Source organism: Pseudopipra pipra, chromosome 5 (assembly GCF_036250125.1).
Source record: "Pseudopipra pipra isolate bDixPip1 chromosome 5, bDixPip1.hap1, whole genome shotgun sequence".
Classification (NCBI taxonomy): domain Eukaryota; kingdom Metazoa; phylum Chordata; class Aves; order Passeriformes; family Pipridae; genus Pseudopipra; species Pseudopipra pipra.
The window spans coordinates 42,452,232-42,706,261 of NC_087553.1; the positions used below are offsets into that span (position 1 = coordinate 42,452,232).

Sequence of the window (254,030 nt, forward strand, 5' to 3'; positions counted from 1 at the left end):
AGTTTTGGTACTGCGGGAAGTAGGATTGATGTCTTAATAAGTGGCATTTTGTTCTCCACATCACTATGATGCCTCAGGCACTGTGCTTCTGAAGGGCCTTTCTCTGGAGATAAAGAGCTTCCTCATGTTTATTAAAGGTTGCACAGTCCTTTTGAAAAGGTAAGAATAACTTCATTGATCACCACATGACATGGTGACCTTCCTAAGTAAAATCATATGCAAAAATAAGGATTTAAGTGGTTTTTTATGGGGGATTAACAGAGAAGTACAACCAATTTTTCCTTAAAAACCTTTTTTTCCCCTGCTTATACAGTTTCATCACCATAATGTCAGACCCTTATGACATGCTCTCCAAATTCATTTGGCAGCTGAGTTCATACCTGTGGATATTCTCTACATCTGTGATAACATGACTCAAAAGTTCACACCTGCAGAAATGGTGTATTCATCTCACATTAGGCCTACTTCTTCTCTCACCAAGGTCTTTGGAAACTTCTCCATTGCTTTTATTCAAAGCATGAAAAGGAAAGAAACTTCAAGTAAGCAAGGAACATAAGGTACAAACAAGGTACAAGCTAGTAAGGGTTACACTGTTGAAATAAATTCCACATTCCTATGAGGCAGAGCCCCGAGTACTGCCATATTCTGCAAAATAAACAAAAAAGGACCTGCTCCAGAAATACTTTTATGATCAGAAATTGTTTGAACACATTGAGTCAATGCACTTTCATTGGATATGCTTCCAGCTGCTTCACACAATATAATCTCTCCTCAAGTACTCACAAGCCAGAGCCAGAGTCTTCAGAGCCAAGTGGATATTTCATTTTGCAAGCTTTTCTTTTGTTTAAAGTGAATTTTGTGATAGTTCTTTAAAAAAGTGACTGGAAAGACAAAAATAAGACACAAGGAAATGGAATGAAGCTGCATCAGGGCAAGTTCAGACCAGACATTAGGAAAAGTTCTTCACTGAGAGAGCGCTTGGTCACTGGAACAGCCTCTCTAGGGAGCTGGTCATGGAACAGGCATCAAGCCTGTCAGAGGTTAAGAAACCTCTGGGCAATGCTCTTAGCCATGTGGCTTAGCTTTAGGTAGTACTGCAAGGAGCAGGGAGTTGGACTCCATGATCCATATGGGTCCCTTTCAATTTGAGATATTCTATGGTTCTATATAAAAATAATATCTACAGAGATGTTATGATAACCCTAAGGTTTTTTTGCCAACTTTAAGTATTTGTCTCCTTTCCCCTATATTGTGGGGAATAAGCTGATAGCTGGAGGGCGGGACTGCCACTCAGAGGGATCTCAGGAGCCTGGAGAAATGGGCTGACAGGAACTTACTGAAGTTCACCAAGAACACATGCAGAGTCCTGCAACTGGGATGGGGTAAACTCATGCTGAGGGCTGACTGCCAAGAAGGCAACATCGCAGGAAAGGCTCTGAACGTCCTGGCAGACAGCAAAGTGAGTATCAGCCACAAATGTGCCTTTGCAGCAATGAAGGTTAAACACATACTGGAGTGCATTAGCAACAGTCAAGGGAATTGGTTATACCCCTCTAAATGGCACTAGTGAGAGTATTGTGTCTAGCTTGGGGCTCCCCAGCCGATCTACCGGAGTGAGTCCAGCAGTGGGCCACCAAGGTTATTGCAAGAAGAGGCAAATGAATTTGTTCAGTTTTAGAAAGCAAGGCTAAGGGGAGGAAACCTTACTTCTGTTTTCATCTATCTAATGAGAGGGTACAGAGAGGAAGGAATCATATTCTCAAAAGTGAATGGGGATGAGAGGCAACAGGCACAAACTGTAACAACAGAAATCCCAAATGGCTACCAGGAAAAAAATTTCATGAATGGTTGGTTGAAGATTGGAACTGCTGCGCAGAGAGTCTGTAGCATCTCCATCCTTGGAAATATTGAAAACTTGACTGGACAAGATTCTAGACAATGTAACATAACTTTAAAGTTGGCCCTGCTTTGACAAAGAAGTTGGAGCACATTATATTCAGAAGTAATTTCCAGTCAGAATTATTCTATCATTGCATGAAAGTTTAGAGTGGTTTCTGTGTAAATCTGTTTTCATCACTATTAAAGGGCTCTTGAATTTGTTGAATGCTGTATATGATGCATGGCAAGGTGGCATAACAATTCAGATGCTTCATTTGAATGTGTTTCTGGCCCACACACAGCTTCACTAGCTCTGTGGCATGGTTAACCATTCAGAGAGAAAAGTATATTTATCCCAATGTCACAAATAAGTTAACATTTTAAAAAATTCCAACCTGTCATCTTTCCTTTGCATTACTCACGGGATTGTAGAAGGACAGAGAGCTGATTTTCAAACATTTGCATAGAGAATTCAGCTTAAAAATTTTATTCGAAGTCAATATGCAAACCTTTAGAGGTCTACACACCATCAAAGAAAAATGCCTGGCTTGGACCAGATGGACCACAGGCTAGGAGATTTGGGGAACTTGCCCAGGCCCTGCCAGGCCTGAACATTACTTCCTTTGAGAAGTGAGGCTTCACTTCTGACTCAAAAGTGAATATGATCCTCTTTCCCAAAGAGAACTGAAATCAAAACATATTTATACTTTTCAGTATGAAGAGGCCATATCACACCTGTTTTACTGTTGTATCCTTACAGCATTCTTGTGCCAGAGGCAAGCATCCACAGAATTTCAAACAGCACACAGATCTGTTTTGAGTGTTGAGCTGTTAAGCTGTCTCCCCACATATCTGATCTGAGCTTTTCCTTGCCATCTAGCAGAGATAATCATTTAAACACTAACAAGACCACATTTGCTACAGGCACGTGCCTGTAGCAAATGTGGATAGAGCCTTCCCAAATCTTCGTTCGCGAAGCCTAGCCATGATGAACAGGACCACACATACTCCCTTACATTTCTCCCTCATGTTTTGTGCAAAATAGTGACTGCAGTGTGGAGACAGAGGACAAATACTGCATTCTCTCTGTTTGAGTTTTAGTCTATGATATTTTTCAAAGTCTTTGGGTCCAGTAAATGGTGCAGCTTCTCCAAGAGTATACTTCATAACCTGTGAGGGGTAGAGGGTTACATGTCAAGTTCTGCTCATGTCCCTCTTCTCACTTCTGTCGTCTTTGGGTGGCAGGTCCATTAAAACCCTAGTGAGGGAAATGAGTGCTGGAGCGCCTGCCTGATGAAAAAACATAGGTCATCCAGCAGACAAAAAATAGTATAAAGAGATTGTCCTCAAGTTGCAGGAAGGGAGAATGAACTGAAACTGGACAAGTCAGATACGGTTCATTTCACCAAACAAAGTAGTGGGAATCTCACCACCTCAGGTTTGTCTTTGCCTAGAACATCTGAATGTACATGAACAGTACCAACACACAGGGCTTATGAAAAAAAAAAAAACAAACCAAAACCAAAACCACCCACCTGGATTTTAATAGACCTTTCATTTCTCTTTTATTTTTTTGTTTAAAGTTATGACCTCTGCAACATAACCAGGAAGCAAAGCAAAGCAAACGGAAATGCATGCAAGAAAGACCCACAAGGTTTCCATTATATTGTAATGAAATGGTGAGTTATTAGTGTCAAGTTTTTTTTTTGACCTAAGAGAGGTTTACTGTTCCTCAAAATACTTACAATATCAACCCTGGACATGACTAAAAAAAGAGACAGGAAAAATAACCAACTTGTCCCAAAGAAGGTGTATATTTGATGTTTAATTTGTGGTAGATATTTTTCCAAATCTACTTCAGGAGGCACTTAACATACTCTTAGCATCCCTTTTCACTAATCTACTTTTGGCTCTGTAGACTATATTAACAAACAGCTTTATCATAAAAACTTGTAAGTGTCACAACATCTTTACATTTGTCATGGCTGTACACAAGGAACCTGAAGCAAACACAGGTATTGTTTGAACTCAGCTCTCAGGATATTGTTTAATAATCAGAAACTGAACAAGCTCACAAGGCTTATTTTCCAAAGCTCTGCAACTGCCTTCAGTTGCATGCCAGCTGGTTTCTAGTATGAGCCAGAGAGATGACAGTCGATCAACCCCACTAGCCACGTATGATGACTAACGGGCTTTCTCCTGCTAAGTTCCAGTACTGCACTGCTCTCACAGCTTGCCCTGCCTACCTGCTCCATTTCGCGGGTCACTGTGAGACTTACAGATCTCAGGAGTGCTGCTACATCACAGGGCACAGACAGAGCCTTGCTACAGAGGACAGACTTCCTACATACTCTTGCTACATTCCCCTCACCTCTGTTTTCTTAAAGCAGGTTTGGCACACCCAACCTTTCTGCACATTTGGGTGATAACCGCGTGCAACAGACCTCCCAATACTTTTTTTTTTTTTTAAGAGTATGACACGGTCAAAATGACACAGCAAGAGAAGAAGGGCATAAAATTCCTATGTCCTCAAATTTAAAGATGTTTGGGCCTGTCCTTTCATTTTTGCTCCTGACAGCATCCTAAACGCCTGGCAATTCGCGGAGGCGCCCCGGGGCATGTCCCCGGCCCCCCAGGCAGGCAGGGGTAACACACAGCAGGCCAGTGGCAGGGCTCGCTTTCGGCCACTGCCCAGGTTCTTTTCTCTAACAAATGGTTCCGGGGGAGAAATATCCTTGATGTGTTTAAGGAGCAGAAGGTAGGTTGTGAATCTTCCAAGCGGGAGCCTTGTCTGGCAGGATCAGCGGGCTCTACCGGGGCTGGGACGGCGCTGGCTCAGCCCAGGGGCAGCAGGGACAGCGCACTGCGGGCAGCGACCTCCGACCCCCCGATAAGGGAAACGCCTCCCGGGCGGCAATTCCCGGGGCCGACCGCGGGCAAGATCACGGGTCGCGGCCGAATCGCTGCGGGAGCCGGGGGCGGCCCCGTCGGGATCAGGCTCCGCCCGCCGCGCACCTGCCGCGGGCCACCCCCCGGCGCAGGAGGCGGGGGACGGCGGCCGCCCGTGCCCGGCGTGTGCCAGGAGCTCGCCGGTGCCGCAGGAGGAGCAGGAAGCGCCCGGGCGAATCCAGCCGCGCTATCACATGACTCAGCAGCCGCTGCCGCCGGGCTGAGTTCACCCAGCGCCGCGCCGGGAGGGGGAAACCTGCAATGAGGCCGCGGCCCCGCGGCTGCTCCTGAGCCTGCCGTTCCCCCGCCCTGCTGTGCGCGGCTCGGCGACCCCATTGCGGGAGCGCGGCGGGCGCTGCCGGAGCCGCCGCCGCCGCAGCGCTGCCCGCCGGCGCGACCCGCAACCCGCCCCGCGCGGCGGCCCCGGCGCTGCCGCCGGCGGGGGTACTATTATGCTCACGCGGGTGAAGTCCGCCGTGGCCAATTTCATGGGCGGCATCATGGCTGGCAGCGCGGGCGCCGACCACGGCAGTGGCGCGGACTTGCCCCTCCGCTTCCCCTACGGGAGACCCGAGTTCCTGGGACTGTCCCCGGACGAGGTGGAGTGCTCCGCCGACCACATCGCCCGCCCCATCCTCATCCTCAGCAAGGACACCCGGCGCCTGCCCTGGACCACGGGCTACGCGGAGTGAGTACGGACCGCGGCCGCCGCGGCGAGCAGGTGGAGCGCGGCCGAGCCCGCTGCCCCCGCTCCCGGCGCAGCGGCGGCGAAAGGCGGCGATGCCGCGGGACCTTCCCCCGGCGGTGCCGGGAGCGCAGCCCGGGGCCTGCGCGGCGCCGCGGGCAGCGGGAGCGGCGGGGTAAGCGGCGGGGTGGGCAGCATCCGCGGCGCCGTGTGTCTGGCCCCGACTATAGCTCTGCACCTGGGCAGCTCCTTCCTGGGAGCCCGAGGATGCGCATGGTCTGCTGCCCTTGAAAGTCCCCGCGGGAGTGGCCGGTACCCGGACGGGCGAAGGGTGGCAAGGAGCAGCACCTGGCTCCTCGACTCGTACTGACGGCTCTGGGGGCTCAAGGGCCGAGGATGGGGTCGCCGTCGGTGAACAACAGTCTCGGTCCTTGACCCTGGAATGAAAAGGGCCTTTGGAAGGAAACAGGGTTTGGTTTGTGTGTGTGTAAATGCTTCCCGCTGCCCTGGAATGGTGAAACGTGTGGGGTTTGGGACACCTTCCTGTGGACCTGGCAGCCGACGCACTTGCTAGTGGTGGCTGATCACATATTCCCAAAGTGCTTTCCAGTTTGGGTAGACACTTGAGGGACACGAGCTCCAAACTGAAAGAAAAATCCATGGCCAACCCCAAAGCTGGACTGGCTTTCCCACTGGTTTGTTTCCCTTACACACTTATATCATGATATTTACTTTAGAGGGTGTCTGATCAGGACCTGGTTGTAGCCTTGCCAGCCAGGCAAAAGGCAGTGTTCGTTTGGATGCATCCAGCTGGCAGTGGGAGTAGTTTCGGAGTCAAGGCATGTCCTTGCACTGGATTGCTGTATCCGTAAACACATTGTTTTCCTTGATGATAATGGGTGCGGGATTCAGTATTTGGTTTCTTTCTGTTACTGTCTCTAAGTCTTGAGCATGAATCGCCATCAGTGTTGCTACCAACTCTGAGATTACAGAAGTTAAACTAAACTACAGTCTACAAGCTGTTTTGCTATAGTCTCTTCAGGCATACATGAATTCCCCAAAAAACTATTGCAAAAACTACAGTGAAGTCTTCACATTGTTAATGAGCAATCACTAGCTTTATTTAAGAACTTGTTCTGTCATTGGGGATGCTGAAATTAGTTGAGAGATTTAAAGAATTTTAAATTTGATTGTTCCCCTCAGATTATTAAAGAATTGAATAGACTACTGGGCAAATTCCCCAGGAACTAAAATTTTAAATATTTTAAAGTAAGCTCTAATTGTTCTGCTATTATAATAGTTCCTTAAAAAGCAATTCTTTACTAAAACAAATACATGCTGCTATTTTTAGGTGAGGTGAGGTGCTGTGGCTTTCAGCAAGTAACTGTAATTGCAAGTTGGTGACAAAGTGGAAGGGAGGTTCTCTGGCTCCCAGGTATGCACATCCACTGCTGCCCGTGAGCTTCCCTGAAACTATGGGAGCAGAAAAACATGGGTGCTGGAAAGTGAAAGTGCAGGTTGACCCTGTTGATGACATCTGATGTGAGGGAGTGTTTGGAGATACAGTAAAGGGCTCTGGTGATCATAAAACCAGAACAACATACCAGGATTGTTTTCATATGCTTGTTACTCTTCCCTCTTGAGCTTTGAGCAGTTTGGTTAACTGGGAGGCGTACACTGGCTTTCTCAGTTCCTATTATCTATGTGGAAGAGGTTGGCTTTTTGCTTTATCTTTGGTAGTGGTTTTTTTTTTTTCCTTTTTTTCTTTGTTCTCATTCCCTTCCCTTGCAGTTACTGGTTCTAGTGTTGGTGGAGCAGAGCTAAGTGAAAGGTTGTACTTGTTATAGAGAGAGAAACAGTGAATGTGTTACCAGGCTCTTCCCAGAAACATGGATATGATGTTCCAAAATGGAGTTTCATTGTAACCAAAAGATATCAAAATGCTCACTGTGCAGAAGCTGAGAGGAAAGCAGTTCCACCAAAATTGCATTGTCTTCCAAAGACAAAGCATTAATGAATAAAGAAAAAGAAGAAAATATGGACAAATGCAGATTTTGCCAAATATTACTTTTTTTTTACTCCTACTGAGCTATTATCAGGCTTTCTGAAAATAATTGCAAGACTTACTGGGAGGTATACATTGAAACTATGTTTTTCTTTTGGAAAACTTATTTGAGTTACATAGAGAAAAGAAATGGAAAAAATACCAGGGAGGTGAAATTACTTTTATACATGTTCTGAAGTTTGTTGGCTTGGGGAAAGCAGAGGATAAAGTACTTTCATACTATTATTTAGCATTTCGTTAGTGTCTGTATCAAGGAAACTGTCAGAGCAATGTTTGCCTTTTGTTACAGTGCAAGTGAGCATTTGCAAGAATGTTAGGAGGAAGTTTGGTGTCCTCACGAGCAGCTTGTGACATAACACAAAGGTTAGCCATTCAACTCACATTTTACTAGTTTGCTTTGCTACGAAGACCTCAGAAAAGATGTACCATACCTGCAGTGTGGCAAGGTCCAGCTTCCCTGAGCTATTGCCTTTTCTGTGTTTCCATGTTTTAGCAAATCAGGAAAAGTGATTTCAATGTTTTGTTGTTGGGAATGCCTCTGGACACAAGGGATTTTTACTTCATGAAGCTTGTTTTAGTTGTAAAGCGTGTCAGTCTACAGATGATCGTGGAGTTCCTTGCTGTTGTAATGTTGGTGTTTCATCTAAGATGGAGAAGGCATTTTGAGGTCAGACTTGGTTCCCATGCAGAACTGAAGCAGTCTGACTCTACAAAATATTTCAGGGAAATTCTTTTGTTTCTTTGATTCCTGAGGATCAGTATTTCTTACTAAAAAATGTGTTTACAAAGGAGCTCACCCTGTTGACTATCTCTCCTCCCTAGGATCTGTGCGGTAAATGCCTATTCATCTGACTTGTTCCTCTGGAAAAAGCACTTCTCCTCCTCTCCTTTTTCTTACTTCTCTTGTACTAAACTTTTTTTGTAATGGGTATTTTTGCCATATTACTCATCTGTGTCATATTTTTTAACTTATTTTTAAAATTACCTACTTATCTTTGATATTATGTAGTGAAATGTAAATTAGCCTTTATTTTTTATTATTAGCTTTCCCTCTTTTAATAGGGTGATCATCATGCAAAGCATGTAGGCAGGCAAACGAAATCTTCAAAAACATTCTTGGTGCTGGGATAAAACATCATTGCTTCCTGAAATTTCACTGGGAATCCCATAGGGACTCAGCTCTCCTTAGCTGGTAAGCAGCTTGAAAATTGTCTTCTAAAATGACCATCCTGCTGTCTCTTCTGTGCGTGGGAGACCTGAGACCTTGAATTTCATTTCACCTCATAATACAGGATGGCAAAAGGCCAGTAGATATTTCAAAGAGATACTCTTGTACCACAGACACTTGTCTAATGGTCATCAAACTCCATAGAAGCAAAATGAAAATTGTATCCCACATCCAGTAAGCTTTTTAATTGTCTTTAAATAAAAAATAATAAATATAATAATATAATTTATAAATTAACTTTTCCTTTTATTAAGGGCATCCTTAATATAGTTTTCTGCATGTGGTTAGCCGATGTGCATCAGGAATGACCCAGGGAGAAGGTAGTCTGTTAACAAACATTCTTTTAAGTCTGCCTTTAATCCAGAGGAGTAAGGAGATTTGCTGCTCTCTGAAAAGTTAACTGATTTATTTGAGAAAGGGGGAGTGAGAGGGATCCTGCCTGATACTTTATTTACTTGTTGCCTTTCCTCTCCTCCACAAGCAACTGCACTCCTGCAGCCACTGGGCTTTTCTAGACCTTTCCCTGTCTGAGCCTCGAGCTGGTTTCTGAGCTTCTGCTTGGATTGCCCTGTTAATGGGAGGGAAATTTCTTTTTTTTGTCCCTTTCTGTGCTGTTTTCAATGTGTTACAACCTCTTCCCTGCAGAGCTACTGCTGTTAAATCTGCCCTCAGCCCCAGTGTTAAACTCTGAAAGTAAGTGGTGAAGTAGAGGCAGTAGCATGGAGTATGTAATCTGAAATGACTCAGATGGTATTCACTGCATCCAAACTCTACCCAGAACATTTTTTTTCACCTTTTCCTCTTCTGCTTTATCTTGTTCCCTCTGTGAAGGTAGAGGATGAACAGGATGTAGCAGAGCCTTACTCTCCTGGTTGAATTCCCTTGACTACATATGGTGCAATAAAATAGATGCTAAATTTGCAAATGACAAAGAACTAGCCTGCTGCTCATGCTGGTGGAGTTGCAGAGAAACTGTAACTGAGTAGCATTTTGCGGTAGAAAAACAAGATTAATAATTTTCTGCCCATTTTGAATGTGTATTTCTGGTAGTCCAGAATTCAGTACTATAATCACTTTTCTAAACTGTATGAATCCTGGGGATGGGACCATAACTAGCTGCTCCTGTGTCTCATGCATTCCTCTCTTTGCTCTTGCTTTTCTGCCATCTCTTTGGAGAACATCAAAAGGTACTATTAAATACACTTAAGGGACCAGGAGGAAGGTTAATTGTATGTTGTCTGTGACCTTATGCAAAAGACACTTTTGCCTGCCTTTTTTAATTTTTTTTTTTTAAATTCTAAGTGAAACTTTAGATATCTTTGCAGTTTCAAGTTAGAATACATTTCCAGAAACTTAACTTTACTGGTGTGTGTGCTTCTTGGCTTATAGAGTCAATATTTTTATCCCAGCGGTGCCTTTTGTTTGATGAGGCAAAGTCCGGGCTCTTTTTCCATAATGTTACATTTAGGAGATACCATGGATTCTCTGCTCTGCAGGCCTGCAGTAGAAATTTCATTTTCTCTGTGATGTGGTGGCTACTGACCCATAATGAATGCAGAGTTGTAGGTGAAGAGTGATGACTGTGTCCTTTTACAGCATTACTACAGTGGCAAGTTCTTACAGTTCAAAATGAAAAGAAGGGGGGGAAGTTCATGGATTTTTTTTTCCAACTTTAAGTACTGGTTGTTTTGTAAGGCTGATGATGTTGCATCATGTTTTCTCATGCTCTGTTACTTAGCTTGTAGGAAATGAACCCACATGAGAATTGACTGGAGGTTTTTGTTAACTTCCAGCCTTTCTCAGTGATCATAAATGTTTTGTTAAGATAACACAGAACTATTTTTCCACCTGAAGTACCTTTCATGTTCTTTCTAGACCAAACTATGTATACAAATGTTAAGCATTGTATTTACAATCTGAAGCAACTGAAAGCTCAACACCTCTGTGAGTTGAGGTAAGCCAAAGCACAGAAATTGCTTGTCCTGAGTTGACCAATATTTTGATGTTGGAGGATAGCATAGGGCTTGCAACTACTGATCACTTATTCTAATCCTCATTGGCTCTTACTAACAGGAGATAACACCAGAGTCCTGCTTCTATGAATTGAAAGTTACAGTATCAATTCTGGGAGCTAGTCTTTCTAACCCTCAGCTGGGAGCATGACTCATACACCATCGGTAAACACATTCTTGCATGTATTCTGTTTGGTACAAATTTCAGGAGGATGATACTCCTGGGAAAAGGAATACCTTTTTTTATCTTGCTTTGTTTGGCTGTCTTCTCAGGTTAAGTACACAGAAGTAATTAATTGCTTTTCTTTTTAAACTTTGTAAAAAGTTGTTTGCAATTCTCTTTGTTGGGATAAAATTATGTTCCTTTATTCTTTTTGTAGTTCAGAACATAAGACTGAGTAGGACCTGATGAATGAGCTAAAAACTGAAATCCCATACATGTATCTGGAGACAACTCTTCTTGTGGATGAATTATTCTTCTGTGCATAATAATAGTTTTAAGAGCTTCAGAAATCCCTTTCCTTGTGTAAGAACTTATGCTATAGCATCTAATATTTATTCCAGAATAACCTTGGAGAAATGTACCTGTGTAAATGTACTGGTTCCTTAAGGTGAAGAAAATGGAGCAGTGAGGATAAGTTTTGGCAAGAGATTTGATACAGATGTGGAGAATGAGTCCTGAGTTTTACGTTCTGTGTTTGGACGACACAGTTATTTTTCCTGCCGTTGTGTGCTTGGCTTTTCCTGTGTGGTCTCTGATTTCTTAGAACTAACAGAGGTAAAAGGAGAAAAATAAAGAAGAGAAAAAAAGGTAAATCATGTGCTCCTGTATTTTTAATGTTGTCTAATTTGCGCAAACATGATTCCTAATGAGACAAGTATGAAATTCATCCCTCTAAGCTATCTCATATTGCTAGTCCCTCAGAGGCTTAAGACTTGTGCTGTCTCATATGTTTCTGAAAGGCTTGCTTGAGCATGGTCGCAGCTTCTGAAACCAGAGGGTGACTGTGTCCTCCTGGGTAACCTTTCTTTGGCCCCTTCTGCCTTGGCACAGGTGGCAGTTAGCAGATGTTATCTGCAAACACTCCGGCTTTGTTCATTTCTCTTGGTTGCAACTGCATCACTTGGGAAAGTTTTAAGTGGGAATGGCTTGGCGCAGTAATCATCAGGGCATAAAGTAATCTGACAGGGCTGTGCCCCTTAGGGTGAACTGCTTTGAGGCTGTGAATGTGATCAAATAAAACATGCTCAGTTTGACCTTGAAAGGAAGCAGTGCTGCAAAGTACAGGTCATTCCTGTGATGGGATCTGTGTGCCACTAGAGAAAGAAATATGGTTTGTGGGTTTAAGGATTGGGTTAAGTCAGCTATGTAAGCTGAATCCCAAGTAAGACTTGAAGTGAGAGAGTGCTGTTAATGTATGCAGGGAGATGATTTGGGCAGAGCAGACATAGCAACTTTGCATGGGACTGGAGTAGGTGTTATATCTGTGCTGCAGCAGCATTTACCAGGAAGATAGAGGCTCCTGGGTCACCTCTAACCTGGATCTTTATCCATGTCCTTTTGGATTTCTTTTCTAGTTGAATTTGCTGCTCTAAAATGCAAGAGGTCCTACTGGGTAGCAGCACCCTAGTATATTAACTGTACCCTTTTTTGTCTCTGTCTAATGATTTTTTTTCTTCCTTATTGTTGAACACAAAGAGAAAGATGACTCGTAAGATTTGATTCCCATTTGGCCAGTCACATTTACCTGATGGGATATATGTTTGGGATGGCCAGCTACAATACACAATATTATCCAGAGTGGTTTCCTGATCATAGATCAGATAGAACAGGTCACAGTTTCAAGTGCTCAGGGTGCAAAACAGTTAGCAGAGTCGATGAGAGAAATTCCAGCTTGTGTTGAGCCCCTTCGCCCCCCATATCCAACAGACATGGGGTGGAAGTTTTATTGCATGGTATTTACAGAAGTTCAAGCAGGTAGGAGGTGGCCAGCAGGTCCACTGAAGCCATTTGGCTGGTTTCACTCCTATCTTCCCCATCCAGCATCACATTTACTGTCTAGTAGATGCTGCCAGCTGTACTTGTGGTTATAAGTGGCAGGGTGCTAAGTGGTTGCTACTGCATGAGCTGTTCAATAGATGAAGCTCATAAAATGGCTGGAGGCAGGTGTGTTTCCTCCTCCCGATACTGTATTCAAGGCAAGTGTTTGTCTGCAGAGTTTAACATTCTCCAAATAAATACTGCACCCAGTATTCCTTCAGGGGGAAGCTGGTCTAGGGTAAAGCCAGCCAAAGGGATGTCTGTGGTTCTAGATTGTAGCATGGTTTAATTGCTGAAGTCTGAGATGGGGAAGGATAAAAATAACACCAAGCTTAGGCAGTCATTGTTAGCAAGTGTAGTGGATAGTGCAGGAGGGGATGTGGGCAGCACATAGTTGGGGAATGCCAAAATATGGACCTTGTATATGACTCAGCACTCATGCTGGTTTAAAAAAGAAACTTGATTAAGAAGAGTTATTAGTGTGATGTGGCGGGCAGGCAAATTTCTGTCATGAAGCAGGGTGGCAAATCTAGATCTTTGCTTATTGTTTGGGATCTGTATTTAGCACAGGGCTAAGGGGAAGCGAATCTGCTGAGGAAGCCCAGAGCTGCTTGAGGTACAGGGATATGGGCAGTGGTGTGTCCTCAGAGAACCTCTTTTTGGCCTAAATGTACCTTCTCCTAAATGGTCTTCATTTTCAAGATGAGCAGGAGTCAAATGGGTCTGGTCACCCAAGAGAAAAAGAGGACAACATCTTATCAGCCTCCCTCTCCTCTGGTGTGGGGAAATCTGTCTGTCCATCACTTTCACTTGTCATAATGTCAGGTTGTTTTTAATTCTATGATCAATGTCAGAACTTGTGAAGGGGTCTTGTGAAAGCAGGTCCAAGCTCCTGGTGGTGATTATGGCATAAAAGTAAATAACCATTTCCAATCTCTTTTTTTCCTCTCTGTGTTTCTTCTTTTTGAAATGCTACCATAAGGTGTAGTCAATCTTGACTAACTGTTTTTGATGCTGTTCAGGCTCTTTTGCAGGCAGTGATAATGACACTGCAGTCAGCTTTGCCTAATTTCAAGGAGAGAAGGTGGGAGAAAAGAGTAGGAGACCATGTGCCATTGCCTTCATGCTTTCCATGGTGGTATTCTGCTACAATAAGGAAGAAACAGATTGAGTCTTGATTGCATCTGATGTCCAGCATACCACTGCTTCAGAAATCCTACGGGAAAGTGTCCTTGGACTGGCACTAGAGGTCTGTGAGATTATCCTTTCATAGGCATAGCTCTGTTTCCAAAGTCTTTGCAGTTAATTTCTTCTTTTATTTAATCCGCTGGTCCCATAGCTGAGTGCCTTTTGTGCTGTCCTGTGCATCTACCCCATTGTGTAAAGGTACAGACAAGAGGTGAGTTCTCCTCTCTGCCACGCCCCCCCAGTGAGCCCTTCTGGATTTCCCTGATTTGTTCCTTTATGTCCTGTTATGATAATTTCTGCTTTCTGAACTCCCTGCAGAGAGACAAAAGAGATCCAGCTCCAGCCAAGTGCTGCAGCAGAGCTTTTTTTTTCTTTTTTTTTTTTTTTCCTGCCAACATTGATTCACTCAGGCCAAGTATGATTTCTCTATCTTTAGGTATGTGTTAGAGACCTCCTCAGAAACAGATGATGTGTAGTGCATGTTTGTAATGCCATAAAATACCTTGCAGTCAGAACTAACAATCCAGTCCTTGGTAGAGTCTTATGCTGGAAGTGGGACTGAGGACGTGTCTACCTCTTACAACTTGAACAGTGGTCCATTTTGTGCAGAAGTCTTGCAAAGAGAAAACAGAAGTTACCTTGCAGTTCATCAGAGATCCCTGTATTTCCAGATGTGGCAGGTCACCATGTGGACAGACTGATGTAAAGTTCTCATCCCTCAGTTCTTCCCAAAACAGCAGTTTCAGCTGTTACCCAGCCATGAAAAACTTGATAACTTTTCCCTGCGGTAAAATAAAAACCTTTCTATTATGAGCTACCTGAGCAAGAGTTTTGTCCTTTTGTTCAGTTGTGATGTTTTAAAGACACAGCTCTTTGAAGGCTAAGAAAATATCATAGCCATTGCTACTTTGATTTCAGGTGGGTTCTGGTGAGTTTTGAAGCAGTGTGAAGGAGAGGAGAGTTAATGCTGGAAAAATAAGTTGCCAAAGTGGCACTGATAATTTTAATAACAATAACAGCAACAACAATAATAATAGTTGTTATTGTTATTAAGTGTCAATTATTAATTATTGTTATTATAATAATTATTGATTAATATTATTAGTTATTATTCTTTTCCCCTTCTCTCTTGAGGGAAGTTGCTGTTTTATCATTGGTTGTGGACTTTTCCTTTTTGATTCGTAATCTGTGCTGCTTGTCCATAAGGAGGAGAGAGCAAGAAGCTGTGAAACTTAATAGTGGGAAGCAAACCTTCCTTTCTGGTTGGGAAGAGCACTCCTTAAATTGCTTCAGGCCCAAGTGTTGTAACTGAGAGTAGGGTCCACTTCAGTGGGTTCAGGGTTGCACTGAATAATCAGTTTTCAAGGCGAGAACTGCTGTGTAAAATTCATGTCCCTGCCTTGCTGACCAGGCTCATGAAGCAGCTGAACAGCAGTGTTCGTACCCAGGAGTGCAAAGGGTCTCACCTCCATTGGTTTCAGTGGCTATAGGGGAAGCTTACTGCCTCTTCCTCTGTCCCACTTGCATCCCCCCCACTGTTCAATCCACTGGCTCCATGGCTGTGCACGTGTCTTGGTAGGCTGAGTGAGGGTCTTGGGTTTTTTATTTGTTCAACAGTATGTGATGCTTTGCAAGAAGCCTGTGCAATAAAACTAGGTTCCGTAAATTGCTGGTTATAAGTGGTTCTTAAAACAGCGTTTTGAAGAAAGTGCTTTTTCTGCTGAATTTATATTAAGGATCTTTGTTTCATTAATGACTGCTAAATTTTGGAGTTGGAATTAGATTTATCTGAACTAGGTTTTGTTTCTCATTGCTGAACTTATTTGTAGGTATCTTGACCGGAAAAAAAATTAAAAGTTTTCTCTTTTTTTCCAAGGATTTGATCTAAGTTCAGACTTGCAATGTTTATAATTTAAAAACTTTAAAAGCCATAAAGTGAAACCTGCATCATATGTATGATGCCATGGGGGGTGGAGCATACCTTCAGATTTTGTTATTTGATTAGGCATTTCGAAATGGAAAATACTGATCATAAAGCTGACCTCAGTGATTATTGCTGCTTATGTCATGACATAGATCAAAGTTTTATGTATGGTTGGTTTGATATGAGTGACTTACATTTTGCAGAACATAAATAGAATTTTTTCTCCTCTTCTTCCTCTCACTCTTTGACCAAAAAATAATAGTTTTTCAGCTATTTTCATGTGCCATTTGAAGGTGCAAACTTAGTCATATCTGCTCTCAACCATAGTGCAGGAATTGCTAAGACATTAAAATGTACACTGATGTTTTTAAAGAACATCAGCATCAGACTTGGAGGGCGATTCCCTCTCCCTTAGCTTGTCACCCCTCTCATTAATCACATTTCCAGTCCTGTGCTTTCAGTTAATTGCTTTATTCTTCTCAACAAACTTTAATTAAGATCAGTGTATCCACAGCCCTTGCAAAACCTAGATGGCATCTTCTTCAGGCTAGGGCTCTCTCTAGCATACTCCTCAATGTCATTTTAAGGTCTCTGTCCCTGCCTGGAAGTGTGAAGCTGGGAATTATGGTCTGGTTAGTTCCTTTGGCAACCTCTCCAGAGTAATCCCTGAAAATCCTAGGTCTGTGGATGGTAATTCTATTAGCTGTTCAGCAAGCTGAGTCTGGAAGAATGCAGCTGGTGTGTGGGAATGTGGGAAGTTCCCCATATCTGCCTTTAATCCTGCTTTTAGAGGGGAAAAAAAGTTATAGGCTAATGTGATTAGCTGTAATTCCATTCTTGCTTCGTTTCAGAAAAGTGTCTGAATGCTAAGTCACAAACTAGTTCTGTGAAGTGTTTTTGTAGAGGGAACAGGGAAATATTTTGGTACTAGGCTCATCTGTCTTTGAAAAAGCACTGGAATCAAGAGAAGAAACTCTCTTAGGCAGCAGTGAGTTTCTAGTTTTTGTTGCACAGCCTAATTTAGAAATCTGAAACCAAGAGCATGTAAATGGAAACACAAAATGAGCATAATCCTTTCAGATACCTAGGTGTGTGTATAAACACAGGCATGGAACAACTTAGACGCACTGTGGATTGCTCTTCAGGGCTTTGCAGGCCCAGAGGTTTACATTTGGGGTTGTGTTATTTGCTGATATGTGACAGCTGCTGCTGCTGGGACTGGTGGTGGGTTGATTTAACACAGACCAGGGACAGAGTTTTCTCTAATAAAAGCTGTGCCTTCTACCTGAAGTGAATATCTGGGGACTTTTTTCCCCATCCAGGCATCTGTTTTTCCTTTTAGTGCTAAGGGAACAAGAGTACAGACTTCTGTGGGAGCGCTGGTATGTCCTGTTGGAAATGCTGTTGGGTGCTGCAGAGGGGCAGAGGCAGGACCCTCAGTGACAAGCACAGAGCATGCTGCAGCCTGCCCTGTGTGTGAGCACCGACAGCACACTGCTGTGGGGACAAAGGGCTGAGTCCTCTTGTGTGAAAGGCAAAAAATGCAATCTGAGCAGATGAGTTGTGCTCACAGGTTCCATCTTCCCCTGTGGCCAATGTTTGGGGAGAAAGAACCATTGCTCTCACCAGCTCAGCCTGTTTTCTATTTCCAGGGGAAAGAAGGGGGAAGGCAGAAAAATACCTTGTTCATGTCTTGACTGTTTGCTGGAGAAATTGAAAATAAATGTGGCTGATCTTGGAGTCAAATGCCACCTGAATCCTTTGTAGTGAAGAGCTCTGGAGAGAGATGATGTCAGAGGACTGAGCTTGTTGCTTTTTCTTTCAAGCAACAAATTTGAGATACTGCAACTTTGCAAAATTGTGTGAATCGAGGCTTTTTCTTGAGGTCCTGTCAGGTTCCCCCTCCTCTTGTGCCCTTTCTTGTGGTGGCAGTGACATTGGGACTTGGTGTAAGGAGGTCTGGGTGGCAGCTGCCCCCAGAGTCCCGGGAAAGGGAGGGAGCACACAGGCAATGCTGGAAGGGTGCCTGGACAAGCTGCTTTGTTCAGTTCCTGAGGGAGAAAATTCACTGAAAAGGAGTATTGTTCACTTTTGTCTTCTGTGTCAAGTTGGCCTCAGGTGTTGGTCCTGTCACAGTAGTTCAAATGCTTGGGAAAGACGATGCAGTAGCAATGAAATGTTGCAATACTAATTCTATAAATTTATAAGCTTAGTCAAGCTGGTGTTTTGAGAGGTGGTGTGGGACTGCCTTGTTTACAAATAAAAACTATCACTTTGTTTGATTAGGGTGTAAGGCACACTGCCTCTTTTGCACTTGCTTAGAATCCTGATGGTTTGGTATGTGGTGTAACTGCTGTCCTCCTTCACAACTTTCTCTAAGGCTGGAAAACCTCTTTAGACTATCAAATAAATAACTAGGTGCCTTTAACACAACAGCAACAAAAAACCCTCAAAGTCCTCCCACTGTCAAATAATCAAAAGGGGAGTTTCTGTTCTTTTCCTTTTGAAATTGTATCAGACTCCCTGGAGAACTTGGAAACACTAGATGAGTAACTAGATGGATTTAATCTTGGAGAAATGTAGTGGTGTTTGGCAAGGATAATTTGAAGTAGTGTTACACAGGTACGCATTTTGAAATTACAATTTCCCCTCTAATATCCCTTTGAAAATCATGCCAAAACAGTTGCTTTACTAAGTAAAAAGCCAAAGAAAATGTTAGTGGACAATCAAAATGGGATGTGATAGTGGAAAATAGATTGTGTACATTTAAAGCACTGTTAAGACTGTGCTCACCCTTAATTATTGGCAGAGCTAAAGAGGAATGATGACTATGGAAAAAACCAAGTAGGAAACAGAAGTTGAAAGAGGAGGAAAAAAAATAAAGCGTACAAAACCAGGAGAGAGCATACTGAAAGCAGGCTAAATATTTTTGTACTGGGGGAAAAGTTTACCAGGACTAGAGGCCCCTATGACAGAAAATGAGAGATTGTAAACAGTGATAAAGGTAATTCTTCCCTGTGTAACTTAGAGTATATGGGCAGAATTCATTGCATGAGGACATACCAAAGAAATCTTTTACAGCTGTATATCAGGGTCTTCTGTTTCATGAAGTGCAGAGACCCTGGATCTAAAGGTATTTAAAGTTAGAGACAGGTGTCATGAAAACCCAGAATCTCCCCCTCCTTTTCTTCTTGAAGAGAAGAGAGAACCTTTCATGTTTGCTGCATGACAGAGGTATCTACTCAGCATTAAGGGGATTGCTCTGCCGTGGTTGGGTTCATTCCTGAATTAACCTGGTATTTCTCACACTTTCACCTGGAATACCTGAACTTACTTGTGCAGCAGAAAGCGGTACAATTAGTGGGAAACAAACTGAACTGCTGAGAAAATTTTTCCAAAGTTGTTTATTGTTTTGTTTGGAAGGATAATTCAGAGTATTGTGGTTTAACCATGTCTAGAAATTAAGCACCAACAGATATTCACTCACTCCCCCACAGTGGGATGGGGGAGAGAATCAGAAAGGTAAAAGTGAGAAAACTCATGGTTTGAGATAAAGACAATTTAATAGGTAAAGCAAAAGCTGTGCACAAGCAAAGCAAAGAATTCATTCACCACTTCCCATGGGCAGGCAGGTGTTCTGCCATCCCCAGGAAAGCAAGGTTCCATCCTGCATGACAGCTACTTAGGAGGACAAGCACCATCACTCCAAACATCTCCCCACTTCTTTCTTCTTCTTTCTCCCAACCTGTATTGCTCAGTGTGATGCCATATAGTATGGAATGTCCCTTGGATCTGTTAGGATCAGATGTTCTGGCTGTGTCCCTTCTGAATTCCCTGTGCACCCCCAGCCCATTTGCTGGTGGAGTGGGGTGAAAAAGCAGAAAAGTTGCTGATATTTTGTCTGCCCTCCTCTGCAATACTGAAAACATTGTGTATTGTCAATCCTATTTTCAATAGAAATCCAAAACATACCCCCATCACAAGATACTGTGAAGAAATTTAACTTTATCCCAGCCAAAACCAGTATACAGAAGAAATGCCAAAGTGTGGGAGAAGGCTGTTCCATGGAGACTGGAAAAGAAATTGAAAGTGTCAGCACAAACAGTACCAAAAAGTGGTATGTCGCTTTTCATCATGGGGAGAAGTTGCTTTTAAAACAACACCTTCTTTAAGAGTGAAAGTATTTTCGTTTTAGGAGTCTATATTTAAACACTGCAGAAAGCAAATTTTTTTGTTCAAAGATTGTTGTAGTTATTTTATGGTATTCCAAAATAGGAGCTTTTCCCCAGCTAAGAACTGAGGAAGGCTACCTCATCAAGAAGAAAAGTAATTTACTACTGGCCATTGGCATCAAGTAACATCTTATTTCTTGTCTTTCACTTCCTGTGTAATATTTTAACTCATGTTTCTGAATCAAAAAGGCAGAAGAAATATATCCATATACCTATCAATTTTTTTTGTCTCTTTCCGTATCTCCTGTTGAGAGTTCCAGCTCTTCAGAAGCATCATAGACCTGTGGGGCTCTATACTGCTTTCCTCAGTGTTGCAAGAGTACTGTTTGGAAAAGACTTCACAAAAATCAAGGGAACGTTATAAGGCCCAAAAGATCTCTGACTAGCAAATGGATTAGTCATAAAGAATCATTTAACAAATAGCTCAGTCTGGAGGAATGGCAAGGTGGTGTTGACTTTGAAAATAAGAATGGAGTTTGGAAATGGTTCCCCATGTGAGGGCTTTACCAAGACCTGAAGAAACTAAAATGTGTACAGTGAAACAGCCATACTTTCAAGGAATTGGAACAGATGGGATTTGTTCTCTACTCTGAGAAAGGCACTTGCAGTATGAAAGCACTTGGTGCTCACAAGTAGTTGTCACACAGCACAGTGAGGGGTGTAAGTCATATATGGAGCTACTGTAGCATTTTGCAGGAGAGCTTATCTTCACCAAAATTAAAAGGATGTTTGGAATGTGTAGAAAGAGATGGTTTTTTTCATATATGAGACACAAAATAAGCTTGTTTGGGAACGCTGCTGCTAGAACATCTTCATAAGGTATTACTCTCCTATGTCTGAAACAGTGAAAATTGCATTATGCATATCCAATATTAGTCAGCAAAGTAAGCCTGGTAAACTGTGTGAGTTTAGCTGTTTAAAAAGTAAATCTATGGGGATATGGGAGGAAGTGTGATAGCAGACTCAAAAGTGAAGGGGAAAGAGTTCCAACTTATTGTTTTAGGAAACAACATGAATTCCAAACAAATACTTGAGCTGTAAGAAATAATATACTTCCAGGTAGTTGTGTACGCTATGCATATCCTTCTAATGGGACTTGATTGCCTTTGGATGGGTTATAGAAAAGGTCCTCCCTATTGCTTGTGTCTGTCCCTTCACCTGGGGCTCTGCTGCCCTGCAGCAATGGGAGGTGCAGAGCTACGAAAGCTTTCATTTTGCAACAGCGATGTTACTTTCTGTGGACAAGGAAGCCAGTGGTAGCATGGACATGGAGTAGTGGACTAGATGTGCCTGTGGTCAGCACCAGAAGGATTTGCTGTGGAAAGCATTGACTTGTCACAGTCTCTCCATGTGCTGTGTAGGATATTTTCAGATCTCCTTCAGAAGAAGGAGGTGAAGGGAGTAGTGGGACTGCAAAGCTGACTTCTATCCTTTTCATCCTCCATGTTTCACGGGTACAGTTCCTATCACAGAAGAGTGAAATGCAGTCACCAAATGGCAGTCTGATAAGATCATTAAAAAAATATTACCACTTGACCAGCTCTGAATAGGAATTTAGTCTAGAAATCTGCAGATAAGAATCTGACAACTTATTGAAGTCTAGGACCATTACTAGTGTTGCCTTGTTACACATAAGGGTTCATGTATCAGCAGCTGCCTTACCTTGTGTTAGCAGCTGAAGAACATGTACCATAGCTGAGAGTATAGATTTCATCTGTATGTCTTGGTAATGGCCTATTAGATTATGTTTTGAGGAAAACCATTTTAGACAGGTTTTTAAAGAAAACAAACCCATGACCTTTCTCTGAAACAAAGCCTTTCCTTATTCAGTGTGCCCAGCAGGCTTCCATACTGGGAGGCAGTTATGTTCTTGAAAGTGTTTTGTTTTCTTTTGCCTATTGCTTTTCTTTGACCCTTCCCATCAAATTGCTCACTCAAAGTCCCCTGCTGTTTGTTTGCAACAGTTGAATGAAATGGAAAATATCTAATTATATCTTTATCAAAGATTGCTGCCACTTGACTGAAGTACTGTTTGAGATAAAACAGCCACATTGCTCTCCTTTTCAGCTGCACTAATCTTGTGGTGTGAAAGATATATTTTGTGAATTATGTTGATCATTAATCCTTTTAATTAGTTGTGTGGCATATCAGCATGAAACCAAAGAGTTCTGGCCAAAAAGAGCCAATATTATTTTCCTCAGCTAGCTTGAAGTCTGTAATGTCCAGTGCGGCTGTGTTTTCCATTTTACCTGTAGAATGTTGAGGAACAAGAAAGTTTTTATCACACTTTGATTTCTCAGACCTTGTCCAACTGCTGAGGTCCAGCCCGAAGACCAAGAACCCCCTACCCCAAAACTAATAGGTATATGAAACCCTAGCCAAATGTTATATGCAACTCAAGTGTTGCACTTACCATCAACCCACATTCCTTTTCTGCCCTCACTTCTAGAACCTTCAGAATAACCATCAGCCTTGCCAAAGTCTTCATGAGGAACTAACTGGCGATATAAAAAAAAAAAAAAAATCTGAAATCAAGCTGTGCCAGAATAGAATCACAGAATGGTTTGTGTTGGAAGGGACCTTAGAGATCATCTAGTTCCAAAACCCCTGCCATGGGCAAGGACAACACATGTTTATAATAAATGTGTTGGAGGACAAAGCTGTAGGAATTTTGAAACTTAAATATGCTTCAAATACAGTAGACTCTGTCCAGAGCAGTAGTGCCATCTTAGGAATTGTGTGGGTGACTCTACACCCAGACACTTTCCTCCAGACATCTGGTGAAGGGTTGAAACACTCTACAACAGGAAAAATCTTTCCTGTCTTCCCACCATCTTTCTAGCCTTGATCTTTTTGAGTTTTTTTCAAACAAAACTCTCCAAAGTCCAGACCAAAACAAAACAAAGAAAAAGCTTTTATAAGATGAACCTGCAAAATCGAACCTGCTGTAACTGTCCTGGATATGCACAATGGATAATGGTAGAGATGTCCATATGCATAATGGTAGGGATATCCCTTGATAGGTATGATGGCTTTACAGCCTGGCTTGTAATTCTTGCATCGTCTCACCAACTAGTGCTTTCCTTTTTTGATGACATGCCCTATGTTCTACCAGCAGTTTGTTTTTTTACAAACTGTTGATTAATCTGCATGTGGTTAGAAGTTTTCTACATTTGTTCATTGCTGAAGAAGTTTCTGCATACTGGGTGAAAGCGTTGAGCAAAGTTTCAGCTCTGTCAGCTACTCTCATAAAGGATGGTATTGCTCTCTGGAGACCTGATCTGCCTAATATTTTGATAGTGAGCTATTTTAAGCCACAATCAAAAATAAAATATCCCTCTCTGTTAAAAGAAAGATGTGCCACAGACATACCATAAGTCTCTTGGAAAAAAGCCAGTAAGATTAAGTGCTGTCTGTGAACTCCCAGATGGTGAAGCTAGCAAAAGATTACACTTAAGAGATTCTGTGAAACTCCCCGAGCCACTGAGAAATAGTTATAATATGTGGGATGCTTGAGTAATATTAAAATAATTATTTGCCTAACAGTAACTTCCATTGTCAAATATAATTGTTGCATCTTCCAGTTTTAAAAATCCTTATTTTTGCTGCATCTTTTAGATCCTGTTAAAACCATCAGAATTTCCCAGTTTCAGAATATGGTGATATTTGTTGATTGAAACACTAATGTGGTTTTTATAGGTTCTGTAACAAAAAGAAAATGGCTGTTTTCCTCTCTTATTCCAATTTCAGAGTCTGTTTCAATCCATTGCTACTGTGCCTTCTGTTTTTTTCTGGACCCGGCAGAGGGATGGGAAGTGTAGGAGGACAGGCAATTGATGTTTAATCCTTCATATGATTTCTAATTTATACTGAGGCTGATTATACATGCATCTAGAGCAAATAGGCACACATGCATATGCTAAATAGAGATACATTATGATTTTCCTGCTACAAACAGTGTATCATCTTCTGTGGCCTCTGTGGTTTGGACCTGGTAAAACTCCTTATTATGTATTTTCATTTCTGCGCTGTTCTTACAGATGGGAAAGCCTTGATAAGAATTCAGTGCTTGAGAAGTCCTGTTTCTTAGGAGATTTTGTCAAACTGTCACTTCTTAGATCAAATTTAAAAATGCTGTATAAACTATAAAATTTCCTTAAGTGGTTGTGATAATTGTGTGGTTGAGTGATCATTTTATATGAAGGTTACAAGGTATCAGATGCTTTGTTTAAAAACTAAAAATAAAACCCTATGGTGTTGTGAGGGCAAGAGCATTGCTGTGCTTTTGTTACAGGGCTGAATTTGGCCCTTGTATCTCTTTGGTCCCTGTAGGCAAGGTATCTGTTTTGCAGAATTGCCCATTATTGTAGTACTGAAAGCCTGGACAAGTCTGGTAGCTGCTCCCAAAAGGTGCTTTGAAGGTTCCCTGACTATCTAGTGACGTTTGCCAGCTGTGGGGAGCACTGTGGGGAGAGTTTCGTGCACTTCTTTTGTTTAGGGTGAAGGTTTCTTTTTTTCTGTTTGCTATATTAAGAAAAGAGTATCTTCACATGAAACTATGTATCTGTAATGGCAGTGAATTATTTCCGTATTATTGAGCATTTCCTGCTCTGGTAATTACTGGTGTGTAGCATGGTGCCAAATTGGTTTATAAACCTGCAGACTGCAGCTTGCAAGGGAAATCTGTTAAAATAACAGACTTGATTTACGAGGTTTCTCTCTCATTTTGAAATTTCCATACTGCAGAGCACAGACACAGTGCTTACAACTTAATGCTGTATTTTGAAGTCATGAAGCACACACTATCACCTTGACAAAATTTGAGGTAGCTATCACACTTCTTGGGATGAGAAGGGACATACCCAGTGGGAGTGGATGTAGGACAGAACAAGTCACTTCCAGTGGAGATCTTTCAGCTCTCCCAAAGTACGAGGTTAAGAAGCTGGTGTGCTTCTGAGGAAAAAGCAGAAGAGAAGACAATGCAGAAGGTTTTGGAGATGAATCTCTGCTTGGCATAAGTGGGCAGAGCTGAAGGCTTTGGGGTTTTCATAGCTTGAGCCTTGCTTTTAAGCTGAGATGTCTCTGAAAAGACACACTATGCTTTACAGGCAACCTCGCCATATCTCTTTGTTGTATCTGTAACATGCCCCAGAACTGTAGGGTGGCTAAGGTTTTACCTCTGCACATCGCATTGCATGGGCACTGGGCAACGTTCTGGTGTCAGTAACCTTTAAAATATGTTGGAAGAGCTGCAGGGTTAAGAAGGGAGCTGTTGGAAGTTATTCCAAAGACTAAGAAATTGACTTACAGCAGGAGACTTTGATGTAACCTATCTGGTGGACAAAAAAAAAAGGTTGAGAAATGAACTGATTAGATTTATGAAAATATTTATAGGGGGGGAAAGTGTTATGAAGGAACTCTTTTGTCTAGTGAAGAAAAACAGAAAAAGAACTGAGGCCTGGAAGGTAAAACTGTCAATTAAAATGAAAACACAAATCTTCCATGGGGTGGTGGGTAATTCAGTGCTCTATCAGGTGAAACTCCTATCTTGTGTTTCTAACTTTCATGTTACTCCAGAGACACCAAATGTTTCTAGAAACACAAATGACTGATGTTGATTCTGAGATATTTCAATCATATATAAGAGTCTGTGGTAGATCAGAGGTCTGATTGGATTATTAACTTTTCTGGCTTCAGAACTTATTGTAAATGTACTTTTTAGAATACCTATATTTTCATTGCAGTTGGCTATATCAGTAGAGCACTTGCCTACAGTCTTCCATCACTTGGTGTTGTTTACACCACTCTGATTAGAGATTGTGACAACCTTATTAACAGCTATGGAGATGCTCTGCACTTTCACCCATTTAGAAAAGATTACTCAGATGGGGTGGTAATTAAGCAGGTAGCCAATTAGCTGAGCAGTGGCTGAACCCCCAAATGCCATGTGTGTACATAAAAAATAGGAGTGCTAGGTAATGCTCATATCTGGTGACAGAGTTATAAAAAACAGTTGTAGAATAGCCCTGGGAAAGCAACTGGGGAGTAATATGGTGACAGTGATGCTTGGAATATTGTTGCTTGCAAAGGGGCAGCCTTCCCACTTCAGAGGAGCAGCAGCCCACAGTTTCTGACTAACAAGACTGAAATTTAAAAGTGGTCCTTGAAGATCATTTCTCGCAGCTGCTCTGAAAAATACACAAAAGGATTCTGCAGTCTTGAAAAAACCCATTTTAATAAGCAGATGCCTGTACTTGGAGCATTTATATTTCTGCTGGGTTATTTACTATATCTTCACATTTACGCTGGTGCTGTTTTGACTGCTAGAAGACTACTTTTGATTAATTCTGATTAATTAAAGGAGAGTGTTTGTGTCACCATGTTTCCTTCTCCCTTTGGTTTCATTTTATTCAGCCCCCAAGGAGTTATAAAATATCTACGAGCTTTCTGCAGTATCTGTGTAAATACTTAATTGTGAGGTGACTGTATTAATAGGATTAATTGTTCCTTATTTGAGTTTAATGTATATATGTCATTTGATAAGAAAAGCAGTGAAAAGAAGAGCCTGCTAAATTTCACGTATACAAGAAAGTAATGATCCCTTTTGAGAAACAGTGTAGGGATTTCTGAGTCTTTGTCTCCTTCTCTGTAAATATATATATATATATTACTATATATTTATAGATATATAAAATATATATGTGTTTGTAAATATTCGTAAGTAGATATATGTTTTAGAGCAAGTTTCTGTCAAGATAGGAGAGACAGACCATGTGAATCAGCTATTTAAGACCTCACATATGCAAAGAGAAACCTTTCAGGACAGCTGGCTCAAGGCAGGGCTGATCTTTTAACTTGCCTGCTCTGCTTGGTCTCACCTTTGAGCTCTAATTGTAAAGACTAATATTTTCTTCACCAGTCTCTTTTGTTCCATTATCCTACTCTAGATTACTGAGGATGGAAATACCATAATTGGAGTGAAAAGATCCGCGTGTATTATCTTTTGTGTGACTCCAAATATGCATTAAAATGAAATTGATTTTACAAAACAAACAACCCCCCATGACTCTATGGGCAAGATGAAGCCAAATTAATTGAAGAACAGATGCACACTTGTTTATCATATCTGTTATCATATCATATATATTATCGTATCATATTAGGGGTTGATCCACAGCTTGGAGTTTTGCAGAGGAAAATTTCCAAGTTAAACTTATCCAAGGTGCAGGGCTTCGAGTTGAATACTCACAGACTTGTTAAAAATATCTCGATTAATCTGTTCTCTTGGGCTGGCACTGACTCATGTCAGTCAGGATGGGTGTATTGGCCAGTGAGTCAGCACATGCATAGCTGGGGATTGGGCATAATGCAAGCTGACTTCTCCCCTGCAAGGGAGGATATGCAGAAGGAGCTAGAAATTATCTCAGAAGATTGAATGTTGTTTCATAAGAGAAGGGGAAAACACAGGGACTGTGGTGATAGCTGGGACAGAAACAGGCATGGAGTTAAGGGTGCTTCAAGGGACATAAGAATGTGAGAAACCGAGTTTCATCTCTGCTGCAATCATTGCCATCTTCTGAAATGCAGCAGAGACAATGAACCCATCTATTGACCTTCATGGGAGCATCAATGGCCTGGGTCCTAATTATTGGTGTGTTAAAGCAAGAGCCAGCTGATACCACAGAGCAGAAATAAAACTTATTAGAAATAAGTGGGAGTTTTTTTTAGCATTATGTTGAAGCATAATCTATTCTTAATGGAAGTCTTTTTATAACTTCCTAGGCTGTGCATTTAAAAATATTGATTATAGGACTAGTGTTTTTAAGTGAAAATATGCTTTATATGCCACAAGATATGGAGGGAAGAGTGCTCATTTTGTGTCCCAGTGTCAGAGATTGCTGACTTCCTTCTCTTCATGGTAAAAAAATTAGAAATTAAGTTATAAAAATAAAAGAAAAGCCAAAAAGCCTGTAAGCCACAGAATTAAAAAAATAGTGATAATTGTTTATAATTACTTCTGTTAAAATACTTTGTTCCAAAATGCATTTATTTCTGAATTTGGACATCAGCTAACTAGAAGCCTGAACAGTTTTACTAAGAGTGTGTTTTCTTTTTAATTGTAGTACTCCTTTGTTGTGGAGCATGCAGAAGATTTTGAACACCGATGTTTCAGTTGGTTTCAAAAACAAATGTCCTATGCAGCACTCAGCACATTTAGATTTTAAAAATAAGCGGACAAAATATGCAATATTTTCTTAATGTATTGCTGTTATGGAATATTTAATCATCAATTTGGAAAAGGATGTATGTGATCTCATGTTGAAGTCCCAAAGTTATACAGGAATGTAATGTTAATTGTTCCATAATTAACAGTTCCATAATTGTTCTATAATTGTTCCAGTCTGCTCTCACTGGCCTAGCTTATGTGAGGGTACTCATGTTCTTTAAGGACCTTCCCTGTTCTTGGGATGTTATGTCTTCCAGTGTGGGCTTGAAACCAGTTTGCTGTGCATGGTAAATCACAGTCTGGTAGCACAGAGTGCCATTTGGTGTGAGAACACGGGGTGTGTTACATTGCTGGAGGGCTAATAACAATTGTCTTTAGGAAGTCAAAAGCCCACTCCACCCTTTTTGTCTTATCTTTGGATCTTTTGTTTTAGTAAAATGTCTGAAAGAGTCTCTTGAGTTGTGACCAAAAGAGCCACAACTGATTTAGGAAGTACAGTGTAAGGAAAATAGTGCTGGGAGGGTGTTTGGGAGGGTGTTTGGGAGGGTGTTTGGGAGGGTGTTTGGGAGGGTGTTTGGGAGGGTGTTTGGGAGGGTGTGGGTGACACTGGTGGCTGAGAACTGACTCGTGGCCATTCAGGGCTTGAAAACCCTCCTGGCAGCTGTATGTGTTGTCTGTGCTGTTGTGCACATATGTTTTCCCTCTCAGTGCTTTGTTCTTACCTCTGGAGTAAACACTACCCTGATGTGACTGTGAGAGTTTGTGCTGAGGACTGGAGAAGGTGGAAGACCCTGGCCAGCCCAAGTGTTGTGCCCTTCTTGTGCTCGATTGGAGAGCAGATGAGAGAAAAAGCTTCTTGTCGTAGGCAAAACAGTGAAACATGCCTAAAATTTTAACAGTTGGCATTAGAGATCAGGAAAAGTTCATAGGTCAGACTAGTGCTGTGGTCGCAGTGGGAAGCACCAGTTGATAAGAGCAAGAGGAGATGATGAGAAGTGCGGCCTGAAGGGGCTGAGCCCCTGCAGTGCACTCCCTGGCTTCTGTGGCTGCAATGGCTGCACGGTCCCAACATGTGCATGGAAGCTGCATTAGCCTTTGGGAGCCAGCACCAAGTACTGTAGTAACCATTGGCAAACTTTAGGGCTGGAAGCTAGATTTTAAACACAAACTTATGCTGGTAAGTGTTCTCCTTTCTGCTGCCCATCCAGCTAACCTGGTGTATTGTGTCAGAGTAGAGGTGTATTTTGAAATGATGCTTCAGAATCCACAGGTGAGCCATACCCAGACCAAAACATGGTTCAGGTCACCTGTTCAGCTGGAGTAAGAGCACTGATGGGGCCTGTGTGAATGGGGAGGGGGGGGCAGAAGGGGAGGTGGGGAGTTTCCTAGAAGAAATAGGCTATGTTTCTCCTAGGTGAGAAGACAAATCATTAATAATAACTAATAATATATGTAGGTATAAGTAATGAAAATAAGAGAAAACTGGCAGCTGCAGATGGACTGGGTAAGTGGAGTGGCTCGTGGAAGCCTTGTTTTGGTCAGTAGTGTCTAAGGTTTGGATGATGGCTGTGAATGGTGGTGGTGGCTGAGAGAAAGGTGCAAGTGTAGCAAGCAGCTGTTTTGTAGGGGTGATCCACAAGCTGGGTTGATAACTGGTGATTCCTGGATCGATTTACTAATGGCACGTTTTGTTCAGTTTGTACTGGAAAACAGTTTCAGTGCTGCTGCAATCTGTTATTCTTAAAGGCAAATAAATGAACAGGTTCATCCCTTAAGGCTTTGTCTGCAGTACCTTGCAGATGCTGCAGCTGAAAGATGTTTTGCTGTAAAGTCACATCTGTTTATCCCACCTCGCTTTTGAGGGTGGAGGGCTTGTCCTTCAAATTGCAATGCACAAGTTAAGCACTTCACCTGGCAACAGATGTGCAACGAGAGAGCAGAAGCAGAAAGATGCAGAGGAACAGTACAGTGCAGAGCTATAGGGGCAAAATTAGAAGCGAGCTGACTGAGGTGAGGTGCTAAAATCTGAATGTTAATGCTATCGCAAGCCTGCAAGGCAGGCTCGATGGAGGAGGAGACAGGTTGCTGTCATTAAACAAGGGAGAGAAGAGGAAGCAAGTGGATGCAGAGCAGGGAAAGAATGAGTGATATGCATTAAAATAACTTTCAGGTGATGCACTCTAACAGGGAGGCAGCCTGGTGACTGGCACAGCCAAGTCAGCAGTGATGCCTTGCAGGCACAAGGCTCTTGCTGTAGGCAATACATGCTGCTGAGTGGAGCAGTGCCCTGGCACGGGCTCCAAGCCAAATGCCAGGTTGTTTGTAGTGACTGACAGGTTTGGGCCATGATGCTTGGTGCTCTTGGGCGATGCTTGGATGCAGTTCTCCAAGTCTTCAAGGCTGTTACAGAAGTACCCTACAAGAGCAGTTGAGTTTTCCATGCTTTGAAATTTGCAGTTTTCTGGGTTTAGTTTAGAAAGGCCATATCCTCCTCATGATGACTCATTCTTGCCTTAAGAACCCAATAAACCCTGAAAGCTTTGGTGCTTGCAGAAAAACTGCTGGAACATCATTCCCAGATAACTGGGGTAGTGGTGGCACATTGATGAATGGAGTGAATGGACTCAAAAGTCTATGCTGGTCTCTCATGAAGTGGGGGAAAAATGTGTCCTTCATTCCTTAGAAGTCCAGAACCCAATAGGATTTATCACTTTGATATTGCAGATATTGATATTCCTGGGACAGGAATTTCAGATTTATGTGGTACTTGCAGTCCCTTGATCTCAGTCTGGTTTTAGAAAGCATTTAAAAAAGATATCTTTACTCATTCAAGATAGTGGGAATAACATTTTCAAATTCTTGTTAAGAAAAATACATACCATGGTGTCCTAGTTAGAGCAGCTGGGACCAGTTCATCACTGTGTGGGTGTAACCCAAACTGTGTATTCTACACTCTGTATGTCATTTCCCAGGAACTGTTAACAATAGACCATTTGCAGCAGCTGCCCAGAGCACACCTGACCCCTCAGGCTATAGGCTGGGTGTTGGGAAGACTGTGAAATAGGGAGATGTTCCTATCCTCACACCAATGATTCAGGTGAGATAACTCCCCTCCGGGGAGTCATGAGCACCTCCACACCCAGCCTGAGGGGTCATGTCTGCTAATGGGCCACCAAGGATTCCAAAAATATCTCATGACTCACATCACCCATTGTGGAACTCCCCGTCCTGGAGCAGGTACCGGGCATTCCCACTCGAACCTGAGTGTAAATAATCTTGGGGGTCTTGGGCCCATTCGTCAGATCTAGAGGAGGACCAGAACCTCGAACAGACTGCGACCACCACTTTCAACCAGACTGTGATCACCACCCTCAACCAGACTGTGACCAGCACTCTCACCAAGAGGTTTTCCCTGTCCTTTAATGTTGGACTCAGAGGAACCACGTGGGGCTCAGCACGGGGGCCAACGAACACCACTCTGTTTGTGCCCCAGGATGCTGGGTTGTACATCTGGGTTTTGTGGGTTAAAACCAGCTGTTTGTCCGTATAATTGTATTTATTGTATTATTTTTATTAAATTGTAACTCTGATTTATAATCTCTTTTTAAGTTGGGTTCATTTCTCCTACCATTTTACCTTTAAACCAGCACAGGTGGAGAAACATTCATCAAGCTGTGAATGAACTGGTTTTTGTATAAGTCTGATAAATACTTCAGTGAAATTACCTGAACATTTTTCTTACTAGAACTCAAATGTTCACCTGGTCCATGAAAGCAGGAATAGACTTATAGAATGCCACAGGAAGTAAATCCTTGAGTTGGGACTGCTTATTATGGAGAGGCTTCTATTAGATTACTTGACTTGCAAGTATCTGTAATAAGTATTTAGAAGAAAAAAATTCTGTTTAAACTTGAACAGTCTCATAGTTGAAACTAAATCCTTATCTGAGAATTCAGTTCCTCAAAAAGGGTCATTTCTGTCTATTCTTGAACTGAAGAATTTAGAAGTCATCATTATGTCTTCAAAATGTTGTTGATTTCAAGTAAGTGTGAGATAAAGAATTATAACAACCTTTTAGTCTCATGAAGCAAACTCATTATGAAAATGAATTGTAAACACTGATAAAGACATCAAAACCTTAGATGAACCCCGTACTTGGGTCTATCTAATGAATTGCAGGGCTCATTACTTCTCTATGCATTAACCATATAGACACAGCTCTCTGCAACAGTCTGGGACTTATCCCAGGGTCATCAGTTGCTATTCACCAGCAGCTTTCACTGAATTTGCTTCTGTGTCCTTAAAGTATTTATCTAGTACTGTTAGTTTGTTTTTTTTGACTAGAGTTTCTGTGCTTTCTGCTACAAAAAGAGCTTTTCAGTTGTTGAGTAAAAGGAAGCTTTACCATTTGTTTCAATGGGAGCAGGATATGGCCAGGACATGCAGTTATTGCATCTGAAGATCAATTTATGTAGTCAGCTAAAAAGTGTAACCTAATTATATGGCTCAGTGACAAACTGTAGTACAGCCATAGCTAGTGAAATCCAATGTGAAAGGAACATACAGTTTTAAAACAGAATCATCATCTGTAAAGTCAAAGAAAAAAGAGCTAAGTGAGGATTTTAGTTTTTCTGAAAAAATGTGAATGCAATGATACAGCAGTTCAAACATGAACTCTGCATACATGTTGTGGGGTTTTGTTTGTTGGTGGGGGTTTTTTTGTTTGTTTTCTTTTTCTTGAATGTTTTGCAGTTTGTCTCCCACTAAATAGCAGTGGCTGGATTATGAGTGCTGTCCCTTTGTAGGAAAAATTTGGTGCAGTATTTCAGTTTGAGGGTGTAGCATTGCAGGGAGTCAAAGCCCTGAAATGTGCTTTAGGGAGAGCCTGGGTATAGGGCCTTATAGGAACTCTGTTTTCCAGATGTTTAGGCAATATTGAAGAGGAGATACATGAATGTTCTTTAATTTTGGTGATTTGGGTAACATTGTCTTTTCCTGTTGGTAAGTCTTGGGAAAAATCTGTGGGATCAGTATTTCTATGGCAAAAAAGTTCTATTTTCTGTGGAAAGACTGATGCCATCCCATGCAAAGCATGAAGGTTACCTCTTCTGTTTGGTATGAGCTCCTGCTTATAGCCAGGTTCAGGCTTCCTGAGCTGGAGTGAAATTCAAAGGGAATTAGGAGGCATAGTGGCAGATCCAGATCATGTCAGCCCTCAAGACGTGTCCTCCTGAGTCTGTATTTGAGCCCAGTTAGCAGAACTAACGTCTTGTGACTGGGCATCTCCAGTGAATGAATAAAATAAGTTGATTCAGCTGTTTGGCTGAGCATGGACAGGACACATGAATTCTGTGTAGCCCAAACTTGAAGGAGAAAATTTCATGTATCCATTTTTACGTGGCTTATGCTGTCATCTCCCTTACTGGTCATGCTCACCTGCAGATGAGAATTTGTAAGATTTGGTATTTTTGCACTAGGATTCGGTTTTTGTTGTGTGCCTCTGCAGGAATGCTGATAGTAACGGGTGAACTGCTTGATTGTCAGCTGCTGGCTGCTCCAGCGCGTGCCTGTGTCACAAGCAAGAATTGTTACACTGCAGTTGGTATATTTGCAAAGGGCATTTTTCAACCAATTTTACACATTCGAAGTGGGAATGTATTCCAGCAGGAAGAAGTAATCATGGAGAAGGAAGCTTCTGGCAGTGCTGCACTGCCTGGGCATGTGCCCAGGCCCATGCTTGGAAGGGAGAGGTGATGCCGTGGCGGTGGCACATCTCCCCAGGCACAGTTCGTGGACTGGCCCAGGAGCTTGAAGGTACTTCCCCAACAGATGCAGAGCGGGTCCCAAAATCCAGCACTGAAGTCTGTGGCTTGGGAGGAAAGAAGGAATGGTGCTCTAATTAAATTTGATGTATTTATTTAGTGTTTTGTTTTTACTTCTGGTTTGCCTGCTGTCTTTGCAAGTCGAAACAGTCCTGCAAATTTTTTGCTTTGCTATATATAACTAATGTGTGGGTGTTGCTGGGAGGGATGGAAACAAGGTGGGGAGAAATAATCGCCAAACATTTTTTTATTAAGAGAGTTAAGTGTGTATTATTTGCCTGGTTTGGGGGACAGATATGACTACATGTGTACATTGATTTTTATTTTTTTTTCCTCCTGTTTGCATCTCTACACTGATCTGCTTTTAGTCTGTGAATGAGTCTCTTGGTATTTATGCTTATCATAGGTAATTTAGTTCTTGAAACATCTTGCCTAACTTCATTGTTTGAATAATACAAAAGATAAAGTTCCCTGTTTGAGTCCTTATTCATGACTTATTACCTAAGCATTTACATATAAGTGTGCAGTGTGTGTGTGTTGGCAGATAAAGGAGAAGAACCTTGCCTGCAAGCAGGTACAGAGATCTGGGTGCTTCTCCATCTGAGCTCAGAGATTCATGGGTGAAAGCATTAATCTGCATCATGTGGAAAGAAGTGAGTGATCATACAATTACTAAGGCTTATAATTGGCAAGGAGGGGCTGTGAGGGCAGCTCCCATCAATTCTGCTCAAATTAATCAAATCCTTCACAGAGGACCTCTTGACGTTTGAGTGCAAAGTAAGAACTAAAAGGCCTCTGTTCATTAATTTTTAACAGCCCAAATGCCCTCCAGACTTTTGATTTTTTTTTTTAAGGCAAATCATAAAACAGTAATTCACAAGGGAAAAATTTGTCACATTTTAACAGCAGCAGTTAAAATGTGGAACTGGTTCTCGTGGAACTTTGCAGAGGAACACATTTCCTGATGTTTGACTTTTAAAAATTGATGATAGGAGGTGTGGTTTTCATTCTCACACTGCATAAACCTGGGACAATTTCATCATTAGGTACTTGTTTAGAAATTTGAAAGTTGACTTAACTGCACTTAAAAGCTTTGTAAAGCCATAATTTTTCAGGGAAAAATTCTTTTGTTTTTTTGACTAGACTGATTAGCCTGATGGCTTTGTGAGATAACTGTTTTATTGGGCAAGGCTTTGGTGGTATAACCATGTTGCTTTCTAGCCCTCTAATGTTTGTCCAGAAACAGCCCTGAAACTATGAAATCCAGATTCCCTGTAGTATGGAGCAGTGAAAGAAGTGGAGCCAGCTGCAAGATAATGATAATAGCTCTTGGACATGAGCATGGGAGATGAACTGCCAGGATATGCCATTCTGAATGTTTTATATTCAGTGATATCCTTAAGCTATTAATCGAGCAGTAACATAGGTTGCATAGTATTCAGTTTTGTTAGAATTGTATTCCTTCCTAATTTCTTTCATGTTACTTAGTATAATCGAAGAATGGTTTGAATTTTGTGCTTGTCTGTAACTTTAAATGAAGCCTTACACCTTCTCTGTGTAAAATTTCTATAGTTGTTAGGATTTTTCTCATGATTTTAAAAAATCTAGATTTAAAGTCAGAGGGGTTTATCTTGAATTTTATTCACTCCTTGAATGTAAAGAGAGGAGAAAAATTGAAATTATGAGAGATGGTATATAGCTGAGTGATGGAAAGCAGGACAGATCAGTAACTTTTAAAATGTTTTCTTGAATAACTTTGAATCTTTTAAATGAAACTAGTATACTCAGACAATCTCTGCAGTTAAGACAAAGCAAACAGGACAACCCATTGAATCATGAAATACGCTCCTAAAGTAGTTAACAACTTTACAAAGTTAACCTGGGTGATTAGAGCAGGTAAGGTCACCTGCTGAAGTGTTGTAAACAGGAGTGGAGGCTTCTTACTGTTTCACGTGTGGAATGCTTGCATTTCTGTCTCCTTGATTCTGCGTAGGTTTGGGATGAATGCTTGAAACAGAAATGCAATATAAAGGTATGAAAAGTAACTTCCAAAAGAAGGTGAATTTCTTAATTTTACTTTTCTGTTGTGACAAACCAGCAACCACTCATGTTTTGAATTCAATTTTCTAGCTTCACAGCCAAGCCCTCTGAGATGATTTTGCAAAGCCATTTGCTTGTTGGTCTGCTCTCCTTGTTGCATTTTGAAGCAGTGGGCATTAAACATGCTTCCCCTGCCTAAAAAAAAAAAAATAATTAAAAATTGAGGAGCAGAGACAATCGGGGAAAGAACTTCCCTTTTCACCTCAAGACTTAAAGGTTTTCTTGCAAGACTTCAGGCAATATGTATTGGTCATCTGTAGGACTGAGAGTGGAGTGTCAGTGGGGCTATATTTGCTTGTCTATTTTAATAGTTTTACAGTGAAAAAGGTTTTTTGCTGACATGGTAACTGTCATATGTTGTCTTACAGAGGGTTTCATGCAAGCTTGTCAAATTATTTTGCTACATGTTGTAGGAACAGATCCTGCTTTCTGGGAGCACTGAATATTGATACAATTCGTTTACCATTTTTAAGTAGATGTATCCTACTTAAAACAGTGTTATTTGGTACTACTACTTATCATTAAATCACAGTTGTTTGATTTATTCTGTTTTACCAGTCTTATACATTTTGGAGCTACTTTGTACTTGAAATGCCACATTTGTGTTGTGACTCATGATAAATCTGCTCAAGCATGGCTCATCTTCACCCTCTGTGAAAGGCTGTCTTCTCACTCTGGAAGTGGAGATGGCTTTTCAAGGTTCCTTCAGGAAAGGGTTCATCCCACTATGGATAATATTAACCCTCTACTAACTTGACTCTGCCATGTAACACTGCAACTTCCAGATTCAGTATATTTGTTTTAAAACAGTTTCCAATGGAGAACAGAGGTGATGTGAACCAAAATCCTAAAATTTGGATTTAATTAAAAAATCAGAAATTCAAGAGAGCCTATGTCTCCATCCTGTTTCTTATGCTCCTCTATTGGCATCTGCTGCCAGTCCTACCAGGCTGGGTCTGAGGTGGGATATGGTGAAAGATGGCTGCTGTACTTGGTGATAGCAGTCAGGTGTTTTTGTGCAAATTGATGTCTTTGTTTTTCTCCAATCCTGGCTGTTTGCTTTATTTGATTTAAATAGGGAATGGGGTGAGGAGGAAGGTGGAGGAACAGTTGTAAATTAACTGGCACCCTTGTGGATCTGAGCAGAGTTGCAATGAATTCCCAAGAGCTCATGGTAGAAAAGAGTGTTTAAATTAAAGTAACCCTTTCTCATGTTTGGATCACAGTGCTAGTTTTGCCTCTTGTGCTTCTCACTGTAGATGGGGAAAAAAGCAAACACAGTATCCAGGATAACTGCATGTTTCAGCACTGTCAGTTCAATGCTGTGAATTCTTGCCTGGGAGGATGCTGTTCTGAATGTTTGGCAGGTAGATGATTATGTATTGCCTTCAAAAGTCCTGGGGTTTTTAGCTTCTTGTAGAATTAATGCATAAAGGCTTCATCTAACAGTGTTAATAATTTCTCTTATCTGTCTGGCAGGGGGTTGTTTGTTTTAATGTGATCTCATCAGTATTGTTAAATGAGTTGGAATGCTGAGCCTTTTTTTCCCCTTTTATTTCAGTGCCAAATATATTTGTGTTTTTAAGGTGGAGAATATGCATCAGAGTTAAAACACAGTATAAACAGTAAATGCTTCTCAGATGGTGAGTGAGAATAACTCTAATTTATATTCTGCAACATGCGATGTCTTAATGATTAGAAGCATCATATTTTTATAGGACAGATTTCACATATAGGTGACTGAAGCATTATGGCAAGTTGTGTCACTGTCTAAACAAAGCCTTGGTTTAAAAGAAGTATATCTTGCTTTATGATTACTCCCCAGTTTTAAATTTTATTCCTTCAAGGAGTTTATAAATGTTACTATACATAAGTTGGGTGTTCGTAATTCTGTTGAACAGAGCAATGAAGCTAAGAAATAGAGAAGTCTGAAAGCAAGATTGTACACTTACATAAAAAGTTTTTCAGTTAGAACTAAAGAAAATCACCAATGTAGAGGAATTAGGTGCTCAAAAAAACCCCAGGATTTCATCTATTCTCCTTCCTTGTATTTCCTTTGTCTTCTCTTGTGAATATTTTCCTTGTTTGTATCCACTAATGGGGCATGAACAGTCCTTTCTCAGGTTCCTTGGTATTGCTTGTGGAACTCTATAGAACAGGCCTTTGATAAGAATTAAACTATATCTTTATGGCATTATCTCTGTGGGAATTTGTAGCAGTCAGGTACTTCGGTTGAATCAGTGATTTTGCTTGGCACTGAATATTATGGTAGGTTCATTCCATGCTGCTACATACTGCAAAAGTCTTGAAAACCTCTTTTATCTTTGCCCTGAACTTGCTTTAATGATGACTCTATTGATTTTGTTTGCTTTTATTGTGTTTTGTTTTGGGTTTTCTTTGGCTTTTTTTTTTTTTAAGGAATGGCAAATGGTCAACTCTCACCCTTCTGTTTTGATGACCAATGTATTCTTTTTTGATCTTTGCCTTTTATCCAACACATATTGCTCTAACTCCAGGTTTTATAATTCCAAATAAAAATAATTTTCAAGGTCATTGGGACAAGCCTTTCACCACGTCAATGTAGAAACATCAAAGGGGAGTGTTTTGACTAGCAGTAACGGAATCATCTTGGGAGAGAGGAGGTAACTCCTTGCCAGCTGGGATGTGAATCTGCAATTGGAAACCAAGCACTGCTCACGTGCAGTGAGTGTATGAAATGTGTTAATGGGCTTGCTCTTTGCCAGACACGTGATATGGATACCAAGAACAGAAGAATTTGGATATTTTCCTCTTCTGGCAGATTAAACAGTGTTCAACCAGTCTACACAGAGTCCTTGAACGTTTGATGGCAACACCTGTTAAGTTCCTCTAGAAAGTGTTTTAGGGAGGAGAGGTGTATGTCCTTGTTTATGTGCCTCAGAAAGGAACTTGGTGCTGAAGACAAACATTGACCAAAATAATCAGTAAGTAACTTTTTGGAAGGGGTGATGGGAAATAGTCCCTTGACTTCAATTGTTGTGATTGCTGTGCCATTCCCCTCAGCAAGTAATGTTAAAGAAGATACAATATGGCTAGAGAAAGACATAGCTGCATTTATCTCATCAGTGTACATAGATGTAAATTCATGTTTTAGTAGGCCCTTGGATGATTTTTTTTTGCTACAATCTGAATGTTATCTTGAAAGAAAAGTGTTTCCTTTTTGCCTTTAATTTTTTTCTAAACTGACCATAATTTCTGCACTGTGACAGTAACCCATTGGAAACATAAAGCTTTTAATTGTAAAACTGATGTAAATCTATGTCAAAAATACAGCATGGCTTGCTATGGTCACAAAGTGAAATGGCATCTCCGTCAGTTCAAGTCAGGCTGTAGATGAATTTAAAAGCTTCACCTGCCCTGTGTTTTGATGACTCATATGCCAACTTCATGTTCATTGCAGAATTCCTTGAGGACTCCTAAGGTTTAGACTTGCTTAGTATAAATTGCTGAGTACCAGGGAGGTGGCCTGCCCTTTTCCACTTGTATCCCTACAATGACCCACACAATTCCTCTGTGACCCATATAGTTTAGTAAAGGAGTGTGCTATTATCCTCTGAGAACCCTTGAACTCAGCTAGGAATTGAGCATCACAAGAATTGTTCATGGTGGTGGGGTACCTTGTTGTGTACCAGATGTCCTGCGATCAGGTTGGTTCAAAGGAAAGATTTACGTTTAAAAGTACATTTATTTGATCCATTATGGGAAAAGTTTGTTTTCAAAGCTGTAAAAAGGTGACACATCAAAATGTATTTTTAGAGTTATGCTTAGACATAAGTTTTCACTTTGGTTTTTTTTAGTTGTTGTTTGGTTTTTTTAACCATAAGATTCTTACCTACTTCAGCACCTTAAATAGCTTGTCATAGTGGCTAAGGAGCCCTGTGGCTGGGCTGGCATGTCCCAGAGAGTCACTAAAGCTGCACCTTCCTTCTGTATCCTTCTTTTGGGTATTATGTCCTTCTGAAGGCACTTTTGGTAGAGCTGGTCAGAACAGCTGCTCTGAGTTATTTTCCTGTCCCTGCATAAAACATGAGGAATGTCCTGACTTTTTTATCCTCATGACCTGTTGTCTCATGGTGGGAGATGAAGTAATTGCTCTCCACATCCTTAGGCTCTTTTGATTAAAGTTTCTATTGAATATCTCAGCTAGCACATCTCCCATTCTAGATCTTGGATGCTTACAAGGCACATAATATTTGTTATCACTTGTTATGTTTTAATAGTATGGAATAAAAGACAGTACAGTAGATGTAGAGAAAAATTATATATTTATTCTAAGCTCAGTCTATTAAATTCAGCTCAGTATGCCTATAGCTGTTTCTATTGTGAGCATCATATAAAAAACAAATATGTTACTGTAGAGCTCAATTTGAGTGTTAGTATTGAGTAACCCCATCTTCCGGTCATGTGCAGTGTTAGTTTGAAAAGAGGAAGAGGATCTTCTAAGTTACTCTAAAGAGTATTTTTAAACATTGATAGTGTAAAAAAAGTGTGCAACTCTCAGGTAGCTTTCGTTTAATGAGTTGTACAAATTTTTCAGTTGGGCAATATTTCTACTTAATTTAAGTACAAGATAAAGTCTATCCTTGTTTAGGAGTATGTCACATCATGCTGAATTTGTTGTAGTACTGGTTGTGTCTAGCTATGTGTGGAAATCAGGTTTCTGATTAAAACCTTTTTAAGTTTTCAAGGAAGCTGAAAGCAAAGCATGGAAACCTTGTGTTTTGGGCATTATCTCTATTATGCTGCATTGGAATTACAGTGCAGTTTTATTTGATTCTTCATGCTGTAATTATCTACTGGATAAAACCACATGGTTTCCCCTAGTTCTTTAAAACAAACAAACAAAACTCCTTAAAACCTACCACAAACAAACCAACTTGCCATTCCTGTTCAGCTCCGTAGTCTGGTTTATACTAACTGCTCTTCTTTATTTAATCTTTGTCATTATTCTGATCAATTATTTACTGTGTTTTCTACAGAAACAAGGTCTGTGTGAATATTCTGTGTACATTTTTACTTGGCTGAAAATACTCCATGGGTTTCAAACTAAGTTTTACAGTTATTACATGTTTTGTGGAAATATTGACTGTAGAAAGTGGTTATTGGTATAATATTCAGTGGGTATCAGATGCTGGAAACATCACATCCTTCAATTCTCTGCTTTTTTTAAGAATCAGTACAGCCTTTTGGGGAGAGTTGTTGCTTCAGTTCTTTTAATTAAAGGCCCCAGAAAACAGACGCAGGTTTTTTCTGAACTGTTCAAATTCCTCAGCTTGCAAAATGGCAAAGCCATATGCCATGGCTCGTCGCCTCAATCACCTCCTATTGAAATTGAAAAACTAGTCTCTGAAATAAGCTGCTGCTTAAAGTGAGGATCAGGAAGGTAAAAAGATGCTCTAGCCACTTCCATGTCTTCTCTCTCAAACTTATTTTTTCCTATGGGTATCGAAGAGTTTTCTCTTAAAATATCTTGAGAATTGATTAATATCAAAGTTGCACACAAGAAATCTTGTATGGTATAGGACAACTCTCTTACAACCATGTCTGATGTCTGCACTGCTGCAGAGTTCAACTTTCAACCTCTGTTTTGCTGAGTGGAGAAACCACATCAAGGTGCAAGTCAATCACATGCAGAGTGCAACTAGCAGGAAGCTAATCAGGTACATGTTTTGTGGTAAGGGCTGTTCAAGTAGCTTTACTGCAAGCTGTAAAAACCTGCCTGCAAAGCTGGGACAAAGCTGTTGACTTGAACAAACCATCTACACTGTGCTGGATGTGAAAAAGAGCAGCTAAGGTACTAGCACACATACCAATTTTTGTGGACTGTAAATTGGGAGATTGGAGAGCATTTGGGATAAGGGTGCAACAAACCTGAGCCTTAAGTTTCAGCCTAAAAAAAATTAAAAATAACCTAACCCAACATCTAGAGCATCCTTTTCTTTTGTAACATCTTTAATTTTTGTTCCTTCATGTACCTCTCTTTGCTCTCGGAGTCTTTAATCAGTCCTGAGTTCACATTATCGATAGCCTAGTTCACCATCTCACATCCTGAGATCTCATCAGAACAACACAGGTGGTTTCTGTTACTGAATGCAGCTGTAGAGAAGGAACTGTTGAGACAATACATGGAAGTGGTAGTTTTGCCTCCTGAAACCAGGTTATGGCAGTACTTCAAGAAGGAACAACAGTTTAAACCTCTTCTTTCTTAATTCCCTGTTCCTGTACATACAAACATTATTGTACAAAAAGAGAAACACAATAGAACAGCAAGCTGTTATGTTATCCTAGCATGAATTTTCAGGTAATGAAAAGGAGACCTTTGTATTTGGTCTGCTGACACTTTTACTTAAAAGTCTTAGGAACCCTTACTGGGAGCAGAACTCTTCTTGTGGCTGGCTAATCTAGGACCTGCTGCTATGATTTTTGCCTGTTTTTGCCAGGATTCTAAACTGAAAATTTGTCTTGAGTGGAATCAACTTTCTCAAAACCTCACAACCAGTGTATGAGGGATTTGGGAACAGAAGCAGGTTTCTAAGCCCAACATAGTATCGTACTCTCATTGAGCTGCTTCGTGATTTGGTGAGCGAGGGAAAAGTTTTCAAGCATCTCCCTTAGAAAAACTGGTGTTATCTAGCTAATGTTGTTTTAAGATAGCCTGCTTTGAGCTGCCTTCCTGTGCTCTCCACCAGATTAAGTCTTTTGTAAGGTTTGTCAGGATGGTGTGGTGCCTGCAGCTCCGCTGTGTTGGCTGGTGATTTGGCATCAATCACTGGAGGAATTTGGTTTGGCTGTGAGTGAGCAAGTAGAGGGCTGGAGGCAGCTTGTGGAGAGTTGACAGGCACAGTGAACTGCATCAGAGAAGATGGCAAAGACACCCCAAGTGTGGTCAAGCCTCAGCTGTCTGTTTGCTTGGCTGATGAGCTGGGTTCACAAGACTCTCTAAAAGGACTCACTGCTTGAGCCAAACCCTGAGCCTTTGGTTCCACATAGTTATTTCTTGATTTGCTAGGATGATAAAAGCCTGACATATGGGCTTTTATTAGCAAAAAAATTACACTTTATCTGATTTAATACCTGAGTTATCTCTTCTGCTGAGGTAAAAAAAGGCAGTTGCCTAGGGCAACCAATATGTTTGGTGTGAATTCAGGTTGTGATTGGTAAACCTCTGTGGGCTTGTCTGATATGACATAAAAAATGGTGTTGCCTTTTTTCAGTGCAGTGCTGGTTGCAAATACATATTCATTTTGCTGATTTTATCCTGCTTTACCAACGTTTGTTGAGAACATCTGTGATCTCCCAATAAACGAGATGCTGAGTGGGAGCCAGCATTTCTTTTTTTAAAAATAGTGCTGATATTGGTTTCTGCTGCACTAGAATCTGTCCTGAGTATGCACATAGAGATGGATAATGAAAAAGTTTGCTGCGATCTTTCTTCCCTTGGCTTAACTACTACATGGCCAGAGGTGAAGAGGGTGAAGGGGGTGAGAAGAAGTACTGTGTAAAACCAAGCACATGTCCTTCCCAGGAAGCAGAATATGAACTCCCTGTTTGGAGGGATGGGGAAAGCAGTTAACTCAGTTCATGTCTTGTGTATGTGAGACTGCACCCAGGAAAAGCACTTGCTTTTCCAGGCTTACTTTAAGTCAGTCTTCCAGTTTCTTGCAGAAGTAAGTTCAAATTTGGGTACGAGGGACCCTTTGGAGGTCAGGAGTTCATTCTGTCAGTCCTTTGCCTAGAGGTGATTTTTTTTCAAGTGATGAACTGTCCCTATAAAATGGGATTATTTGAACCTGATGTTTACATTTAATGTTGTACTTGTAATTATTTTTAGTGATACTTGGGAGAAAGGAAACTTGTAAATGGATAAGAAACTGTATACGAAGAAACAAAAAAGATTTTTGTTGGGTACTTGTAGGAAAAAGGCCTACATTTAAAGTATAAGTATCCCGTGTCCCCTTCTTTGCTGCTTTTGAGACTGCTGAAGGTTTACCCCACAGTCCTCAGCAGTTTAATCTGCAGAATCATCCTTCAATGCCGAGTTGTGGAACTGGTTTCCCTGGTCTTGAAAGCAGAAACCCCTGTGTTTGGTATTTGGGAAACTGCCATAGGCTGAGCATCAGCACCCTGTCACTCAGCCTTAGGACACCAATATATTACAGCAGAGGATGTGGGTACTAAGCCACTGGGGAGCAAAACCTCAGTTTCATCCTCTAACTCTTCTCCCAACTTGGCTTCACCAACAAACCTGCTGGGAACAGGAACAGCCAGTGGTCATCTACTCTCTGAAAGAGTGCATTTGCTCAACTGCCTGTCTGGAGGTCTTAGCACAGATGAAAGAAACTACATGTACTGTAAAACAGCCTAGCTAGCTTTGTATGAGGTGAGAAGGGAGGAGAGGTGGGGTGGTTGGATTCAAAATAAGGACATACTTTTCTGTCTCTTGACCTAGGCTGCATAACATTTGTGTAGGTGAACAAGGCTGGTTTTAGTTTGAAAGAAATGTGTGTTTTTACAGTTCTGTCTCATCTGAGAGATGTGAAGAAAGGAGTTACTTTCTAAGTAATAATATGTATTTGAAAAGTAACAGAGAAATACATGTTGTTAGATGCAAAGCTCAAATTTAGAGATGTACTTCTAAATCAAAACCTGCAATTAAACAATGGAAGGGCTATACTTATTAAGTGTGGGGGTGCTGATAAATGGCACCAGTCTACAGAACTTACTTTCTACTTCAAGAGACCTGTAGAGCGTGGAGGCGAGGGGAGGGGAGAATCTAACGTTCTCTCCTTACATTTAATGTATTATCATATCCATTCATATGTTGCTTTCCTCTCCCCAGTCTAACCTTCTTTGTGCTGTTTGTCCTCCTTACTGTGCTAGGATTATGTCAGAAAGCTCTATTTAGAGGCTGGCAAAATGGGCTTCCATATGTTCTGCTGCATTTTATCTGACTGGGAAGATTTTATTACTGTGCATGTTACCACTGAACCATTGCTTCCCAGTGGAAATGTCTGTAGATGTGTGTGTCATCAGTAAAGCTCATCTGTGGTGCACGAGCAGGGCTGGTGGGGACTGACCCCAAGCAGTGACATGAGCTCCTGCAGGAGCCTCACACCATGATGGATAGTCTTGGAGTAGGCTGTGCTTGCAGGCTATGTCCTCTGGTGTTCATCATTTCCTCTCAGCAGTAAATGTAAACAAAGCTGCACTCTGATTTTATATGTGAGAGGTAGTTGAAATATATTCTGAAAGCAGGAATAAATTGGCATATTCTAGTGAGCAGCAGTTCTGCCTGTGGCACTGCGTCCTGCACTCATCAAAGCACAGGGAATATATTGTAGACTATAGGCCTGCATTGTTGGGAGATAGATGCAAACAAGCACAATAGGAGAAAGAAAACATTTTACTTCTGTTTTTGTTTACATAGATTTCTGTGCATCTGTTCATTTATATAATTGCCCATGCGAGTTTGTGGATTTTTATTATTTTTATTTAGCTCTCAAAAGCTTGTAAACTTCATTATTCTTGTAATCTGCCAAGGCTGGAAAGAAAAGCTGTTTGTTCCATTAGGCTATTTCAGGCTTCTGTGCAGTTTTTTATTTGCTTTTAAAGATACAACAAGCTATGAAAGGTGAGGAATAAGCATGACACAGATATCTCGAGCTCTGTAGGTACCTCTGAGCTGTTGCTTGTTTCCATTAACTTCTGACCGAACTGATAGTACTTAAAAGCATGCCCACCCCTTCCCTTAACAAGATGGATAGTCTCTTTCCTCATATGGTGACAAAAATACTCCTTTCTGTGATTAAATAGGCATCATCAAATACATTGAAAGCAAAGGTGGTCTCCTTCTTTTTGAAAGAGTAATTCTTCAGGTAGATAAGCTTAGTAGAGCTGCAAAGTTTTGGAGACCCCAATATAGATTGAGTTGAGGAGCATTCACCTTGTGGCATATACCTAAATGTTATGCAAAATGGCCCCACAAACTGAATGTTAATTTGACTGTGTTACCCACTGAGTCTCATAAATGCCTGCAGAGAGATGGTGAAGCAGGGAATATTCTTAGAGCAAATAAGCTGAGTGTCATCCCCTTCTCTCACTGCTTTTTTGGGCTGTTAATAAAGTGATGCTGCCTTTTTTACAGAAGATAACCCTCTCTGTGTTTTGAAGACAGTTCGTAAAGGACAAAGCCTGAGATGATCGAAACAGTTTGGGGAGTATTGTTCCCATGTCCAAAAAGTGGATTTCTTTGTTAGTATGTAGTAAAAATCATCAGTCTTACCTTAATCAAGATATTTTTGAAAGTCTGTGGTCTATTGAAAATTAATTGCAATGGTGGTTTTGTTTAATTCTTTTTTTTCGTGGTATTTGAAGCCCAGTTGAAGGCCACTGTGAGGTCATAGGAGATAAAGATGCTGGAAGCACAGAAGTCTAATTGATACAAATATCATTGTAGTGCTCTTTGCACTAATTATCGAGGCTATTCAAAATGTTAATTGGACACAAGGTTTCATTGCTAGGGAAAATGTCTACTAAATGTTTGGGTCATGTTCAAAATATATCAGATGTGAAAAAAAATATTAGTTGGTACACTTCACAGTATATTGTACCAAAGATCTGTTATCTGATGAAGGAAATGAGGAGAAAAAAATAAAATCATAGCGACACCAACTAGAAAATCAGAAGACTAGAAGTGAGAAAACTTATAGGTAGAGATAAAGAGAGTTTAATAGGTAGAGCAAAAGCTGCACATGCAAGCAAAGCAAAACAAGGAATTACTTCCCACGAGCTGGCAGGTGTTCAGCCATCCCCAGGAAAGCCAGGCTCCATCACGTGTAATGGTGACCTGGGGAGACAAACACCATTACTCCAAATATCCCCCACCTTATTTTCCCTATTTTGTATACTGAGCATGATGTCATATGGTCTGGAATAACCCTTTGGTCAGTTTGGGGTCACCTGTCCCAGTTGTGCCTCTTCCCAGTTTCTCACGCACCCCCAGTCTCCTCACCAGTGTGGCAGTATGAAAAGCAGAAAAGGCCTTGGCTCTGTGTAAGCACTGCTCAGCAATAACAAAAACATCTCCATATTATAATTGTTCACGCAAATCCAAAATATAGCCCCATATTAGGGGCTATGTGAAGAAAACAATCTCTATCCCAACCAAAACCAGCACAATTAGGCATTTAGATTTTTTTTCCTTTCCTTGTAATTAAGTTTGTGCTGGTAGGCAGGAGATAAATCAGGGTGCAGGAAGTACTGTTGTCACAAAGGTAAGTATGGTGAAGCTTTTGTATGTGCATATAAATGGGAAAGATGGGATGCTCATTGCATAATACTCTGACCTCCCATTGATGTATTTATGACAGAAATTCATTTTATATTGAATGACTAGTTATAGTCTAGAAAGCACAGTAATTCCAGAAGACTGTGCAAAGTTTCATGCATGTCGAAGTAAGAGTATTAAACAATTTTAGTAATTTTTTTGCTATAATTGAAAAACCATGACTTTTTAAGAAGAAATACTGCTTGCAAAACCAATTAGAAAAAGAAAAGGCAATTTTCCTTCAGCATCTAACCTCCTGAAAAAGTCTCTTTTCCTCATAAAAGGGAAGAAGTGCCAGCCAAAATAACTTTCACAGGAAGGGAAGGAATCACAGATGTGAGAGACATATTTATCTAAGCTCGAGTGATAGTCCGATATTGGAGCAACTATTGAGATTGGTGCAGCCATCACGTACACTAGAAGACCATCAGGTAGGAAGTGGGCCATTCTTTTGGTGTTTACTTGAAGGTGTCTGGTCCCTGTACTAAGCAGGAGAGTAACCTTCCTTTGTAAAATGTTCTAATGTTAGTAAAGTATGTAAATAGCTCTATCTGTTCCCTGCTGTCTACTCCAACACACTACCTTGGAGTTCTGACACATCAGGGACAGTACAGCTTTGCTAAGGCAGTTCTGAAGATGCTTCAGAAATTGATTTTTGTTTTGTTCCAGTTTATGTACAGAAGCAGATTATAAGGACTATGGGCTGTCAGATTGGAGATTGGCATCCTTCCTTTCCCCCTGGCACCACCATCCCGCAGTGGGTAGGGGAGAAGAAAAACATAGTTGCTGCCATTGTCTGCTGCAGGCTGGTTTCTCTGCAAACCCAAATGGCAACTTGCTCACCCCTGAGCACAATAATGCTGCTCTGGAGGAGGTCAGTTAGTGTGCCCTTCTTTCCCCTGTTTGATACTGTGAGGCCACAAAATTTTTAATTTATGTGTTGAAGGAGGGAGGTGTGTAACAGGAGATAACGTGGCAGGAGACACTTTGCCCCTGCTGCAACCACTAGTCCATTCATCAGCTGTAGAAGGACCTATTTTTTCAGTTTAGAAATGCATTACTCAAAATCCTTTCTTTGTAAGACTGAATTTTGTGCTTAGTGATATAGTCAATATTTCAGAGGAATTGGGATTTTTTTGCTTGCTTTTTCTGTTTTTTCTTTTTTTTTATCCCAGTAGGGGAGGACTCCTCTGTGTTTCAAATCTTTCTTTTCTAATTGCTGTGCTGATTACTCCTGTATTCTGTAGGGCATTTTATTTCAACACTCTGAGAACTGCAGCGATTGTATTTCTTAATCTTTGCATGATAAATATGTCCTAACCAGATAAGTTTATCCCTGTTTAAAATATACATGTGGGCTGTGTACATATATATATATGTCTCCTAAGAATACAGAGATAAAGACGATATGGTGATTTAACTGGTTCGGAAAACACCATCTAATTTTGTTCTGTAGGTGGTATGATCATATTTTGTGGCTATTTGAGTCTATGGAGTAAAGGATCTCCTTTTTCTCAATTGAAGTATTACCCCTACCCATGAAACACACATTCTGATGGGAAAAGGTGGGTATTCTAAGCTGATTATATTGATGTTGTGATCTTGTCAGTTACGAGTGAGAAATCCAACTTAAAGATGGAAGGTTCCAGATGTTTCATTAGTTATTTAAAAAATAGGTTTATTTGTGTGTGTTTGTATATTCATGTATAAGAAAAAGTACAATTTATTGGTTATACATAGATGCAGTATATAGATACTATTTTTTAATTAAGCTGTTGTTTCTCATGCTTAAAATATTTTCTTTCTTTTTGTTCTATTACTTTGTAGGTACTTCCACATCTTTTTTACTCCATATGTAAAAGCTATTCAGTGTTATTCTACTGGATTGTACAATGCATTAAGAAATTTGAAGGCAAGACATAACGTATTTTAAGCTGCTGTACTGTCTTATATTAGGAGACAGTCTTGTAGAGCTGGAGCATAATGTTGAGAATTAGTTGAAGACTAATGTATATATTGGTTTGCTATGAAGTCTCTGTTTATTGCTGGTTATAAAACCACATGACTGGGAGTTTTTATTTTTCTTTCTTTTAGTGGCAGTATCTTTGGATAGTGTTGACTTAAAGTAGGAAATACCTACTTCAGCTTCCTTTCAAGGAGGGTGGTGCAGGCCTAGAGAGTTCCTAGCAATGAGAAAAGAGAAATAAGTCTTTTGGTGGTGGGACAAGAACCAGCTAGAAAGGCTGAACAATTGAGTCAGAAGGCTTGATGCCATCCTGAGGATTGGGGGAAGAGATGTAGCCTCACCCCAGCATATCCCTTTAACCAAGAGGCCAGGCAGGAGGAACCTCAGACAGAGTAATTTTAAAGAAAAAAAAAAGAAGAAAAAAATTAAAAATACTCATAACATAACATTGCAGTTGTATTTAGTGATGAAGAGAACTCAGGAGGAATGTACTTGAACCCTGAAGAATTTGCCAGGGGACTGGAGAATGTGATGTGAGGAAGGGTCAAGCTTTATCAGGTTTGAGTTGGAGAATCCTTTAGGCTGCATGGCTCATTCCATAGATACATTAGTGCTGCAAGTTCCTGAGGAGGGAACTTGGGTGCAGCACCGGCGGCATGCCGAGCTGAGCAGAAGCCAGGAGAACACCTGCCAGTGCTGAATGGACAACAACCAGGGCTTAGAGCTGCCCAGGATCAAAAGGTGCTTCAAACATCTCTGCCAGTGTCTTTGTGATCCAAAATGATGGTGCTCAGGCAGGAATGGCTCTCATCCTGGGATGCTGATGCTGTGCTGTTTTCTTAACAAAGAGGTGGGATTTGCCAATTCACCATCCTTTTTAAGTTCCTATAACTCGTTGTTACCAAGATCCCAGTTAGATAGTTCAATAACTGTGTGGGCTTTTCTGCACTACAAAACAGTATTTGGTATTACTAAATATTCTTGCTGCAGAAAAATAGTTAACTTCATTTTTTCCTTGAGTGCAGTAGAAGCCTTTCCAATGAATAATGTAACACATTTGAAGGTTTGGAGAAAGATCTTTTGAAGATGAATGATTTTTAATTATGGTGTTCATTGTGCATAACAGTAGTTATCTGTACTCATCTTTTATTGCAGAGTTGTATTTCAGGTGGATCGTATGGTGAAATAAGAGTTGATTTTGTTTCCCTTTTCAAAAGAAAGTGTGTAGGAAAAATGAATTTTGTTTTGGTTCTGTGCGGGTCCTGAGATATTGTCAAGTAGAAAGGCATAGTGAAACATCCCATCTGACAGTGTCCAGCTTTGGAGACCTTACAGGACTGTGTGGGAATTCCTGAGCCTGCAGCCTGGGATAAACTGCTCTTAATTGCAGGTCCTGTTCTGGTTGCCAGGACGGCATTTGTACTAGGAAATATTACTGAAGCAAATGTTGGCTTCGGTGCTTATCGTGCATTTATGCATTTTGTTCTAGTGTGTCCCCAGCACAACTGTGGCCTGTGTAATCTGGCAGTTTTTCAGATGGTACCCAGGAGCAGCCTGGGCAGCGCTGGGCAGTTGGGATGCACACACTCAGTTCTGGGAGAGGATGAAGAGAGTAGCCCATTCCCTTGCCTCCTGAACTGGAGATGGGACGGTTATATATAACAATACAGATGTAACCCAGGAGCAGGCTTGCACAGTGAAGCAGGTTGCAGAGTTTGCTGCTGCCTGTCTGGGTCAGCTGTGGTGTTTCCCCCTTACCAGGCTTGAGGTCTCCAGCCTCCTGCTGGTCTGACTGAGCTTGTGAAACCAGGAAATAGATCTGACAAAGGAGGGAGGATGTGGGGGTGTGGAGGGGTGGTATTTGGTGGGTGAATGAGAAAAAAGTGGGAGTGATGGGCCTGATGCAGGGCGGAGGGAAAATCCTTGAGGCAGAGGAGGGGATGAAATGTGTCAACAAGCTGCCCATAGAGTCTTTTGCAGCATGGCTAGATGGAGAGGGAGCTTTGACACACCTTCCAGCCTATAGTTAGGGGAAGTTTACATTAAATTTCTTCTGTCAAACTGTTCTATCAGAGTCCTAAACAGATTTTTATTCTTTCAAGTCCAGATTTAACTTTCTAAACTTGCTAGGCAGGACACTTTTGGTTGCAGTTCCACATTCTGTTCCAGCCTCAGTCTGAGTTCTGCAGTTTCTCAATCAGGACACAGGCACTTTCTCATCTGAGTTAGAGGGATTTTTTTTTCCTGCTACCTTGAAACCAGATTTATCATGTGCTGCCTTTACTGCTCCCATCACATCTAGATGAACTATGGTCTCTTTGGGACACCTTATGAATGTGGGACAGCCTGTGGCACTGCTTTGAAGATCATGGCACCAGTTCTCTGTGACTTTTCCCAGTCTAACAGCCATCACTTAATGCTGCTGGAGTTTTGTCCTTGACAAATGGTTTGCAAATCCTTTGCTGCCACTCGTTGATAATTTTGAATTGAGAGCAGATTAATGTTTCTTTAGTGGTGATGTTGACCTCTTCATAAGAGCTATCCAGCTTTTTGTGCCTGCCTAAATATCCTGTGCTCAAAGACTCCAAAGGTACATATCTGGGTAGTGTGCAAATGTCTAAATATAGCAATAATAATATTTAGCTTTCTTCTTTTCAATCAGCAGAAGAAATTACTGCATACATTTCCATTTGTGTGGAGTACATACTGAGAGAAGTCTATGTTGACATCTGTTTCCATATTAATTTCTGACATCTCCTTGGTCTTTTCAGAAAAGGAGAAATTCTTTATGTAAAAAATCTCAGAACTTGTCTTTGGTCTCTGATTGTGGTTTGGGGTTTTTCCCTATTATGCTAGAGAATTACACAGTTCTCAGCCACTTTCCAAACTGCCAACTTTCCGTTCCACCGAAGTTGCTTCTGGCTCCAATCCCAGTATTTGGGGGGAACAATAGATCCTATTTTAGTCTATACAGATTTAATTGCTGTGAATAAGATTGACAATTATCTCCTTTTGTGTCTGAGAATCCCACCAGCTGTTTTAGATGCATTTAAATAGTTGCACCATGCTGAACTCACATGTCATATCAGGAGCTATAATGCAAATTTTCAGGCATCTGGTAATATGTCCTTGGCCTTTATTTGTAAAATATTTTTTTCTGCACTTAATCCTGTTTCTTCTTCTTCCCTTTAAACCGTGGATCTCTGCACTGGGTGACATTATTAGTCATACCAAAGGACTTATATATCAAAGATGCATTTTGAGCAAAATGCATTTCAAATAGCAAAACCCCCACAACTATTGAAAGAGAAGTTGATGTTGTTTGTTTGTTTGTTTGTTTTGCTCCCTCCACCCACATAAGCTCAGATACCTATGAGGGAATCATCTCGCTACATGCTGACAACCTGCTGTGTCAGTGTCTGGGCTCAGCTTTATTGTCCACAAAAAGGAAGAGACATTTCATCCTATGTAAACAACTAAAATAGGTCAGATGAATCATGCCCCCAGATGTCTTCTTTCTCTTGGAGCTAATCACCCAGACTCTGTAAGCAGACTTAGCTGTCTGTACCACAGACATATGACTGAATCTCACCTCTGTGGACCATACTTGTAGCAGTAGTCACATGTAGGTGACTAGACACATGTAGATACCTAAGAAGATTAACAGTGCTTGGCTTCTTGATGCAGAGCTACTGCAAGTGCCAAGATGAAAGTACTCTGGGCCTGTCTTCTTGAAACCAAAGGCAGAACAGAGTGGATTTTTCCAAGAGACATATGAGTATTTGATGTCCACAGTTACATAGCACTAAACTATGCTTCACCAATTGCTTTCTCATTGCTAGCTTCCTAGACTATAAGATAAAATTTAATAACTTTTTTTTGTTCAGAAATGCTAGTTTAAGCAGGACTTCTCCCTATAGAAATCTGGTATTTCTGCCTCCATGTTGCATCTTGCTGTGAAATACGTTGATTTGGTTTTTTAAAAAAATCATATCACTTCACAGGTGTCCCTGTGGGGTAACACACTGGCACGTGAAGGTGGAGGTTGTTTACACTGGGAAAGCCAAGAGAGGGGATACTTGAAGTTTGCCTTTCATCCTTTGCTTGAGAAGTTGCCTCTCTTGCTAATTGAACAAATTGTTCAGCTGCTGAATTATGTGGGGTTTTCTTTTCAGTCTGCGTATAGCATTGTTTATTATTTATTTAGAATCTTGTCAAGGGGTTAATAAATTAAATAATATTGAATTTATTTAATAAATAATAATATTTAATTCAATAAAATAAATAAATCCAAACTTCCACTTTCACTCTGCTTTCATGCATATTTCTCATTTGTGCAACTCTAAGTATAATTTCGGAAAGCGAGTTGCTTCTTGGTGTAGCAGGATGTGGGGACACCCTAATACCTTATTATTCCCTGATACATATTTTTACAGTTCTTGACACAATTTTAATTTCCCAGTGGTCTGAGAGGAATGGAGAGGGTTGCATACAAGTTACAGTAGTCGATTGTTTCTGATGTTGACTTTGTTCTTGTTGAGACCTCTCTGGGATTGCCAGTGCCTTTGGTCACACTGGGCAGGATCCACCACATCAGGGCTGCTTACGTTTGTTTATACCAGACTACCCCATCTCTAGGCCTCTTTGGGCACAATTGATTCTTCTTAGTTGTAGCACTTTCTAAAATACTTGATGTTGCCCCTACTTACTATGTTTGTGCAAAGTATTTGCCAGTCTGTAGGTTTCTAGTATGCCTTTTGTGTTTGCAAGTGGAAACTTGGATTGAGATTTCTTAGGTGATTTTACTAGTGATTGGAAAGGATAAGATTCATAGTGGAGGCAGATGCACAGCACAAGTAGTATTTGAGAAACATGACCTTTCAGTCTTCACCACGTGTCACTGAGCTGCTCCTGCTCAGTGCCAGATCCTGTGCACACACACTGGGTCAGACAGGTCTCTGTTGGATTGTGCTTTGCTCCCTCTGCATTACCATATGGACATGGTCCTGGACAATCTCCTCTAGGTGACCCCTGCTTGAGCAGGGGATCTAGACCACATGACCTCCAAAGGTCACTTCCATCCTCATCTGTTCTGTGATTCTCTGGTATTGCACCTTCCAAAACTGTTCCTTAACCTTGTTGGGTCTCCTCTGCTCTTGGGTGGGGGCACATTTTGTCATTTCAGACCCTTTGCAAGGACAGCAGGAGCCTGTGGAGGCAATTTCCCCTGGGGTTGTGGCATGCCATGTTAATAGGTGTTGTGCAGACCCCAGAGCTTCAGTACCTTCCCTCTGGATAAAGGTACCTGACAGGACAGGAAGAGACACCCTTGTCTCCAAGCTTTATGCACACCCACAGCCAAACACTCATTTGCTCACTGCTATATCCCTGCTATTGGGTAGAAATACTGCATTTAGCTGTGATTCTTTTTATACTCGTACTGATTTTACCAGGGTCCTTTTGTTGACTTTGACTCTAAATTACCACTGCACTTGAAAATTTGTATCTGTAATGGCTGAACAACTGAGCAAAGATATTAAGCACTTTGACCTATATTACATGAAAAATAGATGTTTTCAATGACATATTTAACTGAATTTTGAATAGCTTGCCTGAGAAATACCATAGGGTTTCTTACAGAGGTGTGTATCTATGTCTATATAAAATGTATGTAAAAGTACTGCAATATTTTCTTAATCCTGCTTTGCATTAAATACTGTGACTTTTTTGTACTTTAAATTTAGGAAAGCTAATTTTGGAGTTGTTTTTTAGCCCTAAGCAGAATGAATGAACACTATACAAATGTTCTAGAGCATTATGAAAATTAAGGTAGTTGCCATTTTTCAGGCTCAGGATTGCTGATATTTCATTGGTTTGCATTTAGCTTATATTTTAACAGCTTCGAAGATTTGGTCTAGAAAAGCAATTTTAATAATAGAAGTAAAAAATTGGGTTTTGAGGCAGGTTTCTATGGCAAATGTCGTTGTAGTGATTTTTCCATGTGGTCCCTTTCTGCAGACCTGTCAGTTAATGTTCTTGCAGAAGAAAAGTGATGAATGTAAAGCTCTGGTAGCAGGGTATAGATTTTCTTTAATTATTAAAAATTACCAACATATGAGTGGCTTTGAATTAATTTTCTGCTTGTGGATTTCTCATAATAAAGCTGTATGTAATGTTTTCTCTTTTTATTTTTCCCTCTTGCCTTGCATATGTGTGCTTTCATGCATATACAGTTTCTGTATTGACTTTTGAGAATAAATTAGCAGATTGACTTTTTTTCAGGTTGTAGAGGCTTCACAATACCTGCTGCAATAGAAGGATATTGTGAATAAGGCATTAGTGCATATCTGTGGAAATGTGTACCTTCTCTGTCACACTTGCAGACATTAGCTTGGGGATAATTTAAGTTGACAGCTGCATAAAAGGGATTTTTTTTTATTGTAGGCAGAGCAAATATGTCTGAGGCCCAGATAACCCTCGCTGTAGAGATTAGGGGCAGGTTGTGGTCCCTGCCATTTCATCATTTTAACTAGCATGATTTATGTATTTCTGCCACATAACTCTGTGGGGACAACTTACATGCAGCCATTTTATCAGATGTGTCTCTACTACTGTGCCCTCCTTATGAGGGATGCTCATGGTCAAGACTATATTCCACCTCCAATGCAGAAGGTGTTGTACAGCTCATGGGAACAAACATGGAAGTGGCTGCTTTTCCTTTGTATTAGAGAGAAAAGAATGGCAGAACTTTGGTTCTCATCTTGAATGTGAGCTCAGGGATAGATCCAAAGATGTTTCTCATCTAAAAGCAGCTTAAAATCACTATCCAATGCTGTGTAACTTGGTGTGCAGTCAAAAATCAAATATTGCTCATCAATTAACTTTCAGGATCACCCTTAAAGGCTAAGATGGTGAAGACACACCTGATAAAATGGCTGTGAACAAAACAAAGAAAAGTTGTTATCAGGATGTGCGTAGTGTGTTTTCTTTAGATTGAACCAAGTGCCTCAATTTCAGTAGTTGTCAGTTCTAATGTGTATACTTACAGGGACTATTCCACATGGCTAATGAGCCACAAGGAAGTATATTCCTGTAGAAAGGTTCCTTTTCTTTTCACATCTATTTTGGGGTTTTTTTAATGCTTTTGGTTTCAGTTTGCAGTTGAAAACTTATCGCACCAGCCAAAGCTGGTAAGCATTCTTTGCCTTATCAACAACAAAAATCTAGAAAAATCTAATAATGCATAAAAATGCAGATATATATTCATCTAAAGATTGACTTCACCAGACTGAATGTGCCCTATTCATATAAGAATCATCATTTGAAGAACTTTCAAGGCAACTTCTTCCTGAATACCATGGAAATAAGTTCAGGCCCATTTTCCCCAGTAGTATTTGAGAACTTAACTGTTAGGGAGAAGAAGAAAAAGAAAAAGATGTAGGACAGTGCATTAGTGCAAACTGGACTAGAAAGACACTGATCAACAGGAAGTTGTTTGTTCTCATTGTCTTCTGTGTCTCTTCCTTATATTTCAGCAAGCTTTGAACAGCCAGACAAAGTTGTTTTAAATAGGATGATGAGCAATCTGACCTGGCATGCTCTGCAATTTCACTATGCTTTGTGGGAAAGAAATGGCGACTCTCTTACAGTGTCAAATTGATCTTTGCTTTTGCAACCTCTTCTTACCCCATTCTGATAGCCCATACAGGAGTGAGGAAAGAGAATTTGACAAATAGTATTGCCATCTGTGTCTGAGGTTGCCCAGCCCTGAAGCGAGATCATGCTTTGTGTCTCACTGGTCTGGCTCAGCGTTTGCTCAGGGCTCACTGGCCATTGGTTTTCTCCTGTAATACCTCCATGATGATGTGCTGCATAATAGCATTTTGCAAAGTCCATACAAATAGCATCAGAGTGGACTTCCCTTTCAAGATGCCATTGACTTCAGCCCAAAGACAAGCTATGTTATGAAGTTATGATCATTTACCACTGAACTTGTGGTAAATTTCCAGCATAAATGGTATTCTATTTTTATGCCTTGCCTATTTTAATCTCATATTTAGTCCTTATCAGTTTTGTAGTTTCTAGCTGGGCCCCAAAGTGAACTTGGCCTGGTGTGTGTGATTGCTGGTCCAAGAAACCATATTTTCACATATATCACTGAAAGATTTTATGGCTAAATATTCACTTCCTCCTTGGTTAATAAAATGAAAGTTTTATTTAGCCCCATGGATTTAAAGAACCAGTTCAGGGATGGCTTCAATTTCTGCCTGCAGTGGACAATACTAGTGAGTGCTTTGGTTTTGATGTGTGCAATATGACACTTACAGTAACGAATGAATGGAACTGTTTAGGCTGCTTGTAAAGCTGCCTTTCATCTGCAGGAGGAGGATTGAACACCTAGAAGGAAATCTCTTTCAAGTTGATTCCCAGTGCAGAAATAAATCCTGTGTGGGTGAAAGGGAGGAAACAGCCACCTACCTGGAAATCTAAGACTGTAAATGAGGTGTCACAGAAACAGGCAGTGACATCCACTCACATGCTGATCCATTAAGGGGGGGAAAAAAAGGATGGGAGGGGGAAGAAAAGCCAGCAATGCTTCTATGAAAGTTGGGGTTTTATGGTATCTTTAGTTGTCATTCTAAGACTGTTGAAATTATAATACAAAACTGTAGGAACATATTGTCTGTTGTCTAAATGTGTTGTATTTGTTCATGTGGGCTACTACTGTGTTATTAGTTGGGTTGGATGCAAACTGATGCCATGTAGTGTGGAGTAGCATGTGTGTGCCACAGCTGGAAAGAGGAGAGAGGCTGGCTGTAGCTCCTGTGAGTGGCTGGAGCCAGCCAGGCTGAGGGGGGAGAGAAGGGCTCTGTGCTTCCTGATGAATTGATTAATTAAGAGTCAAAACAACTACAGGTGTCCACTGCAACTTTGAAACCCCAGGGCAGGGTAGCATTGAAAATTGCAGTACAAGAAACTGCCCACGGATATATATCCTCGTTTTTTCTACCTACTTTTTTTTGCTAACCCTTAAGAAGGAAATGCAGAGCTCTTGCATTTATCTGGGGTTAATAAATTGAAGTTTTTGTGAATCAAATGAGAACAGGCTCCCCAAGTAAAGACATCTGGTAGGACACTTTACAAGCTCAGCTCATAGGCTCTGTTTTAAGCTTCTGTTGTGGGCTATATTTTGTACCAAGTACATAGGGCACCTTGTAGACAGCAGGAATGTCATTAACGTATTTATTTCAGAAACTTGTATATGCCAGAATTGCAGAAAGTCACTCTTATCCACTATAAATAAATAAAGCATCACAACAGCAGCCCTTGGTTATCACTATTTAATTCTTGTGATTATTGAATACAGCCATTATTTCCTAGGAAAAGAATTGTTTACTTCCCCAGTTAGTAGTATTATGCTTTGATATTGTTAGTAACCTGAAAACTGATAATGGAGAAACAAGGAGCATGCTCAAAATTATATAGTTTAATAAGTGTTTAAGATTCCGTGTCTGCTAACAGGATAAATGATGGAATTAGATAATTTCCTTTGAGAAGAAAGATAAAGACTTGGCCAAGAGAAAAAAATTTGGGGTCTTATGAGATACCAACAAAATGCTGATTATAAGCCAAACAAACTACGTGGCTCTTGTCAGGAGGATTTGCTTTTAGCTGAGGACGTGTTTAAGATTAGTCTGGTGAAGTACTGAAATGTCTGTCAGGGTTGATGCAGGTACTTCAAGTGTGACCAAATCCTACCACCTCACTGTGCAGGCTTCAGGAAGTTCCTGTTCAGAAAGTGGAATGTTTTTACTAGCACAACTATACTACAAACTAAACCTTAGAATTACTTATCTATTATTGAGCAATGTTTTTGACACAGTAGAGACAGTGAACTCTGTAAAAAAAAAAAAAAGGAGCTTCTGATCCAAATTAGATGTTATTTGGGTGAACTTTGTAAAAGATTGGATAGGAGATAAATGGGTATTAGGGGAGAGGAGGGAAGGGATTGAATGGAATTGATCATCATTTCATTTGATAAGTTTCTTGAAGAATTTGGGGAGAGAACGAAAGCAAGAATTCTCTTGAAAACGTATCTGAGTAAAAGATAGAGAATTACGTAGGCCTCAATCTTTTAAAAATAATTTTTAATTAATTTTTTCTTTGCCTTATTAATATTAATGATAAAATGGAATTGAAATTATTGGAGATTGTTTTGTTTGGGGAGGTGTTTTTTGTATTCATGTGTGAGAAGGGAGTGTTTTATCTCATTTTGTTCACTTTACTGGTGGGTAATCTGTTTTTTGAGGTAGACAGAAAAGCAGATATGAAGGGGAAATCTTAGGAAGCTGAGGCACTTCATCTGTGGAAGGAGGGATAGATTTTTCCATAAAAAATTGTGAAGGTCTAATTAAGGGTTACCTTTAGTCATATGAATATCTTGTTAGTTCTGCTTTGTTATTTGTATAAGCAGCTTAGATGTGATTTTTGTCCTGATAAGTTACAGTCTGGGAGAGCAAGGAGGAAAGACATCAGTGAAATCAGCTTTAGAAAGCTGGTTGAAAGAATTGCCTGGAGGAGGGATTTAAGTAACTGCAGAGAGAAAAGGATTTCAAAAGGCAGCAAAGTCAGAGCTATTTGAAGCAGAGTAGATGATGTTACCAGCTTCTGTGCTAGGCATCAGGCACCAACACATAGTTCAAGCTCTGAGATTACAAATCGTGGGGCTTCAGTGCAGCCCTTTTCCAGGGTTTGTGTATGAGATGGGATGTGATGGCATGGGAGTAGAAGAGTGCCTGTGTCAGGAGAGGGGCAGCTTTTGGCATCTAGACCCTGAATTATCTGGTAGTACCCATAAGAACTGTTTTGATATTATGTTAAGTTCAGGTCTTCACAAGGAATAGAATAATCCTCTGCTGGAGAAAGGAAAACCGGAATTTTGGGAGATATAGCGGGTTTCTAGAATGGAATGTATTGTTCACAGCCTCGGTCCCCCATCCTCACTGCACTGACACCCCAACTCCCATGTCTTCTCAGTATTCAGTGTTGCCAGGTTCCTTTTGATTGTATCCTGTTCTAGTAAGGTGCTTGGTGTGCAATTTCAACTCCAGGCATTTCGTGGTAGCTGACTGCCAAGTTAGTCTGTTAGGTCACTTTGTTCTGATAGTCTTTCTGATGTATTCAGTGTCTTGACAAATTTTCTTGGCAAGAGCTTTATAAAATGATACCATATTGTGCATAACTTAACTCATCATTATACTTCATGACATCTTCCACCATACAAGTCCTGAAGTTCATTGCTAAGCTCAGAAAAAGAAACTAGGGCAACTCCAATACTTGAATGACTTTTGCAGGGAACAATAAGTTGTAGGAAAACACTGATTTTTGTAAGGAGTCGCTTTTGTCTCTTGTCTTTTTTAAAATGGGATTGAAAACCAGCAGCATTAGTTAGGGACTGATCAGCTAAACTGACTATTGATTAGCTCCTGATCTGATAAAACTATGCTTTCTGTGCTACTGCAGTATTTTAATCATGTTTGTGGCATTTCAGACTGAATGGGTGTTGGTCAGCTGATTTAAATGCTTTACTATTCATGATTTTGGGTGGGGTGTGTGTGTATGTGTGTCCATCTCCCTCCCCTGCCCCTATGTTTGAATATATGCTTCTGCTTTTCCTAATGTCAAGAAAATGGGAGTATTTGGACTGGAAACTTATCTCAATATTTGATCTCCAATTGCCCAAAGGTTAAGCACTACAGGGGGTGAGTGGTTAAATTGCTCACAAGTGCCTTGCTTCTAAGAGCTCCTTCATCTCTGCTCTCTGTGTGTTTTATAAAGTAATTTTATCCACAATTAGTGTTTATTTGCAAGAAATACTTGTAAATGACTGGTGGTATTGTGCATAGATAGAGTGCAGTGTGTGACATTTAGCACTGTAAGGAAAACTTTCCATCTCTGAAAGCAGTTAATTATAGTGGATGTATGTTTTCTTAGAAAAAAGAGACTGTTTTTTCTAATCAGAGGCAGAAACATTCATTTGTGTGTCACAGTAGCATATTGCTCCTCCAAAGTCAAGAGAATCTATTACCTTTAAGCAAGGCTGACACAGAATGGACATTTCCACAAGAGCAGGCAAGCTGTGGCAGAGTCCCCTGCAAGCCTTCCTTTGGTATTTGATTTCTTTTCATTTCAACAACCTTTAGCAAGTATTTTCCTATTGTGTAAACTTTTACTGTAATGAAAATGTTAGAGATCAAGAAGTCAGTTATATCTTGAACTTGCCATCAGAATTATGATGTGCCTTCAAGCTCTTTTAGTTTCTGGGGAGGCAGCAGTTGTTTTTAAAGACATTGCGTGCCTGATGTGAAACTGTTTGTCCAGTAGTGGAAATACTGTCTCTGAATATTGGTCAACTTGTTGACTCAAAACTGGTAGTAGAGGGGAATGGGTAGATAGTGTTTGTGGAAGAAGACATGCTTACATCAAAGTGACAGTGTCTTTGCTTGGTTGGAACAAGATGTTGTCTCAGCTTGCACAGGTTTTCCCAAAGTGAACGCAGGACTGTCAAAGCACATGTCAAACTGAAGCAAAACTGGTCAGTTTGTGGGGAGATTCTCATGTAGAAAGCAGAAAATGTGTATGAGCTTGACTCCTCTGGGATGGATGACAGTAACCACGATGTTTTGGATAATGTAGAGTTCTGATTAGGGTTTTAAACTATTGTTAGTGGAATAGCTGTTATTTCAGCCTGACTAAAACAAGGAAGTTGTGGTGTAAGTCTCAGGATACTTTTGGCTGTTCAAAGCTTGTACGGAGCTCTTAGTGCTGGTTTCTGCATGCCTGCAGCTCGTAGTGCAGATCTTCTGCTGTCTACGCTGCAGGTGGGACAGATGGTTTGAGGTGGGCTTTTCATGGTAGGGGGTTATGCTGTGCAGTACTCAATGGGTGTATTTAGTATACACCACTGTGTTGCTGTGGTACAAGCAAGCTTGACTAGCCTGTTGGAATATAAGGCAAAGTCTTTCCTTTCTATTTCTGTCATAGCATTTCTAATATATGCCGTTTGAACAGACTGCCTTTAGTGGTAACAGCTTTGTAGATTTATAACAGGTATTTTGTTTGTGCAAGACTTGGAACTTGACAGCCAACAGTTTCATTATTCATAGCAGGGAGGCTTGCAGGTAGGAAAGCAACTGCAGGTCTCATATTTCAACTGGGAGGCATACTGTTATCAACTTTGGCCATTAAGTAGTCCCTTTAAAGGACTGTATGGTATGCCCAAGGGTAAAATATGCTCGTGATGCTGTTGGTTCTTATTCATATAGTTCTACAGAATATGCTTGTTTTGTCATGTGTAGGTGCATGCAAACAAGCAAGTATGCATTTGTGTATGTATGTATATGTGTAAGTCAGACAGGTATTTTAATTCAGTCAGTACTTGCAATATTGCTAGATTCTGGTTCCATACATCTTGAGTCACATATGAGATACAGTTGGAGGCTTCTGTGCTTTGCTAACTTGGGCAATGTTTTCTTTTTTTGTTTTGTTTTTTCTTAGAGTAATAAATGCAGGGAAGAGCACGCACAATGAAGATCAAGCCAGCTGTGAAGTCCTCTTTGTCAAGAAAAAAGCTGGAGGCAGTAATTCTACACCAAACAAGAACTCTTCAGCAAAACGGAGGTCATCACTGCCCAATGGAGAAGGTCTCCAGCTGAAAGACAATTCAGTAAGCAGACTTCTGTATCTTGTCAGTGGAGAGGTACAAAATAAATATAAAAGGATGTGGCAATATATCACTAAAAGATGTTTACTGAATATTTCACATCTTTTCAGTTACCTCTTATTGATTATCTCCGCTTAAATGCAGAACACTTCACTATATTTTCCTTAGCTCTACTACTTGATTTTTGATTTGGTTTTGCATTGAAAAATGCTCCTTGCATCTAAGATGGTTTAGTTTAAAGATGAGCAAGGATTGGTCAACTCCTTGGATTTTCCTTTTTGTTTCATTTCTGAAATATAATCTTGAAAAATTTTAAGATGATCAGAGGGCTGGAGTACCTCCCTTGTGAAGACAGGCTGAGAGCTAGGTTTGTTCAGCCTGGAGGGGAAGGAAAGCCTCCAGGGACACCTTAGAGCAGCCTTCCAGTACCTAAAGAGAGCTGGAGAGGGACTTTTTACAAGGACCTGTACTGAAAGGACAAGGGGTAATGGCTTCAAACTGACAGAGAGTTTATGTTAGATATGAGGAAGCAATTCTGTGTTGGGAGGGTGGTGAGGCATAGGAACATGTTGCTCAGAGAAGTTTGGCCAGGTTGGATGGGGCTTTGAGCAACATAGTCTAGTGGAAGGTGTCACTGCCCATGGCAGAGAGGTTGGAACTAGATAATCCTTAAGGTCTCTTTCAACCCAAACCATTCTATGATTCTCTAATATACAGAGATGCCTCATGGTGCCACAACCAGAGGTCAACCTCAATCTGCTCTTTCTAAGCTTCTGCACTGTCTTGTAGGCACATTTGCAGTACCTGGAACTCTGTGGACACTACATTAGCTGCTGTTTGGACTGAAGCTACTCAGGGCTCAGATAAAGACCTATATGAATCATAGAGACTGTTAAAATGTGTTATATCTAAGCCACTGTAGATTAAACCACATCTTCACCCAGTGTCAGACAGATACCTGCCTTCTTTAATTTTATGAACTACTAAAGCAGGAGATTCTTTTGGTTTGTGCAGGTAGGGTGAAGGTCATCCATAACACAAAATTCAGTGATTTTTGCAAACTATGGCTTCTCATTTGTGTGGATTTCTATTTTCAAGTATATATTTGCACACTCCTGAATAAAGAGTTGTGCCTGGAACTTGCTGAGACTATGAGTTCTACGTACAGTCATGCAAAGCAAAACAGAATTTGTTTTAATAATCTGTTTTAAAAAGTCTTTCCTAGTAAGTTCATGCAACTGTCTGCAGTTGGCTCATGCATATGCTTGGTTCCAGGAGTGTATTTAACTTCTGTATGCATTAATGATGTTTAATGAAGCAAGCATTTGGCCACAGTACTTGTTCATGTACATAAAACACAGCAAGATAAGAAACAGTGTCCTTGGTCCAGGTGATGGGTTTGTTTGACACAAAGGAAATTGCTGTGCCATGCACACAGGCACACTGCAAAGACCCCTATGCACACACAGGCCTGGATAGACACATCTTGATGCTGTGCAGAGATACTAGTGTTGGTCTCACACCACATTTAAGTTCTAGACCCACCATGTGAGACACCTGGTCGGTTTTCCCAAAACAGGCAGCATATTTCTTGAGAAAGTTTTCTCCTAGAGGGCAGTCTTACTTTAGCAATTAGTAGGATTTTTTCATTGCTACATCTTTTGTTGGTTGAATATATCTAAAAAGGAAAAAACCTGCACATTTTTATAATGTGTCATATTTTTGTTTTCATATCTTTATACTGTGAGGTATAATATTGTGTTTTGCCCTCTCATAGCGTTGTTAGCAAATATCTTTTAAGGAGTGTATGAGTTTGGTGTTATATAATTCATAATCTGAATGAATAGGATGTGGAAATACCAGCTTGAGACTCTACAGTGAACGATAGAATATTGTCCCATTAAGTATTTACTAAGAAAGCCAGAGGCTGAATACTGTAAATGCCTTAGAGGAAAATCCCACCGTAAAACACAGTCTGAAATTGTCTGTGAGGTGGAGCACCTTACAGAATTACTGAAGAGAAAGGAATAAGGGAAGCACTTTATTGCAAGAAAAGATTTCTTCTATTCTTGTTTACTTTTTCAAAGTGTGGAGCATATGGGAAATAGGCACTGGAACTTAATGGTCTCTTCACTTACGAGAGTCCTTTTCATCATCCTCAGATTTTTCTTTTTTTTTCCACAGAAGCTGTTGTGGAGAAGGCCATGTCATCTTTGTTTTATCCTACTTTTTGGGAAGTTTGTCAAACTTAAATGACAGCTGCATTTGGGATTGTGTGATTATTGTTGTTTAGTGTTAACCCCATCAATCCAGCCCAGCACTTTGGCAAGGCAGCACAAGGGAGTCAGAGATCCATGTGTTGTCCACTCAAGCTGGGTGCTGCTATCACGGCCTTGACTCTGTGGGTGGACTCTGCAGAGCTTGTATGAGTGGGAAGGAGGAGGTGGCAGGCCAGAAATGTGGAGATGGAGCCCTGACACACTCACAAATCCAAGGAAGCCTGTTAAATAGCATAAACATGTTTTTGTTTTTGAAAGAGTGGGTAATAAACTGAGCAGAACAGTGAAAGATTCTGCAAATTCAACACTAAGTTAATTCTCTCCCCTTCCACCCACCCCACTCCACTACTGCTTGATTAATCATGTTCGCTATCTGTCTCCATTCAAGGGCATTCATGTTAAATTGCACAGCTTTTTCACTGGTACTATTTTTAAATGCCTTTAACTATAGAATACCTCAATGATGAATACTGAAAAACCATCAGCAAGTGAAATGGGAATCCTGTGCCAGGATACTGTTGTAGTGACAGGCTGCAGGACTTAATGTGATGCATTATTAATTGTCATTGTAATGCGAGGATACATGATTATTAATTCTGCAGTTTTTTTGCACAAAGATGGTACGGTGTATTTGTTTTGTGTGACACAGGGCTGGTAGCCTACCATAGGCAGCTGAACATATAATCAGTAACACGAGGAGGCTTTTCTCTGAGGATTGGGGTGGCAGTTGCTGGCCCACTTCAGATTTTATGACAGCTAAGAATGTCCTTTAATGCATTTTGTACGTGTAGTTCATATCTGGAACAGGGTAGGTTATAGTTTTCAGAATAAACCTTTAGTGGCAACATGATTTTATTTGTCTGTTTGGAATTAGCTTCATAACAAAAATCTGATGGTTTGCAATGTAGGACTACTGTCTAGCTTACCTGAAAAGCTCATCCCAAATTGACTACTATGTATTGCTAAGGTTTTCTTCCTATAATTGAGCTCCAATTATGTGTGTAAATATATGCATTTTCTTTTATGATTTCTCATCTGTTGCTTGACCCAAAACTTTGCATGTCTTAATTGCATTTTACATTTTCAAAACCCAGGAGACTGCTGAGCCTTCCTGAAAGCTAGGTCAGCAGTTGAGGAGCCTGATGCTTATTAAATTTCCTGGTACATTCTGGAGATGAACTGTAAGGTCAGTGCAGTGAAGGGTCTGTGTTCTCTTCATGTTTCTGGTAGCTATTCAGCTTGCTGTTAAATTAGAATCTTTTGAATGAAAATCTAAAATAAATCATTGTGGTGACTGATCACACTCCTGTTTGAGGACACTGTTAAAAGAACAAATGGAGATTGGTCTTTGAAAGACTACTTTTGACAGAATACTGCCAGTACTAGTAAAAACAGATGTCTTGTTCTCTGAGTTTGCAGAATGTCAATTCTTTTGGGGAAGAAGTTCAAGCTTTTAAATGTAAGAGAGGACAGCCATGCATATGCACACCGAAATAGGTAATGCTTGGTGGCTATAGCTGTGCAAGGAAAAGCCAGGACCTTTTTGTGCATTTTGTCTCATCTGTGTGCCGGGATTGCTGGCCCTTGTTCATTCTCTGAATCACTGCTTTAATGGCACTATATATTTAATTCCCATTGAATTGGTATGGTTTTGCAGAATTCATTTCTTTCAAATAGAGGAGTTGTTTTTATTCTCAGGGTGGGGGGAAAAGAGTTTGTTTTTTTTTTCCTTTTTTAGACTGCTAATAGGTTACTGGTGGTTTTCCTCTTTGCTAGTTCAAAATTAAATGAAGCTTTGTAAGAATACATAGAAGTTTTTCAAGACTCATATTTAGATTACAATAATGCCTGCAGATCACAGCTGAAGTTAAGGCCCTAGAGCATCTCACACAGAATGTCTGTATGAGAGCAGTGTTATGGTAATCATCTCCCCTGACTGCTTATAATACAGACTTCCCAGTTATGTAGATTGCTTTGGAGAACTTAAGAAAATGGGGGCAGGGTGTGTGTATGTGAGAACTTGTTCTTAATTGTATGTTTCTGTTACAGTTTGGGGGCAGGGGGGAGAACAATGACAAAACATCATCTTCCTTTAGGTGGAAAGTAAAATATTTTTATCTCAATCAGAGGTGTAATGCCTTTGTTTTTTTTACCCCAAAGGTAACACATTTCCAAAGAAGTATAGCAGCTTTAATTGACATGAGGATTTAAACTGTGGAAGCATTATCCATGGTGCATCATGACATGGATTTTGGCCAGGGAGCCAAACCTTATGAGAAGAACGGGAGCAGAAGTAGTTTGATCTACAGATCCCAGGAGGCACAGTGTTGCCATTTTGAATAAATAGTCTCAGTTTTCAGCTGAAATATTTTCATTTTCAGATACTTGTTTCTGTTGGCAAAATACTTTATATTTTGCATGAATAGCAATCTATTTATACAAGCAGGTTTTTTAGTTGCTAATCCTGTTAACTGTTAAAAATTACTTAGGCAGAATTTTACAGCCAACTGTTGTGTGAACTCAGAGGGATTCTGAGCCCAGAGCAAACTAGTACAGGTGCCAGTCCTGCCTTCAGGGGGGAAGTATCTCAACAGGTTTTTCGGTGAATTTACCAGGCTGGCTAAGTGGGTGGGTCTGGCTAAGGAGCTGCATTTGGAAATGGGTACATGTGTTGGTTTTTCCAACATTCTAGTATGTATCCTGTATGATCCTTACTATGGTAAGTAATCCAGTACTTTAGGACAATACTCCCTTATCTTAGCATTTCAGTAATGAAATTAAGAATGCACAATAGATTGCTGAATTCCTCCTCCTGGAGGAATTCCTCCTCTGCTGTGTAGATGAGTATGCTGTTGCAGCACTGGTTAAGAATATGCTTGAACTTTACTCACTCACAGCTGTGTAACAGTGACTATCTCTTCCTTCCTTTTCTTCCCCTCCTGCTTCTCCAGGACTCAGACGGGATCAATCTGTACTACTGGTCTCTGTTTGATGGACACGCTGGGTCAGGGGCAGCTGTGGTTGCTTCCAAACTCCTACAGCACCATATCCTGGAGCAGCTGCAGGAGATTGTAGACATCCTGAGGAACACAGCTGTCCTCCCACCCACCTGCCTAGGAGAGGAGCCTGATAACCCAGCCACCAACAGTAGGACGCTGACACGGGCGGCCTCCCTGCGTGGTGGTGTGGGGGCCCCAGGCTCGCCCAGCACCCCTCCAACACGCTTCTTCACTGAGAAGAAGATCCCACACGAGTGCCTGGTTATTGGGGCCATAGAAAGTGCATTCAAGGAAATGGTATGTACATCTCAGGGCTCTGAAGTCCTTGTTGCTTACATTAATGAGTTACATGACCTGGAGAAGATGAAGATTTAGAGGGGTTTTCTTTCACTTTTTTTTCCCCTTTCGCTACTTTAACACTATCTGAGCATGGACAGAACTATCTAAGAGCCTCAAGCTTACCAGGTGCATCCCTGTGAGGCAGAAACTGCACCTTAAGTCCCAGGCAGCACTACAGCAATGTTTATGGATTACTTGTGTTGCCTAAAATCGGGAGAAAAAACTCACCAAGCAAATTTAGTATAGATAAGATATAGAGCAGCTCTTTTAATGAAGGCCTTCTAGCTCACAGAGTACAAAGGTGCATGCCCACATACAGAATCCTTACACTTTTATATCCCTTACTAAGTATCATATCTAATGGGGACATCCAATCCTAAGAGCCCTTTTGCCTGGGTACCACCCTCAGAACTGCCCCACTGGAGTCCCTCCAAGTGTCTTGAGCTTTCTATCTTGTTTTATCTACCATATCTCTTGTTATTCTGGTCCAGGTGCACATCCCAATGGAATATCCTTGCAAAAAATCTATTACTTTGAAAAGACAGTTAAAAGACGTTTAAACCGAAGCTGCAGGATTGTGCCACACAAACTGTGAGAAAGTAATGGTTGAAAGTGAAAGAAAACTACAGCTACATTAAAATCTACAAAAGGCTAAAAATCTTACAAATTCTAAGGCATCAGTTGACTTTTAGAAGCATGATGCTCTTCTTTTCTCTTTTTTATTCTCCCCCTCCTTTCTTAACATAAAGATTAGCGTTGCCTTACAGCAGCAGATTTCAGCATTGGCTGCTATTATCAGGCTGAGTATATGGGTATGCACTTTACAAAGCCTTGTTGCCCAAGCAGTAGCAAAGAGTCTTGGCACTTGTTGCCCAAAACATAAATGAGACATAAATGGTCACATCAGGGACATGGATAAGGGGCAGCCTCCTTGGTCCAATGACCTGTAGTTCATGTTAGTGTTGGACTGTCTCATAAAGCACAGCAGTGCCTGTACAGTGTGTGCAGCTCTTCACTGAGGCAGGTTGGGTGTGGGTGAGTGGGGCATGAAGTACATTTCTACCACCCACTTGAGTTATGTACAGCATGAACAACTGTGAGGAAATCATGAGGCTGTGGAAACTGAATATCCATCTATTTCCCCGTGGAAGCTGTTTTTTCTATTCTGTAATTGAGGTAGCTGCTCCACATCTTCCCTCTTCAGTTCTCCACGTTATTAAAAATTGTTATTGCCAGGCAGATCAGAGGTTTGGCCCACCAGTGAGTACATGGGGATCAGGTCTTGGGAGATGTGATCTTGTTCTTTTTTCAAAATTTTGTTACCGTAGTTTTCAGAAAAGCTCCTTATTTGAAAAGAAGATTTTTGAACCAATCAGTGTTTCCCAGAGGTTTTATTTGTTGTCTGAAAAGAAGTATTCAATCATAATTTTTCTTGATGTATAGGAATTTTGCTCAGTACATGCAATTACAGACTAGAGTTGTTGCTACAAGTAGTACTTCACTTTGAATTGTGAATAACAATTATCTTGCTGGATTGTTCTTTCTTCCCAAGAAAGTGCAGGCAAACAGACCCATCAACAGGGTTTGGACTTGTAACTGGGTTTGTCCAGGAGCAGGACTCACAGCCATGGTTTGGTCATTGTTCAGTGTGGGGTATGCGAGCAGATTTATGTCCTATGGCTAGTGGGTGCAGTTTCTGCTAAATTAAAAGAAAGAGGAGGACACGTGAAAATCTCCTGTCAGTTTAGCATGCCTTTTCAGAAAGGGAGGACTCGATTGCTCAATCCTTCTTTGTTGAGAAAGGAGGGAGAAGATGACCGTGTCCATCCACTGCGCCCTGATGGGTTCAGAGCATGCTTAAGAGAGGGACACCAATTTCATGCTTCAGTTGGCGTAATTTTCAGGCCAGACGACTGCCAGGCTCTGAGAGCATGACATGATTTTCTCCCGTCTGCAAGTGTAGGAGAGATGAGAAATGGAGTTTCATGGGACTGGGCAGTGAAGGTAAGAGGGTGTAGAAGGGCTGTTTCAAGCGCTCTACCTTTTTTATGAAAGCAGCGTGTGGGTTACCCATCGCTGCTTTCCTGAATGTGTCTGACTGAGCAGGGTTGTTACTGCCCTGCATTATTTTGCGTTCACATCTCCGGTACGTGTTCACACAGAAGACCATCTCAGCTCATGTTCAGGCACCTGACTGCTTGGGAGGGCTTTTGTGGATAGAGTATGACAAATGCAGAAGCCATGGATAACTCACTACACTTATGGTGTCTAGGTATTCCTTGTATAGGTTATAGTAATCTGTTCTTCCTGTTTCTAAACAGAATATTTTCCTTCCTGTGTCTTTGTTCATATGCCACAGATCCAACACCTTTAATTCCCACTTACTCTTTATCAGAGGGCTGAAGTTCATCTGTCTTTGATACACAAATGACTCGGTGTCTACCACAATGCAATATAATTTCAGCATTAAGTTTTACTTTAAAAGGAAATCTTATAAAAATGGTCAGACTAAGAAAAGCAATAGATAATTACACCTACTTTAAGCTCTTGGGGAAGACTTGCACTTGTAATTGGTTTAGGCAAAAGAGTATTTACCTGTGTAAGAGAGCAGTTCATAAGATCAACACTCCTGTGTCGCATCTATACTTGCAAAGATTGATCTTCCTCTGTCTAACTTCCTGCTAGCTTATACTCCTGGTAGTCTTTTCATGAAGATTTTGGGCCTCTTTGACAGCATATTGTTTAATCGGCCCTGTTTTGTACTGGAACATCATTGATGTCGTTGAGTTGGGTCAATGCAGCTGAGATGTGCATAATGAATGAGGGTTTTGTGCCAGCAGAGTGTATCATTTTACTTGCTGAAAGCTCATGTTTCCTGGACCAAGGCAAACTTCTTGGTAGTGTTTCCTGAAACACCCATTGCTGCAAAGGAGTCCTATGAAGCTGGTGAAAATGATGAGTAGATACAGATACTTTTTTTTTTTAAACAGTGCAACCTGACAGGTTTATCTAAGGATGGTTTTGTCCCCTTTTCTTGGGAGATTTTAGCATACCATTATTTTTTTTCCCCAACTTCCTCTTGAATTCTAGTTAAGCTCTTCCTGTTTTTGCCTCAAGTCTCAAAATGCAATTTGTGGCTTTAAAAGACTTGAAAAAATTATTTGTTTCTTTATTTGGTGTGGGTTTCTTTGGACAGTTCTTGTCTGACAGCTACACACAGTAAAACACTGTGGAAAGTTGACACAGACCGAGTCATTGCCCTAAACATTTAACAATTAAGCTTTCCCCATTTTGAAGTACTTCTAAATGGTGTTCTCTGTGTTGTAACTGGGATTAGCAAGTTTATGCTGTGCTTTCAGATAATTTATTGTTCCGTTTAAAAACCAGTAAATGCTCTGTTGTCAGTATCTCAATTGTTCCAGTTAAAAGGAAACAAAGAAGCTCAAGTTCTGAAGGTGCCATAAGTCAAGTCCTCTAATTTTCATCTCTCGAGTTTTAAGATGTGCATTTATAGATGCAGTTCAAAAGAGCCAGGAGGGATGCTTCCGAGTGGTGTTCTGTATTGGTTAGAAGCACCAACTATAGTACTTTAACTTTGTATACATATGTGTGGTGTTATATGTATTTTAAAGAAAGATTACGAGGAGAGAGCACCTATTCCACTCTGAACTCCATTTAATTTTAGATGGGAAAAAATGGCACAGAACTAGTCTGTATGGTTTATTGGAAGGTATACATTTGCATACATTGCATCATGATTTTCTTCTTTATTGAGTTTTTTTTGACTTAGATGAAATCTAGACAGGTGCTTTTGCTAGATTGGTGCCATTTTAATTAATTGAAAAGTCTTGAGACAGCAGCCTGTGTTGTACAGTTTTCTTTTTGAAAAGCTTCACCTCCTTATATAGCCAATAGAAGCGAGGAGGGTTTAAACAGAATTACAGGCATCTGATGCCTTTTTGATAGAGGTAAAGCAGACTAAGGAGTTAATTTTGTTTTTATGTCTTCTGAAATTATTAAAAAAAAATAAAAAAAAGGACGGTATGTGATACTGTGTATATAGGGAGAAAAGCTACTTTCTGTTATAGCAAGATTGAGATCCTGGATGAAAGGGCTCTGCTCTGAGGATACTTATAGATGAAAAGAGCATGGAAAGAGTGAGGTCAGCAGGGTGAGGGAGGTGATCCTTCCCCTTTACTCGGCCCTAATGAGGCCACATCTGGAGTGCTGTGACCAATTCTGGGCTCCTCAGTACAGGAAAGACAAGGAACTACTGGTGAGAGTCCAGTGGAGGACCACAAAGATGATTAAGGGACTGGAGCATGTCTCTTAGGAGGAAAAACTGTGGGAGGTGGGCCTGTTTAGTCTAAGGAAGACAGAGGAGATCTCATTAATGCGTATAAATATCTCAAGGTCCCAACAGTGGTGTCTTTTCTGTGGTGCTCAGTGACAAGATGAGAAGCAATGGCCATAAACTAAAACTCAAGAAGTTTCACCTCAACATGAAGAAGAACTTCTTTACATTGATAGTGGTAGAGCACTGGAACAGGCTGCCCAGGGAGGTCGTGGAGTCTCCTTCTCTGGAGACATTCAAAACCATCCTGGGTGCATTTCTGTGTAACCTGCTCTAGGTGACCCTGCCTTGGAAGGAAGGTTGGACTAGATGATATCCAGAGGCCCCTTCCAAACCCTAATAATTCTGTGATTCGGTGAAAATCAGTTATTTTAGTTGTTGCAGTATACTAACTTGTTGCAATGACGGTACTGCAATATGAATGCACCTAGGTCTGTTTTCAAGGTCCTGCATATCTAATCCTCACAGGAGTCGGCCCACATTTCGGTGCCGCCGCCCTCGCCGCGCACACGTCCCGCCTGGCTCGGCCTGCCCGCGGGGAGCTCCCGGCGGGCGGGGTGGGAAGGGCGGGAGGAGCAGCGGCGGCGCCGCAGTGGAGCCTCCGCCAGGTGGCAGGAGCCGGCCGTCCTGGGGCCCGGAGCCTCCGGCACGGGGCGGGGGCGGCGGCGGCATCGCGCGGCTTTTTCGGGAGAGGTGGTTATCACCTGCGCAAGCCGTGCGCCCTCTCGGGGGAGCCCGGGTCCGGGCCTTGGCCTGTCCCAGGGCTTTCTCGGTGCAGAAAGCCGCCCTGGCCGCCCTCACCTGCTCGGTACGTCGCCATGTACTCTGCAGCTGTGCTCCGTCCTCCTGCATCCCACATCCTGCATCCTGCACCCAGGGAAGTGGGACCAGGCCTGGGTCAGCCCTTGTGGGCACCCCGCTTCTGCCACGTGCTACAGCACACATCCTGGCACGGAGGGCAGAGCTCAGACTAAATTATCTGTTTCCTTGGCAGAAACTTGCTCTGAAATTATTTTCCATCTGGAAAATGAGGAAAGCTTTATATACAGTCTGATTTTGTCTATAATGAGACCCTTTACACTCGTAAAAACTGCAGAGGCATTTTGGGGTTTCTGCCTGTGTCTGTGCTGCTCTACTTTCCCAGCGTCACTTTTATAAAGTATTTCATTAAAAGCCAATGTCTCTACATCAGAATGAGTTGGTGGCATTGGTGGACTTTATTTTATTTTGCTTTATTTTTCCCCCTCAAATCTTGTTGAGCTGTAGGAAGGCCTTTCCTTCTTTCCCTACCCCTGAAAAAGAATATGTCAAGCAAAGTATGTAATATCACATTAAACATGGCACTGAATGTACTCTGACAAGTCATGGTAGAAAATGTGAGTTTTGAACAACAACTAGATGGAAGAGCCCAGGAACAGAAATTATTTGAGAAAAACTAGATCTGTGTACTGGATTAAGTCAAGGAAATTCTGATAATGAGGCCCTAACAGTTATCCATCTTTTCTCCTATAATAGATGCTTCTGAATTCTGCTTATTGAAAGAAACAAATTTTAGTTTAGGATTCCAGCACTTGCAAAGTATATGTGTGACTGCTGAAATCAGGTGAGGTATTGCATATTGTTTGAAGGTCTCAGAGGATACTCTGAGATGTAGAGGTGAAGGTTTCTTAAAATTCCTAGCAGTGCCTGAAAAATCCACTGTAATAAGTTTAAATTATTTTGGTGGTTAGAAATGTCTGCTTTCTTTGAACTCTTCAGCTGAATTAAAAAGTGTAGAGCAACCACGGGTAGGAAAATCAGCTTCTCTATGGCAAGATTAGATAAAGAGTCATTTATAACAGACCCATATCTCTGACCAAAGGTTTTATGAGATTTGATTTTTAGCTTGGAGTTGTTTTCCTCCTGGTCCTCACCACCACCCCCCGCACCGCCACCTCCCAGATAAGTGCAGATGTTCAGAGGCAGCAGTAGAACCTGTGTCTCTGTGGCAGCCGCATGCAGTTCCCATGCAGAGCAGAGGATGGCCTGCAAGGACAGCGCCTCAGCACTGTGTTCTCGGCAGAAATGGGATGTGCGTACACCAGCCGGCGAGGAGTCACGTTACACCTCTGCCCGCCCACGCCGGACAGTGGCTGAGCACTGCTGAATATCCCCACTGCCGCCCCAGGTCACCTACCTCCCCTGAAATTTGTAGGAAACAAAGCATTGGACAGTGACCTCCTCCCAGCCCTGCAGATTTTTGATCAAATTGCTTCTGTCAAGGTTTGCATTTGTTGTAGTGCTTTTCTTCAGATAAATTTAGCTCTAAAATAAAGCTCTAAATTCCATACCCCAAGGTGAGGACAATTTGAACTCTTTGTTGCTCAGTGCAAATATGATAATGACTGAAGTATAGCTCTGGGTATATGCACACATACGGAGGCAAACAAATATATTCATAATAAAACCCACATAAAAGCAGGCAGGGGATAGCTGGAAAAATCTTCCAGTATTTGCAATAGTGATGTTAAATGATGCTCCCTGTTCAAATCCAATATTACAAGGACAGACCAGCTTGCAATTGTGCTTGATTCTGGACACAGGAGAGGAGGGTCGTTTGTAACATGTTGTGTTATTACCCCAAACTAAACTAAAAGACAGCAGAATTAATTAATTGGTGTGCACTTCAATTTTTGTTTAAAATGTATGGATGATTGGAAAGTAGCTCATTTACTTACGTCCTTTATGTTCTCCAAGCTTTCTTGGAGGCTATATATATTTGTATGTACATATTTATGTGTTTTTCATTCCAGGACTTGGTTGACTGTTGGTGACAAATGTGATTTGTGTTCTCCACTTCTGTTAAGCAGGAGGATGTTTTTATATATAGTACTTCTTGCACTCAGAATCAGTTTAGCATCCACTCATTCCCTGTGTTTCTGAAGGGATAGCCTGGTGGCATGACTGTCCCTTGCTGCTGTTCCTAAAGGTATATACTCCACAATTCTAACATTCCTTTAAGGAAGCAGGTAGTTATTCATGTCATGGCTAGGTCTCATTAATTATTTGCTGTCTATGTAAAGCACTCTCCAATTATACCACCAGGTACCTGTTGTTAAGTTACATTTATCTTTGCCTTCTTCGTGCTTTTGCCGTAGCAAATTCTCTTGCATCCCTGAGAGTTGCTATTTGTTCCTTAGTACCTAATGTTTTAAAAGCTCCTGACCTGATTTTTCCCAAACATCTTTGTATCATAAATAATAGGTCCTCAACTTTCTGTTCTTCTCCCAGACCATGTGGCCACAGCGGCAAGAAAAGAAAGCTAGTGGGACATACCATTTAAGAAAGACTTTTTGTATTTTCCTTTTTTTAGGGGAGTCTTCATTTTCTGAAACATTAATTGCAATGTGTCTTTATAAATCTTGTTCTCTTTTCCCACAGGATTTGCAAATAGAACGAGAGAGGACCGTGTATAATATTTCTGGTGGCTGCACAGCCCTTGTGGTGGTGTATTTATTGGGGAAACTGTATGTGGCAAACGCTGGTGATAGCAGGTAAGTGGGGTGTCTTCCCAACTAGTCATTCACCTCAGGCTCCTGAGGTCTGGTGTTACCATTGCAAACAGTATCACAAGAGGATTCTGTTTCTTGGCTGAACACTTAACAGTTCTCACAGAAATGAATGCAAATGGCAGTGATAGAGTTGGTATCTTGTCAAGTGGTGGTTGCAGCCAGGGAAGTTGACAACACTTCTGGTCCCGTAGCAGTTTCTGAATGACTTGATGGTTGCAGAGAAGTGGAAAGATGCTAAAAAGCCATTGAGAAGAGTTGTTGGGTGTGTAGTAGAATTGTGTGTTTAACTCTGACAAGATGACTGCATCTGGAACAGCTACGGTAGGGCTGCATTTGTTCGGTAGGAAGTTCTGTGGCTCCTGTTGCCAGGCTTAGTCTTCACAGGCCACTTGGCTCTCAGATATTCATATAGATGAAGGTAGTGATCTATAAGCAAATACCTGCTGCTCTTGTAATGGGGGAGGAGGAGAGGGAGATAGACTATCACAGTTTAGGTTTTTTATTTTGTGCTGTTCTGGCTCATGTACTTGTCCATTTCTCAGAACTGAATGTTGTTCATGAGCTCTTGCTTTTTTATATTTTGAAGTTGGATGCCTGAAGACTCACAACAAGAAGCTTTTTCTTTGTCTTCTGATGTCGCTAAAGATAGGACCATACTGGAAATCTCTGACTTGAATTCTTTTCACCTCACTCACTCTCTGCCCATACTACCATCAGAGAGACATAATGAGGCTCTTGCAAGACTTCAGATCTTCACATTTCTTTTGGCAGCACACTGTGTAAATAGGACAGGGAGAGTAGTTCCCCATGTGATACAAACTGCTGTTGTATTCTGTTCACTAACAGCTTAATAATTAAAGTCTGCAAAGGTACTGAACCATGCTGTCTTTAGGTGAAAGCTGTTATGTTTATGCATTTGTGTTTAAGATTTGTGCACACACAGTTCATATTAGTAGTATGTACGCCTATGTACTTACAGAGACAACACTCGAGCAAAGAGTTTTGTAGTTTAAACTTAACATTTTTATTGCCTCTCGCTGCTTTAAACTGTGTAGGAAATCAGATAAATACTTTGGGCATAAAATTCCTATTCTTTTCATTTTGGTGATTGTTTTTAAGATGGTAAATTTGCTGTGTATGTTGAAAGTTGTTTGCTCAGTTCCTCTTGTCAAGTGACATATTGGAATCTCCGTTTTGCATCAAATGTCAAGTGAGTCCTGACATGGCAGCTGCAAACATGTTTGAGGTGATCACCCATCCAGTCATCAGAACCACTAGCTGCACTACATTCTATCTCTTCTGCCATTAAATTAGAAATAATAATGTTTTCTTGTGCTATTGCACTTGAAATACAGTTGAATCTCTTCCTTCAAGCTGGCTAATTTGCTTTACTGTCTCTTAAAAGTGTGCTGTTGTCATGGTTTGAGAGCCTCAAAATCCAGTTCCCTAGTCCAAACCCCCTCCCACATCTCAACCCAGTGTGAGATGGTTTTCCAGACACCACACGAGACTCAAATGGGGGAAAGGGAATATATTACAATGACTGTACAAATAAATACTACAATACATTATATACAATCTTAATTATCTCTACCATGACATAAGTATTTACAATGGATCAAATCTCTTCTCCCCTCCAAATAAAAGTCCAGGAGGGAAGAAGATCCCTTCCTACTCTCAGAGCAGCAATGGCTCTAAGGCAGCAGGTTCTCTGTCTCTTCCATGCAGCAGCTGTAGCTGGATCTCTGCCAGTACACACGAGGGGTTATCCAAGCCCCTCTCGGCCACTCGTCTCCAAGCGAGGGTCTTATCTTCCATAGGCTATGTATGTTCACCAGGACAAGGGTCACTTCACTACGTCATATCATGAAGCTCAGGGGTCTTCGTGACGGTCCCTATCTTCAGGGGATTCAAGTTCCCCTGCAGAGCTCTGTGCTCTGTCTCAAGCAGCGGGGGGGCCAAGGTCACCCCCTCCGCATTCCTTCTGAGTTTTCCAGCTCTTTTCTGCAGTGCTGCTGCAGTTTTAGGACTTCCATTCAGTAGGAGTCCATCCTTTCCACTTAGGAAAGGTCACAAAAGGAGTTTGGCGGTTTTTTGGTTCAGTATCTTACCCCAACTCTGTCTCTGTAGAGCTTAGTTGTGCTCTCTCTGCTGCTGGCTCTCTCTCGGCTCTCTCAGACAACTCTGTGTCTTCCTTGCTCAGCTGCATGTTTGTTTCTGCTGCTTCTCCAGTTCAGTTCTTATCTGTTGGCTTTCAGCCATAGCCTCTGTTCACTGCTGTCTCTGCTGCTGCTCCTGCTGCTCACGGTGGAGGGAAAAAAAACTTCCAACTTCTCAGTCACAGACCTCAGTCCAGTTTAATACTGTTTCTGAGTTTGTATGACCCCAACCAGGGCTGGGGGAGCCGGAGCCCCCCAGAGGGGCTCCTGCCCCTTCTGCTCGTGGCTTTCACAACATGGCTACTTCTTCTACCACACAACTACAACTACCTTCTCTTCCGTTCTACTTGTGATATGTTTATATTTTGCAGAAGCGCTCATTGGGTAAAACCTCAAAACTTCAAGGGTCACCACCCCCTGGGGTTTTACCATTTTATAACTTCAGGGGGAAAACTGTTTCCCTCCACCACAGCTGTGCAAAACTGGCCATGCAGGACTTACTTCTCAGTAGCTAAGATCTTTGTTCATAAATAACTGGGACTGGCTGCTTCCAGTTCCTCCAGAATTCTTCCTATGCTCCCCAAGGGCAGCCTCAGCTCCATTGTAGTCTCTGATACCCAAGGGGAAGAAACTCTTGTTGACAGTGATCTGGAGTTGGTGCCTGTGTATTGGCTGGCATAGCTGTAGTTAAAGACACTAAGTCTTCAAGAAGCTTTGTATGTTCATTAAGTCCATCCAAAACATCTCTTCAGAAAAAGAGCAGGAATCAGAAAGGGAGCCATCAGAAAGGTTGGGTGTTGTTTGAACCAGGATTCAAATTTTTCTACTCATTCCTCACATCTTGTAGATAATAGAGTCCCTCCAGATCCAAAATCGTTTAGTTTTGCACTTTCCAAATGGACCTCATATAAAACCTTTCTCATGCTGAGGAGAATTGTCCCAAAATCTTTCATTTTCAAATAAGTCTATTCCTCAATTTTCCTAGCTCAAAACAAAATAAAAGCTTTAAAGTGCAGAAGATCAGTTAGTCTGGCTCTCACTCCCACGAAATCCTCACTTACCCTCTTTCAGGGAAAAAAGCGGCTATTGCAAAACATTCAAGTTGCTGTCATGACTATAAGGACATTTTAGGACTAGAAAAGCAGCTCTGAGATTGTCTGCCCATTGCCAGGGTGCACAGTGCATTCATGCATTTTGAAGAGCCAGTTATGTAGTCAAGAAGTTTTACTTGTGTTAGTTGGAAAAATATGTTCCTTTTTGCTGTCTCATGCCTTGTGTGGTCAACTTTGTGGTTTGCACAGATACAGGGAAGGGCGGTGAGAAATACAATAAGGAAACTACTTAAAGAAATGTTTTACTGTTCTTGAGAAGAAGGGTGGGTTTGTTTTTTCACTCAAACAGGGGACTTCTGCTTGTTGCTGTTGAAACTAGATGCCAAAACCCTTAGTACTTTAGTTTCTCTGAGTTCACCTTCTTATTTGTGCCTCTCCCCTCTCCTCATTCTCCTTCTTTCCTCTCTACTACACCACTGGAAAAAGCACGTAAATAAATCTAGTTACACTTCTCATGGATAGCGAGAGTAGGTTTTATGCTGCAAGGGTGGGAAATAAACACTTTGGGTTCATGCAAATCTCATTTGTACTGCCTCTCCCCAGAAGAAGGTTAGGTCTTTTAATTTCGCGCAACTTAAAAACAGCAGAAGCTTTTAAAGTTGGGCTTTGAACAGCTGCTTCTGTCAGAAGACCAAGGTATGTGCAACAAACTGTACTATCACAATGAAACTAAGGAAATGTTAAGTGTGAGACTTGAATAATAATGTACTGTGTGGTGCCAGCTATACCTCAGACTTATGTCTGTGGTATTCAGTTTATCCACCAAAGCTTCTCAAATCTAATCATTTCATGCCACGTACCCTGGCAGTGTTGTATAGCAGCTGTCCTTTTGTAGTTGATGTGTAATTACATCATGAAAAGACTTTAATTACCATATTACTAAATTACCAGCCAGCAATCCTTTCAGGTTCAGCCCTAGCTCGCTTCTGTATGGACTATTAGGCTTCTCCAAGCTGAACACTTTTGGTTGGTGTAAAAGGGAGCAAAAATTGTTCTAATTGTAGGTTTTGTTATGAACTATTATTGAGCCTGATGTTATGGCATCACTAATGTCAATGATATAATTAAACTTCTGCTAACGATGCAATCACAGTTCCGTAATAATTATACGTTAACTGCACATGATACCAGAACCTTACTAAAAATGAGGTGATGTATTCAGAGCCTGATAAAAACAACGTGGAAGGAGCCGCTTTCATTCTCTAATGGCTTGTCTGATCATTCTTTGACTCTGCCATGAATATACCTTCTTGTACGGTCAAAATTCATATCTGAATATCAGCCAAAGCTTTTTCTAATGTTTCTTTCTCTCTCTTCAGTGATTAGCATTGTCCATGCAAGGTTTTCTGATTAGAGACGGATAGTAGTATAGTCAGCTATCCAATATATAGTGCTTTTCTGGTGAGCATTGAGGTGCTATGTTTTGCTTTGACATATATATGCTATGGAAACTAGGCCAGGCTCTTGGAATAACTGCTTTTTTTTAATATGGAATAGTAAATCTTCTCTGATCATTGTTTTAAATAGTATTGTTCAATTTTATGTTGCTGAAGTGACTTTGACTTCTAAACTGCTGTAACACGCCTTGTTAATCTCAGTTCTTTTTAGTTTTATGCTCCTTATTAGGATGTTGTTTTATAGCTAGTGATGAAGCAGTAGTAAAATAGAGACCTAATGGTTTACTGATTACTGCCAAATTATTGTATAGCCTCATGCAACACAACATTTGCCCAATATCACTGCAATGACAGTTAATATGATCATATTGCATTACAGTCTTTGGCATGAGTGTTGTTCTGGCATTTGTGTTGTCTGGCTAAGGAGCTGCTCAGAGACTGCAGGCGCTTCCATTTTGTGCTGTGCTTGGAGCCATGTAGTGTAGCTGTACTTTTATCATTATACAAGAAGCAGAACACTGCAAGCTGATTTGACTTTTCCATACGCCCTGAAACACTCACTAAATCTGCAGATGGGTTCTGGGCTTTTTTGATTTATTGGCAGAACATGGCATCAAAGCAAAGAGCCTGATGTTTTGAAGGCTTTACAGACTTACAGGGTCACTGAATTTTTTGCTTAACTTCATCAGCTCTCTTTATCATCTTCTTGCGTCCTTGCTTTTTCTCCCCTGTACTTATGTTTCTAGGGCATATTCACCCTCTGCTTGAACATATATCCTCACATCCAGAATAGATTTTCTCCTCCTTTTTGCAAGTGTAGAATTAATGCTAAGGCATTTGGGCTTATTAAATGATAGGAGCTTGTTGAGTGAATGTTTTTGTGGTGCTTCCAAGTGGATGCAGGTAAAGCAACTTCATTGGTACTTCAAGAGCCCAAATGTGGAAAAGTGTGTTTGTAACATAGTCTTCTCCCAGTGTAATAAAATAGTGAAATGAAAATTGAGTTTGTTTACCATTTCAATCCTTTCTGGATTTACTGCTTGTGTTGAAACTCACTACGTTTGTCCTTCCTCTTCTTTGTCATGGTGCTTGTCAGCTGCTTCCCTCTTGCTTGGTTCTCATTGTAGGAAGTCAAATTTGGGGCATTAATTTGCTTTTATGAAGTAAATGAGAGGGGCATAAAAACAACCACGTATCTGCTGACTGGCACTGTGGCTTAAATAGAATTTCTGAGAAGTAAGAATTGATGATTCTGACCCATATTTGTAGTTCATGGTATCTGACCTCTTCTTCGAGGTACTCCAGCGGGGTCGTTTTTGCCAGAAGTGCTAATACTGTGTAAGGATGGAAACTAAAAAGTGAAAATATTGCTATTGTAGAACTAGTTTCCTTTAGTCTTTGGTTTAGTGTCTTTCTAGGAAGCTTTAATTTTCTGTTTTTTGTAACTACCTGTCTTCTAATCTAAATAGTGTGTATTTTCCCTGTTTTCCTTGAGTGGTCTGCCTAAGCCCTCTCTGTCTTCTTACATCTGTGTCTGTATAAACAACAATAACTGTGCTTAATACTAGAGACTTAAAGGTCTAGAGGAAAGACTAACTCAGTTACTAAGCTTCTTTAGTCTGCAGTTCTTTTTTTTTCTGTCTTCTCCTAAAGATGGGACAAAGAAAGTTGCAAATCTGAATGACACTCAGGGCCTTTTCGCCTTGGGAGCATGCAATCAGTAGTGACTCTTCTTCATCCTCTGAAGTTCTCATTCCTCCAGATTCTCAAAAGGTGCCTCCCAGGAGATGAAAGCAACACCTATGTATTTTGGCCATTCTATGTACACATCCCCTTTTTTGCTTATTATTCATTCTGACAAAGCAAGTCTCTCTAGCGCACATTCTCCTTCACTAACTGCAGTTTGGTAGGTAGAGAATTCTGATCGTGCCTAGCCAAAAATGTTGGAAAAGATCATGGCATCTTAGTCATATTCAGGAGACATAGCCAAGTCCTGTCTCTCTGCCCCCCGTCTCTTTTCCTTAGAAGCATGACTTCTAGGCCTGCAGAAAGCACTTCTCTTCTCCTGCCTGGCCAGAGCACAGGATTCATAGGAATAGCAGCAACCTCAGATACTGCAGGATTTTGTGCTGGATAAAGCTTTTGGAGGCGCTTCAAGAAATACTTAAGGTGAGGTGTGAAGAAAAGGTGTTGGATCAGAAATAAGTCATTGCACTCAAAGTGCAGTGATGAGAAAGAGCATTTTCTGCCCTGGAACTTGGATGACAAGTTCCAGAGTACTGGCATGTCATATCCAGCACTGACTAGGCGGAAGTTATTCATTTGGTAGTAAATGTTTTTAGGCTTTTGAAGACAAAACAAACATCCTACCTCTTTTCCAAACTCTTGTTTTTCCTGGGAGACCGTATGCCCTAGCAATGTCTATGGCAATCAGCAGGTATTGAAGCCATTGTGAACATTTTTGGTGAGGGGTACATTTGGTACATTCAGTTAAATTTCTGGTCCTAACTACACAGACATCATCTTATGTTCCAGATTACAAGGAAGGAGAGGAATTTTGGCTATTCAAGTAATATCAGTAAACTGGAAACCCACAGTTCATTGGTATTGGTTTCTAGGAGTAAAGAATTCTGTTAACTTTAATTCTCATAGGTTTTCAGCCTTTAAAAAAAAGAAAGAAAAAAGTAACCCAACAAAACCCAAACAAACTATCTTTTAAATCTCTGCCTTTGTAGCTGACCACAGAGACATATGCAAGTTCTTCATTCCAGTGTTGCAGGGCCAGGGCCAAGGCATACAAAGCAGGCTGGGCACCTTGGTTCTGTCGTTCTCAACCGTACTATGGGAGAAGGGCCAGAGGGAACACCCTAGGTTTGCTTGGTGAATGTTTCAAAGTCTGCTGCAATCTCTACCATGTTGGAAAGCTTTTCACGTCCCCTGAATTCTGTGAGCTTGACAGGCAGCCCAGGCTGTTCAGCCTCAGCAGCAGCTATTCAATGCAGCTGGAGCCCTGCTCCTGAGGCTTCCAGAGAGGGCAGTCACTTCTCTGTGGGTGAATAAAGCAGGACTTGGGTAAAATTCATCAATGTGGAGTGAGCAGAGACTGACACTTTCAGTCTACTTTTACATGTTGGTCCAGCTTGCTCCAACATCCTGCAACTGCTACTAAGTAGAAAAGCTGAGATCAAAGTAGATATGAGTTTAAGTGCTAAAAGTCATTCCTTCTTCCTCAATGGTAAGACAGTGAAGAGCAGGGAGATAAAAAAATCCTTGCTTCTTCCATTTTACATGGTCAGCCATATCCCAGCCATATTACTGTCAAAAATAAACACTGACTTGCACAGCAATGCCTTCATCCACTAAGCCTAGGTTTAGTTGCCATAGTAACTCGTCCTGGAGATGAATGTGATATCCTGGACAGCAGGGAAAAAGACTTTGATTCCACAGATACCAATCCCAAAGCTCAGAGCTGACCACAGAGACATGACTGCACTTCTTTGTTCATTTTCCTGGCATGGCCTGAGTAATTGGTGGCACGTTGTTCAGCCGTGATACAGAAATGTGGTGGTCTATCGTCATTGCAACCCTGGCCTTAACTGTGTTCAAACAAAGAACACACTGAAATCATCGTGGGCAAAATGAATCCTGTGAGAGTAGTAAATCTCCAGCCTAAGGGTACTGGAACCAACGGTGAGCAGTTTTCATGTGCTAGTAGTGTCACTATAAACTGGCTTGTAATAGCTTCCTAGCTGCCAGCTGAAGCCCTTTCTGAAAGATCGATGTGTTCAGATGTAAACCAACAGATTACAAATTACAGAGCATTTTGGTTTAGTTCATTCACTTTTGGTTTAGTACTACTGGAGCTAGAGTAGACAATACTTAAAGTGTATAGATAAACTTATAAAGTCCCTACTGGTTTAATAGCAAAAGTTACTTTCTGGATTAAAGAAACAAGAACATTGCATACAGATAACCAGTGCCATCCCATTAGTGATGGGGTGGGCATACAAAAAAATTTGTAATTAGTCGTAATATAAATAATTCGTTAATAATTAAGCCAATTGCTAATAATAACTTCATACTTAAATTTCATCAGACAAGAAGGACACTTGAGGACCTAAACTAGAGCAGGGAATTCACGGGAGGGTCCCATGGGAATGGAGCTGCTGCCCACCAAAGAGGCATTGATAACTAGAAGAGCACAGCTCCAGGGGTCAAAAATGAGGAAGTAATGTGTCTTCTCTGAACTCTCTCCAGTGTGGACAAACCTGCAAGCTCAGCTGTTTAATTTAGAACTGTAGAGTTGAGAAGTGATACAGAAACAACTGAAGTAATTTAGTTACATCGGCGGTGACTATCAAGTGCTTCTCAGGGTTACATGCAATATATAAAGCAGAGGGAGGTCACCAGCAGTAAAAAATCCTTTTAACTGCTGCTTACTAGGTAGTTAGTGAATACGTGGGATGCAATATGAGATCAGTTATAAAAATTCAGATTTTTATTATTTTTGGTGGCAGTAAGGAAGATGCTGGCTGGCTTAGGTGCTAGTGTAGATGGAGAAGTAAGCTCTTCCATGGAAATCTATGAAAATTATTTTTCTTAGAGAAATAGCTTCTACTTGCCGATTTGTGGTCCTTTATTAGAAATAATACAATAATAATACAATTAACCAGAATAGTGGCTTTAGAGTGTTTCAACAGCCTCATTGTGCCCATTGTATCCTTCTCTAAAGGAATCACTAAACAAGCATGTAAACATGAATGAGTTGGGTAACTGAAAACTCTGTAAAGCTCTACATGTGTGTGCAGAGGAACAGCTCGTGTGTTTGTAGGTAGCCTGCCTCTGAAAGACAACTTTCGGAGGTTTTCACAGGGACTGGATTTCCTCATTTCTTTGCGTAGTTCTTCTCAAAGGCAGGAGGAGGTTGTCATCTTGCCACAGGAGAGATATAGCATGCTTTGCTCCATGCTGGTGCAAGGACATGAAGAAAGGACCTTAAATGAAATACCTGGAAATGCCCAGTAAGCATCCTGCTGGAGCAGGGGCTGCACTTGGCAGTTGTGCTGCTGAGATATTAACTCTTGGAGCAGCTAGGGTGGGTGGCAGCCCGCAAAAAAACTTAGCAGCAGTTTGGGAGGGATCTTCATTGTTCCGGCAGGAAATGCCAAAGCACGCTCCTGTAGGAAACTGCTTTTGCAATACTTCACCAGGGCAAGTTCTCACACCTTTTATTGGCTTGAGGGAGCTGAAGTTCCCCCAAGTGATGAACGAAAGTGTCTGAGCAGCCTGCTTTAACCACAGCATAACACAAAACTGTATTGTCACAGGAAGAGCCACAAGCAGGGTGACTATGTTCCTTCATAACATTGGCTTTGTTTGCCTGAAAGAAAAATGATCCAGTTTTTCTATTCTGTCAGAATATTTCTGTGAACAGCCTCATGTTTGCACTGAAAAATACAAAGAAATCAGGGTGACAGGACTGTTGAGTGGCAGGAGATGGAAAATGAGGACAAGAGGCGATTTTCATTGGCTCTACTCCTTCCCTGGTTTGTTGCTTGTTTCCTTCTTGATAGCAATGACGAGTAGGACTTGGGGCATTATCTTGGGTATCATCAGCGGGAGGCAGCCAGAGGGTTTTTCCATTGATTTGCTGAGGGCTGCTGCTTTCACCTGAGTTTTATGGAGATAGATATGTCATTGCTGGGACCTATTTTAATGCCAGCTAGATGTTACCTAATGGTTTGTTTCACTATCCTCAGCCTACCTTAATTAATAAAATTAAGGAAATCATTAAAGGCTTTGCAGTGTAGTTCTGTGATTATTGCCAGTGTATTTTCACCTGGTTTCTAAAGAAACAGTGAGAAATGGATCTGCATGGGACTGAGAGTAACTCAGTTCATAATAAGTGAAATCAAGGTGTCAGTGCTGAATGTATTAAAAGTCATTAGTAATCATAATGGCTGTAAGTTCCAGTACTTCATTTGAACAAGAGAGAAACATTTCTCTTTTTAATCATTTTATAGTCATCTTCTTTCACTTCTTAACAATTAAGAAGGGGAAATAAATTTTAAAAAAAACACAACTAGTTTAAATCTTACCAGACATTAACATTGATCTTCCTTGGATTCTTTAAATATATGCATTTAGTTACCATAGTAAACAAGTACCAACATCAACTTATTCCACAGTTCTAGGATTTACTTTTTTTTTTCCTCTGCTATTTCGTGACACACCCAATTAAAATCTATTCCTTGGTTCCCCTTTCAATGTAATAAAACCCTGTCTTATTCCTTCTGTCAGTTTAATCTCTCTTTTTTTTCCATTGACACATTTCTAATACCTTTCCAGGCAGGCCAGACACTTCTGCTTCCTCTGTACCGAATCCACATGCTTAATACCTTTTGACAAAATGGATACATCCTTCCAGTGACTTGGAATTGATACAGACTGTCAAAAAGGGTTTTCTGAATAGTCTCTCTTTAACACCTTTACCAGATTTTTACCCTCTTTTGTAGAAATGTGCAGTTTAATGTTGCATTTCAGATCATTTTTGACTGAAAAAGTGTGTCATGGAATCAGGGTGTCCCCTGAATACTCCTAACAGTTGGAGATGCCTCTTTGTTTTGAACACTAGAATCCCAATAGACCCATGACAGCAGTGGAATTACACTTTTGACCTTGTTCACTAAAGTGTTTCTTTCTCTGTGTGATTGAATGAGAGTAAACAACAAGTGCTTCCTCTAAAATGTATGAGTTTCCCTCTGTTTCTCATAAGAAACTCAGAAAGGATGCTGTGCAGTTTCCATCTGATTGTATTCTCCACAAAAGGAAAAAAACCCCAAACCCTGTTTGATTCAAGGAGAGGTGGCTGTTTTTATCCATATTAAAAGTGCAAAAGCAGTTGATATATCAATATTTTCCTTAAGCCAGTGTTGGCTGATCAGTCCTGAGCATGACGGCAGCATTACAGCACAGTGGCAGATTTTTACCCTTTTGTTGCTTCATTCCCCATGTATTTTAAAAGGGGATATATACTAAGGCACCAAATATAATTTCAAAGTATTGAATCTGAATATAGAAAAAAAGCATATATGTAATGTTCTGTGTGAACTTAGCCGATCATTATGGACTACACAGTCATGTCAATCCAGAAGATAAATGTACTGTTTTCTGTAGGGGTACGTGCAGCCTTTTAAGATCCTGGTGTTTCTTTTCATTTCCGTGTGACTGAGTAGACATAGCCAGCTGCAGGATTTGCCATGACTGCCAGTTCTGCCTTGCGCACTGAGGCACTGGCATGCCTCTTGCTCCACATTTAGTTGTTCGGGGCATGGCTTCTCTGAGTCAGAAGATCTCAGTGAAGTGGCCAGAAGAGAGAGAAAAAATCAGATTATTGTTCCTTCCGTTTTAGGCTACTAGTGTATTGGGGACTTTTTTCCCCATTATATTCCTGTTTTCTGTGAGTATTTACCAGCTTTGGATTAGTGAACATGCTTTAATTGTCGTGCAGAGCACATATCTCTGAAATGCAATGGCAAGTACAATCTGTAGTTCCTGTGGGTAGGGAGTTAGGTAGCTGGGTTCAAGAGAGGGGAAAGGACTCAGAGAAATCTATAATTTGTTTTTAGAAGAGATCAAAATAAGTGACTTACTGGCCTCTATGGCCTCAAGACCTCATAGCAGTTTCTCCTGTTTACTCGCTGTAGACGATGCTGTGTGGAGAGGGCATCAGAGCCATGGAGCGTGGAGGGCAATGCACTGAGGGGGCTGCAGATCTGTGACTCCTGGTTTCCTATCCTGCCAATAAAGCTTTTTTTTTTTTAATTACTACTTCACTGGTGGTATAAATTAATGATTGGTATGGGTCTGAAGCAACCTTGCCATCAGAGAATATTTGGTTAGTGTTGACATACTTCTTCCCTGCAAACATGAATCATCCATCTGCCTTTGGCAGGCTTGCCCTGTGGCTCTGCTATAATGTGTTTCACCAGCGTGGCTGAAATTAAAATGTCACTATTAAACATGGCAGAATCAGATGCTCTCTGGGCACCGCATCTATTTGTGTTCTTGCTTCCTATGTAGTTATTTCTGACAGTTTAATAGGACAGCTGTATTCTGGCATAAAATCATATATTCATATATCCTCAATGCATGGGAAGCAAAATGCTTTCAGAGCACTATTTTCTTGCATACATGCGTCTTTCATGCATGGCAGAAGCAGTAATGCTCATGTAACACCATGTTGCTGCTTAGTCCATTAGGCAGTATAAAGTTAAAATTAATTGTCCTGCAGGACCATACAGAGTGGGTCTCTAAAAGCAGTTGCTGGAGCTGTTTGCAGCTGCTGCATCAGCCAGGCTCCCTCGTCGTGAGCAGTTATTGACTCTGGGCTGTTGAATTCAGGGCTCTGGAGGTTGCGCGGTGGGAAAAGCCTTCAGTCGGTGCTTGGCAGCTCTGTCACTGGAAGGTCACAGAAAGGGCATTTCAGTCTCCAAACCCAATTAGGGCCTGAGTCGGCACCTCTTCAATCACCAGGGAAAATCCCACGGGGCAGGTTGGCTCCCAAGCCAGGCTTTTGCACCCAGCCTCTCTAGTGAGACGGCCAACAAATGTGTCCATTTGTGTCACTTGGGCTGTCAGAAATACCCTTTGCTGTCATGAAATGGCTGAGCAGCTGGTTCAGAAAGGTAAAGAGCCAGGTAAGGGATTAGAAGCCCACCACAGTTGAATTTGGACCAGTGACCTGTACGTGTGCATCTGCATCCCTCCCATTACTCATATCTAGAGCTGTCTAATTCCTCAGATCAAATCACTTAATTCTTATGAGCAGCTGTAAATTACAAGTAGAATAAAGTCCAACTGCTGAAAGCATTAATGAAGAATATAAAACTGAGGCTCTGTTTTATCAGGTATCAACAGTATTGCTTTAATTCCTCCCCCTCCAAAGATTTTTTTTTTTTTGGTGTGTGTGTGCTGGGTTGTGCTTTTCATCCCAGGTGGCTGCAATTTCTAGTGAAAATAAGTTGAGCCATGAAAGGTTGACCCACTCACCTCTGAATTGCTTTTTATGTGAGTCCCTCAGGGCCCAATTCTACCCATAGAAGTGAGAATGACAGCTATCAACATATATGGGAAGTATGTCTACGTGCACAAAGAAAAAGGTGAACCCCAGACTGGTCTGAGTGGTCTTTAAAATATGGATTTCCTGTGAAATGGTGATTAAAGGGGAAGCAAGGGATAATTAGAAAATTAGACTGATGTGCTAGCAGTTATATCAATGTGTGGTTTTATATTAGCTCTTTCAGACAAGCACAAGATCAGAAAATCCCTTATGACTCACTTAAACTAGTGTGTAAAATTTGGTTAGTGTCTGATCAGCTCCTTTGATCAGTCTAGTCTAGACTGTTGTCAGGGTACATACTAAACCCACAGTCCCCTTAAGTGCAGGCCTACTCAAGTGAATCAAATAACATATAAAAAGGTTATAAAAAGTGTTCACTGTTTGAGTAAATTAATCTGGTTCAAAGCTGAATACTTTGAGAATTGCAAAAATAAAAGCAAAGGTGTTGCTGCAGAAAAGACGTGGTAGAATTCTTAAATCATATTTAAATGACTGTCTCAGAAATAAAAAATAAAATCAGCAAACTTTTATTATTTTTCATTGGATAGGCACTTTTGTAAGCCGGTAGTGTATCCAGGTTCCATAAAAAAGAAAAAATGCTGTCAAAAATTCTGCACAAATTTGTTTTAAGAAATTGAAGAATTACAACCACCATGTCTGTCTCATTTCAAGCACACAATATTGTTTTTAAGTGTAGCAGTGGAGGGCCAGTGGGAGCCTTCAATATGTAGGTTGCACTCCTGCCTACCTCTGATTTCTACATGGGATTATTTGCAAGGGAGTGCTGGACATCCAGCAACATTAAATTTGTTACCCGTCAAAGCAGAGCAGTTTTCCCCTCATCACTAGAGCCTCTTCCTGCGTCTTGCATTGTAGCGCCATCCTGAACCTGTCTGTTCTTTGACACGACTCTCAAAAATGTGAACAGTTCCTTTCCTCATAGATAATGCTCCTGCCTTTTGCATACTAGCAATAGTAGATGACCATTTGGAGACAATTTTACTTCAATGACCTATCCACAAGACCTGGAGCCACTAATTTTACAAACTTGGTTTGTACCTGAGCTGGTTTTCTCAAGCTGCCTATGTTTTGAGTTTAGAGGTTTAAGTTTTCAGTCTTTGTGTGCCTACCATATTTGTTGGTTGGATTACAGTGCCATCAGAACACCTGGCATAGAAGCAATGACAGCAAATTCATCAAATTATCAAGGGAAGTAAGCTAGCTTGTAAATAGCACACCAATGGGATGAAAAGATCACAGAAATGAGGCCATTTAAAATACAGAGAAACTGGAATCCAAGTGGCAAATGCTTGTTTTAGCTACACCAGATTCTGTCTGAATTCAAGAGGAGACATGGTACACTGCTACTATCCAAACACTAAATTAATCTCCTGATGGCTGAGAAAAAGCTCCAAAATAGGCATTAAAGTCTGTAAGATGATATCTAATTTACGCAGCACTTCAAAAGCACCAACCATTACTATACTTACAGAGCTGCTTAAATAATGGAAAGATAAAGGAATGTGATTCTGTGAGTGAATACATGACTGCAGAACGCAATAGGAATATTGGGTAAATTCTCCCCTCTTGTGACTTGTATTCCAACCAGTGGCATTACACCAGGGAAGGATTGGGCCATATTTTGCATGCAGCATAGCAGATTGTTAAGAGGCAACAGGCAGGTGTTTGAGAGAATTTCCTCTCTGTGATTTGCAGAAGTGTGCCTGAAATCCCCTGGCTGATCTATGCTCATTCCATTACCTGTCATCTTTTGGCAGATAACTAGTTAAATTTGTGTTAAATAGGATTCACTTTGCTATTTCCATTTGCTGTTGGAGTAGAAATGTTCTGATGTGATATATGACCAATCAATAATTGGAAAGTGCTTGCATGAGGCATTTGAAGCCAGTCATTTAGACAGTGTCAGCCCCAACTGGTATTAAAATCTGCAAAGAGTTGTTCTACAATCAGTGATTCTGCGCATCTCCTCTGGGTGTCTGCATTTCACTTAATAAGGATACCCTGTAGATATCAACTGAAATAACTCTTACCTTTGTTGCTTGGATGTTTTTGTGAGCTCTGAAATGAACTTGGCTTATGCAAATGTTTTTTGTTATCTAGTCTAAAGGATGCAGGGCAGAAATTATTATCCTATTCTGCTGGCCACCTCAATAGAAAAGAAATGGCTTTATTTGACTGTGATTCTGAAGAGAATAAGAGTGTGACTGTACCCTGTGGTTTACTGGGTATTTTTTACTTTTTTTTTTCTGTACTGATGACGTTCTATTACTGTTACAGGGCTATAATAATCCGAAATGGTGATGTCATTCCAATGTCTTCAGAATTCACTCCAGAGACTGAACGCCAGCGACTTCAGTATCTGGTAAGAGACCTGAGGACCAAATCAGGTGTTGCTGATGACCAGCATTGCCCAGTAACACCTAAGGCTCAGAGAAATGCCGCTGAGTTACTGTGGCTCAGTGAAGGATGGTGTGTTCACTGAACACCAGTGACTGATCATGTATGTCTTTTAACCATCAGCAAAAGTGAAGAAAAGCTTGGTGGTGCAAATCTCAGTGAAAGGAGTCTTATCTCTTCCATGAAGACCATTGATATTGCAGAGTTTGATTAATTTATTCCAATAGTATGCTGGTAGTATCTTGATCAGGGAAAATATGTCCAATTTAGAGGTGATCTCAGTGAATATTAGTAGCTGCAGGATAGGATGGGTGATCAAAGACTGCTTTTATTTAGTGTAGCAGCACCCATAAAGCTGGGAGAGGGTGACTATCTGAGGATATATGGGATGCTTTATACACCAGGCTGTATTTGCTGATAAGCTGCCTAAGTAACATAAGTCAAAATGCATAGTGTTATTTTTCATGCAAACAATCCTGTTACTTTTTAAGTTTTTCATCAGTGGTCAGATTGGTTGGTTGAAGTTGGTTGGCTGTTTGTCAAAATTTCATTCCTAACATGGCTCAGAAATTTCTTTTGTGCTTCTTCTGGTCTCCTGCTTTTTCCTCTTAGAAATTTAAGCTTTGGCCAAGGCAGGCTCACTGTCAACCTTGCCTGACTTGAGGTGGACAGGCCAAGGCTAGTGAGATTCCCTGGTCTCAACATGTCTGTTTTCTTCAGCCTGGCCCAAGCAATGTGGTTTGAAACTAGACAAAATGCTGATGGTTAAAAGGTGGGGTGGAAGGTTCCAAAGAAAAAATTTTAAGTGTTTCCTCAATTGTCACATTTGATTTTTTTTCACTCAGGTTCACTGGCTTGAAGCTGAAAATTTCAGAGGGAAAACTGCTTTTGGGAGTATTCATATTCAGAGAAAAAATGGAAAAGAGGCCTAATAAATATTTACAGTTCAGTTAAATTTAAAATAATTTGTTAGCCTTTAAAATAAAAGGTATCTTTAGCATCTAGGGAGTCTGCTACTTCTGTAGGAAATACAAGATAAAATATTGCCTACAAGGATTGTTTTTCTCTTTTGATATCCTTTCTGGCTTGTATTTGAAACCAGTAGCTGATCTGAAAAATATTTCTGCTGTTTTCTTTCCACTCTGGAAAATTCCTTTACCTTTGTTTGTTTATTTTAATTCCATATATAGCAAATATGCCAGATCTGTGGGTATCATGTTCAAAGAGAATACATGCAAGACAGCAAGAGCGTGAAACAAAATTAGAGATAATTTCAAACATGATATTCCATAAATAACAATTTTACTCTATTGTTAAAAAAAAAAAAGATGACCCCAAATTTCTTATAAGGTTGGCATAAACATTACACTCCAGAGGTTGCATCTGTCTAGCTGATTAGAAACCAAATAATTTTACTCACTTTGTCTGTCCCCAGGTTCTGCTATCAGTCTTTTCCACCATGAACATCTCTCTTCTGCTGTTCCTGTCTAAAAGTTAGTTACTTTGGATGTATTTTTTATTTGCAGTTAGAGCTGAGTTTCTTTGCTTCAAACGTATGGCACTGCTCTTCCTGCACAATAGGAAGAAAATCACTTAATCATTTTAGCATTCATATTTTACTTGGTAAATGCAGAGATACTGTTCACTGTGGGGAAGTTACTGCACAAGTAAAGGGAGGGTATGGATTTACTGCCTGCAGGCTACTGAGCATTGTTTCCCTGTGCAGTAGACGCTGTTCGCACAATCAGGATGAAGGAGCTTTCCTCTGCCTTTAGTGCCTATTGATTGCTTCAGCCACACAGGAATTTCATTTAGGTCCTCTTTTCTGAGCCTTAATTTCCAAGTGGAAAGAAATCCATAGGATAATGAATTGTTCAGGTCATGTGAATATCTCTATATGAAGTCCTCCAGCCTAGTCTTAACACAAAACTGTGCTTCAGCTAGTACTGATTAAGTAACTGAGAGGGAAGGGAAACAAATATTTTCCCTATCTGACTGCCATTTTAATGCACATTTAGTGCCATGCATCCAAGAATGGCCTTGGGCATAGGCCTCTGGCATGGAAACCTTAAAAGAACAAGTTGACTATCCAATCATTCGGACTTTTAAGCAGCTCTAGGCATGGTCATCACTCCATAGGAGGGCAGTGGGAAGACAGCATACAGCTGCAGATTTCAGGCAGATCGCATGGCAGAGACAGATTTCTGTGTCAGGCAACTTGTGAGAGTATTGCAGAAGGCAATCAATCTTTCAGTCAGAGAGTACTTCTTAAGACATAGGTGTGAATTGCACCAGTATTCCCTTGGTCCTTCAGCTTCTGTAGAGGTTCAGTGCACCATGCTGCTTCCCTCCCACTGGCAGGAATTCACAAGCCTCCTTTTCTTCTGAATTTCTGTGTCTCTTTTCTTTTTAGCACTGTAGCAGGAAAGCTCCACACAGCACTAGGGAAAAGCTCTGGCTTTCTGTATTGGTGTATCTTGAGGGAAAACAAAATCCAGTATTGACTGGGAATTGCTCTGGTACATTAGGCAGTTGTGCAGTCAATGACTGCCAGAAGGAATTTTTCTTTCATCTTCTGAGGAGACTTAATTTCAGTCATGATAGTCTAAATTGCAACAGTAAATGGCATAGATTTTGTTACTTATTCCCTTGGAAAATATGTTTTAAATGAATGATGAATTGAGTGTGCTGCAGATGGGTGCACTTCTATTAATTATCAAAGTTGCTCATTGAAGATGTCATGTGAGTTCTTCGTGGTGTTAGCATGTACCGTGGCTGTGTGTGTAGTCAGGCAGCCCCTCAAAAGTTCACCAAAGATGGTGCACCGTGACTACCAGGGCAGGTGTTACTGCCAGTAGAGACAGGGTGGCCACCAGCGGCAGTGAGCCATGGGTGCTCTTTGTGTTTGGCACCATTCAAACAAAGGTTCATGAGCCCAGATGGGCATGGGCTCAAAGAGGACCTATTCTTATTTCATTACTCAGATGAGGATAAAGTGATACTAACTCACCTGCTGAAGGATGCCTGGGCAATCTGAGCCTGAAAAAGAAATGCACCTAGATCTCCTAAATGTCTAGTCAATGCTTCAGTTACAGGTCAGATGTAATTCTCTTACAGCTTGTGGCTCCCTGCATCACCCAGTGTAGGATTGCTTTGGCCATTTGACACATTGCATGATGCTGTGGTATAAGAGATGTGTGCTTCTGTGAAAAGGGTCCTGGTCTTTCATAAGATGAGAGACCAATCCAGGGATGGATTTGGCTTCTACTTCCCTCTTTCCTTCTACCACCACTTCCTTTAGTTTTAATCTCTCTTTTGCTTAAACGTGTCCATATGATAATGGTGGAATCATTTGCAAAACTTCTGGGTGCATTGTGCTGTGTGTGCCATTGTGAGTGATAGTTTCATATAGTAGAACATCCTATTGGAGAAAAGGGCACAGAATGATAAGAGTATAAAGCTTTAAGGTATAGTTGATGTAACCAGGAATTCTGAAAATAACACAGAATACAGTAAAGCCACTGTTGCCAGTGATGTTCCAGTGCAGTGCATACTGGAGGAGCTGGGAAAGACATCAGCAGGCCTTATTGAGGTAAAAAAAGATACATGCTGTGTTTCCTGCAATCTAATTCACTGACAGCTAGTGTGCAAGTCTGAGTTTATCTTAATTTCATGTTTGCTTTTCTGATCACCAGGAAACACAGCAGGAAGCAAATGACCTTTTTAAAGAACCGTGGCTAATATTTCCTTGAGCGAAATCCATTTTAAACAACTAATGTTGAGCGTAGTACATCCAGCCACAAAATACACCATAAAATGCCAGAGTACCAAAAACACATGGTACAGGCTATGCCAGATTTATGCCAAAAAGCTGCAATAGCTTCTGAAAGAGAAAATACGGAAAATGTTCCCATTCCGTAACACAGAATAACAATGTTGTCTGAACCTAGCTCATAAAGGAGGTGTTTGATAGTCACTCTTTTTATTAAAGTTTAAGTTCTCTGGGTGGTGTTTCTGATCTGGGATTCTTGCAAATTGAGACTTAACAAATTAAAACATGGAAAATATGGTACCTCATCACAGGTGAAATTCTGCTATTTCACTTACCATTTATATTTCTCATTTGATCACTTGAGGGAATTTTGTGTTGTCTACTTGTATATCTTCTTGAAAGATCTGTAGGTTTTTAAAGTGTTGCTTTTTATTTATTTTCTAGTTCTGCTGCCCAGCATGGTTTGGTTGAGGTGTAGAAGAGTCTTGCCTCATAGTAAATGGAGAACAGTTCTCAACAAAACCAACTGGAAGTCACAGCTGAATTTTATAATAGAACATTCTTCTCTCTGTAGAATTACCAGTGAAGCATCAAAAATAACTTCAAAAAAAGGGTAAAAAACATGGAGAATTAAGAAATAAAGCAAAGCCTAACAAAATCACCATTTCTTCACATAAGAATTCAGATCGCAGACACCAGAAACTTCCAAATTTTTCTTTTCCCTCTGTTTCACTGGCGCCAAAAATATTAGAATCGAGTTAAGATCCCTAGATTGTAAGTCAAGCATTGAGGCTTGGCTGTGGAAGAGAAATCTTATTTGAACATTAGCAGTCCACTGGTAACTGCCAGCTTTATTAATCTTATTTCAGTTGTGACCTCAGACTTTCCATCTGAGTAAATCTTTATGAAATGCAGTCTCTCCCCATCACTTTACCTTTTCAATAAAGGAAATTCTTGTTTTCAAGTGGAAAAATGCTAAAAACCTGTATTGTTTTTCTTCTGGACCTGTGATTCAGACTAGTAAGTAATCTCACAATCTAAAGTTTAGATAACTTCATTTTGATGTCTATTAAGGTTTTTTTCCTTAAATAAGACTTCTCATTTTGTAGGCAGGCAAAAGTAGTCTTTAGCTAGAAGTGGTTTGTAATGTTTTAATTAAGACAGGCTGTGCATTTTTAAAAGTGAACTGAATTGCACTTTCAAAGCAACTGAATTGCACTTCATTGTTTACAATATCATAAACTAGAAAGAATTAAAAAAATACCAAAAACATCCACTTCTTTGTTGTCATACACACAACAAATATCATTCATGTGTTGCGATGCATCAAATCATTAGGAGTGTTCCATCTTTTTTGCAACTGGAGGAAAAATAAATAAAATAAAAAACTTACATGTACTTTTAAATAGAGAGTCCAGAGTTCTGAAAATATGAAAAGCCTCATGTGGACTAATACTGCTGGACCTCTCAAAAGTCATTAGTGCTTCTGAACCACTTTTCTAATGAGGAACAGTGATCCAATTAGAGGATCCTTGAAAACAGTTTGGGTGGAGAAGGGGACCTAGGCTGACTGTAGACTGCAGGAAAAAAAATGTATTTTCCTTAACTGTACGTAGAGAACTTCTTGGTGCTCCTGCTCTGGAAAAGGATCACAATGTCAAGATCACACTTGCATGCTTGAAGGCCACCTCTTGAAAGCAGAATCCAATCTTGTTGGTTATACACAGCAATCTCTCTCAGTCCCATTTCAGCTGAGCTCGAGGTGTTTTCTGGAAGGATGTCTGGTGACAGGGACAGGGACAAGCTGATAGAAGGTTAGTATTGTGATGTGTTGAGCCTGATCCAGTGAGTGGAAGCAGGCTCAGCCCTTAAGTGCAGGAAATATTTTATTGTGAACTATCTGCATGATAGATGCCAGGTAGATCAATAAGGGCTTCCACTGCTTCCTGCTGCTCACCTTTGATGAGCACTGGATTTATGACAAACCCACAAACTAAACCCAGCTCATTTCACTTGCCTTGATGGCAACTGCTGCTGAAGATAAGACAGACTTTATTGCCTTAACTGGCTGGATAAGGAATTACCTGCAAAAAAGTTAAGAAATGCAACTTTTTCAGTTCCCTAGCCAATTTGACTGTGTCTTCACAAGAGCTTCCTCACAATGCGACTTCGAGGAGGGAGAAAGGCTTTTTTATGAAAGTATTAAAGAAAAAGGAGTGAGGTTTATTTCAGAAACAAGAAACAGAGTATGTTTAGAATTAACCTATTGTGTTGAGTGATATGTGTATAAATTCAATCCAAAAATTCAGACAGTGGACGAATTGCCTCGAGATGCTCTTCAATATGGTCAGCTCTGGAAAACATGAGCCTTAGGCATGACTCTGGCAAAGAGGCCTCCCAGCATCTGAAGAGCAGTACACCAGAATGTAAAGCAACAGCACTGGAACATTAAAACCATCAAAGACACTAATTGCGGTTGTGACACAAAACTGCTGCTGCTTTTCTTAAAGTCTATTTTGCATGAAGGAAATAGTTTTTAGAAACAAGACAATAAATTGCTCTGCAGCTTGTGATTATTTGCAGTATCATGTGTGATGGGGTGCAGCACACTGAGCAGGTAAAAGAGGATGTTTTTCTTGAGGTGGTGACAGTTAAAGTGTGGTAGTATTGTGGATTGTGTGTGTTGTTGGCATAGCTGAACTGGGAGTCAAAAAGCTTCAGCTTCACTCCACATGCACTCCTCCAAGTCTCTGCTTGCTCCATGGCTTTATATTTGATCATTTCATTCTCTCAGGTTGATGACATACAAAAGGAAATATGTTCTGTTTTACAAAGCCCTGCAGACTCCTTCAGGGTCAGTAGATGAAGTGTACTGTAGAGATCCCAAATTTTGAGGAGCAGGGAGAAGTGAATGATTTTGAGGGCAAGAGGACTGCTCCCTATAAGGCTGCTGCTGGACACCAGGCAGGGTCAGAACTGGTGTATATGCACATTGTTTGCTGAAATGGAGCACATCATCTTCCTTATTTAAAAAGAAGGGTGGAGGAAGGGTTGGAATTTGTGTGGGAAGGGAGCGGGAAGGGATGGTAATGCTACCTCATTAAAAATAGATAATGTCTTTTTTTATGTGGTATCTGTGGTTTAATTTCTGCCCACAGGCTTACATGCAGCCCCACTTGCTGGGAAATGAATTCACGCATTTAGAGTTTCCACGGAGGGTGCAGCGCAAGGAAGTTGGAAAGAGGATGCTCTACCGTGACTTCAACATGACTGGCTGGTAAGAATGTGTCCTTCTCGGCATGGAGTCAGCCTTCTCCCTAACCAGTGCCTGCTTTGACTTTGATTAGTGTAAACTGGTCAAACATGGAGGTGCACCCCTGCATACTAAAAGAAAAGGCATTTCCTTCTTTCAGATGTATCTTTCTTTTAGAAGTTAATGTTTTAAATAAGTTGACCTTCCCCCAGAGCCAGGACGTTGTTTCGTTTTAATGTGGGAGTACTCAAAGCAGAGCAAACACATAAAGGGGAATGCCAGGGAATGTTTCTGAAAGCTAAACAATTTTCCTATCTTGGAAGTAGCTCTTTGTAAATTTTGGATCAGAATCTGGGCTGTGATGCCTTTGCATGCTGAGGAATGCTTGCAGAAGGGAAGAGTTGCCTCCCATACTCCAGTGCAGCTGGCCCCTGATTTGGGTAATTCCTTGAAGAATTGTTTTAGAGATGGGCTTATCTGAACAAAAGTCATAACCAGCCCAAAATGAAAAGGTTTGAATGAACAACATTGACTTAAAGAAGTGAAGACAGAAAGAATGATGATTTATTTTTTTTTTGTCTCTGGCTAAACATCTTCATTGTTTTTTATTGGTTTAAGAGGCTCCTTCTCAAGTGACTCCCACTCATTTGGAGAAGCCCTAATCTTTGCTGTTGTGAGTTCTGTGTGTGACCTATAAAGGCAAAAGCCCAATATATGCGAATGGTCTTCATTTCCGTGATGTTGTGTTTTAGTCTCTGTAGTAAATGTCCTTTGAGGAAGAGAAAGAATAGAGGGGGTTAAAAAATAAAGCCTGAATTCTTGTAGGTTTGGAAACTTGGATGCTCACTGGCAACAACAGCTCCACATCACTTCCGATTTGTCCCATACTTTATAGACCATAAATATAATGATGTTTTAATGGCAGAATAATGATCTAAGTTTAATATTATCTGGAGTGTTTGTGCAGAACATGTAAATCTGGGAATAACCATCATTGTCTCTCATCTTGAACAGCTGCTAGTAGAATATGCAGTCTCACCCTGGGAATGATGACTTCACATTTTAAAAAGGCTACAGGCATGAAAAAAAGAATAGGAACAGAATGAGAACATTGAATTAACTGAGGACTTAGACTGCAAAACATTTGGAACATCATGAGACACTCTCCCAATTTCTGCAAAAGGAGGGTTTTTGTTAAACTCCCTGATGTCTCTGGAGGCATCAATAAAGAATGGTTTCGTGTAGACTTCCAAAAGTTCTTTTTCAAGCTGTGACATGCTATTGGGGAAAAAAAAAAAATAGCAATGAAGTGTAGCCTTCTAGTCTGGGGGAGAGCTACAGAAGTATAATGGGCCAGGAACTTCCTGAGAGGAGGGTAAGAACAGATTTCTTTTATCATAGTTGGAAGGCAAAGAGGGTTTCTTCAGAGATATGGGAGTTGTTTTGCATTTTCCCAGTTGGCTACTGGTCTGGAAAAGAAATGAGTCTAGAATGGTAAAGCTGCAGCAGTGGCAGGTAACACCACAGCCCTTTTCCTATTAAACAAGAAGGACCATGAGGAACTGGAAAGAATTAAGTGATTTACGTGGGTGGACATCACAGTGATCAAACTTGGTGGGGATAAATACAAAGTAAAGCACAAAGAGGAAAAAGATGTTTGTGCACACTAGAGGTTCCAAATGAACCATGAGAGCCATGTCAAGAAGCTCGGTGTGCTTACTACCATGATTTTTCCAGACCAAATCACCAGCAGAATGTTGGGATTCATACAGAATGGTTAAAATGGAAAGGTTAAAAATTAGGAGAAGAAATAATTCCTTATATCAGTTTCTACTTCATTTGTGAATCTATGCATAGCACTTCAGCATATTCAAAATGGTTATTGCATAGCTAATAATGTTTGGCATTAGAAGGAGACAGATAAGAAGAAACTCAAATTTTAAATGTAGAATAAGGAGTAAGGTAGAAGAGCGTTAGTAAGTTGAACTGGAAGATCTGATTTAGAGTATTGTTTTCCAGTGCTGGTGTGTGAACTCTCTTAACTCTAGCATATAGTGGGTAGGAGAAGACAGTTCTTTCCTGTTGTTTTTTATGAATTTCCTGAAGTGTAGGACACATGTTGATCCAGTTACAGATTCTAATATGGTCAGTGCAGCAATTGTCACCAATTGAATACAAATGTGCTTAGCTGCAAGCAGTTATTCTGGAATAAATGCTTGCACTATGACTTGAAAATTTAAGTCTGAATTCATTGCAGTATTGTCCCAGAAATAGGTGGTCTGTGCCAAGCAAAAGCATGTGGAGACTGTGATGAGGCTCTCTCTCCCTGCTGTTCCTTTTGACTTCTGGCTGGAAGTGGAAAATGGGGGCTACATTTTTTTCCTGAATAAAAGAATTGGAATCTTTTAACTGCTCCATATCTCACAGCTAGGGCATCAGTTACCTCTTTGTTTGGTTGCCTCAGGACAATAAAATGATGAGGGAATTGCTCTATTGCCATACATTTGTCTAAATCAGAGCCCTTCTAAATAAGGATCTATTTCTTTTTGCAAGGTATTTGCCCAACATATTTCTATTACACTGAATTGTGTACAGTGATCTCTTAAGCAGAGGAGAAGCAGCCAGTTACTATTCATCTAAAAGTCTGGGTCAATTTTAATGATTGAGATTGTGGACAAGACATTAGAGTTCCAGTTTAATGGGCCCTCAGAGGTGAATGTTTGGGGTGGCTGGGGTTTCCTACTGGTTGTTTTCCACTTCAAGTGTTTTGCTTCTCTTTTCTTCCCTTTCTAATTCATGGATTTAACTGAACAAAGTGGCCAAGGACAAGTCTGTTTTGCATTTGTTTCTAAGGACACTATCTACCACGGAGAATAAATTAGCATATATATTCCTTTTCTAGAAAATGTCAGATGGAGCTTTGGCCAGCCAGAGCTTGATCCACTAAAACACTGCTGAACTTTTATCACATACAATGCAGATGATCAGTTGTCTGAATTTTTTTTTGCTCATTGACCTCACTGTGTGTTGACATCTGCACATACATGTGGAGAGATGCAGGTGATGTTAGGAAGAAACAGCCACTCTTACACTTAATTACTGAATCCTTGAGTGAGAGAATGTAAAACACTCTCTGGTCTGATGTTTCCTCAGGAAAATGAACTGTTTTATTTTACAATTCAGGATACTATCTGTGTTTTCTATTAGAAGCTGTATGATTTTTTTTCTTCATTTTTATCCTCCTCCTTTGCTCTGGAGCTTTTCAGATTCTCAACAATGGCTTGGCTTGACCAGCTTGTTTGGATTACAAAAGGTTATTGTCTTTGGGTCTGTCATGATGCATTTGGCCCTTTATTTTTTCTTTCTGCTTTTTCTTTCTTTTTTTTTCATGTGAAATTTCCACACTGGCTTTGTCTCCACAGCCCACAGTGGTAGCAGAGCTGCCAAGTTTCCCCACAGCATTAGGACAACCACTGATCCAGCAATGTGTACTGCATTACTGGTCCAGGCCGCCTGTAACTGCTTTGAGACTAGCCTTTCCCTTCTCACTCCAGCTCTCCTACCCTTTCTCCTCTCCCTGCGGTGGCAGTTGCGATGAGAAATAATGCTGTATTAAATATATCTAAAATAAATCCCATTTTGGTGGGAGCTGAATGCTGCGTCTCCTGCACCCCATCTGCATTGTGGTTGAACAACCATTGCAAAACATGTACTGCAGCTGGCAAGGCATCTTAAGAGCAGCGTCTCCTGCTGCACAAGCCTCCGAGCTGTCTCAAGCCATAATTTGCTGGCAGACATCTGTGTTACTGAGAGTATTTCACAGCTGGGTCTCTGGGCTGGGGTTTTCAGGCCCATGGCTTGCAGAGGTTAAACTTGTATCAGAGGGAAGTGTCCTGGTGACTTTGGCAAGTCCTGGCAACAGAAGTATCAGGGAAGACTTAGAGGCCATGTAAGCAGAGGGTGGCTAGTGCTAAAAAGGGGGGGGCGAGTAACCTGAGGTAGAAATATATGGCGAGAAAACAGCAGACCTGATGATAACTGCTCCTTTAAAGGACTGCACAGAATTAGTGCTCTCTATCTCTGCCTTTTATTTAAAAGTTAAGACACAGTTGGTCACATTTTCTTCACTTGTGGATAAATCCAGTGTGAGCAATTTTGAAGTATTTTGCTTTGACTAGATCCTAGACACCTTCCCAAAACCTGGTTTTCTGTCTGGCTGTGGCTCGGCTGTGGCTCCTTCCAGAGTTCCCCTCTCAGCCTTACACGGGGCTGGAGGAGTCATTCAGTGCTGCACTTAACTAAAGGCATCCAGAATGCACTACCAACTGGCATCAACTTTGGTGGTTTCAAAGTTAGTTTTTTTGCTCCTCCTTGGAACAAAAACAGTAGCCTTTCTACTGCTTGCACTGACGTGGAGTTCTTTAAATGTTTGTTTCCAGATCACGGCTTGAGCTTTTTGACTTGATTTTAGCGTGGCAAAAAAGCCCTGGATAATAAGTCCATTTTTGACCTTATTTGTTGGTGGCTTCCTTTGCCCTCTGGGATCACACAGAGTTGAGCTGCACCCCATCAGAAATTGTCTGAGCTGGTGTAGTGCCCACCACACCATGGGCTAAAGCCCAAGGCAGAAGCGAGCAGGGGAATTGGGCACTGCCTCTGAGTGCACTGTCTTTTCAGCAGCAGCAGAGCCCTTGCCAGCTCCATGTTCCTGTGTCTGGTGAGGGGGTGCTGTAGCACATGGGGTTTCCCACCCGAGGGTCAGCCGGTGCTGGGGAATCACCCGCCCGCATGATTTATTCCAAAGCAGGGAAGCTGGTGCCCTGAGGCAAGCACTAAGCAAAACCCATTTTATTCTAGAGTCAATATTGTCCACTGCCTGGAAAGCTGCCAACCTGCTCTGTGCTCGCCTTTTTCTTTCCAACAGGGAATGTCTTTCAGCCTCTAAGCATCTGATTAAAAAAGCAACTTCACTTTTCAAGCCGTTTTATTTTGTTTGGGATGGATGCCTTTTGCTTTCATTGTGCAGTCTGTCTTGCCGTCTGCGGTTCAAACTCTGGCTCACAAAAACCAGGCTCTCATTAATCACTTATTGGGGATCCAGAATACCCTGATGAGAGCCAATGTGCATGTTTTGCTTGGTAATGTGTCAGCTGATTTGAACAAATATTGCTAATGTGGCCACTATCTTTATTGCTGAGCTCAATGTCCTTTGGCAGCACATTCAGGTAGCCTGCCCAAGGAGTGCCTGAGCAGGTTGAGAAATGCCACAGAAATGCTTTATGGAGCTGGCGTCTGTGCTGCACCCTCCTTTAATATAAATTGATTTATTGAATCAAGCACAGAAGCCCTGCTTCAGAAACCTCAGGCTACAGTCTCTGGAGAACCACCTAATAAAACAGCCCCAACTGACATTCCTCATTAGCTTTTCCACTGATCCCAAGGCAGTATTTAAAGTGACAGTGTCCCTCTTTTTGGCCTGAATTTATCTGCTGGCTAATGCCTGTGGGTCTAATTAGCTTAGCATTATTAGTCTTATTCAGATAAGCTGTATTTCCTAACAGCTTGATTCCAACTTGTAAAAAGTAATTGGAAGTCTGCAAACCTGCTTGATTGAGCCTTTTAGCCAAATTCATGTAATTTACAAAAAGTCGTCCATCCCCCCCTTTTTTTTAATTGAGCTTTTTTGTCTAGTGAAACCTTCTGCTGAAATCCTCGCTGTATTGTTGTGTTCAAGACCTCAGCCGTATCCTTTGTACAATCGCCAGGGAGAGATCAGATTTTAATTTCATAATTACTTCACGAGAAAGCAACCTTTTCCCCAGTCATGCCTGGTATTAATTTTCTTCCAGCAACTTACATTTTCATAATTTAATGATTATGGGACACCTTTGCAGCACTGGGCCTTTCTGGAAGAGAGAGAGAGAAGATAAAATTTTTGCAGCAGATACCATCCACAGCCACTTGCCTTGGTTTTTGTGTCTCTGTTCTTGTTTCTCATTGCGAGATAGCCAGGAGTGGGAGGGGACATGCCTCTTTGGTGCACACAACTAGAGCAGCTTGCTGGGTTGTGCCTGAGTGTCTGGGGCACAGCTCTGTGATGATGAATGGCTGTTTGCAATGTGCATGTTATGCATCTTTTCAAGATTTGCAGCCCTTGCTGCAGGAGCAGCAGGAGGTGAGAGCTGACCTGCTGTGTACTGCACGTCTCCTGACAGTGACAAATGGCTCTTTCCCCCAAGTGTGCACATGCCACAGGAGCTGAGTCAGTGTCTTTGGGGCAGGAGAAAGCAGAAACAGGAAAGTTATAGTGCTGTAACAAAAGAGAAAACTTAAGTCTGGAGTAAAGCTCTTTGTAAATAGCCTCTCTGGGGCCAAGTGAGTCATGTCCTGCAAGAGCATCTCCTTTTGAAACAGTGCATCTAAGACCTGTCCCTGCACAGCTGTGTGTCTCTGCTCGGACTTAGCCTTGGCACGAGATCAGGTGCCACATATGCAAGGGCAGACAAAAGGCCCCCAGTCTATTTTATCTAAAGGAAACTAAACTGAAATGAGGTAATCTTCACTCTGAAAGCCCAAGCAAAAACAACTCTTCCTCCTGGTAAGGTGAATTCTCTTTCCCCTGCTCCTGCTTTCTCTGGCTTCCTCATCTGCACAAATTTGACATAGCCTCATCTGAGTCCTTAGGAAGTCTTCATTCTTTCCCTTGTCACCCAAGATTGATTTATAGCTCTGCTTCTGGCTGTGAGGAGGCCCTGTGCTCCTCAGAGGAGTTTCCAGCACTGCTGTGGGATGATGAAGTCTCTGCTTGCTGTGTCTCACTGCCTGCCCCATCCTACACTGCAGCTATCTTTCCAAGAAGAATTTGCTTCATGATTCCTCCTTAATAACAATCTCCTTTGCTTCTGGAGGATCACAGCTTGCAAATGTGGAGCAGGCACTGAGTTTAATATGCAGCCTTTTTCCCATCTACCTCACCACATCCTTTTCACAAGAAATGCAGCAAAATACAAATTTACAAACAGGTTTTCTCTCCAGCAAATGCATTAAACCCATAAGGTGTTAACAGCCCACTTGCCTTACCCCTCTGTTTCCAGAGTAAATTGCTAACAAACTTTCCTGTTTGTCTTCTAAAAGTAGAAGAAATGAAGTAAATTTTAAGAATCACTCAAGAGACTGTGGCAGAAGGTGGACCTGCTTGATGTGATGCTGTAGTATCTGCACACAATTTCTGTTACTCAGTAGTGGAAGCTCAACGGGTCACAAGCAGTGAATGAAAGCACTTGCTCTGTCCCTCCCAGCCTCCTAAGCACAAAAGCAGCAAGGGACAGTGCTTTTTAAATACTCTCAGTTAATTTTTTTTCCTGATTTGTCTTTTTTTGGGGCAAGGATCTCTATAGATGCTTGAGATCCTTGGCCATCCTATCCCTGACTTTTCCTCTACCACTTTCTTGTAATGCTTCATTAGAGGTGAGTGGACTAAAAAATCAGCCACCCTCTAGGAAGCGCCTGAGAAAAGATTCTGGTGCTTGAATCTTTAAAATGGGCTGACCAAGATGGATAGTTTGTTTTGCTTAGGAATTACTTCCACAGGAATACACGGTGCTGGTGCTCTCTGAAATACAGACTCCATCTTACAACTGTACACAACAATGAAGGCTCCAGAGCTCACGTACCAGTCTGATTTGACAAAGCCAGAGATCATATGTGTGTATGAGTCATGCTGAGATACTTTAATTTTTTTATTATTTTTTTTTTTAATTTGTAGGTGGGTAGACGGAACTGGGATTTGCAAAATGAAGCATTTTACAGTTTCAGGTTCATAAGAAGGGGTTTCTGAATTTTTTGGGGAATAATGTGTGTTTTAAAACTTGTATGTCTTCTTTTTTACTTGAAAGAAGCCCTATGAGAGTATCTTGGTTTAGAGTAGATCTTCCGTTAAAAACTGTTTTGTGCACATGTGCATGCGCATCGGTCTTTAACTGATTTGGGTTTGCCATCATCTTTTCTCTTAACAAACATTGCTATAGTTTGTGTTCTTTTCTTATCTTGTTTATTGTAATTTTGCTTCATTAAACTATGCGTCAGAAGAGCAATAGGGGAAAGATACTGAGATGCTGGACCATTAGAGCTAACCTACCTAGAGGGTACTTAGAATCAGACAGTGCTGTATGGATTTAGAGATCCTGACTCTGCAGAAGCACATGCATAATGATATTTTTTAAGATTATGGCTGAGTTGAGACATAAATTGCATAATTTTCAGTGGCTCTGTGCCTAACCTGCACTACACATCTTTTCTTCTTGATAGTAAGCACTACACTAGTTTGATGCCCATAGTTCAATAGACAGTACAGATAACAGTTCCTTTTGGGCTAGTGATTTAAGCTCTGTTATCCAAAGGGTGAGTTCCAATCCAGATTCCTTGTGTGGGAGGGGGAAAAATGAAAGAGTTTCTATCAAGTTTTTTGTTGTTTGAGGACTAAAACCTGGTTTTCTGTTGATATGACCAAAGAAAGTTGAGCTTGGGGAGGAGGTTTTTGGATAGTTAGGGTAGTTTTGTTGTGAGCTGGGTTTTTTTGGGTGAGGGGGGAGTGGGGTCAGGTGGAGGATGTTTGGGGGTGGTCCTAGGTTTGGGGTTTTTTACAGAGGTAGCAAAGTGGTGCTAGAAATACACGAAATCTACAAACTGTCTGAGAGATTCTTTTATCCTTGTACTCTATGAACTAGGATGTTTCTGAAGCAGTAGTACTTTCTCTTGCTTACTTGCCACAAGTGGGTTTATTCTGTGCTTCAAGCTAAAGCCCTTTGATGTTGATTTTTTTTTTTTTTGCTCTTCCTTAGATTTAATTCTCAGTTTACTGTCAGGTGTCACTAGCGGAGATGTGAAACACAGGCAAACTTTCTAAAGCCAAGTGCCATGGAAAAGCAGAGCACAGAGTCTGGATTCCCCTGTTGTGCACAGAACTGAACCTTCCAGGTCAGGGGTAGATTGTCTTTTCACCACCATCTGTTGTGTGTGGGAATGCCAATGCAATACTTTTCATGACCAGTAACCCTACACAGTTTGCTGTGAAATAAAATATAGTATGGATTTGGGTTTGGGTCATCAACAACTTCTACTCTTATGAGAATTTATATGTCCTTTCAGAAGGTAAATGTTAAGAATAAATTTCATGACAGGAGAACTCATAACATGTAAGATATTACCTAGAATTTTGGTTCTGAAATCTGCATGTGGGAGCTTACTGGTTTTTCAAGTTGTGACCCAGCAATATGCAGGTAACTTTGATAATCTTTTATTTAAAGAGTGCCTAAAGCACTGCTAATGACTTCAGCACTGTAAGAAACTTCTTCCATAGATTGTGTTGTGCATTTAGCAGCTTCTGGTGATTTTTTTCACCATGCATTTAGAGCAGATTCCAGTTAGCATATGAGTAACATCATGTCAGTCCTAGTTCTTTTGTTCTGACATCTCTTTTGGCTCCTGGTGCGATTTGGCCCGGTTTTCCAAAATGTTGATCCTGAGTCCAAATGTAACTTTGTGGGTGGTACATATGTCAAGCCCTAGTTCAGTATTTTTGGACAGCAGTAACATTTCATAATTCTTTTGAAATGGAGAGAAGAAATGAAGTTAACTGAAAAAAATACAGCTAGATTCAGCTGGGTAGAAGCTTGCCTTTTCTACTGCCCCCTCTGCTACCCCTGCTTTTCCATTTGGAAAAATAGAGGTTTACGTGGCAGAAGCACTTAACAATATTTAGGCTTATTCAGAGCAGGAAGCAATAGCATTGAGTTGTCTTTATAACCTTTCATGTCATGCCCCGGTGGCCACTGAAACCTCCTGGGGTGTGGACCATGAAGATAAGGGAGAGTGGAGGGTTGCAACATTGTGTTTTTAGAACAGTGAGCTAGCTTGAATTACACAGAGGGCTGAATAAGGCCATGTAGGCACTTAGAAAGCCAAACCATCCCCTCAGGTTCTCTGTGTGTCTGTCTTTGATATACCTACAGCACATGAAGGTATAAATGCAACTATATCACATAAAATCAAGGGAAATAGTCCAGAAGGTTGTAGCCTGTGTGAAATAAACCCACTCACAAAGTACAGGAGGTTTCACAGGGCATAAATTAAAATGAACTTCATAGCTTCCTTCCTTCCATCTCCCCTGTGCAGCTGCTGAGCTGCTAGCTGAAAAGCTGTCCTTCATCCTTCTCTTGCAGCAAACCACACACTCGTATATTATTAATTCTGTTTCTCTAGTAATGCAGGACAAGGGTACTTTTGGAGTGTGTCTCCAGTTGCTTTTCAGTGTGTCTGTGCCAGCTCTGCTGCTGTAGTTGCAGTTCTGAGCATTGTTTCTTCAGTGCTAATAATTTTTCAGGCAATAGCAACATCAACAGAAAAACATGTTTGAGTTGAGTTTGACACCCAAGTTTTGAGCCCAAGAGGTGACTTCCTGTGAGAAACCACAAAACAAATCACTGTAGCTCTCTGCACCTCCCTCACCTAGATGCATAGCTTCAGGAGGTCACAGGCTAGCCAGCTGCTCTTCCTAATCTCCTGATGGAACAAGTTAGCTGCAGCCCTTGCAACAAGGCCTCTTCCAGCGTGCTTGCACCATTGTGTCACAGTTGAAGGCCCTAGAGTCAGTGCTCCTTATAATGGTTCCATAAAAGATGCTAGACTCAGCAGTGGGGACCATTCCTTTGAAGGACACCAGCCTAAATGATACTTTTCCTTCTTCCTGAAGTGCAGTCGCTGTGAGGTGTTATGCAGGAGAACGTAAGGAAGAAGGGGAGAGAGGTAAATAAATTTGGTCTATGTTTTTGGCTACTTACAGGGCAGTGTAAAGTGAGGGCTTTGATCTTAAGTATTTGTAGTTATCTTGCAGATAATATAGTTTTTTGGTAAAGAATAGGTGTATTTTTCCTTTAAAAAGGGGGCTGCATATAGTTAAATCACATCATCTTAGTTTTGTTTCATACTTTAACAAATATGTACAAAATTTGAAAATCCAGTAGGAATGGTTGTCTTCTCGGGCTTCTGGTTTAATTAGTTGTTTGTCTCTGATGCCCAAAACAGACTCAGCTGATATTCTTTTTCTTGGTGTCAGAGCACATCTGGCTCTATGCAAGGAATAGTTCAGACTCCTCAAGGAGGTTTTGTCAGGGCTCCTTGCCCTGTAGGTCCAGCTGGAAGCTTTGGAACATGAGTAGTCAGGGATAGTAAAATTTTTGCTCCACATTCAAACAAGGGTATTCAAGTTAGTCAGTGAGGCAGAGATGTTAGCTATTCCCTCTTGAAAATAAAGGAAGGAACAAGAGCAGAGTCCATGACTGACTCATCCTTCCCAATAAAATGCTATTCCAGGATTTAAACATCAGGGAAGTATTATCATGTTGGCTACTTGTTGTGTTTTGTTCCTCTTTGTTTGGTTTAAGAGCTAATTTATTTGCCGTCTCCAGTGCAAATTGCCATTTAAATGCCTTCACTGTATTGTGTTTTGTAGAGATGCCCAGGTGTTATGGTTATATACTAAAATATTCTTAACTACATGATCTCCCATGAAGCACCCACTGTGTTTTGCAAACCTCACCTGGTTTTGTTTTGGGGTTTTGTACATAGTTATGTTTTGTAGTATGGAAGGAGAGTCCTCCACTACTGTTTCTTCTATGTATTTTGGTTGCTCTTCCCTTTTTTCTTGCCCCTCCTCTCATGCCCAAAACCCTAATATGAGCCTTCCTGTGATTACTGGGAAATGTAAAGGTAGGGCTTAAATGTCTGTGCTGTCTCGTTAAGCCCGAGGCTTGCCTGGGTGATGCAGCATGTACAGCTGTGTAGTACAGCACCATTTATTGATCACAGGGATATGCCATATTTTGGTGAAGGAGGGGACAGTTCAATTACAATATAGGATTTCACCCTTAATTTTTAATTTCCTGCTGGTTTATGTCATGGTCTTAACATTGCTTAAACCTGATCAAATGTGACTCCCCAGAGCTCAAGCAACCAGCCTGGAGAGCTAGGGAGCTACACAGCAGGGGTTGGAAGTGTTGGCAGGGAACCTGCCACAGCACCTTCCCTCCTCTCACAAGTCCCTTCCACTTCTGTGGAGAGCACTTGCTCCTGCACTGGGGATGATTTTGGTATCGCCCCAGGGGCTTTGGGCATGGATGAGCCAGGAGGGAAGCACAACATACAGGGAAAGGCTGAGGAGGGACAATTTTGTCCTATGAAGGAAAGCGTGCCCCCCTGGGGTGATGTGCTTTCATGAAGGAGGCACCCCAGTACCTCAGCTCAGGTATGTGTTACATAAACCACAGGACTCTACAGCTTATGAGAGTGGCTGTCATCTTTTTTTTTTTTTCTCACTGGCAAAATTGCTAACCTTCTCACCTCATCAGTGTCAACAGCTGGATGTGTAAAAGGTAAAGTATGCAGGTATGCAGTAAACAGAATCAGAGCATGAGCATTTACTTCTCTTGTCTCTTGCCCATGAGAAAGCTGCTGTGAAATGTGAAACCTCTGACAACCTTGCAGTCAAGGTCAAATGAGCACTAAATATCCTAAGACTCTTCAGCACATGAAGCTTGTCTCGGTTTAAGTGGTCCTGGAAGATGAGAACAGGATAGAAAGCTGCTTCACACCATGACTGTGTACATGTCCTGTTGTTGCTCACCGTTTCACGTTAACAGTGTGAATATAGGCATTGATTAGTTTCTTGATGGGTTTGGGGTTGTTTTGTTTGTTTTGGTTGGTTGGTTGGTTGGTTGGTTGGTTGGTTGGAGTTGGTTTATTTATGACACTGTATTATGGTATAGCTGCTACCATATCCAACCATATCTTACCTCATTAGGATGTTATTGCAGTCCACTTCTTTCTTTGCAAGCAATAGGAGCAGCCTGGTATGTTAGATATTTCTCCATCTTCACTTTTCCTTTAGGTGAAATGGATAGTTATTTACAGAAAACCTTTCTGCAGAAAAAGAAATTTACAACTTGGCTCAAAGACAGAGTCCCTAGGAAAAATAATGATTTTTTTTTTCTTTTTTAAATCACAGCTGCTTGTTTCAGGGCGCTGGGTCACTAATTGAGTGCAAGCTTTATAAGTGTTGTTTGTCCTCCCCCCACAGGGCATACAAAACCATTGAGGAAGATGACTTGAAGTTTCCCCTTATATATGGAGAAGGCAAGAAGGTGGGCATGTTTGCTTTCCTCAGACCAAAGGAAGAAGGAATTCTGTGCTGTTTACCACTCAGTTTAGCCTGTGGCAGTCCAGTGTTTTCCACTCAGTATCTCTTTATTTTATTGTTTTGACAGGTTTAAAGAATATTTTGATTCTCTCATAAATCAGTTTCATGTCTGGGGGCGGCAGGGAGAGCTCAACATACTAAAAAGCAATTTTATAGCAAACAGTCATTTGTTGTCAGTTTGCTTTTGTTTTTCTCTCATTGTAAGTAGGCTGCAATGAGATTGTCTTAATAATTGACTTAAAATGTTCCTGTTTCATTGTAAAAATAACTAGGCTGGATGAAGATAGCGACATACCTTATGTTTGCTGAAACAAAGCAGGAAGATATTTAATAGTGCTTGAGATGCAAAACTCTAATTTAGGAAGGGGAGGGATCAGGGCAGGATTTGTAAAGTACAACACTCCTTCTTCAGCTAGTGCACATGGAACTCACTGTTGAATTTTTCTGATACATGAAGGTTGCTGGTTTTTCTTGAAAGGGAGAAACGCTGTTCCGTTTAGGTATGCTTTGTTTCCTGCTCTGTGATTAAGAACAGTGAGATCATTAGTGCTGGTCCTAGCAAGCTTAGCTGGATGCAGCAATAGGATCAATATAAGGGTGCAGTGGTGTCAGTTTGCTAATTTTTGTATGCTTGCTGTGTTTCTAAATAGTGCTCTCCTGCTGCATTAGATTCTTAATTCATGGATAGACATTCTTCAAAATTAGTCTAAGTTTTATAGGTTCAGACCTGCAGCTTATCTCTGAATTTGGTTAGGTTTATAATTATTTGCAAAATGTTTCACGCACATCTTTTTAATTTACTTTCTTATTGCCTTATGGAGCCAGGATTTAGTGAGGCAAAATGATTTCGAGTCCGTTGCTTGCTGCTATTGGTGCTGTGAACACCCTTGTTCAGAAGCTGCTGTGGCTAAGCTAGACTTTGGGCGAAGCGATAAGCAAGCCACAGAGAGCAGGGCTCCCTGTGAGGCAGCTGCCTGGTCAGTCTTTGGAGAAGCATTAATGAAATAGAGCCCAGCACCTCTTGGGAGACGAGTCATGTTGCTTGGGGGAGGAAGTAGCAGACCTGAGGTACCTGCAGACCTGCTATAGAGTGACTCTTCACAGCACTATGGTCAGTGCCACTGTCACCTGTGTGTTCAGCAATTTAAGGTGGCCCTTGACACTTTTCCTTGGGGGAGGGAATATACAAAAATATGTCAATAGGAAGATGCCACAGATTCCTTATGTGAGTAATTAAGCTCCTTACCCTCTTTATAAAATCTGTTTGCTAATAGTATAATTTGCTGAAGGAACGTTTCATAAACTACTGGAGAGTGGGGTGACTGGTTTAGGTTTCCACAGTCCCAATCCCTTACAGATGGTCACAGTCTTAAATGGGTGTACACAGAGCGGGATGTAGATGAATACAAAGCTTGGAATAATGAGGAAAATTGAGATGACATGAATGTGAAAAGCTTTGATGTTGATTAGCTCTGTTGAATCTAGAGTTTCTGGGAAATAAAATGGAATTCATCCCCAACTGTAGCAGTTACAGAGTAGGAATTTCCCTGTTGACACAGTGCATGTAACAAGATTTGATCCCATCGCTTTTCTTTATTTCCAGGCTCGGGTTATGGCAACAATTGGAGTGACCCGAGGACTGGGAGACCATGACCTGAAAGTACATGACTCCAATATATACATCAAACCTTTCCTGTCCTCTTCTCCTGAGGTAAAACGGCCAAGGTTCAACTGTCTGATATGTGAGAGGGAAATAAATTTACTTAGTGTGCTTATTTGTTCTTCTCAATTGTCCATTCTGATTGTGGGTCCAGTACAGGTAACATGCTGCCCTTTCCAAAGGTGCAGCATGACAGTAACATCCACATAGTAGGAGCATTGTAAGTTACCGAGCTATGTGCCCTGGCTCTGGTTGCTCCATATCCCTGGCAGAGCATTGATTCCTTCTTACTCCTGGGTCTACGGTTATCTCATAGCCTTGCCATTCAGTGTGACAGGCACCCATCTCTCCCCCCACCTTCATGTACTCCAGCTCCCGTCGAGGCCTACATCATGGTGCCTTCACAGATGTAAATCCGTGTACTCCAGATGGATGTCTTCCATGGCAGCGTAGTATCCTGCATTACGCAGATGAACTCTTAAGCAGGAAAATGCCAAGAGCCACAGGAAGCATACTTTATGCTTCCATCTGTCTGCTCCTTAACCTTCAGTTCTAAATTCATTATGATAGTTTTGTGCAAACACCAAATAATGAGTGTGCATTCCCAAATGCTGGTGTAATGAGAAGATTATGCAGTATTCAGGTTAGGGGTAGTTTTAAATGCCTCCTTCGTTTTGAATTGCTCGTCACAAGCAATTCCATCCAGATTTTGACCACCAGAGACCTTGCAGTGAAGGATATCAAGCCTTCCAATGGGATTTGAATGTATTTGTTAACAAGGAACATGCAAACCTTGCTATTTTTTCCTTCTGTAACTGCATTCCTGTTCCTATGTCAAGGAACAGATGTCACATATTTTTCATAAAATATTAAGCAAGGGCAAACCAAATGATGACAGCTTTGCTTCCATGGCCCAAATGCTGAAAACTGTCCACTGTTAGCGGGCTTGCTGAAGTTTTAAACATACCCAGTACTTGACCTTGAATTTATTGCTTGCTATAGCAGTATGAGAGAATGAAAACACACAAATGACATCATACTGCTAGGAAGGAACAAAATTATTAAATTAACCTTGCTTAGAACATCTTTAAGACCAGTTTGTTGTGAAGGAGTGCTTTAGGTTGTTCAAAGAATCGCTGGCAAAGCTATCGACAAAAGCAGTTTAATATTAAAATGAAAGTGCAACAAAATTGGCAAGGTTCACTGTACTACTTACTAGATGGTTGAAACACACCGAAAAATTGGAATAAAATCTAAAATCAGTCAATCTAAAACTAAAGTCAACTAAAAATTACGTATGTGGAGGCTGGAGACAAAAAAGGATAAGGATGAGAAAGGGTAAGGATAAAAAGGAATAAGGAATAAGGAATACCTTCCCATTGAGTCACAAGGTTCAGAGTGGACCCCCTTGCCAAACTTAGCTCTGGACTTGACCAACAGTTTAGGCCTAAAGGTTTTAACAACACTTAAATTTAACAACACATAATCGATAGTCTAACTTGAACAATTTAACAAAAGATTCTTTAAAATTTACTGTGAGCACACAGTAACTCACAGGCTTAACTTACATACAAATGTAACATACTTAAGAATCTAAGAGAGCAACATTCATAGTACATTTGCTACAGCATATTCACACTGATACACACACAGACACAAAGGAATATGTACAGAGTACATATTTTCCTGTGAAAAATTCCTAAATTCAGGGAAGTACTCATGTCGGATGCTTTTGCATCTCCTCAGCAGGCAAAGGGTTGAGCCTTGAGGAGTGGGATTATCAGCCCAGGCTCTGTCACTGGTGTTCAGCAATGGTCTTTCCAGTGCAGCAAACTTGAGAGTTCACTGGCTCTGAGAGGCCCCACTCAGAGAGAGATTGCCGATTGCAGCCCACTGCCATCCCAGAAAGCTCAAAGGATCTCACTGAGGACCACTGTTTATAGGGTTGCAAGAGAGCTAGCTTTGGTCATAGTAATTTTCTGTTCTGGCTGCATTTTGGGTTGGTAACTTGTTATAATGTTGTTCCATTTGAGTTGTTATTCAGGCAAGAAAAATAAGTTTCCAAGGCTGTTTGAAAAAAACCAGCAACTTATTAGGCAGCGTAAGTTCTGGGAGCAGGCAGTGTTTCTGATAAGCTCAAGAGGACCTTAGCCCTGATACTGTTCATCAAGACTGAGGCCTAATGAGCATTTCTGACATTATAATGTAACCTGAGGAGGGGCAGGGAGGAAGGATGCACCACCACAATCCACCCCTTACTCATGGAGTGGCACTGTGGTTGCCTCTTGCCTCTGTGCTTGCAAACAGCAATATAAAAATTATGTATAGTTATTATATATAAAGTATATTTGAAATTTCAATTGTAAAAGTAAAAATTAAAACAGTGCTGAGAGATTCTGGCCCTGAAGAAACGGCGGCGATCTACAGACAGCCCCTTCTTCATGTTTTCTTGCTATCAATCGTGTACCTTCCCTCTCTCCCTCTGAATGTGTGGTGTCCCTCACTTAAGACCTGCTCCTGTTCTCCTCAGACAGACAGGCAGTAGTTCTGGCCTCATCACTCTGATGGATTTGTTTATTGCCAGAAAAATGATGCAATTCTACCTATTTATTTTTCTTTCTGACATGCTGAGACCCAGTGTTTCTGGGGTACATAATGGCTGCAGCACAGCATCCCTGCAGTATCATCTCTGCCAATTGCTGCTGCAGTATTTGTCTGTGTGTATAAACCAAAGCTTCTCATGGGCTTTTCTGATTTGTGTGGAATGTGTCTGTATGTGTTCAAATTCTGGAATATGACATCCAGTTTGTATGCTATCCACGTTTCAGGATCTCTTAACTGCTTTGCGAAAGGGAAGCAAAATTGGTTTTTTTCCACACCCCTTTCACAGCTAAATTCAGCAGAAATGTATGAGGGCGGGAGGAGGAAAGAGAGAGCACCAACCATCTTAATTTAGAGATACTGGCAAAGAAACCACCAACCCTGAGTATTATTAGGAAGTAGCGTATGTTCCTAGTTGCTTTCCATTGCACCTCCTTCTCTTATTCATCTTTTCCTTCTCTTCCCGGAAAGAGCTCCACTGCTTTAACTCCTCATGTTTTTCCCAGACATGTTTTGTCCATAAGAGGACAGTACACCTTGCACAGAAACCAGCATTAAGACACTACATCTTTATGCTGCCATCTGGGAAGCTTGGCACTTGGAAGCAAAGGCAGTGGCATCAAGCAGCAGTCATATTTGGCCCTTGTGCAGCATTGGATTTCGAATTGTTTATATAGGAGTAGGGGAGCACAATGTGTGGTTTCCAGACCTGGAAAAGGGGAGGCACAGGAAATTAAGACTCACAGTGAGTCATGACAGAGGGAGGATCCAAGTCCTCTGGCTTCTGTTTCTGTGCCATAATTACAATGTCCTTTCCCAAGTCAGGAGCAATGTGGTGAGTTTTCAGAACAATTTACATCCAGGGTGACAAAGCTCTGGTATGTCATGTCCACCAAAATTTAGCTCAAGGAAAGGTAAATGTCTCTGAGACCGCATCCAGAAATAGGCATATAATAGTAATTTGAAGGTGGTGTGAAAAGATACTTTGATAGAGTGCCAGGCTACGGGAGAAGTCATGTAGCCAAGACTGACAAATGTAATCAGTATTCAGTGGCTCAGCTGTTATGAGGCCAGATTTGGAGGACTTCTGCAGGTTGGTGAGCTCTAGAGATTTGAACCTCTTATAATGAGTAGCACAAAGCAGGCAAGCCATGACTGAGGCTCTCTGGCATGGAATTAAATATTTATTTTTCATAATGCTACAGTTAATTTGAAAGCTTTCAGCAGGAAATTCTGCTTTTCAAAACTTAGTAAGAGCTACCTTGTTGCAGCTGAAAAGCAGAATTTTATCTTGAAATTTTTTGAACTGGAGCTCAGCCATTTGGTGAGGAGAGATGTGGCTCTGATGGCAGCATTTGGCCCTTGCCAGCGATGAACCCGAAGCCAGCCACCACAGCAAATGATAAGAAGGTAATGAAGGAGAATTTTTCTTGTTCCATTATGTTAATAAAATCTTTCTGACAACTCTACAAATATGTTCAAGGAGACTGTTTTAGTTTCACATCTGCCTTCTGGAGAAATCTTTAGGAATTACACCATTGAAAGGAACAAATAAGGTAAGTACACAGAGAAGTACAGTGTGATCAAAGGGAGTCAAGGCGGTTTCAGGAAGCAAACATCACACTTTAGTGGCTGGAGGTCCTTCAGGTTATGTCTACAAGAGAATTAAAAAAAGAATAATAAATGCAGTAGATGCTCTTGCAGGAGCACTTTGATTTCTCAGAAAACATCTGTGAAACTGCTCTGCATCACAGGTTATTAATATAAAAGATATGAAGCTACAGACTAAGTGGAAAGTTGGCACAGTCTACTGGAAATTGGCTAAAGGGCAGGAAACAAAGGGTGGCAGTAAAAAGCTAAAAGGAGATTAATTGGTGAGTGCTGCAGGGAGCAGTGTTGGGACCCGCTTTTTATTATTTACATATAAATTACTTGGAGGGTGGTATTGAAAGATCTTGTCGTTTGCCAGCAAAGCTACACTGGATAACACTGTGCATAAAAAGGGATGATACAATTAAGTAAGGGCTTAATTTATTGAAGTTGCCAAGTTGATCAATAGTGCAGGCGAGTGAATGCAGGCTCGAATTCCCCCGAGGCTGGCACCTCAGGTGGCTGCAGGCTCGCATGTCACTGTTGTGAACGGTTTTTGAGCTGCAGGGACTCTTAAAAACAAACCTGGCAAACGAACCCCAGCACCTTTGCAGAGCTGCCATGGTCCCTTTCAGCAGCCAAAGGCAGGTTTTGTCCAGTGGGTAGATCCATTTGCAAATGTAAATATAAAACCAGCCCACCTGTTTGTTCATTGCTTGCACAGAGCGGTTTTCTCAATGCTCTTGACTGCACGTAGGTGAGTAATATGAGAAACAAATATCTGGATTGAAGAAAGACATTACGTGACAAACTGCATAACGCACATTCAGAAAGATGTGTGTGACCACGTGCTCCAGTGGTGTGTATCCACTGTTACCTATCAGCAGATCTGTTAACTAGTCAGGTTAACTAGTATTGTCCTATATATAGGACATAAAGGTAACCCAGTGCTTGTATTCATGGTTGCCTCTGCTGGTGAGGTTCTACTGTTTCTTCCTTATAGCTGGCTTTTTACATTTTCTGGTTACAAATGTCAAGTTTAGCTAGTTAACAGGTCAGCTGCTTTACATAAGTAAGACATCAGTGGATAGTAGAAGTATGGTGACTAAACTGGACTCCTTTAAGGACTGCCCTGATCCTCCAGAGAGATTAAGTTAAAGAGTGAGAAGCTTTGCCAGGGCAGCACAGAAGGAGCTGGTAGGCTGGACGGAGTTGCTGAGAAGGCTCTCAGGGCAGCATGGGAGGCAGAGGACAATGCACAGGTAGCCCAAGGCATTTGGGGCAGAGGACACAAGTTCAGTGGGCTACTATTAGGATCGATGTCTGGCTGCAGAAGCAGTGATTCATGAGGGAAAGACTGAAGATTCAGGATGGCATTGTTAGAAAATTTGTCAAGGGTGCAGCCTTAGTCAAGGAAACCTTTGCACTGCCAGTCATTGTCTGGCCAATTGTCACCTGCACAAATGGGGCTATTCAGTGCTGTTTTGCAGTGTGTGCAGCTTTGTGCAAACTTGTGTCACAGACAGAACATGGGTTAAACCTCACTGTTTACACCCTGAAATACGGCTACAGAAGGGAGGCAGTCATGGGGAAGGTTGACTCTAGAATTTAAGAAAATAAAATCGTTGTTTCCATTGCAGTCAATGAGCTGTGGGATGTGTGTGGAGGGGGTGTTCACTGAGCCCTGCTGGTCTGAGCTTCCACTCCACATGCCTTGGTGGAGCTGCCCAACCTATGTGCCTCCAAGAGCTCTGCTGTCACACTGATCCATGTCCAGCAGAAGGCACATATCACTACTGTAAGAAACCCTCACTGAACCAAGTAAGAACTAGAACAAAGCTCCTTGCAGAAAAATAAAGGGTTAGGAGCTGGCTACTTTCTCTGCCCGGGCAAGGTGGTCTGCGAACATAAACTGTACCTGCAATAGACTGGACAGCTCTAACTCCTTTTGTTAGTACCATACTAGGGGCACCTACAGCTGTATTTTAGAAATCCAAGGTAAGGTAATTAGAAGACAGACAAAGCTGCATTTCAGTAAACATTTTTTTGCATGTCCAACTGGTCCCTTGTATACAAGAATCTTACCTGAAGTTGCCCCAAGCTTGTCTCTTGTAACCTTGGCATTCCCTTTTCCTTAGCCTAGAGACCAGCCTAACATCCCTTATTGCTCATCCCACTGTTCCCTGCACCACTTCTGACATCTAGTTCCTTCTCAATGCATGCCTTTCTGGAGATGCTCGGTTCACAGAGCTTGTCCTTCTTGGACAGATTACCCAATAAATCTGTTCCCAGATTACCCAATAAATCAGTGATTGCATTTTTTTCCTTTTCCCACAAAACAAAACATGTTCTTAGTATTGCTCTTACCTTTCGACCTGTGGGTTGGCTGCAGGTAGCTTTGACAAGTTTCTTATCTGCCCCAGTGCTGCTCTCCAGTCAGACAAGATTGTTCATTTCAGGAGGATTCAAATCAGTGATGCATGGCTTTAGTTTCACACCTTTGCCTTGGTTGGAGAGCCATGGCAGATATGTTTTTCCCAGCACTGACGTTCAAAGCTTGGTTAGCCCTCTGAGGGGCTTGGTGCTGAGTGCATTCCTGAGCATTAACCCTGATGCTTTCTCAAATAGTTTCTAGTCCCCAAGAGATCTTACCAGAATGTGTGCTGCATATTGATGGTTGTGTTGGCCCACTTACCCTCCACACCCCAGTGATTTCCAAGTTGAAACCGTGGGCTGTTAAGAGGCTGAACTAAATTCTGGGAATGGAGGCTATGACAGCTACTGATTTCCATGCAATGAGCTCGAGATGAGAGCTGTGCTGCATATAGGGATCTTTTCTATATTACCACTCAATCTGAATAAGGAGATATGCTCTAATAAAGAGAGTATCTTGCTTTGAATTTAATCCTCTCCAAAGGCCTTATTCAGCTGCTACCTTAGATAGTGAAGGTCATATTTAACAAATGACCTTCTTGTGCTTATGAGTGAAAGGCAAACTGGTAAGTATTAGCAGCCAGGTCTTGGTGATTTTTTTTTATTTTTTTTTTCCTCCAGTACTTGTTGCAGTCCCATAAAAGCATAATTACATTAAAAGGTCCAGGCATTTTATGTGTATTGCCTGTTCCATGGCTCCTAAGGGGAGAGGGCACCATAAGAGAGAATAAAACAGCTCATATTTTCTAGTTATGCCAAGTGCTTGGACTGACAAATTTCCCAATTGCCACAGCTATTTGTGGAGTCCAAGACTGGAGCAGGGTGCATGACAAGGTGCACCACTTCCAAACTTCAGTACAGACGATCCTTTCCTCCTGTGTGCCTTGCCAAGGTTGTTACAATTCTTTCAATCTGTGATTGTTGCTGGTGTAATTAAAGTGCTCTGTGAGTGCTTGGTGATGGCTCCCCATCACAACCTGGGAATTGGAGGCGGTTTGTCAGCTGGAGCACAGCAGGCACTGGAAGGGGAGTTACACCAAACTAAAGACTTGTTTTGAAACACTTTCCATGGCCTTTGCTTGTATTCCGGATCAGCTGATGGCCTTGCAGCACCCCTGTGACTGCCCCCTCCACTCCCAGCTTTCCCCAGCCTCTCTGGGAAGAGGATGGTTGAGGTTGTTTTAAAGGCAGGGTGTTACGAAGATGCCAGCAGTGATCACCCTGACTGGAGCTGCAGACAGACAAGTTGAAGTCAGTGGACAATTTAATAGTGTGAATAAGCTTCACTTTTGTGCAGATCTTGAATCAGTCTTTAGCTGTTTACAGATACATCTGACTGAGCAGGTAAACAGTTTTTGTCCATGTCATGGAACCACTCGCTTGCTCAGGCACGACACTTTAGTGCAGCAGGTGCCTCAGGTTTAGGAAAGTGAATGCAATGCCTGGTGCCACACAGATATTTCCAAACATGCAATTTATCTGGCAGAGTTAAATGGATCTAGACAAATAGTGAAAACAATTATTTGTGAATATTTTATTAGAAAATATCAAAAATTCATCAAATAAATTATTCAGCTTCCATATGACTAGTGCTGCCAATGATAGGGAAGAGCCTCACACACTGAAACAAGGCAGCTGGGTGGGGGAGGCTTCAAGCCCTTCTGGCAGCAACAGCAGCACTGTACTTTAGAGCCTGGCTTAGGAATGCTTGCATCCATCCTGGCTGGGGTTAGCACCTGAGCCATGCTGAGCTGCAGCAGGAAGGGTTGCCATGTTGGGAGCTAAATTGCAGACAGACTCCATTAGTGCCTTGGGAGGTATTTCAGTGCCTTGGCCGAACCTGCTAAACTCATAGCCAAGCCCAGCAATGCTTTGCAAACAGATCTGACAATCTCCTCCTTCATGAATCTCTTGGATTTTTGTGTTTTAGGTGAGAGTCTATGACCTCCTGCAGTATGAGCATGGGCCAGATGATGTTCTGATCCTAGCTACTGATGGACTCTGGGACGTGCTGTTAAATGAAGAAGTGGCAGAAGCTGTCACTAACTTTCTACCAAACTGTGACCCCGATGATCCCCACAGGTTCGTGCTCATTCCTGATTTTCTAGCTTCTCCATAGAAGAGCTCTTTCTGGTAACATATTTTCGTAGAAAGTATGATATGAATAACATTCAGGAAATATGCAACACTTATATGAAAACATTTTAATAAGTTGGATGGAGCCTCTACAGCAAACACGGGCATTTGGGGCAAGAGTCTGTTATAACTCAAAATTGGCAGCCTTCGAAGGAATAGGTGTGGGATCACAGAATCTTGGCATAGGATCCACTTTGTTGGCTGTACAAGGTCCTGTGAAAACTGTAGGAGGCTGAAGTCTTAGAAGATATATGGCAACAAGTCTGTTTAGAGCAGTCACAGGTTTCCACTTAACTCTCCTCTGGATAGTCCCTTAACACTAAAGACTGTTTCTCAGTAGGACATACTGAGCGTCTGTCTCTCTCTCTCTGTGTATGTATATATAAATACTGCATAGTGGAGTTCCTACTCATTCTTGCTCATAGTATAACCCTGAAACCCACCTTTGGCAGGGAATGATTAGTGCTACCAGGACAGGTGTGGTGATGGAAGAGGTGGAAAGTCTGACTCCATTTAATTGGATTCTGTTTCATTTCACAATTTTATTCTACCTCATTCTTTTCATTTTCCTGTCTTTATCGCCTCTTAAATTATATGTTTCTGTCTTTAAAACATACCACCATGCAGTCGAGTTTCCAAACAACTATCTAGAGGCTATCTGCCTTGAGTGAGTCCACAGGTCTGCCTGCTACTGAGTTCCATGTCACTATGATTTAAAATATTATGCTAGAGATCAGAAGTCTCTTGCTTGTAAACAGGAGGACTGTGAAAGTGGGAAGAGCTTTGTGTTGCGCCTGAATTCAGCCCTAACACTGTCTTCTGCCTCACCCTGGGCTAAGAGGGTGAAAAGAGATTTTCCATATCCCCAGTTGGTCTGTGGAAAGCAGAGTTTCAGAAATAACCCTTCAAGAGCCATCTCAAAATGCTTGGTGTTTCTCATATTTCTAAGTCATCATCTTCACAGGGTCAGTCCCATTCTCTGTCAGCAAACAAGGAAGATAAGTACGTATGGACACCCTGACAGACACTTGGGTTTTAAAGTGAGAGCAGCTTTGCAATAGCTCAACAATAGTATCTTCTCACCCTGACACTTACAAACATGGAATGCAAAAAGAGGTTTTGTTGCAATCATCAGGAGAATGAATGATTAACATGAAGCTGCAACTGCAATATTTTGACCTTGCCCACCTCCTTGCGCCAAAGATGAGATGTGGTATGAAAGACAGCCAGGACTGTCTCTGCTTCAGCAAAACATGTAGGTGTGTCTGCCCCCTCTCTGGGAGGAGATCAGGCAGAATTAGGGAGGGGCACTTCCAGGGCATTTGGTACTATGCTATGCAGACATGCCATTAATTTAAGGTAGGAGGAGATGACCCATCCAATCTACTTTCAGTTATGCCCTGACACCATTCAGAGATGCAAGGGGCTTCTGCTCTCATTCCTGCACCCCTGAGTCTCTTCTTGCAAAGGCACTTCTTGCAATACCTCTACCCCTGTCTCCGTTTCTCATCCAGTGTTTGGGCAAAGTTGTCCCTGCCTACCATCCTCACCAGTCCTGTCTGTTGTGAATACAGTCAGGGTGTGTTGAGTCTGTCTAGTTCCTTTTGGTCTTTACTGAGCTGGTGATGGCCACCATGTTTGCTGCAGCAGGAAGGGGAATTCTTTGTTTGATCTTTTTTACTTGTTAGGTGAGTAGTTTTTTCATCCATTATAGAACACTCAGCAATCAGAAACACTAAAGCAAAATGAAATTTTCTTTGTTTCATTTAGATTTGCTTGTACCAGTTTAGCTCTAGTAATTGTGGGGAATTAGCTGCTGTTTGTGCCAACGTGAGTGCCACTCCTTCCAGAACTGAGTCTGCTGTTTATAACAGAATAAACACATTTATTGGTATTTGACCTGCTGGTCTATGAATGGACATCCAAATTGAAAATCAATTTGTTCTTTTAAGCAACTTTGTGCTAGGTCATTTAGAGGCTTACAAATAGCAGGGACAAGACATTTCTCATGCCAGCATACAAAAGGTAATTGGAGCAGTCCCTCATATAGTTTACAATGATATTTATGAAAATTACCTTTGTGGAATTGCTCTTGCTGCTTGGTTGTAAAGAATATTTAAAGGTTTTAAAGTACTATGTGAGAGGTTTTATGTAATTACTTCACAGTGGTCTAAATGAGGTATAACTAATGAACTTACAATAGCATAGCAGGTCAGGCTGTGGACCTGTGTTCATTCCTCTCACTAGTCAGTGACAGGAAAATCTTGTTTGCTGTATTATCAGTGTTATGTTTAAAGGAAATGTTATCCTAGAAAATGTCAGGTTCTGTGATGGGGGTAGTGACATAGTCTGTGGTGAGGTGATCAGCTGGAAATGTAATATCTCTAGGGATGTAGAAAACTTGTCAGAATGTAAGAGACTTGCACTCTGGTTTTCCAGAGAGCCAACCTGTGGAGCAAATCCTGGATCCTCCTGACCCAATAGCCTACTTACTCCCTGACAGCAGCATATTAACAAGGAAAAACAAACAAACAAAAGACAGGATTTTAGAGCTACAGAGTACTTATCTGTTACATAATTAGTTCCTTGTGGGAGCAATATTCCTCCCATTTGGATTAAAATTTACTTTATAGCCTCATGGGTAAGAGCTTACAGCCCTCGGCAATGCTCTTGGGACTCTCTCCTGCTGATATTTACTGTGAGTGTTTGTTGCCCACATAAAAAACATCTCTGAATCCTGTCAAACATAGCATATGCCTGGACATCTCCAAGTGCAGGGAGAGCAAAGTCCTCGGGTCTGTCTTCATCCAGCCATGCAGACACAACCTCAGGGGATTTGGAGCCTCAGTGAATGATAGGCACAGACTTGTTTAGAAAACAGTTCCTGGGTGAATACTGTGATGGAGTGAAGAGGCTGGGGTGGAGCTGGATTTCTTAGCTAGCTGATTTCTTATGGGTATTGTGGCAGATGAGCATTAAGGGGACTCTGAGTGAAGAATAGGTGGTAGTGACACACTGCTGCTTTCCATACATCAGCTCTCTGAAGAGGTATGAAGAGGGAAAAGCGTGACTCTGCCCTTTTCCTTCAGTTGCACTTATGCAGGTTTACCCCCTGATCTTGGGAACCTTCTATTTCTCATCCTTCCTCTTGTCCTTTCTTGTTCCCTCTCACTTTCTCTCTCACACTAGGTAGAGATTTAGGAGGATGCTGGGGAGCTCCTCCACCTCTGCTGGGTGTGAGAAGATAAGCTGCTCAGACAGCAACACAATTACCCCCATCACCATTTCTCCTGCAGTACTTTCACTGATCAATACAGAAAGCTCCAGCAGAAGAAAAAAACCCCACATATTTATTCTTAAAACACAAAAGTTGTATTCCAGCAAGGCTATTCATTAGGAGGAAGTGGATACTTTAAAACTACTTCAGCAGTTCTCTAATGCTGTCTCTAGAGCTGAATCCCAATTTCACAGTGCTGGAGAATAAAACATTCAATAATGGACTGTTGCTCCTATTCATTTCCAGGTACAAGAGACTCACCCTATCTTCTCTAGTGCCAAGTTGAACACCATTGCTTCAATTCAGCTCTACACAGGAGAGGAATATGTTACTTCACTGCTGCCTTCACCTGTTCCTTTCCCTTTGCTTCATTGTGTTGGTTTTCTTCAGTATTTCACAGTCTGTCTATGAGAGAATTTCTGGTTTATTAAAATTCCTTTTTTTTATCTTGCCCTTTCCAAACACTCAGCAGCAAAACCCTAACACAATCAAAAGCAATACTCATTCCTTTGTACTTTTTAGATGTGGGGAGCCCTTGTTAATTAGAAAAAGCAGGAAAGCAAAGTTTTCTTGCAGAAGGATGGGTGTTTCTCTCTTAAGTTGTGACAATAGCTGAAAAATCCTTGGGAAGTATGTTCTTGCCAAAATTCACTCAGAATCAGACATGCTGTGAATAAATATTTCAGTTTCTTGCTTGCCACATGGAGTCCTTTTGTTCCTTAGCCCTGCATCTGATTTGGGAACTGAGGAGTACAAGTATGTGTGTTTGGTTTTACCCCATTAGAAAAAAGGATTTGATGTTGCATTAGGGCAGTAAGGCCAGTGCTTCTTGTTATCTTGCTATTACAGCTCAAGGTTGTTGGTACAGACTAATCTTGGAACATACAGACAGTGTGCATGTGTATGTGCAAGCGTGTTGGATTTTGTATCTCTAGGCTGTTCTCTTATGGCTAAAAGTAAATCATTTGTCAAAACTAGTGAAGGCTGGAAATTTTATCACTTGGTACCATTAGTAGCAGGGGTGCATTGCTGCTGTACAACATTACCTGAATTTAGCATCAAACCTTATGAGTAATCAGGTGTTGATTCATTTGCATTGAAGAAATCTTTCTAGTAGAGCAAATATATCTATTGTTCTTTCTCATTCCTCAGATGAGATCTGGGCAGATCATTTCAGGTCAAGGATCCTCCTTAGAAAAGGAGATATTGAAATGCAAACACTTCTTGTCCTTCCTGGTTTTTGGAAACTACAGAGGTGTGCTTTAGTTCTGGAGGCCTGTGTGTGTGGCTTCATAGAGTCCTGCATCATCTTGGAGATTGATACTTATGCTTTAAATAAAACACATGGAGACACAATATTGAACTGGTTTTTTTTCTTGTCAGTCTTTTAACTATTCAATTAATTTTTAATTATCTAATAGTAGAAAAGTTTGCCTCCACCCAACTAATTCAGAACATCTTGGCCAGGTGTTGGACTGATGAAGTAAAACGTGACAGTAGCTGTTCACCCATAATGGATTTCTTTCAGAGGAAGTTTCTGAGTACACAGATGTGTTGATGTAGTAACAGCAGCTAAAGCAATAAGGGAGGACATATCAGCACACATGACAGGGCACTGTCTATGCTCCACTTTTGGACTCTGACACCCTTCTGCCCCCAAGCAGCATGTGGTATTTTTTCAGGACAGAAAAATAACTCCCATAAATCCAATGCCACTCAGCCCAGCACAAGCTGGGAGTTTTGAAAGAATATGAGCCTTGGTATTTCACTAAATTAAGCACTTGACAACTCACATTCATGCAGTTTTCATTGAACTTATAAATGTGAAAGAACTGTGGGATTCTGTTAATCTGGCCATATTAACTGTAAGTTTCCTTTTCCAGTTTCAGAATAAAAGAGATTTAAAAATCATTCCTACAGTCAAGGAAAACAGACGAGTTAGTCTACTTGGCTTAAAGTGTAATTTGGATTTTATTTCTCATGCTCTATTACTTGCCTCCAAATTACTTTCTTTGTTGCAGTTCATCTCTGAAGTAGTTCAGATATGATTACCTTCAGGTGTGTCAGCGAACAAGTGTGTAGTTTTCAACAAGTAGTGTTATTTGGGGTCCTCAATTTTTCAGACTACTCCTAGAAAGCCAATTCGTTAAGGCAAGCGTGTTTAATATTTTTTTGAAGAGTGGTGAAGCCAGGCACCCAGAACGGCCGGTAACTTTTGGTCAAGTGGTGTCTGTCAAATACCTTTACATTCTTATTCAGGAGCTGTCACTGAACTGGAAGGAGTTGCTTTGTGGGTATGCAGTGGTTTGTGTTTTTCCTGCCTGCTTCTAAAACACTGGGAAACATGTCCTGGTAGGCCACAACATTAAATCTGCCAGGCGGCAGGCTGTGAAAACCCACTCTCCTCACAGAGGCGAACACACTCTGGCTATATTCTGCCTTTTCCACAGGTACACGCTGGCGGCGCAGGACCTGGTGATGCGAGCCAGGGGAGTGCTGAAGGACCGGGGCTGGCGAATATCCAATGACAGGCTGGGCTCTGGAGACGACATCTCTGTCTACGTCATCCCTTTAATACATGGGAACAAACAGTCATGAAAGTAGCATCAAGAGTGATTATAGGATGGGGATCCTTTTGGGAAGGGCCTGTAAGAGACATTATGGTTTTGGTGGTCTGACCAAGACACTTCCAATTGATGTAATGCTGGAGGGGTATTTTTCTGCCCGAAAGGTAGGGCTCTGCACATATACTGTATATGATTAAAGGTAACCCATAAGATTCCAATTTCCCTATAGAAATGGTTTTGGTGCTTAACAGGAATGGGATTTAAATGCTGCTAGCATATTATGGATTCTGTCATCCCTCCAGGTCGGGTGGGGAATTAATTTTTTTCTCAGTTTACCATGTAGCTTGGAAGAGCCATTTCAGTTGTGAAAGTAGAAATGGGTATCAGAAGCCAAGGAGGTTCCTGAAATCTACCCCCAAATATTCAGAAGGTGGCTTGGGTCACATGTCATTTAAATATATATATATATACATATACATATATGAGACTCAAGAGTTTTCTTCTTTCAAAAAGTTGTATTCATGACTTATCTATGGACAACTTCAAACTTGTGTAATCCTTTGAGCCCCCATTTTCCTCTCCCATCTCTTCTTCAGTAGATACCTCTTGTATTTTAGTAGGAAAACTGAAATTGTTTTCAGTGTGACTATGCCTGTTTACTGCAGCTAAAACAGCCACCTGCAAAATTGTCCAGGAGAAATAGGTCACAGTCCTGTATGGCAGAATTTATTCTGGTGTGAGGAGTTATTCATCCAGATTCCTTGTTGTGTGTATACCATGATTATACAGAGCATGCAAACTCAGCTATACGTGATATTTACCTGGAGGCTGCGGGTTTTTTGGGATCAGAGATTTACATTCATTGAATGATTCTGCCTGCTTTATCCTGTTGAAAGGATCCCTGATCATAAAGTTTTTGCATCAGTTGGGATTTAGTAAATTTGTTTGGGCTCCTGAGTGTATTTTTAGTTGGATTCCTACTTGGAAGTGGTGGTATTGTTCTCATTAGCAATTTGAATACCCAGGTAGTGATCTATTTAAAAGGTGTTCACTTCTTCCTGCCTCACTTATTATTCAGTATACCTTTGCCTGCTTGACTTGGGTGATCAGAATGTGACAACTTATAACTTTCTGTCCTTTTGGCATTGAGAACTGTAGTCAAGGATTACAGTATGACTGTGATAGATTCAAGTCCTTGGCTAGCTTTAGCAGCATTTTTCTTAGCAGTGGCAAATCAATTTAAATAAAGAAAATTTGCATAAAACATTATTGAAGTGAAAGCAGTAGTCCGGGAGAGAAACAAGTGAGCAAATCTGCAGTGTAACCTTGCTGTCTAGTCTTCAAGCAGACAGCTCTCCTACTTCACTGGCAGAAATTTAAGAAAAAAACAAAACTAGAAGATTCTAGCCTATAGGCAGATATATTGGCTGGAGAGCCAACTTTCACCTTATTTGTCCCCAGACCACATTCATGTGGAGCTGCTCATCTGGTTTGTACTTCTTTGACAGGAAAAAAGGCAGGAGCTGATGTAATTGTACGGCACTGACTAGGGAGCTTACAAATGTTGTGTCCTTTCCAAAGTAGAAAGAGGATGCTGTGCCCTTTGCAGACTTTCTTCTGAACAGGTGTGACCCAGAGCTTGCCAGTTTTGTAGTTTACGATGTGCTGTGTAAACACGACGCAGCATGAGTGCGACGTAGCTGCCCAGATGCTGTATTTGATTGCATCTTGAAGTGTATGTGCAACAGTTTGGTGGATTTAAACTACTTTTGCTCTAAATCTCTAGACCCAGAAGGGGTTTCAGGCAATGTGGAGTGTGTAACGGCTCAAACATGCAGCAAGCTGCATGATTTTAGCCTGAAAACTGTTCCACAAGTTCCCCAATGCCTGCATGTGATAAAGCTGTGCAGAACACAGACGTTTTATATTCTAGAGCTTCAACATAAATCAATGGCATATCTGATTATGTATTGTCATGCTTTATCTTTTCTTTCCTTATTTTTTTTCTCTTTACCTCTTTTTCTGTGTGCATCTGGGTAAAAAGAGAGGTTTGGAGTCTAGAATATTTTTCCCATGGGCCCTCATATGATTCAAATTTTAAGCAAGAGAACTTCTCTTGCACTTCTTTTTGGCCTAATAAACTTGTAAACGTGCTTTTCATGCTCTGTGTAACTCCTGTTGTCTCTTCACAAATGCAGTTGTATAGTCATCTAGCAATTCAGATCCTCTTTCACAAAGAAACTAGTGCTGGCAAATCTGGTGAAACTGTCTGAACAGCAAAGAAGCTGGTGCTTGCTGGTACCAGCTACAAGCCTGAGTCAAATATTTCAGTGCTCATGCACTGTTGGTCTTCATTATTTGGTAACATGGTGTCAACACGCATACCAGTCTTTATAAAACCACTGAGTACAATGTGGTGGAAATAGATTTCCTGTGTAGCATTTGCCAAAATTTAAAAGCAAAACTTCAAGACAACTACTCATTCAGGAGTGTTTTTTAAATGTACCCCTGAAGAGAGGGGTTAGCAGATGGCATGACTTGGTGGGAAGCAAACTGATGGGTGACTTCTCAGACCATGATCTGGTGAGTCCTGGTGAATCAGCCTACACAGTGTTTGTTTTTCATCTGAGGCACTGCCATATGACTTCTCTGCAGTGGCTGGACCCAGGTCGAGTTGTGTTCTCACTGTCAGCCTCTCTCCTGGAAAGGGCAGAAGTACAGTATTAACAGTATCAATTAGCATCAGTTAATGAATTCTGAGAACTTTAACAAAAGGTTTCAGTATGTGACTGAAACTATGCTGTGATGCTTTTTGTTTTGCTTTTTTACAAAGTATCTTTTACACATTTAGGTGCTTTTCTCCCTGGATTGTCTGGTGCATCTCTGACCTGCTGCATTAGTACTCGGGCTTTCACTTCTATCTGCTTTCTGTAGGAGCTTCTTACATCCCCTGCACTGGGATCAGTGCTCTGCTTCAAGGCATGGTATAAACACATATACACACCCCAGCCTCACAGAAATAGCAGGCGGGAGTTATTTATTGCAGAGGTATTGTGCAAGAAGCAAGAATAATTAAAAGCATTTCCAATTCCCTTTATAGGCTGAATTATTTTGTGAATCACAGCATTAGAAACCACTGATGGGAGGGAGGATCTGTGGTGCAAAATACTATTTTTCAGATAGGTGAAGATGGGTGCCACGTAAAGACTTGTAGGTGCTCCAGGACTCAGTGAAGCTCACGAGTTGGGAGCAGACAGCTCATGTCCTCAGACTGGAGCAAGTTAGGCATCAAGTCCAAATTTTAGATCCTTGGCATGTCATTTTAGTTACTGCCTGAACTAAACCAGTGCTGGGTTTTGCCAGGTGAGTTCCCTTGGTATCCAAAACTGTGTAAGCCTTAGCAGCAAGGAAGCTCAGCCCTGAGTTACGTCTGCATTCATATTGCTATTGCGCAGTGCTGAGCCTTGCCTGCATAGGCATTGCTTAGAAAGTTGAGCAAGTTCTTACCCTTCCTTGGATAATGGCAAGGAAAGGCGCTAATAATGGAGTTCCAGTTAGCTGATAGTGCAGTGTTTTGCACCACACTGTTTTGTGGTGCCTAGTCCAGTCCCACTTCTAGGAAATCAAAACCAAGAAGCTTCTACCATTCTCCTATGAATACTGTTGAAGAAGATAGTACAGACATTTCAGACACTTTCCTCTTGCACTACAGCCTAAAATTTTGTTTGTTTAATTTATTGAAGAAGATGGTTAGAAATTTCATTTAGACTTTATTATGTGAGGCACACAACCATCCTTTGGTATGTTAAGGCAATAATGCTTCCTTCATGAACACAAAAGTGTATTGTCTGAGATGTTCAGTGGCCTTATGATGGAGAGAGAGAATTTTGTTTAAAAATTCTAAAAAACAACAGGGCTAACAAGCTAAAGGAAGAGTGGTCAGAGTCTGCTGTTATCAGTGGATTTCCATTTACAGTTATTTCCATGTTAAAATATGATGAGAGGTCTGTGAGGTACTGTTGACTCTGTGCCTCCAGGATGTTTGGGCAAATTTTGGCTCTGAGCTTCTGCTAAGTTTTTAAAGAACACTACACGCTCTGAGCAAATCTGCTGTATTTCTTCCAGCCTCAGCGTTTTGCTTTTATTTTATGTTTTATGTCCAAATACTTTCAACAGTTTTGTATCAAACATGAATGGCAAACTGTGTGGAATTGTTGTTTGTCCCCAACATTTTAGGTGTGTAAAGTTTTCCTCCATGTGTCTTAGATGAAGATTCAGTGATGTGGCTACTACAGAGAGAGTGACCAAATGATGCTGTAACTGTGCTGCTGTATTTCTACCTGTGATGTACTTGAAGGAGGATGCCCTTGTCCACCTCCATGCTCATTTTGCTTTTTTTTTTAACCATTACTGTTGGTGTTCTTTTATAGGTGTCTTATTTTGATTTTATTTCTTTCTAGTAGCTGCCACATTTTTCTTTCCTTCATTGGACAATTCATCTTAGTATCTTAAGATCTGTACAACTGTCTGGGATTTATATGTTCTGAGGAAAGGAGGACCTGCTGAAGGAAGATGTTTTGGACCAATGTACTTCTGCTTTGTGACTGTGAAATGTTCATCTTTTTGTAACCTAAGAACAAAAAATGTTTAGTAAAGGGATATATTTTGTGTTTTTTGAAACTTTTCAGTGCAATGAACAAAAGAGGAGGATACTGAAGAAGTGTATGTGCAAAGTTTTAAAATAAAATTTTAAATTATATATTATATATATCCATCTAGATCTATAATCATTATTATTTGCCTTTGTCATGAAGATTTCCTAAGTCTCTTTATGTGTATTACCAATTGTGCAATATGGACAAGTAGCACACTGCTTTTCAAGGGAATGAATGATTCACTGACAAAAGGTCTCACTCTTCAGTTAATGAAGTAAATTCCTGTGAGGTGCATTAGCCTATGGGTTGATTGGAAAGAGTTCAGCTGTAGGATAGCTGTGTGCTGCCATTGGATTATGATTCATTGCTCAGACTGGCAGTTGCCATGTTCTGACTCAATGAAGAGCTGTGCAAAGTGATCAGCTACCAGCTCTCTGAGGCATTGGGTATAATTTTGGAAATGATAACAGAGTAAGTTTTCCCTCATCCCCAGTTCCTTAGGAATCACTGTCTTAAATTCTGTTCTGAGTTTATGTTCAAGCAAACCCAAGGATGAATTCGTAGATTCCAATGAAGCAAGCGTTCATGGTTATTTAGTAACCAAAGATGCTTTTGAAGGCACTGAAGATGCAGGAAATAACACCAACCTTGCACTGTACCAGCACAGCCATGGACAATGCCCACCTGGGTTACCAGCAAGAGAATGAGTGCTGGACAGGTATCTACTTGTTATATTTTGAAATACTGCATTGTAGCACAAGCAATTCTCCTGCTTCTTATTTCACCTCACACTAAGTAGGAGAGCAGTGAGAACATCTGTTCCAGCACTACTCCAGTTTTTAAAGTGCTGCACATGTCCATTGTATTCACTGAGCATAATGGAGAGTGCAGAGAGAAGCAATGTGTTACTTTAACTCTGGTTCTTCTCACTCTCCTGTTAAGTCCTAAAGTCTATTACTGCAATACGACCACAGTGTCAAGCTTACAATTGCTGTGCAAATAAAACTTCAGCACAGCTTTACCTGGCTTGCTGGTGTCAGCTGAATAATAAGTATTGATAGCATGAAGTGACAGGGAACTGTTGCACATCAGCTGAACTATAAGGACCCTGCTCCACATCATCCTCTTGCTTTTGCATTTCCTATGCCCTAAATTCTGTAAGCTTGTAGGTCAAGTAAGGCTTGTTATTTTAATTTTTTTTAGGTAATCAATGCAACTCTTCAGATTTGGACATCAGTTTCTTTAATTCATGTAGGCAATAAATCAGTCTTTTGCCAAATAATACATTCATAGTATCCTACTGAATGTACTCAGTTGACATAAGGGAAAGATCCAAGTAGTTTATTGTATTTTGTACAGTTTCTGTAAAACCAAGGCCTGAAATTTTGTCTTCTTAACATATCCTGGTAGAGAGATGTACCTTCACAAAAAGTTGAATTCTTTATGCTATTACACTGCAGCTTTTACGGATTTTAGAGTTTCTCTTGTGCTTTCCAGGAAGGCTTATATAAAGCAAACTTTTTGCACATCCTGTTCTTGTTAGGAGGAAGGATGAAGGCTTTTTTTTTAATCCTCCACTTCGCAAAACAAAGGATGCCATAACCTTTTGGAGACATAGAATGATTTTGGGGGAAGTTGTGCTTTGAGGGTGAGGTTATTGAAAAGGAGTTTGATCAAGATACACAAAATGTATCTACAGGTAGATAAAAGACACATGATTTGGAGACTCTTCATAATTTAACAACAATTAGTCATAAATTTGAAGCTGCAGAAATAGTCCACAGCACTCTACCACAAAATACTAAGGGGAGAGGGAGGTAGCTGCAGTAGAAAAAAGTAATTAAATTTTTAATGCAGTTAATTTAAGACTGATTATTTAGATGTGTAGACAGACGAGATCTCTGAACCTTCATGAATTTGAGGCTGCCTAAGATTAGAATTACATTCTTTTTCTTTGGTGTTTTAGTGCATAATGTCTTGGCTTCTAAGGAGTCAAAATGTCCCTCATCTTTACCCCCCAAGCATTTATTCCTTTAAGCAATAAAAATCAATCCCTTATGGCATTCCTCTGTCAAGACAACCAGCTGTATTGGTTTGGCATTGTCTCTGTGCTTCACAGTCATCCCTGGAGTTACCAGTCTGTTGGTTGGGTGTTCTGCTTGTGGTAATTTGAGGCCTTTCCCAACAGACTGTACTCCAACAGAGTATCTTCCTGGTTCATTTATGCTATTGGTGGTGTTTTTCCTTCCTTTCCTCTCCTTACTCTGCCCCTCTCTGATTTAAAACATTTTGGAGTTGTTAACTGCTGTTTGAGATGTGCCACTGAGTCCTTGGCCATCCACCTCCTCTCACCACTTGCTTCCTGTGGGTGCTGACACCACCAGCATCACCAGCAGTGCAGGAATTACTAGTAGCTAAAGGAAAGACTCATAGAAAGGGAAAGGGTGTCTTCTTTAAGCTAACATTGCTTATTACCTCCAAATTAAAACTTACATGCATGTAATATTTTAATTCTCCTATTTGAAAGGGGAAACTTTAATGGTTTTTAAGTTGATCTTAGAAGGTTCAACTTTCTGAGCCATTGTTACCCCAGTACTTTGGCTCAGTTATTATCTGGGAAAATTTTGCAAGGAAGTTTTCCTTGGCAAATTAAGAGCTGTCTGGAAGATCCAAAGGTTATCACACAAGCTCAGATACAACATTTAGCTTCTCATATGATAGTTGTTGCTTATTTCTGTAATCGCTACAACTTTTCAGAGACTAAGCAAAGAAACATGAAATTTTGCTATTTTTGCTTTAGGAAGGTAAGATTTAAGAATATGGAAATTCTGCAAGATATCCATGACTAAAATTACAAGAAAAGATACTGTTTTCCCATGAGAGTTACTGGAGAAGACAAATGACTAGGCAGTCACCTCATCAAGTAGCACAGATTGTTCCTAAACAAAGACCATTTCTCTGCCCAGTATAATATTCAATAAAGCTCAGGGATGTAAAAGCAGCTGACAGCCCTGCAGTCATTTCAGTTTGTTCAGAATTTAGACTGACTCTGCCCATCCAGGTCTCATAAATGTGTATCAGTTTAATTTTTAAATGCACAGCCCTCTGCAGCAGATGTGGGCTGAGACAGCTGCTTCAGGGTAGGGTGCAGTATCACAGCACATACTGGGATGAGGAAGGGGAGACAAGAAGCCAAATCAAGTTGCAGTTCTCCAGGACCTAAAAGCAGGCAAACCAGTTATTTAAACAGGTAATTGCCAAAGAATGCACAAAGAGCAGGGAATTGCTGCAGCCGCAAGCAGTTTAGGCCTTGATTCTCAAGAATCCTCTCATCCCCACGTTGTGCCTGTTTACTTTCATTCCTGGGTTGGTACCACAGCTAATTGCACCAAATGTCTTATTTCTTAGCATCCACCAGCTTTCCCTAGAGGTTTGTCAGCCAAATGTCAACAGCAACTCATCTAGCTGAGATCAAGGTACTCCATGAACAAGCTCCTAATACAAAGTTCTTATGCTGCATTTTCTGAGGATTGTGTTCACTGTGCTCCCAATTAAAAAAATAAATTTACTTTGCTGGTCTTTGTGCCCTCTCTTAGTGCTTGTTTTTCACCAGCCCTCATGCAATTGAATTTTACATCTGGGAATTTAGAATATGTTAGAAGAGCTGGTCTTCGTGCCCTCTCTTAATGCTTGTTTTTCACCAGCCCTCATGCAATTGAATTTTACATCTGGGAATTTAGAATATGTTAGAAGAGCTGGAACATCATTCTTACTCCTTCTCTGCTTGAGCACCAGCATAGAAGCAGTTTAAATGAGCCAGACAAGAATCAAAACACAAGCTTCAAACTAAGTTTCATGTCCAGACATATAAGTATTCTATGAATAGGAAAAATACAAAACACAATGCTCAGACAGTAAATCTTTCTGTGGTAACATTTTTCTAAGAAGGGTGTTTTAGGGAAGGTCTGTTTAGTGCCAATAAAAAAAGGAAGGAGAGGAAAAAAAGAAAAATATTTACTGTTATGTAAAATTTCTCAGTCATTCTTTTCTGCTACCACTCCTGCAAGATTTCCCTGGTGCTGGCTTCATTAGGAAAGCAGGTAGCGTGGGACTCAGATACTCAGTCAATCAGAAAATGGGAAAAACAACACCCAACTAACCTGGAGTCCTGAGGTTAGCTATATGGCACAGACTGAGTTCTAATAAATAAGCTTTTGTACAATATTGAAATTGAATTTATAATAATTATATATTTTATATATGTGTGTATATATATATGTAATGTATGTATCTAGGAAAAAATAACTTTGAGCAGCAACTAACATATTGGAAGATGTGATCTGTTGGTGCCTGTTCCAGGAGCTGAAAGCAAGCGGTATTCTGTAGATACACCTCTTTTAACTGTCAGTCACTCAGAATACAGCTAAATATATATGTTTATGCTTTTGTTAACAAACCCTCTACCTTTTAGGAGGACTAGTGAGGAAGAATAGCAAGGCAATCCTATCTCCAGGTGTCTCATACTCAATGGAGACAAAATCAAGTTTTAAAAATTGAACTGGGAATAACTCAATTTTGGTCATTCTTTGGAGGATTCAACAGCTACTTTTGTATTGAAAAGCCACATATATCTGCCACTCCTGGGAATGCACCAGCCTGTGGCTGTCAGACAGCTTGAGCCAGTGAAGTTACCTGCCCCTGATCACCAGCAGCCTCCTGGTGATGAGTGGAGCCTACATTTCTTGGGGACCTGCAAGGTTAAGTAGTGCCTAAACAACAGATGACATAAACATCTAAGTAAAGAGTTAAATCCCTCAGAAAATAGCCTCTTTTTTTGTTGGGGAAGGGGATGAATGCTTCTATTTGCCCACTACCAAAACCAAGGCTCAGAAGGAAGAACACCAACCCTTGTAAACCTCTCAGTAGAGTCAGTGCTCCTACACTAAGGAAAAATGGAAATAGACCCATCTCTCTTGCTCTGGAAGCAGGAGAAGAGAGAAAAATGTGGCTTTGCTAGCAGTCAAGAACCACCATAGCTGTTGCACTTCCAGTCATGGGCTGCCTCACAAACAGAGCTTGATAGAGAGGCTTGAGGGTTTGAGGTCTCCTGCTTGTTGTGCTGGGCTATAGTTGGCACTTAAAAATGTTGGTTGTTGTCTCCCAACATCTGAGGTGGATTTCCTTATCACCAGTCCTGTGTTCTTAAAAACAAAAGTGCTGAGGTCTCTGGAGAAATATTTATTTTTTAAATGTATCTAGGGCCATAGTGTGATGACTGCATGCCTGCCTCCCCCACCCACTGGTCATACTCTCCCTTGCCCTCTCCAGTAACATAACATGCTGTGTGCAATGAGCTGCTTGGTCCCAAGAAAGTGATTCATTTCTCAGAGGCATATTTGTAGGAGAAAAATGCTTTGAGGGTGTTGCTATGGCTCTGTGTGACCTGCATTGGGGATGAAGTACAAACCTCAACATCGCAGACGTATCCAGGGTTGTGTTCACAAGGCACAGGGTAGCAGTGGGGGAAGGATGTGAGCAGAGCATGAGCTCTGTAAAAATAAAGTCTAATAGCAATTAAGAGAAAGGAGTAGGAAATTAGCAAGGCAGTAAAGATTTCTCAAAATTGATCACAAACCATTGGTTTATCCCTTGAAAAGCTCAGTTGACAAGGATTCTCTCATCCCTTTGTCCCCCTATCTCTTTCAATAATCATCCTTCTTCATGCAAATATAGATGGAAAGGGGGAACAGTGAAAGGTTAAAATGGAAGCAGGCTATCTTTCATCGACATGGTAATTTTGCTGCTTGGCTCAATGCCAAACGCTTACTGCAGCCACTAGCTGCCATTCCAACATGAGTGAAAGGATCTTTAATAAGAGTGTAAATAAAAGCCAGGCTGAGAAATGAGTTTTCCATCCCAGCAATCACTGGCCTAACCTCGGCTGTAAATAGTCTCTCAGAGCAGCACAGATGGAGTACCAGCACCTGGGGATCAAGGCAATCTCTGCACAGTGCAATTTAAACAGCTGGGTACAATTGAAACATGAATTAGCAGGGATAGATAGAGGGATTCCATTTTGTGTGCTAGGTAAAAACAAATAATTCAGTCCTTTTTTTCCCTTAAAAAAAAAAGTGGTATGTAGGGGGAGAACTTTTGACATGATCTTGTGGGAAGTGCTCTTCACTGCAGCTGTTAGATTAATTTAACCATGAGAATTTCCCACAAGGTGCTGTAAAAACAGAGCCCTAATTTACGATCATTGATTTAACAGCTTGAAAGTGATTTATCTGACCTCAGTAAAGATAGCGATGACACCAGAAGAATGATCGGTCATTCTGGGCTTTGGGTAACTGTGATTGGCCTTATTAATTTAGAGCAGAAGGTCTGTTTCAATGTCTTATTGAGACAGTCAAAGGCAGTTGGCAACTGAACCATTTTAAATACTTTTTTTTAAGCATTACTAATGATGCTAAGAACTAAGAGTTTATTCCATGTGGAAAAGATTTTCATTAGTAAAGAAATAGTAAGGCTTCATTTAGAACCATACAGAAACAGAAACTGGTCTTGGATTTGCAAGTTGTTTTTTCTTAAGTAATTTTTTTTTTTTTCTGTTAGGAATCTAAAGCACACTGTGAAATGGAATTGTTAAGCATTACAATAAATGAGAAAAGGCTTTGCAAGAGATAAAAGAGGTTGGCACAAGGGATTGCTGGCTCTTGCTCTTTTTTGAAGCATAGATTTCAGAAACATCTAAATGCTTCACATATTTTACTATTTTTATAATTCAGTCCTCTTTATGGAAGTTATAGAGATATCTGTTGACAAGTAAATATATCTAGGTTTTACTTCATAAAAATATGCTTTCAGTTTAAATGGTTGTAAGCATCCACTACTGAAATGTCACAACTGAGTGATACAATTTCTTCACACAAATGAGAGGAGAAAGGATGAAAGGCAAAGGTGCTCTCTTTCCAGAAAGTACAACTGTTTTTAAGAGGAGTGTGAAATGAAATTCAAGTGCTTTAGAAGTTTACCTGAACCAGAAAATTTGAATACAGAATAAAGTGTGTTTCCACAACTGTGTGCACATGCACAAAAATCACACTGGAGGTGCCAAAACTGTTTCTTGTATTAGGAGTGCTAACCAGGAAAATGGGCTGGAAACAGTTGAGTACCAATTTATCTTGCCACCTGGACTGATGTGTGGTTAGGCTAAATGTCACTGATTTGTATGGTTCTGCATTTCATTCACCACTGGATTACGCCCAGTTTTAAAGCCCATCTACAAGGATCTAAGTAATTGTGTTTTCAATGTGGGAGACAGAAATGCTGCAGATTGAGATTTCATCCACAGGGGTTGAATGCTTGCAGTCATTTTGCTGTCCTGATGAAATACTATCTGACTTGAAACTAAGATAGTCCACTTAATCTTCATGCAACAGGGGAAAAAAGCAGAAAACAATTCAGCCCTCCAAAATATGACATAATAGCAGTTATTTTAAGAAGTGAAAAGACTAGGACAATAGAATAAATTATGATATATGTAAAACTTCCACAAAAATCTCATACACATTTTAAAGAGATTGTAGAATAAATACACAAACAGCTATCAGTCTCACTAAAAGGTCTGAGGGACCAATGGTACCTATAAAACCAACCTCAAAACCCCATACAAATAAAACAAAGCCAAAGCCCATGTTATAGGCCTGAAGAATACAGAAAGCTATATCTTAGCCTGTGCATCTACTTGCCATCATCTTGTGTTGCCATCAATTCGTATTGTTCCCTACAGCACCCTATGGAGACATTATGAGAATTTTATAGATGATGTGCAGTATTGCTTTGCCTAAATTCAAATATTTCCCAGATCCTCCTTCTGGCCCTTTCTTGTGGATGGGCATCACACTGGCCAGTTTCCAGTTATCTAGGACCTCTCCAGTGAGCCAGGACTGTTGATAAACAGTGAAGTGTGTCTTGGTGAGCTCTTCCGCCAGTTCCCTCATTAAGGTGAGTAGCACACTATCCACACACTGTTTTTACCCATGACAAAAGTCTCCTAAAAAAGTAAAATAAACCTTCTCCTTCAGAGTAGTGACCTGCATACTGACAAATCTTTGTTCCTCCCAAAATAATGCTAGATATTTCTTCCCACTTAAAGCCCATTCTGGATGGGTTCAGATCTAATTCTGGAAAATTACAAATAAGCATCCTCAACAGCAAAGACATCACAAACACTTCGGAAGGAATTTTTAGCAAATGGCGGTTTGCCTTTTTCTTTCCTATCCCTTAATTTACCACTGACTTCATTCTAACACTTGACACGATGGCACACAGAGATGTAAACAAGTCTTACAGGTTAGTTTAAAAGCACGACTATTTTTCATTTATCATCACAGAAACAACAACGTAAAAGACATTCTCTTTTAGGGGCTATATTCCACATGACATCCTGGAGTACTGTTCATCTAAGACTTCTCTTGTTTAACATTCCTAAGGAAGGCTTAATTGGCATCTCATGTATAAACTGTGATGTGACTTGTTTACTGCTGAAGCACCAGCAGTTCAGGACTAGAATAGAGATTCATATTTGGCACCTTTTTTTTTTTAGGGGGATGGTGTTGGTTAAGAAAAAAGCTTCAGTTACCACATTCACAAAAATATTTGTGCCTTAGCAAGAGACAGAGAGACAATTTGACATGACTCAACCTTTGAAAAAAATGTTAATAACTGATGAGCCCAATGAGGTGATCTTTTACACATCCTCCTCCTCCATCTCTCTGAACTTCTAAGAACCATTTGCATGAAAAGGTGTCTTTAATTACTGCAGAAGTGATATGCAGACAAATATGCTAAAGTGCCAATGTGTTTACCATTAAGACCCTGAAAGAGACATCCCCTTCCTTTGATGCCACTTGACCTTCCTAGCTCTGGATCAACCCACAATCTCCCGCTCCTGTTTATGGTCTCAATAACAAAGACCAGAAGCAGACTTCTCTTGGAAAACACTAGAAGGAAATCACTGACTGCCCATGGCTGCAATTAAAACCACTCTTATATAGTTGCATACAAAACACAACAAAAACTGGTGTTGCAAGTCTCTTAAAAATACACATAGCTTAAGAAAGGACACTGCTTGGGGGTTTGCTGGACTCAAATTATGTTCATGACCAAGAAAAGTCCAGTTCTGCCTGAGGAATGCACAGCATAAACAGAACAGGCTTTGTGAGCACCTCTCTGCAATCCGCTAGTCAAAACACTACACATCTCACAGCAAAGTATTCTGCCCACAGAAACACGTAATGTACATGTGAGAGTTAAAATCGCGAGCTAAAAGCACTGCGTGCCCTGCCATGGCGAGGCTGACAAGGTACAAGGAAGTGTTTGGAGTGAGGAAACGGCATGTGCGCTCAGTGACACCCACAGCTCTGGGCACACGAGCTCTGGCATGAGCCCACACAGCGCCACGGTGGCGCAGGCAGAGGTGCAGGCAAATGCCACTGTGGAAGGCCAGCCACCATCACAGCGGGCAGAGCACCAGCAGCAGAGGAACCACAGAAGCTCAGAACAAATCTGCCTGTGACAGCCAGCTGAGGTTGTGCTGCTTTGTGAACAAATCTCTCGAGCTAAATCCAGCAGCTGAAGTGAATGCTGTGCTCATATTCGCTTCAATGCTAAGAAAATTGCAAGAAAGAAGCTTATGGAACAAATTAAGATATGGGTGGGGTTTTATTTCTTTACCTTTGCAGAAATTTTACCATAACTTGAGATATCTCAGCAAAAGAATCAGGCCCAATAACTTACCTAGCCTGATTTGGTCATCAAAAGAAAAATAACTGTTAATTATTGGTCAGGTGTACAGCATATTGCTTAGAAATGCAGAGGTAAAAAAACGTCTCCAAGTAGAGTCTTGAAGCTGCAGGACCATAGTAAGGAAAATCCTTTATGAAGCCCCATTTTGCTCCCACAGGATTGAATGCATCACAAAGTCACTGGCAATTTTGTTCGACATTGGTGATGCTATCAACAGATATATGAGAGAAACTGGGAGTTTTGCTAGAAAGGGTATAAATCATCAGTTGCTATATGCAAATGCATGATGCTGCAGTACACAACTGGCTGGAGATTAGCAAACAAAGTGTGGGTTTGTGACATCAAAGATTTATGATCAATCTTGTTTATTTTAGGATGAAGGTGCTGATTCCATCTCATATGCAAAGAACTATCCATTGGATTATAGCTATTACCAACAGATGTAAAAGTGCTACAGTGTATATGTGTGAGTTATGCATAAAAACAGTATTGTAGATGGGAAGAAGAAAATAGATTGTTTACATGGAATGCACTTGTGTAACAGAAAAATGCTGAATACTGTGTTTCCTGCTTTCAGCCTCTTTCCTATGGAAAGGAACTAATTGCTTATTATCATCATTGATAAATACAGTCAGAGCTATTTAACTTAAATTTCAGTCTTTAGTGGAAACATGTTTCATCTGTAATGTCATTATTGCTACCATCATTGCATTCATAGTCGTTTCTTGTAGCTGGCATTAGGCCACCTTCCGTCATCTGCACCGATGGGCAAAGGCAGACATACCGGTTTTCAAGAAATTACTCAGAAGAATAAAATTCCAAAAGTCATAACTTCAAAATAATTTCCCTGTGTTCTTAAAATCACACTTCATGAAAGGACCACCATGAAAGAGTCTTGTTCTCAACATGTTCTCTTTTCTCCTAGCAGCAGAATTTTTATTTTTGAACAGAGACTGTTTGGATATATATTGATCATTCACTGCTGCTGAGAAACCCTATGCTAGTTTTTAGCATGCTTTTTTTTCCTGAACATACTTTCTTAGTTGGGGATGAGCAGTAATCCTTTAAAACTGGGACCAAGAATGATTCATGTGTGTATCCCATTAGTTTAGCAAAGCTCTAATTTCATGTGCTTTTCTTACATTACTGTTTCCAACCTGGTTTCCTCAGGATTTGTGCCTATAGGATGACTTCCCATGTGGATTTTAATTTAACTGACAAGATTGAGCCCTTACGGCCTTTCCTCTAGAAGGCTCTCTTTACCCAGCTGTTTAGATAAAGGCATAATTTTTTCAGAAACTTAGTATTTCTAATTTTTCTTCCTATTGGTTAAATCTGGATGAAATAGGCCAATGAATTCAAGGTTCATAAGGAAAGATTAGCAGATGCACAATCACATAAACCTTGTTTTCTTAAAAGTCAGGTTAAAAGTGTTCAGCTATAGCAAAGTAATTGGTTAAAAAAGCAAGAAAAATTACCTTATAAGGCAAAACAAGCTTTTGAGGAAGAAAGAACAACAAAAGACCATGTGGCTAATGGATTTATTTTACCTCTCTGTTTCAAGAGACCTCGGAAAGGCTGAAAAGCTTAAAAACTACTGCAATGTTAAGTGTGTAATGGTGATATGACACTACGAAATGACAGTTAACAAAAAGAAGTTGTCATAAGACAAGATGAAGAGAAACAGTTAGAGACCATCTAGATAAACATTTAAGACCACAAAATAGGAACGGGTTCTTGTAAACCCAGATTTCTGGCAGGTTGTACAATCGCCTCACATAAGCCTTCTCACAAGTTTACAAAATGCTTCTTAAAACTAGTGTGTTGGGATTTTTTATCCTGATCCCAGAAGTCTGCCTTGGATGACTGTTGCTCTAACAGCACTATGCCTGTTTTGCTCCAGGCCATGCTCCGTGATAAGCTTTCATATCCTATGCCCTTCCATCCTCCTTCTATTCATGTAGGCATCGTTTGTACATAAATCTAGCTCTATCTCAACTTTATTGCCCACTGCATGGGTCTAAACTGAATCTCATAAACTATCCATAATATTAGCATATCCATTATGAAATATTCTTTTTCTGTACTGTTCTCAGTAATTCATCGATCTTAGCACCGACTCGAGTTATCTGTTGATCATCACACCTTTGTCCTTCTTTCTTCAGGAAATGAGAAAACTCCTCTGGAAGTTTCTAGGAAATATGTACACTTCTGTTCACTGGATTAGAAGTTTCAGATCTTTAACTTTTTTCTTAGAAAACATACTTCTGGATCCATTGTCATGACAGCCCATCCCTTTTTCTTCAGAAGGGAGTACCAGTTACATATATGTATGTTTTCTTCCTGATGCTAATTGAATCTTCCTTAAATTTCCCAACTTTTCAGACCATTTGTTCATCCATTCCCTTTCACAGTCCATCTATCATGTTTACTATTCCTTGGGCACCAGACATTATCATCACAATTTTTTCCTCTTTTCTGCAGATCCTGCCTTCTGTCCTCTGCTCATATACTTTTCCTTCTTTTATCTCCTTCAGTAAAAGAAACTTGTTTTGCAACTTTATTTTTCCTTCGCTAGCCAGTCCTGTCAATTTGAATTATGCTTCAGTTATTCAAAATGTCACTTCCACTATTTGCTTGCCCTTTTTTCCCCAAGTGTTCTCTTTTGGTAAATGCCTAGAAAAATCTGATCTCTTTCACTTCCATCTTGCTATTGTCTTCAAGAATCCATCTAAACCTATGATGTTGTCACAAGCTGTAGCTAGAATTTTTCTTGGAAGATATCTGTGCTTATAGATTCTACTGAGTCTGGCTGAGATGCAGTTAATTTTTCCCACAGCAGCCCTCACAGTGCTGTGCTTCGCACTGGTGGCTAGAAAGGTGTTGATAACACACCAGTGTTGTGGCTACTGTTGAGCAGCGCTGCCTCTCCAACTTTCTGCCCCCCAGCAGTAGGCTGGGGGTGGGCAAGGTCTTGGGAGGGGACACAAATAGGCCAGCTGACCCAAACTAACCAAAGGGATATTCCATACCATATGAGGTTAGCTCAGATATAAAGCTAAGGAAAGGAGGAGGAAGGGGAGGCATTCATTATTCACAATGTTTACTTTTGGAGCAACCACTACGCATGCTGAAGCCCTGATCCCTAGGAAGTGGCTGGACATCACTTGCTGATCAGAATTAGAGAATAAAAATGCATTTATTTCTCTTTACTTGTGCACACACAACATTTCACTTTTGCTTTAGTAAACTATAAGTTGTGTTCATTCCTGCAACATGCTTCCCTATGTCATTAACAACTGTGAGTTGAAGCAGGGAAAATAAGATTTTTATCAGCATTACTTGAAACAAAAGAGTAAAAGTCTAGTCACTATAAATTCAATATCATGTTGATAAAGAAATACAGAATACATAATCATTTACGTTGGAAAAGACCTCTAAGATTTTAAGTCCAATCTTTGACAGATCACCACCCTGTCAAACAAACTATAGCACTAAGTGCCACGTCCAGTCATTTCTTGAACACTTCCAGGGATGCTGACTCCACCACCTCCCTGGCAGCCCATTCCAATGCCTAACAACCCTCTCCATCAAGAAATTCTTCCCGATGTCAAATGTAAACCTCCCCTGGCACAGCTTGAGGCTATGTCTTCTCGTTCCATCACTAGTTGCCTGGGAGAAGAGGTCGATCCCCACCTCTTTACAGCCTCCTTGCAGGCAGTTGTAGAGAGTGATAAGGTCTCCACTGAGCCTCCTTTTCCCCAGGCTAAACAATCCCAGCTCCCTCAGCTGCTCCTCATAGGACTTCCCCTGTAGACCCTTCACCATCTTCGTTGCCCTTCTCTGGACATGGTCCAGCACCTCAATGTCCTTCTTGTAGTGATGGGCCCAGAACTGGACACAGGACTTGAGGTGCCACCTCACCAATGCCAAGTACAGAGGAACAATCATTTCCGTGGTCCTGCTGGCCACACTGTTTTGATACAGGTCAGGATGCCATTGGCCTTCTTGGCTACTCTGGCCACTCATTTTCAGTGCCTGTTGACCACGCCCAGGTCCTTTTCCACTGTGCAGCTTCCCAGACACTCTCCCTCCAGCCTGTAGCACTGCATGGGGTCACCTTAACAAAAGAAGTCACCTTAAACAAACAAAAGTAGCTGTGATAGGAAGAAGTAACCAAATTCAGAAAAGGAGGAAGGGATTAAGTTATAAGACCATTGGATCAGGAGATATATTTTATGTTCATTACATGGTAAGGTAATACAGTTCCAACAAAAATAAACCCCATATATTTTATGCAAGATAAATGAGGTCATTAGTTTATGTTTGAAACTGATCTGATTTCAGTCACAGGCCTAGGATTCTCTCTAGTACAGTGTATTTTTGGGAAAAGCTAATGGAAACAGTCACATGGAAATGGTCAAAATAATTAAAAAAAATAAAAAGAAAATAAGATCCATCAGACAAAGGTGTGAAAAAGTGCCTGAATAGTTGTATTCATTTTAAGAAAATTATTTTCCACATGTATGTAAAGATCCATCCATTTTTCAACCTGCTAAATCACTTGAGAGAGAATGGAAGTTACTTTTTAAATGCAAAAAGAAAAAACAGCCAAAATGGAAATTCAATAAAGAAATGGGATTATTGCTGGTTTAGAAAATGATCATACTTCATCTTACATTTGTGCAGCTTTTAAGGACTTGCTTACTTACATACTTCTTCATATGAAATAGCATGTTCTTACATTAAGCAGTATTCAGTCACTAGCAAGTCAAAGAGTGTAAGAACTCCTAATTTATTTACATCATTTGCAAATATTGACATCAATGCAGTAATTTACAACCCATCCTGCAGATTGCCAAATTGAGGTTATAGTGGATAAAAAAAAAAGAAGGCGAGAGTGGGAGAAAATATAAGTGCATGGGTTGCTTTTTAAGCAGTTCCTTCTTTTGTTTTTGTAGATAACAAGAACAGGGATTTCTGATAACCTCCGTAGGACAGTGAGACAGAGAGATTATTTGCTCCTTTACCTTTTTCCTGTATCTTTTAAGACAAGTAAAGCTTTACAGGCTCTTACTAGAAATACAAAGGCAGCTGAACAAGCTGTATTATACAGCAACACACCTGAACTACAAACAAGAAACCATGTTCTCAGTCAGGTTTAATATCAGGTTTCAGAATACTGCCTAACAGTACAGCAAACACAATAGTCTGTGGTTTAGGTCACAATACCATGGCAGGTGGCTGCAGACTCATACAAGTACAATACAGGTTTAATAGAAATGGTTAGTAATTTTTGGCATAGTATCAGACTATTTCCAAACCACCAGACCATCTGTGTACCACTGTGTTTGAGTCTCTGTTCTCTCACTGGTTTCCCAAGTTCACTATGGGCAGCTGAAAAAATCTCAGTCCATGTTTCCTGAAAAATTCTGTGAACGGCAGCTTTCAAGTGTTGAAAAAGGCTGAGATTCAGTTTAGTTGGTTAGCCTACAGCAGACCACAGAGGAGGGTCCTTGGAGAGGAAGAGCAATTTCTCAGCACTAGGTTAAGAGAAAAATCTGTTGGCACAAATACAGGCACTTTAAATGTATCATTCCTATACAAAAGAAGGAGAAATCTAAGGAAATTAGCCTTTATCAAAACTTTTTTGATTTTGTTTTTATTGAAAAGCAGATCATAATGTAGATTGATCTAATGGCCCACGTTAAGTGATAGTTTCTTGCTGTAGCAGCAGCTCAGATGCTTCTGTAAATGGAGCGTATGATCTGTATTACTTCAAAGGGATACTGACCATACCAACAGTGGATCCATGAATTCCCTAGTTGCCTTCTATAGCCAAAAAAAACCATACATGGAATATCTCCTGTTGAATGAAGACGGAAAACAAAACCTGCTGGAATTCAGATTAGAACAAAGAAGGGAGAACAAAGGAAGTGTTTGAGAGTACTAACTTTCCTAAAGCAGAGAACTCTAGTTTGTTTGAGGGGTTTTTTTTGCAGCTGTACTTGAATAAGCACCCCAAGAGAAGCAATGTGCTATTCACAACCAGAGCCAATGATGACAGCAAAGGAAGTGAAGCTTCAGTGAAAGCAAAGGAAGTATTCTGTTAAAGCCACACCAAGACACTAAAATGATTGTAAACTACTTGTCGACACAGTCCCACTGTCAAGCAAGTGAGGTTTTCTCATAGCATAGAAACTCTCCATTTGTAAGAAGTGATTTAAATTGTGACACCAACAAGTATTTACACTAGGTGTTCACCAATTATTAAAAAAAAACTGACCAAAACCAAACCACAACCAAAGAAACCCCAAACAACAAAATAAACAACACTCCCCACCCCCCCCACCCCCCATTCCACCTACAGTCCAATCAGTAGTGCAAAGACTGTAACTTGTGGAGATTTTCTGATTAGCCCTTTTCCTTTAAGGTGACATAACACCTCCTGAGTGAGTTCACACTCCAGCATATAAAACCAGGCAAAAAGAGCTGCAGGGCTGTGAAAAAATGAACAAGAGGAGTGCCTTTCAGTATCAGCCACTGCTCCTCATCCTTCCCAGGTCACTAGAGCAGTAGCTGTGTAACCTTTTGGGTAAGTCTGCAGCAGCTGGCCAATCATGGCAGGGAGTGGGTTTCAATCACTACCACCCTATAGGCAAAGCCTGGCTTTTGGTGACAGGCAGAGGAAAATGAGTTCAGTAGCTGCTCAAGAAAGGAGTGGAATAGAATAACTCTCTCTGTACCGATTAGGATGGGTAGACATTGCTACAGCTAGAAGGAAAAGACACCTAAGGACCCCAGGCTTCTGCTGACAAAGCTATGGCTGGGTGCTGTTGCCAGTGGGAGGCAGAAGGCTGCCCAGATGCAGAGAAGGAAGACAGGACCCAGAAATAGTTTGATGGTTGGACAACTCTGAGCACATTCCATGACCAACATACTTGTCAGATATCTTTAGATGACCATCGGGAGAGCTACGTACAGTAGAAAGGACAACACTAAAGATGACTCAATGTCATCACAGAAAGAAGCAACTCGTTCTAAAGGCCAAAAGAATGTCCCTAGCTAGAGGTGCCTTGTAAACTAGAATCAGGAACATAAGTTTAGCATGATTTCTAGAATGATGAAGGTAACAGGATGTGCAGCCAAGGAAACACTAGTTGCAGGCATGCAGTAACTGTATTTCATAGCAGAAATGGTGTAGAATAATGCAAAAGTGCATTGTTCATGATTGGATTTTATTTGATCACAAGAGGAAAAGAGAAAGGAAACCACTGACTTTGAATATTCAATAACAGCTATAGGCATTCTGCAGATTTGTGTACTACAGGAAGAGGAGAAGGACCATCACCACAGTAATTCTCTTTTTTGGACTCAGTGGACTGCGGAATTTAAGTACAGCAAGGATGGCAGGACTACTGCCTCCTAAGAAAGAGCAGTCCAGGGCCCAGAGCACCAAGTAGAAAGAGCTGACTGTTTTGATGACCAGGCTTTGAAATCATTACAAAAGCTAAGCCACTAAGTAGCCATAGAGTTTGATGCTGAAGACAGTCATTCCCAGGTATTATTTTGGCCAAGCAGTACCACTGTCATCACTTGTTCTATACGACAGCCATGTAGCTTTTTCAAATGTCAAACATCAAATGTGGATCACTGTGCATTGTTCAAAGAGACAGTTGTTAAGACCTATAGCGTGCTTCAATTCTACTACTTTTCTGAATCAACTGCTCATATGTATAAATTAATAGCATAAGATACAGCTGCATCTTCTGTGACTTAATTATTATATATTATATATATTAATTATATATATATCTTATTAAAAGGTCACCAGAATCAGTGTACTTTGCCATATATGAGTGCTATATTATCTTCCATCCTTTTCTTTGATCTGCTGACTACGTATATTGTGTGTCTTAATAGCTTTTCCCCAAACACTTCATTATTTGAATTCTCTCCAATAGTCCCATTTTCTTTCTGAATTAAGATGATCGGTTTATCCATATACAATAATCAAGTGCTGTATGATGGGAAGATCACTTTGTTCAGCTTAATAGCTTTCTTTCTGTACAGTGAAGCTATGTAACAGAAGTCCACTTCAAGAGAACTACACCAGCCCCTTTTCTAAATCCTTGCTTAATGAGATGTAGTCCCTGTGGTGACTACCTTGGTCTATGAGTACAAAGGAGCTAAAACGATGCTGCCTTGTATCATATGAAATGTCAGGGTTACGAGCCAAGCACTTTCATCCTGCTTAATTGCACTGCAGAATAGCATATAGAAATGTGTGTTTTATAAAGAAAGCAGGTGATGCAGTAGCAAGTCCTACCCAGTTAAATTATTTGAAGGGTCACCTAGATCTTCAGGTGTAACCCTTTCTCATTATTTTATATATACAAAATATAGAACATAAATAACACTCCTGTTTTCACAGTCTTGACAAACCAAAATGTTGGTAATAGTGTTAACAGTATTTTTAGGGATGGGAAAAAAAATTGAAATAGCTTAGAGATTCACAGTGTGAAGCTGAAAGGGATGTACAAGTGTAACAAGAAAGAAAGGGAGGAAAAAAAATTGAATACTAAACAAATAAGAAAATGCCATTTGGTCTTACTAGGCTCTCCCATACCAGCCACTATTAATGAAAAGGTGTGTAATCTTTCAGTCACTTCAAGCTCCACCAAAATATTATAACATCAAAGACATTGCTTTGTACCTGGTCACAAGGTTGCAGAAGGCAAGTTTTTGGCTAATTAAATAAGACTTGATTAACATAAAGAAAAAAAATCAGAAGGACTAGAAAAGAAAGAAGGAGAAACAAAAGCACAAAGGGGCAAAAGTAGTGAAATCTTAGTATTCTGAGTAACAGCTGGGACTAAAGCAGAGTCAGTAAAGATGGTAAAATCACCTCAGTCTTTGCTACCTTAGCTTAATCTGAGAACTCTGGGATTTCAGTGCATCATGACTGAACCCTGAAGTGTGGTGACCCACACTGGTGTTCACTTTGGAGGTAAATGCTGCACATTTTTTACTCGATTGACAAATTCCAAAGGAGATGAAGAGAGGGGAAGCCCTCCTCTTCTACTATTTAGGCTTAGTTTCAAGCCACTGGGTCCACTGCAATAATTTTCCTGTCAAACACTCCTATTACCCATCCAATACAATCTCAGTATGTTCTTCAAACCTGCAGGAGTTTTTGACTGAATTAATTCTATTTTTATCTTTTTCCTGACATTTACAAATAATTTTATATAACACACCGAGAGTTGCCATCTGTTACCTGAAACTACTTTTAGGTCTCTATACAACACATCCTGCAGATGTAGCCTAGTTTTTTTGCTAGTATATATGGTACTTATGGTTGGCAGTACTAAATATGTTGGACTGTGACTAAGAAAACAATTCGGATTGCTTTGCAACAGTAAATGCTCCATGTGTACTGTCCCATCAATCACTGTGTCACCTGTAGCCATGACTATGGATGGTATTCTCCCTTCCTGAGCATTGATAACTGGAATGAACAATACTGGCATCCATATACAGAACTGCAAATTTTAGCCTTGAGTAAGCTCTGCCAGAGTTAGAGTGCCAGAGTAGACAGGCCTTAGGAAACAGCCCTGTACCTGTACAGCTCAGTTCCAGTGGTTCTGCTGATTGTTGATGGTGGGCCCTGCTGCTCCACAGCTGCCTGCAATCCCTCCTGCCACACAAGTCAACCGAGGGTGTGGAGGGTACCACAAAGACCTCAGAATTACCATAAAGGATTTTCTGGGCAAATGCCAAGTCTATCCTTGGCACGAACTGACCACAGCCATCTGGGCAGGATTACACATGATCATCATGACCAGCTGAGACACCTGCATTAGGGCTTCCTGAAACAGAGATTCTAATGGCACCTGAACTGTTTGTGCACTGCCTCCAGATTCAACTTCAGCTAGCTGCGGCTCATGTGGCTGCTGGAGGCTGTTAGGAGCCATGAGTTATCCTAAGCATTCCACCATCACGTTGTTACATCAGCAGGGCCATAGGTACTACAAGGCTGGGAAGGTGAGGGGAGAACATACTGCATAAATATTTAAACACCTCTGCTCCCACTAGATTGATAATTTTATTAACATCACTACTGTTTATCTATTTTCTTTAAGCCTTGAACTTCTTGCCTGATTAGACCACTTTTAACTATTCAACTATTAAAAAAGGATTGGTAAACCTAAGCACTTGTTTCCTCTGCCATCGTTCCCTGTTTTCTTTTCTACTCTATCCTATAACCACATACTAATGTAGCAAAGGCAGCAGCTGTGTACAGGACGCATGACAGACCATGTACAACATCAGGGACTAACATGATGACAAAGCAATCTTTCAGGTGCTGGAAAGAAGAAAGACATTCATGAAGTCCCTACTGCCTGGGGAGTAGGGAAAAGTTAGGCCACAAGAGAGGGAAGAAAACCTGAGAGACTCGGAAAATAATGGCATTTTAGTTGGCAGACTGGCACACCTGTAAACATTTAAAGTGTACAGCAGTCCTAGCTCTCACTTTAGACCTACCTTCCTCCAGGCATTCTAGCCAAACTTACATGAGGTTATACAAAAGTCACGTACTGAATTCCTTGCTGACAGAAGCCTTTCTTTGGTCCATATTCAGGTTTTGCAGCATGAAAGGCCACCATGATACTGATGGCACCAGCAATGAACGTAGCTAAAATGATTGTTGTTACACCACTACACTGTATCTCTACACTGCCAAATATCAGCATCTGACTGAAATCACCGTGTAAATCAGATAGGGTTACATGACACAAGATAAATACAAGATAAACAGGATAAAAAGGACTGTGACAATGCATGTGTACATCCTGACAGCACTTAAAATTATCATCTTGGGAAAGAAAGCCTCTGAAACTACAGATATTGCATATTCAGTACAGCTCATTGCATATGTAGATACTGGCCACTAATAAGGTAAGCAGGTAGGTAAGGAAGTGATTTATCTTCTACTTAGCCTGAGAACTGTAAAGAAAACATCATGCAGTAAGTTTTTGCATCATCATGATACAAACTGCCCAGTAACATGGATTCAGACATCAGACATATCCATTCTAAAGTAATGGTCCACCAGGTGACCAGAATTAGATGCAGCAATCCTGAGTTGGAAGGGACTTACCAGGATCTCAGACCACTGCCTGATGAATCCCATGGTACTGTACAAAACCACAATTCATCTCGGGTATAACTTTCCTGGACAAGAGTGATATAGCTTTCACTTACACCTACCTAAGAAAAAAGGTCCCACTTAATACTTCAAATACTGAAATATAATTCACTATCATAAGCAAAGATTTTAATAATTAAAACACACTATTTTTAGGTTTATTTTAATCTTGTAGAAGCTTCCTTCTGGAAACCCCTCAACTGGACCAACCTCCCCTTTAAGAGTATGGTGCAGAAACTCCAGGAAGGAATAAGACCCTTTTTAGACTGAAAACCAAGCTTCAGCCTGAAACACAAGGCCTCAGCAAAAAAACACACATACAAACCACACTGATTTTTACCAGACAAACCAGAAACCAGAGTTGAAAAAAAAAGCAAATTTCAAAGGAGCTGAAAATCTGTTGCCAGATTTTATTTGCCTCCATATCTACTCTTTTTCTTTGCAGGTGGCACACGAAAGATGCTCCTGCCTTTCTGGTCAAAAGCCTCAGCAACAAAGTAATGTTCCTTCTAGGAACATGTGCCACAGGCCACTGGGTTATAATTTGAACAGTCCCTCCTAATGTGGTACTTCCAAAGTTAACTATCAGCAGAAGTATCCCCTCTTCTCTTCCAATACATCCTCCACACAAAGGTAGGCTCTTGCCTCATTCAATGCCAACATTTTCATACCAATTCCTTCATCTCATTTTTGTGGGACAAGGCTGGATAAATATTAAGCAAAATCCTCGCTTCTTGCAAAGGATGAAACAGAGGATAGACAAAGCACCCTTCAAAATGGGATGAGGAATACTCCAAGTTCTCTTCAGGTGAAAGGGGGAATTGGGAAACATCACACTACTTTAACAATGAGATGTTTAAACCTATTTTCATGGAAGTGAGAAGTACATCATTTTTTAAAAAAACATCAACCTTCTTTCAGGTGGCTGAAAACAGTTCCTAGCTTGAAAAGTCAAGTGTGGAGAGGGTGGAAAACAGTAATAAGGTAATCAGGGACCAGGAAGGGATCTGATAACCAGGCATCATGGATGCTATTTTCTTAGGTGGCCTAGAACAAGAGACTTTCAGCATTTACGAAAGAAGGTGCAAGACTGGATTTTTTTTCCATTTGTGTTCTGATGCACTGGCATCACTAGGTTCCGGATGTAGCTACTGTCACGCACCAAGATACTTCTTTGTTGCAGCCACTGCAAAACTTCACCAGAAGCCTAAAACAGGCAGGCAAACTGAGAAGATACAAGCAGTTTTGCTTGGATTGCAGGGTATACAAACTAATAAGGCAAGAACGAGAACTTCAGGTACAAGGAAAATAAAAGACAACAGAAATAAGCAGACTTATGAAGAGAAACTGGAAAGCCAGGTAAGAGAGCCTTTTCTGCTGGTAAAGTCTTGACCAGGGAGAAGAAACAGAGTTCACTTCCAGTCTTCAGATTTGCTTCCCAGAGCAAACACAGCAGCTTTCACTGTGATGTAGCACTTTCCATGTCTGAGGAAACACTCCTGACCCTTTCCATTAAATGCAAGCCTTTCACTTCAGAGATTCCACTAAATCCCCAGTAAAGTAACTTTTTCTGTTATATTTCTCCTTGCATCTAACACCTTCAGTGGCAGGACAATGTTCATTTTGGACAGAAGTTCACAAAGCCTGTACATTAATGTAGCTGCAAGGCTAAAAGACTTAGCTAAAAACTCAGTTTTTCAGCTAAAAAGATTGACTACTTTCCTAAAAAAAAATTATAAATTTGTATAAATTATGATCCAAATATATATTAGAATGCTAATATTCAAGACATCCTAGAGAACTGGAATCTGGATATTTAAGACCAGTTTCCCAAATATTCATACTTCTGTCTTGAATAGCACTTCTATTTCTGCTATAGAATCTCTCTAGAGGCATAGACCATGTACATATATACATACGAGATATAAAACCTCCTCCAGAAGCAATGTTCTAGAACTAATTTTTATAATTTCATTGAGCAACACTTAGGGACAGGATAGTGGAAGATGCAAGTAAAGTATTTAAAGAATGTGGTCCACTTTCATTTGTAATTACTAGGGTAAGCATTTCCTTATGTTAACTTAGTACTCATTCTTACAGAGAAAATATCAAATGAAAAGCTGCAGACATGACTTATTTAATGCATTGATGCATTTTAACTGTTTATGTATTTACAGATGTAATTCTCTAGAAACTGGTTATTTCCTCTTACTGTCTCAAGCTGCTTCCCAGTGTAAAGCGTGAGGTCTCAATCATTATTATGTGCATGGTTCAAGACCTACCAAAGTAGAAGACCCAAGCCAGCTCCCAGTGAAGACAAGTTCTCAAATATCAATTCTGCTAGCACGGGAACACAGCACTCTCCTTGGTGACAGGGAGGGCAACTGCACCCTGCAGGGAAGCAACTATCTTGAATCTAAGATTTTAGGTTGATGCATGCCAGTATCTTTAGAAGCGGCATTGACAGACAGTAGCTGGAGGGGTGAGCAGCTGGTGACTGTTCTTCACAGAATAGGTAAGACAATAGTGCAAAAAGACATCAAACCAGGGAATAAGAGCATCTAAAGCTTAATCGACTATGCTGTGAATCTCAATGCATTTTTATTATTCCGTGAGTCAAAAGAAGTGCTCAGAAAAGCAAGAGAGGAACATTTCTTGCAGCACTTTCACCCAGCACAGCAAACAATACACAATAGGGATACTATAAACTAAGTAACTTCGCAGAGAAATTCCATCAACTCAGCCATGTGCCTGTTTTAGTGTTTCTACACAAATTTACACAAGAAGTTGTGTGAAAACCTCTGAAGAATAGAGGGGAAAAAACTTCAGCATGAGACAATGCCATAGACAACAGTGTGCCAGCAGTACCGCTTTTTTAATTGGCATGATGCAATTTTTTTCCTGACTAATTAATCACATCACAGTAAAGAATCATTGAATTTGCAAGATATGGGCTACCCTTGCCATTTTCCGTGTTCACAGATTCAGAAATACCAGCTTTGACTTTTACAACCTCACTAAGATAAAGCTCTCCATTCCACTGAAGAATTAAATCTTTTTGCCTCAAAGCCTGATGTTGCAACCTCCTTCATACAAGTATGCTAAGGAAATCGGACTTAAACAGTAAAGACTGATACTTGACTGGACCAACATCTGTATTCTGAATCCAAGACTGAGTAGTGCTCTGAACCAAGAAATGCATGGATAGCCCCAGAGCAGAGCTAAGCATCTTGTATGCAAGTCCCCAAGAAGTAATTCACTTGTATGTACCTAAAACTCACTAAGCAATACATAATCAAGACCTATGTGGACATGAGGACAAACCACCTCATGCATTACACATCATCTCACCAGTAGTCCCCCATCTGCATTATTTCAGTAGCACTACCTTACTTACTTTAAGTACAGGTTCTTAACATTCTCCTGAACTCTGAAGTCACCATCCAGAGCACAAAGAACTAACTGTTCAGGTGGCAAGTGAAATTTACAGGAGATAATTTATACAGAAAATAAAGCAACTAAGTGCTTAATGGCAGTATACTTGAACACATTTTCTCTCACTGATTCTCTCCCTCAAACCCAAAAAGCTACAAAGGGAGCCAAGATCTAGTCCTACCAAGTTGCCTAAGCATAAGGCAAAGCAACAGGGAGGACAATTTCACGCAACCCACCTACAGGCACTTAGCTTAGCTGAAGGACCTTCACCTCCTTTAAAATCAACTTACAGAGACAAGTTCCTTGAAAGGCCAATTCAGATCAAGTAATATTAAGGTACTTAAAAATGTGATTTGTATCAGCAATATATCTCTGCCTTCTCCACTGAAGAGAGAGGGACTGGTGGCCAGTTAAAATAGATGCTTAAAGGTAGATTGTGAAAATACCATCCTAACTTCCAGATCAAACTTCAAGAGTCTCTCTCTGCTTGAGATGTGCTGTTAGGATGTGAAAAGCAGGCAGCTATAGCATCCTTTTTGACCCTTCAGTTAAGTTGGGAAAAAACCAGGATATGCTTTAAATTTGCAGACAGTCAACAACTATGATCACTATTTAACTTCAAAAAAACCTCTACTAGTAAGAATACTTAATGTGTTAGTTTATTAGTGAGCATGAGAACACCTAGCTTTTAAAAAGTTTAGTTTATGACAGAGCTTGAATTACCAGAATAACACACTGCACAGGGCAGAAATGAAGCATCATCAGATTAAACTTCTCTGTGTTCTGCAAGGCACTTTACATTCAGCAGATGTACAAGAGAAACCTCTGCATGTCTTCTAAACACACAGAGTTCAAAAAATTAAAAGAGACAGTTAAACATCACCATGTTCTTTCCAATATTATAAATACATTAGAACTGTGAATTAGAAGCACTACTAAGGCACAAACTTAATTTCAAGCGTTTAGCTAGAGCTTTAACTTTCAGTATAAACTCAACAGATTAACCACAACCTGTTCATAGGTCTTATAAAGACTGAAAAATTAACTTTCATTTTTAAAAACATAGCAGACAGTTGTGCACATTTATTGTAAACATTTTAATATATTCCAAGTTTAAGCCATTATAATAACGATCAACACATTAAAATTCATATGAAAAAGATACCTTTAGCCATCACTATAAATATACTAACAGTTTTAGTTAATTCACAATAGCAAATTCATAGGTTTGCTTTTCACAGTAAGTCAAAACATACAGGAAAGGTATCTCAGAAGATCACCTAAAAAACTGTTAGCACCAAGCAGTACAATGGCAACTATACTGAAAAGGACTCTTACCAGTGTAGGGAAGTAGTAAGTACATATTTTTGCTTTTCTTAGAAAAATATTTAAGACTTTTTACTATTCAGGCAAAACCACTTAATACTACACAAACAAGTTTAGAACATAGAAAATACAAGTCACTGATTTCCATCTTCACAAAACAGAAAATCCACCTCTTTCAAGGATGTCATGTGAATAATAAGGTCTGAGAAGAAATGCAGACACTTGCTCTTCAGCCCAAATTCAGGTGCCCTCCAGCCAGCGTGAAAGTAATGGTTTTTCATCCAGCTCTGTGAGAGAAGTGGCATCCTACCGATGCGGTCGAACACCACTACTCGTCTCTGTGGCCAAGGCTAGATTCCTCCTGCAGAACTAGGAGAAGGAATTGTTGCCACCTCAGCAGCATGCAATCTCGGAAAACAAAGGGGATTCCCACTGTCATTGTCTTCATCTGCAGCTGATCATCACCAGCACTAGCAAGGCAGTAGCTTGCGCAGTTATCTCCACAGCGGGCAATGTCACAACCCGACCAACAGCACAAACTACTACCTCAGCCAGGGCCCTGGTGCTCCCGACCCCTTCTGAAGGGGGAAACAAGCAGGTAGACAACACAGCAGCGATACGTGAAATTAGAAGGAAAAACAGCAGAAAGACAAAAGGGCTCTGGGGTCTTTCGATGATCCTCGTCTCCTTTATCTGTTGCAGACATCAACCAGACTCCTCTCGCCTGACTGTGAAAAGCAAAGGGAAACCCCGCCCAGCTCCCTCCCCAGCTTTGCCCTTTTCCTTGCATGACCTGAAACCGACGGGAAGAGCTTCATTTATCAGATACATTACAGACCCCAGCTGGTACAGTAAAGATCACGTTTAATTTCAAACAGCTACAGTTCCGCAAGCCTGTAACAGATGGGGCGGGGAGGGGAAGGAGGGAGGGAAGAAAGGAGAGAAACGGAGGGGGAACAGAAACGCAGCAGACAGACACCTTCCACCCCCCGATCCCCCCAGCCGCCCCCCTTGCCCACCCCCGCGGGGCCGGCGGGGCACAGGTCCTGCCCGCGCCGCCCCTCCCCGCAGCGCAGCCCCACCGGCCCGGCCCGGGCAGCCGCAGAGGAAGGGGGTGCGGGGCGGAGAGGCGGCGGCCACCGGCCCGCCCTGACCTCCCGCCGTCCCGCGGGGCCGGCCCGCCCGCTGCCCGCAGAGCCGGCGGCCACGGGCCGGGGCGCGCCAGACCCGGCCCCACTCGCCCGAGGTCGCGCTGTGTCGCCGGCGGGGGCGAAAGGGCCGCGGAAGGACCCCCGCCCCGGCCGCCCCAGCGAGGAGCCCTCGCCGCCTCTCCTGGCAGGGAAGAAGAAGCCGAGCCCTCTATCGAGGGCGCTGAAGGGTCGGGGAAGGGAAGGCGCTCGCCTTGCCGAGGCCGCAGACAAAGAAGGCGCCGCGCTCCGCCGCGGCCCCGCTCCCGCCGCGGCTCCGTCCGTCCGTCCGTCGCCGCCGCCGCCCGTGTGTCCGGCTGAGCCATGGAGAGCGTGTAACGCGGGGGGAGAGGGGCTCCGCGCCCACGTGACCGGGCATGTCACTCACCCGGCCGCCGCCATCTTGCAGAGGGAGGGGGAGCGCTGCCCCCGGCGCGGGCCCAAGATGGCGCGGAGCGGCGCGAGGCCGCTCCTCACAGCCCGGCCCCGCCCGCTCTCCCGCCGGGCAGCGCGCGGGGCGTCGGGAAGAGCCGCTATTGTCGCTCTCGATCGGGGGCGCTGCGGCCGGAGCGGGGCCCACGGGAGGCGCAGGCGGGACGGGAGGGAGCAGACGCCCGCTAGCGGGGCTTTTCCGCTGGGAACGCACTCCGGGAGCGGCGCGGCAGCGGCAGGGCCCGGTGGGGCAGGAGAGGCGCCACCGCCCGGGGCCGCGGCGGCACCAGCAACAGGATGGCGCTGGGATGTCACCGCACAGTCCCATGTTCAGGGAGGGGGATTGTTACAGCCTCAGCCCGAGAGGCAGAGCGGGCACGGGCTTTCAGAGTACCAACAGTGCCTGCCTTGGCTCTGCACTTTAACTTGGAAGCTCTTTTCCTTCTGAATGGAAACAGGCTCCAAGACAATTACTCCCCCCAGAAATTGACCTCAAAGAAACACTGGGAACCTCATTACAGATTCACCAAAGTTAAACTAACGTTCTGGTCGATCGTTCTTGCCCTTCACCACCAACTCATTTATGAACAAATTTATTGAAAAAACAACTGCTAGCACACAACAGGGATTAGACTGCAAGAGTTTAAAATAAAATGTGTAACTGCGTTTACAAAGACTGTATTAACAATAATCAGTGATGCAAAATATGGAAATAATACACAATAGTCTTGGAGTTTCCAGTGCAAAACTATTTGCAACACGGGTTAAGAATGAAATGCAATGCCTCTAATGACAACTTGCAACAAAGTTGTAGTTGAGAAAGTCACACTAGAAAGAGGCCAAAACATTGCCACCTTAGAGACAAAGATAAAATTACGTGGTTTCCCATTTTTTAATTGCTACCTATATTAAGCATCAGGCACAATCAGATCACTGATCGCTTGTTTAAAAGACTTTTAAACCAAACATTCTGTTGGAGAAAACATGCCAAGAGTTTCTGTATGCTTATGAAGTACGTATGTTTTTGATACTGCCTGGCACATTAAAGAACATTCTACAGCTGAGAAAATGGAAGTACCCAGTAACTCAGAGTCCTTTACTTCTGGTACTGGAAGGGACTGTTTGATCTCCTTCAGACCATTTTCTCTCAATTCTTGTTTTCCTCGGTAAAGCCAGGTAATGCTACTTCTCACAAGGACAATGAGACTTAATTGTCGGGTATTTGAAGTCAAATAAGGAGAGGCAAAGTATTACAAATATAGATGCACCAAGGAAATGTATGCTCTGTTCCTACTCAGTTAAGTTGTCATACACATGAAAACCTAGTTCTGAAAAAGAAACACAATTTAAAATTGGGAAAGTTTAAGTGTTTATTAAAAAGAAAAAGCAAAAGCTAGATATTATAATACTGTTTTTCCTATAAAATAATCAGATTTATTTTAACTATATTACAAAATATATTGGTAGTGGAAAAAATTCTTCCATATGTGGAATATTAAAGTTTTTACTTAATTCTGGGTTAATTTTTTTATGTGCTCCCTTCTGTTCTCAAGCCACTTCAACTATAATGTAAAGCAACTTTTACACAAGACTATCAGTATTTCACACTTCACTGACTTGTTTTTCTGAATTAAGGTCTCTTTTACACTCATTAATTAACAGACTGAAACCCATCTTAACATCATGAAAACATTTAGAAAATTTCTTAGACAAGAAGTTAGCAATATCTATATAAGGAAAATCAGCACTTCGGGGCGAAAGTAAAATGTAAATTTAAACCACATCATTTGGATCAATTTAATTATTTATATGAAGGGGAGATAAACAACAGTAGAATACTGTTTCCTCTTGGAGGTTGTTAAGTTTATTAATTGAAGTATTTGTCATTTATCATGTACAGGCAGAAATTATAATCAGATATCAGTACAAAGTACTGGCAGATACTTAGAGTATATCAGAGTTTATTATATGGCAAATCAGAACACTTATACTGATATTTTCTTTCTGGGTTTTCATTTATCTAAAAACAAGAACTCCAAGAGTCATTAAAGCAGGTCCTGGAAAGCAATGAAAAAGGACCTAAAAGGTTAGGAAATATGCAAGGCTGCAGATGGATACAGGTATCAATCTGCATGCTTCCAGATCTTAAATGTTTGTTGGAGCCACCCACCTTTCTGATTCCCTCTCTCTTTCCCACATCCTGTAATGCAAAGCTTGAAAGATTTTGAGGATGGGAGCCCTTAATTACTTTCAGTAATTCAAGTCTTTTTACTGAGAGTGTGAATGTGTAGGGGCTTTGAAAGAACTCACTCTTACTAGATAGTATTTTCTCATTTTCCTCAAAGATGAGAAATTCAAATGACAAAAATAAGCATTCAGGCACCAAGCTGTACATATCAGAAGTAACTGTACCCTTGCTGAAACATTTGGGGAAAAAGCAGCAGTTAAATGTAACTGGTTAAATGGAAAAATTCTCTGATGAGTGTACATAAGTGTAGCAGGACTGGAAATGTTTAGTTCAGTTTACTGAGTTCATGAAGACAATAATGGCACATACTTGTCCAGATTGGGGAAGCAATGGAAAACCAAGACAGATCAGTATCAAGGAGAATTTAAAGTTCAAAAAGAGCTCAGTGTTCTACACTAACAGTAACTGTAGATCTCTTAACTCTTTGTCTAATTATTTAGACTAATGCCATGACAACAAGGAAGTCACAGCATGTTATCTCTTGCAGACACAGGGTACAACAAATAAATATTTAAACATGATCTCCGAGGGAGGGGGGAGGAGGGGGGAACAGGCAAGCCTTAGAGTAAGCCCCTTGCAAATGACATATAAAGGTCCAAAATGCAAACAAACAAACAAACAAAAACCACAAAGAAGATGCTGTTAGGGGAACTCAGAAAAACTGCAGTACCATCAACACATGGCAATAGCAAGGTCAACTGCATTTACTGTAGCTCTCTCATCTCCATTTTGAGATGTTTAAAGTAAACTTAAAAAAACCCCCATGAAACACCAGACATCTAAGCCTAAAGAAGTTTTCCTATGCTCTGGTAGCAAGCGCTGTCACTACCACATAGCAACTTACGTGACCTCTTTTAGGACAGAATGGTTCTCCTGCCAGGCCTGTCTATTTTGTCTTCCCTGATTGCAAATGAAAGCCAGGTTATTTAATCTTGTGGTAGACCTCAATATTTTAGTTACTGAAATCTCAGAAAAGAAATCCAACTTGTGCATCTCAAAGCACATACTACTTACTGCCTCTCCTAAGTTTGATTACAGGAGGAATGATTTCTGTCAAAAGTTACTTCTTTTTAATAATGACTTAAATAAACAAAAACCTATGTTTTAAGCCCGATTTTGCATCTATATTTATCTCTTCTAAAAGATTATTGTTACTTCATTAGCAATTATTTAAATGTTTGTTTGCAATTAAATATAGTCACTTCACAATGATTGGCAACCTTTTAGAACTAGGGAATACATTTTTCATAGTTAAGATTCTATAGCTTATTAATGCTAAATGGTTACATTTTATCTGAAAATGTCTGCATACATTTTCTTATTATGTAGCACTTAATTAGTTTGCCAAGAGCTCTGTTTGGATGCAAAGTGCAGTAATACAGAAAATGGCACTTAAAATAATTCTTAGATTAGATCTGTTTTAAATGTATTGGAAAAATCCATGAAATACATTTTGTTAACAAAGAGGACAACTGATTGTTTCTGGTTGCCACTGCCTTCACCTTTTAGATAACAGTGGATTTTACCTTCATAGGTCTATCCTGTGTATGGAAAGAAAAAAAAAAACCAAAACTTTTTCAATTCCTAACCCATTTCCAAATTTGACCTAATTGTTTGAATTGAGCTGATTAAAGTGAAATTAAACTGCAAGAAACAGCTACTGCTATCAGACTGTTGTTTCATCATCATCATCATCATCATCATGATGATCATCATCATGGCCAGTCTTCGCGAACGAAGATTTGGGAAAGGTCATTACCCTTTGAGCCTGCGCAGTGGATTTTTTAGGTGAGACACAGTGTGCGCTGAACTGAGCCCACCCTTTAATCCTAAGGTTCATCTGCTGGGGCCGAGCAAGCTCGGACGGTGGCAGCGAGGTCCTCAGGACGTAGGTTTGTTTAGAGTGACCTTCTCTTAGATGGATGGCCTTACAGGGCTGACGAGCTCCATCTGCCCGGAGGAGCTCCCTGACCGGGAATCAAACCTGGGCCTCGGCGGTGAGAGCGCCACATCCTAACCACTAGACCACCAGGGGTCCTCCGACTGTAGTTTAGCACTTCAAGAACTTGCTTCCCACTCTTAACTCTGTAAAGAGGGAGGGGTTTGTGCTACTCCATTCATCGGTTCAATGCATTCTCTTTGAGACTTTGGCAACACATAACTGCTTCAAATTTTAAGATATTATGGTGCATGCAGCTGTAACAGACATTATTAACTTCATATTTTGAAAGAAGATATTTAAATCACTCTGTTCTAAGACAAATGTTTCTCTTTCCTCATTTGTTTTAGGACGGTACTTTGTGCAGACTCTGGGGGTCATTTTAGTGGTAAGGCAGTACCATATTATGCTATGCCAAGCAAGGAGGCATGAAGAGATGTTCAGTAAGTAAATCTGTAAGTAATAGTTGTGATGTACTCCAGAAACCAGGTCTTTGTACATGTACATGCCAGCAGTACTATGCACTTAATACTCCTGTCTTCTTTATGTTTTCTTATGAGAGAGGCTGATCAAAACCAGACTGCTCTCTTTGCTCTCTCTGAATTGATGGCAATCCAGTATCGGCTGCCATTTTTCTATGGAGCCTCTCAGTCCCTCCCCTCATGACCAGGCATTAGTTTGTGATGTGATGGAGGAAAGAAGAGTGAGTCTTCTGGCAAGGAAGCCAGAAACATAAGCTGTTCCTCGGCAACTTTAATAGTTCCAAGTAAGAAATAGTTAACATTAAAAACAACAGACTAGGCAATGTAAAGTTTGGACAAGTTTCAAGTTTCCAACTGTCGCATCCTCACAAGCCTCTGCAGTCTTAAAGCTATCAGCTTTGGAGATACCACTGGCCATGGAGACTCATGCCAAGACTAAGACAGATGTTCTGTGCACAGAGAGCAACAGGTATGGCTCCACTTTGAAGATCAGAGTCTTCAGTAACGAAACTGTGAAGATGCCAAACCGAGACCTGATTTCCAATGGATTTTCTTTCTCATTGGTAAGAAATTCATTCTTTCTCTATTGGTAATCTCTTCTGAAAACAAAACAGACTGATGGGCTGATGCCTTTGAGTATGCTTCAACATCGCAGTATTTTTGATTGAAGAAAAAGATGGTAGCTGTACTTAACTCATTCCTTCCATAAGGATATCATGCTTCAGGTAAAAAGAAGATAAATGAGATTTCTTATGAAGTTCTTAAGGCAGGCATCTGGACCACCAGTGGGAATAAACATGTTAACATGGAAAGAGAAAAGTTTATCATACTAATTTTAAAAATAAGCTTATCTGAGAGCTCCTCTAAACATAGATAAGAAATTGAAGCAATGCTCTCATCTCTTGCTAGTGAAGTCCTGCAGTTAGCACAGTGAACACACAGCTACCTTATCCTTTTTATCAAAGTTGTTTAATAATCAAGACAAAAATGCTTAAATAAGGAGCTCAGAAATAGAAGGACTGGTTTTTAGCATGTTACTCACTAACTGATAGGACAGAAGGACATCACAAAGATGATCTTTAAATTGCTGAAATTACTCAGCTTAGTTCTTTAAATACCAGGAAGAAATTTGTCCGGCTCAGTCAATTTGACAGGATATAACCATTTTCTATGCTGTTTTCCTTTTTCTAGGCAAGCTTCTTCAATCTTTCTCACTCATATCATCTGCACAAGCAATACTCTGGCAGTTGGCAGTGACTTTTTGGATCAGTCATCACTGTAACAAACGAAATAATTCAACAGAAATTGCAGCTTTGAACCAAACACCAATCACCTGTGTCAATAGCCATACTCTTTTAAGTAGTCAGAACTTTTGTTAGTGCAAATCTTTTACTACTTATGCATTTATTCTGTCAGCTGACTGGTGTATCTCATCTGCTTTCATCCCTATCTGTTGACACTGTTCTTTGGCGTTATCTGAATTTCCACCTTCCATGGTCCTCTGCTCATTGTATTTGAATTCAATGAAATTCCTTGTTTAACTGAGTTGGTCTCTTATTACAGCTAGTCTGGCACATATTTTCAGTTAAGACCTTCACGTCTCCAAGGAACTGTCTTATCTCCTCAGTTCCTCTCTTAACTCAAACTTGTCTTCTGTGAGATCTTCCCTATCAATTTTCTGGGCTGCCTTCTTCAAGTCCAGTCATTTTTATTTTGAGGTTCTCCCTAAGAATCATGAGTATTGAATTTCACTTTCTTTCTCAGACAAGTTGTATTAAACCATCCATGCAATATTTTGCTCACTTGCTGCTGCTGTAGTCATTCTTGATCCCAGCAACTGGTTCCTAGGGGGTGTAATGTTGTCTGTCTTGAATTACACAGCAGTCAGATGCTTTGAATTTGACATAAACCTGAACAGTACAACTCAGCTATGAACCCTAAAGAGTATGTACTCCCCAAATGAAATCTATCTTCTACATTGACTTTTTACAATCATTTTTATTGGACTTATACTTGCCCCGATATACAAAATGCTGTATAGATGAAGAGTCCCTGCCCCAAAAACTTACACCTGAAGCACACACAGAAAAGCACACACAGAAAAGTACTGTCAGAAGGTAGGGGTGGAAAATCCATGGAGAAAGTAAGCTCTTTGCAGGGAATAAAAATATAATATCAATATTTTGCTGATGGTTAAATGGTTTACACCTACGGATATAGGCCATATCTATGCACAATTTTGGATTCCAATTTAAACAAACCCTACGCACTAGCTGCCTTATTTGGAACTTTCTGATGCATCCCACTTTAAACATCCTTACGGGCCTGTAGCAGTCAGAATATGCGCTGCTCACAAGGCAGGAGTGGACAGCAATTCCTTCTCTCACTGATGACTAGTACTTGTGCTTGTCATGTGCTGACGAAAAGAAAGGCATTAATCTCGCTAAAAATATCTTGCCTGAAGAGTTCAAGGCCGGCTATGAGAAGATTTGCTGTTTGACAAGAAGAAACAACTCAACCCAAGTAAAGAAAGAACCCCATCTGCAGAATATGATGAAAAACTACTGAATTTCACAGATGTACTCTTACTTACTCTTGTAAATAATTTACAGTGACCATGTGTTTCATGTGGTTTAATGTCCAGTAACATTGCACAGTTCTCCAATAAAAGAGGTGGGGAAGCAGGCTCATGTACAAGGGAACAAAACAGATTCCAGTTAGATAATCATCTCTGAAGATAAGCAAATAACTACTGTAGGTTACTTCTAAGAATAAGATGTTCTTTAAGAAGTTCCCAGCTTGAGGCCTCTTTCTTTTTTCATAATCAGTTACTATGCAATCTTAAATCCTTGAGTACATTAAGGCAATGGTCATGGCATTGAGATGTACAAGTTTTCCCAAGTAATCCAAAGTCTTGATATGAACATGCTAATAATGTAATAATTTGAATTCCCATCCATGTCTTTTTTAAAATTGTAGACAAGGAAAAAGGTGAAGACTGTGGTTACATTCAATGAGCAATTAATGCTTATCTTCTAACTTCCAGCTGACACATTTCTATACAGTCAGCTGTATCCCTCTTCTAGCTGCCTTCAGTGACACACTGCAGACCCCGATCCTGAAAAAGTCCATGGGTTTTACTTCTCGTGAATAAGTAACCCTACAGACTGGAAAAGAACTTGGACATGGGTCTCCCCAATAGGTAATGTTAAATTAATTCGATTTCTTCCAAAGCAAGATTTACCTTGCTAAAAACATGTAAAAATGTGAAATTTAAACATTCAAAAATGCTGTTTGCATCAAAGAAACCCTAAGAATGTTTAGCAGAAAGTACAAAGAGAAAAAAGAAACTGATACTTCAAGTTGGAAGAAATATTTGAGTGATGGACAAGAAGGCACAGTAAAGGGAATAATTCTTATTCACAGACAAAATAAGTTCAATGAAAACACCTTTTCTAAGCTAAGTAGCTCTGTTTTTAGTTCTTAAAGTATTTATACCAAATAAAAGAAAGCAGTTTTAATACAGTCAACCCAAGCTTGCATGTCCAAAACACACCTCAAATAGCACAGATATTATTAATTTTGTAATTAAGAGGAAAGAAAGGAAAGTTAGCTCATTGGTAGTTTATTTCAAAATTTTTGGAAGATTAATGTGTATAGGTGGTAAAATAGCCTAAGTTCTAGAGTCAGGAAAGACTAATGCATCCCCTTTTTGAATTACAGATAAAAATGAAGATTTACCTTATTGGACAAATGCATCTGTATTACCACTGAAAAATCAATTAGAAACTAATTAGAAACAAATTTACCCACAGCTTGGTCTGCACACCTCTTTTCAGAAATTCTGGTTAAGATAATATATTCTAAAACAAATTAATTCCCTTCTTTCCTGTTTTACGCTTTGTTTCCTTAATAACCTCATAGACTTTGACTTATCTTCCACTAATTAGGAGAGCAGTTGTGAGGTTTTCACTTTCAGAGTATGGATAATGTTGTTACCTGTATGCGAGACCCAGTTCTGCAGTGTACTGGAACTGCTCCTCCACAGAAGGTATTTTGACATAAATTCTATTAATGAGAAGAACTTGTTTCTTTAATGTAAACTGTGTGTTCTCTTAAAACTATCCACGCTTCACAATTAAGTTCTATGCAACTTTGGTAACAGAAATGTGCAAGGTTTGAAGCCTCTTTAATATTTACTGTACTTTGAAATAGAAAGCTTTTAAAAAGGACCATAAACGGGAGCCTTGTGGGAGCAACCTGTCCAAAGCCCTGCTTGAAGAACATTATTCATGCAGGGTAGCCCTGACCAGTTCATCACACCTTCAGCTTGAAGCTTCTACAACTTTTACACCTGTTCATACGGACCAATCAATGTCCCTTTAGCCAGGAAAGTGCAAAGCAAACAGATGTAATACCATTTCTTATGCATGACAATATCTTTTAATATCTACAAAAGACTTGAAGAAACAAAACCCTAAAGATAAGCTCTGAAATCCATAGGAAGGCACCTGTCTTTTTTTTATATATATATTTGGCCTTTGTGCTTTCACATCACAGATTAAAAATATGTGAATACAGGTGAAACATTACTGAAATCAAGATGAATTAAATAGGAGTTTAAATGCTAGATCACAAACTTTAAAAACAGTACTATTAAAAGTGTTTTACTTCAATTGTGTATTACGTGAAACATTCACATTTACTTAATGACGAATTTTACTGCATTTCTAAATGAGTAACTATCTTCAAAACTACACTTCTCGCGCTTTTTATCAGACACAGTTTATAATTAAAAGATTAGAACAATTTGTTTGGGTTGAAAAGACATTACAAAACAAAGCACTTAGAATTACTGAACACAGTATTACAGCCAAGTATTGTAGATACTTGAAATCACCTTTCTTGGGTCATGATTCAAAGACTGTGGTACTTGCCAAGAAGGCCAAAAAAGGCTAACAATCCTCCAATATGTTTGGGGTTTTTTTTTTAAGCAAGGCTGCAACTACAAAATTGGACAGAATTAAGTAAAACAAACATCTTGAAAAAATATATTATGAAGTGAGGTATGATAGTCTTGAAGTGCTACAGTGGATTTCTGCATATTCAAACTTATTTCAGGTCAACTACTCTGAAGTTTGAGATCAGCAGACTGTGACTGCTTGCTGCAATCTTTTGTTATATGACCCTTTGTAGATGTCCAATGGCCACAAAAAAGATACATTCAATTAAGCAAAAATTAATAACATGATCAGATATGAATGAGCATATCTGGCAATTTAGAAGGCAAACTGTAAGTAAAAATGCAAGCATACAACTTATTCATAATAAATACATTTTCAAGCATTTGACATTATCAATATTTTAAAAAGAATTTAAATAATAAATGCAACTATTTTATACAGAACTGTACCATTTATTATACACACAAGTATATCAGTTCCCTTTGTTTACAAAGGCTGGTTACAGATATATGGAATGTTACAGTACCATCTTGCATAAAATTTTAGTACAATTTGTACTTCAAAAAAAGGGTGCAAAACACCAGCCTAATAAATCTGACTGAATTGAAATATTTTTAATTACATCATTAACACATACACAACAAGCTGTACATAAGCCCACTTTTCAATCACCACTTTAAGATACTGTAGCAAGTACATTAGATTATAAATGATTCCAACTAGTCAGTTAAATTTATTAAAGGTTTGCACTGCTACTCACTCTGGAACCTTTGAGATATAGCCTATATTCACGACTTACTGAGCTCTTGTTAGTACAGTTAAAAGGCAGTCAGCACAGTTGCCAAAGTACTAGTCACAAGAGATTTCCTCAGAGAAACTTCACCCGGGAACAAACATTTTTGGATACTTTTTTTCCCTTCAAGAATAAAAAAGAGGTTTTATGGGGTCAAGACTCTCCATTCTGTACCTTGGATGCTGGTGGATGCATGAAGTCCTTAAAAGGAACCAGTGCCTCCTTCAGAGCAGAGCACACTTCCGAGGATGAGCAGGTAATACATTCTACTAAAGTCGGGTACAAGGCAATAACTTGTGCCCATGTGCTAGCATCAACTGCAAAGAAGAAAAGAACAGACTGAATCACTTACTGCTGTCCAAATTCTTACAACAAATTTTTTTTCAGTACCAGTATAAATAAGGGCACATTCAGCTGCCTAAACATAGGTAACCAGTGCTATACAGACACTATGGCATCCCCACAGGGCACTCAGATATGAGGCATGATTTCTGCAGGAGAGCCATATTCTTTTTTTGCAGCCACAACTGGAGGCCAGATGGGATAATATCCATAAAATGGTGCTACACACCTGTGTTTCTACATATGAGTAATTCACTGTGTTTTCTGGATGAAAAACTGACAAATTTAAGATAATACTTTTATTAAATCTGTAATGTATGTGCATTTTCTGCCCGCTTTTCTCTGCTACAGACAGAAAATTGAACTGGACACATATCTCACTTCTGGAAAATTGTCACCACTGAGACTTGCTATTGATTTCAGATCATTCCAGATTGCAAGAGCTATAGAAAGCAGAGGTAGAAACACTGGACCAAGAAAAAAAAATATCCATAGTAAAGTTTGTTACTCCAACAAGTGAAATTAAACATTGAAGCATGAATCTTATTTATTAATCTTATTGCTTATTTCTGTTTTAGCTCTGCTTTCAAAAGAAAACAACCTCTGATTTCAGACAACATTAATAATTATCTTAAATAAATAAAATTATTACAAGGTAGAAGAAGTGGGAGTGAAGTGATTCTGTAATTTGTCTAGTGGTTCTCTTTATAAGAAAGTGCACAGGAGGTTTGGCAAGCACTGCTGCATATGTCCAGGGGAAGAATGCCTCTCATTACAGGAAGAGGGATGTGGGGAACAGTCCAGCTGAGCTGGCTACTCTACCCCTCTAAGAGGAAGACCCACCAAAGTAGTACTTCTGTTGCCTTCAGGGTTTGCCAAAAGGCTTTATGCATCCTGGCATAGTTCTGCCTGCACCCTTTTGCCATCAGCCTTTGAAAAACATTATCATAACTCTGGCTGCTCAGTGATGCTGTAAATGAAGCGCTGCCTCTTTGCAGAAACCCACCTGCCTGTGTTTTTCTGGAAAGACTAGTTTGTTTGTTTATTTCAGGGTTGAAAAGGGTTTTTTTTCTGTTCTTCGTAATTTCAAAAGCAGGGAAGTAGAGGGAAGTGTTGTATATGCAATTCTGCCAGAATTTCAGAGTCCAATACCAAGACTCATGACTAAGTTTTCTTGCAAGAACTCTCCACACATACACTGTAGGCACAGCTTACAGGAGGAACAGGATACATGATTATAAATGAAGCTGAAGCCTTTCATTTAATTCAACCTTTTAAATACATCTGTCAACCATTTACTTGGGCATCAATGAGCTAAGACATCTTTCTCAATCCAGGGCACATGAGAAGCAGGAAGAGAGTGATAGCAAGACCACAAGTTTAAGTATCTACCAGCCTGTCTGTGCATTTAGCTTGTACACCCGCTTCAACTACAGAGGGCACCCATGTGAACAAGATCCATAAAGACCTACAAAGGTATCATGGAAAGAAAAAAGGATCTATCAAGACTTCATATATTTAAGAATTCCACTAACATTTTATGGCAGCTTTTTGGTTTCTTTGTTTTTAGAAAAGGACACCACAAATTGAGGTTCTCTTTTATTAAAAATATTTTAGGACCTTATGCTTTTAGGCATACTGGAAAACCTTTGTAGTTTTTGTTTCTGTCTACCTGCCACCTGCAAATACAAAGAATTACAAAACACTGAATCTTACAGACTACACTTTTCTTTCAAATTTCTGGGAAAATTACTACAGGAAATAATAAATACATCTTTGTGGCAGATGTAACATTACCTTGTTAAGAACCATGTTGTTTAACAGTAACTTACCATTTTCAGGTTGAGTTTTTTTAAGTGAATCTATGAGAGTGCTGACAGCTTTTAAAACAAATATGATTTCTGTTACTTGCTGCCTAGAAAGGAAAAAATACAAACAGTCAACTACTCATTTTTGCCTTAAGAATATAAGTTTTCTATGAAACTTACACAACATGAAAACAACACCCAATGGCAAACAGCTGCAATGAAGCCTGCCATTAAAAGGATAGTTAGAGGTTAATGTTATCATTTTTCTTTAACTTTACCACCATCATTGCTGTTGTCTCAGCTAGGATAGCTTTAAATTTGATCCTCTAAACAGTAACACCATACACATCTCAATCTGAAAATACTCATATCAAAATACATGATTAACAGTAACATAATAATCAATTTCCACATTCATGATTAAAACCTTCAAAAGTTAAGTGAATTTCAAATAAGTTCCTATTTTAAAGAATTTCTTAGTACTTCAGTCAATTTTTCCATTTCAAGAACAGTTACTTGAGTAATGATTCACAATGTTGCTATTGGGATATTTTATCTTATTTTTGGTAAGACTCCACATCTCAATTTAGTAACTACACATAGCTCTATTGGGAATAAAAAGAAATCAGATTTCAGAAGTATTATGCTATAGATATCAGATATGTTGTTTCAGTAACTGAAAATGTAAAAGCACAGAATACAACCATTATTATTTAAAGGTTTTTCAACAAAAGATTGGTACCAGCATTTTCTTTGAAATGTCTTCCCCACAAACATTTCCCTGGCTTTTACATTTCAACACACACACCCCTTATTTTTTTCATGACTGAGTGATATTTTGAATGCAAACTTCCTCTCATAAAGTCCTGGTAATACCTTCAGTTCCTAAAGAAAACATACATACCGTGGAAGAGGACATTTGCCACTCAATCTCTCATCTTCTATGTAGCGATGCAATACATCCTGTGACCTTTTCAAGAGCACAGAAAGTGCCATCCTAGAAATGTAGCCTTCCTGAGGAGTTGTGACTTTATTACTGAATGAAAACTGGAGCAGTGTTTCAAAACACACCTTAGAAAACTCCTCTCTCATTCGAATATCTATTTCAGCTTCTGTCAAAGTAAAATGACATATCTAATTGTCCAGTGTGCATGATGTTGCATTTCAGTCGGTTTATTATACTTTAAAAAAAGGCTATCAATCCTCTAGTATTAATAAATATTAACAGTGATAAGAACAAATGTTAAGAATACATTCTAATAAAAAATGACTGCGCAAAAATCACAATACTTCAAAAAATAAAAGATGAATTACGCAACATGCTCAGTAACATGGTATATACTTGACATTGCTTTAGTAATAAAATACATGAAATCAATTAAACACCCAGCAACCCCAGTTCTTCAGCATAAATACTAATATTTGGTACTGTACAGTCCAAATATTTTCCTATGTAATGGCTTATGTTCACTTTTATCTTTCAAAAAAGACTATAGGTGATTTTTTCTTAAAGGCAGAGAAAGTATCTGGTTAGGTACACCATATAGTTATGCTAAGGTCATTTTGTTTTTCAGAACAGGATATTACATCTGTCTTACAATTGTCCGAAATTTTTGTTAAAACTGGCACAAAGCAAAATAAACTATGTAGAAACTAACACAAGTACAATATTATATACGATACTAGCCAAGCAGTAAGGAAATAATTTTTAAAAAATTGCAAGGAATGCTTGGCAACTTCCACAAAATATAGTTTATAAAAACAAGTTGGATATCAAACAGTCTATAATGAATACATGCCATGGAACTTAAAGTCTTTATCAGAGTAAGTACTCACAACATTTTAATTATTTTCTAGTAGACTTAAATACCATAGCTTTTGTCATTCAGGTACCATACCTGTAAAGGAGGAGGACTGAGAATGTATTGAACCTTTATTGAGCATAGTCATTATTTGACCAACAAATTCCTTAGGAATAAAATTAGCATATGGCAGTATCTCTGTGCTGATAAGCTGCACCACCTAAAATAAATTAAATATAAATATATTGGCTTTCTGAATATTAAAATTGTAAATCTAGTATGAAGAAGACAGAAACATTACACAAGAGGGACAGGCCTAATGAAACTTTACAAAATCTATTGCTTAGCTTTTAAAATTTGCAGATACATCCAAAATTGTGGTCTTGCATGGAACATTAAACTTGAAATAATAAACCCTTTCCCCCCACTTTTGCCAGAGTTTCTTAAGGAGTTATCACTGAGATTTCCACTGACATTTGAAGTATATTCTTCAAATCAAACTTATGGTATTGAAAAGAGAAAATCTGACATTAGGAATTTCCCTCTCCCTCCCCGCAATTCAATATCCTCAGTACAACATTAACACGCATATCACATGCTTACAATGTAACATCTGCAAAGCAGAACAAGTGAGTTTATTGCCTAAACAAGCTTAAGGCAATACACATTAACTGAAATGCTTTCTATCCTTGTCTTGATACTCCCATGCAGGAACAAAGTGGGTTTAGATCTCCATAAATTAATGCATTAGATCAGAGAGTTCTGCTCACTGCAGGCAGAACCACTCCCGCTTTTCATCCAGAAATCTTTGTGTCCCAGCTGCCACTCTGGAAAGATGACAGGGAATCAAACCCATACTGCCGTGTCTTCTCTGCAACTCCTTTTGCTTTGTACCCCTAATCCCTGTTCTACCACATCTCTTTGTGCTGGAGTGAAAGGGGACAAGTCCCTCTTCATTTCAAGTATCATCTTCTCTTCATTTTCTTCAGTCTTATCCAACCAAACGTTATCTCTCTACAATTACATCCATCTCTGTGCTGCACAAACACAACATCATTTCTTCATTTATGGAGAAGCTTCTCAGTATTGAGAACACATCTGAAGGGCAACAATTTCATTGCTGACTGCCCCCTTCAACACAGAAAGCACTCACTTCAGGTTTAATTGTCAGCTTTCTCTGTGGTTTACAATTACCTGTGCAATTGCTTGGCAATAACACAATAAGTAAGGATCATGTAATGTGTTAGAAGCAGAAACATTCTGGTTTAGCTGCTGTACGTTGCTTTGAAGTTGAGAGGACAAGAAGTAGTTTTTGGCATTCCACCTTCTACTTTTTGCATCACCCTGAAGCAGATGAATTTTGGGCCTATAAATTTCCTGTCTTGTTTTCAAAAAGGAATACAATATCACAGAAAAAATATTGAAAGGGTAACTTTTAAAAAAAACTATTTCAGAACCAAATGCAACTTGTGAATGTTACTCTTTATGAGATTCAGTATATATTATAGGCTCCTTACCTCAACATCAATACTCTCATTCTTCTGAAATTCTTGAATTGAGAGATTATCAGGAGGTGTACTAAAAATAAACATACTATGTTATACTTTTAAATTCACAACATGTATAAGGAGATAAGTATGGGAAAATGCATTGCATTTAATGTTATTACATGCATCAAGTTGGTACTATTATATGGTAATAATTAACGACTGCAAGGCCAGGTTGGATGGCCTTTGAGCAACCTGGCCTAATGGAATTCTGTGATTGATATTTTCAATCACTGTGCAAGAAAGAGACTTTTGATTTTCAGTGGTACAACTGTAAAAAACTTTATTTTAATTTTACATTTTCTTCTACATTAATGAAACACTTTTCATTAATGGAACATTACTTTCCTTGATAACTGAAATGATATACTTGTTCTTATTCTTAATAATTTTTATTAAAAGAAAAATCCATTTTATAAACAATAGTTTTGAAGACATTTAGAACTTTCTGCAGTTCTTCCATTATATATAAAAATTTATTTACAGATGAAACGTCCAAAAGTGATTCAACCATGAAAATTACCCAGTACTTCACAAGATCCTACCTGCTTGTACATTTGGAAATCTTGTATCATTTGATTGGAAATTTTATGCCAGCTCTCAGTCATGAGGTTTTCTCTGGTGCCATTTTATCTCATTTATGGAGTCCTTCCATGTACTTACTGGACTACCTGTTCAGCGAATTTCCTTTACTTTGCTGAATTATGCTTCTTTTCACTCATTGGGCCAAGTTCCTCAGCAGGGCAGAAAGAGTAAAGGCCTCCTACTTAGACAACAATCAACTACTTCAGTTGATGTGCCTACATGGGTGTTTTACTTTGGATCAGACATGGGCTTTTCAAGTTAAATTTTCAGACATCTCCTTTTATAAACCTTGGTTCATGTCTGGTATTAAGAGTGCATAAAACTGGATTCATTTTCAGTGAAACTAAACAAAAACTATACTCCAAGCTTTCATAGACGCTTGCCACTCTAGAGCTACTCTGAAATAAAGGTCATGGGTCCTCATCATGAACTGTTTTGCTTTACAGATATGCTTCTACTGCACTTTGAGGAGGGGAAAAAAAAACCAAAATCAAAGAAGGTACTTCACACAATACGTAAACTCTGAATTATCTTGCTTATAACCCCATAATCATAGGATTGCCTGCTAAAGTCTACACAGATTTAAGATACAGTTAGCACAATTACTAGAAGAAAAACGGATTATGAGCTAAGGATAACTTGTGGTATGAGAACTTTCTGAGTTACATAAACTGAGAGACTAAAAGAACAAATCATGAAACTATTACAGTGTGGTCACCTTGCACCCTTCCTTAAGTATCCTTAAGGAATACTGATTTTACTTTTAACTTTTAAAAATAACTCTATGACATCTTCAAGCAGAGGAACAGTTTGGAAATTTGACCACTTGAAAGGAATGGTTAGCAATAGTGGAATTAAGATTGTCTGTGATACTTCAATGCACAGGTACTGTGTATGGCTGTGTGTTACAATGCATCTTAAATTAGACTGCCTTTTTTTTTTTTTAACTCCAGAGAAACCATCCAATTAAGTACACAGGATGGTCACTACTGAAAAGGAAGGAAAATGATAGGGTCAATTTGACAAAACATTCCCTGCCTAATTTATGGCAGAATAGGCAGATGTAAGGAAAACAGTGCTCTGGACTGAACAAGGAACCAAGCTGTTCTGTAAGCAGAGGAATCAGTGCACTGTTGTAGTGACAAGCAGACCAGCATCCTTTGGCTTACTTCCAAACTCCCAGCTTTTCCTCTACCCCATGTTCCCCTCCCCGGGAAACAATAGACATGTGGTGGGTAGTTCAGAGCTAAGCACATGCTCACAGGCAAGGCAACTGCCCAATATATGGTTGTGGACCTGTGCCAGCCTTGTCTCAATAAGGGTACTTACCTGGGCCTGTCTTCTCCATCCCACCAGTTTTAATGGAAGGTTTAAGAACTTTAGAGGTTTTGAAATCTCATTCAAATTTGGTTAGCTTAGCTGGCGGTTGTTTTGTTTTACTACTTTTGATTTTTTTTCCAGTGTTCCTATATGTTGCTGACCAAGACAAATAAGATTTTTCCAAGACAAACTTTTTTTCCCCATTTTCTGGGTGCTTAGCATAAGACATCTGAAGATCAGGCTGCACACCTACAGTCAATTTTCAGTTTAGACAATTATGACAGTATGTACCAATGTTCCTGCGTGAAAAATAAATATATCTCCCCTCCTCAAAGAGGCTTCATGTAGATTATGTCACCCTTTCTATGAAACAGACAAGTGTTACATGTATGACTAGAAAAAACACAAAATAAAATATGAAATACTGTATTTATTACCAGTTTGTATGTTAGGCAGACAAGAAGTTTGGGGTTATAGGTTTGTGAGACACTGAAATGGTTTATGGCTTAAACGTTCTTAAAATCACTGGGAGACTTTTGTCCACTGTAGCAAACTGTGCAAAGAAGCAGCTGCTCACTGAAGCCCACCCCTCCCCGAACATGCCTACTAATTTGGACTGTGACAGGAACTTGAGAAAGGTGGTACTATTGTCCGGTTATCCTCTGAGAAGAATGTATCCACAGGTGTGAGTGACTGGAATGCTGAATCCAGTGTAGAACTCCCCACCCCAGGAGAGGTACTGACGGTGTTCCCACCAAGCCTAGGCCCAATAAAAAACCACACACAGACTTCACTCAACACTTGGTTTTCTTCCCTTACCACATGGGACTTTCCCTACCACCTTAGACTTCATTTACCAGCGGACTTCTTCTCTCATCACATGAGACTTCCTTCACCGCCAAGGTCTTCCCTCACCGCCCTCGGCTTTGCTCACCAACAGACTTCTTTCCTCCCCACACAGGACCTCCTCCACCACCACGGGCTTTTCCCTCACCACCCTGGGCTTCCCTTGACGGATCCAGACTGCAGCTATCACTGACAAGACTGGGACTCTCTCCACTGGGAAGACCACAGGAAGAGGATCAGAGGCACGCTGTTGGAATCCATAGAGTGGTGATATTTTTACTTAATCTGTCTCTCTATCTCTTTCTCTCCCCCCGCCCCTCTTTTCCCTATTTCTTTCTATCCCTTTCTACCTCACATTTACTGTTAAATAAAAATCCGTACTATTGACTTCAGCATATGGTCTCATTTACACCTTTCTTTGGACAGAGGCATCTCTGTAATAATTTGAAAGAACCTGATCATAACAATGTTGAAAACAAAGAACAAAATAAAATAAAATGTTAAATAGCTGTTCAATCAGTACCTTTTGTGACAGAGTTGTCAACTATGAAAAACCTTTAAACAGTAATGTAGACTTATGCGTGGAAATGCGTGTCATGTTGAAATACCTGGGAAGCTTTCACTCTGACACTTCCTTATCTATGACTAACTTTCTGAGCTGAAGTTTGCTTAAAGAGGTGTTAAGACCTTTCTGTCTAGTCATCCATATCTGATCTGCCGTATATGCTACAGATTAAGCTACATACTTGTTCATGTAGCAAAATACTCCCAAGTAAATATATTTTTGTAAGGTGTCTATATGAAACATCTGTCTAGGGGCCAAAAGCTTTGTTGGTTATGTCCAAACTGCACTGGGAAGGTCAAGAGGCAGGAAAGATAAGAAGCCATGTGATGCAGCAACTTCCATAGGTACAGAGCTCCCAGCCACTGCCCACTGTCTAGGCAGGGCTTCAGAGCCAACAGGCACTTGGAGTCCTGCTGTGCACAGCAGCACTCTGTTCAGAAGCATCTTTTGGGAATGTATTGATTTAATTCCCTCATGTGAGCACAGACTTCTACTCTAGTAAATTATATATATACACACATTCATTGAATTTTATTTTATATAATGGCTTGACATGCTTCCATGAAAGCCTCTGGGAAAATGGTATGAAATAATAAACAGACCAGCTTCTTACTAGAAGATGATTTTGTGTAAATTAAGTTACATGAAATGTATTAATTTTAAATGTCATTTTGATTTATAATAAAAATCAAGATTGTTGAGTTTCCTCAGCTGTAGCTTGCTTTAAAAAAAAACAAACAAAAACAAAAACTGAAAAAACCTGAAACTTATTTCTTGGAAGCTGTTAATTCTCTAAGACAGTAACATTTTCCTTTTTCATTTACCTGGGCTCTTTTGGCTATATGTGAAATTTCTTGATGTACAAAGCTGCAGAGACCAATTCTGCTGTGCTTTTGTACCTTTTAAACATCAGTGAGTATCCTCTCTCATTCAGCTCCATACCTGGCTTGAAAGTCTGTTCCTGTCCATAAGATACAGGTGGGGCCATGCAGAGGAGGTTCACTATTTGAAACACAGATAATCACAGTGCTTTAATTCAAACCACAGTGACCTCTTGTCTAACCAATGCCAACTCAGTTTCACTGTCAGAAGCAATATTAGGCTATCTACACATGTGATTTCTAGGGCCACGGTGACTAAAAGAGTTACAAGTTAGACTAGAAAAACATATAAAATATTGATTAAATATTTAGAACATCAGTGAAATAGTTTCATCTTAGCCAGGTAGAAACTTGGAAAATATGCACAGAAAAATGAGACAATATGCAACAGCATATTTTAATGAACACAGCTAAAGGTAAAAAACCTAACCAAATCTGTCATGCAGTGTTGCTAGGAGGACTGACTGCATTAAGGCATTAGTGAGTTTCACTGAGATGCAGGTGTTTCATATTTAGAACTATCCCAGAAGTCCCAAGTCAGCTTTGAAGAATAAGGGTTTGAAGAGTAGGTAAAAAGGAAGCCATTTATCTAGCTTTGCATGAAGCCTGGACAGACAGTAACATGAAACATCTAGAACATTTAATAGTGGAAAGTGTGGAGTATGAAAATGTATCAAGAGTGAACGAAGAAAAATAAGGGGTTTTTGTGACATAACATTTCAGTTTCCTTGAAGCAAAGAGCTTCGGAAAAATTACATAATGCCAGCATAAGAAAGACAATTTTCAGTTCTAACCATATTCAGGTCAAACTGATTATATCTAACTGTATTCCTGTCACAAGGGGTGACATGTTGGAGAATGCTAAAAATCCAGACAATGCAGTAATGCAATTACTCTGTCTCACTGATAGCCTCTTGGGGTGTCAGCTGAATTGCATTTTCCAAATTCTTTGTGCTTCAGAACCTTTTCAATCCATGCTGGCCTTAGCCAGATTTGTACACTTCTGCACCTGATTTAATAACTGCTCTGTCCTGCATGGCATATTTGCAAGTCGGAAAGCCACCAGAGATGACATGACTCACAGCTGCAGTAAACCACTTGTTCAGCAGAGTCATTAAAATCAAGTCAAGTTTACAAGTCACTAAGAGCAGAGAGTGATCTCTGTTTTTTAAAACACAACTCATTGTTAATATAAATTAAACAGAAAACACACCAAAAAGCAGTTCTATACCAGCTAGCTGGCCTTAAATAGAGGATAAACTTGGATAGTTGGAAAAGAAAGTAGATTCTCATTGCCCTCTCCTAAAATCTGAAGGTTGACGTGCACCTCAACTCAGCAATAAATTTTATCTGTTACTTTCAAAACAGTGAATAGATTCTTCCAAATAACTCTGAAATAAGGCACCACTCCAATTAACATATATTTTCTATTAAAATTATAATAAAAAGAAAAATTGAAAGAACACTAAATCTGAAAATTCTGAATTCAATTTCCTTACAAATAGAACAACTACAAATTTAAGGGACTGACTAAACTGCCACCGCAATCCACTAGAAGACACAATTTAGAAAATTTCAATACAAAAGGGACAGGTTTGCCCTACTTGACAAGGCTAGTTTCATAGCACCTTGCAGAGAGTGCAGAAACCAAAGGAAATCAGAAGAGATTACTTCAACATGAGGAACTTTGACATCTATCTCTAGAGCCCTCCTTGCATCACAGTGAGAGAGGCATGCTTCAGTAGCATTGTGGGGAGGAGGAGGAGGAAGAGGATGAAGAAATGGATAAATAACTGCTATAACTAATTGTCCTGATTACTCGCATGACGAATATGTACTCCCTTTTTAGCTTTAACTTTTTTTAGGACCACAAGACTGAGGCTGATAGAGGGAACAGAAAGGCTATCTATTCTAAAGCTACCAAGGGATAGAGCTCTAACTGTAAGTAGCAGAACCGTACAGTTGGGAAGACAAACTTCTATTTAGAAAAAGATGGACACTAGAGAGATAAAAAAATTACAACCCCAAACCAGACATTCTGTAGCCATGCAACGTACAACTACAAAAGCAAAATTTGTCTATTCACAATAAGCCTGGAAAGAATAATTATAACGGCCATTAATTATAATAACAGGCCAACTTATCTGGATGTAGCCATGTGGTTCTATAAACTGCCAGCCTGTTTTTAGTGTTTTAAATTATTTTGAACCTTAAAGCTTCTAAGTGAGAGCAGAAAAAAGTTTCCTACAACTTTTCTGAGAACATCGTCAATCGTGATGAAAAAGTTGATCCCTAAATCACATTTTGTATGTATAATTATAGAATACACTGGTCTCTAAAGAGGCAAAATCAGACTTAACTGAAGACAGACATGATAGGGCACCAAATATTCACACAAGTGCTATTTTTCTTTTGCATCTCCAGAGAACATTTGCCCATGAATGACAGCTGGCAAAAGCTATTAGAATAAATATGAGCAGTGATCATTTCTAGCAAGCAAGAGAGTAAGATGAAATTTCTGTGGTTGAAATAATTTTCAAGGGAAGTATAAATCACTCACTGTAAATTAAGAAAAATGGACAACATATTTGGCAAAAAAAGGTCATGCAGAGGATAGTGGATTACCCTGAATTACACTGAAGATCTAATTTTACTTCTCTGGATTTATGAATAATTAATAACAAGAAACTGCAGCAGTGCCAGTCTCAGTCAGCTAAGAATGTGCAAAAAGGAAATGTTTCATCTGTTTTACAGATATTTAGGAAGAATTAATTTATAGTAAATAGTATGTATTCCCAAAGCAACTTCTAAGTGAACATAGATTCCTCTGCAATAACTTGAAAAACCTTCATTTTCATTTTGCAAACCAAACAATGATATTGATTATAGGGTGCTAACTGTTTCAGAATGCAAGCAGGACTACTAACTGCAGCTGAAAACAAACCCAAACAAGATACTGAGAAGATTATTATAAATTAAAGAAACAGGGAAGCATAAAAATAAAAACTTGGACATTGAAGTGTCTTTTAAGCAGTCATGATGATCTTTTCTATTTTAAGGTCCTCCTATTTAATAAAATTTTCTTTCAAGTAAATGCAAAAACAATGGAAAGGTTTTTCAGTTGATTGCCATGTAATCCTATTGGTGAAATGCCAAAGCCATTCTTTATTACAAACATTTTCATTAACTGATGTGTCTCTAAAATTAATTTTCATTGGTATTATTTTTTGTTTGTTTTGTGCAAGCTGCTATTTATCCATCATTAGTAAATACAGCTCTGTTTGGTTGCTGATTTTTGTGTGTTTTAAAAACTAAATGCATACACATAGAAAGCATATTAGTGTAAGGCACAAAAAACCCTTACTGTTTTCTGTTAAAAAGAAAGATTAATTTGTTACTGTTATCAGCATATACAGAGAAAACCAGGGAATTAAATTTTTCTTATTCCACCTTGTCCTTTAGTCCAAAACACTCTTACATATACTTAAACTACTCCTAAAAGATGCTTGCTCACAGATATTCACAGAAGATGGAAGTTCCATCCCATTCCTATGTAATGTTCTACAATATCTAACCTTCCTCATAGTAAAAGGTTTCCTTAGTGTCTGTCTAATCCAGATAATCTTTGCTGTACTGAAATGTATTTATACCCATTGTCAAGGGACAAAAAAAATTCTTCTCTGGAGCAAGCTCTTACTATATTCTAAAGATTTACAATGTCTTCCTAATGATATATTCTTTTGGTTGAACAAATTAATAGATCCAAGGCCAGGTTGGATGGGGCTCTGAGCAACCTGGTCTAGTGGAAGGTGCACATGCCCATGGCAAAGGGGTTGGAACCAGATGATCTTTAAGGTACCATCTAACCCAAACCATTCTATGATTCTATGATTAAGTTGTCTGTCTCTGATTGTTATTATTTTTCACTTCCAGACTTTTTCAACCCGTCCACTGTACATGCCCACATCTACAGTGTTCCATTCTTGAGAGACTATGAATGTACTTATACATATGTCTGTCTTTCTAGTTATAAATGACTATTTAGCTACATTTTTCATAAAGTATCATAAATAAAGTGTGGTTAATTATTAAGGCACAGTCAATTTATCTTGAGTAGAAACAAATGCAAGATAACTATGGGCTTCTAAGTGAACAATAGTGTAAGAAATAATTTTCAAAAATTCATAGTTGGTGGAATATTTCAAGATGGAACTAAGGAGAAATACATACAGTTAACAGTGTTCACCTTAATTTAAAAAAATTACTGTTGCAATTCTGGTCAAAGTGAAGAAAGGAACAAATTGAGTACATATGAGTAACTCTTTATCAAATATATAGTAAATGTCCTTGGGAGTCCATACAGAACTCCTTGGCCTGTTCAGAATGACTATGCCTTGTATTGAGAGTTCAGTCGAGCTCTTTCTTGCTTTTACATTTCCCCTTCTGATTTAAGTTTTTCTACTACTTTCTAAAACTGTCATTTTTTTGAAGTAGACGTCAGTTGTTTTTTCTCCATCATTCATTAAAATAATTTTCAGATATAAAATAGTGCTACTGACATATTTAGTGAACAAATTACTTATAATTATTTCCCTTAAAAAAAAAAGGAAATTGTGTTTACCTTTTTGTGAATAAAAAGTCTTCAAAAGTATTTGCTAGCTCTGGCCACATACTGTCAAATTTTCCAGAAGATGCATGCTGCCTTGCAACAGGTAGTCCAATGGAGAGAACTTTGAGAAGAGAGGAAACAGCTAGCTTCCATGTGCTTTCAGAAGGACAGGAGTATTTCAGACTGAGAGGTATTCTTAGTGTCTGCAAAATGAAAGTTGAAACAAAAATTACAATTGCTCAGGCAAATCTAAGAGTACGGCAAGTTTCTGCAGAAGATCTTGGTGGACACACTCAGAGATGATAGTACACATCCCTACCTTTTCTGCTCGAATATGAGATGGCCTTTTAAAAATGTAATTCTAAAGATGATTTACTATATACCAGCTGGTTAAAGCACAGGTGTGTAGCCAAGTACAAGGTTAGAAGTCAGAATTGATCCATTTTCAATTATACTATGAAATTACACACTAATTTTCTTCTTCTGTATTGTCATCCACCATTTCTGCCAAGCATGACAAATGGGCTTCCCTAACATCTAAGAGACTGCAGGCAGTTTGTAACCATGAGTGTATTTTGGAGAATTTGGTCCCATTCCTAGAAAGCTACCCCAAGTGCAAGTTAAAGAAAAAAAGTTTAATTAAATTTAAACTTTTCCTAATGAAGGTGAACTGTACACATTACCACTGCAAGAAACCGGTTCATTGCTGTTAAAGCACATGAAATTTACAAGTAAGAACAGCTAGGGAAATTCTAAGACAAAGGGTGCAATACAACTCAAATGGAGAGCAGACAAAAACCTGGCAAATTTTAAGTCTTTTATATAGAAAGTTCAATATCTATAAATCAAAGTCATTAATAAATTTAAAAACATTAAGCACATGAACTATTTACACTATATGTATCCCTTTTAGCATTGTTAGTCAAACTGACTTAGAACCTGATAGTAAGTTATCTTGGAAAACTAATTAAATTTATACTTCAAATACATAGTGACTAGGTTTGGGTACTACATGTATGCCCCCCATGCTGTTAGTGCAGTCTTTGATTTGAGGAAAGCAAAGGGAGGAAAGACTCACTCTGACTCTCACAAGGAGTCAATTATAATTAATTCTCTATTGCCAGCCCTATTTTAGAATATTTTTTTCTGCTGCTATTCGTCGTATATGTCAAATCTAATTCCAAAATCAACATGGACTTAGAGACATGAAACATATTTCATCTACTGCAATGAATCACATTATTATCAGCTGTGAATGTTAAAGAAAAGTGGTGTTTATATCAGTTTCACTAATCCTATTAAAACAGAAGTAGAAAACAACTGCATTAGCTTTGAAATACAAATATTTAATTCATAATATCGCCTACTTTAAATACATTCACATTTCTAAATTTCTATATAGGAAAAACCTGATGTCAGCCAAGTTATTACAAATTTACTGTTACTTCTATTATTTACCATTTTTTTTTGCTGAAGTGGAAACAAGGTCAAAAAAGTGAAAAGTTGGAGAATTTCACCTTAAAGGTATATTTGCTCATCCGTAACATTCCATAGTTACATCAACACACAAAGTCATTAGAAGCAAATCAATAGTAATAGCTACAGCACAGGCTCCTGAAACATATATGCCAGTCTACAGAAACTTGTCTTTGGCCTTCGATGCCATATTTACTAAGAAGCCTACTTACCAGACTCAGGTGCATAATACTTTCAAAGATTAAAATTTTGAGGCCTAACACATTAGTTAATTTTCATCTTAACAGTGAAATACTGATGCTGACATTATCCAGCTAAGAACAATACATATAGCCTAATCAATAGCCTTGCAGCTTCAAAAGAAATTATTACCTGCTGCTCATCTTCATAAAATATCCATTTGTTTACGACAGCTTTAGGTTTCCTAGAAAGTGTTTATAAACACTAGCTGAAAATAAAACTCATGATTTTCAATATAAGCTCATTAAAATCAGAGCATATGCAGGGCAAACTTTTACCTTAATAATGTTCTGAAGAACTTTCTCCGTTACCACAGCTTTATGGCAAGCTGTCTTTTGGTATAAGTCCACCACAACTTCCAAAGATCTCTCAGCAAATGGTACATAATTCAATGCTACCCATTCCGCCTAGGAAAAGAAATTAGTAAATTACTAAACTATATGTGAAAACATATTAATTAAGGAACAGAAGGTGTATGTTTTGCATTGAACTCTCAGTTTAATGCATGCAAGGTTTGCTAAGAATATGGTCCAAGCCACAAAACTGCAAATACAACGTAGTCTGGCTATGAAAATGTACTCTACATTGAAGTAAAGTACATTTAAGTAGGAGAAATGTTGCAGTCTAGGCAAGACAACTACATTAGGACAATCTTTAAGGAAATTTAACTCACCGGTGCAAATAGTTGTATCTAGTGTGATTCCATTGTGTTGCAGGACAAACAGAATAAGAAGAATTAATACATATGTAATAGTTACCTCTCCCATTACACTGAATCAGATGCTCATGCTTAGTGAACAGCAGCGTACACAGATAAAAAGAATTACTGAACATGTCCCATTTCTTTACAGCACGTGCAATTCAAAAAATCTGCAGCTTGAGGGAATTTTCTCCATTCAAAATTATCATGTCTTTGTATTAAATTTAGTATCATGTGTAGGACAAATTATTTTAGATTAATTCACTGTACAAATTCAGACACATTCACTATGTCTGGTGTCCAGGCAAGACCTTTCCTACATGAAGGAATACAAAGTATAAAAGCAAAGAAGAGTGTAAAGGGAGTAAATGAAGATAACAAAAGCATGTAAAAAAACTAACTACACAACATGCACAGTGAAGTTTTTACAGATTGAATAAATGCATCTTGCGGAATAACCTGTATCTGAAGCTCAATTGGATTCACCAGCCAAGTGAAACAAATTTCTAATTAATTACCTGATTATACTTTGCATTCGCAATGTGCTTTGTTTCCAGCTGTCCATACTGTGGAGGCTTACATGAAAATTCTACAAAGGCCAGCAGTTGGTCAAAGATTGCAGGATACATTATCTGCATACTTTCTGAGCCCACACATATAGCCTATACCAAAAGAAAATACAAAAGCTTAATATATATCTTGAGCTTTTCCAGTCAACATCTGCATCAGTGCAAGGAACTCCCAATGAAAAATCCCCATATAAGACTATGAGAGAGTCATGCTGTATGAAAGACAGTAGATAGTTCTAACAGCTTAAGGAAAGTAAGTTTTTTTATTTTATTAAAGTAAATTAAGTGGCAAGATACCTGAGCATATATAGTTCAGTAAATACAGCTATCTCATCCAATAAAAGAGATATATTTTCTTTACTGACTCTACTTTGACATGTCAGTAAAATATAAGGCTTATATAAGTCTTGTATATAGATCTCAGCCACATCTTCTTTAAGTCCTACTTCAAGGAACATTTAAATCTCAGAAGTAAATTATACAAGCTTCAAAAAGTAGTTAAAATAGCATCTTACAGAAAGGAATATAAAAAAATGAGAATGTTATGATTTTGGTACAGCTGAAACTCATAATATTGCTTTAAAATGGAAAACATTTCAGGAAGGGTGTACTTAGATGATGTCAATGAAATATCATGTTGTCAGAAGCTAATGATTTCCAGTTACAATATAAATCCCAAGGAAATTTTAGGACATTTATTTTCAAAGCAAGATACAATGATTCTGTGAAGTTACTCCATTTATATTCTGCCATTTTAAATACCTTGCTTTACTTCCCAAAGTCTCTCCTCTCAAAGCTTCAAGAAACAGTCAATTTATTGCTCTACAAAAAGACTTTGTGCTTGTACTGTCATTTTTCTGGGGGGAAGAATTAAACGCCCTTTTCATTAACAACAGATCATCCATGACAAGTTATGGCTGAACTCACTCAAGGTGGTAACAGCTCCAAAACTGTTTGAGTGCAGACCCCATGCTGGAGCCACATCAGGAGCTGTGTGAGTCAATGGGCAAGCAAATATCCTGAGTCCCCAGCCATGAGAGAGGGAGCAAGCCAACAGGGGCTACAGGCATTCATCACTACATCACCTGAAGACCTAGCTGCACCTTCAGGCAATGGACAACTTGCAGCAGAGCACTCCATGAATCATCAATGGCCTTTTTCTTTTCCTCACCTTCCTACAATTTAAAATGCATGTCTAATGCTCAAAAAGCTTAATCAACATTATGAATATAATGCAGAACTCCTAAAAAAGCATATTCCTTTGCTAGTACTCAAGGTCAAAACTGTACTGAACTCTGAAAAGGATGCTTGGAAGCTAGGTACTCACCTGCACTGCAGAAGACTAAAGGGTTAATTGCTGATATAAAATTATTCAACACCCTGTAAAACAGCTTCATCTGATCTGCTGCACTAAAGTCACTGCACTAAATTTTAACATGTTAATGTGAGATTACATACCTATTTGAAAAGGTATAAAAATGATTCTATATACAAACAAATGGAATAGAAAAGGAAAAAAGAGCATCCACAAACTCCTGGGTAATTTCTGAATAGATGTAACTTACTTGCACAGATGCAATTTACATTACCCGCAGAAGACTACTTTAACATATCCCAGGGAGCATTACTGGGACCAGTTCTGTTTAATATCTTTACTGACAGCCTGGACAAAGGGATTGAATGCACCGTCAGCAAGTTTGCAGACAACACCAAGTTTGGTGGGAGTGTTGATCTGCTGGAGGGTAGGAAGGTTCTGCAGAAGGATCTGGACAGGCTGGATCAATGGGCCAAGGCCAATTGTACGAGGTTCAACAAGGCCAAGTGCCGGCTCCTGCACTTTGGTCACAACAACCACATGCAGCACTACAGGCTGGGGGAAGAGTGGCTGGGAAGCTGCCCAATGGAAAAGGACCTGGAGATGCTGGCCAACAGCTGCCAAACATGAGCTAGCAGTGTGCCCAGGTGGCCAAGGCCAGTGGCATCCTGGTTTGTATCAGAAAGTATGGTCAGCAGAACCACAGAAGTGATTATCCCTCTGTACTCAGCACTAGTGAGGCCACATCTTGAGTCCTGTGTCCAGTTATGGGCCTCTAACTAAAAGAAAGACATTGAGGTGCTGGAGCATGTCCAGAGAAGGGAAACAAAGCTGGTGAAGGGGCCGGAGCACAAGCCCTGTGAAGAGCAGCTGAGGAAGCTGGGGTTGTGTATCCTGGAGAAGAAGAGGCTCAGGGGAGACCTTACTGCTCTCTATAACTACCTGAAAGGAGGCTGTAGGGAGGTGGGGAATTGGTCTCTTCTCCCAGGTAATACGTGATAGGACAAGATGAAATGGCCACAAGTTGTGCCAGAGGAAATTTAGATTGGATATTAGGAAAAATTTTTTCAGAAAGGGTTGTCAGGCATTGGAAAAGGCTGCCTAGAGAAGTGGTTAAGTCACCACCATCCCTGGAAGCATTTAAAAGGCACATAGATGTGGGACTTGGGGACATGGTTTAGTGGCAGACTTGGCAGTGCTGAATCAATGGTTGGACTCGATGACCTTGTAGGTCTTTTCCAACCGAAATGATTCAGTGGACTAACTAGAATTGCTTTTCAAAGAGGTTTATATTTCTGACTGACACTACGTAACTTTTATCTAATCATCTTAAAATCTGAAAAACAGCCTAACAAAGTGTGTGACAAAGGATGTTGAAAGTACCTTTAAGAGTTGCTTATAAAACAGGTTGTTAGTTACTGCATTAAGTGCACTTATTTACATCTTAAGGAAAGAGACCCACATAAATCAAAAAGTAGTGGTAACACTACAACAAAACACAAACAAAATAAAATACTCTGCAGATCTTTTTGTTGCAAAAACTGACACAATACTTCAATTTCAGAAATTTATGCTTTAAAGCATTCTGGTACTAACCTTCCATTTTTTTAATAGTTCAGATTTATCTAACAACTCCCAGTGCAACTACTGGCATGGAGTACTCTTTTTTTTTTAACTGCTCTCTGTAGCTAGGTCTCTATCACTGCTGTTGGTATATGCAAATACAGCCTTGAGTTTACCACACTCACAGCTAAAGAGGTTTGCATCCACACTGCCTGCAGAGGCAGAATTCAAATGTATTTGATCCTCATGTATGCACCTGTGTTCTATCTGATGAGCCAGCTGGCTCGCTGTAGAGTTGACCTAGAGTGAATGTAGGGAAGAACTGAGATTAATGAGCAAATATGGGCTTGAGATAAAACTTTAGCTGAGCTACAGTGATGAAAGAGACTTACAAAAAAAACCCCTCCAACCTTATACTACAGCAATAAAAGACTAGATGACAAGTTCTACTGAGAAATAAAGAGACAATGAAGAACAAAATAAAGAGTGTAAAATGGGCTCAACATATGGAAGCCTGAAAGGAGATCCAAAGCTCCCTCCCAGTCCCATGTTCTTGAGTTGCAATGTCTTTTGTTAGTGGAATCGCATTATAAAATATCTTTCTTAAACCAGTCAAGGGCTCATCTGAGAAATATCAGGGTTTTTTACACTATTCAAACTGCAAAGTTGTTCCACAAGTTCTTAGAAAATCAGAACTGACCCAAGTCTTCCTGTATCACCAAAAAACCTGATCCTACATGCAAACAGGTGAGAAACCTTTTGTTTCAAAGAAGATTGCAAATATTTACATACTCTTCTTTAATCATCCACTAGCTTCTGTGTGTACTCCTGAGAGTATCAATTAGTTTCAAGAGAGAAAAAGATACTGTAGCCTGCAGCAAAAACCATCTGACAGATCGCCTTTGCTCCACATCAGCACTGGCTGGCTGCCTTGTCATGTGAATTGTACTGTGTTATATAGCCAAGAGGAGCAATCACACAACTTCACAGAATTTTTTTTAGGAACTTCAGTGCTGTTGTGTTAATAACACAACTATAGATGGGATGGAAGGTACTGTATAAGTTGAGGTACTGTCTTATGGAAGTCTGTATTTGCAAAGGCTTGTAACTGCTAATCATTCAGGCTGGGAGTGGGGAAGGGGAGATGTCTCCCTCTCACAGGGAGTTGGTACTTTTGTTACTGTTTAAGAAACCTTCAGCTAAAACAGTTTATCTCGACAAGAACAAGAGTATAAAAATGTGCAGTTTTTCATCATGTTAAAAACTCTGGTAACCCCCTCTTTAAAAGGCACTAATGCCTGCAACCTTTGGAAACTAAGATCTGGATAAGGAGACTAACAAAGAAACAGAAAAATCTGAGATTAATAAATTGAGTGACTAAGTGGGGAAAACAGTATTTGGGCAGGACTGAGCTGCTGGAAAGGGGAGGATACAAAAGGTCGAGCCTGACTGGAAAAGGATGAAAATGTAGCAGACATGGTCGGTGTTAAACTTCATGTTACTTATATAACCACATACAAAGCTGAGATTTAATACCAACTTCTATCCAAGCAAAATGAATTGAAATTCATGAAAAACAATTTACTCCAGACCACTGCTGTTCCTGCCCATGGCAGGGGAGGTTGGAACTAGATGATCTTTAAGGTTCCTTCTCCAACCCAAGCCTACCTATGATGCTATTTTTATACCTCTGTTTCAAAATACATTCATGAGTATTTGTCAAACCCATAAACTAAAGGAGTGGCTGCAAAGATAATGATTCTGCCTTGTGGGACTGTTCCCCTATTTCCATGTAGAGATCTTCAACATCAACAGTACTTCAATATTAGATAGCCAAGTAAATGGCTACGAACACAGCACAGTACTTAAAGTATTTCTGCAATCAACCAAAAGTACATTTCATAAAGATTACACCACTCCTTTCAATGCAGAGCACCTGGGTTGCATCAGGAATGGAGATCTGATTGTTCTAATACAATACACTGTGCAATTATAAATAATTTAAAAAATCATGTTAAGTCCCTCACTATAGTTCTGAGAAGTGAGACACAGTGTAGTTTACCTTTCACCACACATCAGAAGTCGCATTATTACCTTTTGTAAAACATCTAAAGCTGTAAGCACTGCTTCTTGTAAACTTGTCAAAACTGCTTCAGTGTAAGATGGAAGGATGAAAGGGGAAGCATCTGAACTGATTGGAACTGAAACGGCACCATGCAAAATGACACCCAGCTTTTGGAGATCATCCATGCTGAAACCAGTTTTGATGTGTTGGTAAAGAGCTGGGAATATTTGAATTAAAGCTGTAAGAAAAGGCTGGCTGGGAATGAAAGTCAATTTATCACAAGTAATTGGAGGCCTTGTACTTTCGGAACCAATCCTATACCAGCTGTTCCAGGCTGCCCACCAAAGATTCAAATCTTCAATCTCATCTGTTATTACAGGCAGTTCAGATCCATTATATCTTCCTATTCTTTCTCCAATGGAGTCAGTTCTCATGAATGATCTACCAAGACTAGTGGCAGTTGTTGTCCCTACCACCAGAGGTACAGAAACATTGATGGCAGGTGGTGTCTCAGGCTTCTCAGAGTCTCGAATGGGAGAAACAATTTGTAAGATCTCCTGGAAGCTTTTCAGAGCAGCCAAGGAAACCTCATTATTTTTGCTGAGTGCTGCTGATTGGATGTGATCAAGAAGAACATCCCAGGCTTGAGAAAAGTCTCCTATTTAAAAAAGAAAGAGAGAGGAAAAAATCAACTTGGAACTTGCTTCCTATTCCCATTCCCACCCACCCAGCCTTTCTAAAAGGTTGTTCATACAACCTTTACTTGTTACTCTCACAAACAGAAATTTCAAGAGATTAGGTGTCAGCTCGAATGGCTTTTATAAAATATATCAGTTCAACCATAACCAGAAAAATGAATGTGACAGAGAAACACACAAATATGAAGAATGAAACAATATATCTATGTTCATGTTAAATTTGCTAGTGAAAAATCACATACCACATCCCATACTAGTAAAATATATTTTCATTATTCAGTATAGTGAAACAGATTTGTTCTTATGCATACCAGATGCCTGTTGATTTTAAAAAGGGTTAAGCACACACAAAGAATTAAGGGTCAAATCTATAGCCATGCAATGTATTTATAAAGAATTGATTTTAAAATGCTCTTATAATTGTACTGTGGAAAGATTTCATTTGGGGCATTTGAGTTTTTCATTAAATTTAGCCTTAACCTTCAATTTTCTATTATACTAATTACAGGGTTTGAATAATTAAAAGAGTTTTAATTTTTTTATTCAGTTTTAACTCAAGTTTAATATAGTTTTAAATCTACCACATTTCTGCAAATGACCAATACTCTTGATAGCTATTAATATGTTGATATCACAACAACCAAAATGAAATAAATTACAACATATTTCTAGTTAATATATATTAATTGTATACTATAGGATGGTGAAGGTATATTAATGTAATGAGGAATTTGCTTTGCAAGCTATACATTCTCTATTTCTTTTTCTCTTTCTCCTTGTAGAAATTACTAAGCTATTGTAAAATATTACTGCATACATGAAAAATGTAAATGTTCAATACTCCACTGACTTTACAGGTGAGTTCTCTTTACATTCTAAGAGTACAATTAAACTTGACACACTGATGCCACAGAAGAGTTCCAGGCAAGTGTTGCATAACCTTAGAAAGACAAAAGGAAAAGTATGTTCTGACAACCAAAAGAAGAGAAAAATTATTGTTATCAGGCTACTATAATTTAAACCTATCTGGCACCCAGAATTGTGACTACTGAGATTTAATCTCAATTACTGTGATACAGGAGACAAAATCTGTAGTTAAAATTTTTGGCTCTAAGGAGCATGAACTAGTAACTCCCTAATCGTCCTAACATTTGAGGCGAGACACAACAAAACACACTTTTAAGATAAGATTAAGATTCTTGCCCAGTACTTTAATAGAAAAAATATACAAAAGCAGGAAGTTTATTACTGTATCTTTCAGTAACTATAAATTTTACCTAAAGGCTGCAGTAAGTATCTCCTGGTGTTAAATATTCTTGCAACTCCAGCCAGTGTTAATACCCATGTCTCGGCCCACTGTTTCTCAGCTGTATCCCTTGAATGATGGATGAGAATGTTGCCTCCTCCTGATTCAATCTTCTCTTTGTCAGCTGTGGTAGAAGATTCTCGAACTCTATCCAACAGGTGAAATAAAACCTGTGATAGTCGAAAAAAAAGAGGAAAAACGCAACTTTTCAAATAACATAGTTGTATTCATAGTAAACTAACAAAAAATAGTAATTTTTCCATTATCCATTCTGTCACTGTGTCACTCTGAAAATTCCCTTGTTCTAAATAGTCTCCACAGCAGCCAAGATTATGAATCAGTCAAATGATGGCCACTTGAGAAGGCTTAGAAATAGCACAATCAATCCCACTGCGAACAGTGTTAGCACTAACAGAAGGCTAAAACCAGTGGATGTAAGATTCTTCACAGGTACAACAAGCAGGCTGAAATATAGCCTAATTTTTCCACAAAGAACAACAAACATGACTGTGACATAGAACAGGGCATTTGACAGATCCTCTCAAAAGAAGAGAGTCAAAACAGATAGCAAAGCAAGGCTCCATCTAACATCAGGTCAGCCCAATCACACGACCCTCAAACCTCTCCATTTTCACACAAAGAAATGTCATTCATTCTTGTAGGAAGGAAACAGTCTTTTAATCCAACTTACAAATAAGAAATAAATGATCAAGACATGAAAATTACATTTCAAGAGAGGCTTTAAAGGCCAGAGAAGAGAAAGTGTAAAAAACATTCCCAAAACCTAAGAAATCAGATTTCTGACACCATATTATCTTTAAAAAGTCTAAATAAGTTATATAACTGATAATGGTCATTAACTGGTGAATGCTCAATTATTATTGAAATGTGAATGCTATTTACAAAACCTTCAGTGGAAGCTTACACATCATACCTTCCATATTACTGTGTGCCATGTTGAATGTTGCAATAAAGTTCCATGAGCACCAATAGTAGAAAACAATGTCTGTCCAGCGCTCTTTCTAACTGCAGGTCGGGGATCCACACACAGTTCTCCAAGTTTGGCATACAGGCATAACCAAAGACAGTCGAATGGTGATGCAGGATGAAAAGGTCTATTCAGCATCACTCCCTTTTCTTCAGCCTGTTTCTGCAACATTGCTTCTTCTCTGTTTAGCTCCTTTTCAATTATTTCACCTCTTTGGAAAAAATAATCTGAAATATTCCACTACAAAATAAATAAGACATACGGTGTTGTACAATAAAAATATTGTACTGCTCTTAATGATAATTAAATAAATTGCTTCTCATTTTCACAAAGTATTTTGTAAAGTACATCACGATAATCATTTCTCTACACCGATGAAATAAGATCAGCACATAAATATTGCAAAGTGCAAAAAGTATTTTTCTTATCCTCAGCTTTTAGGCCCCAGTTATACATGAAGCACCAAAAAGGGGAAAACATATTAAAAGACGAAAAATGCATACTGATGAAGAGCATGGTAAGAACCCCCCAAAAAAGGTTGTGGCCTTCATTTGTATCATTGACTACAGATTAGTTTTCATGAAAATAAGAAAAGAAAAAAATGAAAGCCAGAAGCAGCATCACTGTAGGGTAATGTAAAACTCACCAACAAACCAATTGAAGTTAAGCTAATATTTAGCTCTTGATTGTGAAGTCCAAAGCTTCCAGCAACTTCAACAACTATCTGTAGACAAGTACATGGCATTGTTGGAAGGAAGTCGGTCACAACCAACTGAAGACACTGGAATGCAGTCCGTATTAAGGACTCACTTAAAAAAAAACAAAACAAAAACAAAATACACACACACGCACTCATTTCAAATTTCTTCAAGAGCACAGAAATGTTTTGAATACAATACCCCAGGAGATAATATTATTAAAAACAAAATGAAAAAAATCAATTTAATGTTTTTGAGATGAGTTTGCAATATTTTAAATGGGTTTTTTTGAGATATAACATTAAGTTGAAGCTTGGAATTCTGACTAAGCATTTTAGCCCATGTTAACTATCTAGTAGAGTTGAAGTTCAGACTTTCCGGTGGTCTTTAGTTAACTTTATATAGTAGAGTCTACTTCTCTGTTCTAGAGTTCTAAGACTTGTTAGTTCAAATGCGGTAGCTAAAATCCAGATTACAGATATGTCAATTACCTGTTTCAAAAACATAAATTAAATATTTTTTCTGATTAATTAAAAATAAAAATCATGTGTGGGTTATTTCCACTGTATCGTAAAAACCGACATGATATGGAATCCAGAAGAATGCACAAGAAACTTCACGTGGACAGTAATGGTATAACTAATAATTCACTAATATGATGCATACTGCACAGAAACATCCACCCTACCACCTAAGATCAAAGTATTTATCATTACTATACTGATGGAGGAAATGCTCACAGCAATACTTTCCCCCATATTCATTACAGGAGTCTATAAAGTGAAACACAACCCAAAATTGCTGCGGTTCCCCCTCCACCCTCCAAGTTCCAGAGGTACGTCACCTTCAAGGACTCTAAAAGAACAGGGAAGGAGACAGGAAATGACAGTATAGTTACACTACTCATTTTGAAGCACTGAATTAATGGGAAAGTAATCTCTCTTTCTAAACTTCAAATGCAAGGCTACATTAACAAATTTAAAACAGGTCATTTCCCAAATAATGTCCCACACTACTATGTGTTTGGAGAAAGGTTTCGACATCCTTCATGCAAGTGGCAATAGCAATACAGCTCTTCAAATCGTAAAACTGTGCTTGATGTTATAGGTGACCACAAAAAAGGTAAATATAAATGCAAGAAACTCAAGCTCAGTGAGAACTCTTCATATTGTACAGGGCTTTATCTGTGCTTAAAATAAACAGGGGCATCCCACTGAAAAATTCTTCAAAGACAGACTTCCTTTTGTTTGGCAGGCTGGTACTGTACAATCCGGAAGTGAATGAAGCATCAATGGCTCTCAAAAGAGCATTTTCTGTATTTGTAACAGCCTAGAAAGAAATTCTCCAGGGAGGTAAATGGATTTCTGTCCTGGAATCCAGGATGTTCACTAAGTAGAGGGAAGATGCTCGTGAAGAAAGTCTTGTGGTCAGTAAGTTTATATTTAAAGTATGATAATTTTATCTGCATCTTGTGCTCACAGCTGTAACTTAGGTAAGAAATTCAGTTGTTTCTCAAGGAAAAGGAGGCTTGCTTCATTTTTTCCTACTACAGTTAATATGATGTGGGCAAACAGTGCTATTAGTTGAAGAAAAGTAGATTATTCTACATGCTTTGTAGGTGGAGACTAAGACATAACACAAGATGCTAGTAACAACTCGAGACATCTGCCACTGAGGTATGGATTTGAGATGTAACCGGATCTGAAGACTGTCTTGAGAAGGAATCTGTGTTGGTTCTCATCCCTCACCAACAACAGTGAAAATCAAAAGGCATGCAGGAACACATTGCACCAAGTGTGGAAACAGCAAGTACCAAAGGATGCTCACAACCAAGAATGCCACAACACTGGTACAAGAGCAAAATCCTTCAAGCATTTGAACTGGCTTTAGGAGTTTTTTATGTGGCCAGAAGACCGAATCCAAAGTGGGACGAAAGGAGAGATATGCCAAGGAGATTCTTCTGATACCAGAGTATGACCTATCCTGCTGCTAGTCTTGACTAGCACCAAAGAATGAATAATATGGTTTCAGTGTGTGGGTATAATTCTTGCTGCTTGCAGTTCCAAAGTCAGATGTTCAATTCAGTGCTCATTTAAAAAAAAACTCCTTTCAACTACATCTCTCACTTTCCCTTGCGGGCAGAGGACCAGTCCAGTAACATTACACCTCTGGTGGCAACAGAGTCAACTGTGTTAGTAGGTCAAGGGATTCACCCACAGCAAGTAAATAATCTTCCATCCTTCTGCTACCAGCAACCATTTAGGGAGAAAGTCTTCAAGAAAGAGAGAGAGTGATCAGAAGATGACACACACTGTAGACTACTGGAAGATTTAAGAAGAAATAGAAACAACAGATAAACTGTGAGCAACAGCTGATTGATACAGAATTATCTGCAAGCAGCAGAGATGTGTCTAGCAGATGCTTAAGATCAAATGAAATGGCACACTGAGTACTCCTCCGTGTATACTAAATGCTGACCACAGGAGAGGTTAGAGTGGAATAATATTCTGGTCTTCGGAGGGATTAATTCAGTAAAATAAAAGTGTGCTTCAGGAAAAATTAAAAACTGTATTTTTGCCGAGTAAAATTTTTCACAAGCTAAGAACTACAATGAAACTATGGTTATTATTGAAGAGGCTATTAAAGAAGAAAATATAAGCAGAATTCTTTCTACTTTTCTTATCTTATATGATTTTAAATTTTATTTCCACCACTTACCCCTGATCACTTTGGATTGCCCCCATGACTCCAAGCACCAATGGCCAACCAGGTCCTAAGCTGTCACCCTGACTCTGTAAAATCTGTAGCACACACTCCAACTGCTTGATCCTGATATCAGGATGACTAATGTTTGACAGCTCCTTTAGTGGATTCAATAAAAGCAACTGCAGTCTCTAAAAGCAAACAATAAAGCATATTAAGGATGCTAACATTTAACTGATCCTTAATTATTTTTATGTATAGTTAGTGAAAATATAAAGTACAAATTAAAGATTTATTAAATTAATTCAGTAGCTCACTGATTAAATGCTCAAATTCAGAGTCAGAAAGGACTTCCTAAAATACTGTTTATAAAGAATCTTAGCAGAAAATATACTTCCCTGGCCCCTGCTCTCCAGGTTCCTCAGGAAGCAGCTACATCATGCTGTTATAGCTGCACAAAAAGTGTCATGCAACTTTATGCTCACCCGGCAGGGCTACACTCAGCTTCAATTCAAGAGATCTTGGAAAAGCTACCCACTGAACCTCAATAAATATATCAGAATGCTTTATTCATCATGGATTGAATAGCTGAAGGTTAGGCAACGTATTTTTACCTGCCATGACATCACATACACAATTCTAAACACTCTGAAATTGTTTTGCACTCATGAGGATGACCCATAATTTGTTCTAAAAAATGGACATAATATGCAAACATCAACACTCTTTGTTAGGTATTTGAAAAAAAAGGAGGATAGCTTATTAGAATGCATGAGGTGATTCTCAAGAGTTACATTTGAATGTTACAGTTATAGACTTTATAAACTCAATAGTAAAGTTCCTTTACGAATGAAGGAGGAAAGCAGCTGCTCTTAAACTTACTTTACCTGATTTTGAGACAATGGAGGATCATGTCTGAATGTCAACCCTGCTTTAATGAGAGAAGTTAAAGCTTCTGCTCCCCATTCTCTCATTCTGGAGTTAGGATGCTGACAGACCTGAAAACACAGCAATGTTTTGTTTAAAGTCACTTTTATTTAACCAAGATTTATATAGAGATACATATATTAAAAATTGCTATTTTAATTATATTATAATGCACATACAATATTATAATAATTTTAAACCAGAATAAAATAAATCTCTAGATGATAAATTAGGTTTAATAATAAAAAAAAAAAGAAATTGATCTTTTGGGCAGACATACCTTCTGCATAAGGAAGCAACAGGGAGCAGTAAAAGACACAGAAGGAAACACAATGAAAGTTACATACATAATTCAAGTCAATAAATTTTCCAAAATGAATATACTAACTGCTAATTCAGATAATGATTGGTTTAAAAGCACCGAACAACACTTCAGTGAACGCCTGAAACTCTCAGGTTTAACTTAGCCTTAAGCTACTATAAAACTGTAAGTATCACACGCTGCTTAACGCAATTAAGTGAGGAACATGGCAGCAGCCAACACAGAAAGTGTCTTCTATACTCTCAAACACAAAAAGTAACTACATATTGAAGGCAAAATAAGCCTAACACTTCATTATTTAAAAAAACTTGACAAAACAACAGTGAACGTTTTCAAACTTGAGTTTCAAACACGTCTTCATTTCTCTTTGTCTCCTAATTATCTAAACCTAATAAATTCTGCCAATTGCTTTTTTTAGAACAGGAAAATTAAAAACATTTTGCATATCCATTGCACAGATAGCTAGTATGAACTGTACCTCCCATACCTAATACATTACACTCAAACAAATATGCAAAGTCTACAGTTTCTTTGACCTCTACATAATTATTCTCATCATCCTTCGAGCCCTAGCTCAGATGGTGTGAGAACCCAAAGTCCAAGGCAGAATCATAAAGAAGGCTGATAACTTTTGTTCGTGGACCATTCTTTTATCAACCACTAGCCAAAGTGAAAAGGAGGACAACATAGAAGAGCTAGCTTCACATTAAAAAATGCAGACAAGAAACAGCTACTCTCCTGATTTACTTATATTTTTGTAATCTTATATATTAAAAAAAAAAAAAAGAGAGAGAGAATTTGAACTACTTCATGATGCTCTGAATCTGTCCAGATAATCAGCTCCAGAGAGAGGGAACAAATTATTCCCTCAGGTCGTGTTTAATTAAATTTGCAGCCAATGTTTTCTCCTTCCTTATTGTACCTCAACAACTTAGGTTTAAAAGGAAATAAGGCAATACTTTGAAATAAAATTAAAGACTTTATTTCCTACAAAACAGTGGCAAATTACCCACTATGCACGGGTAACACTGCAACAGACTACTTTTGAGATGAAAACACAATCTCAAGATGTGGATGGTAAAGTTTATTGTTTTGAAGAGGAAAAATAGACAAGAGAAGGACATGCCTGTGCTTTAAGTCTTTAAACCCCAAAGTATCCAAATTTTTTCTTCTAGATAAAACAATATGTGGCTTCCATAAATGGAGATGACCAATCCTTAATACTGTTTGAAATAATGCACTGGTGCTAAGGAAGGGTTTGATACACTCTGGAATATGAGGAAGAAAAGCTTTCTCCTTTACCCGCTCTAAATCGAACCCTGTTCTTGTATTTTACTCTTCTGCATATCTGTGTGGAGAATTGAAACTACAATTATATTCCATCACCTGTTTTTAGTTTTCAATTCAAAATACAAGATTTTTTTTCCTTGATGGAGCATATTTTTCACATTGAAGTTAAAATACTTAAGAAATTGAAACAGGATTATATTTTATATTTGTACAGTATTCTTCTAAAGAAAGCAATCAAATGTTAGCTTAAATGTTTAAAAAAAACCCCAACCCTTTGTTAGTAAATCTCATGGCTTCAGTCCATCTCAAAATCTTCCTAGATATTTGTACTGTGTGAAACAGTAAAACCTGTTTGTGTTACCTTAATTACAACACATATATGAAGTATAATAAATTGACCCTTTTAAATATTTCTGTGTTAAAAACACAAAAAGACTGATGGCACCATAAAGACAAAGTTAGTAAAAGATATTAAAATAGTGGAATTTAAATACGTACATTAACTTTTAAATTCAAATTGTGTTGCAAAAACAAGGTGCCTAAACCAAAACATGTAATTACAATTTAGATTTTTTTCATTAATAAAAACTAAATTCTAGTACAACTGTTAAAAGCCATTAGTTACCTCCAGAAGATGACCGGTCAGAGGTCTCCAAAGAATCTCAATCCTGCGCATGTTAACTAGTCCTGTTTCCAGTAATTTAGCAACAGCAAAAAGCGATGGTTCCTTAATAAAATGCAATTTGAACACATGACTTTGAAGTAACCGAGATAATGTCAGAGCGTTTTGCTACATGATAATTTCTGAATTAGGTGCAGCTCGTCTCCAAGCACAGCGTTTCTCAAGCTGTGAACGCTGGGAAGCTCCCGCAGAACCCGCAGCGCTGCAGGAGAAGCCACAAGGGGGCAGCAGCAGCACACCCTGAGGAACTTCCATAATTTTTCACATCGTTCTCCCCAAGTTTGACAACAACCAGAGCACTGATATTCCTTTAAAAACTCTCGGGTTTACATAGTCCTCTGTCCAATCAGTTTTATAACATACTTTGCTAGTAAAATAGCCTTTTTCCCCATTACAACTTTTAAAGTTAGAATTATATATGAACAATCTAGAACACTTCATTTAATAATCCTCTAATTCTTTATTTTCCATTGGCTTCAAAAATGCCCTGCAGGAATATGATAATCAAATACATATGCAAATATTTGTTATAAACTTATTTTAATTTTATTTTTTGAACATCAATATATAGTCAAAATTACTATTGTGCTGGAATTATTGTCTCTTCCCATTTCTGATGATTCCTTATTCTAATTTTCAGCTGACTTTAAACACAAATTTTGTTTATTTTAATTCATTCTCTGTTGCTGTAATTGCCAAATATTATGAAGCATGCTTTCTGTCTTCGTTATTTCTAGTGTAACAGATGAATGAAAAACTTTCAGAAACTCTTCTCTGGAATTAGATTATGATTAGGATCATATATATTCAACCTTATTCAATCACAGGATCTTTAACCTTTCTGGGTAAAGGTTGTTTACAGAGGCTGACATGAATACTATGGTCTTCCCAAGTAAATATGAATTATCAGGTTTTTTTAATATCTAAATTGTTGGCTTTCTCTGAAGTGCATTGTAAGAGAAAATTTAAATGAAAATGAGCATCTCACAGAACATACTGTGCTACTCAGAATCCCTAACCTCTGAAATTATAAGGGCTTTTATAAGTTTCATCCACCCACAATCTCATTAATGGAAACACACGACATTCCTTAGTTAACAAAAAGCACAAAGAACACAATGAGAATCTTCACAGAATTTAGAAACCATATAACTATCACAAATGAGACATTCTCTGGTTCATAATTTAATTTTTACTGCAGAACATCAAAGGTATTACTGTTCTTAGTATTAGAAACAGTTAGATTTGAGGATAAACGCACAAGTCTTCTGAGTGTTTCACAAAACCATCTAAAAAGAAAGTAAAGAACTCTTCTTATACCTTATTGTTTCCATAGGCCATATCCATGGCTTCCAGAGACAAGGAACAAAGGGCATTTATTAAGTGATGTAAAGACACATCATCAAGGTACCTGAAAAATAACTGGTATCAAAACACTGTTTGATATACACACATTATTTTAATTATAAGATAAGGTTTCTTACTGTGAGTTTTCAAAAAGCTTTGAAATCATGCTGGATATAGATGGCAGATCAGTCATAACTGCTGTAGTCAGAACCTTAAAAAAGATACAGAAATATGTCTTGTAGATTGCAATAGAAAATACTGTGTAATCATTAACTGAAAAACGAACAGTGGTGCTTACTGTACTGGGCCCTTCCACAGCTCTTCCAGGTTTTAATGCACCTCCAACACTAGGCTTCAGTCCCAGAATCCACACAAGATGCTGAAATACAAAAGGATCATTTTCAGCAGAAAACCCTTTTCAGGCAGAGAGGAAACTAACATTATACTCGAACTAGTTAGCAACCTTCCAGCCAAACAGAATTCAAGAAAATGCTACAGTACTTACTCAAGGCAATTCAAAGTACAGCATGAGAGGAATCAAAGCTTCTCTTGCTCACAGACTAACTCAAAACCAAATTATGGCAAAACCTCAAGGCATAAAAGCAAGGCATAAATATTTCCTGCTATACCTGAAGAGTAGCCAGGACAAGCTGCCAAGATGTACCAAGAACGGCTCCATGGAAGTGAGCTAAGTTGAGTAATGTCCTCATACACTGGATATTTTTTGACGTCAACTAGAAAAAAAACCAAAAACAACCAACCAATCCACCACACAATTTTTTATCATTCCACAATGACAGTTTCTAGCAATCTTCCAATTTTTACTAAGTAGCTTAAAGACAACATTTTGTTTGCACTGGAACAATGTATCTTTTTTAGAGACTTAGTTCAGTATCTCTCCTCTCAGTCTTATCCTGTTGAATATGAGTATTTGAATATTGCATCCAGCTCCGGGGTCCCCAGCACTGGAAGGACATTGACCTGTTGGAGCGAATCCAGAGGAGGCAACCAAGATGATCAGAGGGATGGAGCACCTCTCCTATGTGGAAAGGGTGAGAAAATTGAGATTGCTCAGCCTGGAAAAGAGAAGGCTTTGGGGTGACTTAATTGCAGCCTTCCAGTACCTGAAGGGAACTTACAGGAGAGATGGGGCAAGACTATTTAAAAGAGCATGTGGTGATCGGAAAAAGGGGGAATGGGTTCAAATTGAAAGAAAGTAGGTTTAGATCAGATATTCGGAAAAAATTCTTTACTGTGAGGGTGGTGAGACACTGGAACAGGCTGCCCAGGGAAGTTGTGGATTCCCCATCCCTGGAAGTGTTCAAAGCCAGGTTGGATGGGGCTCTGAGCAACCTGGTCTAGTGCAAGGTGTCCCTGCCCACGGCACAGGGGTTGGAACAAGATGATCTTTAAGGTCCATTCCAGCCCAAACCATTCTGATTCCATGATTTGATCGCTGCCCTCTTCTCTCAGTTTCACATTATTATCAAAGACACAAGTTCAAGTGCTGCAGCTTAATTGCGTCTTCTCCACAAAATCAGTCTATCTTAAAAAAAAAAATATGTAAGTAGACCTTCCCACACAGGCTCATAACAGAGCTAAGATCTAGGGTTTTCTAAATGGAATGGATGGGAACTTCTCAGCTAAAAGTCAGGGAAAAAAAAAAAAAAGAGTAAGACTTCTTTGCAGTTAGAGAACTTTGGTGTCCTGGGCTGTCCCAAATTAAAACCTTACGATAATAGTTCAGATGACCATTATTTGTAAGAATGCTGTTTATCTGTAGCCTATTTTTGAGACACACTGAGATGCAGAAAGAAGCAGTTAAGCAGGATAAGATCACTTACAGGTTGTACTTACCATTACTGTTCCCTGTGGCTGAAGAGCTAAGGGTTGCCCTACTGCTACAACTTGCTGATGAGACTCACTTGAGGGACTAATCATTTGAACATTCTGTCCCTGAATGGAATATGCTATAGGAAAATTGAAAAGAAAAAAAAAAATCTAAATTTAAAATCCAGTACTACTTGTAGTAACAACCACCTTCTGGCAAATACGCTCCAGAGAATTTTTTTCACAGTATTAGCTTTAAGGTAGCTCACTTTGAGACCTTTATTATATTTAGATTATTATGTCATTGCCTTACAGAGTTAAAGAGCCTGCAATTACTCCCTGTCTCTATTAGACATTGCTTGCAAAACATTAATATATTTTATGTTAAGACTGAAATATTTATGCTTAAGATACGAGCATTAGACTCAAGTCAGCTATTGGTAGTAACTGTGGGTAAACGGTATCACTGTGTGCTACCAGTGTACTAGTGCACTCAGAAAACGAGGGTGGCATAAATACTATGTCATGATGTTTTTTCAATACAGGACTTCAGGACACCCATTTTATAACTCACCTGTAAAAAGAAGGACAACCCATATATATAACTTAAGTTCTCTGCTTTGTTTCCAGCAGATATTTGTGTGGCTCAGTCATGCATACATCTTCACAGACTAGGATCTAATAATACACTTAGTGGATTGGACTGAAGTAAAGGTGCTGGTCCTTATTCCCAGCCTAAGGTAGTTTTGTTCTATATTAAGAGGTTTAATGCTAGATCCATCTGTATATTTTTCAGGTAGTTGCATTTCTCAGTAAACAGTAATTCATTTTCAAAATTTGAAAGAGTACATCCTCAGCTGGCATATCCCATGAATTACAACATTCTCTCAAGGTGTGGGAAGCATCAATTCAACTTTCTGTAAGCTGAATAGAGCCCAGTACTTAGATCTTCCACTTATGCAGTAAGTACTAACATCACTAGACAACTGCAGATAACATTGTAGTACACCATAAATGCAAGATGTTCTAGCCAAAGCTTTAGTACACAAGTTGCCCAGCGACCTTTTCAGATCTTGGATGCCTTAATTACATATCCCAGCAGATCTTTAGCACGGTAGACGTATCCTTACAATTCTGACATACCCTAAGCATTCAGGAAGTTTTAGGTTGACTAGAATGATACTCAGGAGATGCTGCAAGACTAACCAGGAAACCCAAGTCCTGTCTGAGGATTCTTACATACTTCATTATAGCCAAATACTACAGTTGCGTATCTTTGGAATCACATCCTGAAAAAAAATGGGTTTAGAGGACAGTACATGGAAACACAATTAAGGAAAATTTCTGTATTTACATTTGCTGGATAGAGCTGCAGTTGTGCTGTTTAATACAGTAAGGGCATAGTGAGGAGGCAAGGATCCTTTGCAAATGGCAGTGATAAAGGCATCTCTTGATGTAACAAGACCCAGTCTTCCACAAAGTGCAGCCATGGTCAATTCTGCTTTTAGAATATTTTCAGTGGCAGCTTCATCAGTACTGAAAGAGTACACATTGTTCAGCAAGAATTAATCCAGAGCACAGAAGCAAGTAGGTAACCAAAATCAAAAGCCCTGAGAACATACACTTTAAACTTGTCAACACTATAAATACTGAAGAGTAAGCATAACCAATCAACAAAATTCTTCAGAATCATTTCTTATAAAATTGGACTTTAGTTCTCAGAGACTTGGTAAAGGAGCCTATGAGGAGGTATTTAAAACTATTTTCAGAAAAAGATGTTTTATAACAAAAGGCTCTTTGAAGGAGACAATTAATTTACCATAGTTGTTACCTAGTAAATAGCTTTTCCACTTAAAAGATTAGATAGTACTAACAAGCACCAAGACATTACTTAATCTCTTACCTACAGTAATTAGGACATGGAATCACATCAAAGTAAAAAGAAATAAAGATCATTTAAATACAAGTCTTCAGAAATGCAATTAATTGTTCTTTATTGAAATGCATTAAAGGTTGATGCTAGACATCTGGAGACTTCTGTATCATTTACTCACTCAGTCTAAGCCACAAACCTGACTGCTCAGGTGCCATGAACGGCACTCATGCTGACAACTGTCAACTTGGCCAGTATCAAAAGTCAGTTCAAAATAAAGCTTGGAATGTCATCTTAGAAAAATCAAGATAAATGAAAGACCAGATACCTTGCATCAAGTAGGAGGGATAAAGCAGCCAGAAGACCACACCAACAAGCATTCACCATTTCTTCCCAGACAGCTCTGCTAACTTAAAAGAAATACATAAACTTTTTTATAGCAGAAACACAGTATTTCCCTTAATAACTTTCAATTATATCACAAACAAAATGCTTGCTTGCTACTGCATCTTTTAATGTGTTTTTATATGTATGTTTACATAGACACATATATGTATATACAGAAACACACTCACACCAGTAGAATTTCAACACCTGCATTTAAAGTAACATTCTTAAAGCAAGAAATGTCAAGGCACTGCTTATTCTAAACTGCACCAAAAAAAAAAAAAAACAACCAAAAACCAAAGCAACTTATGAAGGTGTATATATAAGCATTTTTAAACATTTTCTATAAAAATAAACTTTCAGAAGTGCAAAAATGAGGGACAAGAAACACATTAAAATTTTTCAGTGAAGGAAAAATACTCTCCCCTGGTACTCATAATTCTCCATTTCTGTTTTCCATTTCTTTCATTTAATAGGGAAGAAGTATTGGTTTAGCAGACGGGTAGCTGCTTATACCATTTCCACATGTCCCTCTCCACCCGGCCGTGACAAGTCCCAGGGCTGAGCTGGCACTGCTGCAGCACCATGGAGAGCTCCCCACGCCCGAGGCGGCAGGACAAGCCCCTCTCGCTCTCGTCTCCCTTCGGCAGCCCCGGTGCCTGGGCTCGAACTTCAGCCTTACAGTCTCGGCTTCCTCGAGCACAAGCCAAACTCAACTCTTCAACCACAAGCCCTTCTGAACGTACAGACCCCTATACAGACTTGTCATATGTCTGTATGAATATGACAGACATATTCATATGTCTGTCATATGAATAGAATAGAATCCTATCCTATTCTATTAGAATAGGATTCTAATAGAAATAGAATCCTCAGTTCGTATCAGTTCTGCTTTTAAAGAAGTTCTTCCCTCAATGCTTCAATCTTTCCTGAAATCTCTCCATTAAAATGCTTATTGTTCTTTTTATCTTGTTACTAGAAATACATTTGTCTTCTAATGTGGACGTAAGTGCCCCATTTTTGTCAGTCAGGTTGTCTCTTGTGACCTTGGATCTCAGTATTAAGCAGAAATTAAGGGCACGGGAAGGCAGAATAGTATTTCTGTCAAACACAATGCCTATTACCCCTCCCTCACATCCCACCTACCTACACATAAAACAGTATTAATAGACCATAAGGAATCTGTGACTAAGGTGCTATAGAACAGAAGCAGAACATAGTCAATTTTTTTTAATAGGCTACTGATGTTCCATTACAAAAAATAAAAAAGCAAACCAAAACCACTTCATTAAAAGTTTTTATACACAGATAAGAAACACTAAATTTAAGCAACAAAGCATGAACTTTAAAATCCTTCTTTCTGTAGAAATGTTGTATTTTATATAGCGTTTGAATTTTCAAATACCTAGTTCTTTCTCTGATTGATCAGAAAGAGACTGCAAATCTTGCTGCTCTGAAGACTGTGCCGGTAATGAAGTTGTCTCTGCTGTGGTTGGAGTGACTGTTTCTGTGTCTTCCAGTTCTCCTTCAATCATGGTAGTGATACCACGGACAAGATCCAGTAAACAGTGAAATGCCACCGACATGGCATAGCCTTCAGGGATTGTAGGTGGCTCTACTTTGTCCAGCATTTCCAAACTAAAAAAATTGAAAACATGACAAGTAAGTGTGTAGCAATACCATTGTTTTTAACAACAATAATAAAAAACAAGGTTCCAAATGAATGTTAAGTACAAACAGGCCCCAATTACCATCCTTCAAGATTTACAGTAACTCAAGGAAAAAAAAAACTTAAGTCATTGAGTAAAAGATCAAAGGAGTCACTAAATAAAACAGTAACAGAAAGGGTACATACACACTGAGTAGAGAACTGCAAATAAATATTTTTTAAAATGAACACTTACAAGCAAGCATCACTTAATGAATAATTCTACTTGTATTTTTATTTTTCTTAAAGCCACTGCAACAGAACCTATTCAGAATACAAGTACACAGGAAAAACAGAAGAAATACATCATAAAGTCATGACAGTGTGAACACAGTTATAGCCAATTGAGAACAAGTCAGATGTTCCATTATCATTATCTTTGAGTCAATATGATTGGAAAAGCTTGTAATAGCTATTATTACAGCTATAGATATTACAGGGCCAAATATTCCTCTATGTGCATAAATAAACAATGGAAGTTATTTGTATGAAGAGGAAATATCTACATGATTCACTCCTGAAAAGCATATAAATAAAACATCTATGCTGGAACTACAGCCTCACTGCCACTTTTCTTCATCTTTTACCTTAAAAGCATATAAAGTACTGCTGACTTACAAATCTAACAGGAAAAGATTGTAGCTGACATAGCAGCAGAATCTGCACAAGTAGAGACAGGCCATTACCTGCTATCTCAACCACCATTTCATTATCCTACAAACTACTCTTAAATAGCTAATATTCCAGCTAAAATATGCCAAAGACACTTTTACACTGTAGTGTCACCATTCTTTTCTGCACAAAGGATTATTCTTTCTCTCAAACATGCAACACTTCAGTTATCACCTCTAATTTCCTAAAGATAGCTGCCTCAGATACCTGGGAGCACAAGCACTACAGGTAAATCAAATGGTCAGCTCTCGTTATATACAAGTAAGTGTGAACATATATACAGGTCTAATTAAAATTATTAATGGGTTTTATAGTTACAAACTATTTGTGACATAGAGGTCACATCCTCTTACTTTCAAAGACAAGAAATTCTAACTTCTAAATAAATTACAAGTTGTTACAGTTACATGTCAATGGCCATGAAAAATCTTGAACAGTCTGACTAGTCCTCTTAAAAACTTCCTCATGTGAAGAGGCATAGTGGTCTGGGAAAAGACATTGTGTAAAAGTATAAGGTGTGGCCATTGTATGAAAATCTAATGGTAGCAGAAGAGAATCAGTGATAGGATGACCCAAACTTACATTTACAGCAAGTCATCTCCTTACATGCAGGGACTATAGACAAAAGTACAAGATAGGGGAAAAAACTGCTGACCAGACGTGCTTATGACAACTCCATAATCTTATACAGAAGAAAAAAAACCGCAAAAATTATGCAGAGGAAATTATGGAGCCATTTGAGGTATCCAAAAGTAAAAGAAGCAAGCTCAGAGCAGGATACAGGATTATGATGGTGGCCGCAAGGTTCTTGAGTCAGTTAAGAACAGAAAGAAAGAAGACAAGGAAGAAAATCAGGAGGTTGTAGTAGCTGACCAAATTGAAAATTTGTATTTCCTGAGAACAGACAGGTAACCTAAAACAACATTCGTGGCCACTGCTGGAACAAAAAGTCAAGTTGACACATACATGTTAACTACTGAAATCTGAAGACAAATTTTTCCTTCTGCGTGTCAACGGCAGAAAAAGGAGCTTCTACCCTAAAAAATACTAAGATCCAGGCTACTTGCAGATTTCACTGTGTTTTAGTATGCCAAAATTTTGTGGCATACAAGTAACTTAAAGTTTGGAAGATATTAGTCATCAATGGTCACGACTGACATGAAAAAACTTCCACTATTTCAAAAGTAACATAGTATTCACAGCTTTAAATTGAGAACACCATCTCCATTATACAAAGTCATGACAAAATAACTGGTCATTCTAAGAAGCATTCAGAGTCTAACCTTGATATACAGGTCAACATATTGTTCAAAATGACAACTTGGCCAATATCCACCATAATATCCTGCTCAGTAAAAACTGCAAATACATTAAAGCTGGTGTAAGAAAGCTATTTTTCACTCCCATTATTCCCATTTGCTTAATGCCCCTAATGTTTGCCATTACACATTGCAGCAACAGATATTCCAAAATTGTTACATACTACAGTGAGGCCTAGAAGTGAAGAGTTATTACAGAAACAGTAGGGGGGGGGAGGAAATCAACAGATGCTAAAACCATAGGGGACATTTGAATCGGAATCCAGGGCATTGAGACAAAACAGCAAAAAATCAGAACACCTCATGGCACCAACAAAAAGAAAATTATTAATATACCTCAATGCCAGAGAAACAAAGACCTCAATACTCACTAGTAAAAAACCCCTTAAATCATTAAGTTCATAATTTATTATATATATGTTATATACATTTTCAAAAGGATAGAGGTACTTACTATGTAGCTTTAGCGCTGCCTTGTACTGTTACATTCAGGATGGGTATCCAAGTGCCTCTGTACTCAAAGGCAGGTAACACAGTTGCACCTCCTCCCATTCCTAGCACTCCTGGGTTAGTCTGTGCTGAGCCAGTATTCCCTGATGCATTGCTTCCTGTTCAGAAAAACAAAGTAATAAAATGAACCAATCTTATTTTAGTGATCAGCAAACATCCTCTTTCTACATTTAATTTTGAGACACCAGGAGTAATCTGAAGACACCCTGTTCAATAATGAAAACCACCACCAACAAAAAAAACTATTTCTGAGCTCCCTCTGCTGTCTAAAACATGATCGTATGTGCAGCTCATGGATGCCAACTGTCTAATTTTCAGTCGGAATAAAATGTTTCTGTGAAAGGTATAGCAACGTACATAACAATCTGTGAATTAATCAAACTTACATAGTCTTGATAAAACAATATATATTTTAGTGAAGAGTCAGACAGATATTTGAAAGTTAAGGATTATTTGAATAGTTGACCTAGAACTCTATAATCAGAAAAAGAGGTTAATTATTCCAAGAACAAACTTTCAAGATTTCAGAAATGCAAAAGCCACAAGAAGGGTCGAAGAGAATGACAACATTTGAATCTGTGCCATGCCAAGGTAGAATAAAACAAACTACATCAGGGAAGAATTGACAACATGCCTACCAACAGCTAGGAAGGAACAAATTTTGGTTCCAATTGAAGTAGCCAAAAAAAAAAATTATAAAAGGAGAAAGAATGCTGCATATATACACTTCCTACATATAGGACATCTATACTTACTTACAAGTTCAGATTCTCTCTGTACATAGAACAGGGAGAGAGGGCAGAGTCCCCAGGAAGGCGACTCACATTAGTACCTAATACATCAGTGTAACAGCCATTTTGGTGTGCTTGCTTTTAATACAGAGAGAGGCACTAAACTACTAATTTAGGCAATATGAATAGACAAAAGCTTATGCATACATTTTAATACAGCAAAACTTAACAGATTGAAAAAAAACCCATGCTGCTCAACAGAAATGGTTAACCAAACGCTGCCACTTAACACACAATCACACTGGTGTCATTTTCTGTGATCCCACTGAGCAGTCAGACATATACAACTATTTTCATACCAACATAACTCAAAGTGGTTGGTAAACTTTGCAGCAGTATAATAAAAGAGACACAAAACTGCAGTAGATGCAAACTGCAGTAGATGCAGCTTTCAACTTCTATGAAACAGCTACCTTGTTGCAAAACTGAGGCTCAAAAGCCAGGTATATAAAGTGTGTAAGTGTCCAAGGCCAGTTGGATGGGGCTTTTGAGCATCCTGGTCTAGTGGAAGGTGTCCCTGCCCATAGCAGAGGGTTTCAAACTAAATCACCTTAAAGGTCTCTTCCAACCCAAACCATTCTATGATTCTGTAAGACAGCCTGCTATGACAGGATTGTTGTTATAATCAGAAGACTCAGTTCTAAAATTACATTGAATTGATCTGCTCTTTGCATATTTGACCATAGGAGGAAAAAAGGTAGAAAGACAAATGTATGAGAAAGTGACGTGAGAAACACTCATGCAGAAAAAAGAAATGAAAAGGTAAAGAAGAAAACAAACTGAAACTATAACCCAGTGAAACAGCAACAACACTAAGGGTATGACCCTACTGCAGTGCTGTTTCACATGTGGCAAAATTTAGGTTTTCAGAATGAGTATTTTAGAATGCCTGCTCATATGTACATGGTACATGACGAAAAGTGCTTTTCTGGTTTATCCTAAATGAATTAAAGTAACCCAGAAATAATACTAATACAAGTCTTCCATCCGTTGCTGTACAGACAGCTATTGAACAACAGATACTGACACAAATTTCCTCATGCTATCACTGCTAACTCCAACATGGAATTCCAGCTTCATGAATGAACCCTGAAAGTGTAAGTCTAAAACCCAACTCTTTCATGTTTCTTAATTTAATAGTACATACGATAGATAATAATTACACTTTGATTATCTGGTTTTTATACTGAAAGACACCATCAGAAATTATTTTTATGTTGTTTACTGCTGAGGAATCTGCTTCCAGGACCCCAAGAAGAAGCAGAGAGCCCTAACTTGGACATAAACATCAGAAAAAGCATTAACAAAAGGATCATTTCTTATTAAAATAAAAATATACCTAGCGAAATGCTAAAACCCTGGCTGCAAGAAAAGACAATCAAGTTTAGTTTCATTAAGTGTCTGTTTTCAGTTAAAAAAAGCAAAGATCATGAGTAAAATACACATTTTTCATTCTACCTCTTGGCTTTCTCAGTTCAGTTTTGACCCTGAGCACCCAGAAGAATTAGCGACTGCCTCCCAGGAACACCCACTGTCTTACTACTTAAACTGCAATCATAAATGACATCCCAGTGCAAGGAGACAGAAATAGGATAAATTTTTTTATAGTTAGAAATTAGAAACAACTCTTCATAATTTCCCTCAGAAAAGTTGTGAAACAAGGAGCTTGGTCGCTGTAGAAACAGGAACTAATGCACCAGCACTGTTCTGCCAACTGGGGGCTATGTCTTCCCCACAACACAGGTAGATAAAATCCCATGTTGTACCAGACCTGATAACAGTATTTTGTCTCAAGGTAGGTTTTCACCTCAATGAACACAGAAGCATAGAGTTGTACAATGTCAGATGTATGTACTGAATCAAACCAGAATTTATTATTACAAGAAAATGATGGAAAAATGAACTGATAGTAAGGACAAGGCTTTACCAGTTTGGTTTGGTGTTGCTGATGTGTTCCCTGTGCTTGGTACAAGAAATAGTGACTGGATGAAGGATCCCAATGCATTCACAATATCACGGAAAACTTTAGTGGAATGTTGCTTCATATCATACGATTGACAAAAGGACCTAGAAAATATTTTATAAAATAGAAAGTATTGACAAATTGCAGACTAAAAGCATTTTTAACAGCAACTTCACCCACGCACACACTCCATTCTGTAGACTAAATGCATATTTTAATGGCAAATATTTAGGTAAACACTAATATTTAATTTTAGGTGAAAGTTCCTTTGACACTGGTAAGATAGAGAGGGTTTGGGATACTCAACTATAATTCAGCCCTTCCTAGATAATAAGCACTGCATAATGCATCAAAAGAATTATCATGAAGAGCTTATTGCATTTAAGTTTCTACAATTTTTACAATATTTACAATGTTTTAGGAAGCATTTGGTATTAGAGAAATATTTTTAACATTTTATATAAAAGTGAAACTCAATATATTTAATACCTTAATAGCTGAGGCTGCACACAAAGCCTGTGAATAGATTCTACTGCAACAGCTCTTAGCCACTGTGGTTTGTCTGCATCCAGAAACTTAACCAGCAATGACAGAAAGATTTCACATTCTGTTACCTAGAAGATATAGTTTATAGTAATTAAATCAAAAGAAAATGCTCCTACAAAATATTATCTAAAAAAATCTTCTCTTTCATCCTAGGAGTCCTATCACAGCAAGTTGTGTACAGGATCTAAAAAATCCCTTGAACATGTATTTACTCAAAATGATATCAAAAAAATACCTAATAATTATAGGTATTACTTTTAACAAGCTAAAACCACAATATGCAATTGTACTGACAGAGTTAAATTCCTCACAGACATTGTAATAAAGGTCATACATTTGCTACAGTAAACAAATGAAACAGAAAAATGTCTTTTTTAACAAATATCTAAAATTTGGGAGGTAAGAACAGCTGAACATGTGTTTTTTACACACATTCTGTAAACAGCTTTAGCAACTCAAGTCAAAAGCCTCATATAAGGTATTAACAAGGTACAGTAATCATCACTATCTAAAGCCAGGCAAACAACAGAAGATCAAGAGGTTCTCAAAACCTGAAAGGCAGTTAAGTACAGAAAAAACAACAGCTAATCCACTAGGAAATTCATACAAGTCCATGTTTAATAAAATCATACATTTAGAATACATGTTAAGAAAAATACACCTAAGAGGAAAAGAGTATTTAGACTTTTCTTCCCTCAGTATATGTCAACAGTTCCCAAGAACTAATCAATACTATTACGGACCACAGTACCGGCAAATACATAGAAAACCAGAATTGTATAATGAAAATTAGCATATTCTTACCAGCAAACTGTAAAACTGTTTAATCAAAACAGAAACTACTCTCAGCAAACGCATACAGATGGGGAAGTATGGTTTTTCCACTGGTGCTGGGGAAGATGACGTGCTGGAACCTTGCCTGAATTTGATATTTGGGGAGAAGAGCTTTATAACTAGAGGGCATACCCTTTCTTTAAGAAGAAAACTGAATTCCTGATGCTGAAAAAGGAAACAGAACAAGTTATAAGCAGATATTCTTTAACTGCTACCCATAACTCTCTGATTACGCATCTTATTTACATTTACTGTAAAGATCAAGCAGTCCAAAGTCCTGTAAATCTTGGTATAAATTACATACTCAGGAAATGAAAAGGAAGAATTGCAGACACCATTGTAAAACTACCAAAAAGTATGGTGAAATGACAATAGTCAGGTTCATACTATGCACCCTTCCTGTTCTATTTTGCAAGTTGAAATAGGCTGCTAATACACCACTTATTAGGTATCTAAGTTTTTATTTTAGCTACTATCTGCTAAAACACGTTACTGTAGAATCATGGTGTATTTACATGTAGTAGATAAGTGCGATTTACAAACATGATTCTTACTTTACAAGTGGGGTAAGGTTAATGTTTTAATAGAAATAACAACACCTAAAGTTACAGAGCTGTCATAAGTCAGGCAAGATAAGAAAATACATCTTTGGAGGAAATATAAATGGCAAAACAAAAAGTGAAACAGAGTAAATCGTGCTCTACAAAATGCACACAAAGTGTTTGGGAATAGAAAAACATGGTCAAAAAAAATTGAGAACTTTCCTACTACAAAAAAAAAAAAATCCGTAAAAGCTACAAGTCCTTCTGAACAATAGTATTCATGCTAAACTAAAAAGGAGTTAATGAAGTGTAAATTTTACTACCTATGTCAACAAGTCTTTCTGTTTTCCCCCCCAAGAACTACTCACTTGTAAAAACACTTGTGGAAAGTCATTGAGGACTGACTCAAGAAGTTCGAGGCCAAATGTCCGGGTCATTTCTGTCATACCCACAAGCCAGTAAGGAGCATCGGCATTAACTAACTGACAAAGATCCTTAGAAAGAAACACAGTAACATTTACAATCTCTGTACCATTCTGCACCAGCAAAGTTTCCCGAGTTAATAACAAAATCTACACACTCTCCCTCTTTTGTAATGATTAATTTTCCAATTTCAAAATAATTTTTCCTCAAATATTTCTTTTACGTAAATTATAAAGCAAAGAAAACTTCTAAAAGAAATTTAAACTTTGCTAGTATCCTTGTAGCAATTCTGTTCATTCTTGCCCTGAAAAATATCTCACGACCAGTGAATTTGCTAAGTCAAGAAGATTTTTATTGGTGTGACGAATACAACTACTACTTTTTATTATATACTTGCCTTTAATGTACAATACCAAGCATAAGAAACAGGACTGAACTGTAGTAGCACTATTTGGCTCACATAAATAAGAATCTCGAGTTTAATACAGACATGTATGCCTAGCTATTATTTAAGATTTATAGTAAAATGTTTTCCAAGGCCACTATGATGATTTCCAATCATCACCAATTACAGTAAATACACATAAGAAAGCCCAAGGCTCTGGTCAAGGACCTTGTAAATATGCCAACAGCAAATTTTTGAAATTCCTTAGAGATGTAGAAGCACCAAATCTTAACAGCAAATATATGCTTCCCAACTACCTGAAAAAGCATGTATGCATCCTTAGCACATGGTTTCAGTGTACTGACAGATCTTCTGTTACTATTTCCTTGAACTGCAACTGGCTGGTCAATAATATCTGTCCAAAAAAAAACCAAAACAAAGTTTTGTGAACAAAGGAACCGTTGAAAATCAAGCATGTAATCAGTGTTCTTACAAAAAGATTCAAAGAGAATGGCTAGGTAATTCTTCTCCAACTTATCATGTCTATGAAAATGAACACTAGATTGGCTACTAGAGATCAATACCAAGCACTTCTTTACAATAAATGTTCTCTTCAAAACTACTACTGCCATGTATTTCACTCAGCAATCTAAGGTACCTTCATCTTAAATGACACCCTCACCTCAAATCTCTTCACAGTACTAACTTGAAGACCAGTTCTCACAGCTTGAAAAAAAAATCTGGATTTTTATATATTGCTGTACTGACTTGACAGACACAATGTCTGATGACTTCATCTCCTTTAAATACAAGTAAAGGACAGTTAAAATTAACCATGTCTGTGATTTTTTTTTAATAACATTTATAGACATTTTATTACTTCTTTATCTGAAAGAGAAACATCTGATGGATCAAAAAAACAGGTCAATAAAAGCAAGTTGAGTAGGCAGTATGCCCACCTTTATATCGTTCATCTTCAGCAACCACTCTCTCAAACACAACAGTAACCACCTGCCGCACTGTAGCTGCCGCGGTGTTATTTGTGATATTATCTTTTGTGAAGTGCAATCGAAAGCAAAGTACAATTGCCTAAAAGGAAAAAAAAATAGGAAAAAAATCACCTTACAAGAATATATTTAATCTTTTAGCTAAGAGTCAAGACAGTTGATTGACTGAGGAATGCTTTCCACTACAGTTTGTCAAAAGGTTGCCTAAAAAAGATAATTTTAATAATGTTAAATTTGAAGAACCAGAGTAAGTTCCACAGATTACTCTAGCCAAAAAACTCTTTAGTAATTCTTCCCAAAGGTAATCTAAAAGTGGTATTAACTAAAGACATTACCATGTGTCAATAAAAGTACAGTCATCACACCAATTATGACTTCCATCACACACAGTAATCACATAGACAACTTGTATGAATAATAATGTCAAAAAGACATTAGAATTATAAGGTTAATCATAGAAAGGTCAGTCAACTCCAAACTAAAACGCCATTCATCTCCTACGTTAAATCACAATACTTTCACAATCGTGTTGCCCTGACCGCTATTATTCCTCTCTGAGTCACACGTTTTACCGTGTCACTGTGCTGGCAATGACCTCAGTTCTGCCTCCCATTGGATTTCATTATTATCTCTAACTCACAGTTTAATACTTACATATTTTATAATGAATTTTGAAAATTAACATCTGTATGTGTAGTGAAATCTGTATTTCTTGTTCTTCTGTCTTTATTCTGTGTTCTTGCACTTGCAAGAACCTCAACCAAACCTGGCCATAGCACTACATGCTCTAAGCCATACGAGAATTAGAATTTTCTTTCGCTTCTTTTTCCTGTATATTATTTGTGGACTGTGCTCAGATGGTATTCACACGTCAGTTTGAAATGTTATCGCACAATCATATACTTCTGCACTTTCACAAGACACTGCATGATTCTCTATGTTAATCTAACAGCAGTGCCTGTATTAAGGGGCTTTTCAAGATGGTTTACCAGTAATTTTCTTAATTTAAATCAGTCAAGCTAAAACATGAATATGTGATACATGTCTGGCTCAAACTAATTTTCTAGAAAATAATCTAGAAGAGGAACTTACCTTAAACAGAGTTTCACAATTCACATATGAGTAAACAATGTTGCTTCTTCAAAGAATAGTATCTTATAATTTAAATTAAAATGGACTGGAATCCTTATTTTTTTGTTTTAGTTGAAATATAATATCCAAAATGGTTCTCATTTAAAACTATGCAGTAAAGTTATTCCAGTTATGACTGAAAGAGCAATAACTGGACTGCTTTCAAAAGAGATTTAAGGCAGGGTGAAAGGCAGCTTCTTTTAACATTTGCTTTGTTAGTGAGAGCTTACACTGTGTTATGCACTCCGATTTCAGTTCAAAAACATACAACAAATATAGCAGATGAGAATTAGCATTAGCTCAGTGTTTTTATTTCAAATTCCCATTAAGTCAGAAATATATTATTGTGAAGGAATTACAAAACAGATTGAAAAAGAAGCTAAAAGAAATCCTGTTTTCAGAGTCTAGTCATAAAGACAATAGAGACATATCAGAATCAAGAAAGCCCCTTTCTCTTCCATTATTTTCATACACCACCTATGTAAAATTTCCCCATTTTTCCTCTTGGGTATTTTAAGTACTATAGTTGGCACTAACAAATTCTTACCTTGGACAGTGCTTCATCATGCACAACAGTGTTGGTTGTTAAAAGTACAAGAACTGTCTGGAGCAATTTAAGTTCTTCAAGGCTATTCTCCATCAATTGCCAAAGCATATTAATAATGTTTCCTGCTGCAGCCTACAAAGAAATAATTTTTTTCCAACAATTAAAAGTGTTTACATACTAGTATATCATATGTAGACAGTTAAGAATATCACTGTCATAAAGACATATCATAATGGAATGTTCCTGATTCTCTGTACCATAGCACTACACTGAGAATATAAAGCCATTTTGTCACAAGCTTCCCAAAGTATTTTTAAAAAACTGACAGCAGAAATCTCTTAATGTGTAGTTCAAAGTGTGTACTACATTTTCTACTTGGAAATATAGCAGACACAGTAAAAAGATATTTTACTCTCAGAATTCATTCATATCAGAGAAAAACCAGTGTAACTTTACAATACGCAAGCACAACTGAAGGTATATTTTAACTGCATTATTTTCACCAGCTTCTTAACGTGCTATGTATACACTATCATAATATATCATGACATTTACAGCTACAGAAAATGTGCAACCACTTTACCTTATTTTTAAAAGTAAAATGTAACAAAAACATAATAATGTTATTGCACAGAGCACATTTTGTACACGCACAAGGTTCATTACACCTTCAGTTCCTGCAGTGTAAGAATGCAAACTAAATGATCTGGTTTCAATTTTCATTAATTTCTTTCTAGAAGTTACTAATGTTTCCTTAGCTTTTTTTTTAATGTTCTAAAAGGTTTTCTCTTAAATTACTGAAAAACAGATATGAGTAAAATATCTTGCAGACTATGTTGATTATAATACAAACAGCCTCCTAAAACAATCCATTCACATTCAGTTTGAGGCCTGTATTTGCCACCCTGAAATATTTTTTTATATAAAGACTGATCTTACCTCTGAAACAACTTCATGGGACATGAGCCTCTGTATGGCTGCTAGACATAACTGAGTGATCTTTGGTTCCTTTGTTCCACAACCCATGAGAAAAGGTTGAACTACTTCTGAGCTGTTCTCTTTCAGTGCTTTCAAAAAGAGATTTAAAAGCAGTCAATGTTTAATACTTTGAAGAATACAATGCAAAATTTGTTAACCACACCTATTAATAAAAAGCAATCTCCGGTCTTGGAAATTTGGGATTTACATTTGCACCACAGGGAAAAGCCAAGTGAACACAGACACTGGGCTGACACAGTTCACTTTTCACAATTACCCTGGCTGAGGTTCAAATCCCAAGCAACTTCTCTCTTACACACTCAAGTGACTTCCTCTTTCCAAATTCAAAACATCCACTTAAGAGTCCCTTTGGCTAGCAAGGTGTAAGGTTCTGCCAACCCCAGAGCTTTCTCAGGTCTTGCAGCAGGGTCCAGTCCTAGGCTGGTAGCATTCTCCTTCTGCTCTGCTTCACCTCAGCACCTAATGCAAAAGCAACAGCGTGGCACAGAGCGACATACCAAAGCACAAAGGAGAAGTTTGAACTGCCATTGACAAAACAGGAGGAGAAAGAGACTGGACTCTTTGTATCCTGCCTACATTCACCTGGCTGCGAATTTGTCAAATAGTGTTTTAGTGACAAAGGGTAGCTTCTTAAAATGAAGTTTTGCCAGGAGAAAGCATCAGTTTCATGAACTTTTCTCCCTCCACACCTTTTTTTTGTTAAGGAGAAAAAGCTTCATAATGAATACAACATTCCACACTGACATTTTAAAAAGTTTTTCCCCATAAAAGTAATTTGATAAATCTGATATAAACTTCATAAAATTAAAAAATATTAAAACATGAAAAATATTAAAAATATGAAAGGAAAGCATGACTCTGACTGATGAGTGGTTTTCCATTTACAGGTGTGGTTATTGATTCATGCAAACTTTTAAGATTTTTTCCGCTCTTCACCATTTCAAACACTAAAAATTTCCTCACAGTTGAAAGTTCAATGTGTATTCGTACACTGAATGCCATACACTGTTTCAGTCTACGTGTAATAGAAGAAATGTGTTACTGAAAAGTTCCACACATTTTTCCGAGCACAAAACTTACCACAAACAAACAGAAAATACATTCTCACATAAAAATGCAAACATGATCTATACTATTAAGTATGATATTAAGTATCACTGCAACCAATTTGGAAAAAAAAGAAACATCAAGGTAAAAGCTACAAAAATATACTTTAGTGATAATTTCCAGCTGAAACATGAAATAACATGATTCAGCAGTTTCTATGAAAAGACTTGGTTAGTATAAATTATAGATGCCAACTTTCTATAAGATAGTTCTTACAGGGTGATACCAACATATATACAGTCCAGTTTCATCGGCCTCTTCAGAGCCAGTAAGGCTCTGTGTCAAGTTGACAGCGGCTGACCTTGCACCAAATGTCTAATCAAAAACAATGACAATGTCAGTGTAAATGTGAATGAACACATAGGTTCACTGTCTTTTTAACAATCTGCTTGGATTTCAACAGGTTTTGTAACTTAACTATGAAACAAGTAAACCTGCTTTTAAAATACACAATATAAACCTTATCTTCCAATACCATTCTTTTATGATATGCTCCATGATATTCAAATTTAAAAAAAAAAACCACAAACAACAACAGTTTTTTCCCAAGACATGTAATTTAGGCATCTAATTAATTGTCAGTGTCTACATGTGAGCTAGATTTCTAAGTTCCTTTTATGGTCTATGAACACCTACAATACAAGGCTAATAGAGCCTAGGTAGCTCACTAACATAGGCACAAATGCTACTTCAATCATACAAATTTCAGAACTGCCACTAAATTCTAACCATCAAGCAAAAAAATGCAAGCAAAATTTTTCAAAAGATACCACAAAACATTTATTCTTAACATGAGACTCAAGATATAGTTCTGAAGGGCAAAAATTGCATGAGCTAATAAATAACAAGCCAAAGAAAAATTTAAGCCTTTTACAGTATTTTTTCTAATCTATTAAAAACAATAATCTCACAACAATTATTTTTACTTTATGAAGATAAAAAAATTAATGTTTTGTAGATCTGGTTTTCTGCCAATCTGATTTGGTGCCAACCAGGCACATGCTGTAGTTCTTGTGGCTGTCCTGTGCAGGGACAGGAGTTGGACTTTGATGATCCTGGTGGGTCCCTTCCAACTCAGAATATTCTGTGATCATGTGATTCTGTGACTGTTTTAGCTTCAGTCTTAAAATACACAAAAATGTTATTGTAGCCAGGTCTGCCTTCCTTTGGCTACCAATTTATGGTAGAATATTTTCAAAAAGAAATCTACCTTACTGAACCATAATAAAAAAGAAGTTTTGGGAAAGTAAAATTCTTTCATTCCCTCAGCAACATTATAATTCTGATTTTCTAGAAAAACTTCTAAAACCTAAGTTTTTGCACTTCTGAAAGCCATGTGGAAATAATTTCTCAAATTTATCTCCTGTGAATTAAAGCACAAGATTTCTCCTCCTTTAGAATTACTCAAATCCTCATAAATAAATTATAAAGCATGCACAGATTGCCAAGAATGAACACTTTGAAACTGCTCAACTTTTTCAAGAGATAAAAAGAAGTTAGTTTAAGGACATTGGAGTTCTGGCAGGTTAAACACATCTCACCAGAAATAATAATGCTTTCTAAGATTCTAATAACGATTTTAAGACTGCATCTATTTTCCTAAAAATAATAATCCTACACAATGCAATGCTTCAAGAAGGTATTGGATCAGCTTATTCAAAACAACCTGCTAAAGTTGAAATGACAGTTTACATACATCAAAATATTAAAAAAATAATATCCCAATCAAAATACTTATTTGCATTAGTAGAAATTCTAGTAGATGTTCCTAAATCATCTAGCAGTCAAAAAGCATCCACCTCACTAGACTTCACAATTACAGTAGCATTTTGCAGCTTTATTATTACTAAGTATACATAGTACTACATAGTATTACAAAGTATACATACTATCTTCCTTCAAAAAGTTTTAAAGAGCAGATAGGAGACAATATCTTGGCATTAACTTATCTACAAGATTAGGTTACAACTGATACTTCAAAAAATACAAGAGTCCATTAAGAATTAAGACTGTGTAATAACATTATGTCTAAACTGTGGAATGTTAGGATAACATGCAGGCAAAGTACACTTTCTCAGTATGAAACTGTGGAACAGAGGGGAACAGTTATTATCCTATTAGCAAAGATTAACTAATCAAAATAACTTTTAGGACCTGCTGGTTTTCCTAACCTCATAACAACAAATCTGTGCAGTTTTTTTGATTAACAAAAAAAAACCCCGAGTACATTCTTGTTTAAACTTTCCAAAGGAAAAGTATTTTAAAAATTTGACCAACTACCAGGAAGTGTTCCCTCAAAAAGATAAAAGCAAAGACTGCCTACCTATGCCTAAATTCAATGATCTTTCATGTCTCTTCATTTTGAAATGAAGATTAAAAACCAGAAAATTTTGCAAGATTACAAACTAGCTTTCTAAAATACCAGCTTCTTTACACATTAATATGCCAAAGAATGTTGACTGTGAAGCTTCCCAAATGGCTAACTAGAGCTTTCCCTTGTTCATTTGTGTATTTTGATATAGCTGACATTACCTGGCATAGTTTTCCCACTTATGTCAGCATTCATGACAGCAGAAAAAACAAAGAAAATAAACAAATAAAAAAGAGGCATTAAAGTGAAACACTGAGGAGTGGGACTGTTACTTCAAATAATTCTAGAAAATGCCTCCTTAACAATATTTAATTTACATACATCAAAACAAGATATGATTTTAGACCTGTATCATTGGACCTTCCAAATAATCTAGCATTTCAAGGATTTTGACTACAGCTGGGGTAAAGCACTCAAGTATTAATGCAGGGACATTCAAATCTGGCCGAAGACTTTACCAGCAACTGCCAAGAAGCCATCTATTTACATACTATTTCATAAAGCTTAAGACAGTCAGAGTTTGTGTTTTAAGCACTTACAAAGCTGCAACTCACAAGATATCTCCTGTCCCTCAAGGCATTGGTACATCTTATATTGAACGACCTTGTCTCAGTCTAAGATGGATTTTTGCCTGCCAGTTACAAGTCCCCAAAGGCTGGACTCTCATATTAAATACACAGATGAGGATCACACTGCAGAACTCCACACAGAGCGCTCAACAACAGTTGTGGTGAACAAAGACAGTGACTAAAACACTGAAATGTGGGGTCTAAATATTTCATGTTATTTTTCTAAGTGGATGATTAATTTTGTAGAGCATCAACTGAAAATGGAGCCCTTCCTCAGCAACAGTATAGCATGAACATGAAACAAAAGTAGTATTAAAAAACTTTTATGCTAGGATTTTTTACTAGGAGTTCAAAACTAAAGCATCACTGATATAGCACATACTAAAAAGGCATGTAATATTACCAGACATATCGGAGACATCTTTTTAACATTTTGATCTGTAACTCTGCTTTATTTTTCCCCATTGTACTGCAAATAATTACCTGCCAAAATATCAGTGTTGCGTGCAGCTATTGTTTTCACTTTTATTATTCCTGATTCAGCAGCCTGGAAGAGAAGAAAACAAGTAGTTTAGATGCATTATATGTCATACATCAATATCTGCAAAGAAATAAGAATACTGTAGAGAAATAAAAAGGTACTGTCTCAGAGCAAAAAATGTTTTTGTAGTGCTTTCAGTAAGCAGAGCTAATGCAGAAGTGAAATCTTTGTAGCTGCTGGAATTCCTTTCCAGAATTCCACAGGAAGGGTTATATTCAGAATTTTTATAAATCATGATTCTCCTTGTGTTACTTTCCAGTCCTATGAATGCAAAGGAAAATCACTGGTAAGCATAAACACTGTTAAATAGTCTCTGTACCGTTTCAAACTATGAGTATAAAAATGAAACCCATTTTTCCACGGATTTTGTCTCCCAAATGCACTATACAAATTATCCCAGGATAGTACCATGTAACAATACTCTCTGTTCTCCCCAGCATGCCATACAATCCACACCAGCAGTTCCTCCCCTTTTCCCATAAGTATGACCTGACAGACCCACAGCGATCCCCCCTCCCTCAAGCACATCTCCAGCGGGACGGGACCCACACGTGCGCAGGGCGGGGGTGCACAGGCACAGCCTGGCTGGATGACAACCAGGTGCTGCAGGGCTGCACGGCCCACTGAGGACATCACACACTGCTGCCAGGGAACAGCAGTGTTCTCTTCAATTATCTGCAAACACTTCCCCACATAAGTCACTGAAGTCATGTTCTCTAATGAAATCAGGCCAAACTGAAAATATAACATTGAGGCTTTGCATTTCAAAACTATGACTTCTGACAAGTTTTGTGTACAAAACACAAAAATGCATTATACATGGTGCCTTTCCATTTTTTTAATTCTGTTAACACACTACAAGCCTCTGGAAACAATTAAATAAATGAAAATAAATGCAATAGGTTTTCCCAAACGATAGAATGCAAATTGCTGGAAAACACTGTTCTGCCAAATTTGAAAGAACACTTCCCCTTTTATTTCAACTTCATATTCCTGCACACTTTCCACACTAAATATTTCTATTTTTCCTCTGATTTAAAGATGTGTGCTGTCACTACATAAAACAGATCAGAGAAGCAGACAAGCTGTGGCACTAGAAATATGAAAGTGACAGTTCTACCAAGTATTAATATTCTCTCTCCATCAAAACACTTTTCCAACAAGATTTCCCAGAAAGTCAGGTTAAGATGACTGCATAAATTTGTAGTCAAATATTTTAATTGAGTTGATATACATATTTCTCAAAATAGCTGAATGAGAAATGTGGAGCTGAAATTTTCAACTTTTTTTTTTTTTAATTTCCCAAAACAACATAGAAAGACTAAACAGTGCCTTAATATCATTTAAGAGAGAAAGAAATTCTGGAGAGTTATTTAAGTTTTCCTGAACACAGTGCTTCTACTTCAAAACCAAAGACAATATTATCCAAAGTGTTTGGTTAACATACAACATGCTCAAATGAGCACAAAACAAGATACACATATATATTTTGCATAATTAAAATGAGGAGATGAGGAGTGCCAAACGTAGCTCTCATCTATTTTAATAACATTAACTTAATGTGTTGAAGTTCTTGAGTTTTAAGTCAATCTCTATTCCGCTTCATTTATAAATTGTCAGCTAACTGGCGGGGGTTTGTCACAACAAATCGTTCCTATTAATTAAGATAAAGGATTTGTCACAGTCCAACTCAAACATCATGGTTAGGCTTTGCGTACAAAGATTTGGGAAGTGTGTGCCTTTCCAGTCCAACTGGGGGAAGTGGGAGGGGGTCCAGTGGGCCATGGGGACCCCGGACGGGCAGGAGGGTGGACAGGGCAGTCGTGCCTGGAGGGTCGTGGGTGGGCAATGCGAGAGAAGTCCTGTAGTAAAATATGTCCAGCTTCAACTACCTTCAAACTAAAACTCATCACATCTACTGGCAATTGATTTCTTTCTTGCCAGGAGTGACAAGCTGAATCATTCTGATTCAAAGAACTATTAAGCCTGCTCATATGAGTGGCAACCACGAATACCATGCACTTGGCACAAAAAAGGAAAAAATTATTTCCAATATGTCTTTCAGTTGTTTCCATGCTTGCTTTATATAAGAGAGTATATTTTTTTTTTAAAAAATAAGGTCAAACAAAACAACAGTCATTAGACTTCTTACTACCTCTCTGAATAAAATCATTTTTCTCCATGAGATACAGGAAGTTCTATGATTATCTGCATTATGCTATGGTTTCTATTCAGAATAAAAATGTTTACAGTTAAAAGCTAATTACACGGCACACATCCTACAAAAGAAAAATAACATACATACGCCACTGTATATGTAAAAGAGACAACACATTAACACAAAAAAATTACCTCAGTTGATCACAAATAACCAATAGAAAAAATGAGACCATACACAGTCATCTGTCTATTCTGTATACATGAATGTAAAAGTGAGTTTGGACTGCATTAATTTAACTGGCAAATTAAAACATATATAAGAGATTTTAAGCTTACAAATTTACATCAAATACTATAGCACTCTGCAGGACACTGCCCCATTAGAAAAAGATCTTATAAAACATGAGAACCAGCATCATAATGTGTATTTATGGGTACAAATATGATAATATGATATTTACATTCACATTAATATAAGGTACCATGTTTTTAAAGCAGTCACCACTTTTAGATGTAATATTATCAGCTTCCCTTAGCACTGCAATTAATAGTGGTCTGATGAGCAAGGCAGTTGTCCTTTATCTTTAAAAGAGGCAAATACATGTAATTCCTGTAATAAAACAAAGCTTGAGTGTACCTAAAACCTTCAGTCAACTAGATTTCCTATTCTGCTGCTTTAATAACTGTGAAATGAACGTATACAAAATGCCTCAAACACACACTTCCCTTTATTGACTTTTGGTTCATGTTTCTGCTGAAGCAACTTTAGCGCCCAGTTTGGGGAGGGAAACATTGATGAAGAACAGAAATTGACTCTCTGTGATAGCACATATTCAAGTCATTCTCTTCTGGTACTTAGATTTGGTTTTAATCAAACAGCCAATAATCTCACAGCAAAATTCAACAGGACCCTCTGGGCTCAAACACTTGCTTCATCATCTTTCTCCTTCCTTGGAATTTACCAAATATTTGCTGATTATACCAGGAGCAGAGTGATAAGTGCATTTGAAAGGCACCAATTCTTCAAATCTGTCTTCTGCGGACACTGTGGAAGTTCTCAAACCCAACTGCAGTGGGCAGTCTGCATTACCAAAAGGTATCACTGTAGCTAACTCCATGATCATAATGATGTTACCTGGCAGCCCAAGAATGAGACTTGTCCTGGCAGCACGAGGAACAATGGCACAGCATATGCTTGAACATTTAACTCTCCCAGGCCAAGACATCTTGCAACGCATATGTACAGGCAAGCAAGGTACCAGAGGGATCACATGGGATGTGATCTGGCAGTACATCAGTTGCTCCACAGTAATTCCTATGGATTTGACCTTATCCTGGGGTGAACATGAAAGAGCTACCCTTCCTTCACTGAAAAATAATAACATAGTTAACAAGTTTTTCTAAGGGAACAATGACACAAAATTTGAATCTAAAGTGAAAAAAGTCAGCACCTTTTTTATTTTGTTAACCAGAAAATATATTACCATGAAGATATTTAATGCAACAACCATGTGCTAATTTCTACTAAGAACTGATCTAATGTTAAAGATATTTTTGCATGAACTTCTAAATTTGACAGCACTGTTACTGAAAGTTAATAAAATCAAGAATTTCCACTGCTAGTGCTTTTGAATGATCATTTGTGTTTTGGTTGTACATTGGAGCAAATTGGAGAAGATCTCCAGAGACACTAAAATTGCTGTAAGGTTTGCAGTTCTTACTACACAAACTATTGATTTCTCTATTCTAAAAAGAAAAGCATTCAGGAACGATGGTTTGCTTTGGTACTTACAATAAACTGTTTGCCAACCTTTTACTAAGACTAGATGAGAGTAATATATATTACCTATGATCATTTCATAACTATTACATGAAATAAAAAGAGAATTTTTTTCTATCCATCATTATCTACCTTTCCAACTAGAACACTAACCCTATATCCAATAGTTTAGATAAGATATCATCTGGTCTAAAGTACAGTTTCACTTCATTGTTATTCTGGCTTGCTTTGCAAAAGCACATTCTGGACCATTACTGTACCGCTAAACTATTATTTGGAAATGGACGCACTCACAAAAAGCTCCTCACTAAACCAGTCTCATGAAAGCACTCAAGTATACCACATTGGTTTGAAAAATCACCGTAGTTGCCTTCTGTATTTTTATCTTCCTCCCCACAAGCACAATCCCTGCTCTGACTCTCCTTTCTTCTATATGCTCATTCTACCTGTGATTTAAACTGGTGAATTGCCAGTTTTGATCTGACATTGCTGTGCACTCACAGGGGTTTATTATAGTGAATGATTTATTATCATTATATCAGAAAAATTATCATATAGAAAAAAATGAAAGCATTAACTGATTCTATTACACACTTTCTTCTCCAATTGAAGATTTACAATACTGCAGTTTGTGGTTTTTATTTTTTAAAAACACACAACCTTGTTAACTTCCAGCTTTAGTACAACTGTATTAGTTGCTCTCATATTTAAAGTGCTCTTTCACTTGACAGAAGTGACCACTCCTCTGGCCCACTGATCTTCCGAAATTGTCAGTCTGGAGTACCAGCAGACAATTCAGAATCCTGAAGGTTAACCACCAATAATGCCAGGAAAGGTGCCAGTGTTATCTAAAGTGCTTCAGAGCTGTTGCCTCTGGAGCTACCTCACTTGACGTGAACATAAAGATAATTAAATACAAATATTTTATATTACAAGTTTTCATTGCATAATCAAAATGCTACACCTCAGCTGGAAAAACCATCACATATAAATTAACAGAAGAAATCAGAATGCATAACAAATTAACATAATTAAAATAACATAAAACAACTCATTACTGAACAGCACTAATGTAGACAGAAAGACAAAAAAGCTAACCACGACTTGATAGAGAAGAAACACAGCCACTTAGCAACAAATTCTTAAGTTATACTTCTCTCTTCCACAGACAGATAGAATAAGGATGTACCCCATATTTTGTATTATATTCTATATAAATTATACATATATTTTTAATATAATATTAATATATATAATATATTTGAGATATATGTAGTAGATATATATGTATGGATATCCTGAGAGCCCATGTCTACAGTTATCAGATTTCTGAGTGATCCACTCAAGCACCACACAACTCATTTTCAATCAATGAAATAGAACACTTGCACTTGAATTTTAATGACATACTTTTGACACAACAATCATCATTCTACACTAAAAATAAAACAACAGCCTGTTTCAGAGCTTTAGGAGATGTACACTTGAGGTTCAAACTAATTTTGCCTTCAGCTTGTTGATCACAACAGATGGGACCAGGGAACTTTTGAGGGTTTGCCACAAGTACTACATTTAGAGTCACACAGTCAGAGACAGCAAGGCCCATTTGCTGGGCACTTGGTAAAGAGAAACAGTTGACAGTCTGGGCACCAGTTGAGAACTGGAGTCACCAAGAATTCCCAACTTCTGCTACAGTTTCCTGTATGATCTTCAAGAAGCCATGGGAGGCAGATGGGGATTAAATCAGGTATTAAGATGCACAAATTTAAATATTTAGACTCCCATTACAATGGAGATTGTCTCTACTGAATGCTCCTTAATTCTTAAAGCCTCTCCTTAAGCTAATTCAGCTGACCTGCTAGTAGGGGCTCAATTCAGAGGTCTAAGCTTAGGCCTCTGTATCCAAGACAACTACACGCAGACACCAGAAGACCCATGCTCTCCTAGGCCAGATGCTGGAAGCCAAGGAAGAAACATTATTGCACTTCAAGTGGCAATGTAAAACACCTAATGTCTAGGTGATAGAGGGAATCAATTCCCTGGCTACATGATGCCCTGAATAGTTATTTGGATCTATTGACAGTACTTCCATAACAAACCAAGCCTGCACAATCAATGAAGGGAGCTTAGACATGTGACATTAGTCACCTTAATCCTGCACTGAAATGTGTTCCTTGGAAAGTGTACAGAGAGACCGAGCTAGTGGAACTTTTAATCATTTTCTTTATTCATTAAATTGCAAGGCATTACGTGACGGAGAAATTTGGTCTATGTGCACGATGTGAATCCCTTCTGAACATATGACATTTGTTCTCAAACACTAAAACGATCATATGAAGCTTAGAATGCATTTGAATAGATGATGGTCCCCTAGAAACGTAAGAGATCACTTTTAAAAACATAATTTTGAAAAAATACTATGGTATGCAGATCAATATTGAATAAAAAACACTGTAAAACTAATGGATTCCAAACACGAAGTCAGCAGACACAGCAAGTGGTAAAGATCAGGAATTGTAATAGGAACTGAAGGAAATATTAGCAATCAGCCATTTCAGGTTACCAGCTCAGCTTTAGGCTGGCAACTCAAGAATGCTACAGAGTAATCTCCAGTCACATGCACAAAACACATGCTTGAGTGCAAGCTGTATAAGTATGACAATATGCATTTTAAAGAGCATTGTTTCTCTATTTCAAAAGAACCTTTAAAACATAAGTTAAGTGAATACCCCTTAAAAGCAAATAAAAAACTCTACAGTATTTCATCCTTCTGAACTAATGTTGTGAAGACCTGAAAAGAAACCACCCTGGAAAGTTCAGAGTAGGTTAAGTTCCCTGTAGGCTATAGTGTCAGAATTATTTAATCTATTTTATTAAAAAAATTAAGCAGAAAACCCAAAAACTTGGTTACTCCTACAGAAAATGGTCTATGTACAAAGGCTTGCTCTTTGTTAGGTTCATTTGGCTCATCCTTTTACCACTAGAGGGCATGAACACAGCACTCAGAAACCATTCGATGACAGTAGTACATCAAGTGACTCAGATGTCCAAATCACAAAGCATTTCAGCATGTCATTTTCTTTCTTAGCCTTCTCCAATTTGTGTACTGCACTAAGTTCAACAGAATTTCTGAAATATTATTACTGTTACAGAACAAACATATAATATTCACACATTTTTAACCGTTCCTTCCAGTTGCATTATGAAACCTAACAACCACTTTGACATTATAAGCAAAATTAACTGATCAGTATCTTTTTAATGTATGTTTAACTTTTGCAATACATCCTCATGTTTAGTTTCATACAGCTACTCAATGACATCAAAGATTCCCTAAAAAGGACAAGCTTCGCAACTATTTGTCATTAACTCTAAAATGTGTTCAGCATATAATTCCTAAACAAGAATGATTTAACCCAGGGGATTACACTGTTATGTACATGACTCAATACAAATAAGACAGGACTCCAAAGGAAGAAATGTATGAATAAAGCCTGTCTTCAGACAACACAACACAAAACAACACACAGACTCTCAGAAAGGGCAAATCCTATCTCTTGCCTTAACTAGTCCACACCACTTCTACTGTAATTAAGTAATTTAAAGTCTGCTTTGTCCAGAAGTCATTCAAACCCAAACTTTTTAACTTTTACCTTAAGAACTTTGTAAGGCTACTTGCCTGCAAGTAGAGTTCTTATAAAAGAAGAAAAAATAAGATTGCAACATTGGATTCTATTATTTTTTCTAGATACAGCAAATCACTATACAGTTTCAAAAATATGTCTGTATGCCAAGGGCACACACAACTCAATAAATAGCTAAACAAAAGCAATTCTGCTGTTTCAAACAAAGATCTGGTAAAAAAACCAGCACAGTGAGGCTATTAAAAACTTTCTTCCAGGAATATCAAGGGAGCATTTCAACTGACTGAAGTATTCAAACTTAATTCTGTGCTGCTTTTCCACGTGGAAGCAAGTAGAATACTACTTCTTTTCCAACCCTACTATTCCAAATCACCACAGCAACAAACATCCTAAAATATACAGGCACCTGCAATCAATGACACAACTGCCAAGCAGAGGGCATGCCCTGTCCCAGGCCAAGATGATCCTGCCAAGGGAGGATGCGGTCCTTGCCTGCTCCAATCCCACCTGCCCTTTCCCTCCTCTCCTACCAGCACAAGTTCACCTGTAACTGTGTAAGAGTTAATTTTTTTGTGTATTTTTTTAAACTCATTTTGCTTTTACTGCTATTTAAAAGTCAAGAAAAAACCTGAGTCAACATAAAGACTACAAGCCTACTAGAAAGCTGAGACAGCTTGACTGGATCTGTGTAAACAACAGTTACATACAATTGGAACTCACGCTGCAAGGAACTTTCGGGAGGAACTTATTTCCCTTTTAACTCTATTATTTCTATTAATTATAAATATTTTCCCCTAGTATTTCTAAGGTTTTTTTATGCAGTCAAATTATCTGGTTTTTTATGCAGTCAGATGTAGCTTACCGAACAATATTCCCATTCTGTAATAAGAAACAGCAGGCAACCTATTTAGCACACTAAACTATTTTCAATTTTGTGATAAGACAAAATTCTTCCACCAGTTCACTAAAGAGAGCACCACCAGCTTCCCACAAGCACAGCACAGGAGATCAAAACTCCAAACACTAGCAGGTTAAAATACTTTATAAAGCTCTTTTCAGGCTGTATGCAATTTGGGGCAGCATTAGCAGCACTACAACACTTTATAGTACAAAGCAAATCTGAGAACCCACTGTATTAAAAACAACAAAATAATGACCAAGTAGTATTGTTTTCTAGGAGAAATGCCAGATTACTTAAAATAACATGAACACAACTGATGCCTGTACCAAAGACTGTTTCATCCTCTGTAATTTCAAGCTCCAAAAGATACTGTTTAATTTACTCTTGCCCTGAGAGCTTCTATCCCATCCACAGTCTCTATTTTTCTAACTGGGCAACAAAAATACATTGTGAAAATATAAACACATTTTTCAGCAATGTGGTTATTTGTATGTCTGCCAGTGTAAACAGGCTTGGCATATCACAGACGCAATCATCAAATTACCTCTTGGTCATAGTGTATAGCTTTCATGCCTACTATACTTCTGTTGTTGGTGCTGATCTGACGAAAGTATCAAAAAAAAAAAAACCACCTAGTAACAAATAGATGTGTCTGAAGTGCAATAGTAACTGGTATTCCCCATGCCCTTAAGAAAAATAAGTCTGTTGCGTTAGTTAATCCCCAAACATCGTCAGCAACATACTTTCAAGCCTACAGATTCTTTCTGCAGCTCCCATTCTTAGAGCATTAAGTGGCATAACCAAGGAAAATCCTACTCAGGTATTATTTGTCACACAGAGCAAAAATGAGGTATGGATGCTTTGGAGCCAACAATACATCCTGTTATTTCTTAGTTAAAAGCTCTAAGGGGAAGGAAGTTTGCCACATATTTTTCTGTCAGAAGTTTAACACTGAAACTCAGCAATTTCAACGTTTCTTAACAGATTATCAAAGTCAGAAAAGTCAGACTCCACTGTTGTAAGTAACTGGACTTAGAACTATATGATACCCACATACATGTAACCCACTTAGAAAACTTTACAGACTCAGAAGTAATAGAAAAATATGAGATGAAATTGCTTAAAACAGTGAAGAGTTCAAGCTCCTAACTGAGAATGAGATCTAGATTTCACAGTTGGCTGTCCCCTTCTCTGCTGCATCCAAGCCCCACTCTCACCCTCCCCTGCCGAAAAAAGTCCCATAAAGTTCTTTAGCTGTGTCATCTACATGTCTGTTCAAAGAATCGTTCAATATTGTTCTGGTTTCCCTGTACCTAAGAGATATTGCTTACATATACATTAGAAAGATGTTTTAAAAACTAAATTAGTTTGAAACTTGGTTTGAAAACTAAAACTCTTTTAATAACATGAAATCTCTATTTTTTTGATCATACAACTGTCTAAAATCCTACAGTATTGATTAAAAAAGGACTTGCTCAAGTTAATCATCTGAGCAACAAGCAGAATTGAGAACTACATTATCACTTTTATGAGCAGAAAACCTATCAGTTTGTAGAATTTTGACACTATTAATATAAAAACAAAACAAAAAAGAACCAGAACAGACAAATCATTTTAGAAGTGGCTGATGATAACAAATAACTGTGAGCAAAGTTTTCAACTACGTCACACACTGGAAAGATTATTAGAAGCAGTTTACCTTCTTAAAGTACCTATCAAATCTAACAACTATGATACATCTAACAACTATTAATTTTGGACTATGAATTTTTCAATAGCTTTATCACAGTATGTTGAATTTATTAAGTGACGTGAAAGCACAGACATCAGCTGCAAGATAAACTCATAAATTACAACACGTAGTAGCAATGAGGAGTCTAGTTACACTGCAAGTAAAAAAGTAAGACTGTAAGTAGTAGGAATTTGTTTTAAAAAGCCTATGTTTAAACATAGTTTAAAAAAACGGTGCTTTTCCAAATCAATAAGAAGAATTCCTCTGATCACTCTAGCCAAATCTAATCATAATCAGATCAAATGCATGCAATTAAAATATCTGTTCAGCAGTTTAGATTTGACAAAAAAAGAACACCCATTTCCTTTAAAACTAGAACAAAAAAATGGCTTCCAGAAGTGAGGAAGTAAGATCATTTCCTATGACTATCATACATCCTACTGTAGGAACTCACAACTTAGCAGAAAGTCCCACCTCTTTTGTTAACATGGTCCAGTACTATTCCATAAACCTATCCAAATTCCAGACAATTGTGAAAAAACTTTGTTTTTAATGAAGAAAGCTAAGCAAATTGCCATCAAGATATAAAACGGAATAACACAAAGTCAAACTTACACAAGAATATGATAAATGTGCTGAACAAGTATCAAGAACTGCACATGCAGTAGTTACTAAATGGTCACCATGGCAAATGTAACGAAGCATTACTAAAAATACTAGCTTAAGGGTGACACTGCCCATCTCCTTTGCAGATCTTAAAAGAAAGTAAACATTAACCCAGTGGGGAAACTTGTTCAGGGACTAAACTTAAGAGTCACACAGTAATACACAGAAGAAAGTGGAAGCGGCACCCCCATGTCCCTCCAAAACACACAGGCAGATTTCTGTTCAACTGACCACAACTTTTTCTTATTTACATGTGACTACGCACAGTTCCTCAGTACTGATCACAACTTTCTCCTGTTTTTCTGTGACCACACAGAATTTCTCAAACAGACCAGCGTTCCTCTGCAATCTACAGTCATACACAATATGCTCTATTACAGTGTGTCACTTCATGCCTTTCAAAACAAGAACAGTCATTAGCTTCAAGTCACCTGTTAAAGGGTATAATACTACATACAACACTAAATATGCTATTACTGAATTGGAACTCAAGTCATATTCCATATGCAATTTCTTTCTTCTGAGCTTCTGGGTCTGCAGTTTAATCTGAGTTAATATATTAGTATTTTTACTCCCACTACTGCATAGAAAACTACCATTAGGGAAAATGTTAAACTGACCGTATAAATATAATAAAGAAACATATGGTTAAAATGTATACTTCAGTTAGCGAAAAAAAATCTGACTGCGCTTCAATTAAAGTAATCCGGCTCATCGAGATTACTGAGGTCCCTGCCTGCACAGCATAAACGGAGGTTTGAAAAATAAAACATACAACCTTACTCATGAGTTTATTAATGGGATTTCGTAGAAGGAAAAAAAAAAAGTAATCCAAACTTCTGTATCTCCCAAGCTTCCTCTGTTGTATCAGCTGGAACTGATACAACCCACAGCGCTGGAACCCAAACGACAACCCCAAAACGACGGGGCACGCAGCGACCACCAGCGATCCGCACAGTTCACACGGGCAGACACGGATGTGCAATGGTGAGGAATAAGGCGCGCCGATCTGGGAGCAACAGCAGCGTGTGCGCTCGTCGCAGGGACACGGCACAGACCCGAGGGGAGACCTGCGCGGCCCCGGAACCCCCCGCAGCCGCAGCGCCGGGGCTGAGCACAGTCCTCCTGCTTGCTCGGTGTCCGCCCGCCCGGGCGCCCAAGCCCCGGTACCGAGCCCGCCTCGGGCGAGTTTCGCTCGCTCGGTGGTGCCGAGACACCCAAGCCGAACTTAGTCTTTACCCCGGAGATCGCCAGGGGTGCAGCGGTGCCGCCCCCGCTTCGCCCTTGTCAACAGACGGTCTGCCCGCCAGCCCCGCTCCCCGCGGGGCACGGCCCGGCCCACGGCCCGCGCCGCGGCAGCGCACTGACAACAACAGCACAGAGAGCGCGACGGGCGCAGCCGAGTCCGGGAGCAGCCGAGTCCGGGAGCAGCCGGTGACTGCGGCGGTCGGAGCTTCCCGGGAGCGGCACCGTTCCGGGGAGCGGGATACGGGCACAGCGGCAGCTCCGCTCGGGCCGGGCCCCGCGGCCAGGGAGGCCCCTCCGGAGAGGCGCTCGCCGCCCGGCTCAGCCCAGCCCGGTCCGGCTCGGCTCGGCCCGGTTCAGAGCCACTCACCTCCTTGACGGGGGGGAATTTTTTCCGACACTCCAGGCTCAGGCCCCGCAGGTCTCCCTGCATGTTTTCCAGCAGCTTCTTCACGGCTTCGGGGCTGCTGGTCCCGGCCATGGTGCCGCCGGGCCGGCCCCGGGCCGGGCGCTGTTCCGAGAGGGCCAGGGGCAGCAGCGCCTGTCGCTGCGCGACCCCGGCCGACACGTCTGCGCCCCGCACCGGAACCCTCCGGCCCGGCCCCGGCCGCGTCCCCTCCCCGCGCCGTGGCCCCCCCGCTCCCACAATCCCGGGCGCCGGCAGCTTCCGCACACACGGCCGGGGGCGGGGAGAGCGGCGGCTGCGGGCAGGGAGAGTGGAGCGAGGAGGTGGTGCTCGGGCCTGGGCTGCAGGGCCCGGGGCGGGGAGCGCGGCCCGTTTCCGCAGCGTCACTGGGCCCATGGAGGGGCAGCAGCGGCGCTGGGACCGGGCCGAGGCGGAGCTGCCGGTGTGGGGAGCTCCGTGGCGATGGGACAAATCGCGTCCATGGCCGAGGGTCACTGGGGAAGGGGGTGGCGGAGCTGCTTGCGCCTCGCCAAGCGGCTGGAGGGGTCGGTCCCCTTTGCCCAAGTCCGGCTCTCAAGGGAAGTCAGCGCTGAATTTGATTTAAAAAAAAAAAAAAAGCTAAAAAGCGAGACAGACTGTTATGTTTTCCTTTTGAATCCTAAGTTTCTTGGTTTCTTTCCGGTGCGAGCACTAGAACACATTGCCCAGAGAGGTTGTGGAGTCTCCCTCACTGGAGATACTCAAGAATCGTCTGGACACAGTCCTGTGCCATGTGCTCTAGGATGACCCTGCTTGAGCAGGGAGGTTGGACCAGATGACCCACTGTGGTCCATTCCAACCTGACTCGTTCTGTGATTCTTCAGCGGGAGTGAAGCTTTGTGACCTTTGCAACCCGTGTGTGTATGCAGCTCTCTGTGTTTTCCTCTGGGCAAAGCCAGTGAATCCTTCATTGAGAACTTCTTAGATAAACACAGGGCAAGAACAAGGGGATGTGGAACAGTTGGGTCCCAGCTACTTTCTGTGTCACCAGCAGTGTCTCTCTGAAATCTAAAAGCATTACAAACAGCAATTTTTAACTCATTTCTAAAACAAGCTCTTGAATAATGAGCATGAGCTCTTCAATATCTGTTGCTTGTAGTAATGCAGGGAGCTTAGGCCTGATGGCTGCCTGGGAGCTTCCTTCTGGGGGACACCATTCATCATCGTAACAGTTAATATTTCACAAAGGTTCTAGTCTCTACAATAATAATTTTCCCACATTTTGTTTGCTGTAAATCATGTACTGTGTTGGTTGCCTACCTGTAATGCACCATGGTTCTGTTCCCTGTTCATAAACACAGGGAGGTGGAAAACATCCTTGAGTTTTGACATGCTGTGGTTTTCAAACTTGGGAATCTTGAAAAAAAAAATGAAGAATCCAAAGAAGAATAAATTTTTACTGCGGTACTATTTTTAAATTTTCTATTTTTAAATAATAGCTTTTCTTCAGACTTTCCTGAAATTCCTCATTCTTATTCAGTGAATGTTCTAAGGTTTTTTTTTTGTCTTGTATTGAAAAAGTGAGAAGAACTTTTCATAAATTCAAGCATCCCTACTTCTATGTTGGGTTCATTTGCTGTGAGATCTATTGCAAATCATATCAGGTTCCCACTGGCACAGCACTGAACACTCTACCTGTACTCATAAATCTTTAGGGATGCTTTGTGAGGTAAAAAGTGCAGGATTGTTTTCTAAGTAATTTATTATTTTAAAATTTTTATTTTTACATTTTCATTTTACTGGCTGTTAGCTTGACAGAACAGGATAAATGGGTGTGAGTTTTTAAAACTGCATTTAATACTGGTACAATTGAATAAGTTGGTCAAACTTTGCCTTCAGACAAGGAATTAGGATTTCATCCCTCTGTTCAGTAAAAGCAAACCTATGACTGAACAAGACTGTTGTCTTCAGTAGAACTATTTATGTGCTTAACCAATAAGCATTTTACTAGTGATTTTCCTGTCTTAGTGTATCTGTTCTGGTCTTCAGTCCTTGTGGCAATTCACAGACCAGTCCAAATAATCTTAATAAGAAACACGGATGATTAGCTAGGAGAATGAGTTAATTAATTATTGAGTATGCCCATATATTTCTTAGCTGTTGCCTTAAGAGACCACAGAAAACAGGACTTCAAGCCAACTTAGTGTATAAGATAAGATAAGGAGGGTAGGTCCTTTAATTTCTGACCTGAAGCCCACAGGAATACACGATGCCCCCCTCATGTCCACGGGGTTTCACAATTTAAGATATTATTCCATCCAATCCCAGATTTGTCTGCCTCTCAGCACCTCCCCCTGGCACACCCCTCTGGAAATTGAGGCAGGGGGCTCTGGGACCCCCTCTTCAACATCCTCCTCTTCATCACAGCACCTTTAGTCCTTGGAGTTCCTCCAAAGCTCTGGGCTTGAAGGTCACTATGCCTGAGTGGTATCTTGTAGTTCAAGCCAGGGTGCAGATGTTCTTAGAAAGAATAAAGGCCTACCTTGAGGGAAGTTTAAACAAGCTAATGGAATTTTGAGGGAGTGATATGGAATGGGGTAACAGTGTTGGATAAATGTGTAAACTACTGTGCTAAGGGTAAGGGATATAATACAGCTACTTCTAAAATCTACAAAAAGCTAAAAATCAAAAAATCCATATGCATCATAGGTAAGCTTTAAGGATTTACTTCCTTTTTGATGTTTGGATTTTTCCACCTATTTATAGTGAGCCATGGGCACATTGGTACTCCCTGAATCTACTTGTCTGCCTATTTGCATACTTTTTATCATTTACGTCGATCATACCTATCTTTTCAACTACCAGCTTTGACACTCAGTCTGCTCAACGTTGCCAGCCAAATACTGCAAGATTGCTCCTGGGTTTGGAAATGGATCTTACACATGGTTACAGAATTGAAAACTCTTTCAGATCTGCTGTGTACAAGAATTGGGAACTATACACGTGCCTGGATCTCAGGTGAGTCTCTTGAACACAGTCCTCTTTCTCACTGTTTTGATGTATGCCTTTTGTAAATGCAGATTTATTAGTTAAGCTAAATCTGTGCAGCTAAACTGTTTAAACTGGTCAGGATCCTTTTAAGTGACACTTTTGATTGTGAATGTGACTTCTGCAGTTGCATTTCATTGCAATAGATTCTGTTGCATGCACTCCTGAGGCTGAGCAGAAGTTCTTGCCAGTCTTTTGATACACTTTAAATATCTCAGTTTCAATTCAAGTCACTTTTGAATCAGAAGGTGGAACAATGTATGTGGATGTGTCTGAGGGCACATTTTTGACTAGCAAGTTAAGAGTACTAGTTAGTTGTTAAGCTGACTTAATTGGGAATTCTACACATGCCTGAGTCTCAGATGCATCTCTTAGCTGTTAAGCTAATTTTGTATTGCACTGCAATTATTGCATTGTGGTTTGCTTTGTTATTAAATTGTATGTTATTTTGTGAGGGGCAGTGGGTGATTGAAATAATATCCTGTAGCTTTGTGGCCCTAATTAGCAACAAAAATGCTCATGAGACCTATTGTGATTCATTAAATTACCTCATATTCATTCCAAATGATGTGCATCAGTCCTTTTAATTGGATTAAACATGGGATAGCACTTGGCTGTATTAATTTCAGATGTTTAGTCCTAGTTATAGTCCATCCTGGTAGAGGTATGCAGATGCAGGTTTTGTATGTGAGTCATCATGTTACACAGAGGCAAAACCATCAGATTTCATTCACTGTGGCAATGAATTGGTTTCATCCTGATGGGAAGAGTTGTGGCTTTTCCTCTGAGTTCACTTTAGTAACATTCCTGTATACTTTTGTAATTGATATGAATCTGTAAATAGTGACAGTACTAAACAAACTTCACAATATGAGAAACCAATTGTGTGGGAAAGTAAAGGTGTTTGCAGACATCTCTGGTGATTTTCTTTGTAATGCAGAGTTAAGAGTCACGATAGAGAAAATTTTGTCTCAGATTGAACATGGATACTGATATCAAAAGGCAAAGTTAAATTTCAAATTAAAAGACAGTGAGAGACAGGTTAATATGAAATACTTCTATAATCTTTTATAAAAACTATGCGTTGTATTGGTCTGTGTAAGCACAAAGAAGCCCTTTACTATGTGAACATTTCAGTAGGTCCTTCTTAAATTACAGACCCAAGAAATGGGACATGAGAGTATTTCTGTTGTGACAAAAATGAGTTAAAAGCACAAGTAATAAACTTCCCTCTAGTACCTATTCTCTTTTTTTTTATGGAATAGAAGTGAAGACCTTGTTCCTTTAGGAGGTGGCTGTGCAAGAAATTTAGATCAACCAGCAGACTTTGTTTTCCAGTATAAACTCTTCATGAATTTAGCTTCTGTTCCTTTCTGCATAGGTGTGAGCATACATTTACATGTTAGTACCCATTTTATTTGTATATTTACAGTTAATACACATTTTATTTCACTTGGTCAGCTAAAAAGCAATCCCAGCTGGTATCTATCAGTAATTATGGTACATTTTCTTTAAGGTCACTGACAAAAATATTAAGCAGCATTGGTCTGGGAACCATGGTGGGGTTGGATCAAGGGTTGGATTTGATGATCTCAGAGGTCTTTTCCAACCCAACTGATTCTGTGATTCTGTGAAAATGGCAGACCTATAAATAACATCTATTAGATACTCAACAGCGATTCCATATTGAGTTGCAGTACAATCACTTCAGGGCCTACACACAAATCTCTCAACCAGAGGCTCAGATGCTTCCATGACTTGTGTAACCAGGCAGTAAAGCTGTTTTTCCAATTTTTTCTGCTTGAATCCTGCCCAAACAGATTCTCAGAGCAGTGGGGTTTTTTTGTGTTGCTCTTTCAAGTACTGGTAATTGAATCAGATGAACCTGGTAACATCTTTTGTGAGAAAGAACTAGCTGTCCACTGCTTGAATTAATTTATTGCTGTCTTACAGCTAGCAGTATAACAACAGACCAACAGGGACATGATAATCACAAAATTTTGTCAGCAGCTCCCAAGCCCTTCATACTTTCCAGCTCACACAGGAGGTATGTGGCTGGCCTGGGAAACAAACCTTACTCTGTGCTTTAAAATGAATTCGTCTTTCATTCCCTTACACAAATAACAGAATTAATGTCTGTTCAGGCAGGACCTGTGATTTTTTTCCTGCAGGGTGTGTAATGCAGCCCATTCATGATAATTTTTTTTTCCGCGAAGTGTAGAAAATAGAGGAACAGTGATGGAGATGTTACTTGACAGTTGTTTACATAGAAAAATCCCATGCTGACCATCTCTGCCACCTTAACAATTAGCACAGCATGAGGTCACAGTCAGCTTCAGAGATGTTGCACTTCTGATCATAATTTACTGCAATCTTTACGTCTGTTTTTAGGAATTTCGGTTTAGAGATAAAGACATGGATGTGCTGAAGCAAAATAATTGTGATTCTAGGCACTGTTCTTTGATCCAGAGCTCTTCCAGTGGACAGTAGATTCAGCTGCGCTCTAGGGATAAGTTTTTTCCTGAGTATCTCATGCTGACTGCAGGATGTCTAACTTAAAAATGCCCGTCAAGAATGTCAGAAATGTGCATTGTGCTGCAATCTGTTTATTTTGCTGCTCTCTAATCTATTTGGCAAAACCCTCACTATATCTTAATAATTTCCCTTTTATCTCTTCTTCAGCTTGTATGAAAATTATGGAGGTACTTCCAGACACCCAGTAACCTACAGACAATCTACTAATCACAAAGCAACACCAGAGAGGAGCCCTGAGGCTGCTGAAGAGTTTCTTCAGGAGAAGAAGAAACTACAGGAGAGTTTCCATCAGCTGAATGGATGTTAGTTCCTTTGTGTTAGGGGTGGCCTTTATGTAGCAGGCACTGCAGTCATATCTATAAAACACAAAATAATTGTAGAAATAGCTACACTCACTATACTCACGTAAGTAGCATGGAGGCCAGCACACTATGTTGGTGTGCTCACACTGCTGCAGCTACACTGCTGGCATGACCAACGTAATTTGTAGGTAACTCAGCCCAGCCTAGAAAAGACTCAATATGACCAAGTACATCTGAGGTCCTCCAGCACAACTGCCTGCAAAGATGTGACTCCTTCATTCTTTTACAGGCAGTTCTATAAACCATGAGGATTACAAATTTCCTATGGAAGAGATCCAGATGAAGAACTTTGGTGTAGAGGCCTTGATTTACCTGATGTGTTGTACTCATCTTTGTTGCTTTATGAAGATTATAGACCTCTTATTTCGTTTAGAGAAATTTTCCCTTGATATAAATATTTGTAGAGCTGCATGTGTGGCTGTGTTTATAACCAGCAGTGTGAACTAAATTAGGTTACTCAGGTTGCATCAAAACAGATAAGCAGAATGAACTTCTCAGGGAATTTGGAAGACAGCTGTAGTGGTAATCCAATCACAAAGAGCCAAATGCTTTCCTTTGTAGTAAAATGGCTACCCAGATCACCTCCACATGTGAATATGCATTCCCAATAAAGCAGGGCTGTACTACTGTATGTACCTACGTCCTGGGTAACGTCCGGAACTAAGGATGCATAGACGTTGCAGTTTCATAGTTGGTACTGGTATTTTGGCAGCATTTCTACAACTTGTATTGAGTATTTCACAAATAGCAGCCACTTTCTGGAACCTGCTCCCGGGGCACAATGGATGAGCTTGTTTGTCTCCTCACCCAGTGCATGGATGGGCTCTTGGCTGGCTGCTGGCTGAAGCATAGGAAATTCCAGGTCAGAACACTCACTGTTCCACCTGAGAGCCAAGCCCTGGAGCTACTGAACAGATCATTAAGTAGGATGTAAAACTTGTTTAGCCAGTCTGAAACCTTATTTCCCTTTGACAGTATGGTCATCATTAGATTCCTATGGCTGTTTATTTCTAGGGGCCTTACTTCCCTGCTCCAGTCCTACCTAACTAAACCACACTGTGACCTAAGAACATCTGACAAATGATTGAACTATAAAATTAGGAGTTAACGTACTACACATTGAGAGATTCTTTACCAAATGGGGTGCTCCTGACCAGCTCAGCCACGGTTTGTTACGGGGGATACAAATATCTGGTGGGCTTGAATGTCTTATTTTGTTGGAGGCAAGATTACAGAAAGCCAGACTTATAGTAGAATTTCAAAGAAATGGACATTTCCTTGTCCTATGAGGAGTGACTGAGGGAGCTGGGGTTGTTTAACCTGGAGAAGAGAAGGCTCAGGGGAGACTTCATCACTCTCTGCAACTACCTGAAAGGAGGTTGTAGCCAGGTGGGTGTTGGCCTCTTTTCCCAGGCACCTAGCAAGAGGACATAGTCTTCAGCTGTGCCAGGGGAGGTTTAGGTGGATATTAGGAAGAATTTCTTCACAGAAGGGGTGATTATACATTAGAATCTAATGCCTAGGGAGGTGGTGGAGTCACTGTCCCTAGAGGTGTTTAAGGAAAAACTGGACGTGGCACTTAGTGCCATGATCTGCTTGCCATGGTGGTTTTTGACCAGAGATCTTTTCCAACCTGATTGATTCCATGATTCATTTTTCCCCCCTTCAGGACATTTGGAGCCTTCCTTTGTAAACCAGTTCCTCAAAATTATTAACTCAGCTCCTGATCTCAAGACATTATCAAACACTTGGACACAAGAGACTGCAGTTTTCTAGATAATGACTAGGTGAGGACTTGTGTCAAAAAAGAATATGGCTCTTCTATTACTGTCTTACTTCAAAATGTAATGTGCTAGAATTCACCTCTAGTTTGTTTCTATTCTACTGGTTTTCTGTATCTTTCACTAAGAACTTAAATCTATTGCTAGAAACCAAATTACTTTTTTTTTCCCTGTCTCTACAGCACAAACTACAACTATTAAAGATTTTAATTCTCAGTTGCCTGTTAGTGACTTTTGCAGTATTTGCTTTTTTTAATCACAGGACTCTGCTCTTTTTTAAATCCTGTTACACCTCCTTATTAGTATCTTACAGCTGCTTTCTCATTACGTTCATATTTTCTGTTCATTCAGTATAGGCTTTTCCATACTCTGTCCTTGTCTTAGCTGTGATTAATTGTTTTTACATACATTCACAGTTCTGCATTATTTCTTTCTCCCTGAAGGAGACAAAACCAGGCTTACCAGTGATGAGCAATGGGATGGTGTGCCAGAACTTGAAGAAACAGTACTCACGGGATCCCTGAGTCTGCCTCAAGAGATGTTGGCTACAAGGTACCACTCCTGAAATGTTTCTACACCAATGCATGCAGCATGAGGAACAAGAGGATCTCAAAGCTTTGGCCCAGTCCCAGAGGTTTCACATCATTGGCATAAGTGAAACCTGGTGGGATGAGACCTATGACTGGAGTGCCCTGTTGGATGGTTACAGGCTCTTCAGGAGAGATAGGTAGGGCAGAAGAGGCAGAGGAGTGGCACTGTATGTAACAGAAAGGTTAGAATGTATGGAGCTCACAGTTGGCAATGGCACCGTTGAGAGCCCCTGGGTAAGAATCAAGGGACAAACAAATAATGTTGATGTCATTGTGGGAGTCTGCTATAGACCTCCTGGACAGGACAATGATGCCAATGAGGAACTTAGTTCTTTGAGGAACTAAGGGACACTTCCAAGTCAACTGCCCTTGTCCTTATGGAGGACTTCAACTTGACAGAAATTAACTGGCAGCATCATACAGTTGGTTCAACCCAGCAAGAAGATTCCTAAAAAATCTGTATGACAACTTTATGGAACCGGCCCTAAGGGAATCAACTTGGAAGGATGTCCTCCTTCATCTGCTGCTTGTCAACAGAGTGGATCTCATGAGCAAAGTAGAGCTTGGTGGCCCTCTTGGCCACAGCGACCACAAAAGGATCAAGTTTAAAATCTCTGTTGACAGGAGGAAAAGTTCCAGCAAAACCTCAATGCTGGACATGAGGAGAGCAGGCTTCAGGTTGCTCAGGGAATTAGTGAGTAAGGTCCCCTGGGAAAATGTTTCTGCAGGGTGCTGGGGTCCGTCAGTGCTGGTCACTTTTTCAACATCACCTCCTAAGGGCACAGGAGCAGGCAATTCCCAAATGTTGGAAGTGAAGCAGGTGAGGCAGAAGGCCAGCTTGGCTGAACAGGAATCTTCTCTTGGAGATAAGGCAAAAAAGGAAGGTGTATGCCCAGTGGAAGTAAGGTCAAGTGACATCGTAATAATTCAAAGATGCTGCTTGCCACAGGGAGAAAATTTGTGTGGCCAAAGCTCAACTGGAGTTGAAGCTAGCCAGAAACTTGGGGGACAATACAAAGAGTTTTTTCAAATACATTAATGCCAATAGGCAGTATAGCAATAGCATTGTCCCGTTACAGGATGAGGATGGTCACCTCACAAACAGGGACAGAGACAAGGCAGAGGTGTTTAACGCTTTCTTTGCCTCTGTCTTCAACGCAGATAATGGACCAAGGAGGTCTCAGTGCCCTGAGCTGGAGGACCATGACTGTGAGAATGATCAACTCCCAGTCAACCCTGAAATGGTGTGGGATCTGCTGCTCCAGCTGGATCCATACAAATCTGTGGGGCCTGATGAGATTCATCTCAGAATACTTGAAGAGCTGGCTGATCTCCCAAAACCTCTCTTGATGATTTTTGAGTAGTCTTGGGAATCTAGAGAGGTCCCAGCTGATTGGAAGGTGGCAAACATGGTCCCAATTTTCAAGAAGGGCATGGAGCACCCTGGAAACTACAGGCCTGTCAGTCTCACTTCAGTGCCTGGTAAAGTTATGGAGAAGATTATTCTGGGAGGTGTTGAAAAACACCTGAAAGACAATTTTGTCATTGGTCACAGCCAGCATGGCTCCATGAGAGGAAAGTCCTATTTACCAAACCTGATTTCCTTCTATGACACAGTAACTCACCTAGTTGATTAGAGGAAGCCAGCTGGTGTAATCTTTTTGGATTTCAGTAAAGCTTTCAATACTGTCTCTCACAGGAATCCTTCTGGACAGCACACAGCTGGATAAACAAATCATATGGTGGGTGAGCAATTGCTCATGGGCCAAGCACAGAGGGTAACAGAATGGAGTAACATCAGACTGGTGACCTGTCACTAGTGGAGGCTTCCACAGGACTCTGTCTTCAGCCCTGTGCTCTTCAACATGTTCATAAATGACTTGGACATGGGACTGGAAGGGATACTAAGCAAGTTTGCAAATGACACAAAAGTGGGAGGAGCTGTTGACTCCTTCAAAGGCAGGGAGGCCCTGCAGAGAGACCCTAACAAGTCAGAGGAGTGGGCAATCACCAACCATTTGAAGTTCAACAAGGGAAAGTGCCGGATTCTGCACCTGGGATGGGGCAACCCTGGATGTTTGTACAGGCTGGGGAATGAGATGCTGGAAAGCAGTGCCACAGAAAGGGACCTGGGAGTCCTGGCTAATGGCAACTTGAAGATGAGTCAGCAGTGCCCTGGCAGCCAGGAGGGCCAACTGTGTTCTGAGGTCATCAGGCAAAGCATCTCCAGCTGGTCGAGGGAGGGGATTGTTCGGCTCTGCACTGGTGCAGCCTCACCTTGAATACTGTGTGTAGTTTTGGGCACCACAATATAAGAAAGATATTAAGCTGTTAGAGAGTGTCCAAAGGAGGGCAATGAAGATGGTGAAGGACCTTGAAGGGAAGCCGTTTGAGGAGTGGCTGAGCTCATTTGGTCTGTTCAGCCTGGAGGAGACTGAGAGGAGACCTCATTGCAGTCTACAACTTCCTCATGAGGGGAAGAGGAGAGGCAGGGACTGATTTCTTCTCTGTGGTGACCAGTGACAGGACCCAAGGGAGTGGCCTGAAGTTGTGTCAGGGAGGTTTAGGCTGGATGTTAGAAAGAGGTTCTTCAACCCAGAGGGTGGTTGGGCACCACAACAGGCTTCCCAGGGGACAGACAACACCAAACCTGACAGAGTTCAAGAAGCATTTGGATGACACTCTCAGGCACATGGCGTGACTTTTGGGACGGGTCCTCTGCAGGAGTTGGACTCAATAATCCTTGTGAGTGCCTTCCAACTCACCATATTCTGTGATTCTTTGATTCTGTGATATTATAGGAACAATTTACATCCTAAAAGAGACCAACCATGACATTACCCAAACAGAAATTCAAAGATTATAGAGACAATAACCAAATTCTTCCCATATTAAGTAGTACTACAACCCTCTTTGATTTATCTCTTAATCTGCACTACCTTATCTGAAAAATATTACACAAAAAGCTAAATTTAAAGTTCCTGAAAACATCTTGTAAGGCATTATTTCCCATACCAAAAATCAACATGTTTTTGTATTTGCTTTTAACAGGTATAGATGATACAGTCAGTAATTACTGTCCCTTGTTTGCAGACTCAGCCAAAAGAGGCACTCACATTTACACAACACCCACAGCGTAGTATGTATTTTAGAACATTGACAGATGTTGAAAACAAGCTAAGCTCATCTGAATTCTGTAGCTATGATCCAAATATTTTGCACACTGAATAAAAACATTAATTTAAGACCAAGTGTCACTAACTTCTCCAATAACATTCCTATTCCACAATGACTTCCTAATGGAAACTATTTTGAGCTTTTGGTCGGTTCCTAAACTTTGTATTGGTGATACTGCATAATGTTCATGTTTTGATGAGAGCAATGTGATACTTAAGGTGACAATTAAGAGCCAAGCACTGAAATAATTCTAGGCACATCTAAATTATCATATTTATCAACTGTCTTTTTCAGTTACTGCCCCCCCCATATAACAAAATTTACTTTTCATAAAACCATATGGACAGATGTGAATTCTTTATCATTAAAGTCCTGTATCAGCTTTTGTATTATTTGGCCCAGGATGACTGTTAATGCTACCTGGCTGTGGTGGGTTGACCTTGGCTGGATGCCAGGTGTCCACCCAGCCGCTCTATCACTCCCCTTCCCAGCCAGATAGAGTAAAGTGGAAAACAACTCATGGGTTGGGATAAGGCACTTTATTAGAGCAGAAGCAAAGCAAACGTTTGCCCGTGCAAAAGCCAAGCAAAAGATAGCACCGTTTATTCTCTACTTCCCATCAGCAGCGATGGTTGGCCTGTGTGAAGCGGGGCTTCAGCACACGTGACAGTTCCTCAGCAGGCAGCCACTGGAGACAATGAATGGCTGCCTTCCTGCTCCTTGCCTGAGCTTTGATATCTGAGCTGATGTCATGTCATATGGAATATCCCTTTGGTCAGTTTGGGTCAGCTTTGGCCTGCTTGTGTCCCCTCCCAGGATCTTGCCCTCGATTGAAGGAGGAATGTTACAGTGCTGATGCTGTGCTGAGCAGTAGCCAAAACACTGGTGTGTTATCAACACCCTTCTAGCTACCAATGCAAACCACAGCACTGTGAGGGCTGCTATGGGGAAATGAACTCCGGCTCAGTCAGACCCTGGCATATAGTAACCCAGTTGATTCCCTAAATAAATTTGTCACCTTTGGACTATTCCAAGGTTTTCATGTTACTCCAAGATGTAATTTCTTTTTAGTAAGATAGGTCTCTCTGCCTGCCTCAGGAGCACATGATGCCAGTAAAGCATGCAATCTTGGAACTAGGGAAGTGGAACCATTTTCACAATGTTTACCTGCTAAGGAAAAAGAATTAAAAAAAATCTGAAGAGAGCAATTTGCCTGCAGACTAAGAACATGCTTATTCTATCAGATACAGCTTTCTTATTGTTTCACTACATTTATGGTGATTTTCTTTGTCAAAGTAACGAGTGCACAGAAACAATGAAAAGCCATAACCTGCAATTACAAAGTCTGACCTCAAAGAAGGCGACATAATTTTTGAAGAAAAGTAGTGGGTTTGTCAATTAATTACTTTTCCAGCCATTCTGACTTCCTTCTTAAGATTTTAAATTACTTAAAAAAATACACTGCACTCTATAACACAGAGCTAACTTCCTGGGAAACCTAGAAGGGGTTGTGGCTCTCCCATCAGCAACTAGTGGTAGTTGCAGTATCTGACAGGGGAACATCTTAAGAGCTTTTCTCATCTTGTCAGCTCAACTGGAAGCTGCAAACTTCACCTCAGTGTGCCAGGAAGGCAGGTGGGACTTGAATTTAGGTGGGTGATGGAAGAGATCAGGGAACTGATCTTCACTGAAGCATTCAGAACATTGTCTGAAGCCAACTAGAACAACAGGTTCTGTGCACTCTCCCCTCACCTCTCCTTCCCTCCCAGTGTGGCTTTAAATGACATATTGCTGTCACAAAGTCCATGGAGTAACTGGCAATTGCAAGCTGTCTTCTGCCTCCTACTCTGTTTTGTTTCAGTGACTGTCATATTAACAAGGTTAAGTGAATCTTATAATTCTAGAGTTTATGTTGATACTTATTTATAGCAAGGTTTTTGATGAAAAAAGAAAGCTGACTGTAGATTTTTATCTGACATGATTCATAGGGAGATGTTAGGATCCTCTTCTCTACATAAATGTCTAGTTGAGTGACAATAACTTTTGATAAACACTGCAAATAATAATATACTTTCTGTATTGTTAAGCATGTCCACACTGGATGAGTTATCATATCTTATGTATGAATATGTAAGTTTTATGAAACTCACAACTTGACTGAATTCCCAGAAACCTTTGACACACCCACAGAAATGTTGCTGTTTTCTCTCTCTCTTTAGGAAGCTGATTACAGAAACTTTGTATGTGTAATCTTGGAAGCCAAATTAACAATAACAAAGAATTATGTAATTTTTTTCTAACTAAATCCTACTTTGATCAATACCCTTTTAAATTCTATTAGAAGGTAAGTACATTCCTTCAAATGTAAGATTCTATGTATGTATATGTATTTGCATTTTCAAAGGGAGAATGAAGTGCGTTAGGAGACCTGAGTTTTCAGATATTAAAGCTCCAATCTACCAACTCCAAAGTACTTTGGTAAATCAAACTAGATCCTTTGCTCCTCTGCGATTTTTCCCATCAAGTTCTAGGCTAACATGATATGGAAAAACAAATGGGAGTATGAATGAAGGGGGCCTCTTTGTATGTGTTATTCAAAGAGTAGATCACTTCTCTA

The 254,030-nt window shown here is 39.7% G+C and overlaps 2 protein-coding genes and 1 long non-coding RNA gene across 8 annotated transcripts; 1 reads left to right on the forward strand and 2 right to left on the reverse strand.

Annotated features, from left to right (window-relative positions):
* Window positions 1-4,481: 4,481 nt before the first annotated feature.
* Window positions 4,482-134,441, forward strand: PPM1H (protein phosphatase, Mg2+/Mn2+ dependent 1H). Of its 2 annotated transcripts, none has more exons than XM_064655810.1 (10): window positions 4,482-4,636; window positions 63,240-63,408; window positions 68,636-68,980; window positions 76,797-76,909; window positions 93,015-93,099; window positions 100,065-100,183; window positions 113,292-113,355; window positions 115,015-115,122; window positions 123,626-123,777; window positions 129,559-134,441. In XM_064655810.1, the coding sequence occupies exons 1-10, from the start codon at window positions 4,497-4,499 to the stop codon at window positions 129,704-129,706; spliced, it is 1,443 nt and encodes a 480-aa protein (XP_064511880.1). In that variant the 5' UTR covers window positions 4,482-4,496; the 3' UTR covers window positions 129,707-134,441. The 2 variants fall into 2 exon arrangements, with proteins under 2 accessions (XP_064511880.1, XP_064511879.1); XM_064655809.1 differs by lacking the exon at window positions 4,482-4,636 and adding an exon at window positions 4,908-5,515.
* On the reverse strand, window positions 132,155-142,184 carry LOC135414721 (uncharacterized). The gene is made up of 2 exons (XR_010430796.1): window positions 139,023-142,184; window positions 132,155-132,375 (listed from the first exon to the last, which is right to left on the reverse strand). It is a non-coding gene; the product is annotated as an uncharacterized LOC135414721 (long non-coding RNA).
* Window positions 142,185-159,428: 17,244 nt separating this feature from the next.
* Window positions 159,429-240,038, reverse strand: MON2 (MON2 homolog, regulator of endosome-to-Golgi trafficking). Of its 5 annotated transcripts, none has more exons than XR_010430794.1 (36): window positions 239,906-240,038; window positions 227,350-227,413; window positions 222,760-222,887; window positions 221,821-221,952; window positions 220,095-220,224; window positions 219,453-219,550; window positions 218,696-218,821; window positions 217,756-217,950; window positions 216,895-217,019; window positions 216,370-216,509; window positions 213,596-213,749; window positions 210,848-211,080; window positions 209,384-209,465; window positions 208,537-208,718; window positions 207,210-207,322; window positions 205,982-206,086; window positions 205,651-205,731; window positions 205,490-205,563; window positions 205,326-205,416; window positions 203,949-204,050; window positions 201,672-201,782; window positions 200,800-200,975; window positions 198,030-198,192; window positions 197,330-197,623; window positions 196,367-196,565; window positions 194,421-195,049; window positions 189,398-189,541; window positions 188,853-188,870; window positions 188,458-188,586; window positions 186,476-186,666; window positions 177,628-177,688; window positions 176,207-176,330; window positions 175,213-175,420; window positions 174,333-174,415; window positions 168,995-172,475; window positions 159,429-167,175 (listed from the first exon to the last, which is right to left on the reverse strand). XR_010430794.1 is itself a non-coding variant. In XM_064655799.1 (35 exons), the coding sequence occupies exons 1-35, from the start codon at window positions 240,014-240,016 to the stop codon at window positions 172,312-172,314; spliced, it is 5,160 nt and encodes a 1,719-aa protein (XP_064511869.1). In that variant the 5' UTR covers window positions 240,017-240,038; the 3' UTR covers window positions 159,429-172,311. The 5 variants fall into 5 exon arrangements, 3 of the variants coding, with proteins under 3 accessions (XP_064511869.1, XP_064511871.1, XP_064511870.1); XR_010430793.1 differs by having other exon boundaries at window positions 159,429-165,637; window positions 166,010-172,475; XM_064655799.1 differs by having other exon boundaries at window positions 159,429-172,475.
* Between the last annotated feature and the right edge of the window lie 13,992 nt (window positions 240,039-254,030).

What these genes read in the sequence shown, in the direction of transcription:
- PPM1H (XM_064655809.1), top strand. Translation starts at nt 5,280, where the DNA reads ATGCTCACGCGGGTGAAGTCCGCCGTGGCCAATTTCATGGGCGGCATC. An exon ending in TCCAGCTGAAAGACAATTCA is followed by an intron (nt 63,409 to 68,635) that starts GTAAGCAGACTT and finishes CTGCTTCTCCAG; the next exon opens with GACTCAGACGGGATCAATCT. An exon ending in GCAAACGCTGGTGATAGCAG is followed by an intron (nt 76,910 to 93,014) that starts GTAAGTGGGGTG and finishes TTACTGTTACAG; the next exon opens with GGCTATAATAATCCGAAATG.
- MON2 (XM_064655799.1), bottom strand. Translation starts at nt 240,016, where the DNA reads ATGGCCGGGACCAGCAGCCCCGAAGCCGTGAAGAAGCTGCTGGAAAAC. An exon ending in CTGTGGAAGGGCCCAGTACA is followed by an intron (nt 205,564 to 205,650) that starts GTAAGCACCACT and finishes ATCTTTTTTAAG; the next exon opens with GTTCTGACTACAGCAGTTAT. An exon ending in GCAATCCAAAGTGATCAGGG is followed by an intron (nt 198,193 to 200,799) that starts GTAAGTGGTGGA and finishes TTTTTTTTTAAG; the next exon opens with TGAGTCCTTAATACGGACTG.